Source organism: Amblyomma americanum, chromosome 3, assembly GCF_052857255.1.
Source record: "Amblyomma americanum isolate KBUSLIRL-KWMA chromosome 3, ASM5285725v1, whole genome shotgun sequence".
In the NCBI taxonomy this organism is placed as follows: Eukaryota; Metazoa; Arthropoda; class Arachnida; order Ixodida; family Ixodidae; genus Amblyomma; species Amblyomma americanum.
The window spans coordinates 37,200,736-37,489,093 of record NC_135499.1 but is presented as its reverse complement, the minus strand read 5'-3'; the positions used below and the strand labels follow the sequence as shown (position 1 = coordinate 37,489,093).

The 288,358-nt window shown below is 49.6% G+C and overlaps 1 protein-coding gene across 12 annotated transcripts; it reads left to right on the top strand.

Moving 5' to 3' along the window:
• The first annotated feature begins 103,040 nt into the window (after positions 1–103,040).
• shep (RNA binding motif single stranded interacting protein alan shepard) lies at positions 103,041–243,378 on the top strand. 12 transcript variants are annotated; one of them, XM_077657251.1, is made up of 12 exons: positions 103,041–103,377; positions 128,911–129,092; positions 165,498–165,556; positions 174,228–174,319; positions 176,190–176,347; positions 186,380–186,441; positions 200,470–200,567; positions 201,942–201,979; positions 209,164–209,434; positions 237,094–237,189; positions 241,574–241,659; positions 241,730–243,378. In XM_077657251.1, the coding sequence occupies exons 1-11, from the start codon at positions 103,288–103,290 to the stop codon at positions 241,637–241,639; spliced, it is 1,212 nt and encodes a 403-aa protein (XP_077513377.1). In that variant the 5' UTR covers positions 103,041–103,287; the 3' UTR covers positions 241,640–241,659; positions 241,730–243,378. The 12 variants fall into 12 exon arrangements, with proteins under 12 accessions (XP_077513377.1, XP_077513373.1, XP_077513375.1 ...); XM_077657247.1 differs by having other exon boundaries at positions 103,101–103,377; positions 209,140–209,434; XM_077657249.1 differs by having other exon boundaries at positions 103,153–103,377; positions 128,914–129,092; positions 209,140–209,434.
• The last annotated feature ends 44,980 nt before the right edge of the window (positions 243,379–288,358 follow it).

Sequence of the window (288,358 nt, the reverse complement as noted above, 5' to 3'; positions counted from 1 at the left end):
AATTCCATGGCCGCTTTCGTACGGAGGGTGTGTCTGTCACCGAAAACATGCCATTGTCGTTGCACCAATGGTGGAGAGCAGCAACTGAAGTGTGAAAAATGACCTTGTTGGAAGCATGTTCGTGCCGCTGCCTTTCCCACTGAAGTAAAAAGGGCGCGGATGGGGCATTTTATGCTGCACGTCTTGTAGAATATCCTGTGAGGTCCCCGTCGATGGATGACATGGGTAATCAAACCAGGATTATTGCGGTTTATAATGGATATCTGCAAGGCGGTGAATTTCATGGCCGCTTTCTTTAGGTGGGTGTGCCTGTCACCGAAAACATGCTCTTGTCGTTGCACCAATGGTGGAGTGCAGCAACTGAAGTGTGAAAAATGGCCTGGTTGGAAGCATGTTCGTGCCGCTGCCTTTCCCACTGAAGTAAAAAGGGCACGGATGGGGCCTTTTATGCTGCACGTCTTGTAGAATGTCGTCTGATGTCCCCGTCGATATGGATGACATGGGTAATCAAACCAGGATTATTGTCGTTTATAATGAAGATCTGCAAGGCGGTGAATTCCATGGCCGCTTTCTTAAGGAGGATGTGTCTGTCACCTGAAAACATGCCGTTGTCGTTGCACTAATGGTGGAGAGCAGCAACTGAATTGTGATAAAGGGCCTGGTTGGAAGCATGTTCGTGCCGCTGCCTTTCGCACTGAAGTAAAAAGGGCACGGATGGGGCCTTTTATGCTGCACGTCTTGTAGAATGTCGTCTGATGTCCCCGTCGATATGGATGACATGGGTAATCAAACCAGGATTATTGTCGTTTATAATGAAGATCTGCAAGGCGGTGAATTCCATGGCCGCTTTCTTAAGGAGGGTGTCTCTGTCACCGAAAACATGCCGTTGTCGTTGCACCAGTGGTGGAGAGCAGCAACTGAAGCGTGAAAAATGGCCTGGTTGGAAACATGTTCCTGCCGCAGCTTTTCTCACTGAAGTAAAAACGGCATGGATGAGGACTTTTATGCTGAAAGTCTTGTAGAATATCATGTGATGACTCCGCCGATGGGTGATATGGGTAATCAAAACAGGATTCTTCCCGGTTGCAATGAAGGTCTGCCAGGCGGGTAATTCCATGGCCGCTTTCTTTAGGAGGGTGTGTCTTTGTAACAGAAAACATGCCATTGTCGTTGCACCAATGGCGGAAAGCAGCAACTGCAGTGTGAAAAAATGCCCTGGTTGGTAGCATGTTCGCGCTGTTGTCGCTGCCTATCCCACTGATGTAAAAACGGTACGGATGGGGCCTTTTATGCTGCACATCTTGTAGAATGTCATGTGATTTGTCCGTGAATGGGTGATATGGGTAATCAAACAAGGATTCTTGCCGGTTGTGATGAAGGTCTCCAGGCGGTGAATTCAATGGCCGCTATCTTGACGAGGGTGCGTCTTTGTCACCGAAAACATGCCGTTGTCGTTGCACCAATGGCGGAGAGCAACTGCAGTGTGAAAAATGGCCTGGTTCGAAGCATATTCGTGCCATTGTCGCTGCCTTTCCCACTGAAGTAAAAGCGGCATGGATGAGGACTTTTATGCTGAAAGTCTTGTAGAATATCATGTGATGACTCCGCCGATGGGTGATATGGGTAATCAAAACAGGATTCTTGCCGGTTACGAGGAAGGTCTGCCAGGCGGTGAATTCCATGGCCGCTATCTTGAAGAGGGTGCGTCTTTGTCACCGAAAACATGCCGTTGTCGTTGCACCAATGGCACAGAGCAGCAACTGCAGAGTGAAAAATGCCCTGGTTGGAAGCATGTTCGTGCTGTTGTCGCTGCCTTTCCCACTGAAGTAAAAACGGTACGGATGGGGCCTTTTATGCTGAAAGTCTTGTAGAATGTCATGTGATGTCCCCGTCGAAGAATAATCTGGATAATCAAACCAGGATTCTTGCCAGTCATAATGAAGATCGATTTTCCACGCAGTGAATTCTATGGCCGCTTTCTTTAGAAGGGTGCGCCTTTGTCACCGAAAACATGACGTTGTCGTTGCACCAATGGCACAGAGCAGCAACTGCAGTGTGAAAAATGCCCTGGTTGGAAGCATGTTCGTGCTGTTGTCGCTGCCTTTCCCACTGAAGTAAAAACGGTACGGATGGGGCCTTTTATGCTGAAAGTCTTGTAGAATATCATGTGATGACTAAGTCGATGGGTGATATGGGTAATCAAAACAGGATTCTTGTCGGTTGTAATGAAGGTTTTCCAGGCGGTTAATTCCATGGCCGCTTTCTTTAGGAGGGTGTGTCTTTGTAACAGAAAACATGCCATTGTCGTTGCACCAATGGCGGAAAGCAGCAACTGCAGTGTGAAAAAATGCCCTGGTTGGTAGCATGTTCGCGCTGTTGTCGCTGCCTATCCCACTGATGTAAAAACGGTACGGATGGGGCCTTTTATGCTGCACATCTTGTACAGCTAGACATGAATGAAGCACAAGAAAACATTGACCGCCTTGAACAAGATTCCATAGTCCTCCGCTCTCGACTTGATCAAATGGAAGACCATTCTCGTCGCGATAATTTAATTTTTTTTGGAATCAGTGACGACGAATCAGAAACACCCCAGCAGTCCGAAGGAAAACTTTTAGCTCTACTTTCAGAGGAACTTGAGCTGCAGCTAACATCAGATGCGGTAGCGCGTGCTCATAGAATTGGCCGATACGATTCCAAAAAAAACAGGCCGCTTATTGTTAAATTCATAACCCACAAGACCAAAGAGCTGGTACTTTCCAAGCGGTCCGGCCTTCAGGATAGCGATTTCAGCATGAGCGAGGACTTCTGCCCAGCTACTCGACAAGCTCGAAAGAAACTTCTTGAGTTCGCGAAATCACTCAAAACTAAGTACAAGCTACGTCACAATAAATTACTTGCCAAAGACAAATGCTACTTTTATGACGCGCTTACCAACAACATACGCGAGATGCCACCCGCTAGCCGAACAGTTGATAACGAGGCCCCACCCACCATGGCAACACGTTCTGGCCGCACTTACTCGTCCAAAAGTTAGGGATGGGTGAGGGGAAGCGGATCAGTGTCGAAAGTTTCCGTGCTATACACGAACATTCGCAGCCTTTACAATAAAAAGGACTATCTTAATGCGCTAATTAACGACTCTGAAGCAGACATAATTGTCCTAACCGAAACTTGGCTTTCTGAGAAAATATCATCAAATGAACTGTTCGACTGCAATAAACACTTCGTTACTTTTCGTTATGATCGAGCTGATAGAATGGGTGGTGGAGTCCTAATTGCTATCAATGAAAGTTTTCAGTGTTTTCCTATATCTGTTGATTGTGACTTAGAAACAGTTTGGTGCTGTATAACTGTTGCTTTCAAAAAATTTGTCATTGGTGCCTGTTACCGCCCTCCCAATTGCAGCACGGCGTTTTGTGAAGGTATGCATGACTGTCTTTACCAAATCACTGTACAGTTTCCTGGTGCACCTATTTTTTTGCTTGGGGATTTTAACTTCCCAAGCATTGACTGGTCCAATCTTTGCGCTAGTCCTACTACCGCTGAAGCTTCTAACTTTGTCACTGTTTGTTCTGACTTCAGTTTATCTCAGCTTGTCAATCTACCAACACGTGTAACACCGTCGTCATCTTCTCTGATTGATCTAATACTTACATCAGCTCCTGACATCAGTTCTGCAGTGTTACACGTACCAGGATTCAGCGACCATGACATATTACACTTCTCGTTTTCAGTGCCATCTACGCCAGCAAAGCGACAAAAGAAACGTATCCGAGATTACAACAAAGCCAACTTTGACGCTATTAACATGGAGCTCTCCTCATTTCTCGATGACATTTTGCTAATCCACTCGAGGCTTTCGGTTTCCGAACTCTGGTCATCTTTCAAAAGTAAACTTCTCCATCTCAGTGACAAGTATATTCCACTAAGAACGATCCATCACTCATCCAGTGCCCCCTGGTATAACACCTATCTAAAACGCTTATCCAATAAGAAAAAAAGGCTCTTTCGCCAAGCAAAAATGAGATGTAGTCCTAACCGATGGTCAATATACAATCAGGCAGCACAAAACTACATAAACGCTCTGAAAACAGCTAAATTCAATTTCTTTAACACGACACTTCCTTCCTTAATAAGTACGAATCCGAAACAATTTTGGAACATTGTAAAGAGCTCCAACGATCGAACAATCACCCTGATTGACGAGTGTGGCAAACAGGTCCCTGAAAATTTATGCGCTGCCTTATTGAATAACACCTTCTCTCTCTCCTTCACTAGTCCCTCAGCCACTCAATGCCCGCTTTTCCCTCACGCTCATTTTTCTCCAATGGACCCCATTGTTTTTGATCCCGCCGGAATCAGAACCATCATAAGTAAACTGAAACGATCATCGTCTTGTGGTGTCGATGGAATCACATCAAAATTCCTTCAGAACACTACTGAATACTGCTCTATTTTATTAAGCTTTATTTTTACCAAATCACTTACCGAGAGCTGTCTACCCAAAGACTGGAAAACAGGGAAAGTTGTTCCTATATACAAATCTGGCCATTCACACAAACCGTCTAACTATCGCCCCATTTCCTTGACATCAATACCCTGCAAAGTACTTGAGCACATAATTTTCACCAACCTCCTCAACTTTCTCGAATCAAACCAGTTTTTTCATCCCTCCCAGCATGGATTCCGCAAATTATACTCATGCGAAACACAGTTACTTATGTTCACCAATGATCTACATTCATTTTTAGACTCGGGGTTCATTACTGATTGTGCGTTCCTAGATTTTTCGAAGGCCTTTGATAAGATTAACCATCAACTTCTTATACTAAAACTCAGTCGCCTTAACATCGATCCTGTAGTACTTAACTGGATAATCGCATTTCTTTCAAACCGCACCCAGTATGTCACAGCTAACGAGACTGACTCCCTTGAGGTACCCGTCCAATCAGGAGTGCCTCAGGGATCTGTCTTGGCTCCATTGCTTTTTCTTATTTATATTAATGACTTACCCAAGTGTGTTTCTAGCTCTATTTGTCTTTTCGCTGATGACTGTGTAATTTACCGTAAAATAGCTAATGCTTCCGACGTGACTTTACTCCAGACTGACTTAAACAATATCGCTTCTTGGTGCTCCATTTGGCAGATGAAACTGAATGCTACAAAATGCAAAACAATGCGAATTTCCCGCAGTCAATCATCCTGTCCAAGCTATTGTATTAATGATTCTCCACTCGACTCCGTTTCAACTTATAAGTACCTTGGAGTACACATTGCGAATAACCTTTCCTGGAAGTTTCATATTAACTACGTAACAGCCAAAGCCAATCGCATGCTTGGGTATTTGAAACGTAACTTTTCACTAGCGCCGTCTCCACTTAAAAAACAGCTATATACTACCTATGTACGACCCAATCTCGAGTACGCTTCATCCATATGGGACCCTGGCCATGTATCACTGAATAAAACCTTGGAGAGCGTACAAAATCGCTCTGCTCGTTTTATTCTCAATAATTACCACCGCACAGCAAGCGTCACTAACATGAAACTAAGTCTAAATTTGCCCCCTCTCACTGTCCGTCGTAACATTGCTCGTATTTGCCTCTTCCATAAAATTTATCATCATAACCATCAACTCAGGACGCACCTTATCACAGATGCTGCTCATGTTTCTGCCCGTGTAGATCACTGCTACAAAGTCGCCATACCTCGCCACAACACCACGACATATGCACATTCATTTCTACCAAAAACATCCCGTGACTGGAACCAACTACCTGCTGACCTGGTCGCTATCACTGACAACCACCGATTTCGTACTTGCCTTACTAACATATTTTGAAGCCATTTTATTTTCGTTTTAAAACTTGCACTGGCGCTTATCATGTTCTGTATGACTGTTCCTTCATTTTTTATTTATTTTTTTTATGTTGATACTGTACTCTGCTGCATTCTGTTCAACCAAACTATTGCGCATTTGTAACCTGCCCGTGTGCTTTGAATACCTGCCGTTTTTGTTCTTTTTCGTCGTTGTTGTTGTTGCCTTATTTTTTTTTTCTTTTTTTCTTTCTCTGTTCCCTTTTATTAACCAAATTGCATAGTGTTCCTTGTATTTCTGCCCCTCCCCTCTACAATGCTTCTGTAAGCCCTGAGGGTAAAATAAATAAATAAATAAATAAATAAATGTCATGTGATTTGTCCGTGAATGGGTGATATGGGTAATCAAACAAGGATTCTTGCCGGTTGTGATGAAGGTCTCCAGGCGGTGAATTCAATGGCCGCTATCTTGACGAGGGTGCGTCTTTGTCACCGAAAACATGCCGTTGTCGTTGCACCTTGGAAGGAGAGCAGCAACTGCAGTGTGAAAAAAGGCCTGGTTCGAAGCATGTTTGTGTCATTGCCGCTGCCTTACCCACTGAAGTAAAAACGGCACTGTTGGGGCCTTTTATGCTGCACATCTTGTAGAATGTCATGTGATGTCCCCGTCGATGAATGATATGGATAATCAAACCAGGATTCTTGCCAGTTATAACGAAGATCGATTTGCCAGGCAGTGAATTCCATTGCCGCTTTCTTTAGGAGGGTGTGTCTTTGTAACAGAAAACATGCCGTTGTCGTTGCACCAATGGCGGAAAGCAGCAACTGCAGTGTGAAAAATGGCCTGGTTGGTAGCATGTTCTTGCCGTTGTCGCTGCCTTTCCCACTGATGTAAAAACGGTACGGATGGGGCCTTATATGCTGCACGTCTTGTAGAATGTCATGTGATTTCTTCTTCGATGGGTGATATGGGTAATCAAACCAGGATTCTTGCCGGTTGTAATGAAGGTCTGCCAGGCGGTTAATTCCATGGCCGCTATTTTGAGGAGGGTACATCTTTGTCACCGAAAACACGCCGTTGTCGTTGCATCAATGGCGGAGAGCAGCAACTTCAGTGTGAAAAATGGCCTGGTTGGAAGCATGTTGGTGCCGTTGTCGCTGCGTTTCCCACTGAAGTAAAAACGGTATGGATGGGGCCTTTTATGCTGCACGTCTTGTAGAATGTCATCTGATTTCTCCGTCGAAGGTTATATGGGTAATCAAACCATTATTCTTGCCAGTAGTGATGAAGGTCTGCCAGTCGGTGAATTCCATGGCCGCTATCTTGAGGAGGGTGCGTCTTTGTCACCGAAAATATGCCGTTGTCGTTGCACCAATGACTGAGAGCATCAACTGCAGTGTAAAAAATGGCCTGGTTGGAAGCATGTTCGTGCCGTTGTCGCTGCGTTTCCCACTGAAGTAAAAACGGCATGGATGGGGCCTTTCATGCTGCACGTCTTGTAGAATGTCATGTGATGTCTCCGTCGATGATTGATATGGGTAATCACACCAAGATTCTTGCCGGTTACGAGGAAGGTCTGCCAGGCGGTGAATTCCATGGCCGCTATCTTGAAGAGGGTGCGTCTTTGTCACCGAAAACATGCCGTTGTCGTTGCACCTATGGAGGAGAGCAGCAACTGCAGTGTGAAAAATGACCTGGTTCGAAGCATGTTCGTGCCATTGTCGCTGCCTTTCCCACTGAAGTAAAAACGGTACGGATGGGGCCTTTTATGCTGCACGTCTTGTAGAATGTCATGTGATGTCTCCGTAGATGGATGATATGGGTAATCAAACCAGGATTCTTGCCGTTTGTAATGAAGGCCTGCCAGGCGGTGAATTCCATGGCCACTATCTTGAGGAGGGTGCGCATTTGTCACCGAAAACATGACGTTGTCGTTGAACCAATAGCAGAGAGCAGCAACTGCAGTGTGAAAAATGGCCTGGTTGGAAGCATGTTCGTGCCGTGGTCGTTGCCTTTCCCAATGAAGTAAAAACGGTACGGATGGGGCCTTTTATGCTGAAAGTCTTGTAGAATGTCATGTGATGACTCCGTCGATGGGTGGTATGGGAAATCAAAACAGGATTCTTGCGGGTTGTTATGAAGGTCTGCCAGGCGGTTAATTCCATGGCCGCTTTCTTTAGGAGGGTGTGTCTTTGTAACAGAAAACATGCTATTGTCATTGCAACAATGGCGGAAAGCAGCAACTGCGGTGTCAAAAATGCCCTGGTTGGTAGCATGTTCGCGCCGTTGTCGCTGCCTATCCCACTGATGTAAAAACGGTACGGATGGGGCCTTTTATGCTGCACGTCTTGTAGAATGTCATGTGATTTGTCCGTCAATGGGTGATATGGGTAATCAAACAAGGATTCTTGCCGGTTGTGATGAAGGTCTGCCAGGCGGTGAATTCAATGGCCGTTATCTTGACGAGGGTGCGTCTTTGTCACCGAAAACATGCCGTTGTCATTGCACCTATGAAGGAGAGCAGCAACTGCAGTGTGAAAAAAGGCCTGGTTCGAAGCATGTTTGTGTCATTGCCGCTGCCTTACCCACTGAAGTAAAAACGGCACTGTTGGGGCCTTTTATGCTGCACATCTTGTAGAATGTCATGTGATGTCCCCGTCGATGAATGATATGGATAATCAAACCAGGATTCTTGCCAGTTATAACGAAGATCGATTTGCCAGGCAGTGAATTCCATTGCCGCTTTCTTTAGGAGGGTGTGTCTTTGTAACAGAAAACATGCCGTTGTCGTTGCACCAATGGCGGAAAGCAGCAACTGCAGTGTGAAAAATGGCCTGGTTGGTAGCATGTTCTTGCCGTTGTCGCTGCCTTTCCCACTGATGTAAAAACGGTACGGATGGGGCCTTATATGCTGCACGTCTTGTAGAATGTCATGTGATTTCTTCTTCGATGGGTGATATGGGTAATCAAACCAGGATTCTTGCCGGTTGTAATGAAGGTCTGCCAGGCGGTTAATTCCATGGCCGCTATTTTGAGGAGGGTACATCTTTGTCACCGAAAACACGCCGTTGTCGTTGCATCAATGGCGGAGAGCAGCAACTTCAGTGTGAAAAATGGCCTGGTTGGAAGCATGTTGGTGCCGTTGTCGCTGCGTTTCCCACTGAAGTAAAAATGGTACGGATGGGGCCTTTTATGCTGCACGTCTTGTAGAATGTCATCTGATTTCTCCGTCGAAGGTTATATGGGTAATCAAACGAGGATTCTTGCCAGTAGTGATGAAGGTCTGCCAGGCGGTGAATTCCATGGCCGCTATCTTGAGGAGGATGCGTCTTTGTCACCGAAAATAAGCCGTTGTCGTTGCACCAATGACTGAGAGCATCAACGGAAGTGTGAAAAATGGCTTCGTTGGAAGCATGTTATGCCGTTGTCGTTGCCTTTCCCACTGAACTAAAAACACTACGGATAGGGCCTTTTATGCTGCACGTCTTGTAGAATGTCATGTGATGTCCCCGTCGATGAATGATATGGATAATCAAACCAGGATTCTTGCCAGTTATAATGAAGACCTATTTGCCAGGCAGTGAATTCCATGGCCGCTTTCTTTAGGAGTGTGTGTCTTTGTAACAAAAATCATGCAGTTGTCGTTGCACCAATGGCGGAGAGCAGAATCTGCAGAATGAAAAATGGCCTGGTTGGAAACATGTTCGTGCAGTTTTCGCTGCCTTTCCCACTAAAGTGAAAACGATACGGATGGGACCTTTTATGCTGCACGTCTTGTAGAATGTCATATGATGTCTCCGTCGATGGATGATATGGGTAATCAAACCAGGATTCTTACCGGTTGTAATGAAGGTCTGCCAGGCGATGAATTCCATGGCCACTACCTTGAGGAGGGTGCGTCTTTGTCACCGAAAACATGCCGTTGTCGTTGCACCAATGACAGAGAGCATCAACAACAGTGTGAAAAATGGCCTCGTTGGAAGCATGTTCTGCCGTTGTCGCTGCCTTTCCCACTGAAGTAAAAACGCTACGGATAGGGCCTTTTATGCTGCGCGTCTTGTAGAATGTCATGTGATGTCCCCGTCGATGAATGATATGGATAATCAAACCAGGATTCTTGCCAGTTATAATGAGGATCGATTTGCCACGCAGTGAATTCCATGGCCGCTTTCTTTAGGAGGGTGTGTCTTTGTAACAGAAAACATGCCATTGTCGTTGCACCAATGGTGGAAAGCAGCAACGGCAGTGTGAAAAATGGCCTGGTTGGTAGCATGTTCGTGCCGTTGTCGCTGCCTTTCCCACTGATGTAAAAACGGTACGGATGGGCCTTTTATGCTGCACGTCTTGTAGAATGCCATGTGATTTCTCCGTCAATGGGTGATATGGGTAATCAAACCAGGATTCTTACCGGTTGTGATGAAGGTCTGCCAGGCGGTGAATTCCGTGGCCGCTTTCATAAGGAGGGTGTGTCTTTGTCACCGAAAACATGCCGTTGTCGTTGCACCAATGGAGGAGAGCAACTGCAGTGTGAAAAATGGCCTAGTTCGAAGCATGTTCGTGCCATTGTCGCTGCCTTTCCCACTGAAGTAAAAACGGTACGGATGGGGCCTTTTATGCTGAAAGTCTTGTAGAACATCATGTGATGACTCCGTCGATGGGTGATATGGGTAATCAAAACAGGATTCTTGCCGGTTGTAATGAAGGTCTGCCAGGCGGTTAATTCCATGGCCGCTTTCTTTAGGAGGGTGTGTCTTTGTAACAGAAAACATGCCATTGTCGTTGCACCAATGGCGGAAAGCAGCAACTGCAGTGTGAAAAAATGCCCTGGTTGGTAGCATGTTCGCGCCGTTGTCGCTGCCTATCCCACTGATGTAAAAACGGCACGGATGGGGCCTTTTATGCTGCGCGTCTTGTAGAATGTCATGTGATTTGTCCGTCAATGGGTGATATGGGTAATCAAACAAGGATTCTTGCCGGTTGGGATGAAGGTCTGCCAGGCGGTGAATTGAATGGCCGCTATCTTGACGAGGCTACGTCTTTGTCACCGAAAACATGTCGTTGTCGTTGCACCTATGAAGGAGAGCAGCAACTGCAATGTGAAAAATGGCCTGGTTCGAAGCATGTTCGTGCCATTGTCGCTGCCTTTCCCTCTGAAGTAAAAACGGTACGGATGGCGCCTTTTATGCTGCACGTCTTTTAGAATGTCATGTGATGTCTCCGTGGTTTGACGATATGGGTAATCAAACCAGGATTCTTGCCGTTTGTAATGAAGGCCTGCCAGACGGTGAATTCCATGGCCGCTATCTTGAGGAGGGTGCGCCTTTGTCACCGAAAACATGACGTTGTCGTTGCACCAATGGCACAGAGCAGCAACTGCAGTGTGAGAAATGGCCTGGTTCGAAGCATGTTCGTGCCATTGTCGCTGCCTTTCCCACTGAAGTAAAAACGGTACGGATGGCGCCTTTTATGCTGCACGTCTTGTAGAATGTCATGTGGTGTCTCCGTGGATGGATGATATGGGTAATCAAACCAGGATTCTTGCCGTTTGTAATGAAGGCCTGCCAGGCGGTGAATTCCATGGCCGCTATCTTGAGGAGGGTGCGCCTTTGTCACCGAAAACATGCCGTTGTCGTTGCACCTTGGAAGGAGAGCAGCAACTGCAGTGCGAACAATGGCCTGGTTCGAAGCATGTTCGTGCCATTGCCGCTGCCTTACCCAGTGAAGTTAAAACGGCACAGGTGGGGCCTTTTATGCTCCATGTTTTGTAGAATGTCATGTGATGTCCCCGTCGAAGAATGATCTGGATAATCAAACCAGGATTCTTGCCAGTCATAATGAAGATCGATTTGCCACGCAGTGAATTCCATGACCGCTTTCTTTAGGAGGGTGTGTCTTTGTAACAGAAAACATGCCATTGTCGTTGCACCAATGGCGGAAAGCAGTAACTGCAGTGTGAAAAATGGCCTGGTTGGTAGCATGTTCGTGCCGTTGTCGCTGCCTTTCCCACTGATGCAAAAACGGTACGGATGGGCCTTTTATGCTGCACGTCTTGTAGAATGCCATGTGATTTCTCCGTCAATGGGTGATATGGGTAATCAGACCAGGATTCTTACCGGTTGTGATGAAGGTCTGCCAGGCGGTGAATTCCGTGGCCGCTTTCATAAGGAGGGTGTGTCTTTGTCACCAAAAACATGCCGTTGTCGTTGCACCAATGGCGGAGAGCAACTGCAGTGTGAAAAATGGCATTGTTGGAAGCATGTTTGTGCCGTTGTCGCTGCCTTTCCCACTGAAGTAAAAACGGTACGGATGGGGCCTTTTATGCTGCACGTCTTGTAGAATGTCATGTGATGTCTCCGTCGATGATTGATATGGGTAATCACACCAAGATTCTTGCCGGTTACGAGGAAGGTCTGCCAGGCGGTGAATTCCATGGCCGCTATCTTGAAGAGGGTGCGTCTTTGTCACCGAAAACATGCCGTTGTCGTTGCACCTAGCAACTGCAGTGGGAAAAATGGCCTAGTTCGAAGCATGTTCGCGCCATTGTCGCTGCCTTTCCCACTGAAGTAAAAACGGTACGGATGGGGCCTTTTATGCTGAAAGTCTTGTAGAACATCATGTGATGACTCCGTCGATGGGTGATATGGGTAATCAAAACAGGATTCTTGCCGGTTGTAATGAAGGTCTGCCAGGCGGTTAATTCCATGGCCGCTTTCTTTAGGAGGGTGTGTCTTTGTAACAGAAAACATGCCATTGTCGTTGCACCAATGGCGGAAAGCAGCAACTGCAGTGTGAAAAAATGCCCTGGTTGGTAGCATGTTCGCGCCGTTGTCGCTGCCTATCCCACTGATGTAAAAACGGCACGGATGGGGCCTTTTATGCTGCACGTCTTGTAGAATGTGATGTGATTTGTCCGTCAATGGGTGATATGGGTAATCAAACAAGGATTCTTGCCGGTTGGGATGAAGGTCTGCCAGGCGGTGAATTCAATGGCCGCTATCTTGACGAGGCTGCGTCTTTGTCACCGAAAACATGTCGTTGTCGTTGCACCTACGAAGGAGAGCAGCAACTGCAATGTGAAAAATGGCCTAGTTCGAAGCATGTTCGTGCCCTTGTCGCTGCCTTTCCCACTGAAGTAAAAACGTTACGGATGGCGCCTTTTATGCTGCACGTCTTGTAGAATGTCATGTGATGTCTCCGTGGTTTGATGATATGGGTAATCAAACCAGGATTCTTGCCGTTTGTAATGAAGGCCTGCCAGGCGGTGAATTCCATGGCCGCTATCTTGAGGAGGGTGCGCCTTTGTCACCGAAACCATGACGTTGTCGTTGCACCAATGGCACAGAGCAGCAACTGCAGTGTGAAAACTGGCCTGGTTGGAAGCATGTTCGTGCCGTTGTCTCTGCCTTTCCCACTGAAGAAAATCGGTACGGATGGGGCCTTTTATGCTGAAAGCCTTGTAGAATATCATGTGATGACTCCGTCGATGTGTGATATGGGTAATCAAAACAGGATTCTTGCCGGTTGTAATGAAGGTCTGCCAGGCGGTTAATTCCATGGCCGCTTTCTTTAGGAGGGTGTGTCTTTGTAACAGAAAACATGCCATTGTCGTTGCACCAATGGCGGAAAGCAGCAACTGCAGTGTGAAAAAATGCCCTGGTTGGTAGCATGTTCGCGCCGTTGTCGCTGCCTATCCCACTGATGTAAAAACGGCACGGATGGGGCCTTTTATGCTGCACGTCTTGTAGAATGTGATGTGATTTGTCCGTCAATGGGTGATATGGGTAATCAAACAAGGATTCTTGCCGGTTGGGATGAAGGTCTGCCAGGTGGTGAAATCAATGGCCGCTATCTTGACGAGGATGCGTCTTTGTCACCGAAAATATGCCGTTGTCGTTGCATCAATGGCGGAGAGCAGCAACTGCAGTGTGAAAAATGGCCTGGTTGGAAGCATGTTGGTGCCGTTGTCGCTGCGTTTCCAGTGAAATAAAAACGGTATGGATGGCGCCTTTTATGCTGCACGTCTTGTAGAATGTCATCTGATTTCTCCGTCGAAGGTTATATGGGTAATCAAACCATTATTCTTGCCAGTAGTGATGAAGGTCTGCCAGTCAGTGAATTCCATGGCCGCTATCTTGAGGAGGGTGCGTCTTTGTCACCGAAAATATGCCGTTGTCCTTGCATCAATGGCGGAGAGCAGCAACTGCAGTGTGAAAAATGGCCTGGTTGGAAGCATGTTCGTGCCGTTGTCTCTGCCTTTCCCACTGAAGTAAATCGGTACGGATGGGTCCTTTTATGCTGAAAGTCTTGTAGAATATCATGTGATGACTCCGTCGATGTGTGATATGGGTAATCAAAACAGGACGGTTGTAATGAAGGTCTGCCAGGCGGTTAATTCCATGGCCGCTTTCTTTAGGAGGGTGTGTCTTTGTAACAGAAAACATGCCATTGTCGTTGCACCAATGGCGGAAAGCAGCAACTGCAGTGTGAAAAAATGCCCTGGTTGGTAGCATGTTCGCGCCGTTGTCGCTGCCTATCCCACTGATGTAAAAACGGCACGGATGGGGCCTTTTATGCTGCACGTCTTGTAGAATGTGATGTGATTTGTCCGTCAATGGGTGATATGGGTAATCAAACAAGGATTCTTGCCGGTTGGGATGAAGGTCTGCCAGGCGGTGAAATCAATGGCCGCTATCTTGACGAGGGTGCGTCTTTGTCACCGAAAACATGCCGTTGTCGTTGCACCTATGAAGGAGAGCAGCAACTGCAGTGTGAAAAATGGCCTGGTTCGAAGCATGTTCGTGCCCTTGTCGCTGCCTTTCCCACTGAAGTAAAAACGTTACGGATGGCGCCTTTTATGCTGCACGTCTTGTAGAATGTCATGTGATGTCTCCGTGGATGGATGATATGGGTAATCAAACCAGGATTCTTGCCGTTTGTAATGAAGGCCTGCCAGACGGTGAATTCCATGGCCGCTCTCTTGAGGAGGGTGCGCCTTTGTCACCGAAAACATGACGTTGTCGTTGCACCAATGGCACAGAGCAGCAACTGCAGTGTGAGCAATGGCCTGGTTCGAAGCATGTTCGTGCCGTTGTCGCTGCCTTTCCCACTGAAGTAAAAACTGTACGGATGGGGCCTTTTATACTGAAAGTCTTGTAGAATATCATGTGATGACTCCGTCGATGGGTGATATGGGTAATCAAACAAGGATTCTTGCAGGTTGTGATGAAGGTCTGCCAGGCGGTGAATTCAATGGCCGCTATCTTGACGAGGGTGCGTCTTTGTCACCGGAAACATGCCGTTGTCGTTGCACCTACGAAGGAGAGCAGCAACTGCAGGGTGAAAAATGGCCTGGTTCGAAGCATGTTTGTGTCATTGCCGCTGCCTTACCCACTGAAGTAAAAACGGCACTGTTGGGGCCTTTTATGCTGCACATCTTGTAGAATGTCATGTGATGTCCCCGTCGATTAATGATATGGGTAATCAAACCAGGAATCTTGCTAGTTATAATGAAGATCGATTTGCCAGGCAGTGAATTACATGGCCGCTTTCTTTAGGAGGGTGTGTCTTTGTAACAGGAAACATGCCGTTCGTTGCACCAATGGCGGAGAGCAACTGCAGTGTGAAAAATGGCATTGTTGGAAACATGTTCGTGCCGTTGTCGCTGCCTTTCCCACTGAAGTAAAAACGGTACGGATGGGGCCTTTTATGCTGCACGTCTTGTAGAATGTCATGTGATGTCTCCGTCGATGATTGATATGGGTAATCACACCAAGATTCTTGCCGGTTACGAGGAAGATCTGCCAGGCGGTGAATTCCATGGCCGCTATCTTGAAGAGGGTGCGTCTTTGTCACCGAAAACATGCCGATGTCGTTGCACCTAGCAACTGCAGTGGGAAAAATGGCCTAGTTCGAAGCATGTTCGCGCCATTGTCGCTGCCTTTCCCACTGAAGTAAAAACGGTACGGATGGGGCCTTTTATGCTGAAAGTCTTGTAGAACATCATGTGATGACTCCGTCGATGGGTGATATGGGTAATCAAAACAGGATTCTTGCCGGTTGTAATGAAGGTCTGCCAGGCGGTTAATTCCATGGCCGCTTTCTTTAGGAGGGTGTGTCTTTGTAACAGAAAACATGCCATTGTCGTTGCACCAATGGCGGAAAGCAGCAACTGCAGTGTGAAAAAATGCCCTGGTTGGTAGCATGTTCACGCCGTTGTCGCTGCCTATCCCACTGATGTAAAAACGCCACGGATGGGGCCTTTTATGCTGCCCGTCTTGTAGAATGTGATGTGATTTGTCCGTCAATGGGTGATATGGGTAATCAAACAAGGATTCTTGCCGGTTGGGATGAAGGTCTGCCAGGCGGTGAATTCAATGGCCGCTATCTTGACGAGGGTGCGTCTTTGTCACCGAAAACATGCCGTTGTCGTTGCACCTATAAAGGAGAGCAGCAACTGCAATGTGAAAAATGGCCTGGTTCGAAGCATGTTCGTGCCATTGTGGCTGCCTTTCCCACTGAAGTATAAACGGTACGGATGGCGCCTTTTATACTGCACGTCTTGTAGAATGTCATGTGATGTCTCCGTGGATGGATGATATGGGTAATCAAACCAGGATTCTTGCCGTTTGTAATGAAGGCCTGCCAGATGGTGAATTCCATGGCCGCTATCTCTAGGAGGGTGCGCCTTTGTCACCGAAAACATGACGTTGTCGTTGCACCAATGGCACAGAGCAGAAACTGCAGTGTGAAAAATGGCCTGGTTCGAAGCATGTTCGTGCCGTTGTCGCTGCCTTTCCAACTGACGTAAAAACGGTACGGATGGGGCCTTTTATGCTGAAAGTCTTGTAGAATATCATGTGATGACTCCGTCGATGGGTGATATGGGTAATCAAAACAGGATTCTTGCCGGTTGTAATGAAGGTCTGCCAGGCGGTTATTTCCATGGCCGCTTTCTTTAGAAGGGTGTGTCTTTGTAACAGAAAACATGTCATTGTCGTTGCACCAATGGCGGAAAGCAGCAACTGCAGTGTGAAAAAATGCCCTGGTTGGTAGCATGTTCGCGCCGTTGTCGCTGCCTATCCCACTGATGTAAAAACGGTACGGATGGGGCCTTTATGCTGCACGTCTTGTAGAATGTCATGTGATTTGTCCGTGAATGGGTGATATGGGTAATCAAACAAGGATTCTTGCCGGTTGTGATGAAGGTCTGCCAGGCGGTGAATTCAATGGCCGCTATCTGCACGAGGGTGCGTCTTTGTCACCGGAAACATGCCGTTGTCGTTGCACCTACGAAGGAGAGCAGCAACTGCAGGGTGAAAAATGGCCTGGTTCGAAGCATGTTTGTGTCATTGCCGCTGCCTTACCCACTGAAGTGAAAACGGCACTCTTGGGGCCTTTTATGCTGCACATCTTGTAGAATGTCATGTGATGTCCCCGTCGATTAATGATATGGGTAATCAAACCAGGAATCTTGCTACTTAAAATGAAGATCGATTTGCCAGGCAGTGAATTACATGGCCGCTTTCTTTAGGAGGGTGTGTCTTTGTAACAGGAAACATGCCGTTCGTTGCACCAATGGCGGAAAGCAGCAACTGCAGTGTGAAAAATGGCCTGGATGGTAGCATGTTCGTGCCGTTGTCGCTGCCTTTCCCACTGATGCAAAAAGCGGCACGGATGGGGCCTTATATGCTGCACGACTTGTTGAATGTCATGTGATTTCTTCGTCGATGGGTGATATGGGTAATCAAACCAGGATTCTTGCCGGTTCTAATGAAGGTCTGCCAGGCGGTTATTTCCATGGCCGCTATTTTGAGGAGGGTACATCTTTGTCACCGAAAACACGCCGTTGTCGTTGCATCAATGGCGGAGAGCAGCAACTGCAGTGTGAAAAATGGCCTGGTTGGAAGCATGTTGGTGCCGTTGTCGCTGCGTTTCCCAGTGAAATAAAAACGGTATGGATGGGGCCTTTTATGCTGCACGTCTTGTAGAATGTCATCTGATTTCTCCGTCGAAGGTTATATGGGTAATCAAACCATTATTCTTGCCAGTAGTGATGAAGGTCTGCCAGTCAGTGAATTCCATGGCCGCCATCTTGAGGAGGGTGCGTCTTTGTCACCGAAAATATGCCGTTGTCGTTGCACCAATGACTGAGAGCATCAACTGCAGTGTGAAAAATGGCCTGGTTGGAAGCATGTTCGTGCCGTTGTCGCTGCGTTTCCCACTGAAGTAAAAACGGTATGGATGGGGCCTTTTATGCTGCACGTCTTGTAGAATGTCATGTGATTTCTCCGTCAAAGGTGTTATGGGTAATCAAACCAGGATTCTTGCCAGTAGTGATGAAGGTCTGCCAGGCGGTGAATTCCATGGCCGGTATATTGAGGAGGGTGCGTGTTTGTCACCGAAAACATGCCGTTGTCGTTGCACCTATGGAGGCGAGCAGCAACTGCAGTGCGAATAATGGCCTGGTTCGAAGCATGTTCGTGCCATTGCCGCAGCCTTACCCAGTGAAGTTAAAACGGCACAGGTGGGCCCTTTTATGCTCCATGTTTTGTAGAATGTCATGTGATGTCCCCGTCGATGAAGGATATGGTTAATCAAACCAGGATTCTTGCCGGTTGCGATGAAGGTCTGCCAGGCGGTGAATTCCGTGGCCGCTTTCTTAACGAGGGTGTGTCTTTGTTACCGAAAACATGCCGTTGTCGTTGTACCAATGGCGGAGAGCAACTGCAGTGTGAACAATGGCCTGGTTGGAAGCATGTTCGTGCCGTTGTCGCTGCCTTTCCCACTGAAGTAAAAACGGTACGGATGGGGCCTTTTATGCTGCACGTCTTGTAGAATGTCATGTGATGTCTCCATCGATGATTGATATCGGTATTCACACCAAGATTCTTGCCGGTTACGGGGAAGGTCTGCCAGGCGGTGAATTCCATAGCCGCTATCTTGATGAGGGTGCGTCTTTGTCACCGAAAACATGCCGTTGTCGTTGCAAATATGAAGGAGAGCAGCAACTGCAGTGTGAAAAATGGCCTGGTTTGAAGCATGTTTGTGTCATTGCCGCTGCCTTACCCACTGAAGTAAAAACGGCACTGTTGGGGCCTTTTATGCTGCAGATCTTGTAGAATGTCATGTGATGTCCCCGTCGAAGAATGATATGGATAATCAAACCAGGATTCTTGCCAGTTATAATGAAGATCGATTTGCCAGGCAGTGAATTCCATTGCCGCTTTCTTTAGGAGGGTGTGTCTTTGTAACAGAAAACATACCGTTGTCGTTGCACCAATGGCAGAAAGCAGCAGCTGCAGTGTGAAAAATGGCCTGGTTGGTAGCATGTTCGTGCCGTTGTCGCTGCCTTTCCCACTGATGTCAAAACGGTACGGATGGGGCCTTATATGCTGCACGTCTTGTAGAATGTCATGTGATTTCTTCGTCGATGGGTGATATGGGTAATCAAACCAGGATTCTTGCCGGTTGTAATGAAGGTCTGCCAGGCGGTTAATTCCATGGCCGCTATTTTGAGGAGGGTACATCTTTGTCACCGAAAACACGTCGTTGTCGTTGCACCAATGGCGGAGGGCAGCAACTGCAGTGTTAAAAATGGCCTGGTTGGAAGCATGTTCTTGCCGTTCTCGCTGCGTTTCCCACTGAAGTAAAAACGGTATGGATGGGCCCTGTTATGTTGCACGTCTTGTAGAATGTCATGTGATTTCTCCGTCAAAGGTTATATGGGTAATCAAACCAGGATTCTTGCCAGTAGTGATGAAGGTCTGCCAGGCGGTGAATTCTATGGCCGGTATCTTGAGGAGGGTGCGTCTTTGTGACCGAAAACATGAAGTTGTCGTTGCACCAATGGCAAAGAGCTGCAAAAGTAGTGTGAAAAATGTGCTGGTTGGAAGCATGTTCGTGCCGTTGCCGCTGCCTTTCCCACTGAAGTAAAAACGGTACGGATGGGGCCTTTTATGCTGCACGTCTTGTAGAATGTCATGTGCCCTCTCCGTAGATGGATGGTATGGGTAAGCAAACCAGGATTCTTGCCGGTTGTAACGAAGGTCTGCCAGGCGGTGAATTCCATGGCCGCAATCTTGAGGAGGGTGCGTCTTTGTCACCGAAAACATGACGTTGTCGTTGCACCAATGGCGGAAAGCAGCAACTGCAGTGTGAAAAATGGCCAGGTTGGTAGCATGTTCTTGCCGTTGTCGCTGCCTTTCCCACTGATTTAAAAACGGTACGGATGGGGCCTTTTTCCTGCACGTTTTGTAGAATATCATGTGATTTCTTCGGAGATGGGTGATATTAGTAATCAGACCAGGATTCTTGCCGGTTGTGATGAAGGTCTGCCTGGCGGTGATTTGTGTAGCCGCTTTCTTAAGGAGGGTGTGTCTTTGTCACCGAAAACATGCCGTTGTCGTTGCACCTATGGAGAAGAAAAGCAACTTCAGTGTGAAAAATGGCCTGGTTCGAAGCATGTTCTTGCCATTGCCGCTGCCTTACCCACTGAAGTTAAAACGGCACTGGTGGGGCCTTTTATGCTCCATGTCTTGTATAATGTCATGTGATGTCCCCGTCGATGAATGATATGGATAATCAAACCAGGATTCTTGCCAGTTATAATGAAGATCGATTTGCCAGGCAGCGAATTCCAAGCCGCTTTCTTTAGGAGGGTGTGTCTTTGTAACAAAAAACTTGCCGTTGTCGTTGCACCAATGGCGGTGAGCAGCAACTGCAGAGTGAAAAATGGCCTGGTACGAAGCATGTTCTTGCCGTTCTCGCTGCCTTTCCCACTGATTTAAAAACGGTACGGATGGGGCCTTTTTCCTGCACGTTTTGTAGAATGTCATGTGATTTCGCCGTCGATCGGTGATATGGGTAATCAAAAAAGGATTCTTGCCAGTTGTGATGAAGGTCTGCCAGGCGATGAATTCCGTGACCGCTATCTTGAGGAGGGTGCGTCTTTGTCACCGAAAACATGCCGTTGTCGTTGAACCTATGGAGGAGAGCTGCAACTGCAGTGTGAAAAATGGCCTGCTACGTAGCATGTTCGTGCCATTGTCGCTGCCTTTCCCACTGAAGTAAAAACGGTACGAATGGGACCTTTTATGCTGCACGTCTTGTATAATGTCATGTGATGTCTCCGTCGATGGATGATATGGGTAATCAAACCAGGATTCTTGCTGTTTGTAATGAAGGCCTGCCAGGCGGTGAATTCCATGGTCGCTATGTTGAGGAGGGTACATCTTTGTCACCGAAAACATGCCGTTGTCGTTTCACCAATGGCAGAGAGCAGCAACTGCAGTGTGAAAAATGGCCTGTTTGGAAGCATGTTCGTGCCGTTGTCGCTGCCTTTCCCACTGAAGTATAATCGGTACGGATGGGGCCTTTTATGCTGAAAGTCTTGTAGAATATCATGTGATGACTCCATTGACGGATGATATGGGTAATCAAGCCAGGAGTCTTGCCGGTTGTGATGAAGGTCTGCCAGGCGGTGAATTCATTGGCCGCTATCTTGACGAGGGTTCGTCTTTGTCACCTAAAACATGCCGTTGTCGTTGCACCTATGGAGGAGAGCAGAAACTGCAGTGTGAAAAATGGCCTGGTTCGAAGCATGTTTGTGTCATTGCCGCTGCCTTCCCCACTGAAGTTAAAACGGCACTGGTGGGGCCTTCTATGCCCTACGTCTTGTAGAATGCCATGTGATGTCCCCGTCGATGAATGATATGGATAATCAAACGAGGATTCTTGCCAGTTTTAATGAAGATCGTTTTGCCAGGCAGTGAATTCCATTGCCGCTTTCTTTGGGAGGGTGTGCCTTTGTGACAGAAAACACATGCCGTTGTCGTTGCACCAACGGCGGAAAGCAGCAACTGCAGTGTAAAAAATGTCGTGGTTGTTAGCATGTTCTTGCCGTGTTCGCTGCCTTTCCCACTGAAGTAAAAACGGTACGGGTGGGGCCTTTTTCCCGCACTTTTCGCAGAATGTCATGTGATGTCTCCATCGATGGATGATATGGGTAATCAAACCAGGATTCATGCCGGTTGTGATGAAGGTCTGCCAAGCGGTGAATTCCATGGCCACTATCTTGAGGAGGGTGCGTCTTTGTCACCGAAAACACGCCATTGTCCTTGCACCAATGGCGGAGGGCAGCAACTGCAGTGTGAAAAATGGCCTGGTTTGAAGCATGTTTGTGCCGTTGTCGCTGCGTTTCCCACTGAAGTACAAACGGTATGGATGGGGCCTTTTATGCAGCACGTCTTGTAGAGTGTCATGTAATTTCTCCGTCAAAGGTTATATGGGTAATCAGACCAGGATTCTTGCCAGTAGTGATGAATGTCGGCAAGGCGGTGAATTCCATGGCCGGTATCTTGAGGAGGGTGCGTCTTTGTCATCGAAAACATGCCGTTGTCGTTGCACCAATGACGGAGAGCATCAACAACAGTGTGAAAAATGGCCTCGTTGGAAGCATGTTCTGCCGTTGTCGCTGCCTTTCCCACTGAAGTAAAAACGCTACGGATAGGGCCTTTTATGCTGCGCGTCTTGTAGAATGTCATGTGATGTCTCCGTCGATTAATGATCTGGGCAATCACACCAGGATTCTTGCCGGTTACGAGGAAGGTCTGCCAGGCGGTGAATTCCATGGCCGCAATCTTGAGGAGGGTGCGCCTTTGTCACCGAAAACATGACGTTGTCGTTGCACCAATGGCGGAGAGCAGAAAAAGCAGTGTGAAAAATGTGCTGGTTGGAAGCATAATCGTGCCGTTCTCGCTTCCTTTCCCACTGAAGTAAAAACGGTACTGTTGGGGCATTTTACGCTGCACGTCTTGTAGAATGTCATGTGACCTCTCCGTAATGGATGATATGGGTAAGCAAACCAGGATTCTTGCCGGTTGTAACGAAGGTCTGCCAGGCGGTGAATTCCATGGCCGCTATCTTGAGGAGGGTGCGTCTTTGTCACCGAAAACATGCCGTTGTCGTTGCACCTATGGAGGAGAGCAGCAACTGCAGTGTGAAAAATGGCCTGGTTGGAAGCATGTTCGTGCCGTTCTCGCTTCCTTTCCCATTGAAGTAAAAACGGTACTGTTGGGGCATTTTACGCTGCATGTGTTGTAGAATGTCATGTGATGTCTCCTTCGATTATTGATATGGGTAATCACACCAAGATTCTTGCCGGTTACGAGAAAAGTCTGCCATGCGGTGAATTCCATTGCCGCTATTTTGGGGAGTGTGCGTCTTTGTCACCGAAAACATGCCGTTGTCGTTGCACCAATGGCGGAGAGCAGCAACTGCAGTGTGAAAAAGGGCCTGGATGGAAGCATGTTCGTGCCGTTGTCGCTGCCTTTCGCACTGAAGTAAAAAAGGTACGGATGGGGCCTTTTATGCTGCACGTCTTGTAGAATGTCATGTGATTTCTCCGTCGAAGGTTATATGGGTAATCAAACCAGGATTCCTAAATGTTATAATGAAGATAGATTTGCCAGGCAGTGAAATCCATGGCCGCTTTCTTTAGGAGGGTGTGTCTTTGTAACAGAAAACATGCCGTTGTCGTTGCACCAATGGCAGAAAGCAGCAACTGCAGTGTGAAAATCGGTATGGTTGGTAGCATGTTCTTGCCGTTGTCGCTGCCTTTCCCACTGATTTAAAAACGGTACGGTTGGGGCCTTTTTCCTGCACGTTTTGTAGAATGTCATGTGATTTCTCCGTCGAAGCGTGATATTGGTAATCAGACCAGGATTCTTGCCGGCTGTGATGAAGGTCTGCCTGGCGGTGAATTGAGTGGCCGCTTTCTTAAGAAGGGTGTGTCTTTGTCACCGAAAACATGCCGTTGTCGTTGCACCAATGGCGGAGAGCAGCAACTGCAGTGTGAAAAAGGGCCTGGATGGAAGCATGTTCGTGCCGTTGTCGCTGCCTTTCGCACTGAAGTTAAAACGGCACTGGTGGGGCCTTTTATGCTCCATGTCTTGTAGAATGTCATGTGATGTCCCCGTCGATGAATGATATGGAAAATCAAACCAGGATTCTTGCCAGTTATAATGAAGATCGATTTGCCAGGCAGTGAATTCCATAGCCGCTTTCTTTAGGAGGGTGTGTCTTTGTAACAGAAAACATGCCATCGTCGTTGCACCAATGGCGGAAAGCAGCAACTGCAGTGTGAAAAATGGCCTGGTTGGTAGCATGTTCGTGCCGTTGTCGCTGCCTTTCCCACTGATGTAAAAACGGTACGGATGGGACCTTTTATGCTGCACTTATTGTAGTATGTCATGTGATGTCTCCGTCTATGGATTGTCTGGGTAATCAAACCAGGATTCTTGCCGGTTGTAATGAAGGTCGGCCAGGCGGTGAATTCTATGGCTGCTATCTTGAGGAGGGTGCGTCTTTGACACCGAAAACATGCCGTTGTCTTTGCACCAATGGCGGAGAGCAGCAACAGCAGTGTGAAAAATGGCCTGGTTGGAAGCATGTTCGTGCCATTTTCGCTGCCTTTCCCACTGAAGTAAAAACGGTACGGATGGGGCCTTTTATGCTGCACGTCTTGTAGAATGTCATGTGATGTCTCCATCAATAGATGATATGAATAATCAAACCAGGATTCTTGCCGGTTGTGATGAAGGTCTGCCAGGCGGTGAATTCCTTTGCCGCTATCTTGGGAGGGGGGGGGGGGTGCGTCTTTGTCACCGAAAACATGCCGTTGTCGTTGCACCAATGGCGGAGAGCAGCAACTGCAGTGCGAACAATGGCCTGGTTCGAAGCATGTTCGTGCTGTTGTCGCTGCCTTTACCACTGAAGTAAAATCGGTACGGATGGGGCCTTTTATGCTGAAAGTCTTGTAGAATATCATGTGATGACTCCATTGACGGATGATATGGGTAATCAAACCAGGAGTCTTGCCGGTTGTGATGAAGGTCTGCCAGGCGGTGAATTCAATTGCCGCTATCTTGACGAGGGTGCGTCTTTGTCACCGAAAACATGCCGTTGTCGTTGCACCTATGGAGGAGAGCAGCACCTGCAGTGTGAAGAATGGCCTGGTTCGAAGCACGTTTGTGTCATTGCCGCTGCCTTACCCACTGATGTAAAAACGGCACTGTTGGGGCCTTTTATGCTGCGCGTCTTGTAGAATGTCATGTGATTTCTTCGTCGATGGGTGAGGTGATATGGGTAATCAAACCAGGAATCTTGCCAGTTATAATGAAGATCGATTTGTCAGGCAGTGAATTCCATGGCCGCTTTCTTTAGGAGGGTGTGTCTTTGTAACAGAATACATGCCGTTGTCATTGCACCAATGGCGGAAAGCAGCAACTGCAGTGTGAAAAATGGCCTGGTTGGTAGCATGTTCGTGCCGTTGTCGCTGCCTTTCCGACTGATGTAAAAACGGTACGGATGGGGCCTTATATGATGCACGTCTTGTAGAATGTCATGTGATTTCTTCGTCGATGGGTGATATGGGTAATCAAACCAGGATTCTTGCCGGTTGTAATGAAGGTCTGCCAGGCGGTGAATTCCGTGGCCGGTTTCTTAAGGATGGTGTGTCTTTGTCACCGAGAACATGCCGTTGTCGTTGCCCTAATGGCGGAGAGCAGCAATTGCAGTGGAAAAAATGGCCTGCTTCGAAGCATGTTCGTGCCGCTGTCGCTGCCTTTTCCACTGAAGTAAAAACGGTACGGATGGGGCCTTTTCTACTGCACGTCTTGTAGAATGTCATGTGATGTCTCCGGCGATGGATGATATGGGTAATCAAACCAGGATTCTTGCCGGTTGTTATGAAGGTCTGCCAGGCGGTGAATTCCATGGCCGCTATCTTGAGGAGGGTGCTTCTTTGTCACCGAAAACATGCCGTTGTCGTTGCACTAATAGCGAATAGCAGCAAATGCATTGTGAAAAATGGCCTGGTTGTAAGCATGTTCCTGCCGTTGTCGCTGCCTTTCCCACTGAAGTTAAAACGGCACTGTTGGGGCCTTTTATGCTGCGCGTCTTGTAGAATGTCATGTGAATTCTTCGTCGATGGGTGATATGGGTAATCAAACCAGGATTCTTGCCGGTTGTAATGAAGGTCTGCCAGGCGGTTAATGCCATGGCCGCTATTTTGGGGAGTGTGCGTCTTTGTCACCGAAAACATGCCGTTGTCGTTGCACCAATGGCGGAGAGCAGCAACTGCAGTGTGAAAAATGGCCTGGATGGAAGCATGTTCGTGCCGTTGTCGCTGCCTTTCGCACTGAAGTAAAAACGGTACGGATGGGGCCTTTTATGCTGCACGTCTTGTAGAATGTCATGTGATTTCTCCGTCGAAGGTTATATGGGTAATCAAACCAGGATTCTTAAATGTTATAATGAAGATAGATTTGCCAGGCAGTGAAATCCATGGCCGCTTTCTTTAGGAGGGTGTGTCTTTGTAACAGAAAACATGCCGTTGTCGTTGCACCAATGGCAGAAAGCAGCAACTGCAGTGTGAAAATCGGTATGGTTGGTAGCATGTTCTTGCCGTTGTCGCTGCCTTTCCCACTGATTTAAAAACGGTACGGATGGGGCCTTTTTCCGGCACGTTTTGTAGAATGTCATGTGATTTCTCCGTCGATGCGTGATATTGGTAATCAGACCAGGATTCTTGCCGGTTGTGATGAAGGTCTGCCTGGCGGTGAATTGAGTGGCCGCTTTCTTAGGAAGGGTGTGTCTTTGTCACCGAAAACATGCCATTGTCGTTGCACCTATGGAGAAGAGCAGCAACTGCAGTGTGAAAAATGGCCTGGTTCGAAGCATGTTCGTGCCATTGCCGCCTCCTTACCCACTGAAGTTAAAACGGCACTGGTGGGGCCTTTTATGCTCCATGTCTTGTAGAATGTCATGTGATGTCCCCGTCGATGAATGATATGAAAAATCAAACCAGGATTCTTGCCAGTTATAATGAAGATCGATTTGCCAGGCAGTGAATTCCATAGCCGCTTTCTTTAGGAGGGTGTGTCTTTGTAACAGAAAACATGCCATCGTCGTTGCACCAATGGCGGAAAGCAGCAACTGCAGTGTGAAAAATGGCCTTGTTGGTAGCATGTTCGTGCCGTTGTCGCTGCCTTTCCCACTGATGTAAAAACGGTACGGATGGGACCTTTGATGCTGCACTTCTTGTAGTATGTCATGTGATGTCTCCGTCTATGGATTGTCTGGGTAATCAAACCAGGATTCTTGCCGGTTGTAATGAAGGTCGGCCAGGCGGTGAATTCTATGGCTGCTATCTTGAGGAGGGTGCGTCTTTGACACCGAAAACATGCCGTTGTCTTTGCACCAATGGCGGAGAGCAGCAACAGCAGTGTGAAAAATGGCCTGGTTGGAAGCATGTTCGTGCCATTTTCGCTGCCTTTCCCACTGAAGTAAAAACAGTACGGATGGGGCCTTTTATGCTGCACGTCTTGTACAATGTCATGTGATGTCTCCATCAATAGATGATATGAATAATCAAACCAGGATTCTTGCCGGTTGTGATGAAGGTCTGCCAGGCGGTGAATTCCTTTGCCGCTATCTTGGGGGGGGGGGGGGGGGGGTGCGTCTTTGTCACCGAAAACATGCCGTTGTCGTTGCACCAATGGCGGAGAGCAGCAACTGCAGTGCGAACAATGGCCTGGTTCGAAGCATGTTCGTGCTGTTGTCGCTGCCTTTACCACTGAAGTAAAATCGGTACGGATGGGGCCTTTTATGCTGAAAGTCTTGTAGAATATCATGTGATGACTCCATTGACGGATGATATGGGTAATCAAACCAGGAGTCTTGCCGGTTGTGATGAAGGTCTGCCAGGCGGTGAATTCAATTGCCGCTATCTTGACGAGGGTGCGTCTTTGTAACCGAAAACATGCCGTTGTCGTTGCACCTATGGGGGAGAGCAGCACCTGCAGTGTGAAGAATGGCCTGGTTCGAAGCACGTTTGTGTCATTGCCGCTGCCTTACCCACTGATGTAAAAACGGCACTGTTGGGGCCTTTTATGCTGCGCGTCTTGTAGAATGTCATGTGATTTCTTCGTCGATGGGCGAGGTGATATGGGTAATCAAACCAGGAATCTTGCCAGTTATAATGAAGATCGATTTGTCAGGCAGTGAATTCCATGGCCGCTTTCTTTAGGAGGGTGTGTCTTTGTAACAGAATGCATGCCGTTGTCATTGCACCAATGGCGGAAAGCAGCAACTGCAGTGTGAAAAATGGCCTGGTTGGTAGCATGTTCGTGCCGTTGTCGCTGCCTTTCCGACTGATGTAAAAACGGTACGGATGGGGCCTTATATGATGCACGTCTTGTAGAATGTCATGTGATTTCTTCGTCGATGGGTGATATGGGTAATTAAACCAGGATTCTTGCCGGTTGTAATGAAGGTCTGCCAGGCGGTGAATTCCGTGGCCGGTTTCTTAAGGATGGTGTGTCTTTGTCACCGAGAACATGCCGTTGTCGTTACCCTAATGGCGGAGAGCAGCAATTGCAGTGGAAAAAATGGCCTGCTTCGAAGCATTTTCTGCCATTGTCGCTGCGTATACCACTGAAGTAAGAACGGTACGAATGGGGCCTTTTATGCAGCACGTCTTGTAGAATGTCATGTGATTTCTCCGTCGAAGGTTATATGGGTAATCAAACCAGGATTCTTGCCAGTAGTGACGAAGGTCTGCCAGGTGGTGAATTCCATGGCCGGTATCTTGAGGAGGGTGCGTCTTTGTCACCGAAAACATGCCGTTGTCGTTGCTCCTATGGAGGAGAGCAGCAACTGCAGTGTGAAAAATGGCCTGGTTCCAAGCAGGTTCGTGCCATTGCCGCTGCCTTTCCCACTGAAGTTAAAACGGCACTGGTGGGGCCTTTTATGCCCCACGTCTTGTAGAATGTCATGTGATGTCCCCGTCAATTATTGATATGGATAATCAAACCAGGATTCTTGCCAGTAGTGATGAAGGTCTGCCAGGCAGTGAATTTCATTGCCGCTTTCTTTAGGAGGGTGTGTCTTTGTAACAGAAAACATGCCGTTGTCGTTGCACCAATGGCGGAAAGCAGCAACTGCAGTGTGAAAAATGGCCTGGTTGGTAGCATGTTCTTGCGTTGCCGCTGTCTTTCCCACTGAAGTAAAAACGGTACGAATGGGGCCTTTTATGCTGCACGTCTTGTAGAATGTCATGTGATTTCTTCGTCGATAGGTGATATGGGTAATCAAACCAGGATTCTTGCCGCATGTAATGAAGGTCTGCCAGGCGGTTAATTCCATGGCCGCTATTTTGAGGAGGGTACATCTTTGTCACCGAAAACACGCCATTGTCGTTGCACCAATGTGCTAGAGCAGCAACTGCAGTGTGAAAATGGCCTGGTTGGAAGCATGTTCGTGCCATTGTCACTGCGTATCCCACTGAAGTAAAAACGGTACGGATGGGGCCTTTTATGCAGCACGTCTTGTAGAATGTCATGTTTTTTCTCCGTCGAACGTTATATGGGTAATCAAACCAGGATTCTTGCCAGTAGTGATGAAGGTCTGCCAGGTGGTGAATTCCATGGCCGGTATCTTGAGTAGTGTGCGTCTTTATCACCGAAAACATGCCGTGTCGTTGCATCTAGGAAGGAGAGCAGCAACTGCAGTGTGAAAAATGGCCTGGTTCGAAGCATGTTCGTGCCATTGTCACTGCGTATCCCACTGAAGTAAAAACGGTACGGATGGGGCCTTTTATGCTGCACGTCTTGTAGAATGTCATGTGATGTCTCCGTCGATGGATGATATGGGTAATCAATCCAGGATTCTTGCCGGTTGTAATGAAGGTCTGCCAAGCGGTGAATTCCATGGCCGCTAACTTGAGGACGGTGCGTCGTTGTCACCGAAAACATGCCGTTGTCGTTGCACCAATGACGGAGAGCAGCAACAGCAGTGTGAAAAATGGCCTGGTAGGAAGCATGTTCGTGCCATGGTCGCTGCCTTTCCCACTGAAGTAAAAACGGTACGGATGGGGCCTTTTACGCTGCACGTCTTGTAGAATGTCTTGTGATGTCTCCGTCGATGATTGATATGGGTAATCACACCAAGATTCTTGCAGGCTACGAGAAAACTCTGCCATGCGGTGAGTTCCATGGCCGCTATCTTGAGGGGGTGTGCGTCTTTGTCGCCGAAAACATGCCGTTGTCGTTGCACCTATGGAGGAGAGCAGCAACTGCAGTGTGAAAAATTGCCTGGTTGGAAGCATGTTCGTGCCGTTGTCGCTGCGTTTCCCACTGAAGTAAAAACGGCACTGGTGGGGCCTTTTATGCTCCACGTCTTGTAGAATATCATGTGATGTCCCCGTCGATGAATGATATGGATAATCAAACCAGGATTCTTGAAAGTTATAATGAAGATAGATTTGCCAGGCAGTGAATTCCATGGCCGCTTTCTTTAGGAGGGTGTGTCTTTGTAACAGAAAACATGCCGTTGTCCTTGCACCAATGGCGGAAAGCAGCAACTGCAGTGTGAAAATTGGTATGGTTGGTAGCATGTTCTTGCCGTTGTCGCTGCCTTACCCACTGATTTAAAAACGGTACGGATGGGGCCTTTTTCCTGCACGTTTTGTAGAATGTCATGTGATTTCTCCGTCGATGCGTGATATTGGTAATCAGACCAGGATTCTTGCCGGTTGTGATGAAGGTCTGCCTGGCGGTGAATTGAGTGGCCGCTTTCTTAAGAAGGGTGTGTCTTTGTCACCGAAAACATGCCGTTGTCGTTGCACCTATGGAGAAGAGCAGCAACTGCAGTGTGAAAAATGGCCTGGTTCGAAGCATGTTCGTGCCATTGCCACCTCCTTACCCACTGAAGTTAAAACGGCACTGGTGGGGCCTTTTATGCTCCATGTCTTGTAGAATGTCACGTGATGTCCCCGTCGATGAATGATATGAAAAATCAAACCAGGATTCTTGCCAGGTATAATGAAGATCGATTTGCCAGGCAGTCAATTCCATAGCCGCTTTCTTTAGGAGGGTGTGTCTTTGTAACAGAAAACATGCCATCGTCGTTGCACCAATGGCGGGAAGCAGCAACTGCAGTGTGAAAAATGGCCTGGTTGGTAGCATGTTCGTGCCGTTGTCGCTGCCTTTCCCACTGATGTAAAAACGGTACGGATGGGACCTTTTATGCTGCACTTCTTGTAGTATGTCATGTGATGTCTCCGTCTATGGATTGTCTGGGTAATCAAACCAGGATTCTTGCCGGTTGTAATGAAGGTCGGCCAGGCGGTGAATTCTATGGCTGCTATCTTGAGGAGGGTGCGCCTTTGTCACCGAAAACATGCCGTTGTCTTTGCACCAATGGCGGAGAGCAGCAGCAGCAGTGTGAAAAATGGCCTGGTTGGAAGCATGTTCTTGCCATTTTCGCTGCCTTTCCCACTGAAGGAAAAACGGTACGTATAGGGCCTTTTATGCTGCACGTTTTGTAGAATGTCATGTGATGTCTCCATCGATAGATGATATGATTAATCAAACCAAGATTCTTGCCGGTTGTGAGGAAGGTCTGCCAGGCGGTGAATTCCTTTGCCGCTATCTTGGGGGGGGGGGGGGTTCGTCTTTGTCACCGAAAACATGCCGTTGTCGTTGCACCAATGGCGGAGAGCAGCAACTGCAGTGTGAAAAATGGCCTGGTTGGAAGCATGTTCGTGCCGTTGTCGCTGCATTTCCCACTGAAGTAAAAACGGTACGGATGGGGCCTTTTATGCAGCACTTCTTGTAGAATGTCATGTGATGTCTCCGTCGATGATTGATATGGGTAATCACACCCAGATTCTTGCCGGTTACGAGAAAAGTCTGCCATGCGGTGAATTACATGGCCGCTATCTTGAGGAGGCTGCGTCTTTGTCACCGAAAACATGCCGTTGTCGTTGCACATATGGAGGAGAGCAGCAACTGCAGTGCGAACAATGGCCTGGTTCGAAGCATGTTCGTGCCGTTGTCGCTGCCTTTCCTACTGAAGTAAAATCGGTACGGATGGTGCCTTTTATGCTGAAAGTCTTGTAGAATATCATGTGATGACTCCATTGACGGATGATATGGGTAATCAAACCAGGAGTCTTGCCGGTTGTGATGAAGGTCTGCCAGGCGGTGAATTCAATTGCCGCTATCTTGACGAGGGTGCGTCTTTGTCACCGAAAACATGCCGTTGTCGTTGCACCTATGGAGGAGGGCAGCAACTGCAGTGTGAAAAATGGCCTGGTTCGAAGCACGTTTGTGTCATTGCCGCTGCCTTACCCACTGAAGTAAAAACGGCACTGTTGGGGCCTTTTATGCTGCGCTCCTGTAGAATGTCATGTGATTTCTTCGTCGATGGGTGATATGGGTAATCAAACCAGGAATCTTGCCAGATATAATGAAGATCGATTTGTCAGGCAGTGAATTCCATGGCCGCTTTCTTTAGGAGGGTGTGTCTTTGTAACAGAATACATGCCGTTGTCATTGCACCAATGGCGGAAAGCAGCAACTGCAGTGTGAAAAATGGCCTGGTTGGTAGCATGTTCGTGCCGTTGTCGCTGCCTTTCCGACTGATGTAAAAACGGTACGGATGGGGCCTTATATGATGCACGTCTTGTAGAATGTCTTGTGATTTCTTCGTCGATGGGTGATATGGGTAATCAAACCAGGATTCTTGCCGGTTGTAATGAAGGTCTGCCAGGCGGTTAATTCCATGGCCGCTATTTTGAGGAGGGTACATCTTTGTCACCGAAAACACGCCGTTGTCGTTGCATCTATGGCGGAGAGCAGCAACTGCAGTGTGAAAAATGGCCTGGTTGGAAGCATGTTCGTGCTGTTGTCGCTGCGTTTCCCACTAAAGTAAAAACGGTACGGATGGGGCCTTTTATGCTGCACGTCTTGTAGAATGTCATGTGATTTCTCCGTCGAAGGTTATATGGGTAATCAAACCAGGATTCTTGCCAGTAGTGATGAAGGTCTGCCAGGCGGTGAATTCCATGGCCGCTATCTTGAGGAGGGTGCGTCTTTGCACCGAAAATATGCCGTTCTCGTTGCACCAATGACTGAGAGCATCAACGGAAGTGTGAAAAATGGCCTTGTTGGAAGCATGTACTGCCGTTGTCGCTGCCTTTCCCACTGAAATAAAAACGCTACGGATAGGGCCTTTTATGCTGCGCGTCTGGTAGAATGTCATGTGATGTCTCCGTCGATGAATGATCTGGGCAATCACACCAGGATTCTTGCCGGTTACGAGGAAGGTCTGCCAGGCGGTGAATTCCATGGCCGCTATCTTGAGGAGGGTGCGTCTTTGTCACCGAAAACATGACGTTGTCGTTGCACAATGGCGGAGAGCAGCAAAAGCAGTGTGAAAATGTGCTGGTTGGAAGCATGTTCGTGCTGTTGTCGCTGCCTTTCCCTCAGAAGTAAAAACGGTACGGACGGGGCCTTTTATGCTGCACGTCTTGTAGAATGTCATGTGATGTCTCCTGCGATGGATGATATGGGTAATCAAACCAAGATTCTTGCCGGTTGTTATGAAGGTCTGCCAGGCGGTGAATTCCATGGCCGCTATCTTGAGGAGGGTGCGTCTTTGTCACCGAAAACATGCCGTTGTCGTTCCACTAATAGCGAAGAGCAGCAAATGCATTGTGAAAAATGGCCTGGTTGGAAGCATGTTCGTGCCGTTGTCGCTGCCTTTCCCACTGATGTTAAAACGGCACTGTTGGGGCCTTTTATGCTGCGCGTCTTGTAGAATGTCATGTGATTTCTTCGTCGATGGGTGATATGGGTAATCAAACCAGGATTCTTGCCGGTTGTAATGAAGGTCTGCCAGGCGGTTAATTCCATGGCCGCTATTCTGAGGAGGGTACATCTTTGTCACCGAAAACACGCCATTGTCGTTGCACCAATGGCGGAGAGCAGCAACTGCAGTGTGAAAAATGGCCTGCTTGGAAGCATTTTCTGCCATTGTCGCTGCGTATCCCACTGAGGTAAAAACGGTACGGATGAGGCCTTTTATGCAGCACGTCTTGTAGAATGTCATGTGATTTCTCCGTCGAAGGTTATATGGGTAATCGAAACAGGATTCTTGCCAGTAGTGATGAAGGTCTGCCAGGTGGTGAATTCTATGGCCGGTATCTTGAGGAGGGTGCGTCTTTGTCACCGAAAACATGCCGTTGTCCTTGCATCAATGGCGGAGAGCAGCAACGGCAGTGTGAAAAATGGTCTGGTTGGAAGCATGTTCGTGCCGTTGTCGCTGCGTTTCCCACTGAAGTTAAAACGGCACTGGTGGGGCCTTTTATGCCCCACGTCTTGTAGAATGTCATGTGATGTCCCCGTCAATTATTGATATGGATAATCAAACCAGGATTCTTGCCAGTTATAATGAAGATCGATTTGCCAGGCAGTGAATTCCATTGCCGCTTTTTTTAGGAGGGTGTCTTTGTAACAGAAAACATGCCGTTGTCGTTGCACCAATGGCAGAAAGCAGCAACTGCAGTGTGAAAAATGGCCTGGTTGGTAGCTTGTTCTTGCCGTTGCCGCTGTCTTTCCCACTGAAGTAAAAACGGTACGAATGGGGCCTTTTATGCTGCACGTCTTGTAGAATGTCATGTGATTTCTTCGTCGATGTGTGATATGGGTAATCAAACCAGGATTCTTGCCGGATGTAATGAAGGTCTGCCAGGCGGTTAATTCCATGGCCGCTACTCTGAGGAGGGTACGTCTTTGTCACCGAAAACACGCCATTGTCGTTGCACCAATGTGCTAGAGCAGCAACTGCAGTGTGAAAATGGCCTGGTTGGAAGCATGTTCGTGCCATTGTCACTGCGTATCCCACTGAAGTAAAAACGGTACGGATGGGGCCTTTTATGCAGCACGTCTTGTAGAATGTCATGTTATTTCTCCGTCGAAGGTTATATGGGTAATCAAACCAGGATTCTTGCCAGCAGTGATGAAGGTCTGCCATGCGGTGAATTCCATGGCCGCTATTTTGAGGAGGGTACATCTTTGTCACCGAAAACACGCCGTTGTCGTTGCATCTAAGGCGGAGAGCAGCAAAAGCAGTGTGAAAATGTGCTGGTTGGAAGCATGTTCGTGCCGTTGTCGCTGCCTTTCCCTCAGAAGTAAAAACGGTACGGACGGGGCCTTTTATGCTGCACGTCTTGTAGAATGTCATGTGATGTCTCCGTAGATGGATGATATAGGTAACCAAACCAGGATTCTTGCCGGTTGTAACGAATGTCTGCCAGGCGGTGAATCTATGGCCGCTATCTTGAGGAGGGTGCGTCTTTGTCACCGAAAACATGCCGTTGTCGTTTCACCAATGGCGGAGAGCAGCAACTGCAGTGTGAGAAATGGCCTGGTTCGAAGCATGTTCGTGCCATTGCCGCTGCCTTTCCCACTGAAGTTAAAACGGTACTGGTGGGGCCTTTTATGCTCCACGTCTTATAGAATGTCATGTGATGTCCCCGTCGATGAATAATATGGATAATCAAACCAGGATTATTGCCAGTTATAATGAAGATCGATTTACCAGGCAATGAATTCCATGGCCGCTTTCTTTAGGAGGGCGTGTCTTTGTAATAGAAAACATGCCGTTGTCGTTGCAACAATGGCGGAAAGCAGCGACTGCAGTGTGAAAAATGGCCTCGTTGGTAGCATGTTCTTGCCGTTGTCGCTGCCTTTCCCACTGATGTAAAAACGGTACGAATGGGGCCTTTTTCCTGCACGCCTTGTAGAATGTCATGTGATTTCTACGTCGATGGGTGATATGGGTAATCAAACCAGGATTCTTGCCGGTTGTGATGAAGGTCTGCCTAGCGGTGAATTCCGTGGCCGCTTTCTTCAGGAGGGTGTGTCTTTGTCACCGAAAACATGCCGTTGTCGTTGCCCTAATGGCGGAGAGCAGCAACTGCAGTGGAAAAAATGGCCTGCTTCGAAGCATGTTCGTGCCGCTGTCACTGCCTTTTCAACTGAAGTAAAAACGGTACGAATGGGGCCTTTTTCCTGCACGCCTTGTAGAATGTCATGTGATTTCTACGTCGATGGGTGATATGGGTAATCAAACCAGGATTCTTGCCGGTTGTTATGAAGGTCTGCCAGGCGGTGAATTCCATGGCCGCTATCTTTAGGAGGGTGCGTCTTTGTCACCGAAAACATGCCATTGTCGTTGCACCAATGGCGGAGAGCAGCAACTGCAGTGTGAAAAATGGCCTGCTTGGAAGCATTTTCTGCCATTGTCGCTGCGTATCCCACTGAGGTAAAAATGGTACGGATGAGGCTTTTTATGCAGCACGTCTTGTAGAATGTCATGTGATTTCTCCGTCGAAGGTTATATGGGTAATCAAAACAGGATTCTTGCCAGTAGTGATGAAGGTTTGCCAGGTGGTGAATTCCATGGCCGGTATCTTGAGGAGGGTGCGTCTTTGTCACCGAAAACATGCCATTGTCGTTGCATCAATGGCGGAGAGCAGCAACTGCAGTGTGAAAAATGGTCTGGTTGGAAGCATGTTCGTGCCGTTGTCGCTGCGTTTCCCACTGAAGTTAAAACGGCACTGGTGGGGCCTTTTATGCCCCACCTCTTGTAGAATGTCATGTGATGTCCCCGTCAATTAATGATATGGATAATCAAGCCAGGATTCTTGCCAGTTATAATGAAGATCGATTTGCCAGGCAGTGAAATCCATTGCCGCTTTTTTTAGGAGGGTGTGTCTTTGTAACAGAAAACATGCCGTTGTCGTTGCACCAATGGCAGAAAGCAGCAACTGCAGTGTGAAAAATGGCCTGGTTGGTAGCTTGTTCTTGCCGTTGCCGCTGTCTTTCCCACTGAAGTAAAAACGGTACGAATGGGGCCTTTTATGCTGCACGTCTTGTAGAATGTCATGTGATTTCTTCGTCGATGGGTGATATGGGTAATCAAACCAGGATTCTTGCCGGATGTAATGAAGGTCTGCCAGGCGGTTAATTCCATGGCCGCTACTCTGAGGAGGGTACATCTTTGTCACCGAAAACACGCCATTGTCGTTGCACCAATGTGCTAGAGCAGCAACTGCAGTGTGAAAATGGCCTGGTCGGAAGCATGTTCGTGCCATTGTCACTGCGTATCCCACTGAAGTAAAAACGGTACGGATGGGGCCTTTTATGCAGCACGTCTTGTAGAATGTCATGTGATGTCTCCGTCGATGAATGATCTGGGCAACCACACCAGGATTCTTGCCGGTTACGAGCAAGCTCTGCCAGGCGGTGAATTCCATGGCCGCTATCTTGAGGAGGGTGTGTCTTTGTCGCCGAAAACATGACGTTGTCGTTGCAACAATGGCGGAGAGCTGCAAAAGCAGTGTGAAAAATGTGCTGGTTGGAAGCATGTTCGTGCCGTTGTCGCTGCCTTTCCCTCTGAAGTAAAAACGGTACGGACGGGGCCTTTTATGCTGCACGTCTTGTAGAAAGTCATGTGATGTCTCCGTAGATGGATGATATAGGTAACCAAACCAGGATTCTTGCCGGTTGTAACGACAGTCTGCCAGGCGGTGAATCTATGGCCGCTATCTTCAGGAGGGTGCGTCTTTGTCACCGAAAACATGCCGTTGTCGTTGCACCAATGGCGGAGAGCAGCAACTGCAGTGTGAAAAATGGCCTCGTTGGAAGCATGTTCTGCCGTTGTCGCTGCCTTTCCCACTGAAGTAAAAACGCTATGGATAGGGCCGTTTATGCTGCGCGTCTTGTAGAATGTCATGTGATGTCTCCGTCGATGAATGATCTGGGCAACCACATCAGGATTCTTGCCGGTTACGAGGAAGGTCTGCCAGGCGGTGAATTCCATGGCCGCTATCTTGAGGAGGGTGTGTCTTTGTCGCCGAAAACATGACGTTGTCGTTGCAACAATGGCGGAGAGCTGCAAAAGCAGTGTGAAAAATGTGCTGGTTGGAAGCATGTTCGTGCCGTTGTCGCTGCCTTTCCCTCTGAAGTAAAAACTACGGACGGGGCCTTTTATGCTGCACGTCTTGTAGAATGTCATGTGATGTCTCCGTGGATGGATGATATAGGTAACCAAACCAGGATTCTTGCCGGTTGTAACGAATGTCTGCCAGGCGGTGAATCTATGGCCGCTATCTTGAGGAGGGTGCGTCTTTGTCACCGAAAACATGCCGTTGTCGTTGCACCAATGGCGGAGAGCAGCAACTGCAGTGTGAAAAATGGCCTAGTTGGAAGAATGTTCTGCCGTTGTCGCTGCCTTTCCCACTGAAGTAAAAACGCTATGGATAGGGCCTTTTATGCTGGGCGTCTTGTAGAATGTCATGTGATGTCTCCGTCGATGAATGATCTGGGCAACCACACCAGGATTCTTGCCACTTACGAGGAAGGTCTGCCAGGCGGTGAATTCCATGGCCGCTATCTTGAGGAGGGTGTGTCTTTGTCGCCGAAAACATGACGTTGTCGTTGCAACAATGGCGGAGAGCTGCAAAAGCAGTGTGAAAAATGTGCTGGTTGGAAGCATGTTCGTGCCGTTGTCGCTGCCTTTCCCTCTGAAGTAAAAACTGTACGGACGGGGCCTCTTATGCTGCACGTCTTGTAGAATGTCATGTGATGTCTCCGTAGATGGATGATATAGGTAACCAAACCAGGATTCTTACCGGTTGTAACGAATGTCGGCCAGGCGGTGAATCTATGGCCGCTATCTTGAGGAGGGTGCGTCTTTGTCACCGAAAACATGCCGTTGTCGTTTCACCAATGGAGGAGAGCAGCAACTGCAGTGTGAAAAATGGCCTGGTTCGAAGCATGTTCGTGCCATTGCCGCTGTCTTTCCCACTGAAGTTAAAACGACACTGGTGTTGCCTTTTGTGCTCCACGTCTTGTAGAATGTCACGTGATGTCCCCGTCGATAATTATATGGATAATCAAACCAGGATTCTTTCCAGTTATAATGAAGATCGATTTGCCAGGCAGTGAATTCTATGGCCGCTTTCTTTAGGAGGGTGTGTCTTTGTAACACAAAACATGCCGTTGTCGTTGCACCAATGTCGGAAAGCAGCAACTGCAGTGTGAAAAATGGCCTGGTTGGTAGCATGTTCTTGCCGTTGTCGCTGCCTTTCCCACTGATGTAAAAACCTTACGGATGGGGCCTTTTTCCTGCACGTCTTGTAGAATGTAATGTGATTTCTCCGTCGATGGGTGATATGGGTAATCAAACCAGGATTCTTGCCGGTTGTGATGAAGGTCTGCCAGGTGGTGAATTCCATGGCCGCTATCTTGAGGACGGTGCGTCTTTGTCACCGAAAACATGCCGTTGTCGTTGCACCAATAGCGAAGAGCAGCAAATGCAGTGTGAAAAATGGGCTGGTTGGGAGCATGTTCGTGCCATTGCCGCTGTCTTTCCCACTGAAGTAAAAACGTTACGGATGAGGACTTTTATGCTGCACGTCTTGTAGAATGTCATGTGATGTCTCCGTCGATGGATGATACGGGTAATCAATCCAGGATTCTTGCCGGTTGTAATGAAGGTCTGCCAGGCGGTGAATTCCATGGCCGCTATATTGAGGACGGTGCGTCTTTGTCACCGAAAACATGCCGTTGTCGTTGCACCCATAGCGAAGAGCAGCAAATGCAGTGTGAAAAATGGGCTGGTTGGAAGCATGTTCGTGCCGTTGTCGCTGCCTTTCTGACTGAAGTAAAAACGGTACGGATGGGGCCTTTTATGCTGTACGTCTTGTAGAAAATCATGTGATGTCTCCGTAGATGGATGATACGGGTAATCAAACCAGGATTCTTGCCGGTTGTAGTGAAGGTCTGCCAGGCGGTGAATTCCATGGCCGCTATCTTGAGGAGGGTGCTTCTTTGTCACCGAAATCATGCCGTTGTCGTTGCACCAATGGTGGAGAGCAGCAACTGCAGTGTGAAAAATGGCCTGGTTGGAAGCATGTTCTTGCCGTTGTCGCTGCCTTTCCCACTGAAGTAAAGACGGTAAGAATGGGGCGTTTTATGTTCACGTCTTGTAGAATGTCATGTGATGTCTCCGTCGATGAATGATCTGGGCAACCACACCAGGATTATTGCCGGTTACGAGGAAGGTCTGCCAGGCGGTGAAATCCATGGCCGCTATCTTGAGGAGGGTGCGTCTTTGTGACTGAAAACATGAAGTTGTCGTTGCACCAATGGCAAAGAGCTGCAAAAGCAGTGTGAAAAATGTGCTGGTTGGAAGCACGTTCGTGCCGTTGCCGCTGCCTTTCCTTCTGAAGTAAAAACGGTACGTACGGGGCCTTTTATGCTGCACGTCTTGTAGCATGTCATGTGATGTCTCCGTAGATGGATGATATGGGTAGCCAAACCAGGATTCCTGCCGGTTGTAACGAAGGTCTGCCAGGCGGTGAATTCCATGGCAGCTATCTTGAGGAGGGTGCGTATTGGTCACCGAAAACATGCCGTTGTCGTTGCACCTATGGAGGAGAGCAGCAACTGCAGTGTGAAAAATGGCCTGGTTCGAAGCATGTTCGTGCCATTGCCGCTGTCTTTCCCACTGAAGTTAAAACGACACTGGTGTTGCCTTTTGTGCTCCACGTCTTGTAGAATGTCACGTGATGTCCCCGTCGATAATTATATGGATAATCAAACCAGGATTCTTTCCAGTTATAATGAAGATCGATTTGCCAGGCAGTGAATTCTATGGCCGCTTTCTTTAGGAGGGTGTGTCTTTGTAACACAAAACATGCCGTTGTCGTTGCACCAATGTCGGAAAGCAGCAACTGCAGTGTGAAAAATGGCCTGGTTGGTAGCATGTTCTTGCCGTTGTCGCTGCCTTTCCCACTGATGTAAAAACCTTACAGATGGGGCCTTTTTCCTGCACGTCTTGTAGAATGTAATGTGATTTCTCCGTCGATGGGTGATATGGGTAATCAAACCAGGATTCTTGCCGGTTGTGATGAATGTCTGCCAGGCGGTGAATTCCATGGCCGCTATCTTGAGGACGGTGCGTCTTTGTCACCGAAAACATGCCGTTGTCGTTGCACCAATAGCGAAGAGCAGCAAATGCATTGTGAAAAATGGGCTGGTTGGAAGCATGTTCGTGCCATTGCCGCTGTCTTTCCCACTGAAGTAAAAACGGTACGGATGGGGTCTTTTATGCTGCACGTATTGTAGAATGTCATGTGATGTCTCCGTAGATGGATGATATGGGTAATCAAACCAGGATTCTTGCCGGTTACGAGGAAGCTCTGCCAGGCGGCGAATTCCATGGCCGCTATCTTGAGGAGGGTGTGTCTTTGTCGCCGAAAACATGACGTTGTCGTTGCAACAATGGCGGAGAGCTGCAAAAGCAGTGTGAAAAATGTGCTGGTTGGAAGCATGTTCGTGCCGTTGTCGCTGCCTTTCCCTCTGAAGTAAAAACGGTACGGACGGGGCCTTTTATGCTGCACGTCTTGTAGAAAGTCATGTGATGTCTCCGTAGATGGATGATATAGGTAACCAAACCAGGATTCTTGCCGGTTGTAACGACAGTCTGCCAGGCGGTGAATCTATGGCCGCTATCTTCAGGAGGGTGCGTCTTTGTCACCGAAAACATGCCGTTGTCGTTGCACCAATGGCGGAGAGCAGCAACTGCAGTGTGAAAAATGGCCTCGTTGGAAGCATGTTCTGCCGTTGTCGCTGCCTTTCCCACTAAAGTAAAAACGCTATGGATAGGGCCTTTTATGCTGCGCGTCTTGTAGAATGTCATGTGATGTCTCCGTAGATGAATGATCTGGGCAACCACACCAGGATTCTTGCCGGTTACGAGGAAGGTCTGCCAGGCGGTGAATTCCATGGCCGCTATCTTGAGGAGGGTGTGTCTTTGTCGCCGAAAACATGACGTTGTCGTTGCAACAATGGCGGAGAGCTGCAAAAGCAGTGTGAAAAATGTGCTGGTTGGAAGCATGTTCGTGCCGTTGTCGCTGCCTTTCCCTCTGAAGTAAAAACTGTACGGACGGGGCCTTTTATGCTGCACGTCTTGTAGAATGTCATGTGATGTCTCCGTAGATGGATGATATAGGTAACCAAACCAGGATTCTTGCCGGTTGTAACGAATGTCTGCCAGGCGGTGAATCTATGGCCGCTATCTTGAGGAGGGTGCGTCTTTGTCACCGAAAACATGCCGTTGTCGTTGCACCAATGGCGGAGAGCAGCAACTGCAGTGTGAAAAATGGCCTCGTTGGAAGAATGTTCGTGCCGTTGTCGCTGCCTTTCCCTCTGAAGTAAAAACTGTACGGACGGGGCCTTTTATGCTGCACGTCTTGTAGAATGTCATGTGATGTCTCCGTAGATGGATGATATAGGTAACGAAAACAGGATTCTTGCCGGTTGTAACGAATGTCGGCCAGGCGGTGAATCTATGGCCGCTATCTTGAGGAGGGTGCGTCTTTGTCACCGAAAACATGCCGTTGTCGTTTCACCAATGGAGGAGAGCAGCAACTGCAGTGTGAAAAATGGCCTGGTTCGAAGCATGTTCGTGCCATTGCCGCTGTCTTTCCCACTGAAGTTAAAACGGCACTGGTGGGGCCTTTTATGCTCCACGTCTTGTAGAATGTCATGTGGTGTCCGCGTCGATGAATGATATGGATAATCAAACCGGGATTCCTTCCAGTTATAATGAAGATCGATTTGCCAGGCAGTGAATTCCATGGCCGCTTTCTTTAGGAGGGTGTGTCTTTGTAACAGAAAACATGCCGTTGTCGTTGCACCAATGGCGGAAAGCAGCAACTGCAGTGTGAAAAATGGCCTGGTTGGTAGCATGTTCTTGCCGTTGTCGCTGCCTTTCCCACTGATGTAAAAACGGTACGGATGGGGCCTTTTTCCTGCACGTCTTGTAGAATGTAATGTGATTTCTCCGTCGATGGGTGATATGGGTAACCAAACCAGGATTCTTGCCGGTTGTGATGAAGGTCTGCCAGGCGGTGAATTCCATGGCCGCTATCTTGAGGACGGTGCGTCTTTGTCACCGAAAACATGCCGTTGTCGTTGCACCAATAGCGAAGAGCAGCAAATGCAGTGTGAAAAATGGGCTGGTTGGGAGCATGTTCGTGCCATTGCCGCTGTCTTTCGCACTGAAGTAAAAACGTTACGGATGAGGACTTTTATGCTGCACGTCTTGTAGAATGTCATGTGATGTCTCCGTCGATGGATGATACGGGTAATCAATCCAGGATTCTTGCCGGTTGTAATGAAGGTCTGCCAGGCGGTGAATTCCATGGCCGCTATATTGAGGACGGTGCGTCTTTGTCACCGAAAACATGCCGTTGTCGTTGCACCCATAGCGAAGAGCAGCAAATGCAGTGTGAAAAATGGGCTGGTTGGAAGCATGTTCGTGCCGTTGTCGCTGCCTTTCTGACTGAAGTAAAAACGGTACGGATGGGGCCTTTTATGCTGTACGTCTTGTAGAATATCATGTGTTGTCTCCGTAGATGGATGATATGGGTAATCAAACCAGGATTCTTGCCGGTTGTAGTGAAGGTCTGCCAGGCGGTGAATTCCATGGCCGCTATCTTGAGGAGGGTGCTTCTTTGTCACCGAAATCATGCCGTTGTCGTTGCACCAATGGTGGAGAGCAGCAACTGCAGTGTGAAAAATGGCCTGGTTGGAAGCATGTTCTTGCCGTTGTCGCTGCCTTTCCCACTGAAGTAAAGACGGTAAGAATGGGGCGTTTTATGTTCACGTCTTGTAGATTGTCATGTGATGTCTCTGTCGATGGATGATATGGTTAATCAAACCAGGATTCTTGCCGGTTTAATGAAGGTCTGCCAGGCGGTGAATTCCATGACCGCTATCTTGAGGAGGGTGCGTCTTTGTCACCGAAAATATGCCCTTGTCGTCGCACCAATGGCGGAGAGCAGCAACTGCAGTGTGAAAAATGGCCTGGTTGGAAACATGTTCGTCCCGTTTTCGCTGCCTTTCCCACTGATGTAAAAATGGTACGGATTAGGCATTTTAGGCTGCACGTCTTGTAGAATGTCATGTGATTTCTTCGTCGATGGGTGATATGGGTAATCAAACCAAGATTCTTGCCGGTTGTAATGAAGGTCTGCCAGGCGGTTAATTCCATGGCCGCTATTTTGAGGAGGGTACATCTTTGTCACCGAAAACACGCCGTTGTCCTTGCATCAATGGCGGAGAGCAGCAACTGCAGTGTGAAAAATGGTCTGGTTGGAAGCATGTTCGTGCCGTTGTCGCTGCGTTTCCCACTGAAGTAAAAATGACACGGATGGGGCCTTTTAGGCTGCACGTCTTGTAGAATGTCATCTGATTTCTTCGTCGAAGATTATATGAGTAATCAAACCAGGATTATTGCAGTAGTGATGAAGGTCTGCTAGGCGGTGAATTCCATGGCCGCTATCTTGAGGAGGGTGCGTCTTTGTCACCGAAATTATGCCTTTGTCGTTGCACCAATGACTGAGAGCATCAACGGAAGTGTGAAAAATGGCCTCGTTGGAAGCATGTTCTGCCGTTGTCGCTGCCTTTCCCAGGGAAGTAAAAACGCTACGGATAGGGCCTTTTATGCTGCGCATCTTGTAGAATGTCATGTGATGTCTCCGTCGATGAATGATCTGGGCAACCACACCAGAATTATTGCCGGTTACGAGGAAGGTCTGCCAGGCGGTGAAATCCATGGCCGCTATCTTGAGGAGGGTGCGTCTTTGTGACTGAAAACATGAAGTTGTCGTTGCACCAATAGCGAAGAGCAGCAATTGCAGTGTGAAAAATGGGCTGGCTGGAAGCATGTTCGAGCCGTTGTCGCTGCCTTTCTGACTGAAGTAAAAACGGTACGGATGGGGTCTTTTATGCTGCACGTCTTGTAGAATGTCATGTGATGTCTCCGTAGATGGATGATATGGGTAATCAAACCAGGATTCTTGCCGGTTACGAGGAAGCTCTGCCAGGCGGTGAATTCCATGGCCGCTATCTTGAGGAGGGTGTGTCTTTGTCTCCGAAAACATGACGTTGTCGTTGCAACAATGGCGGAGAGCTGCAAAAGCAGTGTGAAAAATGTGCTGGTTGGAAGCATGTTCGTGCCGTTGTTGCTGCCTTTCGCTCTGAAGTAAAAACGGTACGGACGGGGCCTTTTATGCTGCACGTCTTGTAGAAAGTCATGTGATGTCTCCGTAGATGGATGATATAGGTAACCAAACCAGGATTCTTGCCGGTTGTAACGACAGTCTGCCAGGCGGTGAATCTATGGCCGCTATCTTCAGGAGGGTGCGTCTTTGTCACCGAAAACATGCCGTTGTCGTTGCACCAATGGCGGAGAGCAGCAACTGCAGTGTGAAAAATGGCCTCGTTGGAAGCATGTTCTGCCGTTGTCGCTGCCTTTCCCACTAAAGTAAAAACGCTATGGATAGGGCCTTTTATGCTGCGCGTCTTGTAGAATGTCATGTGATGTCTCCGTCGATGAATGATCTGGGCAACCACACCAGGATTCTTGCCGGTTACGAGGAAGGTCTGCCAGGCGGTGAATTCCATGGCCGCTATCTTGAGGAGGGTGTGTCTTTGTCGCCGAAAACATGACGTTGTCGTTGCAACCATGGCGGAGAGCTGCAAAAGCAGTGTGAAAAATGTGCTGGTTGGAAGCATGTTCGTGCCGTTGTCGCTGCCTTTCCCTCTGAAGTAAAAACGGTACGGACGGGGCCTTTTATGCTGCACGTCTTGTAGAATGTCATGTGATGTCGCCGTAGATGGATGATATAGGTAACCAAACCAGGATTCTTGCCGGTTGTAACGAATGTCTGCCAGGCGGTGAATCTATGGCCGCTATCTTGAGGAGGGTGCGTCTTTGTCACCGAAAACATGCCGTTGTCGTTGCACCAATGGCGGAGAGCAGCAACTTCAGTGTGAAAAATGGCCTCGTTGGAAGAATGTTCTCCGTTGTCGCTGCCTTTCCCACTGAAGAAAAAACGCTATGGATAGGGCCTTTTATGCTGGGCGTCTTGTAGAATGTCATGTGATGTCTCCGTCGATGAATGATCTGGGCAACCACACCAGGATTCTTGCCGGTTACGAGGAAGGTCTGCCAGGCGGTGAATTCCATGGCCGCTATCTTGAGGAGGGTGTGTCTTTGTCGCCGAAAACATGACGTTGTCGTTGCAACAATGGCGGAGAGCTGCAAAAGCAGTGTGAAAAATGTGCTGGTTGGAAGCATGTTCGTGCCGTTGTCGCTGCCTTTCCCTCTGAAGTAAAAACTGTACGGACGGGGCCTTTTATGCTGCACGTCTTGTAGAATGTCATGTGATGTCTCCGTAGATGGATGATATAGGTAACCAAACCAGGATTCTTGCCGGTTGTAACGAATGTCGGCCAGGCGGTGAATCTATGGCCGCTATCTTGAGGAGGGTGCGTCTTTGTCACCGAAAACATGCCGTTGTCGTTTCACCAATGGAGGAGAGCAGCAACTGCAGTGTGAAAAATGGCCTGGTTCGAAGCATGTTCGTGCCATTGCCGCTGTCTTTCCCACTGAAGTTAAAACGGCACTGGTGGGGCCTTTTATGCTCCACGTCTTGTAGAATGTCATGTGATGTCCGCGTCGATGAATGATATGGATAATCAAACCAGGATTCCTTCCAGTTATAATGAAGATCGATTTGCCAGGCAGTGAATTCCATGGCCGCTTTCTTTAGGAGGGTGTGTCTTTGTAACAGAAAACATGCCGTTGTCGTTGCACCAATGGCGGAAAGCAGCAACTGCAGTGTGAAAAATGGCCTGGTTGGTAGCATGTTCTAGCCGTTGTCGCTGCCTTTCCCACTGATGTAAAAACGGTACGGATGGGGCCTTTTTCCTGCACGTCTTGTAGAATGTAATGTGATTTCTCCGTCGATGGGTGATATGGGTAACCAAACCAGGATTCTTGCCGGTTGTGATGAAGGTCTGCCAGGCGGTGAATTCCATGGCCGCTATCTTGAGGACGGTGCGTCTTTGTCACCGAAAACATGCCGTTGTCGTTGCACCAATAGCGAAGAGCAGCAAATGCAGTGTGAAAAATGGGCTGGTTGGGAGCATGTTCGTGCCATTGCCGCTGTATTTCCCACTGAAGTAAAAACGGTACGGATGAGGACTTTTATGCTGCACGTCTTGTAGAATGTCATGTGATGTCTCCGTCGATGGATGATATGGGTAATCAATCCAGGATTCTTGCCGGTTGTAATGAAGGTCTGCCAGGCGGTGAATTCCATGGCCGCTATATTGAGGACGGTGCGTCTTTGTCACCGAAAACATGCCGTTGTCGTTGCACCCATAGCGAAGAGCAGCAAATGCAGTGTGAAAAATGGGCTGGTTGGAAGCATGTTCGTGCCGTTGTCGCTGCCTTTCTGACTGAAGTAAAAACGGTACGGATGGGGCCTTTTATGCTGTACGTCTTGTAGAATATCATGTGATGTCTCCGTAGATGGATGATATGGGTAATCAAACCAGGATTCTTGCCGGTTGTAGTGAAGGTCTGCCAGGCGGTGAATTCCATGGCCGCTATCTTGAGGAGGGTGCTTCTTTGTCACCGAAATCATGCCGTTGTCGTTGCACCAATGGTGGAGAGCAGCAACTGCAGTGTGAAAAATGGCCTGGTTGGAAACATGTTCGTCCCGTTTTCGCTGCCTTTCCCACTGATGTAAAAATGGTACGGATTAGGCCTTTTAGGCTGCACGTCTTGTAGAATGTCATGTGATTTCTTCGTCGATGGGTGATATGGGTAATCAAACCAAGATTCTTGCCGGTTGTAATGAAGGTCTGCCAGGCGGTTAATTCCATGGCCGCTATTTTGAGGAGGGTACATCTTTGTCACCGAAAACACGCCGTTGTCCTTGCATCAATGGCGGAGAGCAGCAACTGCAGTGTGAAAAATGGTCTGGTTGGAAGCATGTTCGTGCCGTTGTCGCTGCGTTTCCCAACGAAGTAAAAATGACACGGATGGGGCCTTTTAGGCTGCACGTCTTGTAGAATGTCATCTGATTTCTTCGTCGAAGATTATATGAGTAATCAAACCAGGATTATTGCAGTAGTGATGAAGGTCTGCTAGGCGGTGAATTCCATGGCCGCTATCTTGAGGAGGGTGCGTCTTTGTCACCGAAATTATGCCTTTGTCGTTGCACCAATGACTGAGAGCATCAACGGAAGTGTGAAAAATGGCCTCGTTGGAAGCATGTTCTGCCGTTGTCGCTGCCTTTCCCACGGAAGTAAAAACGCTACGGATAGGGCCTTTTATGCTGCGCGTCTTGTAGAATGTCATGTGATGTCTCCGTCGATGAATGATCTGGGCAACCACACCAGGATTATTGCCGGTTACGAGGAAGGTCTGCCAGGCGGTGAAATCCATGGCCGCTATCTTGAGGAGGGTGCGTCTTTGTGACTGAAAACATGAAGTTGTCGTTGCACCAATGGCAAAGAGCTGCAAAAGCAGTGTGAAAAATGTGCTGGTTGGAAGCATGTTCGTGCCGTTGCCGCTGCCTTTCCTTCTGAAGTAAAAACGGTACGGACGGGGCCTTTTATGCTGCACGTCTTGTAGCATGTCATGTGAGGTCTCCGTAGATGGATGATATGGGTAGCCAAACCAGGATTCTTGCCGGTTGTAACGAAGGTCTGCCAGGCGGTGAATTCCATGGCAGCTATCTTGAGGAGGGTGCGTATTGGTCACCGAAAACATGCCGTTGTCGTTGCACCTATGGAGGAGAGCAGCAACTGCAGTGTGAAAAATGGCCTGGTTCGAAGCATGTTCGTGCCATTGCCGCTGTCTTTCCCACTGAAGTTAAAACGACACTGGTTGGGCCTTTTGTGCTCCACGTCTTGTAGAATGTCACGTGATGTCCCCGTCGATAATTATATGGATAATCAAACCAGGATTCTTTCCAGTTATAATGAAGATCGATTTGCCAGGCAGTGAATTCTATGGCCGCTTTCTTTAGGACGGTGTGTCTTTGTAACACAAAACATGCCGTTGTCGTTGCACCAATGTCGGAAAGCAGCAACTGCAGTGTGAAAAATGGCCTGGTTGGTAGCATGTTCTTGCCGTTGTCGCTGCCTTTCCCACTGATGTAAAAACCTTACGGATGGGGCCTTTTTCCTGCACGTCTTGTAGAATGTAATGTGATTTCTCCGTCGATGGGTGATATGGGTAATCAAACCAGGATTCTTGCCGGTTGTGATGAATGTCTGCCAGGCGGTGAATTCCATGGCCGCTATCTTGAGGACGGTGCGTCTTTGTCACCGAAAACATGCCGTTGTCGTTGCACCAATAGCGAAGAGCAGCAAATGCATTGTGAAAAATGGGCTGGTTGGAAGCATGTTCGTGCCATTGCCGCTGTCTTTCCCACTGAAGTAAAAACGGTACGGATGGGGCCTTTTATCCTGCACGTCTTGTAGAATGTCATGTGATGTCTCCGTCGATGGATGATATGGGTAATAAATCCAGGATTCTTGCCGGTTGTAATGAAGGTCTGCCAGGCGGTGAATTCCATGGCCGCTATTTTGAGGACGGTGCGTCTTTGTCACCGAAAACATGCCGTTGTCGTTGCACCAATAGCGAAGAGCAGCAATTGCAGTGTGAAAAATGGGCTGGCTGGAAGCATGTTCGAGCCGTTGTCGCTGCCTTTCTGACTGAAGTAAAAACGGTACGGATGGGGTATTTTATGCTGCACGTCTTGTAGAATGTCATGTGATGTCTCCGTAGATGGATGATATTGGTAATCAAACCAGGATTCTTGCCGGTTGTAGTGAAGGTCTGCCAGGCGGTGAATTCCATGGCCGCTATCTTGAGGAGGGTGCTTCTTTGTCACCGAAATCATGCCGTTGTCGTTGCACCAATGGTGGAGAGCAGCAACTGCAGTGTGAAAAATGGCCTGGTTGGAAGCATGTTCTTGCCGTTGTCGCTGCCTTTCCCACTGAAGTAAAAACGGTACGAATGGGGCGTTTTATGTTCACGTCTTGTAGATTGTCATGTGATGTCTCTGTCGATGGCTGATATGGGTAATCAAACCAGGATCTTGCCGTTTGTAAAGCAATCAAGTTCTCCGCTGTTGGATACCGACGCAGAGAGCCCCAAGCTTTATTTTGTTGTTTTTTTGCTAATGTGTAATCTTGTGTCCACCATACTTCATGTTTTTTGCGTACGAGTCCTGTTGTTTGTGGTATGGCTAGTGTAGCGGCCGATATTATGCATTTAGTAAACCTTTCGTTAATTTCGTCTATGGCGAGGTCTTCACAAAATTCTTTTTCTAGTGTAGCATTAGCTGTAAAAAGTGACCAGTCGGCGAGGTGAAGTTTCCAGCGCCGTGGTCTTGTGGGGATGACTGGAGTAGACGATGAGAAGCTGATGATGATAGGTAGGTGATCACTTCTCAGAGGGTCATTTAAAACATCCCTTTTAAAAAAGGTAAAAAGCGATGGTGAAGCGAAAGCTAAATCAAGGAAGCTCATTTTTGCCGAGCTTGGGCAACAATAAGTGGCTTTTCCTGTATTTAAAAGACATATGTTATTGGAGAGGATAAAATCTTCGATTGTTTGCCCCCAAGAGTCGCAGCGCTCGCTTCCCCAAAAAGGGGAGTGAGCGTTAAAATCCCCAACTACCAGATATGGCTCTAGAAGTTCATCTATCAATTCTTCTAGATCATGGACTGTTAATGTAAAATGTGGAGGAATGTATGCGGAACCGATTGTTAGTGTTTTATAGCTGACGATGCTGACTGCAACCGCCTCGAGTTTTGTATTGAGCTTGATATCTTGAGCAGGGACGCCGCTTTGGACGACAATTGCGCCGCCTCCCGAGAGTCGATTTGACTGCTCGCGATCGCGTCTAAAAGTTTTATGATGTTTCAGGATATGCACATGTTGTGGACCAAGATTGGTCTCTTGAAGACATAAATCTATGGATAACATTGACCCTAAAATATGTGTTAGGTCACTGTGTCTCAAAGTTCATGCCTGCCCTGTCCAGCTTTGACCTTTGTTTCCCACAAACATGTCGCGGAGCGGCGTCGACGACTTTTTCCCCCTCCCCCGCGGGGGAACAGCATTCTCACCATAGCGCTGGAGGGGTCACTCAAAACTACTCCCCCCCCTCCTAGCATTGTTGCCATACAGGTGGCAAGCGCTTGCACGTGTTGGGAACAGCAGAAGCGGATTGTATGCCCCGGCACTGTTCGCGGCTCCCAATGACTCCTCGTGGGATTAAGGCATTGTGACGAATTCCTTCGACATTCCTTCATGTGTTCTTTTTCTCTTTGGGAGCTGCATTCCTCTGTTCGTGGCTCCTGAAGAGTCTTTTTTTCCCTGTGTTGTTGTTTTTTTTCATTCTTTGCCATGCGAAGGGGGCGACGGGAACGCTGCGCGCTGGCAGTTGGTCTGGAGATTTCGGTGCGTGGGGTCGTGAGCGAGGTCAGCAAGGGAAGTGGTCGGCAAGGAGCTTAGGCGGAGATCTGACGCGTAGAGCGCGGCGACGGTGGTCCCGAAGACGCGAGGCCCAAGTTCGCCCGTATCCGCAAGCCCCCATCAGCCCCGCGACGAGCAACCGCAGCCCGACGCTCCCTGCGACTGGACCTTGCCACTCCGCAGCTAAGCCATCGTTTCTCACCACTCACTTCAACTCTTTTATCTTTGTATTTTTGCTTTCTGTGTTTCTCGTTGTAATCTTTTGTACTGTATTTCCGTCTCGTAACATTTTTGTATAGCAATCGCTCTGATGTTTCTTTCCTTGTGCTAATGGTTGTGTTAACGTGTTCAATTGGTGCTTGTGTTATTTGCGTCACGTCAGTGTACGGCGCTACCTTGTCGGGCATATTGTAATACTTGGTTGTTGTTTGCCTAATTAAATTAATTCGCTACGGAACTTGCCTACGCCTCATGTCTCCGGTCAACGACTAATCAGGCGTGGCCCCTATCGCCGGTCAGCACTCGAATCACAATCTTTCGCACGCGGGGTGGAGAAGTTTGTCGCTCCTCCCCCTCCGAACTTACGGAGAGTGCAGTGGTGGGCAGGTTGGCCCGATAAACAAAGAACCAAAGAACAGGAGGTACTGTGGAGACAACTTCAAACAAAAACTCTCCCTAATCCAGCTGTCCTAAGCCGTGTGTACCCAGATAGATTTAAGCTGTAGTGCAGCAAATGCGGCGGCAAAGCCACCGTATACCACATCTTCTGGGACTGTCCGAGAGATCCCCCACCAATATCGCTGAAGAGGCTCGCGCTCCCGGGCCCGTGGGAGACCTTGTTGCTCAGCTCCGACATGGAAACCCAAGTACAGGTGGTGACGAGAGCCGAAGAGGTGGCCACCAGTCTCCACTGACGACCACCTAACAAGATCAACAAACCTATTTATAACTCAAGCCGATAATAAACGTTTTCCAATCCAAAAAAATTCGCTACCCTTCCTTTCTGGGAGCCCCAAGTATACAAGCAGTTGTCTCCTTCGCGAACACTTTTAAAAGCGAAAGCTTCTATACTACTTTCGTCGGAGCGATTTCGCTGTCGCCTAACGTTTGACCTTGAACGTCCTTGCTATGCCGCTGCCATAGCAACGCATCATCACATGACTTCGCCGCGCCACCGAGCCGTCTTCGCCGCCGCGGAGCCGGGGCTTCACAGCCACGGAGCGGCTGCTGCCTGACCACGTGATCTAGCAGATTCTCTGGTGGATAAAAAAAAATTAGCTGCCCTTTAACTACTGCTGAATCTGGTTAGAGAGCGAAAGCTTTGTGTACCGGGCAAGTAGAAGCGGCTTGGAGTCTGTAACATTGAGTGCGTTCTGCACACAGGATAGGCGGCGCGCCCACCCTGCCACCCCGGCAGGTGGCAGATAATGGTTGATCGCGAGAGGTTGGTCACCCAGTGAACGCTGCGGCTCATTGCTGCAGTGCCGCGTGTCTGCCACAACGCTGTCAGCGCTAATGCATGCAGCTCACATCTCTCTCTCACCGCCGCCACGTACCTCAAAGCGCGATTGAGGCGTCCGCCGACCCAGGGAGCCAGTTATGAGCCCTTCCTTTCCTCATCTCTCTCTCACCGCCGCCACGTACCTCAAAGCGCGATTGAGGCGTCCGCCGACCCAGGGAGCCAGTTATGAGCGCTTCCTTTCCTCACGCTAAGGCGCTCGTGTGCTGTGCGATGTCAGTGCACGTTAAAGATCCCCAGGTGGTCGAAATTATTCCGGAGGCCTCCACTACGGCACCTCTTCTTCCTTTCTTCTTTCACTCCCCCTTTACCCTTTCCTTACGGCGCGGTTCAGGTGTCCAACGATAAATGAGACAGATACTGCGCCATTTCCTTTCCCCTAAAAAACCAATTATTATTATTATTATTATTCCTTTCCTCAAAATAAAAGGCGTCTGGAACGCTGTCAACGCCAAAGCCAATAAGCACAATGAAGTCCGCCAGCTTTCGCTTTGTACATCCTGGATTAGCTGAGCTAATCCACAAATTTTTTTTTAAGTAGGCCTTGACAAAACTGTCATCGTCTGCAAATGCGCAAACGCGGGAAACTGCGCACCAGCTATCGTGATGATCATGTCCTCAGGCTGAATGGCGCGTACCCACGGCGGCGGGGGATTGGCCAGGGTGCATTGCTGATACAAATGAACACAAGGGTAAGGAGTGGAGTAACTGCAGTTTGTGCTCGCCTTCTTTTTTGGTTTGTCTCAGCATTATCGCATGGCATTCTGCTCTCCTTGAAACGGCGACAAACTTGTTGCAAAGCCCCCAGACGGACATTTTAAAGGTGCAGCAGCATATGCGCCTCCTGAAGGGAACAACTAGCGGGCACAGGGTAAAAGTGGAAGAAGTATTCACGGCCCTTTCTCCGGAGACTATATATCGGAACACCTTGGCATAGAAGTCGGTGTGCCGCGAATGGTTGCGCGGCGGCAAATGCATAGGCAGAACACACCGGGAACGCCGGAATAATACTACCTCTGTAGTATGTTCACCCCCTATACTTGGACTCTCTGCTATCAGCGCTGGAAGGATAGTTTACTGAGCATAAAACTCCATCCTTTGCTTTACTTCTATTGCGCCCAAAGGCGTTGAGGGAACCTTCGGAGGAAGATTTCAAGACGAAGCTGGCGAGCCAGTTAAGAAATACTTCCATTTCGACAACTTCGACTGTGCAGTAGAAGTTTGGCGTCGATCATGGATAACGCGGACTTCAATGGAGGCCTGATGGATTTTCTAGCATTCGCTGAGGAGATCTATCTCGCCGTCAGTCGCGCTCTGCTAACGTTCATTACATTTCCCGCAACGGCATGTTGTTCCGAGCGTTCGTTCAGCACAATGTGGCGTATGAAGGCCATGTCTGACGACCGTCTGTCTGGACTCTGTATGCTTTCACTGCATCGTGAAAAAATTTAAAAAGACGGATCAAGAGCGTCCGCGGAGAAAGTTGTAAATCCCTTTGCTATGCGCGCGCCTATACACGTATGCTGCTTATATTTACGGATAATTAACGATTGACTAGCCGCCGCGGTGGCTGAGTGGTTATGGCGCTCGGCTGCCGGCCCGAAAAACGCGGGTTCGATCCCGGCCGCGGCGGTCGAATTTTCGATGGAGGCGAAATCCTAGAGGCCCGTGTGCTGTGCGATGTCAGTGCACGTAAAAGAACCCCTGGTGGTCGAAATTTCCGGAGCCCTTCACTATGGCGTCCCTCATAGCCTGAGTCGCTTTGGGACGTTAAACCCCCTTAAAACATAAAAAAAATTAACGATTTACTAAGAATGGGTGTGAACAAAGCATATATAAATTTTTCGCAATCTTGATTCACAACGTAATATAACTGTACATGGTTATTTGTTAGGGGGAAATACGGCTGTTTCTAAAACCTGTGCCCTCCATAAAATAAAATAAAATGTTGCCTTTAAGTAACTGAGTGTTTCCTTGGTGTGATGTATATGAGCGTTAGTAAACATTGTGAAGCTTGTAATGCTTAAGAACAGATATTTCTTCATTCTTCTACATGATGTCCCTTATTGGGCGCTGTGATTTGATTTTTTCAACCCCCCCCCGTCCGCCCACTGCAATATGCAACGGGTGCATCGACGCCCATGATCTCTAGAGTGTTTCACGCAACGGAGCGCCCTTCTCAGGTTGCAGATTACACAGACAGCATTCGCCTCGCCCTGAATGTGCACGATGAGGATACATACGCACACAAGCGGCCCGTCAGCTTTTCCCACACAAGTTTCTTCCGCACCTCTACATCTCCTCCTGACTCATCGGTTACAGAGTCCTCCGATCGGATTACTTCTGACCTAACCACGGCGGAGCTGCTGGCCTCCATTCAACACCTAAAAACTACCAGTACTCGCAGGCACGACGTCATATCTAACTCCTTATTCCATAACATGGAAGGGATGGCTTTGCAAACCCTACTTGATACTTTCAACCAAGTATCACATTCTGGCGTCATGCCAGGAGAGTGGAAGCATTCTATTGAGGTTCCAATACCCGAGTCAGGTCAGCCTCCAGTATTTCTCTGGGCCCTTTGTCCAATTTTCCTCACTGCTATCATCTGCAAGGCTTATGAAAACATTCTCGCCGCACGCTTGTCGTGGAGGCTGGAATCCCATGATTGTTACCCAGATTCCCAAATCTGTTTCCGCCCACTAATTGGAACGGAGGACGGCCTTGCTACTCTGGCTGCTGACGTGCTTGACCACTCTCCGCAGAGTCACCTTGTACGAACCGTAATCGCTACAGACATAACAAAGGCATATGACAACATCCTTCACTCTGCCATTATCGCCTTCCTTCAAACTCTTGGTCTCCCTCACCGGTTTCTCCTCTCCATTCACGCCCTTTTCACAAATCGAGCCTTCAGCGCACGTGTCCACGGAGAGCCCTTTGGTAACTTCAATTCCAATAGAGGAGAGCCCCAGGTCACAGTTCTCGCGCCCACATTACTTAATGTTGCTTTTATTCCTCTTGCTCGAGCCCTATGGACCATCCCTCCTATCCGTGTGCTTGCGTACGCCGATTATGTAACCTTGTGTTGCTGTCACACAAATGCGTCCATCCATCAGTCGGTCCTCCAGCACGCGCTGGATGTTTTGACATCTCCCCTTCCACCTCTGGGTCTAACAGTCTCCCCTACTAAATCATGTTTCATTCGCATTGGAAATAGCGCGCGCTTACGGAAAGCTCACCTTTTAAATTTTACGTTAGATAGTTATCCAATTCCTCAGGTAGAAACTTCTTCATACATCTGGAACTGGCACCCCGTAGCTGACAGCTAGCCGTAAATTGGCTCACGCTCCCCTAGGTCTGGTTCGTCGCATAGTAATGCGCTCTGGTGGCGCGCGTGCTCATACGGCCCGCCAGCTTACGCGCGCTCTGTCCTTCAGCCACGGATAATGTATCAGACGCAATTTCAACGTCTCACCCGCAGACAGTGGGACTCCCTTGAAGCTATCGATCGTGAGGCTATGCGCGCCATAACATATCTGCCGCGTTTAACACCCGTACACGTGCCACAGGAGTCCGCCTAACTTAATACACTCAGCGCACTCATCGACTGACGGGTGGCAAACAAAGTTCGCAAACAGTCCCAACAACTTCATCGTTTAAAGGCACTCCCGCCGTAGTCACACTGTCCGCTCACAGACAATCGCCCCCCTGTTTCCCCGTCGGTATCCGCCGCGTATCTGCCTGAAGGGTGCATATTGTACACCGATGCATCACGTATACCACAAAGCGGGGGGGGGGGGGGCAAGGAAGCCAAGTACTGATCCTTGAGGAACCCCAAAACCAAGTGGTACAGTAGACGAATAAGCGTCGTTAATGCTGACGAATTCAGCACGAGAAGAAGGAAATCCACGGATCCAGTTAAGAACTGCAGCGTCAATGTTCAGAAGACTTAGTTTATGTAATAGCAGTGAGTTATTAATTTTATCGAATGCTTTAGCAAAGTCAAGAAATATGCAGTCAGATGAAAAGGCGGAGTCCATATAGAAGTGCAAGTTGTGAGTGAAGGAAAGTAGTTGAATGTCACAAGAGAAAAACTTTCGGAAGCCATGCTCTGTTTGAGAGAAGAAATTGTTATCCTCCAGAAAATCAACAAGATGTGTAAATATATATGCGCCATTATTTTGCATGCTATTGATCTAAAGGTATCGGTCAATGGTTATAAATAGTGAAAGGGGGTTTGTGCACAAATAGATCAGGGGAAAGAGTAACGGCGAGCAGGACGGCGGGCAGCGCCGACGGCCAGTCCAAAAACTAAGCGATCTCGTGCAGCGCTTCGTCTTTCATCGACGCCACGTCTTCTTCGGCGCTTGGTCAGTGAACTGCCTATGCGGCATCAGGCGTGGCCGTCATGGTTCGCTACAACTGCCCCGGGAACGAAGAGGAGCCACCCTGGCGATCTACGGCGAGGACAAGAGGAGCGGGTCGTAGTAGGTCTTCAGGCGGCTGACGTGGACGGTTTCTCGGCCGCGATGGCGCAAGTCCGAAGAAGGGTTGAGCGGCTCCACGATGTAATTCACAGGCGACGTTTGCTGGACGACACGATAAGGGTCGTGGTATTAGGTACGGATTTTTGACGACAATCCTGGTTGTGTGCCTGGAACCCAGAGCCAAATTAGGGATACTATCGGAAAAACGTGTTGCCTTTTATCGTTATCGTGACGACGCTTTTGGCGGCCTTGGGATGCCGAGGTAAAAGAGCGCGCCAACTGGCGGCATTCCTCCGCATGCTTTGCGACTTCGGAGAGGGGCGTCCACTCGGAGGCGTCAGGAGTATATGGCAAGATGGTATCCATCGTGGACGACGGCTCACGCCCATACAACAGGAAGAAAGGGGTAAAACCGGTGGTTGACTGCGTGGCGGTGTTGTGTGCGTACGTCACGAAAGGAAGGACAGCATCCCAGTTGGCTTGATCCGCTGCAACGTACATCGTGAGCATGTCTCCGAGAGTACGATTGAATCACTCGGTCAGCCCGTAAGTTTGGTGATGGCAGGCAGTGGTGGTCAGATGTACGATGCGACATTCGGTAAGCAGAGCTTCAATGACGTGGGCAAGGAAGACGCGGCCTCTATCACTTAGGATCTCGCGCGGCGCGCCGTGGCGAAGAACAAAAGGATGTAGCAGGATCATCGCAGCTTCGCGGGCTGTATAGCAGCAGGAAGGGCGGCTGACTCGGCATACCGGGTGAGGTGGTCGACGCCGACGATAATCCAGCGGTTCCCAGAGACCGTACAGGGAAGCAGGCCGTAAAGATCAACGCCAACGCGATCGAACGGATGTGCCGGGCAAGGCAGTAGTTGCAATGGGCCGGTCGCACGAGAAGCGGAGGTCTTCCGCCGCTGACAGGCGATGCAAGATCGTATTTCCGAACATAGGCGTACATGCCGCGCCAATAGTAGCGCTGAGAAAGTCTTTTGAATGTTTTCAGCACACCAGTGTGCGCACACTGAGGGTTGGTGTGGTAAGAGGTGCAAATTTGAGATCGTAAATGGCGGAGAATCGCGAGAAGCCTACGCCGGCCATCAGGCATGTAGTTGCGGCGGTATAGAAGGCCGTCCCGGAGGGCAAAGTGCGGAGCATGACGCCGTAATGTTCTTGAAGGCGCAACGTTTTGTGACGAAGAAACGGCGTCTATTAGGGAAGCAAGCCACGGGTCTTTCCGCTGCTCCGCAGGCATATCAGCGATGGTAAGAGACGAAAGCCCGGGACCTGTCACCGAGGAGCAGGCAGTGTCGCTGGGAATGGGAGACCGATACAAAGCATCGGCGTCCATGTGCTTACGGCCAGAACGGTATATGACGCGGATGTCAAACTCTTGAAGGCGAAGAGCCCATCGAGCGAGGTGACCGGATGGATCTTTAATAGACGATAACCAGCAGAGCGCATGATGGTCCGTGACGACGTCAAACCGGTGACCGTACAGGTAGGGCCGGAATTTTGTTAGTGGCCATACAATAGCTAAACATTCCTTCTCCGTGACGGAATAGTTGGATTCAGGTTTGGTGAGCACGCGACTCGCATAGGCAACTACGTACTATTCAAACCCGTCTTTTCGCTGAGCCAAGACGGCTCCGAGGCCAACGCCACTCGCATCTGTATGGACCTCGGTAGGTGCTCTTGGGTCATAGTGTCGAAGTATTGGCGGGGAAGTCAAAAGATGGCGCAGGGTAGTGAACGCTTCGTCGCACTCGGCCAACCAGCCAGACATGTCATTGTTTCCGCGAAGTAGCTTCGTCAGTGGCGCAATGATCGACGCGAAATTGCGTACGAAGCACAGGAAATGTGAACGCAAACCTATGAAGCTTCGAAGTTGCTTGAGCGACATAGGCTTAGTAAATTTCGCCACAGCACGGAGCTTGGCCGGGTCAGGGAGAACGCCCTCCTTGGCGACGATGTGCCTCACGATGATCAACTTCCGAGCTGCGAAGTGGCACTCCTTGAGATTCAGCTGCAGGCCGGCGACAGTCAGGCAAGTCAAAACGTGTCGTAAGCGTGCGAGGTGCGTGGTGAAATCGCCGGAAAAGACAACAGCGTCGTCCAAGTAGCAGAGGCATATCTGCCACTTGAACTTCCGCAAGATGTTATCCATCATCCTTTCGAATGCGGCGGGCGCGTTGCACAGACCGAATGGCATCACATTGAACTCGTGGAGGCTGTCGGGTGTAACAAATGCTGTTTTTTCTCTGTCAAGTGCAGCCATCGGTACTTACCATAGTAGTCGGAACGTAGGTCAAGGGAAGAAAAGTACTCAGCGCCTTGGAGGCAATCAAGAGCGCCGTCGATGCGGGGAAGAGGGTAATTGTCCTGGTGGGTAACTTTGTTGAGGCGGCGGTAGTCGACACAAAATCGGATTTAGCCATCTTTATTCTTTACAAGTGCCACCGGCGAAGACCAAGGGCGGTGAGACGGACGGATGACACCACGATGTAGCATGTCCTCAACTTGTTCACTAATCACGGGGCGCTCTGCTACCGACACACGATATGGCCGCTGTCGAAAAGGCTGGTGAGAACCGGTCTCTATGCGACGAGCGACGGTGGAAGTCCAGCCTAGAGAAGTGTGGGCGACGTCGAAAGCGGAGCGAAACGTGTGCAGAAGGGCTGAGAGTTGCGTACGGTGGAAGAAAGAGCGCCGTCGATGTCGGCTTGGAAAGCGGAGTCGGGCAATGGATCAGGTGCCGAATCGGAATGAAGAGCGTTGATGGAGGAACGGCGGCAGGTCATCCAGGTCAGAGAGAAGGTGATCAGGTTGAATTGAACCAGGAGATTCGCCACAAAGCAGGGTAAGCGGGCAAGGAGATGGATTGTTGATTAACATCTTCGTGAGACCTCCGTGAACATCGAGAACAGCAGACGGCAGCGGCAGGTTTTGGCGGTGGACAAAGGAAGAAGACGGCGTAAATAAAACGGTGACGGCTGGCGTGGCAGGACACGAGAGGGATACAAGCGCTGGAACCTCCGGAGCGATATGGACGTCTTCAGTGATGGTGAGCTTCTGCGGACACACGAAATGGAGGTCGTCGGCCAGTTCGTCACACAATGCAGAAAATTCTACCTCAGCATGGGCGTAGTCGATCACGGCGTTGTTTTTTGACAGGATGTCCCACCCGAGAATCACGTCGTGGGAAAAAGACGGCAAGACCAAGAATTCGACACTGCACAAAATTTCAGCGATAACAACCTGCGCTGTACATGTGGCCAAAGGTGCGATCCTCTCTTCGGTTGCAGTGCGAAGAGACAAACCAGAAAATGATGTCGTCACTTTCCGTAGGCGACGGCACAGTCTTTCATCAATCACTGACACAACAGCACCCGTGTCGACAAGCGCGGACACAGACAGACCATCGACAGACACCACTAGAATGTTCGTGGGAGAACGATGAGGCCTTGAACTGTTCGAAGAGCACGCAGTTCTTGCCTCTGGAACTTAGTTTCCCTCTTCAGCGGACGTAGGGCGACGGCGCATAGGCGACAGTGAACGGCGGCGTGGGGTCGGGGATCGACGGGTCGTATACGGACACTGGTCGGTGGCGTACGCTTCCGGAGGGGGAGCTGCCTGAAGCAGCTTGGGTGAGCCGGCAGAAGGCGCAAACGCAGGAGGGGCGACCATGCAGCGACGACAAAGGCAGGCCACGTGGCCGGGGAAACCGTACGAAAAGCATATAGGACGATTGTCCGGTGTGCGCCAACGGTTGTAATGTGGCGAAGAGGGAGGATGAAGCGGGGCCGCTGGTGGGACCGGCGCCGGACGCAGGACAGGCTGACTGGGTGGAAACGCCACAGGCCGACGCCGCGCAGAAAAGGCGGCGTACGTCAAGGGCGCCGCCACAGGAGAGGAGGGGCTATAACATGCCGCGGCTTCGGCATACGACAAAGGAGGGACGGAAGGAACTTCAGGCAGGGTATGAAGAGCCTCGGCGACTTGTTCTCGGATGACGCGCTGAAGCGAAGGCACAAGAGGAGAGGCAGCGTCAGGACTCGGGTGGACGAGAGAGAGCTGACGAGCAACTTCTTCGCGAACAAACTGCTTTATCTGGGGTAACAGTGGCGACTGGTCGGATTCAGACGTCAAAGCCCCCAGAGGCTCCTGTTGAGAGATTGTAGAGCAAGTGAGAAGACGGCGCTTGCGTAGGTCGTCGTAGCTCTGGCATTGGGCAAGGACGTCGACGACGGCTGCTGGATTTTTGGCCAGAAGCATCTGAAACACGTCGTCGTCGATGCCCTTCAGTATGTGATCGATCTTGGTGAGCTCCGGCATCGAAGAATCCACATGCCTGCACAGGTCCACCTCATCCTCCATGCAGCGGGTGAAATTTTCACCAGGCAGCTCAGCCCGAGCACGTAGGCGTTGCTCGGCGCGCAACTTGCGCACCGCAGGCCGGCCGAAGACGTCGGCGAAATTCTGCTTGAAGGCGGACCACGACGTGATGTCAGCCTCGTGGTTGCGGTACCACAGATTCGCAACGTTCGTAAGATAGAAGACGACGTTGTTCAGTTTGAGGGCATCGTCCCATTTGTTATGGGTGCTTACCCGCTCGTACGAGGCTATCCAATCCTCGACGTCATGGTCCCCGGTATCCCTGAATACAGCAGGATCGCGCTGGCGCAGAGCTTCAGCGCAGACGACGGTCAGCGGCAGTGCGGCAGAAGTGGGGCTGGAATCTTTAGGCATGGTGATGACAGGAAGCATACGACTTCGGAGCTGCAGGGCGTCCGCAAATTCGCACCTCCACCAAGTGAAAGGGGGTTTGTGCCCAAATAGGTCAGGGGAAAGAGTTCACGGCAGGCGACAAAAAACGGCGAGCAGGACGGCGGGCAGCGCCGACGGCCAGTCCAAAAACCAAGGGATCTCGAGCAGCGCAGCGAAGCTTCGTCTTTCATTGGCGCCTCGTCTTCATTGGCGCCTGGTCAGTGATCTGCCTATGCGGCATCAGGCGCGGCCGTCATGGTTCGCTACAATAGATTCTGTTTATCTCCGGCTTTATGTACTGGTACGACTGCAACAGTCTTCCAGTCTTGAGTAGTACACCATGATAAGATTGTGAGAATATACATTTCATGATGATAGAACTATACTCTTTAGCATTCTGTGTAAATTTGCCATTTATACCATCAATTTCTCTAGAAGATGTTAGTTCCAATCTATAATCAGTATGATGCCTTGCAAGTACGTCTGACATGGTGGGGTCCATCGCGAAATGATCGCGCAGTTAATCGGTGACCGGGACGTTGGATAACATTGGATGAAGAAGGATGCGACTTAAGGGAAGTATCATTTAGCACAGTAGCACATAGGTGGTCGGGAGCAGGTTCGCCGGTGGGTGCAATAACGACACATTATTGGTGTGTCTATTTTTTTTTGATGTTCCAGAAGCGTTTTGGATTAGCCTTCAGAGTGTTCAGGAGGGTTTCATTAAAGAAGGTGGATTTAGTAGACTTCACTCTTCGTTAATATGCTGAAGCAGCTGTCTTGTTTGCTGTCCAATGGGCAGGTTTTAATGATTACTTAGCAGTTCGAGAAAGTCTTTTCTTTTTGTTAGAAAATCGTTTTAAATATCTGTTATACCATGTAGCGTGTCTGTAGGAGTACGCACACCGAATAGTGATAAGACGATGAATCAGTTAAGACACTTTATTTCGGTACATGCACCCGTTTGTTTCTACTGAGCACTCGGATAATCTGGTAAGAAAATATCTAAAAAAGAGCCCAGTTATGAAGGGTTGCAAAATGAGCTTTGTTATAGTCACTAATGGTCTTGGGGGGTTAATTTTTTTTTCTAAGATGTGTGCTGCATCCATACAGAAGGACGTTCGCTTGATGAATACAGCTTTATTACGAGTACTGCATCCAGGCAGCACGAAAAACAAATCCCCCCAGTACAGCCCATGAACGAGTATTTATTCGGTGGCAGCTGCACTCGAGCATGCGCAGAACCAAGGCGACCGCACTATCATATCTTTATCAAACACTGGTCAATGCACGTGTCGCATTCCAGATACCGACACAACATTCCCTCCCCTACAAGATCAAAAACAGTCGTAACCCCAACGCTCAGGAGGCCTCCTTTCCCGGCGGCTCCTTCTTAGCAGAATCGGTTCGTTATCAGATGACTCGTGGTCTGGAACGCTCGGTCCAACTCGAGTCTCCGGCTGAGCGGCAAGCTCGGAGGCGTGAGGTAGGCACACTTCCCTATTAGCGTGTGTTGTGTTGTGTTCGGTTTAATGGCACATAAGCACCTAAGGCTATCATGCTCCAGGCTCAAGGTATATGAACACTTTTCTGTAGGTGGGAGGAACATGGTTTTGTAGAGGACTTAAATTGCTATTTCGTTCTGGTAGTAATAAGAGAAAGGAGAAATTTTATAAATGGCTAAAAATAAACGCTTTCAAGAAGGTCAGATAACCTCAGTAGCCATCCTTGGCTGGGCAAGGATCCCGAGGCTCCCAACCATTCAAATAACCACCTCAGCCCTCTTCTCATGGAGTGAGAAAATGGCTGAAATGCATCATATTAGAAAGCAAAGCTGTGGATCAAAATTTAGTTTCTGAAGAACACCTGCTTCTTTTAAAAAGCTAAAAACGGAAGATATGTTAACAATGGCATTTTCGCCTAAAAGCAGCGCTGGGTGTAAAGGAATGTAATCATTATAAAACTTCGTAAAGTGCTTATTTCTTAATAAGGCAGAAACTTGGGCTAGTTCGATATTGTTTGAACTCATATTTTCTAGCGCTTAGTGAACACAAGGGACAAGAACACAAATATACAGGACGTACGCTAGTCTTCAACTGTCGTTTAATCGAAAAAACATTCAATATAAGACATCTCAATTGCTGATATTCACACACGCGCAGTAGCAACGCCACGTTTCAAGAACAATTATTTTTTTTTTGATAGATAAACAGATGGGGTGCTGACACATTTTGAACCTTCTTTATCAATGCACATAGCTTCGAAAATTTCCCGTTCCGATTGCGTTTTTAGTGTTCCTAGAATGCTTGTTTCATGCAAGATTGGTGTGCTGGGTACAGGGTCAGGGTCGCCAGGGTACCGTTCGATGAGACAGCGTTTGCAGTGCACCGCGAGATTCTCCCCCCCCCCCCCCCCCCGCCGATATAGATTCTGTTGCCAAGCGGTGCTCTCTCAGCCTTTCATTAACGCATCTTCCTGATTGCCCGATATAAGCCTTGCCACAAGTGAGCGGGATTTTATAGACAACACCCATTTTGCATGGTACGAACTTCCTTTGGTGGTTCATAGTGCACGTTGGCTTCCTTGCCTCGCTGTTTACGAGGGCACAAGCGCACTAGTTTCTTCGGGGCAGTCAAAACAAGATCAACGCCACACTTTTTCGCCACCGTTTTTAGACGGTGCGACATGTTGTGAACATACGGCATAGCCACAAGCTGAGTCCACCGCTAGCCATCGTCACGGTTATGTTGCTTCCCAGTTCTCACTTCCTTCAGCAGCTTTTCCGCAACAAATGTCAGTTTCCTCTGGAAACCCGTGTTCTCTAGGCGAAGCTTTTGCAGTCTCACACTTTCTGTGATGCAATGCTCGCACGATTTATTGAGAGCAGCGCGGAAGGTATTCATGGCAATACCCCTTTTTACAAGATTAGAGTGCGCCGATTGACAACTGAGAATTTCTTTTTTTGTTCTCGGCTGATACATCCAGCAAACACGTGCCTTTTCAAACCTAATGCATATATCAAGGAACTGCAGCCTCTCGTCGTTTGGGATTTCGGTTGTAAAGGCTAGACCCAGGCTACAGGAATTAAAAACATCAAGCACATTTGTCACCACATCGTTCGGTTTGTCAGACTGTGTTAGAGTCAATACTACAAGGTAGTCATCAACATATCTAAAAATGCGTTTATCTTTGTCAGTGTTAATCCGCGCGACATTGCCTTGGTCAATGTATGCTAAAAAGACAGAACTAAGAACAGGGGCGATGCAGGACCCGATGCAAATGCCATCCTTCTGTACATATTTTGCACCTTCATGCTTTATGACAGTCGATGACAGGTAAAATGAAACAAGGTTTAAAAATCTTTCAAATGACATGCCAGTAGAATTCTGAAATGACAGAGGGTTTCCACTTTCAATACAGTCGCGCAACGCAATCAAGATTTCCCCCTGCGGCATCGAGTAAAAAAGCTCTTTTACATCTACTGAAAAGGCAAAATTAACGTGCCTAGAATCTTCGTGGTTCTTAAGATAGTCCACTACTTCATTAGAATTACTAACCAGAAACGGGATCTCAATTTTCAAGAGACTTAATTTCTCTTGCAAGAATCCAGAAAGGACGCCTTGCATGACCCTTTCTCTGTTACAATTGTCCTCAGTGGCACATCCTCCTTATGTGTTTTCGCGGAGAAGAAAACGCTTAATCCCACTTCCTTACTGGCACCTATCTTTTTGCCTAAATTCCCACATGAAAATGATTTCCATCTCCAGCTGGATTATGGAACCTGGAAATTTTCCAGCTGGAAGTTTTTACAGCTGGAAATGTTTCCAGCTGGAAAAATTTCCAGGTTCCATAATCCAGCTGGAAATAGATTTCCAGCTGGAAATGGGTTTCCAGCTGGAAACGGAAATCGCATGCTTTCCAGTTAGAAAACGTCATTTTTAGCTTAAGGTTGGTAGTTCCAAGCCAGTTTGAAGCAATGAAGTTGGAAATGACTGGTTTTCACCAAAAGCTTTCATGCAGATAAAACGAGAGACACTGGCAGAAGGTTAGAAATATATATTGCATGATTCGTTCGGTAACTTGACCCGCTTCTGCTTGATGCACGCACTCATATTTATAGCAGCTTCACCAGCTTCCGCTTAGTGTCTTGGATTTTCTCGCTGAGTGTCCGCATGACACTCTGTTTTACGGAAGTGATGTCAACGTTCTTTTTCCTTGCCCCAGTGAGCCAGGCAACTTGAAAGTAAAAACAGCATGGTGCCACAAATAATGCAAGTGGTCAAGAATTCCATATTACTAAAGCAAGAGACTTTAAAACAAGCTTACCATATACAGCATCCACCTTCTCTGGAGTCAACTGTTTCGCTGGTTCTTCTCAGGTGAGCAGCTGGGCAGAGGTCGCCTCCTCCCCTCCCTCCTCCTCACCCTCTTCCCCCTCCTCGGCTTACGGCATTGATGTCGAAAGCCGCAGACAAAATGAGCAGCTAAGAGCACAGATCGGGCACTTGCTCACCAAAATTCAAAATTTAGAAGAAAAGCTAGCTGCTGCGACGGGTATCCCGAGTTCCGACGCCATGGAGAGTGAGCCCGAAATGTCGCCCGCGTTCGAGTCGGCAATGGCCGCTATGGAGGCGCGTCTCACCTCCCATTTCCAGAAAATGCTAGAAACGGCGATGAGCTGCATGGAGACCAAATGCTCGGCATCGGTCCCTGCAGCTATCAGCCGGTGCATGAAATCCAACACCACCTGAACGAGCCGGCGGTTCGAGGAGATCCGAGCCTTCAACAGGCACAAGAAAATTATCGGCACTCCCAGAGACGCGGATTCGGTGAACTCCAACCCCGCACCCCAACCCGGTGCTGGCTCTGGGTCGGACTCCCATCAGCCCCCATCTGACACCTTCATTGCTAATGATGGCAGGACGACCTAACAAGCGTTCCCCTCCTCCGAAAACACACAAATTGGTAACCGTAACGCAATGGAATTGTAGAGGCTTCAAGGCCCGGCAGAAACGCGCAAACCTGCGTCTCTACCTAGAAACTTTCGAGTCTTTGCCCGCCGTGGTCGCCCTCCAGGAGCCAGGAACGGCGGCCAAGTTGACTAATTACGCGACGTTCCAGCGAGACCCCTTGTCGTGTCTCCTCGTACACAAGTCGTACACCGCCTCCGAAATTGACCTTGATCTCAATATACCGTACTCATACGCCATGGTAAGGATCCTTCCCCTTCGACGGTCGGATCCTCCCCTACACGTACTTAATGTATACTGCTCCCCGAAACTGAAGCGAGTGACCTTCGCGGACCTCTTTAGCCGTGCACTTAAAGAGGCGGGTCGCGACCCCCTGCTGATTGTGGGCGACTTCAATGCCCCTAGCCAGCTATGGGGCTATCGTAAGGAGGAATTGCGCGGACGCATGCTGGCGGAGTTGGCGTCCACACTGGGGCTCACCCTCCACACTGACCCGGCATTTCCTACGCGCGCAGGCAACTCGGTGACCCGAGACACATGCCCGGACCTCACCTTCACTCGCAACATAAGACACGCTGACTGGATCAACACCGAGGAAACCCTCGGCAGCGACCACTGCATCCTCAACACCACTGTTTATACACGCCCCCTCAAGCGCCCCACCACACAAGCACACATCCCCAATTGGACCACCTTTCGCCAAAATTTCCCATCCGACGCCAACACGAACATCACAAAGCAAGGCTACACGAATTGGTCCCAGTTAGTCATATCGCACCTTCGCTCCCACGAGAAGCAGATACAGCTCACAGAGGCAGTCACGGACGTGGACAACCACCTCCTCCACCTCTGGCAAGCGCGCCGCGGCCTTACGCTCCGCTGGAAGCGCCAGAAACACAACAAGAAGCTCAAAGCGCGCATTGCGGACCTCACCCGGCAGGCAGCAGAGTACGCGGCCCAACTCGCTGACTCCAACTGGGTGGAACGCTGCAACACGGCGGCTAGGCAAATGTCGAGCCGCAACACATGGCGGCTCTTCCGAGCCCTCATCAACCCAACGCAGACCCGCACAGAAACACACAAGCAACTACACAAAGTCATGCACTCATTCCAAGGAAATACAACGCAGTTGGCACAGGCACTCCGGGATCGCTACCTGTGCACAACTCAGGACGGCCGCACATCGGCCTTTTCCTACGCAGGCAGAGAAAACTCGGAGTTGGACAAGCCTTTCCAACTTCACGATCTGCGGGCCAGTCTGGCCATGATGAAGAGGGGCACCACGCCGGGCCGGGACAAGGTTACCGTCAAACTTTTGGCGAACCTTCCTGATTCAGCGTACCAGTGCCTTCTAGAATACATTAATGCGATCTGGACGGGGGAAACCCCCTCCCCATTGACTGGAAGACAGCCCTTGTCACCTTCATCCCGAAGGCCGGGAAACAAATCGACACGGACAACCTCCGCCCCATCTCTCTCACCTCGTGTGTGGGCAAATTGATGGAGACGATGGTACGGGATCGGCTGTCCGAATACCTCGAACAACACAACACCTTCGCGGACACCATGTTTGGATTTCGCCCACACAGATCCGCACAGGATGTCCTGCTCCAACTCGACCGCGAAATCTTGAACCCCATCACATACCCCCAAAATGACAAAATTGTCCTCGCGCTCGACCTGAAAGGAGCGTTCGACAATGTAACTCAGGAGGTCATACTCACACACTTGAGTCAAACTCACTGCGGCATCAATACCTTCAATTACGTGAAGCAATTTCTCACGGACAGACTATCATACATCAAAATACAGGACCAAGAGCATGGACCTTTCCTGCTCGGCACGAGGGGGACTCCACAAGACGCGGTGCTGTCCCCTCTGCTATTCAACATAGCCATGATGCGCCTACCTGCCCTGCTGGGTGCCGTCGAAGGGGTCCAGCACGCGCTGTACGCCGACGACATCACCCTCTGGGCTACGCAAGGATGCCTAGGGGACATGAAGACCAGCCTGCAAACGGCCGCCAGCATAGTGGACCGCTATGCCAGGGACTGTGGTCTGCAATGCTCCCCGCAGAAATCGGAATTCGTGCATCTGCGCCCCTCGCGCACATGCTCGACACAAATCAATCTCTCCCTGCAAAGCGGCCCCATTAACGAATCCAAGGAAATCAGAGTCCTCGGACTCTTCATACACAACCAGCGACGTTGCGACACAACACTCGCCAAGCTCCGGCAGGTGGGGGACCAGGTGGGCCGCATGGTCTGCCGGGTTTCAAACAAGCGCGGTGGGTTACGATGCAAAGACGCCTTACGGCTGGCGAACGCATTCGTGACCTGTCGAATCTTGTATTCGACTCCCTACCTCCACCTGCGGAAACAGGAAGAGGATGCTCTCGAGGTCATCCTCCGCAAAATCATGAAACGCGCGCTGGACCTCCCGGTCTCTACCTCTACCAGCCACCTCATGGGACTGGGGATGGTGAACACTTTCAGGGAGCTTCGGGAGGCCCAGCTCACCAACCAATACACTCGTCTCACAAAGACAGAGTCAAGTCGCCGCCTTCTAGCCCGACTTCACATCCAGCACACCCAATTCACAGAGGAGAGATGCCGCCTTCCCGTACACTGGAGACTCGCCCTCCACGTGCGGCCTCTCCCCACCAACATGTCCAAAGAGGACCATAATGGCAGGCGCCAGGCGCGGGCGGAAGCCTTGGACCGCCATTTTGGGAATAAACCAGGAGTCTTCTACGTGGACGCCTCCGGCCCGGACCCCAAGGGATGGTACACGGCCGCGGTCGTCCACGAGGGCAAAACAGCAGACGCCCTTACTTTCAAGGCCCAGTCAGCAATTCACGCAGAAGAGGTCGCCATCGCCCTGGCAGCCTCCGACTCCTCCTCCAAATACATAATCACCGACTCGCGAGGGCTTGTCGAAACGTCGAGCAAGGGTGGGCTACTCCCCTGGCTTATCGCATCTATCAAAATTGTAGCCGAGACTCCGATCCTGCGCACCGATCTATTATTTGGGCTCCAGGTCACCAAGGCCTCCACGGAAACGAAGCAGCCGACGCCGCCGCCCGCGCGCTCTCTCTCCGGGCGTTTCCCTCGGGACCCAACGATGACCAGGACTCCAATTTCAATCCGGTTTACACTTTTAAGGAAATATGCGATTACTACAAATCCACCCACCAAACTCTTCCCACTCCTTGCAAAGGGCTGGGGAAGTCCAACGAGCGGGTACTCCTGCGCCTGCTCACTAACACAATGCTGTGCCCGGCAACTCTAAAGCATTTCAATCCTCAATTCGACGGGCGGTGCTCACACTGTGGGGAGGTGTCGGACACCTACCAAATGGTGTGGGCCTGCCAGCAGAACCCATCCCTACCCCCTATCCCAAACCCTACCCGAGAGGACTGGGAGGCGACCCTGTCTGGCTGCTGCAGCCTCCAGGCCCAAAGGGCCTTAACGCAGCGTGCCCGGGCTGCGGCAACCGCCAATGGGGTGCCTGACTAGGCATCCCCACCTAGTGGTTGTAAGGGCGTGACCCTTCAGGTCACGGACCCCAACACCTCTCTCTATAATTAATAAATGCTTTACCACCACCACCGCTGGCTCTTTGGTGCTGCCGACCTTCGTTGGTGCCAGCCGTCCACTCACACTCCTATTTGCAAGTGTGTTCAGCCCCCAAATGGCTTGCGCCACATCTCGCACCATAATGGTTGGTTTTTATTTTTGAAAACTTTCTGAGCCTGCTCTTTAGTAATAAATATATTGTTGCAGAGGTGGAACTACTAAGGAGAAGAGAAATGCAAGAAAGAATAGCTTTGGCAAACCACAGGTGCTCGAAGCGAGACCTCAGTTTTTAAGCAAGCATTATTTGTGCAGCATTTGAACAGTAAATCTCTCTTTTTGCGTGCAAAGGGTCTGCTAGGAAATAATAGTTCTCTTCATTCATGGTAATCATGTACTCACACGTCCGTCAGGGCACAGCGAAAATTCTGGACACCCACCATCATTGGTAGTGCTGGCAGCTGTAACATTAGAAAACATTAGTTACTAATATACAGAAAATGAGGGAAAAGTTGAATAGTTCCTAGACATGACATACACATCTAATGCTCAGTGTTGCAGTGTGCCAAATTCAGCGTTGGATGTATTTAACATACTGCATCGTAAATAGTACACGTAATATACTTACATTGCCTGTTTTCTGAAGTTTGTGCAGAGCTTTCTGTCTCCACAGGTGTGTGTGATACTCCTGCATCTGGCACATCCACATCACCACCTGCAAGCATACCAGTTCAGATGTACTGTGTGGAGACACTGCTCACAAAGATAAAAAGGCACAAACTGCTCTAATGTTTAATGAAGTATCTGTACACAAAAACTTTACTTACAATGACAGCACGCTGCGACCTAAATAAAAAGCTCGCATTCTTACAGCTCATGTCTGGCGCCATTTCATTTTCCATGCTGGGCTCAAGAATCGGCATAGGTACTGTTTCTGTAGGAGCTGCCGCAGCAGTAGCCACCATTCCTGCAAGTTTGAAGCACACAAATAGCAGCCGTAGCACTTGCTTAATTTTGCTCCATGTAACTGCAGGCTTTCAAGAAAGCAATAATACACTGGTTGTACAAATTCTAGGTTCTGCTACGGACTTACCTTGCTGTCCATCTGCTAACTTGTGTAGCGTTTGCTGGACTGGAAAAAAAGATGTTTTTTTGGATTTTTATATACATACAGATTGACACAACCCGGAGGATTGAAGGTGAATGGCTAACCTGAATCCAGCTGTGTCTCAATTTTTTTCTCCAGGAAGACTATGTGCCTGTTTAAGGAGGCAATGTGTTAAGATTGGCTTTTACATTTCGCCTTCCAAAACTTCACTTCCTTTTTAGCGTTCTTCAGGTCTGTTGACGACACTAGACTCTCATCAGAATCTGAAGTGTCCAGGTCCTCGCACCTCTTCTTGTTCTGCCAATAATGAAAGCTTTTGTATACAGACCCAAACAAGCATCGTCTCATAGCAGCTAGCTTACATGGCTCTGGTATTTTTCACTCTAGCCTGCAAGCCATCATTGTTATTACAGTAATCAAAGAGTATGCAGCAAAAACCTGGAAGTGTGGCACATCTATGGCTCTTCTTGACTTCAGATGTAGTCATGCCATTTGTAAACCACTCTCGGCACCGGAAAGCCTTACTATGAAATACTAAAAGCCTACTATAGCTATCTACCTCACATTAAAGGGGCTCTGAAACACGTTCCGACAAGCATACATAAGCTTGCTCAATCACTACATTCTCTCGTCATGAACACCTGAGCCAAATAATCACTTCTACACATGGCCCAATAGTTGGCTAATGGTTATAGTATTTAAAGCATCACCCAGCCACCATGGCCTCAACCAGTGAGCAGTGCTGCTCCGGTGAGTGTGGAAGCTCTGACCAGAGGAAAATTCCCTGCTTTTACATGACAAACTTTTACGGTTAAGCACAAATGAAAAGAGGTACGTGCACGGCACTATGTATGCATATACGGGTTAATGTGCCTACTTTTTGTACCGGCTAAAGCCAGTACAAAAAATTCAAAAACCTAGGCCATCAATTTAGAAACCATAGGAAAACAGAATAATGCTGAATTTGTCAGCATCAGCCGTTGCCTGCTGCTGCAAAATTTTACAAGATCCTCTGTGTAGCCTCACCTTTGTGCCTGATTTCGAGGCAGCAGCAGCAGCAGCAGCATTATTTTTCAGTGAATGCATTGTATATTTTTGCAGTACTGCTCTATACTGTTGCTGTTTTGTCTTCGCTTGGGTTTCTCGTTGCTTCTTTGCATCCTGCATGCAGCAAAGTGTTAACAGAGTGGTAGAGTACACAGTAAAAGTTTATGTAAGGCCAAGTGCACAAAAAGGCTGCTATTCATTGTACTAAAGCAAACGTGAGAGTTGTTATAAGAAGGAGATCACCTGTTTAGCAGTCCTCTTGACAGCAGACAACTCATCATCCTCATTTTCTATGTCTGATTTATGTATGCGAGGAACATGAACCCTTTTCTGGGCGACCTCATCGTCCATTTGTTTTCTTGATTCTGCAAGGAGTTAAAAGTGTGCAAAGAGCACGTAACAACTGCTTAAAAGCACCGAATTGCTAGAAAACATGTCACGCTCTTTTACCAATGAATTTAGCAATAAGACATGCCTAATATATAGTACACACATAATGCCCAAAATGCGCGAATACTAATTAGCCCACAGCGCATTCACATTTTAAAAGAACACGAACGAAAGGAAACTGCGGTACCCAATAAGAGGCGAGACAAGATGCGAAGGCCCTGTAATTGTACGACAATAAAATTCCGCACTGCAGGCCTGCATGCAACAGCTGTCATTGAGCTCACAGCAGCCGAAGTGCAGAGTTACAAGGCTCAAACTGCTGCAGCCTTCGGCACCACCTGGTTACAAGCGATTTCTGTATGCATGCATGCTGAAAGCTGCGGAAAAGATCCGTGCGGCACGGCTTGCTTAGTGCAAGAAAGCGTGCTTTCGCAGCGATCGCGGCAAGGGCAGACGTGCCCACAATGCATGCACACTTTACTGTTTACTTACTTGCAATTTTTATGATCTGTACAACGTACTCCCCGCTGTTTTCATTGTTCTCGGGGTCATCCCAGTAGGCATTATATGCTTTTTTGTTGTCGAAATCACCGACATGTTCCGGTGTGAAATCGATGATGGCGTCAGCTCTTATTACGTGCAGACGACTATCCGCAGTATCCTCCACAAAGCGCACCAACGCGTACATGTCGCAGATATAATTAAATCTAGCTTTACCTAAAAATCGCAAATGCCGCAAAAACGCCAAAAACGCTTGAAACAAAGAACAGCGCAAGCCTACGGCTTCCTATATATAGGTGCGTTGTGGCTGCGGGCCTGCGGCTGCCGCGGCAATTTAATCAAAATGAAAACTACAGTGGAAATTATTTTATTAATAAATTTTTAATAAAGATGCGGATAAAATTTAAAAAGAAAAACTACAAGGTGCTTGAGTTCATTAAAAAATGGTTTTCTGCGCACCTTTCATGCCATTGCGTGTGCGCATTGCAAATGGTCGCAGCAAGTACAAAACTGCTGTGCACTAGTCGGTGCGCAAATTTTCACAGATAATGGCTCCACGAAAGATGCGCAAGAATTATCTTGATCCGGACTCAAACAGCAGAGTGCCTAAAGTAACTAAATGGCGCTTGAACACAGGTGCTCCGCAAACAGTTACTGAGCATTCAAGAAAGGCTGCAGTGGCGTCGACTTCGCGGGACCTTCCGCACGACCATAGCGTGACTTCGTCGCCTGAGCGTTTGGGGATTTCAGCTACAGCGCTGTCGACCTCACAGGACCCGCTGCACGATGACGAGAGAAGCGTGCCTTCTTCATCCGAGTTTACCAGTGACGACTCGTCTAGTGATTGGAGGTCGCTTTTGCAAACCTCTGACGAGCCGTCGACTTCACAGGACCAGCTGCACAATGAACAGAGAAGTGGGCCTTCTTCGCCTGATTTCACCAGTGATGATGACTCTCTTAGTGAGTGGTGTTCGCTTTTCCAAACACCTGACGAAGCGGGCACGTCGCCGATGTTGTCTCCAACACCACAGCACCAACGAGACTCACTAAACGATCACTCAGTGCACCCGAATGTCGGGCCGAGTCAACTTTTTGATGCCGAGGAGTTGAGCGCCCCGTTCTTTGATGGTGCAACCCTCACTCGAGGTGATGCATTCATGATGTTGCTGGATGTTGCCATTAGGCATGGGCTGTCGTGGACAGCTATTGAGGCAGTCTAGAAATTGATAAACAATCTCTTGGGGAAAAAAGCATTTCCTGAAAGTAAATATCTATTCAAAATATTCTGTGGCATAGAAATGACCGACATTCTATTCCATTTTTACTGCACCTATTGCATGTCGCTGCTGGTCGAGTCAAATGGTAGTGCGGAAGAACGCAGACGGCTCCAAGTTCAGTGCACCATGTGTCAGAAATCGTATATCGGGCACGACCTCATGCGCAATGGGAGTTTTTTTGTGAGCCTGCCTCTGCAAAAGCAGCTTTCTTCTGTATTATCAAGTAAGACAACAAGCCATGCTGTCATGACCACCTTAAGGCGAGCTCCTGGTGACAGCGATAGTATGAGTGACATTACCGATGGCCATCAGTACCGCTCGGTGCGTGGCAAGGTCGGCATGAGCAAGTACGACCTAACATTGACTTTGAACTCCGACGGAAGTCCAGTGTTCAAATCATCGAAATTCAGTATCTGGCCTGTGCAAGTGACGTTGAATGAACTGCCGCCATTGCTTCGTTAGAACAATGTAATGATGCCATTAGTTTGGTATGGCAAGGAGCACCCCAACATGACGTTGCTGATGGAGTCATACGTCTCCCACTTGGAGAAGCTCAACTCCCAGGGGATCACATGGATCTATGATGGCAAGCCTGTGCACTTAAAGGTATATAACCGTAATAAACAAATATGGGCACTCCTTTTTGGAGTCCAATATGATTATTGTATTGTGGTCTCCGAAGCCTTTGTGAAGGGTGGTGCTGACACCAACAGCAGCATTGTCTGGTACTGGAGTTGGAGGAAACAGGGTTGAGGTTAAAGTCAAAGAAAAATGATGATACTGCATTTTTGCATAATATCTAAAGCATGTTTCTTTTATGGTTATTATCAGCCGAGTACCATTAGTCTAAAGACTTGCCATATGTATGTACCCCAATATTATGAAAGGTACCTTCCATAAAACGAGTTCTTGTTAACACACAAGCAGGCCTTGGTGCAATCATACTTGAGGATTAGCCACCGCGGTGGCTGAGTGGTTATGGCGCTCGGCTGCTGGCCCGAAAGACGTGGGTTCGATCCTGGCCGCGGCGGTCGAATTTCGATTTAGGCGAAATTCTAGAGGCCCGTGTGCTGTGCGATGTCAGTGCACGTTAAAGAATCCCAGGTGGTCGAAATTTCCGGAGGCCTTCACTACGGCGTCTCTCATAGCCCGAGTCACTTTGGGACGTTAAACCACCATAAACCAAACCAAACCAAACTTGAGGATTACTGTACGAGAAATGTTTCGTTAGCCTATTAAAACAATTAGGGTCTTTATTATTGCAGGTGTTCTGTATATGTTGCTGTGCTGATGCCCCAGCACGAGCAGCCATGCAGCATGTTATCCAGTTCAATGGATACTACGGCTGCAGCTGGTGCTACCACCCTGGGACCAATGTAGACGGTGAGTATTTGCAGTTTATCACTGCTATACTGGACATCTTTTCCTTGTTTTAGTAATCACCAGTGTTTTACTCTCTGCAGTTATTTATGCTTGTCTGATAGCGTGAAATGAAAAATTTAAAGGGATCAGTTTTAAGGCATCGGAGAAAGTTTCATCTGGGGAAAGTTCACAGGTTAGCGTAACTAGCGTGGGCCTTGCCTGAGTTAGTACATAGCATGCACTGCAAGGAACAAGTTTCGTTTAACATCAGTGAGCCAGAATTATAGGAATTTACAGTACCAGCATTGCTTCACTCAGCCGTTCCTTCAGCTTAGCTTTATATATATACATTTAAGGGAAGTGACAAAAAGTCTCAATTTAAGCTGGGTGCAACTAGGTACTGTGGCCATGGTCCTGTTATGTCATTAATTCTGTTTATGGTAAGCTGTTTTTGCTTGAAACAACACTATAGCAAGCACGTAGTACCTGTGAAGACAAGCTTAATACCTCAAGCAGAGCCTGAGTGGCCGTTTGCTTAGAGTCTACAAGAAAGTACGCCACAAGTCACTGACTGCATAATGGTCACCTTGTTAGGGCTCATATGTTCAATCAGCTACGCCTGAGTGGTAGTGTGTATTTGTCCACGTGAGAGAATGAACAAACTCAGTTTCGTGTCTAAAATAATATAAGCAAAAGGCAAGTGATGTTTAAGAAAGAAGGCAACAGTATTAAATTATAATGCATTGCATTGAATAAAAGTTTTTTTCAATCACATGAAACATTTTGTGGGAATTATGGAACGTAAAAGTTTGTGCGAATTATGGAACATCGAGTTTATAGTCGCAGTGCTTGCAGTCAGTAAACATAATATATATTTTTTATGTGTATGCAAGTGTGCGTTTCATGCATCTGTTGGTTATCTGTTCTACAGGTACTGTGAAGTACACATTGAACGAGCCGTTTCCGGATCGAAATGATGAAGAACGATCTCCGACATGCAGGCTGCCTGCCACCGTGAGACTATAGTCCGGGGAGTTAAGGGCCCAATGCCTCTTATAAATCTGCCTGGTTTTAGCCCCACCTGGGCATGGTGCCCTGACTACATGCATTGTGTGCTTCTGGGCGTTGCACGCCACATGACGGAGCTCTGGCTTTCCCAAACGGAAGCCGATTTTTATTGTGGCAGGCCATCTTCACTGGCACTCATTGACGGTAGGCTGTGCTCACTCAGGATGCCAAGGTGCATAAACCGCCAGCCCAGGTCACTGTCCTTAAGGAAATTTTGGAAAGCTTCGGAGTGGCAAAACTGGCTGCTATATTACAGCATCCCATGTCTAACTGATGTTTTGAACCATACCAATTTGGAGCATTGGAGTCTTCTTGTTTCTGGCGTGTACATTCTCCTCAAAGATTCTGTGTCAGATAACAGCACAATAACAGCACGAGACTGTTAACACAATTTGTTGTGGGGGTACAGTTTTTGTATGGGGATTGGAATATGACGTACAATGTGCACCAGATTTTGCACATTACGAAATCAGTTATTCTTTTTGGCCACCTCTGGGCACATTCTTGTTTTACGTTCGAAACAAACTCGGGGCGACTCCTTAAGCTGGTCACGTCAGCTAATGGAGTTGCCCTGCAGATTGTCACAAAGCTTCTTCTTCAAAGCAGCTTTTTTGCTTTAAAGGCATTGGCTAGTGATGAAGCACTGGAGATGCTCTCTGAAAAAGGAAATGAATTTAGTGCTTCCGCACTTGTACAACTGGGAAAGCCTGAGAGTCTTTAACGGCAGTTTTGTGCAGAGCATGCACTTTTGCAACGCGGCACAGCTGTTGAATATAAGAGAGTCAGAGTAAGTGGTGCCACAATTGCTTGCGAACAGTATACCAGGCATAAAAGAATTGATAATTCCGCACTGGCTTTGCAAGATGGGAGATATGTGAAAGTGCAAAGAATAATTCATTTTAAATATTCATCTGGTGAAGACAGCTTTTATGTGCTGTCACATATTTATGACACGCTATGTACAGCTCCTTGCAGCCACATCAAGGTTGCAAGGAAGCTAGGACAACAAAGGCTTGTAAAAATAAACGAAAATACATATCCTTGCATTTATTTTTTAATTGAGAACAGGGAGTACCTCTGTGATTTAGTAAATAGATTTGGTTGGTCGTGAAGTGTTTATGTAGCCAGGAGGAAGATTGCTTTTTATTGTATTTAGCTTTTTTTGCCTTTAGCTTTTTTTGCTAGTGGCAGCGCAAAGCAACATCGGCTATGAGGGACACCAAAGTAGTGGAGAACTCTGGATTAATTCCGACCACCTGGGGTTCTTTAATATATACTGACATCGCATAGCACACCCTCCTCTCGCATTTCATCTTCATCAAAACGCGGCCGTCACAGCCACGATCGAACACACGTCCTCAAGCTCAGCAGCCAAGTGCTCTAAAGGTTGCGCCACCGCGGTGGGGTCTTTTGCTACATTTGTGATGATGGTGATGATTTTTTATGGCACAAGGGCATCTATGGCCAAAGAGCACCATGACACGAGGTTTTTTTTCTTCTTTTTCTTAAGGTGGGGTCAAACACCCATTTTCCAACCATTTCACCCTAAGGGAGCTGAGCACTAGGCCAGGGGAAAGCTTGTACTCACTGTATCACCGGTGGGTACTCGACGGCACTGGAGATCAAACCCTGCACCTCCTGCATGCGAGGCGGATGCTCAAACGACTAAGCCACCGCTGCGGTAATTTGCTATATTTGTGAATGGGTCAGGGTATTGGCACACATAAATCTAGGAATGCCGAATTATGTTGTGGGAAATTTTTCAAATTAATTTACTGAAATTTGGCAGCCCCAGGATTCAAAGCGTAATCTGAGATTAACAGTGTACTAAGTAGAGGAACTCTTAAAACAAAACAAAAATTCACTATGAATTCTCAGAAAACCAGCACTCATAATCGGTTCTTCCGACTGCTTGCCAACTCCGAATAAAAATATGAATGACTTTGTTATCGGGAACTGCAGCACTTGCACAGATATATGTAAACACACACTGTGTACGGTTAGCAAATAACTTTTTATCTAGCAGTGGACAGTTCTTGATCACTTTGACTAAATGGGGTTATTTAGGCTTACTGAAAATGCAGTGCATCAGTCTTTTTACATCTCATTGCTGCCGAAATGCTGATGTAGTTGCATGCAGCCTAACTCTTAGTGTTGACTTCATAATAATAGCAGAGCACACCAACCACTGAGCCAGCACCTACCACAGTGATTTTTCATTCGAGCTGCTGAGCCCAATGTTGGAATGAATTATGACCACTACAGCTGCATTTCAGTCTAGCCCCACTCTGTTCACTACATTGTCTTTCATACCCCAGATGACACTTCAGGGCATTAAACGTCCCACATGCTCTACCATACTGAGTTTGTGCAACATTCATGCAAATATTACTTGAACCTGCTTATAGCAAAGTTAGGGGTGCACAAAAGCTTTTTTTGTAACCACCGTTTCATTTTATCAAGTGTTGTTCAGTATGAAGACGAAGTTCCTTTCCTGAATGTGTTATCGCTTTGTTACTGGCCATTTCATTATGAGTTAGCTTATCTTTCTTTCAGATAGTCCGAGAAAAGAGCTTGCCATATTAGCGAGCTAATTCAAATACCCATTGTATGAATAGCCATAGGTCAAGCTCACAAACTTTTTAATCATATCAAAGCTTGCTGTTCCGGTTCGAATGCATTTGTAGTGCTGATGTTTGCTTAACAGTTTACTTCTGTACTACGAAAGTGTTAGACATGTTCAGGACATACTGTTGTGATCGACTGCATAAAGTTTTATTTATTTTATTTATTTATTTATTTATTCAATACTGCCAGCCTCCATTTGGTGGCCAAGGCAGGAGCGGTACAAGGATACATCGTACATCGCGACAAAACAAAGCAAGTAAAAATGCGGATAAAGAAGCAAAAGCTAACACACAGGGTTTTATAGAAAGACAAAGAGCAAAGTTAAATGCACTCGGTTACCTCGGAGCCAAATGTGCATGTGTATCTTTTTATGTGTTTAAATCTGGAATTCTTTATATTGCCTTACAGTGACATTATGTATAAAAGCCTGAATAGTGGTGCTGTATCACTTATTGAGTCACAAATGCACAAATAAAGTTGTCACCTTCATATACCCATTAGGCTTGCCTCTCTAACTCACTGGAAGGAGTTGTGCAGTTCATTGAAAGATAGTTTTCTGGCTGGATTAGTGAGAATTCTATCTTTGACCAGGTACTGTACCTGTTTGGAGAAATCCCAGAATATATTAACATTCCTTGCTTCAGCTAGAAAGAGAGTTAAGCTGGGTAGGTTACTTCCTTCTTGTATCCGGAATTTGTTGTTTTCCAGCTGGAAATTGTCATTTCCAGCCAGAAACGTTTCCAACTGGAATTTGATGTTTTCCAGCTGGAAGTTTTCCAGCTAGAAGTTTTCCAGCTAGAGAAGTTTCCAGCTGGATTTTGATGATTTCCAGCTGGAAAATGGCATTTCCAGCTGGAATTTTTCCAGCTGGAAATTCTTGTTTTCCAGCTGAAAAATTCTATTTCCAGCTGGAATTTTTGCAGCTGGAACTTTTCCAGCTGGAAATTCTGGTTTTCCAGCTGGAAAATGGTATTTCCAGCTGGAGAAGTGCATTTCCAGCTGGAAATGGAAATTCCAATTTCATCTGGGTTATCCAGTCCCTTCTCCTTACATAACCTTAATGCCTGTTTTTTCGCTTTCTGGCTGCTCACCATCGGAGCTACAAAGTTCTTACTTAATGCCATTTTTACCTTTTCATTGTACACACTGTTTGACATGACCACAAATCCTCCCTCCTTATCCGCTACTAGAAGCTTCAGATTGTTAGTTCTTAGATACTGAATAGCATCTTTGATGGGTTCACTCACACTTTTCTGAGTTCCTTTTTGCCTCATAAGGCAATCGAGGCCTTCGGAAATGCACCATCCCTTGTCATCGTCCTGTGCTTTGCTGGAAATCCTTCTCACTACTGACAGTTGCTCGACAGAAGTCATCTTGGGCTAGGTTCAGAACTTGAGACCGTAGTGTAGGACCCTTTCCACTTCCTTGAGTACCGACGTAGCGAGGCACAACACTTGCCCTTGCTGGCATACCTTCTTTTGTTGGCGTCTCTTCCATTCACATAGTTGTGATACACATTTTCCCCAAAGGTACTGCGTCTTAGTAGATGCTTCACGGTTCCACAATTTGAATACATCTTCTCTTACCCCGGGGTATAAATCCTTTCTTGTCGCTTGCAATCGTAGTATACCTTGCAGGTGACGTACTTGCCTCCACAGTTCCCCTCGCATGATCTTCATAATCCTAACAGCATGACTAGTAGAAGCAGTTGCCGGGTAGAAGAAGGAAGAAACTTCCGGAAGGATAATCCGATTCTTAAGCTCGAATGAGCACATTCTTGCGCGGCACGTTGCTACGGCAATGTAGTTGGTGATCACAGCTGAAAAATTCTGAAGTAGGAGAGGATGAAAGAAAGGGCCCATTATACTAGAAATGATATTTAGTAAAGCAGAAACTTGGGCTAGTTGGATATTGTTTGAACTCATTTTCTAGCGCTTAGTGAACACAAGGGACAAGAACACAAATACACAGGACGTACGCTAGTCTTCAACTGTCGTTTAATCGAAAAAACATTCAATATAAGACATCTCAATTGCTGATATTCACACACGCGCAGTAGCAACGCCACGTTTCAAGAACAATTCTTTTTTTGATAGATAAACAGATGGGGTGCTGACACATTTTGAACCTTCTTTATCAATGCACATAGCTTCGAAAATTTCCCGTTCCGATTGCGTTTTTAGTGTTCCTAGAATGCTTGTTTCATGCAAGATTGGTGTGCAGGGTACAGGGTCAGGGTCGCCAGGGTACCGTTCGATGAGACAGCGTTTGCAGTGTTCCTGGTGCCTACAGGTCTTCCATTCACCCAGGACAGGTTTTACAAAGTGCAGCTTGTTGTAAACCTTGATGTCCCAAGAAGCCTGCCATTTTTCTCTCAATTTATTCTGGACTAACTTGATGCAGTCCTTATGCGGTATGTTTACTGGTTTTATTTTTGCGTTAAGGGCAAGTGCGGCGCTTGCATCAGCCCTCTCATTGCCGCTGATGCCCACGTGACTGGGAACCCAGCAAAACTTTATTGTATGTCCTTGTGAATCAGCTTGTATTACATTATGTATTATGTTTCCTATTAAGGGTTTAATTGCATTTCTGGGGTTTATTGCTGTAATTACGCTGAGGGAGTCACTGTAGATAACACTGTTCTGTATGTTTTTCTTCAATATTTGTTCTACAGCTAGAGCAATGACGTAGCATTCTGCTGTAAAGATTGAAGCGCACTGAGGCAGCCTGACTACTTTTTCCCATTTCCCTTGCACTATCGCGCTCCCTACATAGAGTTCTGTCTTAGATCCATCTGTGTAGAAATCTGTGCTATTCTTGTATTTTTCACTTACTCCAAGGAACTCTTGCTGAATATATTCCAGTGGGGTATGTCTTTTATGAATGTGTGTCAGTGCGAAATCGCATACACCAGGAAACAAGTACCAAGGTGGCAACCTATCGGATCTCTGGGCAACATCAGGAAGTGCATCTAGTATGTTTATTTCTTGGCATATTTCTTCAAAGCGGAGGAGCAATGGTTTTACAGCTTGAGGTTTGTTGGTGAACAGTGTTCTGGATGGGCATTTTGTAACTATGGTGTAACAAAGATTTTCGGTAGCGACTTTATTTTCAGTACGTATACACAGGTAAGCATTGTTCTCCTGTTGGTGAGGGTCGGTTCGTTTGCTTCTACGTGAAGGCTATTTATGGGTGATGTTCTGTAAGCACCAGTTGAGAGGCGCAACCCAAGGTTTTGTACTGGATCTAGCTTTTTAAGGTATGATGGCCTCGCAGACCCATACACTATGGATCGATAGTCTAACGAAGAGCGTACTAGAGAGCGATAGATGTGCGATAGGCACCTCCTATCGGATCCCCAACGCTTCCGTGAGAGTACTTTGAGTATATTCAGGGATTGGGTGGTTTTCTTTTTTAGGGTGTTTATATGTGGTAGAAAGGTTAGCTTTTTGTCTAAAGTTAAGCCTAAAAATTTGTGTTCTTGTTTTACTGGAAGTGTGGTGTCGTTCAAGTGGAGGGTGGGATCAATCTGCAGTCCTCTCTGCAGCGAGAAAAGAACCGCAACAGTTTTCTGTGGAGAAAACCTAAATCCATTTCTGTCTGCCCAAAGTGCTAATTTGTTTATTGTGAGTTGTAGTTGTCTCTCACAAGTTGCCAGGCTAGAAGATGTGCATGCAGTTTGAAGGTCATCAACGTAGACCGAGTACATAATGGACTATGGAATTATACTGGTTAAAGAATTCATTTTTACTATGAACAATGTAGTACTTAAAATGCATCCCTGAGGAACGCCGTTTTCCTGAGTAAAATTATTTGAGAGGGTTGCGCCGAGACGAACTTGGAAAGAACGGTTGGATAAAAAGTCGCTCAAATATTTCAGCATCCTCCCGCGGATACCAAGCTCTGCCAGGTCGCGAAGAATCCCGAACCTCCAGGTCATGTCGTATGCCTTCTCCATATCGAAAAAAACTGAAAGGCAGTGTTGCCTGTGTATAAAGGCCTCTCGATTGTGTTTTCCAGGCGGACTAAATGGTCGACTGTGGAACATGTTTTTTCAAAACCACATTGGTGGACATCAAGAAGCTCTCGGGATTCTAGAATAAACATTAATCTAATATTTATAACACTCTCAAAAGATTTGGCAAGACAGCTTGTAAGGGTTATAGGCCTGTAACTGTTAGGGGAGGTTGGTGGCTTTCCTGATTTTAGAATTGGAACAATAACGGGTTTTTTCCAAGCAGCTGGAATTTTTCCCTACTACCATATTTTGTTAAAAAATTTTAACAGAACTTCTACAGATTGCTCAGAGAGATGGGACAGCATTTCATAATGAATTTCGTCGGGGCCTGGTGCAGTTTGTTTACCTATAGACAGTACTCTCTGTATTTCTTGAAGTGTAATCAAATTATTGTAAGGTTCGTTTGTGCTGCCTGCCTTAGGGGGCCTTTGTTTTTCGGTTGTGTTTTTGTATTTTAAGAATGACTGTGTATAGTGGGAAGAACTAGAAACTATAAAAAAATGTTGCCCCAAAATGTCTGCTTGTTCTTTAATACTTCTCTGAATACTAGGATCCGTCAGCAGAGGAAGGTGAATGGGGAATAGCTGCCATTTACTTTTCTGATCTGCTCCCACAGTTTTTTTGATGTTACCGAGCTGTTCATTGAAGACACATAATTTTACCAAGACATTTTTTCCGCGTTCCGCCGTATATATCGGGCTTTAGCTTTTGCCTTTTTGAAAACTATTAGATTTTCGTGAGTAGGATACCTACGAAATACACCCAGGCCTTATTTTGTTGTTTTTTGGCTTCCCAACATTCTCGCGTCCACCATACCTTGTGGTTCTGGCGCACCACGCCTGTGGACAGGGGAATAGCTAGCCGTGCAGCATCGATGATACACTTTGGGAAAATTTCATTGAGTTCATCTATGCTAAGTGTTTCTGAGTAAATGTCTTCTAATGTGGCCTTTTCTCTAAACAACGCTCAATCAGCTAAATGTAGCTTCCATCGCCGTGGTTTGGTTGGGATGACTGCAGGTGAGGATGATAGGCTTATAAAAACTGGTAGGTGATCACTCCCAAACGGGTTGTCTAAAACGTCCCACTTAAAATCGCTAAAAACAGAAGGTGAACAAAAAGACAGGTCTAAACTGCTCATTTTCCCAGACGTTGGGGAACAGTATGTGGCCTTTTTCGTATTTAAAAGACATACATTATTCGTCAGGATAAAATATTCGATTATTTGACCTCTAGCGTCACAGCGTACGCTTCCCCACAGGGAGGAGTGAGCATTAAAATCCCCAAGTAACAGATATGGCTCCGGAAGTTCTCTGATCAGTTGCTGTATATCATGGAGTGTTAACGTAAAATGTGGAGGAATGTATACGGAACAGATTGTTAGTGTTTTGTAGCTTACGATACTGGCTGCAACCGCCTCAAGTTTTGTTTTGAGTTTAATTTCTTGAGCAGGGACGCCGCTTTGAACGACTATCGCGACGCCTCCCGATAGCTGATTTGCCTGCTCTCGATCGCGTCTAAAAGTTTTATAATGTTTCAGGATATGTACATGTTGTGGACCAAGATTGGTCTCCTGAAGACATAAAGCTGTGGGTAACATTGACCCTAAAATATGTGTTATGTCGCTGTAATTTCGCATAAGTTTTCTACAATTCCCAATGGATTAAAAAAGCCATGTTTATGTTTTTGAGAGGAAATGAAAGGGGATTTCCTTAGTAGTGGGCCCGTTATTAGGGGCCTGTCTTTTTTTCGTTCAAGAGAGCTGTTCCGCCGCTGCAAAGCAGGCGGAGTGGCAGTTGTATCCATCGCCTCACGAGAGGCGCTGGAGGACCGCGGGAAAGCCGCGGGTTTGTGGGTTTCAGTCCTTCCCCGGTTGGGGGAAGTCCTGCGGGATGCTGACGCATGGACCGGCGCTCCCTGCTTTGACACTGGCAGGGCAGCTTTCGCTGACCCTGCCTGGGGCGTGAATGGTCCCTGCCATTGGCTCGATGGAAGTGGCCTCGGCAGGCACCGGGGTGCTGTGTGGTGCACCGCCCCTGCGCACCACATCAGCAAAGCTGGATTTTGCTGTGAAGGAGAACTGGTTGGTAACGGCAAATCGCCTTCTTGCTTCTCTAAATGAAATGTTTTCCTTTGTTTTTATCGTGATAATCTCTTTTTCCTTCTTCCAGGACGGACAGGCCCTGGAGTATGCAGCATGTTCTCCTTCGCAGTTAGCGCCCGCGCAGGGCTGCGTCACATTCCTCAGAAACGTGATCCTTGGAAGCACATTTTGCGCACGTTTGCGGCCGCGGCAGCTCTGTGAGCCGTGGCCAAACCTTTGACAGTTGAAGCATCTTCGTGGGTTTGGAATATAGTGGCCTGACATTTACTTTTAAGTATCCTACATCGATGGTTTCTGGTAATGTACTTGTATTGAATGTTAGAACCAAGTGTTTTGTCTATTTCTTTGTTGTCTTTCCGGATTTTGATTCTGTACACATCTGTGACATTTTGGTCAGACAGGCCTTCCAGCAATTCTTTTTCGGTTAGGTGTATGAAGTCATCTTCAGAGATGACACCACGGACTGAGTTTAGGGATCGGTGCGCTATTATGGAAACTGGGATTTCTCCGATGGATGCAATGTTTGCGATTTTCGAGTTCTGGATGTTGTCAAGGAGTTCTAACAATAAGTCTCCGCTGGCCATTTTAGACACCTTGTAGCCAGGGCCCAGGGTATCTGTTAGGCATTTAGAAACAGGGAACGGAGAAATTATTCTTGCTTGTTTTTCATTACTTTCGCTGTGGATAACATAGAACTTGGTGAATGTCAATGTCGGTTTCTTTTTTGAAAAAAAGTCTGCTGCTTCGTTCCGCCCTCTCTTGAGAGAGCGATCGGGTTTTGAAAGGGGGGGGAGCCATAAAAAATGAAGTTTTTCAGTCATGGTGCCAGCCACCCACCATGGAGTCCAACAAGGGGACGGGACAGGAACTTGAACGCAAGTCCTGCCCACGCCAGCTGTACACCTCAACTATAACCAAATACGACACAACTCAGGGTAGTTGGTCACACAAGGTTAACCCTCGCCGCCAGGAAAAAATGAAAAGCCAAGAAGCGAGTAGGAGATAGGAGAGTTGTGAGAAAGAGATAGGAAAGTGAAAAACAGAGGGGAGGATAGGAAAAGGCGACTGCCAATTTCCCCCGGTCGGGTCAGGCCGGAGGTGCCGTCTAGGCGAAGCTGGGGCCAAAGTGGTGTGTTGCTTCCGCCGAGGGGCCTTAAAGGTCCAAACGCTCGGCATCGGCTCAACCACCAGGATCCCCTTTTCCCCGGACACGTTGATGCCACGCACGGCGAAGCGTGGGTGCTCGGGTCCGTGGCGATGCACTGTTCACCATCATCCCCTTGCGGGGATGTCCCTGCGGATGCTCGGGAACCCGCGGTGTCGCCACTCACCGTCGCGACGCCTGCAAGCTGCAGGCGCTCCCCTGCTGGGACTTCCCTATTAGCTTGTGTTTCGTCGTCAAGGGCGGAACGTCGCAAATGATCTGCATGCACAAAACGCACTATGTTTCCAATGGCAACCAAATAGGTAGCTGGAGACTTCACTCGCACAATTTTTCCAGGATGCCACTTCACTTGATCCCCGCGCACAGAACGCACCAGCACCCTCTCACCAGTCACAAAATATCGCGGCTGCGCTCTTCGCTTATCTGCTGAACGCTTCACCCTACCGGTTTTTTCCGTCATGGCATTTGTCAGATTTGGTCGCAGCAAGGACAATCTGGTCCGAAACTTACTTCTCAATAACAATTCAGCCGGTGTCTTGCCGGTGAATGTGTGCGGCGTTGTTCGATAACAATAGAGAAAGTTGTCTATTCTGTGCTGCAAATTTCTTGTAGTGCCCTTTTCTCTGTCCTCTAGCAACTGCTTGAAAAGTGCAGTCTTTGTAGTCTGTACAGCACGTTCCGCCGATCCGTTCGACTGCGGGTGATAGGGAGAGGTGCATGTGTGCTTTATTCCGTGCGCTTTCAAGAATGCTTCAAATTCAGCGGCCCGGAATTGCGGTCCGTTTTCAGTTACAACTTCCAACGGTACACCATGCGCCGCGAACATAGATCTATTTCAACTGTCCGAGCAGTCGTCGTCGTGCTACACACCTTTACTTCCAACCACTTGCTATACGCATCCACAGCTAAAAGGAGCATTTTTCCTTCTTTCTCGGCAAAATTAAGATGGACCCTTTCCCAGGGGTGTTCGCGGACTCTCCACGGAGCCAGAGGTACTGGCTGTGCTGAGGATTGGACACTATGACAAATGCTGCTCTTTCGCACTGTTTGCTCCAGCGCTTCATTGATACCCGGCCACCAGACCATTGACCTTGCTGCCATTTTCATTGCGATTCCAAGGTGCTGTTCATGTAGCAAATTCAATACAACGCTTTGTAAACACTTCGGAACGATTACTCTGTCTAAACAATGCATCCAGCTTCAATAGAGTTCAAAACGTCGAACCCAGAAAGGTTTCAGTTCTTCAGAAACCAATTTCGCCCATCCATGCCATATCATGTCCCAAACCATCGTTAGCAGCTTATCGCGCGTTGTTTCGAGCTCAGTATCTTTTGCTGTCAAATGAAACTCGTCAAGCGTGGAAAATTAAAATATTTCGTCAGTCTGCTCTGGCAAAGGCAGTCTAGATAAGGCATCTGTGTGGGCAATCTCCGTACCGGGCTTGTGAGCTATCTTTGCTAGAAAAGTAAACCATCGATGCAACCTAGCAGTGGCCACTGCACTACTTTTCCTTGTTGGGTCGAAGAGCACGGTTAGTGGTTGATGATCTGTGAAAACATTGAAGGTTCTACCATACAAGTAGTTGTGAAATCTTTTCACCCCAAAAACAATGCTCAAAGCTTCTTTTTCAATTTGGCCATATTTGCGCTCGGCAGGCGAGAGTGAGCGCGATGCAAATGCAATTGGTTTATCTTTCCCGTCCACGACATGCGACAACACAGCTCCAAGACCATATTCGGAGGCGTCACATGTTAGCCGTGTTTCTTTTTCTACGTCGTACAGCTCCAGAACATCTTCACTAGTTAGCATACCTTTGCAAGCCTTAAAAGAATCATCACATTGACGCGACCAGTGCCATACAGTGTCTTTGCGCAATAAGTCATGCAGTGGTTCTAGAACTGTAGCTATATCAGGCAAAAATTTTGAGTAAAAATTAATCAAGCCCAAAAAAGCCTTCAGCTGGGTCACGTTGTCTGGTTTTGGCGCATTCTTTATGGCTGCCACTTTATCTGCAGTGGGATGTAATCCATTTCTGTCAATTTCATGATAAAGGTATCTTATTCGCTGCTGAAACAAATTGCATTACTCGGTGTTTACCCTTACACTGTGTTCTTTTAGGCGTATGAGGACCTGCTCTAATCTGTCTTGGCACTGCTTTTGATCTTTGTCCGCGATGACAATGTCATCTAAGTAGCAGGCTGTGCCAGTTAGCCCGTGCAAGACTTGGTCCATAACAGCCTGAAACACGCCCGGCGCGCAGGCTACGCCGTAAGGCAAGCGTCGGAAACGGAATAGGCCAAGGTGCGTATTGACCGTGAGCAGTTCTTGCGCTCGTTCGTCTAATTCTAGTTGCAAGTATGCTCTAGACAGGTCCAAAACTGAAAAGACGGCTCCGCCTTGTAACGTTATAAAGATGTCCTCTGGCAAAGGGAGCGGGTATTGGTCAACCTCAATTGCAGGATTTACCGTGACACGGTAATCACCACATAGACGAAGCTCATCGCCAGTTTTCTTAGGAACGATCACCAGAGGAGTCGCCCAAGCACTGTGTCGCACCCGGTATATGACTCCAGCTTTTTCTAAGTTCCCCAGTTCCTGCTCGACTCTCTCGCGCAAAGCATACGGCAATGATCGCGCCTTGCAAAACACTGGCGAAGCGTTCTCTTTAACAACGCTTGCCGTAAAGCCTCTTATCGCTCCGTAGCCATGTTCGAACACTTCGCGATATTTGTCAGTCAAGGATATTTCTTTCGCCAGTGCCTTCACTTGCATCACTTCATGCCACCTGATTTTGATTTTGCCAAGCCAGTTGCGCCCGAGCAACGTAGGCAGTCTCGCGCCTTTAGTCTCTGTGACAATTACTAGGGGCAAAAGAAAACATTGATCATAGTACACCACTTCAACATCAATAATACCTTTGATATCAACAAGTTTGACATCAGCGGGTCTAAGATTGGCGTTTGGAAAATGCCTAGCGCACACTGCCTGCGACATTATGGAAACCGCCGCTCCAGTGTCCAATTCCATGGCTACGTTTTCCCCGTTTAACAACACAGTGACTACAATGGCAGGAACGCCCGTACGGTTTTCAGTGTGGCAAAGCGTGAGCAGGTCACTCACTGTCTGAAGATTCCTGTTCAAGTTGATGCACAACTCTACTTTTGCACATTTTCGCAACATGACCATTCTTTTGGCATTTATAACACACGTGGTTTAGGAACGGACAACTTACAGGTGCATGGCGCCCACCACATCGATGGCAATCTGATTTAGTCCTTTGAGTCGAAGTCATCGGTTTCGGCTTGTCGGGGGCGTGGCAGCTGCCGACACGCACTTCGGAGCCCTTTGGCGACGCCGACGACTTGCTCTGCTAGTGGACGTAGCTACCGCTCGACGAGTGCTGACAGGTAGTTTCCGAAACCATTGCCAGTGTGTACTTAGCTGCCATATTCATAGCAGTAGCGATGCTGGAGGCACGGTCCCAGGTGAGCTCGGTGTCACTCATGGCCAGCAGCCGGCAACGTATAGCCTCGGAATGAAGCCCAGCAATCAAGCGGTCACGAAGCGCTTGTTCCAAGAAGCTGCCGAAGTCGCATGAGGCTGCCGATTTCTTGAGCCGCACCACGAAGTAGTATGTTTATTTGGCCATATTATATACAATATGTCCTCGAGGTGAGGCTAAAGGAGGTAGACCAGGCCGTGACACTTTCTTGAGGCCCTTGCTTCTTTTGATTAAAGTGGTACCGTTCGCTCACCACAGAACGCGTCGGAGTGTAGTGCTTCTGCAGCACTGTGACAACGTTCTTGTACGTCGATGTGCTGGGAGTCCCAGGGAGCAGTAGACTTCGGAGCGTCACATACGCTTTTTCTCCGATGGCGTTCAGAAAACAGATGCAGTTTCTTGGCGTCGGAAACGTCGTTAGCCGTTATGTACAGCTCGAAGCGTTCGATGAAGACGTCCAAGCTTCCGCTGTCGGGATCAAACTCTGGTAGCTTGCCGCCTGTGGATGCCATCGTCAGTTCTGGTTGCATCCCATCCTCGTCACCAGTTTGTTGCATCCACACAGAAGACGTTGGCTTGATGAATACAGCTTTATTACGAGTACTGCATCCAGGCAGCACGAAAAACAAATCCCCCCAGTACAGCCCATGAACGAGTATTTATTCTGTGGCAGCTGCACTCGAACATGCGCAGAACCAAGGCAACCGCACTATCTATATCTTTATCAAACACGGTCAACTCACGTGTCGCATTCCAGATACCGACACAACAGTGTGGATGCGATAAATCGAACTTGAAATGCAAGATATCGCGATCGCTCAGGCCGGGCACGTGTGTTACTTGTGACATGGTATCTTGAGATGTTGTTAGTACAAGACGTAGACAGGCAGAGAGGCTATATACTAATGAACGTGTACCAACTAGCTCAACTTTCTGCCCTGTTGCATATACTAAAGGCCCCGCCTTCTAATTGTCTCGCCCTACGAGTGACAAATTCAGTCTTCTAAAAACACCCGTTTATTCCGGATACACAAAAGCACTTTGCAAGAACACCGTATTGTGACGACAACATTACAATTTCAATATAAACTTATTTTAAACTCTTCGAATCTAAGAAGCAATGGGACATACAAACATTCTAACAAGAATTGCTAACAATTTAAGATTTAAAGAAGGAATATGAACACTTGGTGCATCTTTCAAAAATATAAACGAAGTCACAAACAGGAGTCAAAGACCAGAAGTTGTAATGGCGAAGCGGCAACACAGGGAATTGAGGGCCGATTTTATGGGAGGAACTAATTTGAGCTCATGCACAGTGGCAGCTTGAAAAAAGCTGACGTATTTTACTATGTTGAACTTCACTGTCCTTCACATTATACAAAGGCTACCGCACAATGCATAATGTGTATCTTAGCGCATATACATCTGAATAAAGCCGTCCGCGATGTCACTCAGGCTTATTTTGTGGGCGAGCTCTTTGGCACAAGAAGTGCTATGTGATTTATCGAGCTTGTCCCATTGTTGACCTGAGATACGATTTTACGCGACGGAGGCATGAAAACGATCTCACAGATGTGCATGACGCGGACTGCTGGAATATGCTGACCCCATCGCTCAGTCCCCCCCCCCCGAAAAACTTCGGGGGAGGCTCGAACCCTCCAGCCCCCCCCCCCCCCCCCCCCCCCCGTATAGGCGCTTATGTTAAAGCTGCCGCACGCAAAGTCTACGTAGTTCAGGAAGCCATCTAGAACGACCGCACTTACTGCGAAGAATCTTTTTCGAGCGTATTTGATGAAGCCAAGGAGATGTCACAACACACTGAATGTAGACATTTCTACCCGCCTGACTGATCCCGCCAATTCCCCGCGGTAAAGTCCCGGCAGAAACGCCTGAAGAATATTTTCAAAGAAATGTCCACATGTATTTTATTGATCTCACTTTAAAAAATTGTAGCAACGGTTTGGAACCCACAGAGCATATTGCTGAAGAATTTAGCGGCAATCATTCATGATGCAGCAACCAGTGGCTTATCGTGACCGCGTGCGTGAAGCAAAAGAGCTTGTTCAAGCATTTCCTTATGATGTTGGGAGAAAGCATGTTCTAGCATCAAGGAATGCCCCTGAAAAAATGTTTAAAAGACATGCGGATATCCCCAGGAACTGCGGGAAACTCCCACGGACATTCCTCACATACCGTTTTGGCTGCACTTTCTAAATGTAATGAAGGTCCGTTGGAAGATTGGATTGGGGGGGGGGGGGGGGGGGGGGGGGGGTTGCATAGACCATACCAAAGAAATATCGGTTATATTGGTCAAATAATAACAAATTTCATTGAGGATTTTTACAGGCCCAAGAGAAAAAACTTCCACGGCCCACGTGGAAATATTCGCAAAATCTATTTTACATTTTCTACGATTGAGACGTGAAGAAGACGATAGCAGATTACTGTAGTTGCATGGCCCACTGCTGACAGTTTTAGGGGTAAAATATGCGTAGCATCACACGCTCTCGCGGTGAATATGTTGAATAACAAGCATAATATGTGAAACAAGATCAGGGTACAGAAACGCTACAATTCAGACATCAGCAGCACCAACATATTGAGCATACATCCACAGAACGAAAAATTTCCTCGAGTTTGTATACCCCGGGTGCATGTTTTTCGGCAGGGGAATATGAAATTTTACCTGACGTTCTTATCTTCTTCTACCTTTTGCGTAGGGCCCATATCCGGATTTATTCCAACTTTCGACAAAATGGCTCTCCTTGTCCCCGTGATGCTGTCTCTCATTGGCACCGCTTCTGCTAGTTCTGCCCATGTGTTGTGCCCCCCCCCCCCCCCCCCCGAGCCATCAGCCTCGCTGTGGATGTGCATATGGGTAGCCCCAGCGCTCTTTTAACGCATCTGCTCATTAAAAAATCAATCTTTTCTCTTTCCGCCGCTTTCAGATCCAGGTTCCGGCGCTGTGTATAGCTCACTCGGCTGAAGATGTGCGCCTGTGCCAGTTTAATCAAAGTTCTAACCCTCGGCCCCTGCTGGCCACCCGCCTCATTAGGCTCAGGGTCTGCCTCGCGTGATTCTCCAGCATCTCGCCGTTATGTCCATGTGACTGGAGAATCAGGCCCAAGATTCTGATTTGCTCGACTTTTGGGTACATCCGTACACGCCACTTTAATTTTGACCTCCGACGGTGCCTTGCACCTTAAGTGCTTCAGATTGCATATATAAACGATTCTGATTCTGTGCAGCGGCCGCGCTATCCCGTGACAGCCACCATTCTGCGCAGGCGGAGTATAGAAGCTGCCGAGGAAATCGCGATCGCGTTAGCTTGCGTTGTAACTGAAGCGAAATTTGCCGTCAGTGACAGCAAGACTGCAATCCAAAATTTTAGCAAGGGTTTAGCGGCCAGAATCCTGGGCCAGAGAAAGATGGATAGAAAATTAAAATAATTCGGACTCCGGCGCACGGCAGCCGTACCCGGAAACGAGGCGGCCACGAGCTGGCTCGAGATCGAGCCGCTACAGGGCCCCTCGTTGACCGAGGGATAGCGGAGAGCGCGTGCTAAAATATGGGGAGATCACGCAGCATCATAGGCTGGATCGAATTTGGTGCCCCCACCAGACACGAAATTAAACAACAGAGGCGCCTGCAAACCTATACGTATCCGCATCCGGTTATGGCGAAGCGCATGTTTCCCGAGGCCAGGAGCGATAGGTGTAATCTTTGTGGGGCGAGAGGGACCCTCGACCACATAATATGGGAGTGACCCGTACTCTCCCGGGTGGTTGGGGGGGGGGGGGGGGAGGAGATGGCGCATAATTTTTGGAGTAGAGAAACCTGGGAGACCTTGCTGCGCAGCTCGGACCCTGCTATCCATGGTAAAACAGCGCGGAAAAAACACGAGGACGGAACAAACACGACGACACGAACCCTGCGCTCCAGCTCCTGCTTGTCCAACTGGCTGAAGAGGCCGCCGGGACTCAAGGACCTCACGGCCAGCATCCAAAGCGGCACCTCCTGCCCCGCCGGCTGCGTGCCGCGGGGGGGAAAGGGGGGGGGGAGTTGCCTTCTCGGTTGGACAATAAAAATTTTCACTGTTACTACTTCTTGACTTTATATACTCCCAATTAAGACCCTCCTTTTGCAGCCACCTGGCTCCTGCACGTTAAAGAATATTATTTAATTTAATTATGAATCTGTCATAACACAAACAAGAAATGAAAATGAGCAGACCACATTGCAGATATCTTCTATCAGAAAAAAATTAGAGTGCACTCTGCTATTTTTGTCGCTAACGCATACGTATTGAGACGTGATTCATGCAATTGTCCGTATTATCATCCGAACGGGCTATCCACCGGATATCGTGTCAGGACATCTATAACAAGGACTTGTCACGGGTCACGGACATTCCTCGCAAGCACTCAAGGGTGTTAGGATATCTGGCTATGATTCGGATATCCTTGGGATCTGGTGTTGTAACTTGGGTCAAGGAAAAATTTGCCTGTGGTGTTCTAAATGGGAAGCAGTATAGAGCCAAGTCGCCACCCCTGCCAGCATCCGATGCCGTCGATCACTGCGACTCCCAGTTTTACCCAAACCTAAACAAGCTGCTCCAGATGATCTTCGTCACCCTGGCAGATATCACTGCCGAGAGCTCATTTCCAAGTCTGCGGCTATTTTAAAATTATTTACGTTCTACGATGGATGAAGACCGCCTAGTCTGCTTGGCAGTGCTTTACGTTCATTAAATATTACTGTGACAGCTTCGGATTAAGTAATTGATCGCTTCGCAAAAGAGCCATGGCGAGTAGATTTTGTACTGTGATAGATGTTTATTTCATTGCTATAAAAATTGACCAGTTCGGTATTATTTCGAATCGACGGCCACCTCAAACATGAACAAAGCAGCTTCGACCGAATGTATTCCGTATAGTATACATATGATTATCACATGCAGATCAATATGCAGGACGATTTTTTTCTTATTTGAGCGTGGCAGTGTACCTCTCCCCCAATCATTTGTCGCAATTTCGACAAATTATTGCTTAAAATCAAACGAGTGCTTAAGCAACCCCCGCCCCCCTTCCCCGAGATACAGAAGCAAAACTTAGGTTCTCCATGTGACGTTTTGCTCAATACCACAGGTGGGCAACCTCATGAGGTCGACCCCAACCACAATATGACCTCAACCTCAATTCGTCAGTTGAGGTCGGCGATGGCTCGAAATTTTGTGAGTGAGGGCACTGAGGTAAGCAAATCAGACCTCAACCTCACGCGTGAATTTGAGGTTGAGTGAGGTTGTCATTCAGTGAGGTCGAAATTTTGAGGTCGAGACTTTTTGCAGTGGCCGCGGCTTACTTGAACGAGTGCCGCTTCCGAAGCGGAGTTGGAGCGCACCACTGCAGTGTTCATGCAATGACGCTTGGTGTTTGGTTTCCCCTGTTTGCACAACCGGATGCCACAGTCCTCTCTTAGCTTTTGGTGCTGCGCCGTAATGTCCGTTCAGCCCGAGCCTACAGGAAGGCCCACCCTTCTGGTCTTCCTGGAAGGAGTGCTGCTGTCACGCACTGCACTCTCCCTTCCCTTTCTCCCGCTGGCGTAGCAGCCGTAGCTGCCTGTCGGTCGGCTCAAACTCCCAGGATCACGCGAAGCACGTAACTCGCGTTGACCCGCGGTAGCTTTCTCTGATGCCGCAAACAATTAAGTTCAATCCAACAGGCACGCTAAGTTCGTCGCAGCGCGGATGGCCCAAAGCAAGACTGCTTCTTGTTCATGCTCGTTGCCGGCGGTGGCGTCACGGCTCTTGCCTCGCAGTCGAATAAAGGGATCCTGCTGTACATTACACGCTGGCTTAACAGAAACTGGAGCAGTCGGCACAGGCGAGAAAATGTGATTCAGGCGGTTCCTAACAACGACAAATGCTAATCCGATGAAAAATGCACGAAGCCAGAAAAAATCGGTATAACATCGCCGAAGCTTTCGATTGGTGTCTTACCGGTTCGAATCTCAGACTTCTGCTCTATATTCCCGTTCCGTAATGCAAGCAGATGCAAATATAATTTCACTTTTATATCCTTCCAGATAACCTTTATTTGGTCTCCTGTTCGTTCTCGGAAATTCACATATTATGCGGAAACGCCGCAGCACTGGACGAATATACCAGCATAGCAATGTTATAGCGGTAAAATATGGAAAACTATAATGAATGCATGATGATGTGGTAGCTGATCCCTTTTTTAAATGAAGATGTGGGAATAGAACTGTTTACTTGCTGCTGAGTTGGTGTTTCAAACCTTCTAATATGACGTTTAATGGGACACACTGTTGTTAGCTTCTGTTTTTAGTTTGCGATTTTTGTCTGTAAGTTTGTAATCGTTCTCTTTTTTCTTTCTCGTATGGGATCAGTTAGGGTGACGGCCTGCCTTGCAGACGACCAGGCACTGCGCACACCGTTATATTTCCTTTCACTACTTTGCAGAGACCCATTGTTCATCTTAAACTGCTTCCCAGAATGCTCGCGCGGTGCTTGCGGGTAAAAAACTTCGAGGATGCCGGCGAACCATTGATTAGTTCATCTTTGAAGGAAAACAAGTGATTGACTCAAAGAAGCTTGTCTCAGATTGGTTTGACGATATGGTACCCAGAATTCTGTTCACGCGTATAGTATTTAGGCGTTTTTTTTGTCCTGCGAGTTTGGGGGGATGGGGGGGGGGGTTGGAAAAAGATTCGGCTGCAGCGAAATTTGAGTGCAGAGCCATGATGCTCTTGACAGAGCGGTTCAAGCTGCCCACTCTAGGCCAGTCGTTTTGGCCCGTGCGATTTCAATAGTCGGCACAGTGTTCGAAGACGTAATTTAGCCGGTTCCTGCAAAGTGCAGCGGGATCACCGAGTCATCGGAAAATTTCCAGGATTTCGAAACCATCACCATCGCCTCCTGGAGGGAAGTGGTAGAAACGGAGGTGGGTCCTGAGTCTCCTGACCTCCCAAGAGCATCAACATCATCATCCTTAATTATTAGCTGTAATTATTCCTGCTTTGCTCGTAGAATTATTGTCTTCGGCTGCTGGTAATGTAGAATATTTAATCAATATTCGAGAAGCTTTTAATTTGGTAGCGGTATATCGATTCCCCCGGGCTTTCAAAGATACACTATTATCATCGTCATCGCCATCACCTTGAGGGTCAACGGCATGTGCATTCAGCCAGAGGCCATCATCATCATCATCATCAACAGCATGTGTTGTTGCATGATCGTTGCAGTATTAGGATGGAAAGTTGGGCTAGTTGGGTTACGTACATTTTAAAGGAAAAAATACAGCGCGAACATAGACGACGGACGAAGAAGAGGTGCACAACACAAGCGCTGTCTCGCAACTAAAATTTTATTCAAGAGGAAAACACATATCTAAAGCGTCCGAAAAAACGGCAAAGTCAGCAATCACATGAGGCAATCAACACTTGGAACAAACTCAAAAAAACAGATCAGATAGCGCAGGGCGCCCTCTTTTTTTCTTCTATGACCCAAGGCAAATCAGGTGTTGCACAAGAACCGTATCTCCGCATCAAATAGTGTGATAGAGGGTTGACTGATGCACGTGTTAATCTTCTTCTTTATAAAAAACGCTTCCATGATCTCTCTAGTACGTTGGTCGCGGTGCCGGTACAGTACCTCGGTTTTCTGAAATATTGCCTTACAGTTGTCTTTATCTTCGCACTGAGCGCAATGTTTAGAAACATCTGACGATGCGTTTTCGTGCTCTTTTAGTCGGATATTTAAGCAGCGCCCGGTTTGTCCGACATACACCTTTTGGCAAGTGAAAGGAATCTGGTAGACCACCGAACGCGCACAATCCACAAATCTTGATCTGTGCCGCAACGAACACATAAAGGGGTGCATTTTTTTCTTCCATTCTTGGACATCAGTCCCAGTCATCGGACACAGGCGTTGAAGCTTTTGGGGTGCTGTACAGACCACGTCGACATTAAAACGACGAGCAACATTCCTCAGATTGTGCGCCAATCTATGCACGTAGAGAACGGCCACTGCTTTCTTTTTGGCTCCCGTTCTTTCACCTCTGTTCGTGGTTCGGAGACCTCTGAAATTGCGAATTAGTTTTTCGCATGTTCGTGATATCACAGAGAGGGGGAAACCTGCCGCGGTCAGTCGTTGTACTTGCAAGGAAACACCGTCTGCGACGGAGTGCACACAAGGTTTTTCTAGAGCAGATCTTAGGCAGGAGAGAGCTATGCCGCTTTTTACCAGTTTTGTGTGCCCTGAGCAAAAGTTCAGTATCGGCTTTTTGGAGCGCGGTTTATTAACCCAACAAGTGTGGCCCTCCTTGAACATCAGTCTTAGATCCAGGAACTGAAGTTCATCTTCTTCCGGCATTTCGAACGTGAAATTTAGACCCATTGCGTTCTCTTTAAACACTTTCAACACATCAACCGCGCGCCTAGCGTGCCCTCCCTTTTTCATTAGTATTAGAAAGTCATCTACATATCTCCAGATCTAAAAAGCAAGACCGTCAAGATTTTCCTTGATCGCTACGTCTACTTTTGCAAGAAAAATGCTACTTAGTATCGGGGCTACACGAGAACCAATACACACACCCTGTTTTTGCAAGAAAATTGTCCCGCGCCATTCCACAAAAGTTGAACACAGGTAAAAAGAAAGCAGTTCTAAAAAGGCTTCTACTGTGATACCGCTGCGACCAGTAAATGCTAATTCATCGTTCTTGAGTGTGATGCATTCCTTCACGGTGGACAAGAGCTTGCCATGAGGTAGAGAATAATACAAATCTTCAACATTAATGCTAAATCCGAAACAGGTTCCTGGGTTGCTATCTTGGAGGTACCGGACGATTGCCTGTGAGTCAGGAACAGTGTGACATTCCGTGTGTGCTACGAGGATCCACGTTCGACGGCGCGGCGTAGACGGAGACCCGTGACAGCGGCATCATCAATTACCCAGCCATGCTCTTTGAGTGACGACCAGAACAACCGGACCCGCCGCCGCCCCGGGGAAACAGGCTTTATCCTCCCCAATTTCCGGGCACATTCCAGGACAAGGGAGCTGTCAGCGGGCCAGAGCGCGCCGTACCACAGCCGACGCTATGCGCTACCGCGAAGACAACATTCTTTCCCTCCCCCCCCCCCCCCCCCCTTTGTCGTGGGCTATCGCCGGGAAGGCACCCACAGCTTCCCAGAAGGGCCGTGACGGACACCTGTCATGGCGGACAGGCAGTACTCGCCAAGAATGTGGAAAGACAGGCGCTAGTGAATTAGCTCCGAAGAGAGAGCCTGTGTATACTCTCACTTGAGAGAGAGTGGTGGCGTTTTTGTTGTTTATTTAGTTTGTATTGTTAACAGACTCTGGGTTCGAGGCTAAGCCCAACCCAAGGGGTGGTCCCCATCTCGCATGTTATTTTGGATTGGAGAATTGATGCTTTGGGCGGGCCACTGAAAATGACCGCCCTTAGTCCTTTGTTAATCAAGTGCTTAAAAGCGCATGTAAACGGATGCAGTCCAGCCCAGTCTGAGCTGGGGCTCCATGCTTAGCATGTAATGTGATGCTACTTAGGCACTAACCTGCCCGGTCGATGAGTAAACTAGTGCAAAGTTTGTTCTGTTGTAAAATTATGCTCTGCTGTCATCATCTACAAGCTCGCCTCCTGTTCATCTTCCAAGCCGAACGACACTAGAGGAAGGGTTTGTGAACCATCCTCGAAGAAACGGACGACTATTGAAATTCTACTGCATACACGCTCAGGACGACATCGTTAGCGAAGAGGGCCTTCAGCGCCGAAGCCCGACGGCGTGCAGCTTCTGCCAGCAACCGCTCGAGCCCAACTCCGGAGCCACTCCATCGCCCCCATGAAGTCGTCGGCACGTAAGCTCGGACGCCCCAGCCTCTGATGTATAACCTTAATCATGTGTAATTATTGAATATACCTGTTTGTTTAAACTGAGCCATACGGTGTCTCTTTGCCTCTCCGTCCCGTGTGGACCTGCGCATTATGGGGGTCATCACAACAGCATAGGGGTCGACTACTTCTAAGGCGTTGAGGTTCTTTTGTAGATAGCCGGATACTGCGTGTTGCCAAGTGTGGCGCTCGGACACAATTGTGCGAAAGGGAATATTCGGTTTCTGAGTTTTTACGGCAAAAAACAATTCAAGACTTAGAGCTGGAGCTTTCTTTACACTAGAAGCAAGCGAGATGAGGTTACACTCCGTTAGCAATTCGACTGCACGGTCCCTTACTCGTTCACACTATCTGGTCTGTTTTTTTGAGTTTGTTCCAAGTGTTGATTGCCTCATGTGATTGCTGACTTTGCCGTTTTTTCGGACGCTTTCATATATGTGTTTTCCTCTTGAATAAAATTTTAGTTGCGAGACAGCGCTTGTGTTGTGCACCTCTTCTTCGTCCGTCGTCTATGTTCGCGCTGTATTTTTTCCTTTAAAATGTTCGTTGCAGTATGTCACACATGAGAACTGGCGCGTTTACCTGCTGATCAATCCGAAAGTCATTAATGTGGACCGAGCTGTAGGCACTCTTTGTAATGCGTCATGCGCATGTGTAGTAATGTGGAATCCATATGGATCTTGAAATGGGGGTGGGCGGGGACCTGCTATGACTTGTGACAGTACATCATTGTCACGTGACTAGGTCTGACGTCACGTTACATCGTCGTTACGTGGCTAGGTTTGACGTCACGTTACATCGCTGTCACGTGACCTGGTATTACGTCACACTCATATGCTGCCATCACTAATACAAATTAGTCTTAGCGTTACCTAATTACATTAATAAGCATTGATTAGGCACGTTGATCAGTGTATGCTAATTAGCATTAATTAATGATGTGACTTCATCTTCGTCACGTGACTTGTCGGCTCGCAACTCGGCTCAGACACTTTTTTGCGAATATGACCTTGAAATTGAGCCATGTAATGCTTTCGCGTTGATAAAAGAAGCCGCTTATTTCTACATAGACATAAATACAACGTGCCTCTGTTGGTGTACTACAGTCGCAGCTTGTTTTCGAAGGCAGCATACAGAGGACTGAAAAGAACTTTTGCTGGGTGGCCAAATTTTCATCTACGCTGAGTGCTTTCGCTATTCTGGATAGAGCTAAAAAATCGATATATACTGATATCCGTGTCCGTAGCCGTCAAATTGGAAAGCTCATCGGCGACCAGTTTTTTCACATTTTTTGCTATTCTCAAGTCTAAGAAGAAAATCGTGAATACCCCCCTTAAGACTTCCAATTTATGCTAGATGGTGTAGAAGGTCTGTGTTTGTCAGTTGCCGGTTCGTGCGTACTTAACAAAAAGTACCCTCCGACGTACTGCTGGTAAGCGCATAAGGGACACCCCTGTCCGCAGGCCATAAACTCTCCGAGGGTTCATCCCATATTATGAGCTTCTCTTACTGCATGCGCATCAATAGTGTTTGTACACACCTTATTAAATAATTACAGATTGCTTAGTGCCGCTATTGCAATAACCAGTCATCACAATGGTACCATCATTTTGGCTTTCCTGTCTGACAGGATTCTGTGAATTGTTTTTAACTTCTTAATCGCTGTTTGTTTGTTTTGTGAGGTCGAGCAGCCGACCTTAACCTCAAAATTTGAGGTTGAGGTGAGGTTGAGCGAGGTCGCCAGAGGCCTCAGGAAAAGAGGGGTGAGGTCGTCTCAGTAGGCCTCAACTGATGAGGTTGAGTGACGTCGGCAAAATTTTTTTTTGAGGTTGAGGTGAGGTCGAGATTTTTGAGGTCAAATGTCCACCTCTGCTCAATACAATGTATCGTGCAGAGCAAGCTCCGCACTGACGCAGGGCCTGAGGAACCACGGTGGGCCGGGCCACAGCACCAGGTTCCGCTGACCACACGGCTCTGCGATTCTAACTTCCACTCCGGCCATTACGAACAACTAATTTTCCTAAAGGCTGAAATGCGCATTGTGCGTGTCGGAACCGTGCTGTTTCACATTTAGCAAACACTGAATAAAATCCACTCGGCGCATTAACGCATTAAACCCAAAAATGTTTAGTTACGTGTTCGTCAACCAAAAAGCGCGCCAGGGGCCGACGAGCTAAAAGCGAAAGCATAGAGCCACTGGAAAATTATAAAGTGACTACGAAAGCAGCGCTATCAGCGCCCCTGAACGGTTTAAAAACGGTAAGAATCCCTATGGCGAAAAGGTTGCGAGAAAATCCTTGACAATTATTGGCCACCTTAGACGGCCTAATAGTTGCGCCTTCACGCACGCCGTTGCAACTCGGTGCGCGGACAAGAGAACAGACCTGCCACGGCTATTTTACGATGTGATAATTTGGCGAATTTTGTGCCGTTGCGCCGTTGCTCAGAGCGTTCAGCAAACCTTTGCGTGGCACCCACGAGATGGAGCCACCGGTCAGTGGCTCTGGTCATGCGGCCGGCATTCCTTGAAGGGAGGGTGTGCCTGGGGGGGAGGGCGGACACGTGACGTCTGGGCGCTCGGCAGCAGCTTTTCCGCTAGCATCCCCTGGCGTTTCAGGCGGTCCTTATACCTCGCGCCGCGCCCTTATACGTTGCACCAGGGCCTAACTCTCAGCAGCAGCGGCGAGAGAGGAAGCGCTGTGTGGACGTGGTGTGTGTGCGCGCGTGCCATGGCCGGTGGATTACGGCGCTGAAGAGGAGGACCCAGTGCGCCCGCGAAGGATGCAGCCTTCGTATCAGGCCGGCAAGCAGGCGGCTGCCTACCGGGAACCCGCCGGCCGGAGGCCCGTCTACGCCGCCAACCCGCGAAAGGTGACCCGGGGTCCGGGGAGGGGCTTGGCTGTCACGGGCCCCCCTGTCAGCCAGCAATCGCTCGCGCCGCGATCGCCGCCGGGGGATCGAGCGCGCGCGCGGCCATCGGGCGCCGTGGGCCGCTCTTTTTATCGTTGGGCCCGGTGCAGTGAACTCTCGACGGATCTTCGGGCGCCGCTGCTGGTCTCATGGCTCTTTTCACCCTCCCCCCTCTCCACGGAGGAAAGATTGCGTGAGGCTTTGACACAAAGCTTTCGAGTGGCATCCGAGAATGCCCATGCCGCGGGCGGAAATTAGTCGCTATGCCGATTTTTCTGCCGGGCCTGGAGGAAACGCGTCGGCTCGAAGAGGAGGGGGAATCGGGCCGCGGCGGCGGGGGAGACCCACGGAGCGGGCAAACCCGGGCTGTTGACACGGCCGTTTCCGAGTCCGTCGGTAGGTGCGATGGCGGCCTTCCCCCCTCCTGTGACAGTCTTCCTCGTCTGACGCGAAAAGCCCCTGGGCCGCGCGACATGTGACCAACTTGTCAGCGCCGAGATCTGGCCACAGGCCTGCTGCACTGCTGTTTGCCGGCACCGGGTGGGGGGACGGGGGGGGGGGGAAGCTGAGAGGGGGAGGACTTTTTCGGCCGCTTGTCAGAGCTGTCGAAGGCCGTTCGGCCGATTACGCACTCCCGTCGCGGCCAACAGTACGCGGGCGCGATGGGCATTGCGGGTAACGAGAGAAAGAAAAACGAACCTCTCGTCAGCGCGTTGTGTGGACTCGTTGGTGCAAGCTGGCTAGTTAATGCGGCGCTTGAACCCCACAGTGCTGCGAGCCCGCGATGTGGGCACTCGCGAAGATGGTCGTCCCGCTGTGGAAGCCACGGTCTTAAACTAAAATGGTATCTCTTTGGGTGGCTTCTTTTATCTGAGCACCATTACGGACCGCGCGCATGCAGCTTTTTTTTTTTTTTTTGCGTGTGACGAACTGGCTGCGTAAGGCTTAGTGACGGTCGCGCGAAATTCTTGGTTTTCCGTCTCGAGTGCTTGCCTTGCGCAATTGCAGCGACTTTCACGCACGCATGGATCGTTTTGTCGAAACAAGTTTCACATGGTGTAGCAGCGCCTGTTGTGTTGTGGTTTCGTTGGGTGGTCGCCGCTAACTGCCGTGCGTACGCAGCGAGACTGGCGCGGTTGGCATTGCTGCCGAGGTGGTGGACTTGGCCTTAATAATTACTCGTGCACTGTAGTACCTGAGGTTATTCACCACCGAGTTCGCTTCTCGAGACATCCGAGGCCCATAGCTTGCGTAGCATCAGATCAGGCCAGTTATTGATATTAGGGATGTTTTGTGTGCAATACCGATGAAAAAAGGTGTGCTCATGTGGGTGCCGAGTATGTGCTTGTGCACTTGGGGACTGCAAAACCTTTTGCGGAGAAGCGCCGTTATTATTATTACTTCCACTGATGATGATATTGTGGCATAACCCTTTGTAGCGGGCAGTCAAACACTTCGCATAGCTGGAATATTTGAGAAAGGAAACGGAACTCTCACAAAACCGAAATTGTTTTGTAGCGCAGCCTGGTGCCAAGAAAGCTGCCGTTTTGTCGTTTGTTGCACCGTGAAACCTTTGTGAGATGACTTCACGAAATGTGCGATTGCAATGTAAATTTTTGCTTTGAATATTTTGCAGGCAATTGCAGAATACAATTTGCAGACGATTTGGGCATGAGGGGATGTGTGTTCAGTCATGCGAATTTCCTGTTCTAATTTACATTTTCAAGAACGGAAAAAACCCGACGTGGTGGCTCAGTGGTTAGGGCGCTCGGATACTGATCCGGAGTTCCCGGTTTCGAACACGACCGCGGCGCCTGCGTTTTTATGGAGGCAAAACGCCAAGGCGCCCGTGTGCTGTGCGATGCTAGTGCACGTTAAATATCCCCAGGTGGTCGAGAGCCCTCTATCTTCCTTTCTTCTTTCACTCCCTCCTTTATCCCTTCCCTTAGGACGCAGTTTGGACACCCAAGGATGTACGAGACAGATACTGCGCCATTTCCTTTCCCCCAAAGCCAGTTATTACCAATTAAGAAAGGAAAAAAAAACCAAGAAAAAGCTTCTTGACATTCCAGTGCAAAATTTCTGAAAAGTCGGGTAGCAGGTGGTGTGGCACTGTGTGAGAGCCAATGGAAGCTGAATGTTTTAACTCAATATATGGGGGTGTCAAAAGTTTAGTCTTACATAAGCAACTTATGTGCCTATTTTATTTGTTTTGGATGTGCAGTCATTCTCTGCTTATTGGCGTGATGACCATCTGTGCCACTGGATCTGTTTGACCAGCATATCCAGTTTTCATAGCAGACATGACATTTCTTTGGTCCATGTCCTTGACTGCTTCTGCAGTCCCATGTCATCACCGCTTTTCTGTTTTGTGCTTTTCCTCCAAATTTTGCCCCTGTTTTTGCCAACTGTTAAAAGCTGGCTGCAGCAAGGTTAGAGGGGAGGTCTATACTGGGCTTGATCTTTGAGGCCTTTGTAATTGACACTTGTGTCTGTGCAGGAGTAGCCTGGTTGTTGTTGGGATGTTCAGAGGTAAAACTTTGGCAGTGACATGCACATGATTGAAAGTGCAGTCAGTTGCATTGTGTGTGTTCTGTGTGCCACAGGGCACACAGTGCTGATGACAGCATTATTCTTGCCAGAATTGCTGGTGTGGAGGGTTCATGGTTCAACAGAAAGGTGGCTGTGTGGGAAGGGAAGGGAAGTTTGGTGGGCACTATTTTGCTTGCTTGGTGCGTTTTGCTTCATTATTAATGTTGGCAGAAAGTGTGTGCACCTATAAATTTTTGTAATTCCTGTACTGTAAGCATTAAATAGTGGTTTAACAGTAGTGGATTTACACAGTGTGAAAATAGATTAGGGAAAGAGAAAATCACTGAGTTGTGAAGGCATCCATGTAGCGTATTTTGATGCATTGGGATCACAAAAGCAATGTGTTGTCTCAATAGAAGAGGACTTCAGTGACTGCACGTCAGAATCAAAATCTTGCTACTCAAGATGACCACCATGCTAGAAGACACTCCCAGGCCTTTTGCCATTCTTTGGGACGAAGGAGGCAGAGCAAATGACTCTGGGGAGCATGGTGGGGATATGAGCATGGCAGGCTAGCTATTTGACCTTTGTGGTGTGTGCAACAAGACGAGAAAGACACACAACTTCGCTTTGTAGGTTGGATTGGTGGCTGCAGCTGGTGTAAGAAGACAAGGGGGATCAGGGCAAGCAGCCTTTGTCCTAGAGAACTGATGTGTTTAGGTCGTGCGAGGCATGAAGAGAACTGCTGTATTATCACGGATGCATAGCTTTAATTCACCACAATGCTTAAGCCAGCCTGCTTCAAGGGCTGGAATTAAAAAAAAATTCTTTGTGAAAGCCTTCTACAGCATTCCTAACAAAACCAGTGGCTAATCGGGCACCTTGGACCCTAAGTTTCCCACTGCGTTGAAAAAAAAAATGCATCCTTAAAATTCAGTTGTCAGGACCTTTCAAGAGTCCACAAGAGAGCAGGGTTGGTCAGGGAATAGACGCGTTTTGATGATATCCTGGCTGAGGCCCAGAAGGGAAAACGGACAGGGCGTATGATGCAGAGAGCAGGCAACCATCATGCTACACCAGCCTAGTACTGTCAGCGACGTTGTAAAACACCATGCTGGAAATATGGGTGAGTGGGTCAGAAATGGCCCATAAGAATGATGTTTCCCTACTAAAGGTAGAAAAGTGGCAGCTGGCATGAGCTGCCATAAGTGATGGAAAATTGGCTTTTTGGGGAAAGGAAAGGGCACAGTAACTGTCTCACAAAGGGAAGGGATAAAAAAAGGAGGCTTGAGAAAAGAAGGGGATAAAGAGGTGCCGTAGTGGAGGGCTCTGGAATAATTTGGACCACCTGGGGATGCACTGACATGGGACAGCACACTGACATGGCACAGCACATGGCCCTGCCTTAGTGTTAAGCACACCTGCTTATTATGGATATGGTAGCTGTATATTTTCAATTTTTTGGTCATTTTGGCAGCAATAAATGCTAAACCGTAATGCAAAGTGGGTCATGTATGTACATTAGCTTTTTAAACATGCTTCACACAAGATCGTTTGCATGTTTTGCAACACTTGTCTGCAAAGAATGGTTGCATGTTTGTAGTCCAATAGGTTATCTCCTGCATGCAGAATCAAACAAGTTATTGGCACATCTTGCTGAAGTGTCAGTCATTTGGGCTGACCCCTTTCCTTCAGATGGTTGCATGAAAATGTTGGACACTTTGTGATGTTGAAATATGTACCGATTCAGGTTCTGCTTAGCATTGTGATTTCATGACAACGTCGCCTGGGTGCACTTTTGAGAGGGCCAACAGCAGTTTGAGCAGCATTGCAGTGTTACACACTTGAGCACTGATTGGCAGGATGTTTCCTCATTCAGTGAAATGAACAATGACAGAAAGCTAGTGTGCAAAGAAGCCTGGATGGAGACAGCTGGGCACTGCAAGCACTTGATTGGATTATAGTACGTCTGGGTTGTCGGTGCTGGAAGCAGAAGTGCTGGACACATAAGCCTACTTTTGAAGAAAGGATTGGGGATGTGAATGCACCTGAAGAAATAAAAGTTACTGATGGCATGTTTTTTACGAAACAAGCAGAAATAACAAGCAAAAAGGGTAAAAAGTGCAGATGGCAGCTCTACAGCAGTGAAGGTATAATAGAAAGCAAAAACCTCTACTGTTTAAATGGACTGTGGGACATCAAGCATGAGGTTTTCATTCTGTATGCAATTGATGGGACATTGTGATACCTAAGTGCCCCAAGAATCGCTGAAATCGTAATATTTAATACTTTGATCTTCTCTAGTATTGCTAGTTTTGAGCCTATGGTGTTGTAACAGTGCGGCCATTTTCGGTAGCGGAAATGAGGCGGCATCCAGATTAGGCACTGACTTTCCGATTGGTTGGGTGTCCAGTGTGAACCCAGTTCCTTTATACTTGCGAAATCGACTCACAATATTACGTCTCTTAGTGCTATCAGCTTTTCGCATGCCACAAAAATCGAAAAGAAGCCGTGAAAGCGAACGAAACCTAATAAGAATAACACTGAGGGTTACACTTATTTCACTTCCAACTTTCGTGGAAGCGAGCACTGTTGTTCAAACCACACTAAGGCAGCAAAAAAAAAAAAAAAGCCAGTCGACCCAAAGCTTGGCTAAAAATGCGGAAAGCTGATTGATGGGAGGTGAGGTTGGGGAGAACTGATGTTGTCGTTCCAATGCTAAAGGAAACAACATTGTGGAGCTTCCTTTGTTGAGTTAGTCACCCATGTCCTGTCTACGGCGCATGCTCGGGCAGACGACCAAGTCAAAATGTGCAGCTCTGGGCTGCCCTAGCAAAGTTGCATGCGAGCTGCTGTTGCGTGTGTGCAAGGCAGGTGTCTTATCGGTAGTGCCAAATCTCAGCACCGGGTGACTGAAATGGGCGAGTGAAGCACGTTTTAGTCTGATCTTTTTATTTTGAATTTTGTAAGAATAACTTTGTTTTGCATGCTCCTGTTGAAATAATTATTTTTGCACTAGTCTCAAGAATGCACTAGGAATTCATTTTATCAGGCTAATCGACTCTGAGGAAAACGTGCAGTGTCCCTTCAAGTTAAACAAGAGTATTTCGCAGACAAGTAGAAGACTCGTGGTGCTATGGCATTCTTTTTATCTATATATTACCTTCTTTTGTACTGCAAAAGTTTTTGGTTTTGGCAAAATAAGGTGGCATTGCTGACCTGATAAATGTCACCATTATTTGCTACTAAATTCAGCAGTGGAGTGACATCGGTGATGCATTTAGTTTACTGGAGCCCTTTAGCAAGGCCTTGAGGCCAGCAGGGATTCAGAGAATTGGTCTTAGGGTCACAAGAATGCTGGAAGCTTCACAACCATGTGCGGCATGTTGAAACTTGGAGGTGGTCCATGGCTACCTGACCCAGTGTGTTGACTCAGTTATGCATACTTGTGTTGTGTGAAGAACTATGTAGCTGAAACCTAAAGGACAAAAAAAAAAGAAGCCACCATTAACCTAGCATGTGCGAAGTGTAAGCTGGCTTTGTAGGTGCCCACAAATCACACATATATTCCCACCATCCGAGGTTCCAAACAGGCAGCATCTTTGAAGGTATGTGTTAGTTATTAATGCTGAAAAAAAGAAAACAGCAATAGTAGGCACGCTACGTGCTGTTAGACACGGCTTTAAAACAATGGAAAACAGAGTAAAGGGCAACCATGAAGCTTGCAGTAAGCCTCTACACCTTGCCAGTTAACTGCAAAACCAAGGGGAACAGAATGAAGGACCTGCAGCAAGCAAAGAATATTCCCAATGCCACACAATAGCTGTCAAACCAGGGAATTGTGAGTCTATTGTTATATGTAACTTTGCCACACTTAATTTCTGAACATGTTTTTCATGCTATATTCATTTTAACCCAGTTCAGGTATGTTAAGTTGGCCTTGTACACTTTTTGCAGCAAGATGGTTTCTGTGAGCATGAACCATCTTGCTGTGTGGATCTCAACCACATGCATGACCATTTTGTGAACGTACCCTAGGGCAACACCTGCTGTTGCGAGTTGGTTTGTTTCCATGCTTGCAGGACCTAGTGCAAGAAATAACGGAACACAAGAAACTGGACGACATGAAAAAGTGCTGAACTATCAGCTTTTATTTTGAAAAGAGGTGTACCCGTATTTATGAGGTGAATGTCAGGCCACATTATCAAAGCAACGAAAAAAAGCAAAAGAACACTGCTGCAGAAAAACCTGAAGCAGCGTTTTGTTTTTCCGTCATCTTCCGTGTTCTTGTGTTCCGTTCTTTTGCGCTGGGCCCTGCAAAGCATACCCTTGGGTTTCGAGTTAAACATCTTTTCACTTACTTATATGCTTGCCATTTACACAAGAGAGGGGAAGGCCGTGCAGATTTTAAACAGTGTGCTTTGCACGTTTGTGTGAAAGTTAACGGCTGAACTGTTGACTGGAATTTTTAGCGGATTCCTTTGGATTCTTTTGGCTTTCTTTTTCACCTTTTGGACTTCTTTGCATCCATTGAAATCTTGGTTGGAATTGGTGTACATTTGCTTGCGTATGCTTTGAAGGATATATCGTACTGAATCGGCATAGAGGCCATGAGAGACACCGTAGTGAAGCACTGTGGAATCACCTGGCCTTCGTTAATGTGCAGTGAGATTGTACAGCACGTAGGCCACCTTGGCTGGTATTTGGTCCAGCATCCTCATGCTGAGAAGCTGAACACTAATTCAGAGGATTGAGTACCTGAAGGTATTTGAAAATTTGGTGTGTTGGCAAGTTTGCTAGATCAAAGAACTATTTGCTTTCTTTGTTTCCAGGTGCTGCCCTTATATAGTAGGGTGGGAGGTAAAAGAGAGTTAAAGGGACCGAACACTGATTTAAACGTGTCATGAGATTATGGCAGAAATGATAAGGCCGTGCCTCAAATTGTTTGAATTGGGCATTGCAGTGTCGAAGAAATGAGAATTTAATTTTAATTTGGCATTGGAAGTCTTATAAAATGCCATCTTGCAGTGAAAACGGCCATTATCACCATAGTCCACCACGTGACCACATCTCGGTAAAATATCGCTTATTTGTTTTAAATGCACAGTGTTTTTTTTCTTGCAGGAGTGTTCGTCTTGTTATATTGGTGCCATTCGATGAAAAGCAACACTCCCCTCGCATCGTCGACCACGTGCTTTTCGCTAGATGGCGGCACAGTGGTTTGAATTTCTTGGTTGGAGTGGCAGCCAAGGTCTATTAAAAACTTCTGTTGACGAGGCGTAAATCGCTGTGCCCAAACAGCTTTGGATGGAAATTGCAATGGACGCTACTCCATAAACTAAAAATATCTCATTACTGTCTGGCGGGTGAAATTTATGTTAGTTTTTGTTACAGCGTGCGGCAAGTTTGCAGGTTGAGCAGGATCTGTGGTAGAACACAGGCTGGTTTTGGCTGACTATTTGAAGGACTGTTCTTTGTCAGAAAGCTTATTCTAGTGCAATATTTCACTGCGCGAGAGGTGGAGGTTGTCTTTGCCAATATTATTTGGGCTGCGTGTCGAACTGTTTCTTGCGTAGAGCATGGCTTTTGGTTTTCTTTTTTGCTAAGAATTTCTAATGTGCATTTCCACAAATATCAGAGGATGTCAGTGACCTTTAAAACCTAAAATTGACTGGGAAATTGTGTACCTGGAAAAATTGGACAATTGCACGGATACCGTCCAAAACTTGGCCAAGTCATGGGGAAAAGGACGGACTGAAATTAATTCTCCTGTGAATTTTTACAGTGCTGTGAGTGCCCAGGACACACGGGCCATTTACACTGGCATGACAACTTTTTGCTTTTAACGCATATAAGGCATAGCAGCCTGTCTGTTATAGCTGCCTTTTTCTTGTCGTCCATAAGTGACCACTGTATGTACTGGTTGCCACACTCCTCAGTATGTTTGGTCTGGTGCAGGTTAATAGACGTAGCTACCTTCAAAAGCATTTTCTGTGGAATGAGCTGTAGCCAGCAGTATGCACAATTCGTGTAGTTGTTCTCATGCGAGCCACCACGTCGCCTTAGCATGAAATCACAATCGGTCTGGAAAGCTCGCTCTTGGGTCGCACCTATCTCGTAGGCCATGCAGAAACTGAAGTAAATAGAGGTTAGTTGCTTTGTGGCTCCAGCTTTGATGACGGGGTCATAAAAATCTGTTACTTCTTGTAAAAATCGCCTTGCACTTGACCCATGACACTGCTGCTATCAAAAGGGGCACCAGAGTGAGCAGAGGGTGCCTTCAGCAGAAAGGCTGGAAAAAATGGTGCTTTTCTTTAATGATAAGCCAACTAACCTTTGTCAGCTGTCGTGAGGATTCCTTGTTGAAAGCCTGAAATTATCTCTGGCAGTATGATGCATGAAGCCCCTGTAAGCGTGCAGAGTGTATCATTTGGATAATTTCCCAGAAGTATCTCAAAGTCAAGCTGTCTCTTGTGAAAGCTCGCGTAATGCCATCACATACGGCCACCGCTGTTGTGGACCATTAAAACTGCATTAAAAACCTGAGCACGGTGAGAAGGAAAACTGCTGCTTCCTTGTTGAATTATTATGGAACACGGTGCCAGTGCAAGAGACAAGGACAAACGAAGAAGTTAACACGAACGCCGGACTTAACTGAAATTTATTGCACACGCACGGGACTTTTATATACAGAGAAGCGCTGCTATCGCCACCAACCGTTCAAAGCTATCTACACACGCCGGGCCACAAATGGTGAATGCACCAAAACTAAACAAAAGCAAATCATACCAACTGTATACAGGAGCACATCGCAGACATTTTTTACCTGTTTTGTTTTTACCTGCCTAAACCAACAATCACTTTTGCCTGTAAATAATCAATTTCCTTTTTTCCGAGCGCGACAGATGAGGCACTGACACAATTCTTTCATTCAAGATACACAGGGCTTCGAAAATTTCCCGGCTTCGCTGTGTGCCGAACTTGCGCAGTACACGTGTATCCTTCGAAAACACTTTGCATGCCGGCTTGTGCAAGCAACGACGAATGTGGGCACCTATATGGCCCCCGCCACTTACCGAATCGATATTTCTGTGGTGCTCTAGCAAGCTCTTGTTGAGACAGCGCCCAGTTTGGCCGATGTAACTTTTCCCGCAGGCAAGGGGAATTCTATACACCACACCAACCTCACATTTAACAAGGGCTTTGGTGTGTTTTATTCTGCGGGCTGGCCTCTTCTTTTTGGGATTTACACGGCGGCGCATCTGCCCCAGTTCTTCCGGTGCCAAAAACACCACACGTGCTCCGGACTGTTGAAATATGTTGAAATATGACAGTATTGTTGAAATATGACTATTTGTGTGCCCGTTATGGCCAAGGATTGCGGTGTGGTAAAAGCAGTACGCAAGGGTTAAGCGAACCGTGTCCTTCTGAAAATGCTGCTTTTGAGGTGCCATTCCGCAGTCGGAGCCGTGCCTTTAGGTGTCATAGGGAACGGGTTGTTTTGTCGGAGCCTTGCCTTTAGGTGTCATAAGGGAACAGGTTGTTTTGTTAAAGGTCTCATTCGTGTTGTAGCTGAAGCTGCTGCTTTTCATTGATTTTGTGCGTCATCCTATGTTTCTCAGCAATGCACCACATCACGTTGCTCACAAGTTGGCCCTACTTGACCCACTAGCAGGAAATTCACCTTTTCTGTGTCTTAACTGTGACAAAGAGATCATCTCCGCATGCAGGAAATGTTGGGTAGCTTCTTTTTCCCCTGATGCACAGTTATGGCTGTATCAATTGTTCTTTTCATTCGTTATGTGATGCCCTTGGAATGTATGTGGGGAGGGGGGAAGAGGGCGACACTGAGTCAGGCAATTATTGCCTTTATGTCTACCTTCTAGGCTGCTGCCTGAATAAAATACATACTTTGATGCGATAAATGAAGAGTAAATTATGTGTGCAATAGGTTTCTTTTAATCATTGCAGTTTGTGGAAGCACGTTTGGCATGTAATTTCGTCTATTTTGATACTTCACCTACTCAACAATATTGAGTTGCATTCACAGCGAGTTTTTGTTGCTCTTCTTCGTTTCAAAATGAAAAATTTGATATTCACGCACATTTATTGAAAATATCAGATGCTTGGAAGATTAAGGAAAATAATAGCCACCCATAATAGTGGGAAGAGAAGCAGTGATCGCTTCATGAGCCACAGTTTGAAGCTAGACATCCATCAGGAAGAAATTGGCTCTTTCAAACAGGAAAACCAAATCTGTTTTCACTGCACCTTTTGCAGTTTTGGTAAGTAATTTTTTTGCTGTGAATAGATTGTTTGTACTGTCCGTTACCATCGGCCACTGTTTTCCCTCACCATCAGTGGTCAGGGAATTTTGTCTGAAGTAGTCAGGAAAAACATGGAAAAGGGGGCGAATTTGAACTGAGTAGCTTGTTAAACATCTTGTAATATGCAAAAATCATAAACCTATGTCCTTCTCATCATTTTAACCCAAAATACTCGTTGGATGTGATGAACTGGTAGCATTTTTTTTTGTACTTGGATTCTTCATTCTGGGTTCTTAGTCACATGCTTAAAATCACCATGAAAGGATTTTGATGGCTGTATTTTAATGCATAGTTCAGTGGAGCAAGTCAAATATTAACGGCTCTGTGTAAGGCCCAAAAATTTACAAGTAATTATTAATAATTGCATTTCTCACTTGTTTTAGAGTTGTACCACTGGAAAACCTTTCAGCAACTCTTACTCACAAGTGGATGAGTGACATCATTTGGCTTGCCCAGGATGTGGGAGTCCTGATAATTGTTGCTATTCCTAAAATGCAGTCTAGCGTTAAAGCTCTCTTTAGTACTATTTTCATGGTATTCTATTGGGATTGCAAGAATACATGTAAAGGCAGGGGGCAGATGCTTTACCTGTACTCTAGTGTAGCATTTATGGCACAAACTGAAATTTGGTGTAGGTTGGTAGGCTTCACTGTGGTTTTGTGACCTGCACATAACCACCCTATGGTTCGTTCACTATGGACTACAAATGTGGTTGACCTGTTGGTCAGGTGTGAACTGCTTCCATTGTTGCAGTCAGGTGGAGGGTTCTAAAAAGGCGCTTTTTACCAGTGTGCAACAGAAAGCCTGTCTCTCTGTATAGGAACACTGATGAAAAATTCAAGTTGGCCTGTACTCATAGATGACAGCATTCCACTTTGGCTGGCAGCAGAGGCTTTATGCGAAAGCACACATGCCCCGTGTCGCAGAATAGGCAGTGTCGGCGTCGCGAAAAAATCCTGACTTATCGAAAAGGTGGCTGTTGCAAGAGGCTCCCCTAGATGGTGCCAGCCACATCAGTGGCGCATGGAAAACCCCTTACCTTCAGGTTGTGAGTCAGACACACTACTGCTGCGTTTTACAGGCATGTTCATACAGCTTGAATATGAAGACCCAAGCATGCATACGCTTCCACTGTTAGGGGTCCGTGCACAAAGCTTCACATTAATGCACTTGAAATCCTCCAATGTAAGGCTGTTCGTTTTATTAATTTTTTTGATATTGTGCAATGGATTCACCAGCTGACCTTATGAAGAGGCATAGCATACCAACATTCCAAATCAGACGCAAGATTCAAAGACTGAAGTTGCGTTTTTTGCTAGAACATGATATAAATTTTTAATGAACCCCTCTCCTTTGCTGAAACCGCTCTATACTTGTTTGACAAGGCACAGTCATGACAACTCCTTTACAGTTTTGGAACAAACACTTAAATATTCGTTTTTTCTGTGTACAGTTGAAGAATGGAACAGATTGCCACCTCGTCTTAACAAGTTTCATCGATGCGATTTTACAGTGTGATTTTGTTATTATACTCTTGACTGTTCAGATTATGTGAAAGCACACAGGTCCTGTGTCACAGAAAAGCCAGTATCGGCGTCGTGGAAAAGCCAGTGTCGGACTTATTGAAAAGGTGACTGTTGCAAGAGGCTCCCATAGATGGGACCAGCCACATCAGCGACGCATCGGAAATTCCTTACCTTCGGGTGAATCCGTTGCACAATATTAAAAAAATAAATAAAATGAACAGCCTTACGTTGAAGGATTTCAGGTGCATGCTTGAATGTGAAGTTTTGTGCACGGTAAGGGGTTGTACCGATTTTAATTTTATTCTAATTTTGTTAATCTTGCCCCTCCTGCTGGGGCTTGTCTAAAGGCCTGCAGTATATTGTAAATAAATAAATATGCGCTTCGTTTTAGTGACCTAGTTAAAGGCAGAAAGCTGGGCTAGTTGGTGGTTGGAACGGCGAGACGTGATTACTAGCATAAAATAACATGGACCAAGAAACAATAGTGATATGACGTAGCACTAAATATCAGCCACTTTCACTATAAGGCAGGCATTAAGGTGACAGAACACATGCCAAACAGAGACAATGCTGAAAATGTATGCGCACTGGCAGCCTTTGAAAAATTCCGCTTCCACCAAAGATAAAGACAGTGACAGAGTGCTCGCACACAAATCTTTGGGACTTCGGTCAGCAGGCTTCAGGTATTTCATGCTTATTCTGGCTGCCTCTCAACATGTCTGAGGTGTTCGGTTTGCTGAAACCATATTTGGCCCTGCATTACAATTGTGACTGCATGTTGCATCCAGATCAGAAGACTGCAACCATTGGTTCAGTTTGTGGCCAGTAATATGCATTGCGCTAGATCCCTACAGAGCAGGGTTGGCATAAGCCACAGCGCTAATATCACCTGTACACAAACTACCCACTCACATAGTTTGGCAGAGTTTATTTCGGCAGATTGCAGTAATGGGTCGGGATGAGTATTTCTGTTATGGAACCTTGTTTTTGTACTAATGACTGTTTTGAATGCCAAAAAATTGCATTCGTTGTGCATTTTTAAATTTCTGAATGCTGATGTGATGGGTGCCAGTTTGGCTAGAACAAAAGCTGCTGCTTTTACTATGAGCCGCATCTCACTCCAGCTGATAATGGCCACTGGAGTTCTCATCATTGCTTACAGCATTGCTCGCTTCAGTGTAGTAACCATCTCTGGGAACATGCTTTTGTAACCTCTGCACTTTTGACTCGCATTTTTGACCGACTTGTCCCAATTCATATTGATTTCCATCGCGACTTGCATTTTTCTATTATCACTGGCGGTGTTTGTCTTGATAAGATGGCGCAGATATGTGTGGGAGGAGGAGGCCTTCAGTGCATGTGGTGGTGTCCTTTTGTTTCCACTGCTGATATGATAGCAAAGCCAAGGGTCGCGGGTTACTGCACTAATCAGAGGCTTTGGAAGAAGTGCTAAAAAAAAAGCCTTAGTACGCACTTTCACTGGCTTCCAAGAGCAGTCTTGTTACTTCCCATGCCAGTCCACTCGGCTCTCCTTCACCAAAAAACTTATAAGAGTATAGAAAGCAAGAAATTTGTGCTGGATATTTGTATTGACTTGCTTTTCGTCGTTCAGATGAAGGGTCATCTGATTAGTTAACTACATTATTGGAGTCAACATAGCCCCCCACCCCTGGAATTAATTAGATAGCCTGTGTTGGCTTCAAGAAATGGGTATCTGAATTGTAACTTGTTCTGTATATAGCCTTCCAGTACTTTTGTGTTCTTGAGGTTAATGATGCTTATAGCTAGCTACCTGCATACTAACCTTTAACTACCTGCATACTGCGGTACTAACGCACTGAAACTGAAACGAGCCGCCATCCCGTATGTATCAGGGATCAACGAGGCACTGGCGCGGATGTTCCGCAAGCACGGCGTCCATGTTGCACATGTCCCAACAAGCAAGATAAGAAATGAGCTTGTAAACGTGAAAGACCAGCTCCCTCGTGCCAATTTTCCTGGCGTGGTTTACAAGATTGCCTGCGCCGACTGTTCATCAGTTTACATAGGCGAAACGAAATCTTTCAAGAGACGCCTGAAAGAACATCAGTACGATGTACGTAAAGGAAAAGTGACAACGAATGCAATCGCGGAGCATGCGCAAGAGACTGGTCATGAAATTAACTGGGATGAAGCAGATATAGTGACAACGGAAAAGAATGTATCAGCCCGCCAAAATCTCGAGTCATTAATCATCCATACTACGCCCAACACAATAAATAAGAATGACGGCACATTGCGCCCTATCTATGCGAAATGCCTCCGAACGATAGTGACCGCTACAAAAAGCCCGGGACGTCCAGCTGGTTGCTCATTGTGAACAAGGGAGCCGTAGCGCTCCCGAAACGTCATTATTTTGTTGACCTTGATCAGTGACCAGTGAATGTCATCAAGCCACGATTCCTGACCCGACGGTATGCCGTCGAACCCTCGTCTATACCTGCATATAGTTAGTGCTGGGTAGCGTGACTTGGAAGTTGTGTAGGATTTACTAGGATTTTCTAAGACAAAAAAAAAAAAAACTTCAGTGAAGCTTATCTACAGCCCATAGAGTGAACTGATCCACAGTAGCAGCAGCAGCTGGCCTATATTTATCTCACACATGCCTAAGCTTTCGCTCACACAGACTCAAGGGAACTGTGCAGAGTTTTACCTAGCTCAGTGTTCCTTACTTTGCTTGTGGTATTGGTGGTTGCTCAGAGCCGGAAATTTTTTTTTCAAAGCATGGCCCATATTGTGGACAACCTATGTGGCTAAAGTTTATTTGTCCCAGAATACAAGTGCTGCTTGCCTATGCCGAGTTTTACCTAGCTCAGTGTTCCTTACTTTGCTTGTGGTATTGGTGGTTGCTCGGAGCCGGCAATTTTTTTTTCAAAGCATGGCCCATATTGTGGCCAACCTATGTGGCTAAAGTTTATTTGTTCAGAATACAAGTTCTGCTTGCCTTTTAAAATTAGAGCCACTAAGATTTTGTCTTGAATACTGTGCATGTGCAGTGTAATGCACCACGACCCTGAATTGGGTTTTCTGCAATTGATAGTTAATAGCAGTGCTCTTTACAAGGGGGTTACAGTTTCTGAAACTAGTGGGCTTGTAGTGTGACATTCGAGGACAGTTGGTGAGAAGTGCGGAAGGTTTGGAAGCTCCAAGTCTGCGTGATGAAGGAATCAAGGCAGCAAAAATTCTGCTAAGAAACGTCATGACGCAGTTAATGGTTTGACACCTTCCCCTCCAGTCAGGAAAAATGGCTTAAAGGAATCGATTGATCACCGACCGGTCTCAAAACAAGCATTGATGTTTTGGGAGAGCTACAGCTTCCCTTGTTCAGCTGTGAACGAAAGAGCTGTAATCCTCCCCAAATGTCTCTTCTTTTTCTTTGAGACTGGTCAGTGACCAATGAATTTTTTCTAGAAAGGGAATTGGAGTAACAAAAATTAGCATGTGGCGTATGCAGACAAAAGTGCATGAAAGTTCAAGTACAATGCTTATAAAAAGAGAGGTCACAGAAAAATGCACAGTAATTTTCTTTCTTTTTTGATCATGTGTAGTTTAGCAGTACTTCTCTAAGTTTGCAATTCTGTCATATTTGGGGCTGTTGTGCCAGCTAACAGCATTTACTTTTTGGACCACTAACTGTTTGCAAATTGAAATTGAAAATTGGTTTTTGGGGAAAGAAAATGGTACAGTATCTGTCTCACATATTGGTGGACACCTGAACTGCTGAGGGAAGGGATAAAGAAGAGACTAAGAGAGGAAAGGAAGAAAGAGGTGCCCTCACATATTGGTGGACACCTGAATGGCTAAGGGAAGGGATAAAGGAGGGACTAAGAGAGCAAAGGAAGAAAGTGGTGCTGTAGTGGAGGGCTCTGGAATAATTTAGACCACCTGGGGATCTTTAACCTGCATTTCCCCCTCCCCCCCAGCCATGGTGGGGCTGGCAGGTTTGCAAATACAAAGATAAGTTTCACTACTCTAAGCCGAGAATTGGTGATTGACTCCTTGGGCTTTCAGTTTTACAGTGTTTTGTTTTGACTAATGCACTGCGGCCATTGTGGGGAGTAGCTCAGAATGCCTTGTTCAAACTCATTGGACCCCAAAGGACTCCATTTGAAAATTTCTTGAGCTGCCTTGCCCACATTGCACTTTGACCACCAAATGGTGCTGCTGATCGATAGTCGAACAAAAACTGAGGTCTGACTGTGCATACCAGTGCTTGGCAGCTGTATGTGGTGTCAGTTAAGGGCCCGCCGGCCTCTGGGTCAGCCGCCTGCAAGGCTACTTCCAGTCGGGAAAGGCCTACAAAGAGTGCACCTGTGGCCTCTCCGCGGCATGCCAGAACCTCTTGCGCTGTGATGGACGTAACACTGAGCTCACCTCCACTGCAGCGACGGTGGAGTTCTGTTGACAGAAAAAAAAAAGAAAAATCCTAATATCTGGCCTCAAAGAAATAGGGACCCAATTTTTCAGTATACTTCCCCCAAAATCATTTGTCATTCCTAATACACTGGAATTGTAGAGGATTATTTAATAACTTGAACGATATAAAAGACATCTTAGCCACATTCTCACCCGTGGCCTTATGTATTCAAGAAACCAAATTAAGGTCCCAAAAACACAAATGTACTCAAGAAACAGTATTTTGCTGCGTGTGACCGAGTGAACGCAAGCCGGTTCTCAGGCGGCGTTGCTATCATAGTAAAAAATGACGTCCCGCTTCATGAGCTTAAAGGGACACTGAGGAGAAATTGAAGTTGGCTTGTATCGATAGAATACCAGCTCCTGATCACAAAAACGCTGCTCTTACTGAAAACAAAGCTCTTGTAAGGTAGAAAATAGCAAGAACCGAAATACAGGTATCGCCACCACAGGCCAATCTCGCAAGTACAAGTGTGGCGACGTCATAGCACAAGAGACGCCACCTTGGAGGAATTGTCCTTCCTACATGCAGCCGCGAATCTCTGAGGCTGACAAAGGAAGGTTGCGTAGTTCAATATTGAAATAAGTTTTGTTTTAAAACCAATAGTGCACCTTTAACACAAGGAAGGCAGACAGAAGACAACCTGAATGTTGGAAGCAAAGAAAACTGATGCTTGGCGGCGCCACAGGCGGCCAGGAGAGTTTCGATTTGTTATGGCGCTTTGTGTCTATGAGCTTTGCGCGGCCCGTGGTTTTGTTTCTGACGCGCCTCGATATACAAGTGCCGAACAGCAGAGGAACTCTAAGTGCCGCTTCAAGTGCTAGTTAACCATTGAAGGAGCCTATTTAGGCTGGTCAGATGATCGCCACGGTCGATGAAAAACTACGATGGCACGATGGTCGGTGATCGTACAAGGCAGTTCGCAGTATAAAGAGCACTTGTGTTTGCGCACGCTCGCCCGGCAAAACATTCCCGGCTGTGCCAGTCAACTTCAAACTACTTAACGGAAATCATTTATTAGGGACGGGAGCCAAGGTACATGGCAGTTAAGAAAAATTGCTGATGACCTAGCTCTGTGAGGCCAGGATATACGTTGCGAATGCGCGGAGATTTCTGCATCGGAAAGGTGCATTCACTAGATGCGTCTTTATTGATGAATTTACCCTGAGACGTCGTGGCCTAGTGGTAGCGTCTCCGCCTTAAACAAGAAAGGCCCTGGTTCGATTCCGAGCCTCAGCACAGGGTTTTTTTTTTATTCAGTGAGTGGGCAGGGGGGTTTCAGTGGCTCCCATAGATGCCGCCATCGAATACGTTGGTTAGCGGTTAAGCGCAGGCTTTGTTAAGGCACGTTTATGCTCCGGCGTAACGCGCACGCGCGTGCTGCACGTCGGCCAAAGCGAGATCCTCTATACTCCAACTGCGCTTGACCGCCGACGTGTTCGGCGGCTTCGGCGCACGCTGACCGCACTGGCGGGGACTTGGAGCATGTCTCTATTTCGCGCCGAGTGCGCCAGCCGCTGCCGGCCCGGCCAGACTGATTTGGCTCCGCGGCGAGGTGCGCGTTGTGACGTAATTCAATAGCTTCGGCAGTTGGGCGGAGCTCTTCTTTTCAAGCTCTCGGCTAATTTAATCCATTCACAGTACACATCTGAAGGCACATGCAAGTGGGCGAGAGAGCCCGATCCAGTGGATCCATTGGATCTAGCGGAAGCCGTTGAAGCGTTGTGCGCCGGCTTTAGTTTCAAGCCGCCAACTTTAAACGCGACCGCCCTTGAGCACCCACCTGTTTTTTGTGGCAAAAAAATAAATAACATGGCCCTTCCGCGCCGTTCAAGGAATCACAATCCATTGGCCACAAAGCCCCGGCCAGCCTCCGATAGGTGCAACGCGCCGACCGTGTCTTGGACCCTCGCCACTCCCCGAACTGGGGTTATGATATTTAGTTTTGCAACGGCTGCTCACTAAGGAAGGTTGAAATCACCCGCCGGCACCTAACCTAACCGTGCTCCCTCAAAACCATCGCACGCTCTGTGGTGCTGAAGTCGCTGAAATGCAGGCCGGAGTTTTTGCTAAAACTATGTCATCGTGTTCGGGAACGGGATCCATCGTAACGCTGGCAAGACGCCGGTGCAAACGTAAACGAAGCGACGGCAGCGACCCCCGATAGATGCATTCAACGTGCGGCGGCGGTAGCTTTCATTTCGGCAGCTGCTGGACCACACCGCTAGCCACCAGAGATCACGGAGTCTGCGTTTACGTCACGTTTCACGTAACTTTGTCCTACGACGTCATAAGAGTTCTTCGTGACGTCATAAGAGTTCTTGGGTTTGAATCGGAGCGGCGGGAGAAACTTTTTCAACTTCGAATCCAAATTTCTTTGAAATAAATGCATCTTTCGCTCCTGGACAAGCGGCAACAAAGCCATGAAATGCCGAACTATCAGATTTTGCTAACAAAAAAAATCTGATAGAGTTCTCCTCAGTGTCCCTTTAAACTAGACTAAATTTGAAGCTGTTGCAGCCGCTCTGCTCACACACAAAACGATAACACTGTGTTGTATATATCTTGACGCCCATTTCATAGTAAGAATACATGAATTAGAAGATCTTTTAGAGCAGTTACCAGAGCCGTATCTGGTAGTTGTCGATTTTAATGCACATTCCTCGTTCTGGGGGAAAGAAAAAATTGATGCCCGAGGACAGATTGTAGAGGATTTTATTCTGATCAGTAATATTTGTCTCCTGAACTCCGGTAAAGCCACTTACTGCTCTCCAGCCTCGGGGGAAAATGAGCTGTTTAGATTTGTCTTTTAGTTGGCCGTCTGTTTTTAACGATTTAAAATGGGATGCCACAGACAACCCATAAGGCAGCGATCACCTCCCCATAGTAATCAGTCTAACATCTGCACCTGAAATAATCCCGACAAAATCCCGACGCTGGAAGCTCCCTTTAGCTGACTGGAAACGTTTTAGATCAGGAGCCAGTTTAGAAAAAATAGTTTTAGAAAATATTGACATCGATTAGATAAATGAAAAGTTCACTGATTGTATCTTAGCTGCCGCACACTTGGCTGTTCCTATGTCTTCGGGAATGATACGGCAAAATCAAAAAGTTTGGTGGACACAAGATTGCAAAGATTAAAAAAGAGAACGACAGAATAGAGCTTGGCATTTTTCGCTGGTACCCCACACGAGAACCTAGTAAATTTTGAAAAGGCAAGAGCTAAAGCTCGGTACGTCCGTCATAGGGCCGAGAAAGAATCATGGCAGAGCTATGTGTCGTCCTCCATAAACAGTCAAATCACATAGAAAATAATCTGGGAACAGGCAAGAAAATTAAATGGCAGCTTCTCACCGTACACAATGCCACTTTTGACAACACCTGGTACACAAGCAAATATAAGGGATCAGGCTGATATATTGGTTAGCACTTTGCTGCAGTTTATAGCTCGTCACATTACACCCAGTCATTTCTAAAATACAAAAACATGGCCGAAAAACAGACTCCCAACAAGTGGAGGTGCTAATGAACAATACATTAATTACCCTCCAGGAAATCAAGAGTACTATCTGCCGGCAAGAAAACAGCTCCAGGACCCAGCCAAATGCACTATGAAATCCTGGCCCATCTTTCCCAGTCTGCCGTAGAGGCACTTCTAAGATTCTTTAACAAAATTTGGGTATCAGGGAAACTACCCGCAGCCTTGAAAAAAAGCTTATATTGTACCGTTTCTTAAAACCGGGAAAGAACCATCCTCCTCCAGCAGTTATAGACCCATAGCTCTTACTAGTTGCCTCGCCGAATCTTTTGATTGTGTCCTGAATATCAGATTGACTTTTGTCCTTCAATCTTGTGAACTTCTTTATCAATCAGTGTGGTTTTAAAAAGGGATGCTCCACTGCAGATCACTTAGTTTGTTTAGAAAATACTGTCAGAGATGCTTTTATACACAAACAACACTACCTTGAAGTCTTCTTTTGACTTGGAAAAGGCATATCACACAACCTGGAGGTTCGGGATTCTTGAAGACCTTGCCGAGCTTGGCATCCGCGGCAGGATGTTGAATTGCCTAAAAGACTTCTTATCCAACCGTTCATTCCATGTGGGCCTAGGCTCAACCCTCTCAAAGAATTTTATTCAGGAGAATGGAGTACCTCAAGGATGTATTTTAAGTACAACACTCTTCGTAGTGAAAAGGAATTCTATTATGAAAATAATCCCGTGGTCCATTATGTATTCAGTCTATGTTGACGATCTTCAGATAGCATGTGCATCCTCCAACATATCTACGTGCGAAAGACGAATACAGCTTACAATAAATAAACTGGCAACATGGGCAGACAAGAATGGTTTCCAGTTCTCTCCACAGAAAACAGTGGCCTTACTTTTTTCACTCAAACGAGGCTTACAGACAGATCCCACTCTACACCTAAACGAAACCCAGTTACTTTTTATGAATAAACACAAATTCCTGGGCATAACGTTCGACAAAAAACTTACTTTCCTGCCCCACATAAATGCGCTGAAAAAGAAAATATCGCTGTCTTTGAACATACTGAAAGTCCTTTCACTCAAACACTGAGGTTCTGATCGGGTATGCCTTCTGCAGATTTATCGCTCTGTAGTACATTCCATTGTAGACTATGGTTGCATAGTGTATGGTTCAGCAAGGCCATCGTACTTGAAACGACTCGACCCAGTGCACACGTTACGTTTATGTCTCAACTGGTGCTTACAGGACGTTGTCCATAAACAGTCTTTATGTTGAAACTAATGAACAATCACTCACAGACAGTACTATGCTCACGTGCTCATACATTCTTAAAATTCGTTTCCTGCCAAAACACATATGCTACCCAACAGTTACAAAGCGCCCATCTTGAACACTGTTTACCAACAAACCTCAGGCAATCAGACTACTTCTTCAATGCTTGGAGGAGAAATGCCAAAACTAGATGTAATGGACACATTGCCTAATATTGACCACAAACCTGACCTACTCCCGCCTTGGTACTGCCTGCTGTCTGTGTGTGACTTCACGTTAACACAATTTCAGAAAAAACAAACACACATGAGCATATATTACAAGAATATTTAACTCTAAACGAAAAATACGGAGAATACACTGCATTTTATTCTGATGGATCAAAATGTGCACACTACGTCGGAAGTGCTGTGGTTCAAAATAATTGGGAAAAAACAGTACGGCTGCCTGAGTGCACATCCATTTTCACGGCTGAGTGCTATGCAGTCTCTGTGGCTGTAGAGAAAATTATAAATGAGAACATTGAGAATACTGTCATTTACACTGGTTTTTAAAAAACTCACTGCACTGCACCATAGAAATGCAGTTACACAACTAATTGATGACATCCTACATAACATAACAGGGACAAGACAAAATTTTGTTGGGTGCTTAGCCACATCGGAATCACAGGCAATGAGAAGGCAGATGCATGTGCTGCAAAAGCTCGGAACAAAGAAAAAAGAAAGTGAACATTCCATACAAAGATGGCATGAAGCTGGTACAGTGTAAAATCAGATAAATGGCAGTCTTAATGGAACACTGAAAGAAATAATAAGCTACACTTAGTAACACCCACCATAGAAGAATGGAAGTCGTGCTCACACCAAGAACGTTTCATCGAAGTTATTTTATGACATCGCATTGGGCACACACACCTCACACAACTTCCTACTTACAAAAGACACAGACCTGATTGTGAGAAGCGCGGAGATGAACATACAGTTAACCACATATTAATCTCATGCAGAAGACTTGAATCACTGATGAAGAAATATTTTACATTTTACAAAGAACACATTCCTTTTCATCCATCATTGATTTTAGGGGAAGATACACGGGTTGGTACGCTAGATCTTTTTAGTTTTTTAAAGGAAGCTGGTATTCTTGAAAAACTCTAATTTTCTAACCTGGTGTTTCTCTAGATACACTGATACACCTCAGCCAATTTCTCATTCCTGAGAACAAGGATGAGGTCGTTATTAGATTGGTTGGGAGCCTCGATATTCTTGTGCAGGCAAGGATGGTTGCAGAGGTTACCAGACTTTTTTTTGAAGATTTGACTGGTGTCCATTCTTGAAATGTCACTAGATAGTAAAACCAGTGGTTTAGGTCGTATAGACCACTGATAATTTTTCACATTTGTCTAAAATTCTGCAGTAAACTTTCCTACACCCTGTGCTTGGCACATGATGGCCTCAGCTGCCTATGTGGCATTAAACCAAACCAGCTCTGTGGCACCAAGTGACAAGGACCTTTGCCATGTTCGGGAGCACATATGTGTGCAAGCACCTCTCCTCTTAATAAAAAGTGAACAAATCTGCTCTGTGTTCAAGGATGACAAGACGACCGCCTCAGTAAGACCATTTGAATCACCTCCACGCTAGACCTAGCACCAGATATTGCTTCCCTTGTCACTGTTAAGCGTTGTCAAACCTCAAGCCAGCAGTATGCTTAGAACTGAAGGCTAATTCCTGCGACTAAAAATAAATCCTCTTATTGAGCAGGCTGATTATTTTCACTGGTTGTCTTGGTTGAACATTCAGCTAGGCAAGTTGGTATAAGTTCGTATTGGAAAAGACAGCGTACAAAAGACGGAAGACGAGAAGAATGAAGCACAGGATGGGCACGACAAGAAGCACTCTTGATAAAGAAAAAATTGTGTGACTGTTTATCATTGCTAAGCACGAAATATTGTGCGAAAGCACAGTGGACACCACTGCGCACCTAAAAGCGCGATTGGATGTCCACGAACCTAGGGTGCCAGTTAAGTGCATGTTCAACTTTTTACTCGTCACTGCCAACTTACCCAACGTACGCTGGCAGCCTGTGCTCCAGTGCCGCTTTTCTGCAGCAATGTTGTCATTGCCAATGTGTATTGCTCTAGTGCTGTGTTTCTGCCACAATGTTGTCCACGCCACCGCATGCAGTGCACATCTCTCTCTCACTACCGCCACATAGCTCAGAGCATGAATATTAGTTTGATAGTAGTATTAGTTGATGAAGATGATGTGCAATGCACAGCGCGAGAGTGTGTTGCAGCTTAACACGAGATGTGATTGGCTGCTGCGATAGCATAGTGCTCCGTGCAGTGGCTAGCGAAGCTGATCTGTTCGCAGTTGCGCAGTTTCAAGGCAGCACACTGTCACTTGTAAAACTTCGGTATGTCATAGCTGAATGTACTGGTTAGCACGTTTGCGTCACTTTGTCTCAAGGGGATGAAGAAGCGCCTGTTCATAAAAGACGTGAGAATTTCAGGAAGACAAATGCAAATGTCCATACAAACAGACCTTTTGTGCCCAGCCGCTATGTCTTTCAAAAAAGCTGCGTAATAGGGTAGATGAATTTGCCTACTTTGGGGGTGTCAGTATTGAATAGAAAAGTTTGAAAATTGCAGGATTTCACCAGAAGTAAGCGTACACATTCATGGAGTACAGTTTTTGGTATTGTGAAATGAATGACTTCAGGAACAGTTTGCATGCTTGAAATTTACTTTGGTTCAAGTAGGGAGTGGCTGTGTGTTCATTCCAATTAATCAAACTCACTTAAATGAGGCAGACACACCAGAATTTTCATAGTGTATGTTTTGCTTTTGAATGATAAATTAGACATTAGTAAACTTGAATCGCTATGTGAAATTTGCCTGCAGTCAGTACCTGACCTATAATTTAATTCATTCTTCTATGCAGTTTCGGTTTCAGTTTCAGCAGTCGAAAGATGGTTGAAACATCACAAGTGAGCCCCAGATCACATGAGGCATAAAAATTGCAGTATAATGGCTCATTGCTCACGTGCTGCTGTGCCGGCCTCTGGAGCAGTTTAGTGTAAAAGTTTGAATGAATTAAAATGAGAAAGCAGCGGTTATATTGCAGTTTTAGAGCGCAGCTCTTAGGCGCCCGTTCGTGGATTGCGTGTCATAGTCTCAACTTTGTCGGCATAGTCTGCGTAACATACCACCTGTAAATTGTGGCAGGTAGTAGCAGGGCGAAACACCACCTGTTATGGCGAGAGCGGAGGAATGGACAGCCAGAAGGTGGCTACCACAGGAAGATCCCGGAAGGTGGCTAGCAGAATAACGCCACCTGCCAGTGGCGGCAGGGGCCGTGCGAAAAGTTGCGCTCAAATTTCGCATCACTATCATAATCGTCTGTCAGTTTTTTGCCTCACATAATCTCATACTCACTTGTAATGTCACAACCATCGTCTGGCAGCTGAAAACTGAAGCTGAAACTACAGAGTAAAAAAAAAATTATTACAAATTATTTATCCCATGTTTGCTAATGTTGTACGCATCATTCCAGAGGGAAACATACTGCGAAAAATTTGGTGTCTCCACTCCTTTAACTGAACATTTCCTTAAGTCAGCCGATGTTCAGGCAGTTACAGCACTTTCAGACCTGTCAGTGGTATCCTTTACCTTTATGTTATGCTGCCAGCTTGTGTTTCTCACAATTCTATTGCACTGCAGGGCGTCTTTGGCATAGACTAACAAAGGTGTCGTTGTCAACTCCATGGTAGTTGAGGTGATTTGCTACTGAATTTGTGGCACTATTTGGGGCTTCAATGCGTTTTGTGTATGAGAGCTCTTTGCACAGAAAGTTGACTCCCTCTCCTTCCTCCTCTGTGCAGCAGCAGGGGACCTTCCCGGCGCGGCTGGGCTCTCCGCCCGCGTCCAGCATCAACTCGGGTGGCTCGGCCGGGGGCAGCAGCAGCGGTGGCTCAGCAGGCGACCAGCTGAGCAAGACCAACCTCTACATCAAGGGCCTCACCCACACCACCACGGACAAGGACCTGCTCAACCTCTGCGCCCCGTATGTGCTGCTTGGTACCTTTGCATATTGAGTGAGACACAGCTGCTAGGACCAGAGAATTAGCGTGGGACGATCGAGGGAATGGACTGAGATGCTACAATAGGGCTGAAACTCTTGGGTGTCCTGGGGACATGTGGGACTTCCTGCAGACGTCCAGTGGAGTTTCAGTGCCTGTTAGGTTATATAAAATGATAGAGCGGGTTCCAACCAAGGAAGGGAAATGGAATAGTTGACGGCAGAAGCAGTGTTGTCAAAGGTTGGTCCTGGGCTGGTAATCAGGGATTACTGGAAATCACCCTTGTCCTGAAATTGGCTTCAGAACTTGCCTGCTGGTGCAGCTGGCGAGGTCTTACTTGTGCTGTGCAGCTCTATCTCGACATGTTATAAAGCTCTAAAGGGGCCTAGAATCACCCTTTGGTGCTAGCTGAACTCTTCTGTCTCCCTGACTTTTCCTCTGGTCTCGGCATAGGCAGAGGCAAGAAGGGGACAAGTGTGGCACAGTATGCGCGAGTGCGAAGCCCACAGTACTTTGATGCCTCGAATATGAATATTTGTGCTGCACTTGTCTTCTTTCAAAAGTTACCCTCTCGTTAATACTATAGAGCTCCTCTACGTTGCCAGCTATATCCTTATTAATGAGGAATCCCACACCTAGTTCTCGTCTATCCTCTAATCCGCGATAGCACAGTATGTGTCCGTCCTTTAGTGCTGTATACGCCTCACCTGTCCTCCTAACTTCGCTAAGCCCTATCACATCCCATTTAATTCCCGCTAGTTCCTCGAACAGCACTGCTAGGCTAGCCTCACTAGATAAAGTTCTAGCGTTAAACGTTGCCAGGTTCAGATTCCAATGGCGGCCTGTCCGGAGCCAGAGATCCTTAGCACCCTCCGCTGCGTCACAGGTCTGACCGCCGCTGTGGTCAGTTGCTCCGCAGCCGCTGGGGACTGAGGGCCGAGGGTTAATTGGTTTGATCATAGAAGGTTGTGGCCAGGTACTACACCAGGGTGGCCAAATCCTGCTCTTGTGAGAGAGTGCGTTGTTGGTTCTGGTCACCGAGATCAGGCCGCACCCTAGGCCTCGTTATGCAATTGTTTTGACACGCGGTTTTTTTTTTAAACCCGGTGGAGAATTGCGTGGCACCAGGATTTGAACCCCGGTCCTCCTGCACGCGAGGCGGGCGCTCTACCTCTACACCATTGCTGCCACTGCTGCCAAGAGAAAGTAAGCGTAGCAGGGGGCGGCAGAAGGTTAGGTGGGCGGATGAGATTAAGAAGTTTGCAGGCAAAGGGTGGATGCAGCTGGCAAAGGACAGGGTTAATTGGAGAGACATGGGAGAGGCCTTTGCCCTGCAGTGGGAATAGTAATGCTGATGATGGTGATGATGTCTTCTTTTTTGCCTGTGAGATCGAAACAGGCTGTGGTCTCCTGCAGGGAGAATGACAGCTTGTGGCGACTTATTGTGAATGATGCAACCGCCATGGTGGCTCAGTGGCTATGGTGCTCAGCTGCTGACCCAAAATGCGGGGGTTCGATCGCGGCCACGGCGTTCGCATTTTGATGGAGGTGAAATGTTAGACCCATGTACTGTGCAATGTTGGTGAGCAGTTAAAGAACCCCAGGTGGACGAAATTGACTAGAGCCCTCCGCTACGGCATCCCTCATAGCCTGAGTCGCTTTGGAATGCGAAACCCTATACAGTCGAACCTTGCAATAACAAAACAGCCGGGGAAGGAAAACTTTTTCGCGAAAATGGACAAATAAGCACACCCATTACATTCCAGAACCAAAATTTAATGAAAAAAGTCGCTTATTTTGCTCTGCCTCACATTGCTGTGCAGGAGCTGCACAACTCTGGCTTCGCAGCATGATAAGCTGTGCATAGCTTCGTCGTGGTCGCCGAGGAAAGCCCGGATAACATCAAAAGCGTCAAGCACATCATGCGAGCTTACTTGCCTTCCTTGTGGTTGGTTTTTGCCGTCCTCGTTGTCATTGTCCTCATTTCCTTTGCGCACACTCTCGATAATAGTGTCATCGCTGAATTCCTTGTGCACGATCAAGCAGTTATGGACAAGGGTAGGCTGAAGTAGCAATCCATGCCACGGCAAGCATCTCCAGCGCCATGAAAAGATAATTTCCGTCGGTCGCTTCATTTCGATGTTTAACAACATCCACCGGATGAGTCTTCCCCGGTACACAGACTTGACACTCTTAGTAACCCCTTGGTCAAGAGGTTGAATAATGGATGTGCAGTTCAGAGGAAAAAAAAAATCAAGCGGACGCTCGTCAGGACGTCTTCGATGTGATGGGCACTGCAGTTATCTAAAAAAAGGCAGACGGATCTGCCGTGCTTCCGCATATCTGCATCAAACGCTTCTAGCCAGTTGGAGAATATTGCACACTTCATCCAAGCTTTCTGATTAGCAGTGTACTCGACAGGAAGCCTTCGGTTACCTTCAAAGCACCATGGTGTCTTGCTCCGGCCGATCGTGAGGAGGGGACGCTTGTCGGATCCGTCCATATTTGAGCACAAAAGAATGGTCACCCGTTTTTTGCTCAGCTTGCCACCATGGCATTGTCCCTTCAGTTTGAGCGTTTTCGATGGCAACATTTCATACAAAAAGCCAGTTTCATCCGCATTGTAAATTTCGGAGGGCTCGTATTCGTCCATTATGCTTTCGTAACTTTCCTGCATCCAGGACGATGCTGCTTCAGCGTTGACACTCGCAGACTCCCCTGACAACACCTTGGCGACGATGCAGTGCTGTGCTTTAAATCGGCTTAGCCATCTGGCCCTCGCCTTAAAGTAGTAGTGCCCCAGAATGCACGCGAAGTCAATCGCCTTCTGCTGCAGAAGGCTCCTAGACAAAAGCATCTTGTTCGCTCTCTTGTCGCGGAACCACTGGAATACGGCTTTGTCAACGTCTTCGTAGACCGTTGTTGCCTCCGTGTTTTTCTGCACGCACACTTCGTTCTGATGTGCCGTCATGATGCTGTTCTTGGATTTCAGAATCTTGGAAAGTGAGCTGCACGGGATACTGAATTTCTCCGCAATGTCCAACTTCTTTCTGCCTTTTGCAGCTTCGGTGATGATTGCAGACTTTTCCTGCAGCATCAGAAACTTGCGCTTTTTAACAGGAGGCGGCATATTTCCGACAGGCCAAAAAAAAAAACACTGGACACAAGCAAGTCACGGGTGAATTCTGCGTGCATGAGGCGGACGGCGAGATAGCATGGTCGACGTGCACGAGGCATGGTAGCGAAAAGAAAAAGAAGGGTTCGCTGTTCTGCCTAGATGCTTCACCGCTTGGACAGCGGTGTTGTCACGTGAAACGTCACGTGCATGCGTAGTTGCCAGCAGATGGGCTAGCAAAAAGCCGCTTTCAGTAAACAAAAAAAAAGTCTCGTGGGTATTATTATCATTACCGAATTGACAGAAAGTAAACAGCAATGGCCGCGCCGGTGTGCTTGTTGGCAGAAATGAACGGCCCTGACTTGTCGGATGAGTGTGCTGCTGCAGTTTCGCCACTTCTCTGTTCTCATCTGGCTGATGTGCCGACAAAATGTTGAGATCACTACCTCAAACTTTTGTTAATGTGGGACTGCTTTTTAAAAACTCTTTGCTGTTGAGAGGGGGCAAATGCATTTAACTCTGTGGAAGTTTGCAGGGGGCGCCAGAATCTTTCGTTGTTGTGAGAATTTCGTTCTTGAGGGTGTTTGTTATTGAGGCGTTCAACTGTAAAGCCATAAACTGTGAATGGTGCAACACAAGCATCGACAGGTTGCGAGGAATTGAATGTCGCATGGGGAGAGCTGATACTACCTTAAGTAAACAATAAAATGTTGGGTTTAACATCCCATAGCTCCCATAGCAGTGCTCAAGGGCCAAGGATCCCAATGAGATAAACGGCCAACATGATGGCGCGCTTATGAAGCTGAGCCTGTTGCTTCAGGGTGAACTCATCATTGTTACTGCGTTTTCTGGCACGTCACTGGCTATGAATTTGGTGCAGGGCTTTGACTTCGTCTTAACTTGCCTGTAACCGGTTGGATGGGTGATACATACCTGGCAACTCTTCCGAATTTACCGTAAAAAGTACGAATTCTGACCAGTCTTGCGATTTTATGAACCTTGCATGAAATTTTACGGAAAATGTTTTATTTTCAAAAAAAAAGGTGCGGACATCTATTAACACTATTATGGTACCTTTCTCCGCCACGAGAGGGCAACACATGTTCGTGATATCATCATCAGCAGCTGCAAACGTTGTAGTGACTTCTGTCTTCTACTCGGGGGACACGAATCCATATCCAAAACTCGATACCGCCTCCGGCAGGCTAGTGGCTGTAGTCAGGCTGGTCAGGCCTCCATGCGGCCTCCGCAAACCTTTGTTCAAATGTTTGGAAGACTTGGGTGTTGGCCTCTGTTTTTGTGTGACCTGCAGCCGCATCCAACGCAGTGCGACTCTGGTGTTTTAGCAGCAGCGGTTTCGCGGTGCAATGGGGGCCTCAAAGCCGCGACAGTACTTCCAAATATTTTTGAAGTCGTACACGTCAGAATTTCCATGCTTCATGCTGTCTAAGAAATGAGAGAAGTTCGGATTTTGCACCACGTGTGCCTGTGATGTTAACATATCACATGGTGGCAAGTCTGACATCAAAGTCCACATCGCTTCGAAAAAGCACCAAGGATACGTGCGAGCCACGGACAGCCAGCCAAGCCTGAAAAGTTTTGTACGCAGTGACAGCGACCTCGGTGTGATTCGTGCAGAATGCCATTTCACGGCACTTTTAGTTGAACACAACCTCCCGCTAAGTGTCAGTGATCACGCTGGACCACTTTTTGGGAAAATGTTCCCAAAGTGCGAAGAAGCCAAACACTACGCCTGTGGACGAACGAAGACGACGGCAATTGTTCGTGAAATGGTCGCGAACGCAGAGACTCCTTTGCTGGATGCCCTAAAGAAGCAGGTATTTTCGATTGCTGTGGACGGAAGTAACAATAGGGATACGCAGCTTAACCCTATTGTTGTGACATACTTCGTTAAAGAGACCAGTAGAGTTGAAAGCCGCCTCCATTGCCTCGGGACAATCCAAGGGGAAGCGACGGGTCATAAGATTGGAAGTCTGATTCTGGGTGAAATGAAGTCCCGAAGTTTGCCTCCTGAAAACCTGTTGGCATTATCTTTGGACAATGCCCATGTCATGATTGGAAAGAAAAAGAGTGTTTCGACTGTATTGAGAGAGGCCCAACCAGCTTTGATTGGGGTTGGTTGCCCATGCCACCTCATCAACTTGGCCGCCCAAGAGGGAGCTGCATGTCTTCCTGTAAAGGTTGATGAGGCCTTGGTTGACGTTTTTTTTTCACTTAGAGAAAAGCTCAAAGCGGAAAGATCGGCTGAAAGAATTTCAAAGATTGCATGACGTCGACGCCAGAAAGATGTTGAAGCATTCGCTGACACATAGGCGGTCTTTGGGGAAGGGCTTGAAGAGTCTGCTAGACCAGTGGAAACCACTTCTTAGCGTTTTTTTTTGGATAAAACAAAAAAGAGCAACAAGCAGAGCTTGTTTTTGGAGTCGTACCAGATTCTCAAGACTTCTCTACAAATCGCCAAGAGCCCTGCACTGGTCCCAAAGGCTGCTGCACACCTTCCCAAGGCTGCTGCAGTTGTTGGAAAAAAAAGCACAGACTGCGATGGACCTTCGCTGAAAAAAAAAGGAGTTCATTCTGCACCACAAGCAAAGAAATTCTGCACCACAAGCAAAGAAACTGAAACTTCATAGCGAGGAATCTGGAGAAGCCAGCCACGTGACCTGTGAAAAGCGTGACCTGTGAAAAGCGCCTGTTTTTTTTTCTTTGTCATCGGAGCTAAGCAGGGCATGCTGTCTTTTTCTCCAAAATGTTATACCTCTTTTTGAGAAGACAAACTGCCTTCTTCACTCACACGCTCCTCAGATTCATGTGCTCAGGGGCCTCTTAAACCGCCTTCTCGAGGATTTCTTGACTCGATTTGTGCGGCCAGGTGTTCTCAAGGGATGCCATTCATTGCCTGAAGTTGCCTATGGAGTTTTAGAGAGTCAAAAAGATGATAAAGACATAGTCATTGGCATCACAACCTACTCTGTAGTTGAGACGCTGAGCTCAAATGAGAAAGAGCAGTTCTTCTCGGCTGTACGTCTCTACTTCACTGCATCATGTGATTATATTTGCCACAAGTTCACGCCGGAAGACTTCAGCCTGAAGATGGCTGAAGTTGCCCAAGTGCAGGCGCTAGAAACTGCTTCATTCAGCAGTGTACTTCATTTTATTATGGCGTTTCCTGCTATTCTGCCCGAGCAGATTTGTGAAACAAGAGAAGAAACAATTGACACACTCGAAGTGGAGTTTGTCAACTTGCAAGCTTACCAGATTCCAGCAGACATACTGAATGAGCCAAGGTGCAACATACAGTGGTCACAATTGGGAAGCGTTGGAGATGTCGACGGATCGCCCAGATTCTACAGAATTTCGATGGTTATGCTGGGCATACTCACCATTTTCCATAGTAACTCTGAATGAGAGGATATTCAGCTCTGTCAACAGAGTTTCGCTCATCTGTCACTGAGAAAACTCCTAGAAAGTCTGCTAATGGTGAAAGGACACCAGAGTGGCACCTGCTTTGAGCAAGCTTGCACAGAGAAGTTTCTGAAGCAGCAAAGTCAGCAACCGCAAAATCATTGCAAAAATAAATTGTGACCCAATAGAGTTTTCGCTCATTATTCTACAGGACACGGATTTCGCTTTTGGGTGAGTGAGCAAGCTTGTCGCTAAAAGTAAATTCTTGGAGACTAAAAAAAAAAAGTGCTCCCCACCCCCGGTCTCCAAGGTTTTACGAATTTTGAAATCTTCGGGTTGGCAGGTATGGTGATAAATCTCTCCTGTTTTTTTATGTCATTGGCCGATTAGGCAGCTTCTAGGCCGTAATGGGGAACACCAGTTTGTTGCAAAAATGGTTCACTTTGTAGAAAACTACATGGTGCCACTTAAGTTATCATTGTCTGCGTTTGCATAGGTTGAACGATGTGACATAAAGCGTAATGCCCCACAAAATGCTTACCGTCTGCACAAAGGTCTGATCACAGCAGCAGCTTAAATTTAGTGACGTTGCAGGCAGCCCCCCGCCGGGGGGCGCCTGCAGCTTGCAGGCGTCGCGACGGTGAGTGGCGACACCGCGGGTTCCCGAGCATCCGCAGGGACATCCCCGCAAGGGGATGATGGTGAACTGTGCATCACCACGGACCCGAGCACCCGTGCCTCGCCGTGCGTGGCATCGCCGTGTCCGGGGAAAAGGGGATCCTGGTGGTTGAGCCGATGCCGAGCGTTTGGACCCTTAAGGCCCCTCGGCGGAGGCAACACACCACTTTGGCCCCAGCTTCCTGTAGACGGCACCTCCGGCCTGACCCGACCGGGGGAAATCGGCAGTCGTCTTTTCCTTATCCTCCCCTCCATCTTTTACTTTCCTGTCATCTTTCTTACAACTCTCCTGTCTCCTCCTCCTTCCTCGGTTTTTTCCTTTTTCCTGGCGGCTAGGGTTAACCCTGTGTGGCGAACTATCCTGGGTTTCGTCATATTCGGTTATAGCAATGGTGTACAGCTGGCGTGGGCAGGACTTGTTTTCAAGTTCCTGTCCTGTCCCCTAGTTGGGCTCCATGGTGGGCGGCTGGCACCAAGGCCGAAGAACAAAATTTTTTATGGCTTCCTCCCTGCTTAATAATGATCGCCCTCTGAAAAGAGGACGGACCGATGTCACAACACAGTTTTTCAGCAAAAAGAAGACAACTTTTCCGAAGTACCTCATCGTCCACAGTAAAGAAACAGAAAAGCCAGCCAGACAAATATCCCCGTTCCTTGTTTCAAGAGTTCTTACAGAATCCCTGGGCCCTCAGTACAAAGTCACAAAGTTGGCTTGTGGTGACCTCCTCCTCGAACTGCTCGACATAACTCAGATTTCAAAGCTTGCAAACATTGAAACTTTTGGCGATATTCCTGTCTCTGTTACACCGCACAGATCATTGAACACAGTACGTGGTGTCATCTCAGATAATGATTTCCTGCACCTAACAGAGGAAGAGATGCTTGAAGGACTGAACCCTCAGAATGTTACCAACGTCCACAGAATTACAATCCGCAAAGACAACAAAGAGATTCCGACAAAACACCTGGTCCTGACGTTTGCCTCATGCACCCTACCCGAGTCAATCGAGGTAGGCTATGCAAAAATCTCCGTTCGCCCTTATATCCCCAACCCTAGACGCTGTTTCAAATGCCAGAAGTTCGGTCACGGCTCCCAGAGCTGCCGCGGCCGCAACACCTGTGCTAAATGTGCCTCCAATGACCACCAATCAGACGGCTGCGACGCCGCGCCACGCTGTGCAAACTGCCAAGGCGAGCACGCTGCTTACTCAAGGTCTTGTCCTGCCTGGAAAAAAGAAAAGGAAATCATTACAATAAAGACAAAAGATAACATCACTTTTAAAGAGGCAAGAAAGCGGTATGCAATGTCGCAAGGCACTTTCTCCTTAACACCCCACACAAACTTCGCCGATGTGGTGCGCGGGCGCGGCGCATCACACCGGTCTCGGGCACCTGCCCAGTTCACACCTAGTGAGGCTGAGGCAGGGCCATCCGCGCCCCTGGCAGATGCAGCGAGAGCTGCTATGCCACCCCCAACAACGGGCCGGCCGTCCTCCAAGTCGGCAGCCCGCAAGGCTTCCCCCGTTCGGGAGAAGTCTACCACCCCCCTGCCCGCGGGTTCCCCGCGGAACTCCAGCGCCTCCATGGAGGCTATGGATACAAGTCAAAGCTCGCCTCGATCGCAACGGCGACGGGGCTCTCTTGACCGGAAAAAAGAAAAAACCACGATAACAGGCCCTCAACAAGGAGGGACCTGAGGTCTCAAAACACTCCTCCTTAAAATAATCATGGCGTTCCTTATCCACTGGAACTGCCGTGGAATTTTAAATAACTACAGCGATGCAACAGATCTCCTACGCTCTATGTCTCCTGTAGCACTGTGCCTTCAGGAGACCAATTTGGGACCTTTACAAAAAAATATTTTTAAGAATTATAAAGTCTTTCGCCGTGACCGTGAGCAGGCAGATAGGCTCTCTGGAGGTGTTGCTGTCGTTGTTAAGAGCGGTGTTGCAACACGTGAAATCCAGCTGCAGACGAATTATGAAGCCATTGCAGTCACCGTCATTAGCTTTAAAACAATTACCATATGTTCAGTATACCTTCAGCCACACCTCACAGTAACACTTCATGACCTAGAATCACTTTTTAATCAGCTACCAGAGCCATATCTGGTAGTTGGGGATTTTAATGCACACTCCCCTTTCTGGGGGAGTGAACAGACAGACACTAGGGGCCGTATATTAGAATATTTTATTCTGTGCAATAATGTTTGCCTACTCAATACAGGCAAACCCACATATTGCTCTCCAGCCTCAGGAAAAATGAGTTGCATAGATTTATCTTTTAGCTCTTCTTCCGTTTTTACCGATTTTAAGTGGGATGTTCTCGATAACCCGTACGGAAGCGATCATCTTCCGGTAGTGATTAACTTTTCATCGCCACCATCAGTCATCCCTAGTAAACCACGCCGTTGGAAACTACACCTAGCCGACTGGCAACTATTTAGAGAAAAGGCTAGCCTGGAGAAATTATTTTCAAATAGTCTTAACGTTGACGAACTGAATGAAATTTTTACAAGCTGCATTATTGATGCTGCGTGCCAAGCTATTCCGCAATCGTCAGGAATAGTACGACAAAACAACAAGGTATGGTACACGCAGGAATGCCGGGAAGCAAAAAAGAAGCAAAATAAAGCTTGGGGAGTTTTTCGAAGATACCCAACTCAAGATAACCTCATCAACTTTAAAAAGACGAGAGCAAAAGCTCGGTACATCCGCCGAAATGCCGAAAGAACATCATGGAGAAGCTACGTATCATGCATAAATAGTTCAGTTACGTCCAAAAAAATGTGGGAACAAGTCCACAAGTTTAACAGAAGCTTTTCTCCTTACACAATTCCTTTCTTAACAGCTCCAGGTACACAGACAAATATAGAGGAACAGGCAAACATCTTGGGAGAACATTTCTCAAACATTTCTAGTTCTTCACACTACACAGAAACATTTTTAAAGCATAAACATGCAGTGGAGAAACATAGACTTCCAACAACGGGCTGCACAAAAGAACCGTACAATGGTTTAATAACACTCCAAGAAATAAACGAAGTTCTCTCGGCCGGAAAAAAGACAGCACCTGGCCCTGACAATATACATTACGAAATGCTAGCACATCTTTCCCAGCCATCTGTGGAGGCGCTCTTGAAGTTTTTTAACCAAGTGTGGGTGCTTGGAAGATTGCCGAAAGCCTGGAAGAAAGCAGTTATTGTACCATTCCTGAAATCTGGAAAACAACCAACATCCCCTACTAGTTACAGGCCGATAGCCCTTACCAGCTGCCTTGCCAAATCATTCGAAAGTGTGCTGAATAAAAGACTAACTTTTCTGATTGAATCTCTTGAGCTTATTGACATCCATCAGTGCGGTTTTAAGAAAGCATGCTCAACAACAGACCACTTAACTCGCCTGGAAAATACTGTCCGAGAGGCTTTTATACACTGACAGCATTGTCTTGCCGTCTTTTTTGACCTCGAGAAAGCATACGACACCACCTGGAGGTTCGGCATCCTTCGTGACTTAGCAGATCTTGGCATCCGTGGCAGGATGTTGAACTGCCTGAAGGACTTCCTTTCCGACCGCTCATTTCAAGTGCGCCTAGGATCAACCGTGTCCAGGGGCTTCGTTCAAGAGAACGGAGTTCCTCAGGGGTGTATTTTGAGCACGACATTGTTTGTTATTAAAGTAAATTCCATAGCCAAAGTAATACCGAAGGCCATTATGTATTCCGTCTATGTTGACGATCTGCAAATAGCCTGCACATCCTCAAACCTGGTAACATGTGAGAGACAAATACAGCTGACAATGGATAAACTGGTGACCTGGGCAGACGAGAACGGTTTCCGGTTTTCCACACAGAAAACCGTGGCCATTCTTTTCTCTATTAAGCGAGGCTTACAGGCTGACCCATTTATACACCTGAACAAAACACAGCTACCGGTGAAAAATGAGCACAAATTCCTAGGCGTAACCTTTGACAAAAAGCTCACTTTCCTGCCTCATATAAATGCACTGAAAAAGAAAGCCTCCCGATCCCTCAACATACTCAAAGTACTGTCACGAAAACATTGGGGTGCCGACAGGACATGCCTTCTAAAAATTTACCGCTCTGCAGTACGCTCTACCCTTGATTATGGATGTATAGTGTATGGGTCAGCGAGACCATCATACCTTAAACGACTAGATACAGTGCATAACTTGGGTTGCAGGCAGCAAGTCTTCGTGGCGACTTGCTGGTTCAGCACAGCAGTGTATAGTGTACATTGTATAGTGAGCGAATGCTCGGTACTGGCCTGCACTCAATCTAGGTTCATAATCACTATTGTTAAAGAGTTTGTTTTATATTGTGGGATTTAATTAAAAGAGCTAGAAATGAAGTGTCCCGGCCCATGAATTTCTCATAGCAGGAAATGACAGAAGGAGAGCGAGAACGAGAAAGGGCCAAGTTGGCAGGAGGTCTCGCACGTTGTCTCGCTAGTGTGACATGGGAGTGTGACCATCGGCCAACTGCCGTCTTGTGGGAGACCTGGCGTAGACGGCGACACTCAGCCAACTGTTTTAGTCGGCGCAGTGTGACATAAGAGCCAGACATCACGACTACATGGTTTTGGCAGACCGAATCGGCCGACTGTTGGCCTGGTGTGACAGGCCCTTTAGCAGACTGGAGTGTATATCGCGTGGACTGAAAAACGAGCTGCCTGAAGTTTAAGGAAAGGTTAAGGGACTGAGAGTAATACCCCTGTCATGCGGTCATCTCGTAGTCCATTGATCACTGCTACACAGGCCGTTTCAATGACCATCAAATCAGTACACCATGCGCATAACGATGGCCACGTCTGCAAAATAAGGGCGGGCCGTGTCTGCCACTTTTGCCGTACTTTCCTGTGCGCTTTCATGATGCGCTTGTGTTTTGATAGCTTACATTATGTAAGGTACTGATTAGTCTCGAATCTATTTTCGAATCTATTTGGGTCTTGCTGCTTCTGTATGCTTCTGACAATAATTGGTTATATAGAGAAGCAGGTGATGGCTTAAAAGTATGCACCACACAAGAGCACGTACTGGCACCTATCGTGGAAGTGACTGTTGCTTCATGCTTAAGTTACGCGTAAATGCAGCCTGTCACTTTAAAGATATTGATGGATGCTCTTCCCTATGTACACGTCCGCTCTGTTTTCTGCCATGGCCTATCGATCTCGAGTGGCTGTGCTATTGCGATTGCATTTGTTAGCACTGTACTCTTTCTCACGACGTTACATCGCTTGTGAGCGCTTTGTAGTATGACGTCATGGTGGTCCAAGAAGCCTCAACTTCGGAGCTACGGCACCTGTAGCCACTCCACATTGCCTGCAGCCCTGCAAGTGTTCAGCGTGCCACGCTCAGTTTTGCAAACTTTCCACAGCTTCGTATTTTTTTTGTTATTGCTTGGTAATGTTCCAGGACTCTATTCGTTATGTTTGTGCATGAGATGAAATAGACAGGATGGGACTAGACCAATCTTTCGGGGCAGTACATTAAATGTTGCGCCTAAAATGTCACCGTAAGCCACGCGAGGCGAATGATTTATCCGCCCTTTAAATGCAAACATTAAAAGGAAATAATTTGCCCTAGTCACTGGGGACCGTTTCAGCGATATGCTTTTATGGTATAATCTCCACCTCTTGCCCCCAAAAACACTTGCATCAGAGGGTTGGTTTCTGTACCTTGTTATTAGACTGATCGTATTATTTTATTCGCCAGCGACAGGGATCGGAGAGGCCTTTGCCCTGCAGTGGGCGTAGTCAGGCTGATGATGATGCTGCTGCTGCTGCTGTGACGAAAGACTACATAGCTACAAAATATGATCTGTCAACATTCCTTCAAGCGATGAGTATAGTGGTGCACGTGAAAGCAAAGCTTGATTCATTTTAGTTCAGCAAAAAATACTAAGAAAATACTAAGAAAATTGGCAATTAATTTCTCGCGAATAATTGAGCACATTTCTTTTTCCCTGCATTATTATTGGTACCTCTTCACAACCCACACCTGTGTCAAACAATCTCAAGTCTGATGCCACAACCTCGGCACATGAGAAATCTACACTTTCAGTGTAAGCAGAGGCAAATACAGTAGCCGACGGGTAATTCGGACTGCAATAATTCGGACTTCGGTGAGGCACCGCCAGTCACCCCATAGAAGCGCATACATATTCACAGCGGATATTTTGGAGTTTAAAAGTCCGAAAGTTCGATTTTTCGGACTAATTTCAGTCGCCTGCAGGCCAAAGTCAGCCATCTTATTGGCTTTTAGCTGGCGCAAAAGGCGCCATCTTGGATTGAGGTGGATTTACTCGGCAGTTGTATTGGCTTGACATACCGTATTTACTCGTGTAATCCTTGCACTTTTTTTTCCCTGAAAATCAACGCGAAGTTTGGGGGTGCGATAATTATGCGGGGAAAATTTTCAAGCAAATGTTTCGGAGTGTTAAATGCAAAGATGAATGGGTGCAAGATCAGGATTGTCAGGTCCGCAATTGTAAACATAGCGAAAACATTACTTTCAAGCGTAACTTACCTTCGTTCTGAAAGTACAGGGTGAACGTAAGCTCAAGCTGCTAAAGCACTTTATTTGCCGCGCACAACCTCCCCGTCACTACTCGCGTTGCGTACGTCCTGCAGGCAATTCTTCTCTTCATCAGAGTCCGTGTCGACACTGGAACCGATGGTTTCTTCATCTTCCGATGCTTCTTCGTCGTCCCACACCAGGTGGTCCTCGGTTGCATCCAGGGCGTTCGAAATTCCTGTTTTCTTGAAGCATCTGGCCACCATGTTTACATCAATCATCCCCCATGCCTCCGATACCCAGCTGCACAGCAGCTCCATGGACGGTCTTTTGATCTTGCCGCCCGGCGTCAGAGCATGTTCACCTTCGGCCATACATTCTGCGTACAGCCTCCGGATGTTGTCTTTAAATGGCTTGTTCAAAGATACGTCAAGAGGCTGTAGCATTGATGTGAGGCTGCCGGGTATAACAGCCAGGTCCGTGCGCAATTCCTTGAACTTCGCCCGAACCGACTCTTGAAGATGGCCCCGAAAGCTATCAAGCACGAGGAGCGATGGAAAAAGAAGCGCTCCTGGTCGCCGCCTCCACACTGTCTTCACCCAGTCCACCATAAGGTCCACGGTCATCCACCCCTTTTCTTAGACACGCACGTGTATACCAGGGGGGAGCTTTCCTTTCGGGAGGGTCTTCCGCTTGAAAATGACGTACGGTGGGAGCTTCCGCCTGTCCGCCGTCACGCCTAGCATGACCATGCACCTCTGTTTTTCGGCACCTGTAGTCCTGACGTGCACAGTCCGAGCGCCTGTCTGTTCGACTGTCCTGCTGTTGGGCATATCGAAATTCAGCGGAGTTTGGTCCGCGTTCCCTATCTGGGAGAGCGAGAAGTTTTTCTCCTGCCGGATCCTGATAACGAATTGATGGAAGTCCACTATTTTCTCTTCATAGGCTGCGGGCAGGCGCTGGCAAAGCGTCGTTCGCCTCCTGAGCGAGAGTCCATTGTGCCGCATAAATCGTGTGGCCCACCCGTTACTAGCGCGGAAGTCTTGCACCGGGATGCCCTCCTTTCTTGCGATTACGACCGCCTGGTTCCGTATCAAATCAATCACCACAGCACACCCATCCGCTCATCGAGCCTTGATATATTCCAGTAAAGAGGATTCGACGGCAGGAAATTTCCCAGTCTTCGGTCCACGGAAGGCCCAGCGCGTCTTACCAGTCGTCTTGAGTTCGTCGTGCTGCCGTCTCCAATACCGGACGCAAAACTCGTTGACGCCGAAGTGTCTGCTGGCGGCGCGGTTGCCATGTTCCAACGCATACTCAATAGCTTTTTTTAGCTTGAAAGCAGCTGTGTAGCTTGTGTAGCGTCCCATGGCGAAGCTGCACAAAGAGCACGGTGCAACACGCAAACAAGGCAAACGAGGCCTACGAGACATCGGAGAGCTGGAGACACCTTTGCAAAATGGCGTAGCGGTGGTTAGTGGATGAGCGGTAGCGGCGGTGGCAGTGGATGATAGCACAGTACCGCCGCCTAGTAGCACGCGCGCCCAACCATGGCAGTTAGTTGTGGCCGCAGTCAATAGATGGCGATCGCTACGACAAGCAGACGGCTTGCAGCAGTAATTTTGGGGTTGCGATGATTATGCGGGGAAAAAAAAAATTTTCCAATTTTCGATAGCCAATGTGGGGGGTGCGAGCATTATGCGAGTAAATATGGTACTTTTGGTACCTTATTTTTGCCAGTAGAGGTCCCTGCGATCCCTGACACTTCGAGGTAGCAGTCGGATCATAATCACCACCAACTTGCTTTTGTCACTAACATTGTCGTGAGCAGTTATCGCTTGTCTCATACGTTGAAAATTGGAAAACTGGTTGTTGGCGGAAGGAAATGGCGCATTAACCGTCCCACGCAGACACTTGACACCGCGCATTAAGGGAAGGAATAAAGGAGGGAGTGAATGAAGAGAGAGGTCTCCAGAATAATTTGGACCACCTGGGGACCTTCAATGTCCACTGACATCGCACAGCACACAGTCGCCTTTGTGTTTCGCCTCCATCGAAACGCGGCGGCCGCCGCCAGGTTCGAACCCGGGTACTCCGGATCAGTAGCTGAGCTCCCTAACCACTGAGCCATCATGACGGGTCACATACGTTCGTCGTTCGCCGCTTCATCACTTTGATTTCGCCGACAACGTTGACCGAGTGGAGCTCTGTCTTCACGAAGTTATATCCGTTTGCCGTTTTGTGATTGCGTCCGGCTGTTCCACTGCTTTGAACGAAAAGTGCCTTGCATGTGTTCGACGAGCGGTGTGGTGCACACTCGGGTTGTGGACAGCATGGCTTCGCCTGTGCCGCCGGGTTCGTAAAGAAGCATGGGAAGTATTCAGCTAAACGCCATGATCTTGCTATCTAGCGTGTTCAGTGAAAGCACAACTTTGGCGCAAATACATGCGCATATCGTCGCCAGGAAGTGAAATTTTCCGCAAGGTATTTTCACTGACTTTTTAAGCCGATTTCATCTCAATAAAGTGATTTTTTTGTAATTCATGGATTTTTCGGACTTCGATTATTCGGACCATTTTTCGGGTTTCTTCGAGTCCGAAATATTGGGCGGCGACTGTAGCTCGCATGGTAAACAAACAAGAAAGATTTCTCATTGGGGGAATGCCTGTTGGCAGAGGCGGTATACTATGATCAGCACCTCGTCTAGCAATGCTCGTCGACGCTCGTCTGCAGGAAACACTGTCGTCCTTGTGAGATATAACATCAGCCACATGTCCACTATCGTCCTTGTGAGATGTAACATCAGCTACATGTCCATTCTCATGCAGTGTGATTCCCTTGAGCATGCTTTTGCCGCAATATTAACTCTACTGGACACCCTGGAATTCAGCGAAAAGCAAGCACGTTTGCTAAGCGTCTGAGGCTTGTCCATGGCAGCTCCGCTACACGCTCGCAACAGCCATTCTATATATGCCCACACGACCACGTGGCTATGATGTGGTATCACGTGCTAGCATGTGGTCGTGCGACAACCCCCCGATCGGATGTCATTACGTGGCTTCACATCACCCCATTGGATGTTCTTTAAGGGGAGGTGAAATGGTTTTTTGAGAATTTGAGGTTCAAGAAATCGAATCTATAAAGCTTCAAGGTAAAGCTTGCGAAGTATTTTTTTTGCCAGCATTTAAAATAGTGACGTAATCACCAATTAAATCCGCAGCGATAGTCAGGCTTCTCCTCATTACATTAGAGAAGTGCGGGGAAACTCGTGATGACGTTATTGTTGCCGAAATCTCAGATGTCCGCTACCTTTGCCCACAAGCTGCAGTGAGCCTTCGAACACAGCCAAACAATGCTTCATGGCCTTCATCGTCGGCGGTGTTGGTTTAATTCCTTGAAACAACCGTTTATTAGCTGGAAACGAAGTGCCGCCCTGTGTGACGTCATCGTTGCGGCCTCTGCCCATCGCTGCGCACTGCAGAGAATCCTGAACACCAATGCGGATTTATTCTGTGATTACGTCACCATTTCAAATCCTAGCACAAAAATACTTCGCATGCGTTACCTCCCAGTTTCGCACATTCTACCCCTTTAAACTCGTCAAATTCTAAAACCTCTTCACCTGCCCTTTAAGGTCAAATGCCACCCAATGTCAAAGGTCAACTAAAGGTCAGGGGTCAAGGGTTCGACACCATAACTGTACCACATATGATCATACACGGCCCACATGGTTGGGCTGAAGGTCGTTCAAGGACATTATCCGGCCTATGCGATTACTGCTTTACCTAGCGTAGTGAAGCTTTTCGCTTTAAAATTCCACGCTATAATGTCAAATTTCTCTTCCAAGAGGTCCGTCGCCTCACTGCTCTGGAGTGAAAAGCTGAGGACACGTCTGAAATCAAATGACCAAATTTTTGAACGGGTTCTCTTAGTGGCTTGTACCCAAGGGCCTGGAACAGAGGGGCAGTTCCCCCTCCTCCTAGTCTCCAATTGCTTGCACTCAGATCAGATTTCTGACAATTGAAACACTTCAGTTCTAGGAGTCTTAATGCAAAGCACAGTGAGGCTAAGCTACTTGGCTTCTGTCTTCACGAACCGACACCAGAACGGAATTGCGAGCCATGGCTGCACGAGCCACGGCCAGGTGCTGTCTTTCTTCTTTCTTTCTTCGCCAGGTGGCGCGTGCTAGCCGGGTTCCCGGCGCCACCCAACAGAGGGCGCTACAGGGCACCCCGCCTAGACTGGAAGTCGAAACAGACGGAGGGCTGCCGATGGCCCTGGAGCGTGAAGTCAGGCGGCGGTGTGAGATTTTTCAGTGCGGTCTCCACGTAAGCTGGCTTAAGGCGGTCTAGGCTGACGGTCTCTTCACGCCCGTTCTGTTGGAGGGTGGCAGTTTTCAGGGTGCAGTGGAGAATGCGGAAAGGTCCATCATAGGCCGGTGTTAGTGGTGCTCGGACAGCGTCGCAGCGCACAAAAACGTGGGTCGAAGTGCCCAGGTCAGGGTGCACGAAAATGGTATGGTGGCAGGACGGACGTGGTGGAGTAGGCCGGAGGTCTTTAACGCAGTCCAGCAGGCGTTGAAGGAATTCCTGGGGCTGGGCTGGGAGTTGCTGTGATGAAAAGAAGTCTCCCGGAAGACGCAGAACACTACCATACACCAGCTCTGCAACTGAGCACTGTGAGTCTTCCCGGATGATGGCCCTTAGACCAAGGAGCACAAGGGGCAAGGAGTCGACCCAGGTGGCGTAACTGAGGCGGTCAGCTAGGGCAGCTTTCAATTGGCGGTGAAGGCGTTCCACCATGCCGTTGGCACACAGGTGATATGCAGTGGTACGGCAATGCCTGGTGCCAAGAATATGATTAAGGGAAGCAAACAGGGAGGACTCAAACTGGCGTCCACGGTCGGTTGTAACAGTACCAGGACAACCAAATCGAGATACCCACGCAGAAATGAAGGCGTGGGAAACAGTCTCTGCAGTGATGTCAGGAATGGGGACTGCCTCTGGCCAGCCAGTGAAGCGGCCGACCATGGTCAAGATATAACGGTAGCCTCGAGACACGGGTAGAGGGCCCATGATGTCGAGATGTACAGTACTCACGGATTGAAATAGGACATTCGGAGCGCGTGGCCGTCGCTTCATGGAGCGCCGCCTGTAGATGCTCATAGAACCAAGGTGGTGCATTGTGGTATGGCGCGAGGGGGAGAACATCTACAAAGCAGAATTGTTCCTTCCAGTAGCCAACGAGCCGGACTGTGGTCTACCATATGCCTGCGGGGCACTGCAAGGCTTGCGCTCAGAATGTCCTATTTCAATCCGTGAGTACTGTACATGGTCGAAACGACGACCAGGTGGTAGGAATGCTTGGGAAGGTGTCTTGGTATGACAATAGACCTTGGTCGTGTGGCAGGGTAGACACAGGCGCGTCCAAGTGCGCACATCAGCATTGATGCTGGGCCAAACATAGTGCTGGTTGAGAATGCGCTGAGTAGCCCTAATGTCTGGGTGGCATATGTCATGTAGAGAATGGAAGGTGGGCGACGTAGTGAAGCTGAATGAAAGGGCGGGGAAGGTCTGTTGACACATCGCACCACAAGGGCTCAGGCGAGCAGGGATGGGGCACAAGCCGCAGTCGGAGAGAACGGGGGTTCTCTCGAAAAGCGGCGAGCTCCTGGTCATTCTGCTGGACGGAAGAGAATGCGGCCCAGTCGACGGTGGGAGATGGGGTGTCTACCGCGGCTATACGAGAGAGGGCATCAGCGGCGATGTTGGTGGCACCTTTCACATGGCGGATGTCTGTAGTAAACTCCGAGATATAAGCGAGCTGACGGAGTTCGCGTGACATGTACTTCGATGAGTTGGTGCGGAACACATATGCCAGTGGCTTATGATCGGTCAGCACATGGAACTGGCATCCTTCCACAAAATGCCGAAAGTGCTGCATTGCGGAGTAGATGGCTAGGAGCTCTCGGCCGAAGACGCTGTAGCGGGTCTCAGCAGGAAGTAGCTTCCGAGAGTAAAAAGACGATGGTCTCCACTCGGAGTTAATGTACTGCTGTAAGACGGCTCCGACGGCCACGCTGGCTGGAGGCGTCCACCATCAATCTCGTAGGGGCATTGCTGCGTGGATGGACAAGAAGCACAGCGTTCGCAACTGCTTGCTTTGCGGCAGTAAAGACTGCCTGAGCTTCTGATGACCATGAAACGGCGGAGGACGGGCCAGCGGTTGACCGGAGGAGGTCGGTGAGCGGGCGAAACAGCTCTGCACAGTGCGGAATAAAGCACCTGGAAAAATTCACCAGCCCTAGGAATTGTCGTAAGTGGCACAGTGTTGTAGGCTAGGGATAATTCTCGATGGTCCGGACGTGGGACGCGAGAGGGCGGATACCCCCTGAGGATATGTGATGACCCAAAAGCTCAAGCTCAGGTGCACCAAAAACACACTTGGAGGCGTTCACAACTAGGCCATACTGCTGTAGACGCTTGAACAAAGCACGTAGGTGTTGCTCATGATCATGAGGCGTAGGGCTGGCGATGAGGACTTGATCAAGGTATGCGAATACAATCAGTCGGTAGGCCCCGCGTGATTTCGGCCACGAACTGCTGGAAGGTTTGAGCCGAATTGCATAGTCCAAAAGGCATCCGCTGTACTCAAACAAACCAAAGGGCGTCGTGATGGCGGTCTTAGGTATGTCGGCGGGTTTGATGGGAATTTGGTGATATGCCTTAACCAGGTCAACATTTCCTAAAAATGGTGCAGCCGGCGAGGCGCGATGTAAAGTCCGGGATGTGGGGCAGCGGATAGCTGTCGTGGACAGTCTTGGCATTCAATGCCTGATAGTCGCCACAGGGATGCCAGTCACCGGGATCATGCTTGGGCACTAGATGCAGCGGAGACGCCCACGCGCTGGACGACGTGCGTGTAATGCTGAGCTGCAGCAAGCATGGGGTCGAACTCACGTTTGGCGATAGCTAGACGGTCTCCAAACAAGCGGCGCTGTCGAGCAGCTGCGGGTGGACCCCGGGTGATGATGTGGTGTGTCACTGTATGTTTAGGCGCCTGAGTGAGGTTACATGGCTTGGTAAGCTCCGGGAAATCCGCCAATACTTTTTCGAACTTAGAGGAAGGTATCAGCGTGCGGATGCCCACAGGAGCAAGGTTGGACAAGACTCCCGAGATGGAAAGATGAGTCAGACCGTTGGTAAGGTGACGACGCCGCACGCTAACGTCCAAGTCTAAGTATGAGAGGAAGTCCGAGCCGATGGTCGGGCGAACCACGTCTGCAATGACGAAGACCCATTGAAAAGTGCGGCGAAGGCCGAAGTCGAGGGTGATAGATCGTAGTCCGTACGTGGGTATAATAGACAAGGCGTTGGCAGCACGGAGCGACTGCCTTGATGACTTGGAACGATCAGCCTTAGTCGATGGAACCACGCTGATTTCCGCGCCCGTGTCTATAAGGAACCGGGTGCCGGAGAACAAACAGGTGGCTCGGACGATTGGAGGGACCACACACCACTCTTAGTGATCCCGGCGGTCTTTTCCCCGGCCACGAACACGGTGGTGTACACTTCGTGGCCCGGTGTCGAAAACGTCGGTGGTACCAGCAGAGAGACGGAGGGCTGGGACTCCGAGCTTGACGTGTGCGCGAAAGAGCGCGATGGTCAAGACGAGACGGACGTGTCTCCAGAGGTCGGCTCCGGAGTGCGGCGACTGAGGCGGCAAGCTCCTCGAGACGGGCCTCAAGGCGCGAAATCGCTGGGTCTGTAGGCGGCAAAACAGCAGCGACGGAAGGGAAGGTCTCCTCATGAACGTTATCAGCGAGCTCAGCTAGGCGGTCAAGGGTGACTTCACCGGCCGCCGCAAGGTCGAGGCGGATGGGCTGGTTGGGTGCATTGCGCTCCCCGAGAAGCTGTCGCATCCGGCGCAGAAGCTGAGAAGGGTGCCGGTCGCCAAGGTCTTCCTCGGTAAGAAGCTGCTGGAGGCGGATGCGTTCCGACGGCATAAATCTCTCCAGCACCTTGGTTTTCAGGTGCTGATATGGTGTAGCACCCATGGGGGCGGAGAGAATGTCGGAGAGCTCACCGGAAACGTTAGGAGGAAGGCTCGAGGCGACATAGTAGTAGCGCGTCGTCTCCGAGCTGATGTGGGAAAGGCAAAATTGCGCCTCGATCTGGTGGAACCAAACTTGCGGGTTCTGGGGCCAGAAAGGTGGGAGGTGAACCTGCAGTGACGAGACGTCCTGCGGACGTGAGTGCTGTTCCGTGGATGCTGCTGGATCGGTCATTGCTCGTCCTAGGTCACCTGTGTAGGATTAATGCCTTAGGAGCGAAGGAACAAGACCACTGCTGCGAACTGACACCAGAACAGAACAGCGAGCCGTGGCTGTATGAGCCACGGCCAGGTGCCATCTTTACTTTCTTTGCCGGGTGGCGCGCGCTAGCCGGGTTCCCGGTGCCACCCAAGAGAGGGCACTACAGGGCCACGCACCTTTGCTTGAAGTGAGCTCATGTTGTGAGTGTGATGCAGCAGTTGGAGATCAAGCTACGAGGGACTGTTGTGTTCCCGGGTGTTCTGCCCATACTATTAAACGGCACCAGCTGTTTCGCTTTGCTCGTGACAGTGCACGCCAAAAAAAAAAATGCAATCGCAGGTCAGACGAGACAGCTGGACCAACAGTTAACTCCAAAGTATGCGAGGTAAGGCATGCGAAACGCTTGCTTTCCAGAACAATTTCTGCCGGGGACAGAGGTATAATGCACAACTTAACTTTGCATCCTCTTAATTATTGCAATTATCAGCCATAAAAGGCACCTTCTCGCATCGATTCATGGCGAACGAGAAGCTGATTAATGGCTGTCTTTGGCGAATATGCATCTGCAGCTTGAAATAAGTAATCCTGTTTGTTGGAAAAGTAATTGAAATGTAGATTATCCTGGTCAAGAGATTGCTCTGGAATATGCTACGCACATTGAAAGATTGCTATTATAAAGGAACGCAGCGCAAAAGGAACAGGACAGAAGAGAACCAACGCACATGAGCGCACCCACTGTTCAGAAGGTGCCGACTTTATTGGCAGATTAGATGCAAAAGATGGCATAGTTTAGAGTGACTAACTATGATTTACTCTTTAAACAATCTCTGGTACTACGCTGTCTTAGTAGAATACCAATTTTCCTGAAATCCATGCGGCAGCTGCAGTTTTCTCTTCGAAATGGTGCGTCGCTGCATTGCGCTCAATGCAGTCGAACAGGGGAATGGGACCCCACATGCTCACGCCAAAAGGGGTGTCTTCACCCTGAAAGTGGTGCTGGCAATCGAGGCACCCTACAACCTGCTGTGCCAGAGCGCACCCTGTTAGCCGCCCGCCGCACTTATAACTGACACGCAAGCCCCAAAAATATACTGCCTGGGGAACCGCTAACCACTGCCCCCTGTGCATTTACTGCACTGCAGCCAATCACATACTCCAACACTCCATGCAAGCACATGGACCGCCACACTTTCTCCTACTATGTACATTGGCTGGCTGCGACCTCGAGAGTGACCAAGTGAAGGTGAGGATTACTCACCCAGCCATTCATCGACCGCATCACCCTCCCACTTCACATCGCCATGCTGCAGCTATGGAGTGGCTGCCATAGCTGCCCGAGGAAGGCATTTAGTTCCCCTAGAGGAAACTAAGGAGAGCAACCTTTGGAGGTGAGGTTGCTTCATGACGAAGATCCTCCAACGAGGAAGATGCATGACCTCACTGCATCTACAACGGTCATCTCAAAGATGAAGCAACACAACTTCAAGACCATCATGCCTCCCATAGAAATGGCAGCGATGAGTCACAGTCACTGTATCTGTAATTCAAGGACAAGCCACTGACATCAAAGTGATTATCAATGGCCGTGCAGTTATTGCTTTCTTGGGCACGGGTGCAGACTGTCATCAGGGGACTGTTCGCTGCTCAGCTCAACAGACATACCACGTGACACTAGTATGGAAGGTCAGAATAGCGTAGTACAGTTTTAATATAGTATTTAGTGTTCCTTAACTGTTTATTGTCGGGTTCCATGCAAGGATCAAATCATATGGTGGAAGCACTTGCCAGGCACCGAACTTGTCCGTGCCACGTCTCCTGCATAGTTTGATGTTCCATGTCATGCTGTACTTACTGGTCCTTTGCACGTTCTTTGAATGCACCGAACGTTGTATGCTGTTAGTCATCATTCGGTGAAAACTCCCAACAGGCATGTGAATGTGAAATTTGTGTGTGCTTACTTGACAAATGCAGATTAGAGGACATAAACACGTTATTTAAGTATATTGTCGCGTAGTGGTGACTGCAATCTGGAGAGCAGAAAGATAGCAAAAATGGCGTCTAAATAAAACTCCTTATTTGGGCTGACTTGCGCCCACAATGGACTAATTCACTCAGTGGCGGCGTAGCAGCCAGTGTGCACAGCGGTCGTCGAACAGAATGGCCGCCGCTCTTGGCCGTGCTCAATTTAAATCTGATTGCAAACTTTCGAGATAAAGCGTGCAAAGTTACGACAAGATTCTGGAACAATGTAGAATCGGCTCCGCCTGGATGCGATCAATCGAGATAAATCTAGCCGCGTCTTGCATCATAAAGTGGCGTGCCGGCAGCTTTGAAGAATGAACAAACACTACAAAGATTTGCGGCAATATGGACTTAGATGGTGGAGACAGCAGTGGCAAATGAGTAGTTGGATAGTGTTGTATATGTGGTTTCGGTTCCGGTTTGGGGATCACCTGCCGCCAGAGGCACCAGTGTCGCTATGTGTATATATATGACTGTATGTGGCAATAAACCGGGATGGTTTCGGTTGCTAGCAGTTCGTGTACTTGGACGGCACCCGCCGCTACAACATTGGCGACGAGGATGGGATCATTTCGGGGGGCGTGACTTTCATCATCATCATCATTTCATCATCATCATTTATTGTCCCTTAAAGGCCCCTGTCGGGGTATTACATAAGGGGGGAGCGTATACAAGGTTGATGTGGAAAAACAAAAACAAAGGTCACAAAAATATAACAATGCAATATAGGAACATAAAGAGAAGCAAGGAACGCGAATAGTTAGAACGGTGCATGTAAAAAATGCCTTTAGGCCACAAGCACCACACACGTCGGCGAGAGGTTAGGAAAAAAAAAATGTCAACCCAGGTGATCTAACAACATCGCCTTAAACCTTGTCGCATCGTGCACATTTGTTAGTGAGTCGGGCAGAAGGTTCCATTCTTCAATTGCGGTCGGAAAGAAGGACTTGTTGAAAGCATTGCTTTCTTGCCGCTTGCCGCTTGCTTTCCGGCGCCATGAGCATTTCTGGACTCGCGCCGCCGCCCCCGTTCCTGCCTGTACCTGGTCGACCTGCTGTTGCGTGGCCGCAATGGTTCCGCATCTTCGAGAACTACCTGCTTGCTTCGGGGGCCTCTGACTGCACGCCGGATCATCGCAAAGCACTACTACTTCACAGCCTCGGCGTAGAAGGTCAGCGCATATTTTACACATTACCGCTTCCATCGTTGGACAACGTCAAGCTCGGCGAGCAAACTGCTACTGAGAAAACGTCGGAAGATAGCAAGGGCACAGGCGACACAAGGCCTGAAGTATCGTCGTACGATATCGCAGTCGCCGCTCTGCACGCTCATTTTTCGGCAACAAGCAATGTTGTTGCCGAACGGCATCGTTTCAGTAGGCGAGTTCAGCAAGCTGGTGAATCAGTGAATGAGTACATCACTGCATTGCGGGAGCTTTCTGCTACATGCTCTTTTCCTGTCGAAGAAGATTCGCTGCATGACCAGTTCGTTGCTGGTATTTCGTCTCGGAGCTTGCGCGAGCGTCTTCTGCTTGAAGGATCGTCTCTCTCGTTCGCTAGAGCAGTACTACTGGCAAGGCAGTTTGAGCAGGCGTACAATGATCTGCAAGAATTTCCTTCTGTAGATGTTGGACGCATAAATACTCGTGGAAATACGCCTATGCGTACACCAGAATCCGACGAGAGCTCGAAGCGGTCGCACAACCGCCAGTCTCATTGTTACCGCTGCGGTTCATCCCAGCACAATGCAGCATCAGTTCGCTGTCCAGCCAAAAGCAAGCGTTGTCAACATTGCGGTGTCATGGGTCACTTCCGCTCTGTTTGCCAGAAACGAGGCTCCGCTCCGGTGCGTGAGGTAGACAGCCAAGACTCTCCTAGCGAGGAAGTTTTGAGCATTCTGGCTGTGACGATGGCCGCCCGCTCCGCTGTTCATGTCACAGTTTCGATTGACCGTGCGGACATAACTTTCCTTGTAGATTCTGGGTCGTCAGTTTCCATTGTTGCACACGATCTTTTTAAGCAGTATTTTGAAGGCCAAGTACTTTTGGCCCCGACTTCGGTTACTGGACTATTCAAAATAGCCAATTCCGGTTCGTGGCTGTTTCTTCGCTGACGTTACGTACAAAGCTAGCACAACAAGCCTTCTTTTCTACGTCGTAGAACAAGGCACCTCACTCTTGGGTATCGATGCCATCAAGGCCCTCGGTCTACAGATTGATGGGTCATCTCTGCAATGCCTTGAAACGACGCTAACTTCCAATTCTCGAAGGGAACAGCGCCCTTACCCGACGAAAGCCGTGCAGGATATTAACCTCCCAAAGGAATTAGTTGGCGAGTTTGGATCTCTTTTCGATCCAGGCCTTGGCCTCGCGAAAGGTTTTGTGCATCACGTCAAAACGCGATCCACGGTGCAGCCAGTGCAATCCAAACTTCGGCGCCTTCCGCTCTCGCTACGACCATTGGTCTCGGAAGAGCTCCATCGGTTGGAAAATCTGGACGTGATAGAGAGGGTGGAGGCATCTGAATGGGTGTCACCCATTGTGGTCGTTAAGAAGAAAGAGGGAGGTATTCGCCTCTGTGTAGACCTTCGACAAGCAAACAAAGCTGTCGTAATAGACAGCTTTCCCCTTCCTTATACAGAAGAGCTATTGCATAGTTTAGTGGGGGCTACAAATTTTTCTAAGCTAGACCTCGCATCAGCTTACCGCCCAAGAAAAGTGATAAGAAAGCAGGGGCAATCGTCCTTCCAACTTGGTGATGGAAAAACGTGGAACGCTTCAAAGTTGTCAAGGATGCCACGAGCTTCTGCATCTATCTGTGGGTGGGGGGAAAGGAGTGATACAAATGACACCGCTAGGGAAAGCAGCTCACCGCCTACCTTGGAGAGACCCGTTTCAGAAGCGCCAACCGGAACTTCAGCTGTGGCTGCTGCGAAGCAGCCGCCTATGTCACCAGTGACCGGCTGTGAGCCGGAAGAGACTTCGCCTGCTGCCAGTGGTTTCTCAGAAGCATCGGGACCTCAGCGTAGGGTACAGCCATCAAGGAATAGACAACCTCCAGACCGCTATGGACACTAAGTACAGAAAGACACGTTTTGCAGTGAACATGAACCTGTCACAATCTGCACAAGTGTTGAGTTTGCTGACGTTGTTAAATATGGACATAAATGGAGTTGTATCTTGTTTTCCTCTTTTTGTTTTATATTTTTGTGTTAAGTGCATAAGACAAGCACATTGTTGTTACTGTAAATATAATTCTGTAAAAGAGCACTAACGTACTACCACTACTAAATCACTAACCCATGTAGCTGTCTTTTTTTATAAGGAAGGGAATATGTTGTATATGTGGTTTCGGTTCCGGTTTGGGGATCACCTGCCGCCAGAGGCACCAGTGTCGCTATGTGTATATATATGACTGTATGTGGCAATAAACCGGGATGGTTTTGGTTGCTAGCAGTTCGTGTACTTGGGCGGCACCCGCCGCTACAACAGATAGCATGCCAGTGTGTGAGTTAGCTTCAACGAAAGCAAGGGTCAAGTTACTTTTGGGTAGAGAAACGAGGTATACTCGAATATATCCCTCGGGTATGGAGTGCAGTATGACAGTGCTCTACTGCAAATAGCAATATAGTGATACGTGCCACAGTAGAAGTAGAAGCGCCTGCATTTGTAGAAAAAGAAGATGGTTCTCTCTCGCTCGCGCACTCGAACCACTTAGGGACTGCCGCAGTTTTACGTGTCTTCTCCGGAGGTTCTCCTTCGAATTGCTCGTAACATTTGGCGGAGGTGCTGGGTGCGCTTCCCAACCACCGCACTCCGCACAGCATCACTACGGACCTCACACCTGTCCACCAGCAACCCAACCGCCGTATCCGCGGAGAGTCGCCTGAATTTGGGCCCCTTCCCCCGTCCACCAGAACGACACAGCCTCGGCCACGTATTCCAACTGCCATGGCCACTGACACCCAGCCCCTGGTGCCGATCCTTTGCCACCCACTGCGGACACCGCCATCTTTTCACGGTGACTTGTTAGCAGGCACTGAGGATTGGCTGGAGACCTTCGAGCGGGTCGCCCGCTACAACGGCAGGAGTGACAAGCGCAAGCTCCATAATTTATATTTTGCTCTGGAAGAGTGCCCGGACTTGGTTTGAAAACCACGAGACTACCCTTTCTACCTGGGAGACGTTTTGCCGGAGTCTCTTGATACATTCCCCAACGCCGACCGACGGGAGAAGGCTGAATCTGCACTGCACTCCCGAAATGGTGCTCGAACGAAAGTGTGTGCACATACATCGAGGACATGGTCCGTCTATTCAAGCGTGCCGACCTCAACATGACGGAGGAGAGGAAGCTTCGCCATCTCATGCGAGGGGTTAAGCAGGAGCTCTTCGCAGGCCTCGTACGCAGCCCACCTTGCACTGTAGCGGAATTTCTCACTGAGGTGACCACCATGGAGACAACGCTCCAGTACAATTTGGACCTCAACAGCATTGTGCCCGAAACCTTTTCGTCGTGCCTCGGCGGCAGTGCAGACATTTTGCGCGAACTGATTCGGTCAGTTGTTCGGGAGGAACTCTAACGGTTCCGTGTGCCCCACGTTGCGCCTGCACCGCTAGCAGCACTGACTGAAGTCGTCAGGGACGAAGTGCGGCAGGTTGTGCAGGCAGCTCCTGTTCCCGAAGCGGAGCCCCAGTTCGATGCCAGACCCACATATGCATCCGTTGTACGTCGCACGGCTGGCTACGGTCCGCTACTCCGACGCCTGCCATGAGCAGCATCGGCACATGTCATGCAACCGCACCTGGCTATGGTATCACCCCGACGCCTCCCGTCAGTAGCATCGCCACATATTATGCATCTGCACCTGCTACAGCTGAGCCACATCCTCGGAAGTAGGATTTGTGGTATGCACCGGACTGTAGGCCTCTGTGCTACCACTTTGGGGAGCCCGGTTATCTCTACAAGAGCCTGTTCGTACCGCCAAGTGGGTCTTCGCGGTTTCCGTCCCGACACACCTTGTCCTCAGAACGGTGAACGACCGCATGAGATTGCGGAGCATCTCTGGGCGCGCCAGAATCGTGTTTACTCTGGAAGGCACGAGTCCCATTCGCCTTCGCTTCTCCGCTATCGTGCTTCCAGTCCCGGCCGCCAGAGTAGCTCTGCTGGCCGTCGCTTGCCCAGTCCGCGTCGGGAAAACTAACACCAGCGACCTCTGCAGGCAAGGCCGCTGACGTCGAGATGTGTCAAGATCCTGCATCGCGTAACCATCGAGCCGACGATACCTGGACAGAGAGTGGCAGCGACAGCACCCGATACGCTGCATCCGATTTGCGGGTGACAATTGATGGCACTGAGATTACCGCGCTGCTCGATACCGGTGCCGATTATTCTGTTATGAGCCGTGCCTTTGCTGGAGACCTTAAAAAGGTTCTGACACCGTGGACGGGGACCCACGTGCGCACTGCTGGTGGCCACCTAATTTCCCCTGTTGGCAAGTGCACGGCTAGAGTTATAATTCGTGGTTTCACGTACGTTGGTGAATTTGTCATGCTCTCCGAGTGCTCCAGAGACTTGATTCTGGGGATCGACTTCCTGCAGGCGAACGGCGCTGTAATTGACTTTAAGGACCTACGTGTCACGTTCTCGACCAAACAGGCCGACTCACTCCCTTTCAGCTTGTCTTCGGCCGGCGAGTGACCACTCTGTTGGATGCTATGTTGCCCTTTGACCCCTACTGCAACTCTGACCTCGACGCAGACACCTTCGTTCAGCGTGCTGAGGAAGCGCGGCAATTGGCACGCCTGCGAATTAACCGTCAATAGGAGACTGACGCTGCTAGATACAACCTCGGACGCCGCTTCATCAGTTACGCGCCTGGCAACTTGGTGTGGGTATGGACACCTGTTCGTCGCCACGGATTTTCTGAAAAGTTGCTGCGCAGATACTTCAGCCCTTACGAAGTAGTGCGCCGCATCAGTGATGTGACGTATGCACTTGCTTCTGCACAAGCTTGCTCATCGCGCCGGTCACACCGTACTAAAGTCGTGCACATTGTCCGCCGCATGAAACCTTGCCATCACAGACTACCCGACTGAAAAGTGGTTCACCGCAGCTGTGTTTTCGCGGACATTTCCCTCCTAGCCGCATCGGGGCGATGCTGCAGAAAAGGGGGCAGTGATACATGCTGCTGTAGAAGACGTAGAAGCGCCTGCATTCGTAGAAAAAGAAGATGGTTCTCTCTCGCTCGCGTGCTCGAACCACTTGGGGACCGCCACAGTTTTACTTGTCTTCTCCGGAGGTTCTCCTTCGAATTGCTCGTAACAGTATAATACAGGTGGCTATTTTACCATTAAGGCTGCGAACTGAGCGAGTTGGTATTGATTCAAACTTGAACAGCACAGTAAAACAACGGGACACAGCGAAGAATAGACACCACAAGCGCTGACTCGCAACTATATTTTTATTCACGGCAAAGGTCTCCTAAATACTAGGAACAACGAACACAAATGAGAGGGAAAAACAAAAGGAAACACAAAAGCTAATCATGCCCACAACGGTGACAATCGGCAAGAGCGCAAAGCTACACATCTTGGCCGGATAAGTACATCATCTCTTCATCATTTAGTGTAACAGAAGGGTCACTAATACAACTATCTGTTTCCAAGCGGATGTGAAAAGCCTGTCTAATATTTCACGCATTAGGCTGTCATTATGTTTACCTAAGGTGACGTTTTTAGAAAACAGAGGGGTGCATGTACCTTCTCTCCAGTGACTGGCAAGGCTACAAGATGACCCATTCATTATCTTGGGACCTCTGGTGCTCACTTAGACGAGTGTTAACACAACGTGCAGTGCAGTTTAGCCAATATGTCACCCCGCAAGTCACCATAGGAGCCCTTTTGTGCCCTATGATGTCGGTGTTGTGTACAGGGTACCGTGCACTTGCGGGGTGACTTATATTGGCCAGACTGGACGTTGTGTTAACGCTCGTCTAAGTGAGCACCAGAGGTCCCAAGATATTGAATGGGTCATCTTGTAACCTTGCCCGTCACTGGAGAGAAGGTACATGCACCCCTCTGTTTTCTAACAACGTCAACTTAGGTAAACATAATGACAGCATAACGCGTGAAATATTAGAGAGGCTTTTCACTTCCGCTTAGAAACAGATAGTTGTATAACTGATAAAAAGATGATGTACTTATCCGGCCAAGATGTGTAGCTTTGCGCTCTTGCCGATTGTCAGTGTTGTGGGCATGATGATTAGGTTTCGTTTTGTTTGCCCTCTCGTTTGTGTTTGTTGTTCCTAGCATTTAAATACCTTTGCCATGAATAAAAATGTAGTTGCGAGTCAGCGCTTGCAGTGTCTTTTCTTCGTTGTGTCCCATTGTTTTATTGCGCTGTTCAAGTATGAAGGTATTTTACCAGTTTGTGGCTCTCAGCCAGGCCAATGTATCAGATTTAGATCGGTTCTGTTGTTACCTTTGGCACGACAACTCATGGGTGATCGATCAGTTCTCACATAATCCTGTCATTAAAAAATATTAATTTTTGCCACGAAGTGCCCCTTATGTGAGCACGCTCTTCAGATTGCCACCAACCGATGTGGCGAACATTTTCTTCTGTTGTGCTATGCATATTGCGTCAAAAATATGACATCTGTGCACAAACAGAGGCTAAAAACATACTGGGTGCGCAGTATACATACACGAGGTGTGCAGCAGCAGTTCACATTATACATTAGAGAGTGGGTTAGCAGGCTAGGGATTGTATAGCAGCGTCATCTTTTGTGCAGGGCGTGAACTGGTGTGTGTAAGAGGTTTATAATGTAAGTTTGAGAAACTTTTAATCATGAAATGTTTTTCAGGTGCATTTCTTGGCAAGCTCGATTGAATGTGATACGGAAATTATAGTGAAGTTGATGCCATGGCCTCAAAAGCTGAATTTTCTCTCAATGCGGTATCCAGCTGAAACGACTGAAGAGAGAAGCTTTGGAGGCGGCACATAAAGCACTAAATCATTGAGGAAGAAGAGAAGCAGCTGATGGCGACTGCTCACCAAGCGGCAAAAGCATTAGGCATCATCTGTGCTGTCCAGTGCGAACAGAAGTCGGCTTGTCCACCAGTCAAGGGACTTGGCCGAGACACATTCAGAGAGCAGGGGTTCACACCATCTATGAGCTTTTTTAGAATTTGCTGCACAGGCCTTAAATGCATTTCATGCATGCACCTACTCTTGATGAGGATATAAACTGTGTTCTTTTTGTTTGTTTGATTGGAAATGTGTAATGTTGCCTTCAGTAATCCTTGAGATGCAAGTGGTCTTTTACGAGTTGATAACCGCCAAGCCCAGTGGTCACTGAACTTCGACCCCGGCACTGGCCAATCCCCATTGAGTTTGATGGCCATCGTACTCTGAGCCGCCTCGATTTCCACCTGCTGACGGAAAGGCTCGGATGGTGTACACATAGGTCGGCAACCGTGAAAAGGCTTGCAAGGCATTGTCTCCCTGCGACATAATAATTGTGTAACTGATCGATATCCCTCTTGCCTCTCTTTTCCTTTTACACCCTGAGTTCCCGCCCTCTGAGTTTAAGGCAGCCAAACAGAATGCCCTTCTTGTTAACCACTGACCCAAAAGACAGGTTCGATGCTGGCCACAGTGGTCACATTTCGATGGAGGTAAAATGCTAGAGGCCTGTGAACTGCGTGATGTCACTGCATGGTAAAGAACCTTAGGTGGTCAAAATTATCTGGAGCCCTCTAGATTACAGGTTCCTCGTAGCCCGAGTCGCCTTGGGATGTTAAATCCCGTAAAACCATAACCACACCTTCATGTTGACATCCCTCTCTCTGTGTCTCAGTTGGCATCGACATTGCCCACATGACAGGGCAGTGGCTGGCTGCGGCCCAAGGAAATCACATGGCAGAGCCCACCATAGGAGATTGGCAGTCATGCGTACCTTTGCATTGGGCACACCCACCTTACACACAGCTTTATTCTTGCAAAAGAAGACTAACCTACATGAGAGCTATGGGGCAAAGTGGTCACCATAAACCACATTTTTTATTTATGTAAAAAAACTCGTGAAACTAGGAAAAAATTAGCTGTGGTTTAACTACTGCTGAACCTGGTTAGAGAGAGAAATGTGTGGTGTATTGGGCAAGTAGACGCGGCTTGGCATCTGTAACATTGAGTGCATTCCGCACTCTGGATGGGTAGCGCTCCCACCCTGCCACCCTGGCAGGTGGCAGTTAATGGTTGATCGCGAGAGGTTGGTCACCTAATGAAAGCTATACGTGCACTCCTCGCCGCACTCCTCCATGGTGTCTAAGTCAAGCACGTGGCTCCGGCTTATATTCCCCCCGGGCTGACGGTCACAGTGGCAGTTTCGATTGTGCAACATCACGCGATTGTCACGTGACTATTCCGCTGCCCCCTACCGGTGAATCGAAAGGTCAAAGGTCATTATCATGTGGCGTGACACCATGGCGGTCCACAAGGTTAGGCTGACGGGCTTAGCTGTGGTACGACTTATAGCCATGCATGACCTCTTATCTCGATGAAGGTCAAATTTAGTGCCACGCGCATCGTGGTTCTACTTAGCGTAGCGTAGTGAAGTTTTCGCTTCAAAAACTTTGTATGCAGTTTTATAACAAATACTCTTTTCCACACCAGCTTGCTCCTAGAAGGTAATTCACCTCTCGAAATTTCCTGTGTTGTTAGTTTCCTAAAAGAAGCAGAGATCCTAAACAAGTTGTAATACAGTCAAACCTGGATATAACGAAATTGAAAAAAGTTTGCAATTTTTCGTTATATCCAGGTTTTCGTTACATGCAGTTTTGGGTTAAGACTGGTAAGGATCATGCCAAAACGAAATAAAAATGCGACAGATATCAATTCAAGTGAACTCGTCATTCAAAGAATTTATTTAATAGAGAAAAACTGCGTAATTTTCGCTTGCTGTTTTTGCCCGATCGAAGCCACTACTCAGCGCTCCAAGGAAACTAAGGCATCCAGGGCTGCTTCATCGTCCTGCGAGCCGACGAAATGGCGCAGAACGTCCACCGCATCCTTCAGTTCCCTCACGGTTAGCACAGCACAAAACGTATCAGGCTCTGACGAACCGTCACCTTCAAGGCTATCTTTAACGGTTTCCACAAGTGCCGCATCAGTCATCTCTTCCGTAGCCACGGCGCCGTTGTCCATGAACAAAAACTCTCACAGCTCGACACCGTCGGGCACCCCACCGTTCATGCGTAGTTCATCCCACGCTTCTGCGACCTCGGGTGGGCTTGAAGGTTCGTCTTCAGTGACTGTAGCTTGAATGGCCTTATTTACCTGAGCCTTGGCGTAGCAATTGGCGATCACTTGTGATCCGACCTCTTGCCACGACGCAGCAAGCATTTCGATTGCTTGGTAGATATCCACTTTCGTCGGCCGTTCAAGGCGGATGTCCAGGAGCATCTTTTGTATCAATCGACGGCGGTAACAGCATTTAAAGCTGTTAATAACACCTTTGTCTAAGAGTTGTACCAGAGAAGTGCAGTTAGATAGCAAATACTGCAGCTCGACGTTCGAAAGCTGTAGGCCCTTCCACATGATGCGCGGCGCAGTTGTCAAGCAGCAAACAAATGCTGCGACCTTGTCGCTTGACATCTTGGTTGAGCTCCTTCAGCCAGTCTGAAAAAATTGCCCGCGACATCGAAGCTTTTGAGTTTGCCACATATTTTACTGGCATCTGCCTTGTTCCTTGAAAACATCTGGGCAGGGCATTGCAGCCAATAACCAATGGATTCGCTTGTTGCTGCCATCAGTGTTGGCGCAAAGCAAAACCGTCACGTGGAGCTTACTTTGCTTTCCACCGCGGCAGTCTTCTCCTTTTAGTGACAACGTGCGGCTCGGTAACATTTGATAAAACAGGGCCGTCTCATCAGCATTATAAATGTCGGCAACTTCATAGCGGCTGAAAATGCCGGGAAGCTTCCCGGCCACCCACGAGGCAGCAGCATCGCTGTCTGCGGAGGCAGACTCGCCAGACACCACTTTTCCGACCACACCGTGCCGGCTTTTAAATCCTTGTAGCCAGCCGTTACTCGCTTTGGAGTCGTCGTGGCCCAGGATGCAAGCAAAATCTATGGCTTTCTGCTGCAAAATCGCGCCACTTATGGGCACGTTTCGTGCTCGTCTGTCCAAAAACCATGCAAACACGGTGTTGTCCACATCAGCATACGTCGACGTCTTCAGTTTTTTCTTCTGGGCACTTATGCCCGACTCCATCGCACTGCGGATGCTTTGTTCTGCAGCAAGAATGGTTGACAGGGAGCTGGCTGGTATATTGAAGCGGGCAGCGACATCCTTCTTTTTTTCGCCGGCGGTAACCGCATTCAAAATCGAGAGCTTATCGTCAAGCGACAAAACTTTGGCATTTCCTCACAGCGGAACTCATCGTAACAAACAGACACCGTAAACACACACCAGCACACGCACATCAACACACTGACGAAGAAGGCTTACTGTAAATGCGCCGCAACACCACAAAGAGTTTGTCATAGTAGCTGCCACCTAGTGCCAAGCTACAAAACGAAAGCTTAAAAGTTGCTACGCTTGCCACGGAGCGGCGATAGCGGCGCTCAACATCATCATCATCACCGAGGTCTGCTTGTTTGCTGCGATTCCAAGCGTTCTGCTCGCGGTCTACTTTACCTTTTAATATAAAAACTTACTTAAACAATATTCATTAATGTTGCGCACTGCTCGGTCAAATTTCGGGCAAAACATTACAAGATACAGCTCGATGATCAGCGCCGTGAATTCGTTACATCAAGGTCAACTGCCGCAACGAGCATGAAGGTCGCCTATACATGGGATTCAATGGGGGATGTGTTGGGGAATTGAAAAATTTCGTAAAATCCAGGAATTCGTTACATAGAGGTTCATTACATAGAGGTTCAACTGTACCTTAACTTTTTTTTTTTTCATATTCTCTAAGCGAACATATTAAGCCTTGAGTTTGGCACCTGATAGCCTTAGTTGTTTATGTGCCATAAAGCAAAGCACAACTCAACCCCTTAGCAGCATTGAGCCCACCAAATGATCAGCTTGCAAGGCCTTGAACATGGCCTGGCCTATCCAAATGATTTTGTGTACTGGGATTCTTTTGTACACACGTGGGCTCAGTTTGTCTTTCCTGGATCTTTTCCCATCCTTTCTGTCTCACCTCCGAAGAGGAGCGTAGTGTAGGAACTCATGCCATCTTTTCTATTTTCTCTCTTGTTGCTTGATGACACTTGTGCCTTTCCTTTCAGGTATGGGAACATCATATCAACCAAGGCAATACTGGACAAGGACACCAACAAGTGTAAAGGTGGGCACCGTTGCTGAGCAACCCTGATAGCATTTCGGACTGTGTGGTGGTGCATAGCTTGGCCAAGGGGTGGCCACCTTTCTGGGAGCTTGTCCCACTGATCTCCACTAGGTGGCTGGATGCCGCATTTCCGCTTTCTGAAGCGGGCGCTAGTGAAGTCACCCGAAATTGGATGGCGTGTTCCGGAAGCCCGATGTCTGCTGATTATCTCAATGCAAAAAAGTCACATCTTTCGCCCTTTTGCTCCCAGCGTTTTGCGCTGTTCTCGTGTAATGTCTGCGGTTATATCAAAGGAATAAGAAAGCTGAACACGAGAAATGTGAGCATTGTTTGGAGAACCCTGTATTTTCTAAGAGACCAAAGAAAACAGGCATGCAGTTCTCGCCCTGCCGTGGCGAAGGGGTATGTGCATAAAACACTAGTGCTTATCTGGTTCTTCTCATTTCAAGTGTAAGAGAGCAATAGTGATATGACGATGAGGCTAAGGTCATCTTAAAACTGAATTTTCACATAGCATAGAAAGGGCGAATGATGGCGGAAATCCTGACATTCGTTCCTCGAAGAGCCGCTCGTTATGCAGCTGCTGCAGTTTGTTTCTCGAGTTGCAGACGGCCGATGTCTCGTCTCATCCATGGCCGGTGATGTTCATAGCACAGCCACGTGTCACAGCTGCACAGCGCGAGTGAAGCTACTGACGAGAAAGGCTAACCCTTGGCGTTCTGGCTAGACAAATTTTGGATTTTTTGACTAGTTAGTGGCATGTACTGGAAAGGTTGCTTTGCCTGCATGCTTTTCAGAAGCGCATGTATTTTAGCACAATGTGGCCGATTTTTGTCTCTGAAGCACCTGGTATATCTAGCTGTGCAATGAACCACAATAAGTAAAATAGTGGTGTTTGTTTTCTTATTGCTGCTTTTTTTTTCAAAAGGCCGCTGCGGTGGCTGAGTGGTTATGGCGCTCGGCTGCCGGCCCGAAAGACGCAGGTTCGATCCCGGCCGTGGCGGTCGAATTTTGATGGAGGCGAAATTCTAGAGGCCCGTGTGCTGTGCGATGTCAGTGCACATAAAAGAACCACAGGTGGTCGAAATTTCCGGAGCCCTTCACTACGGCGTCCCCATAGCCTGAGTCGCTTTGGGATGTTAAACCCCCATAAACCATAAACCATTTTTTCAAAAGATGCCAATGCGAAAACCATTGGTTTTGGTCATTCCACTATTACACGGGGACTGTTGGTGGGATCAGAATTATTTTGGTTCATGTGCATATATCCTGTCTGTGTGTGAACCAACAAAAGCAATTTGAGTAAACTAACTTAAATTTGACTGCTGACATCAGATGTGTGCTTAGTACATTTCTGAAAAGCAAAACTTTTTTTTTCATCTGTTTTAAGAATCTTATTAGCTTAAAAAAAGACAACTAATGTTCAGTTTTTATGTGCTGTTGAAAATTTTTTCCGGAATACAGTCGAACCCTGCTACAACGAACGTCACTTAAATGAAATTTTCGCTTCAACGAAATATTTCCAATTCTCCGTCAGCTCGCCATAGGAAGTAATGGAACAAATTTTTCATAACAACGAACCATTTTTGGGGAGTGTTTCTGTTTCAGTGAAATTTTTGCTATGTGAAGCTGGGTTTAAAAATCTATCTTGCAATAAAACAAGCATATCGCCGCCCATCTGTGTACTCCTGTAGGTCCACACTGCTTTGTTTCACTAAACTTTCGCTGGAACCAATTGATCCACTCATTCAAACGCACATGAAGACCGCCATTGCTTGGTGGTGATGACAATCGGGCTGGGTGCCTTGCTACAAGGCGTAGGTGCAAGCTCCTATTTTCTTTCAAGCCAGAGCCGCTACCAATCCGTCGCCAAAGGACTTAGCAGCCTGGCAACAGCAGCAGCGCATCTACCCTAGTTTTTCACTCATGCTTACACACTGCAATCGACACGAGCATGGTGACTCTGTCTAGGAAGCGGAAGTTCTTTTCTTTCGAGGAGCTGAGTGATGAAGCAATAATTGAGGGCGTTCGCCACAGCGATGCATCATCTAATGGCAGTGACGCAGAGGATGTAGCACCACCATCTGCACTAAAAGTGATGGAAGCATTTGATCTGCTCCGCAGATTTATTGGTGCTCATGATGGCTACGTCGCGATGCAACTGCTCACCAAGTGCGAAAGTCTCGCCGCGGCACTCGTGGCAAAAAAGAAAAGAAGCAGAAGAAGCTGACCGACTTCTTTGGAAATACATGATGTTTTGGGACTACGTTGTACAGCCTGACAGTTTTTTTGGGCTGTTTTTTTGCGTGCCCCATCAGTTTTGTTGTAGCGAGGTTCAACTGTAGTGGCCTCATACCATAAGGACAAACTGAAGTTGGTCTGTACTGATAGATTATGACATTCTAATCATATAGCGAGTATTACACTGAACATGGCACCTTTGTTAGCTAGAAAATGCCCCAAATGGGGCACAGGTACCACTATCGCCGTTTTTTTTTTTTTTTTTTCAAACAAACTGCTGTGACATTAGGACAGTTTTTTCTGCCTTAGGCTACACTTGCTGCTATTCACTTTGAAATGGTGACCAAAGATTCCTTTTTACCTTGCCATCACAAGTTTGAATCGTGCAGCAGGGAGATTTTAAAATGCAATCTTTTTTTTCAGTGATGGTCGAATTTTTTACAAAACAAAAAAACTTTCTGCATGATGGTCGAATTATTTTATTGCAGATTTTGAATAAACAAACTAAGCAAAATTGTGGAAAAAAATAAAAAAAATGACTAAGGAATGTATTTTGGCACCAGCATGATTGAAGACGAGGAGGAAAAACTTCTATTAAGAAAACTATAATCTCTCTCGCCCTCTTGAGTGGAGACCTCAGGGCTCCATGTGCCGCCACAATCTTGCGTGTCCGCCAGAGCAGCTGTCACTGGTCTTGCGTGTTCGTGCCGGTCAGAGCAGTCTCAAGAAGCTCTTAGTCCAAGGCCCCGTTTGCCACTATTTTCTTGGCACGCTCGATGAGCTGACGCTGGTCGGTCGGCCCCGTGCTTGACAGGGAATCTTCCCAAGAGGAAAGGGTGAGGAAGGAGGGTTAGGGGTGGGACGCCGCCGGGTGGTGTTGTGCAGGCCCAAATGGAATGGTGCAGTGTAGGTCAATGTTCTTGGCAGCTCGGGCTTATGTCCGGGTAGAGGTTAAGGAAGAACAAGTGTTCGTGATATAGGCTAGGATACGTGTGAGTCTGAAGTTCAGCCTCAGCCTAGGTCAGAGTTCGATGGAGTGGTGGAAGTATTCTTTGTGTGCGGTAATATTCTGTGATGTGAGTGTAAGTGTGCAGGGCCACGAAGGCGACCTCAGTGTTTGCTTCCTCCTCCACTTCCGTTGGCAGGGCCCGGCAGGTTGCTGCTCAGGCGAGCGCGTGGGCGCTCTCGTTGCCGGGAAGGGATGCATGACCAGGGGTCCAAACAATGCGCACCGTGGGGAATATATCTGGATTGATTGGTGACAGTGTGCGTGCAGCCTGCAAAGATAAGGTACCCTTTGTGAAGGCGCGGCACGCAGCCTGTGATTGTGTATGTCGGTATGTCGTAGTGAGTGGCATGGTGTTCCGTCACGTGTGGCCATGTGGTATATGGAAGTGAGTGCTACTGCTATAGCGGTCTCCTCGGCCGGCGTGCTCGAGCTCATGCCTCGAACGGAACCCGCAATCTGAATTGAGCCAGTGACATTTGTAACCGCTAGTCCTGTAACGTGTGTGCCGGATGGGTATTTCACCGCATCGACATATAAGATGTTTTGGTCAGAGATGTATTGCCGCATGAGTGCCTTGACTCTGGCTGTCCTACGGCTGGCGTGGAGCTCGGGGTGCATGATTGAGAACTGCGAAGATATTCATGGGTATTTCATCATCATCATCATCATCATCATCAGCCTTACTACACCCACTGCAGGGCAAAGGCCTCTCCCATGTCTCTCCAATTAACCCTATCCTTTGCCAGCTGCATCCACCCTTTGCCTGCAAACTTCTTAATCTCATCCGCCCACCTAACCTTCTGCCGCCCCCTGCTACGCTTACTTTCTCTTGGAACCCACTCCGTTACTCTTAAGGACCAGCGGTTATCTTGCCTTCGCACTACATGCCCTGCCCAAGCCCATTTCTTTCTCTTGATTTCGACTAGGATGTCATTAACCCGTGTTTGTTCCCTCACCCACTCTGCCCGCTTCCGATCTCTTTAACGTTACACCTATCATTTTTCTTTCCATGGCTCGCTGCGTTGTCCTTAACCTAAGCTGAACTCTTTTCGTTAGCCTCCACGTTTCTGTTCCGTAGGTGAGTACCGGTAAGATTATGCTGTTGTACACTTTCCTCTTGAGGGAAATTGGTAAACTGCCACTCATGATCTGCGAGAATTTGCCATATGTGCTCCACCCCATTCTTATCCTTCTAGTTATCTCCCTCACATGGGTATTTAAGAGTATGGTAATCCTTGAAACACGGCTCTACAGGCAGTGCCTTGTTGCAGCCTGAAAGCCTAAAACGCGTGCCTGCTCTCCGTTTAAGGTGCGGAGTTGTGTTGATGCACACATGGCACCTTCGCTGCTTGTGGCTGCCCTGGGCGGTCATCGGTAATAAACTAAGAACAGTGCTAATAAAGGTAATAGTCAGCTTTTGAAAGTGCCACTGATTATGAAAGCAATCACGTGGAAAAACCGAAACCATGAATGTGCGTGCGCCACTGTGAACCATGCAAACGGTGAAGATCGAAATCAGTTCTCTTTTACTCCACAAGAAGGTAGCATAAGTAATTTTCTAACACTTAGGTCGCCAGGAGGCAGCAGCACCTCTCACTGAGCACGTGTCTTCAGTATGGTGTGAAATTTCAAACTCAAGGTCAAAATGTTCTTGTACTGCAAAAACCTTGCAGGACATTTGGAAATCTACTGCTGTTCATGATTGGCAAAAATCTCTCAAAGGGTTAACATGTAATGACGCAAGTACATGGGCAGCTCATCAACAGTGAAATGCCTCTTGGCATTGTGGCTTCAGGATGAATTGTCTCGGGACAAGAACAAGTTAACGAGAAAAAAAAAAAAAAAGATGGCGGGAGGATGACAAAACGTGCGCAGATGCATGTTTTGTCTTCCTTCCACTGTTCTGTTCTTTTGTTCTTATAGATCCTATAAGGCTCCTGTTGAGCAGAAAACGGCGTTTGTGGCAGCGGCTTGAGTGAAAACTCAGGATTGGTCGAACAGTTGGCTACGTCACTCGTGGAGTGGCATATCTGAAAATTCGTTAAAGCATTAGAAAACTGGTGATTAAAAGGCTGCAACATGACTAAAACCCCATTCGGACATCATCATCATCAGCCTGACCATGCCCACTGCAGGGCAAGGGCCTTTCCAATTAACCCTGTTCTGTGCCAGCTGTGCCCACATAACTTTCTGCCGCCCCCTGCTACGCTTGCCTTCTCTTGGAATCCACTCCATTAGCCTTAAGGACCAGCAGTTGTCTTACCTTCACATAGCATTTCCTGCCCAAGAACATTTCTTCCTCTTGATTTTGACTACGATGTCATTAACCTGCGTTTGTTCTCTTACCTACTCTGCCCGCATCCGGTTACACCTATAATTTTTCTTTCCATGGCTCGCTGCATTGTCCTTAATTTGAAGTGAACCATTTTCTGTTAGCCTCCACATAGGACATGTCAGTATATAAAGTGAATGAATTGTGCTGCAAAGGAAATTGGCATAGTTGGTCGGGAATCGAGCTTCTAACCCTTACCTTGCACCTTGTTTGAAGTGGGGCTTTATATGTATTTTGTGTGGTCTTTCACATAATGGCTGTTACTGTGAAAGAGGAAACAGTGTCCGTGTTTTTGTGGGCAAGAAGAAGCACTGACTGGACCCTTAACGCTGTCATATCGTACCCCTAAAGGTGGAGCTCAAGTTTCCCCCAAATTTTTTCGAACCATTTTTGTTTGTTGAAACCTTGTGGCAATGAGCACAAATAGGCACTCTTCCCAAGAAGACGGGTGTGCTTGCAAAAAAGGTTTGACAACAAAAATAGTGGGTGCATTTATTAGGTGAGCTTTCTGTTTACATGGCAGTTCCCTGAAAGCCTTATAATTGGGGTTCTACTCTAGGAAGCTGAGGGATCGTTGTCTTGAAATGGAGGTTTCAGGCTGCACATCTTCACTACTTTTCAGTCCTCTCACATGCGCGTTGCAGCAAGCCTTTGGCGAAGCTTTGCTTATCTTCAAGGAAAATGCACGAGCATGTCGTGAAGATTTTGAAACTCGTGTAGGCATATTTGAGTGCGACAGCACTTCTAGCCGCATTCCCTGGGTTTCAGCAGTGTGTGTCTGTGTATGTGTGTGAAACCTCTGAGTAGCAAGTGTTACTGGCTCACTCGGTTAGTCAATACCTCAGTCGCGCTGTAGGTAGGTGGTGGCCGTCCGCCTATAAATTGAGGAAGTTATGTGCCTCTTCTTTTCTCAAAAACAGGTTTTGACTTTGAAGAAAGGAAAGGTGCATAACTGGCTTCCGGTGTCAGTGGATACCTCAATAGCGCACTGATGTACATGGGGGCAGGGGGGGGTGTCCACCTGCAAAAAATCTTGTTGCTCAATATTTTGTGCTTAACAATGCCAAACCACCAGCCATTTTGTTTTCGCCAACTGGCAATGACGGCAACACGAGTTTGCATGAGGAGGTAACTACTGATGTTGACCTCAGGTATTGTAAGGGCAACCTCTGCAGTGCTGGAGGCAGTTGAGCAATTCGTGCTTTTTTTTTTTTGGTGGGGGGGGGGGGGGGGGGTTGTTTCCATTTAAAATAATTTCAAAACCCATTTCACTCAATTATTTCTCGCTGTCTCATTGACCTTGAGGCCGCCGCTGTGGCTCAGTGGTTATGGTGCTCGGCTGCTGACCTGAAAGACGCGGGTTTGATCTTGGCTGCGGTGATCGAGTTTCAATGGAGGCGAAATAGTAGAGCCCAATGTACTGTGCATTGGCAGTGCACAATAAATTTCCCCAGGTTGTCTAAATATCTGGAGCCCTTCACTACAGCGCCCCTCATAGCCTGAGTTGCTTTGGGATGTTAAACCTCCATAGAGTAAACATTGGCTTTGAATTTAGCCGCCACGGTAGCTGAGTGGTTATGGTGCTTGGCTGCTAATCCGACAGACACTGGTTTGATCCTGGCCGCAGTGGTCGCAGTTCTATGGAGGCGAAATGCTAGAGAGCCCATATTCTGTGACCAATCCGTACGGACGCTCACTGATTGGGATTGGTTGAAGCAGTGGAAGTGGATGTGCTGATTGGGCCAGCCATGAAGATAATGAGGCACAAGCTGCTGCCAAAATGCATTTGATTTGGCAGATGTCTTTTTTTCTTATGTGGTCTCTGGCTGAGCAATGAGGCTACAGCATCAGCATTCTTGAGCTATGCCAGTTCTGTGATGCGCCGTTCATGGTGCCTAGGCAACTTAGATGTGGCTGCTGCATTGCATAATACCTGCACTCGAAAGGAGCGATCGGGAACTTTCCTTTGTGCTAATGAACAAAATTATATATCTGCACACATTTTATCGGAACTATGATTTCATTTTTGGATGGGTTGGGCTTTTAGGTTTTGTAGCTAGAGCTACACTACGCTACCCAGTCGAGCATTTCGTTGTGAGCCTGGGAGGCCGATAGTGCGCATGCGTGAAACCACAGAGGAGTAGCAGGTGCGCAGAGCTTGACGTCAGAGTTCGCCGCCGCGTGAGGAGCCGCGCCGGCCCGACTACGCCCGCCGCCGCCGCGCGTGGATGCGCATGAATGCGCATGCACGGCAACTAGAGAAGGGCAGCAGGTGCGTGGCGCATGACGTCAAGAGCTCGGTTGCCACTGCGGCCACTTGTGGGGTCGTTTGGATAAACTGCGTATTTGCAGCTGTGTGTATAAAAGCTGAGGTGATACGACTTAGTGTATCACAATCGCTTCGTATGGGTGACGAAAAGGAGACTCCAGCTGGCGCTATGTGGCGGTATCGTCAGGAGAAGATCAATTCTTCGGACCCAGAAGTCGTCGCCTGGCACTTGGCCGCTCTGCAGAGAAAGAATGAACATCAGAAGTCTAAACGAGCAGCGAAGGCGCCTTAGCAAAGAGAAGAACGTCTTGCCAAGCGGAGATGCCAAAAGGCGGAGCATAACAAGTGGCACATAGCAGCTCGCATGGTTCCTTTGCAAGAAAATCAAGAGGAAGCAATGGCAACATCATCAACAACTGAAGAGGAGGATGTAAAGGCTCGTTGTTTAACTGACCACGCGATTAAGACCAGGGGAAACTGCAGCTCTCGCTACGTATATCCTAGTGTAGCTGAGCTAAGCCACTGCCAATTTTTTGAAAAAGCACTAAGCGCAACTACAACCAGATTTGGACTTCTTTTCCGATGGACAGAGGCGGCGTGATTGCACCACTACATTTTTTGTTTGTAACTGAACACCGCAGCGAGTTCTGCTATTTCAGCCAGTTTCTGCTGTTTCAGCCAGTTGGTTAATATTTTGAGATCCTTTAAAGGTGAAGTTAGGACACGGATCCTGTTCTGCACTTGTCTGATGACCTGACAATGACTCTGTGTGGGTTGTGGGACTGTGAAGTGCAAGGTGTCCCATTTGGCTTTCATGCAGGATATGGATTCGTTGACTTCGAGTCTCCGCTGGCAGCCGAGAAGGCCGTCAAGGCCCTCCAGGCACAGGGTGTCCAGGCACAAATGGCAAAGGTGAGAAACCCCCACTCAGCCCTGTATTGCCTGGCCACTGTTAATGCAGGATGCTGTGCTTTCGCCCGCACCTGTGTCGTACCGTCATGGCAATTGACACGGCAATCTGCCACGGGAGTGAGGCGAAGCACAAGTTTTAAACTTTGTTTACTTTTCTGGTTCCGGTCAGTGAGGTGCAGGCAACCAAAACAACCAGCTCAACAAGTTTGGTCTAGGGGTTTTAATTCTCATGGACAGAGTAGTTTTTTCCACCAGATTTTGCATTGTTATTTTCATTGCAGATGCTTATGGAAATACCCGTAATACAGCAGTGGTATCCCTATATGATAAAAAACAAAAACAAATTTGGCACGCTACTATATATACTGGATGAGTGAGGTATTTGAGAACACAGGCATTCCCTATCGTCATAGGCGCCAGAAGTCTTGCCATATCTATCTAGGCATGCAGCTTTTTTTATATTAACACCTTGTCATTCATACTGCACAGTTTGTTCTAAGATGGAAGCGTGCATGTTGACGCAGGAAATGAAACGCTGTGCCATGGCTGCTCACCACAGCAGCTTGGAAATTGCTACCTTTCTGAATGTAGTGAAGTCTTTCATTTATAAAGTGTGGAAAGAACTGATGTGCTCTGACTGTTTCATTATGGCGGTTAGCTTTTTGGTTTTGGTCAAAGTTTGTTTCATCTGAAAGGAAAACCATAGCATTCCGTGCTCCTCGGGCTTCTTGAGCTTGCTTAGCAAATGCTAGGATCGGAGCAGACAATTTTTCCGAGTTTTATCGGACATAAATTGTCCCCTTCTCGTGACGTAGGATTGATAGCTCAAGTGCACGTCTGCATCGAGCCTGATGGTCGACTCTGCAATTTTCAGCTCCTTTGCAGTGGCCCTCATCAACTTTCCTGGGTCCTCACTCACGGTGACTTGCAGCCATTGGAGAAAATTGCGCATTCTGGCGACATCTGACTATGCTTTTTTTGTTTTTCTACGAATGCCATATCAGCATCGGAGCATGTCAGTTCGTTCTGCACCTTATAAACGAAAGACTTTGCTATGCTCAGAAAGGTGGCAATTTTCAAACTGCTATGGTGTGCGGCCAGGGTGACAAGGACTGCATGGCGTCTCTTTTCCTGTGTCAAACTGTACACTTCCATCTTGGAACAAACTGTGCAGTATGAATGGTAAGGCATAAATATACAAAAAGGTGCGCCTAGGTAGATGTGGTGAGACTGCTTTTGTCTGTGGCGATAGGAATTGCTTGTGTTCTCAAATGCCTTGCGCTATTCAGCATTAGCTTGAGCAGAGTGCGGCAGCTCTGTTGTTGGCAGTGACCATCCTCTGGCAGGAGCAAAACGGTCACTCCCTCATGACTGCAGAGCATCTTATCCTAATTGTGCAAAACTCTGCTTAGAAACACAACTACTTCCTCATGGCCACTTTGTGGAGGTTAACAGTTTGGCGCTGCCGGGCAACTTTCGCTTTGCTACTTTTGATCAGCGCAGTGCAGTTTGCCCGAATGCTGCTAGTGGGCTGACAGTCTGCTAGCCTTTGAATTTTGACCCAGTAAGGGTGCCAGGTTTTGATATGCAGGCTCTGTGGAAAGCTTCACAACCGGCATAATCGAGGAGCTCTGCATGTTACACTGTAGGCTGTTCCATGTTTTTCAGAAGGAGCAGTGTGCTAGGTTTGTGACAGAAAACGTCATTGAGGCTGTCACTGCTACATTGCTTGTGTACGTGCTTTGGAAACCCAGTTTCCATCAGTGGTGACTGGCACCGTTTGAAAGCGGGTGTCCTGTAGTGTTGTGGCTGATGTTCTCTCCCCCCTCCTGCCTCACTTTTCTTGTCATGTCCCGTGGTGTGAAAGCAGCAGCAAGAACAGGACCCAACCAACCTGTACATGGCCAACCTGCCGCTCTACATGGTGGAGCAGGACTTGGAGCAACTGCTGCAGGCGCACGGCTCTGTCATCTCCACTCGCATCCTCAGGGACAACAGCGCCCAGTCGCGGGGCGTTGGATTTGCCAGGTAAGCTTTCTGCTGGCATTAACCCCGTGAAATGCGGCTGCTCTGTGTTTCGCTGGAAGCCCACTGTGTGGCAGTGACACGGTGGATTCATGATGCACAAAACAGTTGCAGTAGACTGTGGAGTAGGGATGCAAAGCTATAGGTAAACTATCGGTAGTATTACCAATAATACTGTCGATACTAAATCGATAGTATTACTACTGATACTAAAATGATAATCGATCGTATTACTATCAATAATGCAATGACCGGACTCGCTGTTCACACGGTGCAAGAATGGTGAGTCCTGTTGTACCGTGTTTACACGCTGCAAATTGACCCCCCCCTCCCCACATCACATTTCTGGAAAAACAAACAAACTAGGAGGTCGTTCACGCATGGCCTTTAATAATAGAACGCGATAGCACTATCCTGCGGCCTGCGCATATCGCCAGCCGCTATTGACTGCCACACACGGGAGCGCTCGTGGGCACATTCCAAAATTAAAATGTATTAGTCACTGGACTACTCGTCCACACTTGCGCCATCGTCCTCACTAGCGCTGCCGTCGTGATCGCTGCTAGGGTCCTACAGCTCGTCTTTCCAACATCGTCGTGCAGCGAAATCCCGCACTTCGCAAACAGCCACATCACATCGCGTGGAAAAGCTGAAAATTTTGCCTCGCTGCAGCTGCCACACCTGTATCACCCGTTGCGAACGTCGAACTTGCGGCCCAGCACGCAGTTTGTTTCTTCGACGTAAAGAATGACAGCCATCTTGAATGTAGCCGTGAACGAGCGCCGGTCGCTTACCGGACCCGGAGCACAAATGATGAAGCACCACATTAAAAACTTGTGAAATGCGGCCACCAGTAGTCAAATGCGTCAGAGCGAAAGAGAAACTACGTGTGAGCCGCATCGGCTCTTCCGTCGGCTACCGACACTCCCCGGTGCCGCTGCGGTTTCAAGTGGGGGTGCCGCTGCGATTGGAAGAGTGGCCCTTCCATCAACTATCAACGCTTCCTTGAGCGCTGAGTGCGCGGTTGAAAGTAAACAAATAAAAAACTTGGACAACGCCTATTAAGAGTAGAACGCAAATGTCAATGGGGGGGAACTTATCATAATGCTCTCCTGCGGCCCAAGAGCGAGACTAGAGTGCATCCTAGCCGATGTCAGGCTTCTTGCAATGACGTGCCGCTCACTGGTGCACCGGGCGACAGCGGATCGTTGCATGCCGCTTGCTCGGTGTCGCTACGCCTAATGCCTAACGTGCTTCGCAAAGAAGCCTCGGAAAAAGCGCCCTGAAACTAGCCGCCGGTTATCGTATAACGTTTAACATTTTCCCCTGTTTCCGTTGACACGATTGCTTCACACTGAAATGAACATTGTAGAACTCATTTCCATTATGCCTTTGTTGGCGAAGCAAGTGAAAAGCCGAAAACTGCCGTGCACCAACGACTGCGATTCGCAAGCATGGAGTCCGAGCCGTCGGCAAAACCATCGCAGGCAGTCGTGCGCCGCATCGCATGTGTATGCGCACATGACTGCACATTAATTCAGATTCTCCAGGGAATGTCAGCTGCACTATTGAAAGGTCAAACTGTCTTCTGCAGCTTTTTTTGGAGAAACCAAACAAGATACAGGCGCGTGTAAACGTGGGGGAAAAAAAATCTGCTGCTTACTCAGAATAATTTCGCTGAAGTGGAACCTCGCCCTGAAAATTGTTCGTTGGGGGGGGAAAATACTTGCATTGCCTTGTATGGTATGCTGAAGGCGCAATACTTTGTTGTGGCGGAAATTTTGCTGTCGCAGCGTTCGTTGTGGTGGGGTTTGACTGTACTATTAATATTTTTCTATTGATAGTTCGATATTGAATCAACTACAGTAGCCGACAGGCAATTCGGACTCCAGTAATTCAGACTTGTAGGTTATTTCGGACCTCAATGAGGCACCGTCACTCACCCCATAGAAGCGCATACATATTCGTGACGGATATTTCGGACTTCAAAAGTCCTAAAGTTCAATTTTGCAGGCTAATTTCAGTCGCTTGCAGGCCAAAACCTGCCATTTTATCGGCTTTTCGCTGGCGCGAAAGGCGCCATCTTGGATTGAGGTGGATTTACTCTGCAGTTGGATTGGCTTGACATACTTTCTGTACCTCATTTTTGCCAGTAGAGGTGCCTGCGATCTTTGAGACTTCGATGTGGCAGTCGGACTGTCATCGCCATCAACTTGCTTTTGTCGCCAACGTTGTCGTGGGCAGTTATTGCTTGTCTCATACGTAGAAAATGGAAAATTGTGCTTTTTGGGAAAAGGAAATGGCGCAGTATCTGTCTCACATCTCGGCGGACACCTAAACCGCATTTTAAGAGGAGGGATAAAGGAGGGACTGAGAGAAGAAAGGAAGAGGTGCCGTAGTGGAGGGCTCCAGAATAATTTTCACCCTTAGCGTTTCGCCTCCATCGAAATGCAGCCGCCGCGGTCGGGTTTGAAGCCGGGTACTCTGAATCAGTAGCCACGCCCTAACCACTGAGCCACCGCGGCGTGTCTCATACATTCGCCATTCACTGTTTCGTCACTTGGGTTAATCCGACCATGTCGACCGAGTGGCACTCAGTCTTCACGAACAACGTGGAAATTCGGGCTTGTTGGTTCATATTTCGTGGCAATAGCGCAAACAGGACAAGGGACCAAGACGAGTAGACACACAGCGCTGACTTCCAACCAGCGCTGTGTGTGTTTACTCGTCTTGGTCCCTTGTCCTGTTTGCGCTATTGCCACGAAGTCTTCATGAAGTTACATCCATTTGCCGTTTTGTGATTGCATCCGGCGGTTCCACCGCTTTGGATGAAAAGTTCCTTGTCTTTGCGTGTGTTTGACGAGCGGTGTGGTGCACATTCGGGTTGTGGACAACATGGTGCTGCTGGGTCCGTCAATGAAGCGTGGGAAGTACTCAACTAAACGCCGTGACCTTGCTGTCTAGCGTATACAGTGAAAGTACAACTTTGGTGCAAATAGAGGCGCAAATCGTTGTTGGCAAGAGAAATTTGCCACAAGGTAAAATCAGTGGCATTTTTAAGCCGATTTCATCTCAATAAAGTGTTTTTTTTTTGTACTGCGCGGATTTTTCAGAGTTCGATTATTCGGACCGTTCGATTATTCAGACCATTTTTCGGGTCCCTTCGAGTCCGAAAAATCGGTCGGCGACTGTACCTATGGACCTCCTGCACCCCGCGACGTCACGAAGATGCAGTGACGCTGATGTCAGCAGCGACTTTCGCATGGTAGGCAAAACAGCTACCGCCAGCCGGTGCCTACCGCAGCTGCTGCAGCTACCGGCGGCTGCATCATGCCTGCGCACTGCAGAAGCAGCATGTATTGATCAGCTGCGTCACTGTTCGATCCACGTAGTAGCATAAAAGGAAATTTAAATTAGCCCTGATAGGCTTCTCGCGATAAATACCGCATTAGTAAACTGGCTAACGGGGAATGGGCCGCGGTACTTAAGCGCGAAGTCGGGGAGTCGATCGGCACTGCCACTCAATGTACTTAATAGCATGTAATTTACTGCGTTCATTCACCTGAATATCAGCATAGTACGCTTATAACTGCGCAAGGAAAAAAAAGCACGTATGTAGCTGCGCACGTATTTATGACCTTGAGCCGGTGTGCACGGGGCCCCCGCCGGCAGGTTCACTCGCCCCCAAGGAACGCGTTCGTTTGTTAATAGCACAGCATGTTTTAATGGCACGTTTTATGGCATTTGATATTTACTTGAAAGTGTTTCTTAATATGACAGATGTAATTATTTCATTCGAGTAAAAAGAAGTCTGGTAAGTTCATGCGCGGTCACGTTGGCGTGCTTAGAATAGCGTACTTTAACTGTGCTAAAAGCCATATGCTTTTTCATTGCATCATGCATGCGTCATGTTTCGTGATGCAGTCCATGACCGCGAAGGTTGTTTGGAAAGAAGCAGCCGCAGGCGTGCTACTAACAGCCGTGTCGAGATTGAGAGGGGGCGCGTCAATGAAAAGTGTTTTCGTTATTTATGCACGCGATATGAAACTAAATTTGGTGCAAATATGAAATTGGTACCCTAGTTTCTGTAATGCCTTTTATTTTTAGCTATACCTGGTGCAGTTCTTGGGTAATTATAATTAACACCCTCGTCAAGTCACCTCAAGGTCTTAAATAATTGAGTAGAAAGTGCGCAAATTTTTTATGCCAGCATGTTCACAAAGCCCTGTTCTGCATATGACGCTATTAATTCTTTTTTTAGATGGTCATGTACTTATGCATGCATAGTTACGTGAAAACGTTTCTTACAAAAATAACAAACATAATACTGCTCGTGTAGGAAAAAAAATCGAGAGATAAATTACACTCATCGTCTCAGGATTCGTCTGCGACAAATAGAATCATTCTATTTTCATGCGTTACGATATTACGAAGGTGTGAGTGATGGCAATCGCAGAAAATGTTAAAGGTCAGAAAACGAACCTTAACGTTTACTTCCTCGTTTTTGGCCTCTTCGCTTGCGCTTTGGTCAAAGAAATGCGGCCCTGAACTCAAAGAAAGCCTCAAAAAAATTGCCTCACAATTTTCGACGACCGCGCATTTCGAAAGCATACTTTATAAATTTATACTGAATATTAAGCTATAATTTTTCGTGATGAAACGAAACACCCCAGGGCTAAGAAAGAAAATATTTCCTGAAATCAAAAATTTTCACCAAATCGACCAGTTTAACAATGGGAGAAGTCCGGCCTGGCTGGTGCGTGATCCTGCGGATAAAAACACCGCTTAAGCGGGACAGCTAGAGGAGAATAAGGACACGACGCTGTCCCCACTTTTCGCACAGCACGACACCTACGTATGTCAGCAGACGGTGAGTGCACGTCTGCTCCGCCGAAAGAACGCCAGCACTTCCCCTCACTACTGTCCGAAGTAATATTATTCTGGCTAGAGCAGAGTGTCAAAAACTTCCTATTTTATTCAATATGCCTAGCTTAGAAATAAACGCCAGAAACGCTTTGTTTCCTACTAACCATATATACAATACAAAGTGGCGAACTATTTCTCTGAATACGCCGCACGTGGCCAACGCGAGCTGGTGTACTTCAAGAAATTACTAAGCTGTAAACATCAACCATTGCTGTGATTCGCAGAAACTGAAAACGCGCCTACAAGCCTTGAAAACCCGCGCTCAACGCCTCTCCGCAACGACACTCCCTGGCCTTTTGCCTACCACGAGCCCGCTAGCGACTGCAGCGCCACCTCGTTTGTTTACAAACATGCAGGAGGTCTATAGTATTGAGTACTATCAGTAGTTTTGCACCACTACTGTGGAGACATATCATAGAGCAAAAGCAAAGACATACAGAAATGCACTCTCCATAATAAGTTTCATTTAAGTGATGCATGACTCTTACGTGGCATTGCAGTGCTTCTCATTGACTTGCCAGACTTCATGAGGTTCAGAGAGTGTTGAGAACAATGGAGCAGGCCTAATTGTGAAAAAAGGGGGGAAAAAAAAGGACTCCTTGCTTTTTGCTGCATTTGCTGGCAGTCGTCATTTTGGTCTGCCTCCGAGGAGGGTCACTTCATTCAAATGCGGCATGTGACCCCAGCATTACTGCGACCGCTTTTCCTGGGTTGAATGCTGTATAAAGGTAGAAAGTTGCTTGACATCGCTTGTTTCGAGGGCACCCGAGTGGCAGGAAAAGGCAACAAGTAAAATGAGAAATGCAGGAGCGAAGTGTTGGCAATGGAAGCACATTGTTGGGGCGGCCCCTAGTGGTGTGACTTCGAAGAGGGGAAAGCGTGAGGACTAGTCATTTGTAGTGCTTGCACCAAGCCAATGCGAAATTCACTGCGATATCTCCCACAGCCTAGGGCCAATGTGGCTGACGCATTCAGTTCAAAAAGGTCAACTTTAGAACTCCGGTCCACCTGGAAAGCTGCTCTCGAACATGACTAGCCAAGCCAAGCTACTGTGGCCATTTTAGACGGCCAGCTTGAACATTAGCATGTAGGGACACACTCTGAACATATTGCTGTAATGTGTTCTGTGTGTCTCCTTACATTTCAATGTTCAAGCAGGCCCCCACAAATGGAATCGCACCAACTAGCTCAGAAGAAAGGTAATCTGTTGTGGCCAACCTGATTATTAATGTGATAGCATATGGGTTGTGGTCTTGCAAAAACCACCGGGTTTCTCCGTAACGAAAATTCTATGCTTGGTCGAGAGGCTTGTGACGTGATCAGCACCACTAATTTGAAAATCTGAGGACTGAAATGAGAGTACCTTCCATTGGATTACCGTATGGCAGTACACAACCAGACTCACTCTTCCGCCTTAGTCAGCCCACTAATTAATCCACATTACTCCTCCCCAATAATCCCTGCTAATGCACCTTAATTCATTTTCAGGGGTTTGCGAACTCCTGAATGCTATATGGCATTTTCTTCTTTAAATGGATACTGAATAAAAATCTGGAAATGCTGAGAAAGCACTGGATTTTCAATTACAGTTAAACCTCGATATAACGAAGTCGTAAAAATCGGCACTTTACTTCGTTATAATGAATTTTCGTTGCATCGAAATATCGTACCTAGCATGCGGAAACATTACCAAATCACTTGCCAGTTGTAAGCACTCATCCTTTATTTTCTCTGAAAGTAATCAGTGACTTTCTTTTGCGTCTGCTTTGCAATCAGAGATGGCCTCACACTGCGTTCATAGGCCCACAAGGATTGCATTGCATCTTGCTGCCCAATCGAACTCGCGTGGCGCCGCAGAACATCAATTGCGTCAAGCACTTCGCGGCTGCTCGGGGCATCGTCGTCTTCAGCATCGATATCGCTGCCTGGGTCCTCCTGCATGCTTCCTAGCACATCCTGCACGATGGAGTCGTCGGTAACTTCCTCGGTGGCAACGACGCAAGAGTCTGCGTAGAGGAAGTCTTCCAGAGCGACACCGTCAGGAACGGCCCCGTCACTCTCCAGGCACCTCCATGCTTCTTCAAGGCCGGCATGATCGCCTTCCTCGCCATCGAACGGAGCCCTTTCATTAGCCTCCGTGCTGTTATTGTCTTCGGAGGCACTCGCTGCTGCTGCCACGCCGTTCTCAAACCCGGTTTTCCGGAAGCAGTTCTTGATAATTTCCTTTGATGTCGCCTTCCACGATGCGGAAAACATCTCTAAGGCTTGAAAAATATCCACCTTAGTGGGGCGTTTTAAGCGGAGATTGAGCAGCAGCTTGTCGATCAACCGGCGACGATACGCACACTTCACGCTGTTGATGACTCCTTGGTCGAGCGGCTGAAGCAGCGACGTGCAGTTCGGTGGAAAAAACCGTAGCTCGACATTGGTAAGCTCTAAGTCGTCGACGTGATGGGTGGAACAATTGTCCACTAAGAGGCACACGCTGCGGCCGCCATTCTTCATATCCTTGTCGAACGCCCGGAGCCAGTCACGGAAGATGTCGCGGGACATCCACGCTTTCGTGTTAGAAGTGTACTCCACTTCCAGCTTCCGAGCGTTTCTGAAGCACTGCGGCTTCTTGCTCTTGCCAATCACAAGCGGCACTCTCTTATCACTGCCATCCATGTTGGCGCACAGCAGAGCAGTTATGCGCAGCTTACTCTGTTTGCCACCATGGCAGCGATCACCTTTCAGTGCTAGCGTCCGATTCGGTAGCATCTGATAAAAAAATCCAGTTTCGTCCGCGTTGTAAACGTCCGATGGCTGGTATCGCGTCAGTATTGCTGGCATTTCCTTCTCCAGCCAACTAGCGGCTTCAGGCGCGTCAGCCGACGTTGACTCCCCGCACAGCAGCCGTCCGACGATCCCGTACCGGGCCTTAAAACGGTGGAGCCAACCACTGCTTGCCTTGAATGAATCCTTCTCGAGCAGGCAACCGAAATCCTTTGCTTTTTGCTGCAAAATTGCGCCACTTACCGGCACATTCTGCGCTCTGGCGTCCATGAACCAGGCGAACACAGCCTTATCTACGTCTTGATACGTAGCAGGCTTCAATCGCTTACGTTGGGCGCTCGTTCCACACTTCACTGAGCTGAGGATAGACTCCTTGGCTTTCAAAATTGTTGAAAGCGTACTCATGGATATGCTGAATCGAGCCGCTACGTCCTTCTTCTTTTCGCCTTTCGAAACTGCGTCCAGAATCGCCTCTTTTTGCTCAAGCGAAATGGCTTTCCGCTTGCCACTCATGGCGGCGACGCAACGCGGGCATACACGAGGGCAACCAAAGCAACGCCTGCGATGTATCCAGCATGTGTGTTAGCAGCGAGTGAACAACGCGACAACGCGGACAAAGGAGTACGGCGGCGGCCGCGCAAGTGCGCAAGCAATCACATGGGTTGGCAGATCCAATGAGAGACGGGCGTGTAAGCTGACGCATGCACAGCAAAGAAGCCTGGGAGGAGTGGGGGGGGGGGGGGGGGGGGGGGGGGAGGAGGAGGAGGAGGAGTGCGCCGTCGCCGGCGACCGAGCAACAAAAAAAAATAAAGACTGGCCCGGACGGGGGGAAGAGAGGAGAGGGTTGCTCTCTCTCTCTCCCGCTTGCTGGGAGCGAATTCCACGCGCCCCATGAGGCCCATCCGCGTGGGTTACCCAAGTCACTCACGCTAGCACCGCTTTCCCCGGGGCCGTCATCGTCACGGCGACATTTTCCTTCCGGGTAAATTTTTTTAGGATACGCGACTTCGTTGTAATGAAATTGCAGCAATATTACTTCGTTATGTCGAGGCAAAATATACATGGTTTCCAATGGGGAATAAGTTGAATATGCCTTGTAACTTCGTTATATTGAGGATTTCGTTATATTGAAGTTCGTTATATCGAGGTTTAACTGTATTCAAGTATACAGTCATCATTCCAGTTATTTTTGAGCGGATGGCTGTATTTTGGATGTTTTGTGAGCAGCCGCCGAGCTGCACTCAGCGCGAGCCTGCCTTCGAGCTGGCGGGCATGACATCACGCCTACCCTCGGCAGCGCCGTAGGCAAACCGGCATGGTAGCAGGCAATTCAGGAATCCCATCCCTTTGGCGGGCATGAGATGGTGCTACCGGTACCGTCTCTGCGAAATGCTGCTTGTTTCGTTCGCTATTGCTTCAGACGATTAATTCTGATCGAATCAGGCAGGCAGTCACCTAAGGTATACAACCACGCGATGCAGGCAGAGAATCTTGAAGCACAGATGCGAGGAAGCCGTACGAAATTAACTGTACAATGAAACAGAAGCGCTCCAAACGTGTGGTCCGTGCTGGCAAGCTTGCGCCAGGTAAGGCTGACATCACATTCAGCATTGTGAGAGCTTTCACAGGTGCGGTGCTTTGAGAAATATTCATTAAAATAACTAGTTTTCGCTCATTTTTGTTTCAATTTTGGTCACTCTGTCTCACAGCTATAATTTGGGCCAGAAACCTCCATAGCAGATTTTTTGTTCACTATCCGTTCACAAGGCCCCATGTTTTTTTTCCTTGTGCAGTAATAAAATGCAAAATGTTCCTTAATATTTATTTTTGTTGTTGAAAAGGGAAATGCTGTTGAAATTAAATCAAAGGGCATGTGCTTGTATTCGCTTTTCGTTCATTGAGGAAAATTCTAAGGACGATTGCAGTACTCCCCAATGCAAAATTTGAGTGCAGCTCTGTCTGCATCAGCGGCGCAAATGGCAGGGTCCTCTTGAAAGCACTGTCTAGCCTCTACTTCGGTACCACGAACTCCTAGGGCTGACGCGGATTATCACATGCAGCACATTCCACAGCACCACCTGCCAATGGAGCAAAGCGTGGTGCCACTGCAAGGAGGCAGTGCGTAGGTGCGTGCTGCTGGAGAAAAACCTCCTCTCCCCTAGCCACCCTACCTCCGCTCATGTAGAGGTAATGAATGACGGCAGGCACAGGGCGCTACAGCGCGCTCTACTCTGGTGCCATATTTGAGCAAGTGGCAGTACTTTTGTTCGCTCTGCGTGGCTGGTCTGGAGAGGAGCGTGCTCCTCTCACACTACTTTTTTTCTTTTGTTGCAGGATGGAATCCAAGGAAAAATGCGAACAAATTATTGCCACCTTCAATGGGAAAGTGCTTGCCGGTGAGTGGCTTTCAATTTTTATTAATATTTTTTGCCTGTTGTTATAGCAATTGAAGACCGTGCTTTGCTGGTGCACTGCTGCTGTCTGTTGGTGTACGAATGGTAATGCCAGTTTGCCTCCAGGGGAAGGGTCAAGGTTGAATGACATAGCGCAGTACCTGCTTTCTCACTTAGAATGGCAGGAGCTCTATTCAGGTGAAGTGAAGGCATACTTTTCCAAACTGGTCTGCAGCATTTGTCCATATAGATTGGAAAGTGATGCCGATCAACTGTAGAAGATGGGGTTGTGGCTCTATGGGTATTGTTGTGGCGGTCGAGATAGCTCGAACCTGGGCCCCATTTGGTAGCTTGTCTGACTCTTCAGGTTGAGTAAAGACTGAAGATTTGAAGTTGGGAAAACAAAAACGATAGTGCTTAATGGCAGTTTTACGGAAACTTATTTACATACTGAAAGGTTTTTAAGAGCAAAAACCTCAAAAACGTACCAAAATTGCCGATTTTTTTAAGTGACCATAATTTTCTCCGTAATTCTGTTTCTGAAAATGTATTACTTCGATGGTTTCTGGTTAAAATTAACACAAAAACCTTAAGAAGAAAAACTTTGCTAGGGTGGCTTTCTCACAGTGCATGCCATAGTGATGGGTAGAACGCACTGAAATACAGCGTATTTATTTCATATTATACACTGACACACAAGAAAGCGCATAGACATTGCTTCGTCCTAAAAGGGTACAAAATTTCTTCCTTAGTATTCATACTTCGTGTGGCAAATCTCGAAACACAGTGTTGCTCAAAGCGTGACTTTGCAATCCGCGCACCGTGTTCTCGTTTTTGTGCGTGGCTTCTTAGCTTCATCCTTTGCGTACAGCACATCTCCATCCTGTGTCTACCGCACATCTCCGCATTGGCTCTTGCTTTTTTGGTGTTGGTGGGATTTTTCGGGGAAAGTGACGGCCTTCGAGCCTTGTCAGAGTACTGTCGGATCTCCGACCTACTCCTGTTTTGGCCAAAGAGTGAAGGTACTTGTCAAGTAATAACTCCACAAGACGGACTCTGAAATCCAGGTGGCTCAGTCTTCCTCCAGACTTCTTCTAGAGGCAAAATGCATTGAAGATGGGTATGTCAAGAAAATGACGAAGCAATTTCTTATAGTAAATCTTCTGACCTTTGCGCAACAATGGATAGTACGACAGGTTTTTGGTCTGATCGGTCGACCCTGCCCATTGTGTTGTTGTATTTGAGAGCAATTGCAGGCTTCGAAACTTCTTGATTCTTGGGATTGACAACATCTTTAGGAATGTCACAAGTTTCTTGTCTCGCCATTGGAGGGCAAGCCATTTCCCACGTTGAAAGGCAACAATATAACCTCTTTTTTGCAGCTTGATGTTTTTGAACAGAGGCATGTCCTTTCTTCCAGGATGAGCTGTTCCATAGATATCGGTTTTCCGCTTGATAAGAATATTAATGAGTTCCGGGGAATTATAGTAGCTATCAACTGTCAAGCTGTATCCCTTGTCAAGAAATGGCTCCATAAGCTCCAGCACTACCTTGGTACCTATCGCTTCCTTGCTGTCCATATCTACCGTCCCCTTCCCAGTGTACACTATCAAATTACAGATGTAGACTCTAAAGGAATCGCACAGTAAAAACATTTTAAAGGCAAACCTTGTGCGCTTTAGCGGAAGATATTGTTTCCATTCTAACCTTCCCCTGTACAGCAAGAGGCTCTCATCATTGGACACGTCCTGTTCTGGCACGTAGGATACAAGGAAGGCCTCGTTCAGCCTTGAGGTCACGGGCCACAGCTTCCAAAGCCTGGGGTGCGGGTGGGTCACTTCATCCATGGTTGTCATGTCGGTGAAATGGCGGCAGCGCATCAGCGCGTTCCTGAACACTGATGTCTCCAAAACTTCTTTTGTAGACCAGTGCATCTCCACTTGAGGCTTACCAACAATGCCCTGCAATATTATCAGTGCAAGGAAGACCATGATCTTATCGCGGTCTGCTTGTTTCCATGCAGAACGCCGAGCAGCAAAGTACTCTACCGCGTAGTGGTTAGTCTTTGTGATGATTACGTCAATGATGTCCCAGTCGAAAAATGCCTGAAACCAGCCGAGAACGTCGTGCTCGTCAGTGGACTGCCACAAGATTCCAGGCACTGAAGAAAAATGGAACCGTGGAGGCGCGAGCGGCGGGTTTTTCGTGCTCGCACGCTGCCACACATGTGCACTAGTCAGCGACTCACCCTCGTTGTCGTCGCCATTTTCGTCGTTATCTGAAGCCGACTCCAGCACGTACACAAAGTCAGTCACTTTCAGAAACAAATTTTATATTGTCAGAAGTGCAGCTGTCGCAACTACTTGAAAAAGCAGCTCTTTTTCTCTGGACACTGCCACCAGCGGCATTCCTCATAGATGACTCCATTGTGAAATGACTCTTCTGGGCCTTCAGTTACGTGCCAAAGGCGCAAAATGCTTTTTTTATGGTCGACTACCGCCCTCTAGTGTTCAACATCGCAACCAATGTAACTGACGACCGTAACTCGTCTTTCGTCGTGGCAGCACCGCAATATCGGGCCGGACGAGTATGACTCATCATTGGCGATTTTGGTACGATCTCCCATTACAAGTACAGCTCAGGGCTGGTGGTTAAAGGGTTAAGATAATAGGAACAAGCGACTCGATGAGTTTTTTCGCCAGGGCCCAGAGCTTTCCAACTCAGCACTGTCCTTAAAACCCCCCTAAGGTTCAACCCCTTCCTCAGGCAGCGGCCAATTTAACAAGAGGCACATTTCTCCAAGATGGAACCGATTGAAATAGCACAGCAGTGCAGCAGGTGGAGTCGCTCGTTGTCCGAGTCAGATCGTGGGAACGTGTGAGGAGGTAGCAATTCCGCTGCTAACTTCTGCTGGGCAGCAGTGGAGGTGCAGGCGGCTTTTTCTCCTCAAGCACACGTAGCTCGTGCAATGCCGCGGGCCTCTACTGAAACCAGTGGTCAGCTCTCCATGGTGGGGCCGGCTCCTGGTGGAAATGGGTAATTGCTTGATGTCTCCCCCTTTGTTCCTCTGAACGGGTGCCCTTGGTTCCGTCTGACGTCCGTTGCTGTCCCCAGGCGTCCTCCGGGAAGGTCATCCAGTGAAGTGCGAGAAAATCCCGCCGGCTCCTTCTCAGCGCGGCACCGTTCTTTGGGACCGTTGGCTGGCTAGACAGCGTGTCGCAAGCTGTAGTCATAACAGTATACAGTAGAACCAGATTATGCGTTCCTTGTTCATGCGACGACCCACATTTTACGACGAATTGGCGTGGGCCAGCCGGGTCTACTTCGTATGATGGCCGGCGGTAACCGTCCGGAATGAGAGGGATGTTTGCGGAGCACTTTATTAGCAGACGTGACGTCAGCCAAGCTTGTTCCAAATTGGAATCAAGACAGAGAAGTGCTCGCAATGTTGCGATCGAGCGCGTGGCAGCCTGTAACGATGGTTCTGCCGACAGCTCGGACTCTTAACTCCGCGCATGCAACCCACGACCGTTGGTGCAAGGCAGCTTGCCTTACCCATTTGCCTGCACACTTCGCTCAGAGGCGTTAGGGAAATTAACTGTATGTTCATACCAGCATGAAGTTATTGTGGGGGCAGTAGTGAGATTAGTCATTTCTATGATGATCAGCGGCTAGTTGAAAGCGCTTCCCGCTGTGGCTTCAGTGCGGAGTAGGCCTAGTGACACTGAGCCAGGAGCGAGCGGCGTGCTGTCGCCCTGTGAGCCGTACATTGCTGCAGAAAGCACTGCGGCAGTGCATTCATATCGCAGGCAAACCTAATGTTTTATTTTTTCTTTTAGACGTGAATTTCTCGTACAGATACTTGTGCCGTGGAGTGATAGTGGTTCTAGAGGAAGTCTGAACAGAAAGACATGTTGCTGGCATGATCATACTGTGCGCCGCAAAACGTCTTCGAAGAGTCGTAGCAGCCCTATGTCTCGTGCGTCAGCCAAATCATCGTTTTCGAGGCGCTTGGGACGTCTACTTAGCGCGCAAGGACATGGGAGTGCATGCGCGCCTCGTTTAAGGAGCCTTCAATGCTGAAAAGCCTGCCTATGCATGGTCTGAGAACTAATCCTCGCAGAATGAAAACGGGCGCTTTTATAATGCGGGTGGAAAAGAACTTCAATTAATTTTTGAAGTGTGCGGTGAGGGGCTAGTTGGTACGACATTATGGGAACAGTGAATAACTGCGCAAAAAGGATGGGACAAGAGAGAAGAATCACACGAGACAAGGGCAGTGTAGAAGAAATGAAATCTAGAAGAGTGCGGTGAGGGGCTAGTTGGTACGACATTATGGGAACAGTGAATAACTGCGCAAAAAGGATGGGACAAGAGAGAAGAATCACACGAGACAAGGGCAGTGTAGAAGAAATGAAATCTAGAAGAGTGCGGTGAGGGGCTAGTTGGTACGACATTATGGAAACAGTGAATAACAGCACAAAAATGATGGGACAAAAGAGAAGAATCACACGACGAGACAAGCGCAGTGTAGAAGAAATGAAATCTAGAAGAGTCCGGTGAGGGGCTAGTTGGTACGACATTATGGAAACAATGAATAACTGCGAAAAAGGACGGGACAAGAGAGAAGAATCACACGAGACAAGCGCAGTGTAGGAGAAATGAAATCTAGAAGAGTGCGGTGAGGAGCTAGTTGGTACGACATTATGGAAACAGTGAATAACAGCGCAAAAAGGATGGGACAAGAGAAAAGAATCACACGAGACAAGCGCAATGTAGAAGAAATGAAATCTAAAAGAGTGCGGTGAGGGGCTAGTTGTTACGACATTATGGAAACGATGAGTAACTGCGCAAAAAGGATGGGACAAGAGAGAAGAATCACACGAGACAAGCGCAGTGTAGAAGAAATGAAATCTAGAAGAGTGCGGTGAGGGGCTAGTTGGTACGACATTATGGAAACAATGAATAACAGTGCAAAAAGGACGGGACAAGAGAGAAGAATCATACGAGACAAGAGCAGTGTAGAAGAAATGAAATCTAGAAGAGTGTGGTGAGGGGCTGGTTGGTACAACATTATGGAAACAATGAATAACTGCGCAAAAAGGATGGGACAAGAGAGAAGAACGACACGAGACAAGCGCAGTGTAGAAATGCTAGAAGAGTGCGGTGAGGGGCTAGTTGGTACGACATTATGGAAACTGTGAATAACTGTGCAAAAAGGACGGGACAAGAGAGAAGAATCACTTGAGACAAGCGCAGTGACGAAGAAATGAAATCTAGAAAAGTGCGGTGAGGGGCTAGTTGGTACGACATTATGGAAACGGTGAATAACAGCGCAAAAAGGATGGGACAAGAGAGAAGAATCATACGAGACAAGCGCAGTGTAGAAGAAATGAAATCTAGAAGAGTGCGGTGAGGGGCTAGTTGGTGCGACATTATGGAAACAGTGAATAACAGCGAAAAAGGACGGGACAAGAGAGAAGAATCACACGAGACCAGCGCAGCGTAGAAGAAATGTAATCAAGAAGAGTGCGGTGAGGGGCTAGTTGGTACGACATTATGGAAACAATGAATAACTGCGCAAAAAGGACGGGACAAGATAGAAGAATCACACAAGACAAGCGCAGTGTAGAAGAAATGAAATCTAGAAGAGTGCGGTGAGGGGCTAGTTGGTACAAAATTATGGAAACAGTGAATAACTGTGCAAAAAGGACTGGAGAAGAGAGAAGAATCACACGAGACAAGCGCAGTGTAGAATTTTTGAAAGCCAGCTTAGCGGATACGTTTATTGTGTAAATGTATCACTTGTGCGAGATTTTTGATTATAAGACGCCCAGATTATACGACGGTTTCGCAAGGTCCCCTGAAAGTCGTATAGTCAAGGTTTTTCTGTACATCTAAAGGTTCGCATAACGGCACTTCAGGGGAGATGCGAGTCTTTAAATAATTAAAATAATTCAAAAATGTCGATCTTTTAAAAACGGCATATTCGGGTTCAATACACTGTAAAGTGTCTGCTTGCAAAGCTTTGGGGTCTAACACGACTTCCATCTACTAAAAAGTTTATATATCTGACGCCTCTGAAGTGGTGATTTCGGATTGAAATGCGGCAGGACTTTGTGGCTGTCGCTCCCCACCACCGTGTCCCCGATGGCCGCCATCTCGGTCTTGTTCGAAAGCTGACGCTCATCACTACATCCTGGTATATTACGTTCGCTTTCCACTGTTTTCTGAGGCCTCTACGACAGCCTGCAAATGGCTGGCGCATGTGCTTCTTCAAATGCAGTTTTTCTCCGCTTCTTGTGTTTTACCAACATGACTAGCCTTATGGATGTTTTCATTTTGTATTTATGGTGCAATTGAAATTAATGTTATACCGTTGAATTCAGAAAACTAAACTATGGAGCTGTGGTGTTTTTTTATGGCTGAGTCGAACATGTGAAATTTTGTGAACAATAATAATGCCAGCTAATTATATTTTAGAATTATTTTGCTTTGACATAATTGAACATTTTTATAATATAATGTACCTCACTAACAATATAAATAGCATATCTCTTCATGTCAGGTGCCTCAGTGGCAGTGGCTCAGTGGTCATGGCGCTCGGCTACTGACCCGGAAGACACGGGTTCGATCCCGACTGCGGCGGTTGAATTTTGATGGAGGCGAAATTCTAGAGGCTCGTGTACCGTGCGATGTCAGTGCATGTTAAAACAAGAACCCAAGGTGGTCGAAATTTCCGGAGCCCTTCACTACGGTGTCCCTCATAGCCTCAGTCGCTTTGGGACGTTAAACCCCCGTAAACCAAACCAAACCATCATGTCAGGACTTTGGCTACAGATCTATTTCAATGAGAACCAAAAATATTTAGTAAGTGTCTTGTTAAAGTGCCTTATTAACCTGTAAGAAATTACCTAGTTAGCTTCAGTTATTTTCTCGTAAGATGTAAACTGATCGAGATATACTGAAACTGATTGTATTTATTATTATTAGCCGCCGCGGTGGCTCAGTGCTTATGGCGCTCTGCTGGTGTCCCGAAGGACACGGGAATTTCGACAGAGGCGAAATTCTTGAGGCCCGTGTACCGTGCGATGTCAGTGCACGTGAAAGAACCCCAGGTGATCGAAATTTCCGGAGCTCTTCAGTACGGCGTCCCTCATAGCCTGAGTCGCTTTGGGACGTTAAACTCCCGTAAACCTAAACCTAATTGTCTTTATTAAAACAGTAGGAAGAAATGCATATTAAACATAATTGCATCACGGTATCTGTGGTAATAAAAATTTTCATTTAGGCCCTTCTGTACTTAATGCTCCAAATGAAAATATGCATGCAAAAAATTAAGTGTTCATTCTTCTCATTATTAATGATTTTATTAATATTACTCACTGAGCGGAGTGCTGTTGCTTAGTGGTTCCGTAGCTGCTGGAAGTCAGTTTTCTGCGGAAGTACCGTCACCTGCCAAGTTTGGATGCGATCTGTTACAGGTGCTCATTGATGGTAATGCTTTGGCTGGTTGGTGACTGTTCATTCTCAATGTAAGGCGGCGAAAAGACTCTACACCTAGCAGTTGAAAGAATCTCTCAACACTTATTTCTTGCTCTGTAAGTTCAAGCCTGTGTCCAAGGGGGTAATCCGCAGTGACAGGGCTGTGATGGCTCCCTTTAGTGTTTGGCTTTGCCTGTGAAGTACAGTAGAATATCGATGACATGATTCTATTTGACACAAATTTCGGGATGATATGAATCCGTAAAATGCTATGGTCAGACTGCACTGAGTGTAATGGGTGAAAAATTCAGATGTTATGAACAACTCCCCGCCCCACTGCGGGTGATATGAACACGCGGGCCGCAACAGCACCCTCGAGCATCAAATACTTGCTGCCTGTACATCGTCGACATCGTGGTCACCAATCGCGCTTTGTGCACCGCGAGCAGTGCGCAGCGGCACGCGGCCCGCACATCGCCGATGGCGCGATCGCCAGTCTCGCGGTGCGCCCCGCGAGCAGTGCGTGGCGGTGCGCGGCCCGTACATCATCGACGCCGCGACAGCCATTCGCGCACCACGAGTAGTGAATTGCGGCGCACCGCCCAGCATCACCATTTAGTGAACTGGAATTGATTATGCGACGGGTAAATTTGGAAACAAATGAGGGCTGAAACACTTATTACACATGCTGGTGCAGAAGTATCGTTGACAGTGTCTTACAGCTAAACCTCTAAACCTCGGTTCATGAAGAACAGATGGATAGAATGTCGTTATTGAGACTAGTTTTTCTCTTTAAAGGGGCTGGGACATCAAATTTTGATGCTATAGTAAGCTTGTTATGGGCTTCCTCTGTATGTAATGTCAGCCACGGCGAAGTATTGGACGCAACAAACGCTTAAAATATATTTTAATGGAACTCAAAAGAGTACCTAGTTGGTCTTTCTCACGATCGAGGCCCATCGCTAGTGCTATACGTGGTGACGTAGAGCCCTGGGAACGATATCAGTGAATAGCAGTGACATCACAACACAGTAACGTGACGTACTATGAACGGCGACGCGCGACATACGGCGAGGCGCTGCTTCGCCGACTCGGTGGTCGGTGTGCAGATCGGCATATATGCCGCCGCTGACGCACCAGCCGGTGCCTCATATCGGCGGCCGGGCGAAACCTTGACTTGTTTGCACCTTCTCCGTAATACGAATAAGTGAAACTAGCGACTACTTTTCATATGTTCACCCTTTGGCTCACCTTCAATACGAATAGGCCTAGTGAGTCCGCCGGGTTCGTATGTGCAATGTCGGCGATCGTGGAGAACGAGTTCACAAGTTAGCGAATACAAATGGTCATCGAGCGTAGTTTTGATGACAGTGACCTGGAATCGAGGATTGTTTACGTCTTAGGACGCAAATACATCAAGCGGGAAGTGCCACTGCTAGGCGGTGTGACCCAGTCTGTCTGTCAATGATGCAGGTGCCCGCGGCGGCAGCTACAGTCGTCGGCGTCGCTTGAGGGCAACAAATTAAGCCATTTTGTTTATCTAAAATGGATGCAGAACATACGTCTAGATAAACCAGTTTAAATTCAAGTACTGGACACATCGGAAAAAGCAAAAAAGCAGTTACAATGAGTCAGAAATGCCGGTCCTACGCGTTGTCAGCAACCCGACTATGAAGCATTCCCGAGGCTGGTGCTTGCATTCTTCGGCGATTCTTGCAAAGTTATCGCACTGCGCAAACAAGGAAATCCGCAACCGGTGCAAAAGAGATGAGCTTGCTTAACCTAAGTGGAATGCAGCTTGCAATTCATGCCGAATTAACACGCAATCGCTGCCTGTATGCAGTTGCATATACGTCAACAAAAGTAGCGCCAAGATGCAGTCGTTGTCATGGGCGCACTCATGGAGGAGTTACGTACCCATACGGTAAATGCTGAGTCCTGTACAATTGTCTGAAAGCATTCATTTAGCGAATACGTGGACTGTTTGCTAAACTAGCAGCAGATATCGTAATCATCAGGGACCCTGAGCAGTCTCACAGTGCGACTGCGCGGGCGGCGCGAAGGGAAGACAGAGACGAGTATTGGTCGGTAGGAAATGTGAAGCATCGTGTCGCTGTAATGTGACCAGGGTCAGCTATGGGCCACCGACACAGACGTCCGCCGAGCATCGGCGTCGGCGTGGCAAAGCAAAATATAACGAAGAAACCACGTTGGCATACGGGGTATGACGATTGAGATAGGCCGAAGCGAGCCGCTTGGTTTCAGGACTCAATTGGCTTTTCTCAGCATATCGCAGTATACCGACCAAGTCTGTCGGCACATGATTTCGAAAGGCGCTGCTATGCACAGCATGTGTACGAGAGCAGACGACGCAGCAATACGTGCGTCACAACTTTTGGGGCCCATGTGACCAGGGTTGCTGCTCTTCCCTGATCGTGACGTCGCAGCAGACCCCGGCGCAAACAAACCGAAACCGAAATCGCTCAGTATAAATAATGCAGTAAAAATTATTTACCGCACATATATGAATTGCGCAGCGTGTATCACGTGTCCTGGGGCAATACGCAACGTTTCAAACAAAGAACACGCCAACCAAAAATTTGGTGTCTCCACCCCTTTAATGTCAGCAGAAGCAAACGCTAAAAATAAGAGTGGCAGACTGAATCACAGCAAGAACAAAGATCATTTTGCCATAATAAACAGCTCTGCTGAGTGTGGCACCACAAAGAAGTAGTTGTTAACATCTCTTAAGCAGGTAAAATATACCCTGGCAGTTAATCTACAACAGTAGAATGGAGGAATGCTCCATTCTGGCTGCAGTTCTGCTGCATTCGTATATTACAGTAAAAACTCGTTAATTCGATCCCTCTTAGTTAAGAAAACTGGATAATTCAAGCTGCTGGCTCAATCCTGGTGGACGCCCATGCTAGTGTATGCGCCTGCTAATTTGGATGCTATGGGTCTCGCACCAGACAATTGGAACGGCCTCCCTCCGGGAGGCCGTGTCTAGGTCTGACTGAAGCGGCAAGAGATCATCAAAATAGCCCCACTGAAAAGCTGAATTCCATGCTGCACAGTTGCTCACGGACCTCTGACATGTTCGCAATGGCAGGTGTGCTAACGAACAGGCACCCCCATATCTGAGAGCACTCAGACCACTTAGTTTCGGTTTTTCTTTTCTCAGCTTCGTTCCAACCCGTAGCTATGGTTGCTTGACCAGCCAGCATCAGCCATCCAGCCTAACCCAGCTGAACACAGTTTCGTACGCTGATTAACTGTACACTGGTGTTTTCTTTCACCCAATTTTTTTTCCTCCCTGGCTTTTCAGCACCATTTCCTTTGCTTGGGTCCTTGTGGTTCTGTTCTTCCACTCATGCGCCAAAACTGTGCACTCGTCACATGGCGTTTGCTGTTTGTGTGGTGAAGTGCCCTCACATGCCGCTTGTGATGGGTGTGACGCGGTAGCAGTGTAGTTCCACTGCGTTGCACTGTGAAGGATGCAGGAGGCCCTTACATTTCTGAAGTAATTCTGCTTCAACGCTCCTAACAATATACACGCAATAAAGCATCAGTGGAAATGTGAACAACTGTCACTGCTCCGCTGTACTCATCTCAAAATCGGATACACATTGCTCAGTCTTTCAACAAATAAATTTTCTGCGATGCAAGCAGTTCTTGACAGTGTCATTCGGGTCATTCAATAATGCGAACTTTCATATAATTCGAACATTTTCCCCAGTCCCTTGAAGTCTGAGTTTGCTTTTACTGTGATGTATACCGTATTTACTCGATTCTAAGCACCCCCTTTTTTTCACGATCGCGATGCCCAAAGTGAGAGGGGGTGCTTAGATTCGAAAAATCTAGACCCCCCCCCCCCCTGGGCCCCTCTTTTCGCGGCGAAATCTCGATGAAACGGGAGCGAGAAAAAACATTTTATTTAGGAAACATTCAAAAGAAAAATAGCTGCAGACAGTGAACGCACCGCTATCTGCTACTCGTCACTCTCACTGCCACTCGAGTCCGTCGCACCGCTCGAGCAGCCGCTCTCAGCATCCCAGAGCAGGTCGTCTTCTGTTCCGTCGAAGTTATTTGTAATGGAACACCTCTTAAATGATTTCACCACAACATCAACTTGCACCCGCTTCCACGCCTCCGAAATCCACCTTGCGATGGTTGACGGGGGTGCTTTCTGCAGCTTTCCCGTCGGCGTTTTCTTCCGGTCGGGGTTCCGCACCCATTCTTCATACTCCTGCCGAAGATTAGCTTCAAAGGGCTTGTTTACCGATACGTCGAGAGGTTGCAGCACTGGCGTCATGCCGCCTGGAATAACAACCAGGTCGCAATTGCTGTTTTGGAGCTTTGTTTTTACCTGGGGGGTGAGATGACCACGAAACGCGTCCAACAGAAGCATTGACCGTGTGCCTGCAGATGCGCCGAGCAATGCTCCCGGGCGCTGCTGCCACACGACTCGAATCCAGTCGGACATCAGTTCTGCTGTCATCCACCCTTTCTCTTGGGTTCGTACGATGACATCTTTAGGAAAAAGCTCATTCTTCGGCAGGCTTTTTCTTTTCAAGATGATATACGGCGGCAGTTTGTGGCCGTCGGCTGTTACGCATAGCATCACAGTGACACGTTGCTTCAAGTAACCTGTCGTCTTCACTTTTACTTCTCGGGCTCCTACTTCATTAACTGTGCACGCCCTCGGCATGTCAAAGTACACCGGCGTCTCGTCAGCGTTGCCGATCTGGCCGAGCTCGTAGCTGTGTTGCCTGCGGAGATTAATCACATACCGCTGAAAGGCAATAAGTTTTTCTTCGAAATCGGACGGCAGCTTCTGGCATATTGTTGTCCGACGCCTCAACGAAAATCCATTTCTTTTCATCATGCGCTCCACCCAGCCCCGGCTTGCACGAAACACCGTGCGGGGAATCTTCATTCGTGTTGCTATTTCCATCGCTCTGAGCTGAATTGCATCAGCAGTGACAGCGAAGCCTCTGCATCGCTCGCTGCGAACAAACTCGCAGACTTCTTCAACTTCTTGCGTGTCGCGGCGCCTTTGAAAATCTGGTCCCGCTGTTTTCTCCACCTGATGACGCACGCCCGGTCCACGCCGAATTCCGCAGCGGCACTGTGGTTGCCATTATCTTCGGCAAACTCGATCACAGTTCGCTTGAACTTCAAGCTGTAGGCAGCCCTCTTTGCACTCATATCGACTTGCGTTAGGCACGAGCGCCGCTGATACCAGGCCCATGTGACAACAGGCTGACAGACCCGACACTACTCAAAAATAAATAAATAAATAAATAAATAAATAAATAAATAAATAAATAAATAAATAAATACTACGACTGACAGAATTATCGCGGTTGCTTTCGGCTGGTTTTTGGTTATTTTTTGCGTTCTGTGCCGCCTCTGTCCTCGCTTCGGCGAGCGCGGCCGCCTCGCCCGCTTATCTGTTTTTTCAGCAGCGTCGGCTCCGGCGGACCCATGACGCGGCGGACCCATGACGCGCGTCTTATCTTTTCTCTTTATCTTTCCTCTGATCTTTTAACTCTCCTCTATCTGCACGTGGCCGCGGTGGTGGCTTGGCTCGAGCCAGTAGGCAGGCCCCTGCAATTTCCTTTTCATCCTTCTCTCAGTCACAACAACAACAACGCGCAGGCCGCGCCTCCTCGGGACTGCACAGGCTCGACGAAAGAAAGAAGTGCACTTGGCGGCCTCGGCAATGCTCTCTTCCGCGCAAAAAGGGGGGTGCTTAGATTCGCATGCAAAGTTTTTCAGAAATTTTTTTCCGAAAATAGGGGGGGTGCTTAGATTCGGGGGGTGCTTAGAATCGCGAAAATACGGTATGTTTGTGTTGTATCCCTTGGTATCGAAAGGTGGGGTTATGGTGTGCTTGATGATATTGGATAGGTTGCATCCACTGGCCTAGGAACTGCACAGCTTAATTGAATTGCATGAATTTAATGGAAGTTTAATCTTGGCACCGACACAGGTGGAGAGGGGGAAATTCCCCTATCCACATTTAGGGGACAGGAGAAATGCACAACCGGAAGGTGGCTGCCGCAAGAACAACCTGGAGGCTTGCTTATGCCGTGAATGTCATTCGGCGTTCGCTGAGCCGGTATGCAAAGCTGTTCTAAATTTTTTACATGCCTGAGTGAAAAAAAGAGAATTTTTTAGTAAGGTTCCGGCAGGCTTCAGTTCGGTGCAGGCCAAGCACTGAACTGCCATGTTTAATCCCATTTTACGGTGGTTTCTGTTGTAAGAGCAGAAACATCCTTCAGTAGAGTGGAGAGCTGGGCGAGTCGGTACATGGTTGTAGAAAGAAAACCAGCACAAAGGACGGAGAGACAGAACAGGAACACAGGACGACACTGGACGCAGGACAGCGTTGTCCTGTGTTCCTGTTCTGTGCCTCAGTCCTTTGCGCTGGTTTCCTTTCTACAAACATCCTTCACTCTCATGCCTGTTATGTGGCCAGCATTTACTTGTTTAAATTTGCATGTGTGATAAGGTGCACTGTATACACTGTTCCCACAGGGTCCAAGGAACCATTGCTGGTGAAGTTTGCAGATGGTGGCAACAAAAAGCGCACCTTGTACAAGAACCACGAGCATCGCATGTGGCGTGATGGCGAGGTGAGTGCTTGCTCAGAGGTTCATGGGGGTTCAGGACAAAGGTATTGTTAGGGCACGATATAATGTAAACGTGACCAGAATGCTGCAGAGTACGCAAAAATTGTACTATATACTCCATGTTGCAAGTCGTTTGCAGCACTGTGAAGGCTGTGGTGATCTCAGCCAGTCTGAACGGTGTGCGCTGCAAAATGCGTCTCTCCATGCCCCTCACCCTGCCACTGGTGGCTCCATCATTGGGAAGGAAAGAGCACCAGTGTCCAGCTGCTGCCCACATGAGACTCAGCGGATGCCATGTTTATGATTGGCAGTGCACCATTTCATAGCAGGTCCTTTGCGGTGCCGTGTTTCTGCGGGCTTTTTCTGCTAATTTAACCTGTGACTGAAATGCACACTCTGCTTTCAAAACACAATCCTGAACTACCATTTCAATTACTGCAATAATTGTTACTGCAAAAATGAGTCTCAGCACTGCTGAAATGGTTGAGGGACTATTTGTTGCCTACCTTTGCCCTGATTGTACGATAGAGTTCTCCCTTTCCCAGCACTGCAAACGACTTGTGAGTTGAAGTATGGTTTTTTTTGTTTGTTTGTTCGCATGTCCTTTTTCGGAATGACAGAGTGAGTGTGGGACATAGTTTTGTTTGCTTCTGAAGCGGTGGGCAGGCAGTGAAGGAGCAAGTGGCAGCGTTTTCGAGATGACACACAACGATCAGGGGTATTCGAGTAACAGTGCAGCTCAGTTGCGTATAGAGGACTTTAAAATGGTGCCAGTTATGTGCTAGAAATGACTGCGGCAGTCTGTACCCATCTAAAATGAGTCTATAAAGTGCATGGTATTCCGCTCTTACTTATTAAAAGGGAATACCAACGGGACAAGCTGCGATCCTTGTTTGATTGATGTGTCTTCGGCAATGCACTACCACGTTTAGCAGCAAAGAGTGCAGCCTGTGTCTCTGGGTGTTGTCGACTGTGCAGGTACGCACAAGTACCATCACGGGTCGTCAGGCTAGCAAATACTAGGGCTAATCTGTAAGCTGGAACAAAGTGGGGCATTGTCAACTGGTGCACCATTGACGTTGGCCGCTTGGGCATTCTCTACACTGTGCCAATTCTCAGCAGTGCAGTCAAGTTTCACTGGTTTCCATGAGCCTTACCAACAGCAGTTCTTACTCGGCCTAGTTTATGTAAATAAGTGTGCCGCTTCATTGCTATGCAAACAAATTGCGGAGACTGCATGTAGCCTCACAAAGGGGACCACAGTAGGAGAGTTATTGGGGTGCACTGCATTTATGTAGTTCTGAAGTTCTGAACAGAAACTGGGAGCATTAAACAATTTTTTGTGTGCATGCTGTGACCGTTCACCTCTCTGTGCAGCCCCTGACGTATGAGCAAGGTGCCCTCTCACAGAACGGGTAAGTACCCGTGCTGGGGTTCCCTTGACTGCTCCGTTCACTTTCCTCAGGGCTGCTCTGTCATGCTAGTGTTAGACTGCTTCAAAATCTTCTCAGCCTCTCTAGTCGTTTCACAGGGGCACTGTTCTGAAACTCTTACATTGAGCTCTCGGCGTGCCCTATCACGTGTATACAGTAGAACCTTGTTAAGTGCACTTGCTTAAGCAGTAGTTGTGCTTGCAACGCATTCTCACGAAACCCCAACTCAGCTTCCATTTAGCCTCACGCATTTGGTGCCTGCATTTGGTGCCTGCTTACAACATAGTGGCTTACACTACAATCTCGATGATACGATCCTGGTTGACACGAATTTCGATATGATACAAATTTGCAAAATGCCCTGACAAGAGTGCATTGTGTGCAGTGGGCAGAAATTTAGATGTTACAAACAAACCCTCACCCCACTGCGGATGATACAAACGTGTGAGCCTCGACCACACCCTTGAGCACCAAGTACCGTATTTACACGATTGTAAGTCGACCTATTTTTTAAAATTTGAAAATCCGAAGTGGGGGCGGGTCGACTTATAATCGAAACGAAAACGTCGCACTGTAGGTAAACGCGAGACAAACGAGATATCAGGCATGCTACAGCGTGGTTGCATTTTTGCTGCGTGGCTCCATCGCATCGCTCTTGGTGCTGGCCTTGAGCAGCGGCTCTGTCAACGTGCAGAACTGCCATACCCTCCCCGCGCGCGTTGGCGGCGGCCGATGGCAGCTATCGATAAACAGCAAACTGGCACCCCACACTCCCTACACGTGGCTGCTGACTGCGGTTGCTGATAAGCGGCGGCGGCCCGATAACGCAATCGCGTTCTAAGGGAATCTCAAGCGTCTAACAAGTTTTCTTTTTTACTTTCAAATGCGCGCTCGGCGATCAAGGGAGTGTTGCATGCGAAAGGCTTTTCGCACGTCTTGCAGCAAGAAGCTGCTATGGAAACTGTCACCTTTTGCGTGTTTATAGAGGCAGACAGTGCAGTTGAGACTTCTCTAGCGTAGTCGAGTAGTGACATTGTTGCCTTTGTCACTGGTGAAACACCCAATGCAAGCAACGCCAATGAGAAAGCCAAGCACAGCTCGGGCCCTACCATTCGAGAAGCTGTATGCGCTCTAGATGTTCTCTGCCTCTTTGCCAAAATATAATAATAATAATAATAATAATTTTTATTTGCTCTTTCCAGTACAAATGCGGGCCTGCCAAAGCCTCAAGAAGGCTTGAGTGGCAGTGCCCGGCAGCAGACAGCATATAAATCATGCGCCGAGCAGACAAGTTGCCAAACAAAAAAAAAAAAGGACGAGAGAAGTAAAATAGATTCGAAAAGGGCAGATGCAAAATACACACAAATGGAGAGAAAACAAAGAACATGTAAAAACATAGCATCAAAACAGAATACTGGAACTAGCAACATTATTTAACAAGACAAGCTTTCACTACCTTTTTGGAATTAGCAGAGAATATTTCTTTGGGTAACCAGTTAAGAACAGAAGGAACATAACGGGTTTGCACTCTAGTAGGCACGAGAAAATGATCACGAGTTCGCAGATCTTTAACAGGAACATATGGTGTACAAAAATCGCTTGTCCAGATGTGCTTAAAGACTACTGTTTCAGAAAAAAGACGAGAAAAGTCAGGCATATGTAAAAGTTCAAAAACGCTATGATCATTTCGTGCCCTACCATATAATACTGATTTAAAGGTAGATTTCAGTATGCTGTTACTTTCTTTCGCCAAAAGGCAGAGCAGAAATAAAAGCAGCAAATACCATAGCGTAACACACTGTAGGCTAAGGCGTATACTATTTTCTTGCATACATACATGGGGCAAAGGGTCTTAACAGAGTGCAGCAAACATGCAACTTTCTGAAGCTGAGTAGACAAATGACAAATGGGTATTCCAAGACATGTCGGAATCGAAGAACACACCTAAGTATTTGACCGCTGACACAGGCATGATTGATGGGCATTTGCAAAGAGCACAATTTGGTCTGTTCAAGTGAATTGACACATCGTTAGGAATTCCCTTTAAATAATTGTGAAAAAAATACTAATTGTGTTTTTTTATTGTTAACATTAATTGAGTTATTGCTGAACCATTCCATAACTAACTCGCTGTCGTGTTGGATAAGAGATAATGCTGTCCTATAGTCCTTATGTCTAGCAACTAAGAGCGTATCATCGGCGCATTGAAAAACACGGCACAGTTTACAGACAGCGCTCAAGTCATTGACGTATAAATTAAACAAAATAGGTACAAGTATAGATCCTTGAGCTAGACCGGATTTAATCTGCAGCAGGCCACTTCTATATTTACCTAATACAGCGAGCTGTGAATGATTGATATATAGTTAACAAGAAGATACAGAAAAGGACCCCTAAACCCATAATAGGTGCCTAATAGAGCACCTGGAACTCATTTTAATTCTCTCAGGTGCCAATATTATTTCGATTCAAAACAAATATTTTTGCCACTAAACAGCTTACCCAGGCCTCAGAAAAAGCCATTTCGATAGCTTTCAAATGGAAAACACAATTGGTTAAGTTTTCTGTAGCCAGGCATGTGATATGTTGTAAACTGTCAAGTCTTCAAAACAATTATAAAAACACTGGGATTTATGAAAATGACACCCAAGAGATAATAAAATAATTTTGAGTTATGAAGATACAAATTGCTCAAGTTGAGAAAAAAAGATTGACATCAGGACTGGCGGCAAAATCTGCTCAAAAAATGGCAGAGGATGTGGTACCAAGTTCACCGTTTTGTGAAGTTTTAGCTGCATTCGATTCAGTGCTGGTTCACGGCACCTATCCTGAAAGAGTGCCGCTGGTGCCAGCGCGGTGCAGCACCAGTTCTGCAGTGCAGGTGCAGCGCGTCAGCACTGCCACACCTCATAGATGCGACAATTTTCAATCGAGCACGTGCAGGCAGATGTTGTCGTCTGCTCGCCGTAGAGGTGTTGAGTTCTCGCGTGTATTTTTTTGTGTGTAGTCGCTTTCGTGCCTAACTCGAGTTGGCCATGGTCGACGACGACGACATCGCATATTTCCTTGCTATGGAGTAATTCTACCCTTCCCATAGTGAATACGAGGAAACCGACTCTGTGCTGTCTTTTGCCGCAACTCACTTGCTTGGACCGATGGCGGTCGAATTCTGAAGTGCTATAAAAGCGTGGTTGCAAGCTATTTCAATTCACGAGGCTCTTCAGGCACTCAGACGTTCGAAGTACTTTCGGCGCGCTTCAAGGCCCCTGCATATTTTCCAACGCCTAGGGGAGGGCACCCGGAAATCACAGCCGAGAACCCGCCTCGCTCATTTATAAGCAGTAAAAAAAAAAAAAAGCAGTCCCTCGGTAGCACCAGAGCTTCCTTGCTGCTTCGCGCTAGCCCCGGCGTCCCCGTAGCCGCAATAGAATGGCCAGGTAGTGGAAAATTAGCACCTGCAGCCTGCATATGCTTAGCGCAGCAAGCACCGGCGCCGGTTGTAGCAAAACACGCTTGGATTTGCCCTGCCCGCAGTTTGCCAACAGCCCACACACCGTTGTTGCGCCATGAATTTCGCGTGAACTCGCACACACACGGACGGCCTGTCACCATTAACATGGCAGCTACAGCACAAAACACAGAAAGTTGCCTGCTGTCGCGTAGGTTTCAGCTCGATGTCATTTTCTTGCATAAAAATGACATCGAGCCCGTCGATGACAGCAAAAGCGTCCCTCAGTTCACGTTTAGTATTTATGACCTAGCATGCGTTGTGTGCTCGTCGTCTGCTGAAAGCCGTCTGCACGTGCACAACATTTTTGCACCTCGTTGGCAGCTGGTGCCGTGGTTTCCTGCACTAAAGCGGCACTATGGCTGCACCCAAATCAATCGCGGATGGCGGTGCAGAGAGTGCTGTGAATAGAAGGCTTTGGTGCATTTTATCATTAACCGGTGCAAGCGGTGCAGTGAACCACAGCTGAATCGAATGCAGCTATTATTTGCTGCGTTTGCCAGTTAAGTTAAAGCAGCCTATTTGCAAAATGAAGGTTACTGATCTCACCTGAAACAAAGAAATCGGTTCTAGGCAAGCACACTCTTAAGAAAAAGCTACGATTTTTCAATCTACACGCTCTTGTACAAAGCACTCTAAACTGTTAAGCGCCTTTGAGGCTGCACTAGGAGCTACGAGGCCACCTCATTGGCAGACAAAGTGGATTTGTTTGGTCCTACGTGAAAAAAAAGCTTCAGTGTGTGGCTTCCTTCAGATGGAATACCTCGTATATTAGTATCCTTTACCAGTTCAGTGGATATATTAATACGATAGCATTTTGGGTTGTCATTTTGCAAAAAATTTGCAGCATCTCTGTCATCAAATTCTTTGATTGGTTGAGAGAGTCATGATGTCATCAACATCACATGACCATCAGTGGACCAATCTTAGGGCACTGCCAGGTTTGAAAAATCTGAAGGCCCCCAATATAAAATTCTGGAGAACCCCCAGAATCTTGAAAGTAGGCCCACCCCATAAAATGGATTAATGTGGATTAGTGGGGACTAGTGGGTGGATTAATTGGTCGGATTAGTATGATCCCATATGACAATTGAATGGAAGGTATTAGAAGGTCTTGCAAGGTTATGACTCATGCATGCCGTATAAGGGTAATAGACTGTGTCCAACTGGAGCTTTGGCGGGAAAATCGCAAGAATATAATACCCCTGTCACACGGCAAGTTTCAATGGCCATCAAGTCGAGGGTCTTCGAAATTTTCAGTCGCCATCGAACTCGAAGGAGTTGTGTCGCTGCTACACGGCAAATCTCAACGGCCATTGAAATGGTTCTCGTGTCTTACGCCAAGCTTGTGTGGAGCCACAATCGCTACTTCGGATTTTGCAAAATAACAAAAATATTTGATAAATGTATACTAAATGCTGAAGCACACGCATTCGCGCATGTCGTTTAAAACCCTTTAATTGCACATACGCGACGGACAGATGCAGAACACTGCTGTAGCCACTTTAATGCAAGATCAGCCAAAACCAAGCCAGTCCAACTGTGTCGGAGCGCTGCCTCGTCAGGCTTAAGACCTGGGAAATAGCCTTGGTATCTGAAAAACGAGCTATTTGCCTCTTGAAACTTGATGAGAGGGTAACAATACGCAAATCGAAGACGAATACAACAGCTTTGAACACGATATTGCTTTGAGGGATTAGCGACGAAGCTGTTATCGCTGTGAAGTGGGTGGGCAGGGCGCCGCCATGTTGTCAACGCTAAACTAAGTACACCAGCAACGCAAAGACCGCAATGCAACATTAATGCGCTTAAAATTAGTCTGATACAATTTTAAAATTATTGTACAGACTGCTTTCATTAAAGTCTAGGCGAATAATGTTTGTTGATGCTTTTGTACCGTGAACGTGTCGTGTACGAAAGTGCGCCTGGTGCCACTCGAAGCAACGCTAGCAACCTTGGGCAGCGCTCGAAAGCCCTCGAAATTTGATAGAGTTCCGCACTGCTCCGTTGAGTTGATAGGCTATTGACTCGATGGCCATTGAAACTGCCCGTGTAGCAGCGTCCGATCGCCTTTGAGTCGATAGGCCATCGGTTCGAGGGCCTTTGAAATTCCCGTGTGACAGGGGTATTAGACACCATAGCAAGCAACCGCATTTTCTTTAAGAATATGGTTAAGAAAGCCTCCAAGTTTTTTAAGCTATTTTTGTTTAGGCTCTCTGCCACTTTATGTGTAATTTTTCTGCAGTCCCATGAGATTCGCCGTAACAGTGTTTCACCGTAGTTGTGTTCACATGTGTAGCCCTATTGTTTGCATTTATGGGACTCCCATCTACAAGAGCATTATATTTATCGAGCGGAGTGTCGTGTCCCTGCAGCTGGTGCTTCCGTGGACAGTGCTCCCGTGACCACTTCTTGCGCTGTGAGGTCCTTTTGGAAATGTAAAATGCAGCCAAAATAAGGTTATCGTTTTCATCCGAGTCCAAATTGCCCGCGATTCCAACACACACTTGTTTTACGTGACCAAAAAATGAAAACTGTAAACCAGTTTGTACCTGAATCTAATGATTTGAAGACCTGTTTTTCCACGAAAAAAGAAATTGGGTAAATAAGGTATTTGTAGCCTAGAAACAAGGATATGGTGCACCCACTCTAGCCATGTGTTGCCTGCTGGCAGTGCACTGCTTGCCAAGTGTTGCTGAGCCTAGCCTGCTTCACATTGAGGCCTGAGCGGACAGTGCTTTGCATTTAGCCCCTGCCTATCTTATTGCAGCGTTACGTGTTGGGCAAGTTGGATGATCAGTCAGACATAACATATACAACAACTGATATGCCACATGTGTTGGAAACCAAACTTGACCCTGTCAAAGATCATTTCCCTGTCCAAGAACTTCAATGCTTTATCCAGTGCTCCATCAGTAGCTGTACTGGATGAAGAACTGAAGTTCACCAGTACACGTTCACATCTGCTGATTTCACCAGTGAATGGAACAATCACGGTACTTTTAAAACATATCTTGAACTACCTTTTCAGGAACTGCAGTAATTAATTGCTTGAAAATAGTCACAACACTACTCAAATATTAGAGGGATTATTTATTGTCTTCCTTGGCCCTGATTGGACGAGAGAGCTCTGGCTTGTGAGACAAAGTATAGAGGAGATTTAGTTGTCACATGGTTTTACAGGGTCTAAACAAAGCTAGCACTGCCAGCAGGCTTCCAAGTCAGCGCAGCCTACCGAGCTGCATGCATGAAAAGTGGATGCGGGTGTCCCAGTAGGAGAACCACCACTTGCAGGAACCTGGCACGCCGTTCACTATATCGAATGTTTCACTGAAACAGAGTTCGAATGACACAAACCGTAGTGCCATGCTTTTACGTGGCATTTCAAGTGCTGGTCTCGACTGTATTATAGGAAGAATAGTTTGGTGTATTGGGGATTGGTTGTATACACTGTTCTAACTGCATGTTTTTTTCATAGTCGTCAAAGGTCCCCAAGGCTTAGTGCAATAACGTCAGTGCAAGCTAGGTTGACATGAATGAACGCAAAGTAAAGGGATCATAGTAGTGCGTTTCTTGTCACTGTAAGGCAGAACAGCAGCCCAACGCCATTAAGTTCCAGTTAATCGATGACTAGATGGATCGCAACCGCTCTTGCCAGGGTGGGCCAGCCGTTGGTGCCGGCGGCTGCGGCAGCTGCGCTGGGCGGCTACCAGCCGCAGCAGCGGGGCTACTCGGCCGCCACCCCCGCCACCTACACACTGCACGGGGGAGCCTGGATGCAGCCCGCCCAGTACATCATGCAGGCACCACACCTGGCCACCACCCCACAGATGCTTCAGTCCTCCCTGGAGCCCTTGGCGCACGCCTATAGCCCTATGCTTCCCCAGCTGACGGCCCAGATGAACCAGCTCTCCATCCCGGGAGCATCGGTGGGTGCCATTGCAGTTTTAAAGCTTTTGGGCGAAAAGCTACACTCTAAACACAAATATGCCCATGTAGGAGTCAAAAAGGTAGTCCGTACTCCCTTTTGTAAAAGGGAGAGAGGACAGCTTAATCTCTTTTACTCCATTCTGTTTAGAGTGTACAGGTTCAATCCGGTCGTGAACCAACTCGTTACTATACTCTATTTCAGTTCCTTACAGCACTACCAAGGCTGCGATGAGTGCAGAGGTGACGTCCGAACGCTGCGGAATGTAGTGCCAGTATAAAATCGTCCTCTGGGCATGTGGGATAGCAGGCTTCAAAGTGGACACAAGCCAAACGCTAATTTAAATCGGGTGTACACTTGATTGCATTATGTACTCTGTTTGGAGAGTTTAGCATGCGTGACTTGCGTAGACTGCAACAGCTTTTCGAACATGGTGGTGCGCATCAAAGCAGGACCCCTCGCTGTGGAGTGAATTTCTAATTGTTAGGTTTCTCAATACGTTCCCGGTCACTGGGGTTCAGTTCTCCTTTAATTTAAGTTGGGACTTGCACATATATGAAATACATTAAAGTCTGCGCAAGATCATTCGCCTGCTTAATAAAATTAGGTTCACAATACCTGGAACAGTAAAACTCCTGATTTATGGATCATTAATTTTGTGCAAGTTAAATTATGAACAGCTGGTGTGAGGGACAACAAAAATGGATATTAGAAAGTGTGCCTTTTGACTTTCCCTCTGCCGAGTTTTTAACTGTTTTAAGATAGTTAGAATGGATAATTTGTATAAATATTGCTTAGTTGACTCGAATCGCATGGTAGTAAAAAGAATAATTCCTTCTTTGCTGATCTATCTAGACTTATGCCAAACCAGTTTAATACCCGCCATCCTGAGTACTGGCACGTTCTTACACCCCAAAACAACTACTCATTGCAGTCGTTAACACATACCCTTCCATCAATGTTAAGTCATTTTGAGCATACGAAAATTGATATTACCGGTATGTCAAAGAAAGTCCTTCAGAATACTTTTACCTCCAGTGAGAATCCTGCCCCTCCTAGGCTTAAAGAGGAGTGTCGGTTTGTTGACAAAAATCGTTGTCAGTTCTAAAAACCAGATGATGCCATTAGGCTGAAGTAATCACTGCGTCTCCGCTTGCATATGTGGCGAACAGCATAGCATCCTGCATAATTCTCTCGTTTCACGTAGTAAGCATACAAAATTCTAAAACTGCCTAATATTCCTTCAGTGTTCAGTATGTAGGCAGCATCTGTTTGTACTCTTTCGCAACCATATCTGCATATGCCACGAGCAGACAGCGAGGTGGGGAGGAACATGTTTAATGCGCTCTCCTCATTGGCTGAGGAGGTCTTTAGCTGCTGCAGTGCTAATGAGATGGGAGTGTATGTGGGTGTGGTACAGTGGTTCAAAGGGGAGTCTGACAAGTTTACGCACCTTTTCCTTTTGGTGATCAGAACTGCAGTCTGTAGGTCAGAAGCAAATCAGTTTCTGGATTGACATGGGAGTTGTTTATTTGGAATGTGGTGGACGTGATGCCTCTTTCAACGTTCAACCCATAATGCTGACATTCAACCGTTCCGAGTTGTTGTTTACTGCAGTTCTTTGTTTATGCAAGCACTGTCTTTTAATGAAAACCAGCTTGTTCACTTATCACTAGGGCTGTCCATATATTGATATTTTCTATTGTGAATCAAATATGAATAGGAAAGAAAAAATGGCTTCAAATGTCAAATAACCTTTCAAAACTGCAAAAAAAAAAATTTAAGAGAGTAGTTTTTGGAACCAAATTTAAACAAAGGTAGACATGACTCAGTGCCATTTTTAAAAAAAAAATGCGTGCACAGAAATGCATGCTACTTGGCTGCCCAGCATAACAGTACACAACCTGTAATGTGGTCATTCAAAATGAATGGCAGAATGAAATCAGTGAGCACGTGAATACATGCAAGCTAAAAAAAATATGATGGAAAGCCAAACTGCAGAGTACAACCTTGCAAATAACGATCCAAAGGCCGAGTTATCAAAATGTCATGAAATCTGTCTCGAAGGAACCTACATAACATATGTTAGTGCATGAGGAATTGTTTTACATGAAATATATGTGACATGTTTAAAATCTGCACGCTAAACTGCATGTTCCCTGACTACTTCTTAGTTGTGACTTCATTAATAAAAATTTAAGACCATTTAGGGGCACTGAGGACATTGAAGTTGGCTTGTGTCAATCATTTATTGCATTCTAATGACAAAGTCACTACTTTCATTGGATACAGAGCTTTCATAAGCTAGAAAGGACTTTTTTGCAGAAAGTCAACATCGCTTCACTGAGTTTGACAGAGCTTCAATGCACTGTTTTTTTTTAATGGCCTTGTCGGTTAGAAAAATACATGATTTTGAAAATGCTTATTGTGCCGTTCAACCTTTTTTGTCTGCTGGAAGTATTAGAAATAAATCCTTCAAGATTATTTTCAGAAAAATACTTTTTACTTTCAAACCAAAAAACCACCATTTGTGCATTCAAAAAGGATATTGGATTAAAGGAAATTGGATGGAATTGGCCTCATTGTTCTTTTAAGTAATACTGTATATTGCCACGCTTAAGTGCGCCTTTTTTCTTTTAGTAAAATGATTGTCCGGAATGTGGGGGGTGCCAACCTCTACCTAGAGCTGACCTATTTGTGGGGTGCAAAGTGATTTCGGACAGGCGGTGGACAATACGCGCCTCATGCAAGTGCCTGTTCCTGGCAGGGCACAATGAAACTCGTCTCAAAAAGAAAAAATTTAATTTGTTTGCAAATCTGTTAGGTGCAGAAAATTCGAAGTGTGCGCTGTTTGCCTGGTTTGATCACGCTGGCGATAGCCTTCTCAGGCAAGCTAGGAGTAGGAGTGTAAGAGTACCGTATAAGCGGCATGTAAGGGCCGCACCCATGTGTGGGCTGCACCATTTTCTCAAAGGAAATATTAAAAAAGATAATATCCGTTTAAGGGCCACACTCAAACTTTCCACCACCCATGTGGTAATAGCCTTCGAAATACACACGCCGTGGCCTTCACGATCAGCTCCAGCTGCGAGCAACGGCGCACATGATCGCGAAGGCGAGGCATGCGCACAGAAGCTTCTAGGTTCCGCCCACAGATGGCGCCCGAATCCGTGGCTGATCATCATCATCGTCAACTTTCTCCTCTGCCGTGAGCGAGCTCCCGCTATCCATATTGGCATCAGTACTACAAGCTCCGCATGTTATAAAAGGATAAGCCCCAAATCCAATCCAATCCTTTCGTGCATCTTTTGTGGCTGTCAAGGGCACGGGAGTTGTAATAGCGTCAGTAGCGTGTTAGTTCACCGTAGTTGTGGCTTTCGTGTGCTGCCGCCGAGCATTGCATTTTTATCACGGTGGCCAAGAAATTCGACGTGGCCGAGAAGTGTGTCCAACGATGATGCACCCAAAAGGATGCATTGAGGAACACAAACTGGAAAAAGTGCGCTTTCTGAGTCAAGCCATGCAAGTTTCCCGAACTGGAAGAACAGCTGCTTTGCTGAGTGATGGAAGCGCGGAACAACGGCTACGGGTTGACAACGGACATGCTACGCTCCAGCTTTGACTCTGAATACTCCGCGAGTAATGATTGAATGTAGAATGAATGTCGCTCATTTCCTGATTGGCGTGCTTCTACTCCAAAAAAAAAAAAAAATTTCCGCACATCGCGTGTATGGGCCGCACCCTGAAAATCGGCCCTCAAATCTAGAGAAAAAAAAGTGTGGCCCTTCCACACGTTTATATGGTAAACTTCTGATTAGCGAGCCTATGTAGTTGTGCTGCTGGCTGGTTGAAGCACAATATGTAGGCTTCCTGTTTCCAGTAATATCCAGGGCATGCATCACGCCGGAATTCGAAACATTCGGTTTGTTGCTAGTAATCAGGCCGCATGTTACTGTGAAGAACTAGAGCTCATAGATCGCACCAGATGGGAAACTCAGCTTTAAAATGTGACGACAGTCGAGCCCACATATAACGGCCCCACTTAAGACTTTCTCTTATAACGAACGAGACCTGCGCGACCGTCAAAATATACATTGCTTAAATGGCACAAAATCACACGTATAATGAACGTCATTAAGCCCTGTTGATCGGTTAGAGCGAACGGACGGCGTAAACGAGGTGCGAGGTAAGCTGCCTCGGACCCATTTGTGTGTCCTGCGCGCGTTTTCCCGAGCATCATTGCAGGCGAACTGCCCGCCCCGTTTCGTGCCGCTCTAAAGCGAGCTACCCTTTCCCCGCTGACGCGGCTTCCAAGATCGCCCTCCCGCCCCTCCTTGCAACTCCTCTCCCCTCTCTCTTGCAAATCCGTGCGTGGCCTCCGCGATCAACAACTCCGGGTGAGCTGATCTCTGAGGCCACGCTCCGTGAAGCCGGCCTTCCATGGGAGCCCAGAGGTGGCTTCACTGACGTTCACGGACGCCCCTCATTGGTCTCTCCGCTGGCGCTATGCGTTTGTATCTGTTCGCTTGATGCCTGTGCATGTTGCATGTCTACCTCATCGCGCGCTTTTGTCACTGTTGTTGCGATGCGGACATTTTGTTGGCTTTGTTCAAATCTCGGGCCCTGGTTGCAATTCGGGATGGCGGACGGGAACACCGCGCCCATTTCCATTGTATTCAGCGGTAGAGATGGTGAAAGCGGCCTGGACGGAGGTGATGGCCATTGGCGAGCGGAAATGCTTCCTCAAGGCCGGCTTCATCGACACAGTGTCTGATGCCGAGCCTGATGCTTCGGAAGATGACCAGCTCGGCGGCGATTTGTGGCAGCGCGTCGTCGACCCTGACATGGGGGTGTCATAACAATGGTTGGAATGATTTTATTTCTGTCGATGACGACACCGACACCGCGGAACCATGCACGAACGAGGGCATCGTTTCTGAAGTGCGGGACGAGAGTGACGCGGAGGAGTCAGATGAGGATGAAACTTCGGAGCCAGCACCCATAAGCACACCTGTAGCAATGGACTACATAGAGAGCCTCAGATAACTTGTTATGCTAAGGGCCTCGGCGAAGATCATGCTTCTGCTTTAAACAAACTGGAAACCACCCTCATCGTATCTGCGCTGCAAATACAGACATCCATTACGGACTTTTTCGCAAAGAAAAAATTTTGTCTTGACAAGCAACTGTGGTCCACTTGCTACGAACTTCGGGATATAACGAACGGACGCCGCATGGCGCTCATGTTCGTTATAAGCGGGCTCGACTGTACCATGTAAACACATGTAAGGGCCGGACCCTGTTTTCCCAAAGGAAATATTTTTTAAAAATCCGTGTAAGGGCCGCACTCAAATTTTCCACGACCCACGCTGGAATAGCCTTCGAAACGCACGTGCCGTGGCCTCCGCGATCAACTCCAGTTGCGAGCAACGGTGCGCTTAATTGCGGAGGTGATGCATGCACACAGGAGCTTCCATCTGCCACCCACGGATGGTGCCTGAGGCTGTGACTCATTAGTGTTCCTGTATATGCTCCCGCAGGGGGCAGAGTTACGCGAAGGTCCGCCATTTTGTTCCAAGCTCTGCGGGAAAGCTGCTTCTTGTGAGGCAGGAGCCTCACGTGAAGGCTGTTTAGAGGTTTAAAGGCACCCCTCCTCGTCCCTGTGGAAGCTTCACAATACCTGCTCAGTCGGATAACAAAGCAGACAGCACTCAAGATGGGGAGCCCCTGGCCTTATCCTCATCCAGGTGGGGCCTTTACAATACCCTCCCGTCAGATAACAAAGCAGACTGTGCTCAAGATAGGAGGGGCTGTCCCCCTGTGTATTGTTCCTGTGGGAGCATATACAGCAGCACTATATATGCTCCCACAGGCATATATAGTGCTCAGAATGGCGTTCAGAGCGGCTCGGAATGGCGTTCCGAGCGGCAAGGAAAAACAGACGCGCAACTCTGCTCCCTGCGGGAGCATATACGGGAACACTGACTCATAATCGTCGTCAACTTTTTCCTTCGCCACGAGCTCCCACAATCTATATCGGCAGCAGTATCACCAGCTGCAGCTTTTTGTGGCTGTCAAAAGCAAGACCTACTGAACTAGAGACCTGCACAGATGGCACTGCTCCAGCGCGGATGTTCTAGTTCATGCCTTTTGCCGCTAGGGAAGGGCAGCTACAAGCTATGTGGTGCTACAATATACCTGTTGAGCAAGATGGCGTTTGCAATTATTTTGCTTCAAGGATGTAACAGTTTTGTCATTTGTCTATGTTTTGGCTATTCATCATTCATCTATCGCCTAGCAAAGCTGCCAGCAAGTCCTACGCAGGGTCATCATCAGCCTGACTACGCCCACTGCAGGGCAAAAGGCCTCTCCCATGTCTCTCCAGTTAACCCTGCACATAATATTCACCGCTAGGATTTAAAGTAATGTCATATTTGAATGGTTCATTTCTAGATTTCAAAATAATAAGACAGGACAAATGCACCGGGAAGCAGTGAGAGGAGAGAAATTATAGCTGGCAACAGATACGAACATTTTATTTCACCATTTTTTCCCCCTTTTTTTATTTCACCATGGTAATACGTTGACCAATTGCCTTTGTTTTATTAAGCCTTGCTGTAAAGCCGCTGCCAAGTGAAAGGGGGCTGCTGCCTTGTCAAGCTGTATGTTACAGCTTTTTCTGCGCCTCCTCTGTCTTTACCTTTTCAAGGCAGAAATAAATTTAATTTGATTTGATTCATGACTGCTTTCGAGCTAATTACTGTCAGACGAGATCAGCTCATCGGCACTTTCACCGCTCTCGGGCGAGCTTGCCTCATTGGCTTGCTCCCAAAGCTGGCCGTCCTCTGTGCCATCTATGGCGTTTGACAGCCCCATGACTCTTTGAGATGGTGTCCGCTGACAATGAACACCACGCGTACGGAATCCAAGCGCACATTTGCTGGAGGGACGCTCGCTTCAGCCGCCCTGTCAGAGTTGTTCCGTGGTTGCCCGCGGCCATGCACTCGGTGTAGTGCCGCTGAAATTCTATCATGAATGGCTGGCTAACGCAAATGTCGAGCAGCTGCAGCACGCTTGTCAGGTCATCAGGACTTACGGCAAAGTTCTTTCGGCAGTCTGCCAGCCCAGTCTTCACTCGGTCTGTCAGGTACCTTCTAAAACTGTCGAGCACAAGAAGGGCTTTGCAGCGTAGCAGGCCTCCTGGTCGGTTCTGCCACACTGTTTTCAGCCAATCTATGACTAATTCTTCGGACATCCAACCTTCTTCTTGCACCCGTACTACGATACCCTGGGGGAACTTCTCTCTTGGCAGAGTCTTTCTCTTAAAGACAGCGTAGGGTGGAAGCTTCCTTCCATCAGTGGTGATCACTATGCACCTTTGCCGTGCGGTGCCAATAGTGCGCATGGAGACACTTTTCTGCCCCTTTGGCTTCCACCGTGCAATTTTCAGGCACATCAAACCAGATCAGCCTTGCCTATTTATGAGAGGGTCGTACTCAAGCTCTCTCCGAAGTGCGTTGACAAAGTGATGAAACTTCATTATTTGTTCCTCGTATTCGGCTGGCAGCTTCTGGCACAACGTCATTCAACGGCGGATGTAGAGTTGGTGCCGTTTCATAAAACGTTGAAGCCATCTTCGACTGGCTTTGTAGTCTGCAGATCGAATGTTCATGTGTTGAGTGATAGCGATTGCTTTCACACAGATAATTTCAGCAGACAGCATGAAGCCGTTGCTCCTAGTTGTGCGAATGTACTCGACAAGGTCCTTTTCAAGCTTTGGGAACTTTCACTGTTTCCCATGGGAAAGGCTTCCACGTACGGGTAGTCTCGGCGAGGTCTTGCATTTGCATACACCAGCAGCGAACACACTTTTTGACGATGTCAAACTTGTGCCCAGCCTCTTGTTTACAGTTGTGACGTTCCTTGTGTGTGCTACGAGGGTCCGTGTTCGACAGCGCGGCCTAGACGGAGCCCCCAGTGGCGGCAAAAGCACTCAAGGGAAAGCAATTCAGCTGGAAGAGAGGAGATCGGCGACAGCCGGTCTCGTTTTGGAAGCAGCCAGCACACGTTTCTACTGTATATGGCTGCAAGCAACTTGAGTGGGATTGCTTTCGGGCCTGCCGCCATGGACCGCACGGAGAAGACCCAGGTGACAGCTGCGTCCAATTACCGAGCCATACTCGTTGAGAGTGAACGACCAAAACGAAGGGGTTTAAGCACAACCGGACCCCCTTTCCATAGTGTCGGCACGTGTCGAACGCCGCCGCCGCGGGGAGGCGGGCGTTATCTTCCCCAATTGCCGTGACCGTGCCGGGGACAAAGGGCCTCGTTTCGGCGGGCCTGGCCCCGTGACAAGACGGCGGGCATCATCACCAACACTCCCGAGCACATCCTAGGACAAGGGACCACTTTCCCGGCCTTTTAGTGACCTCGCGTTCCGGCCTTGAGTGGCGAGTGTCATTTGATGGAGAACGGAGGTCGGTGACCCGCGGGAACCGTCAGCGGGCCAGAGACCGTCTACCACAGCCGACGCTACCTCGACGACAACCTTCTTTCCCTCGGACTCAACACGTGACGGGGGCGAGGCCATAAGTGTGGTGGTGTGTTTGTGCGCCCTAGTGAAAGCCCTAGGCCCCTCCCACTCCGGCGTGGGCGTCCTCAACCTAGGGAATGTGGGGAATAAGAAGGATATAAAAATCGACAAGGAGTACGGAAAAGAGGACGCTCAGGACGACATCGTTCACCAAGGGGGCCTTCAGCGCCGAAGCCCGACGGCGTGCAGCTTCTGCCAGCAACCGTTCGAGCTCAACTCCGGAGCCCCTCCATCGTCCCCATGAAGTTGTCGGCATGTAAGCTCGGACACCCCAGCCTCTGATGTATAATCATAATCATGTATAATTATTGAATATATCTGTTTGTTTAAACTGAGCCATACAGTGTCTCTTTGCCTCTCCGTTCCGTGTGGACCTGCGCATTATGGGGGGTCGTCACACTGGTGTCAGAAGTCGGGTCTCAAAAGCAAATGTCCTCTGAAATCTGCGACATTCATGACTTCAAAATTGTAATCAAAAGGGAATCATGGGACTGATTGTGGGACTTTTACCCCCATGTGAGAGGCTTGAGGCACCGGAGGGCTTGAGGGGAAAAAAAAAAAAATGTCTGTATCTGAGGGAGCTCCCACTCCACAGCCGTCGCTCGGAGCAAGCATGCTGGCATTAGGAAGCGTCATTCCGACGTTTACGGGAGATAAGACAGGGGTTCCAATCTGCGATTTCTTTTCCATGCTAGAAGAGATTGGGAAAATGGGGGGATGGTTCGATGCTCAAATGCTGGGAATGGCGAGGTGTAAGATGGCAGGAGCTGCTCATGATTTTGCATGGCGAGACGAAAAAGTAAAATCCACAAAATCATTTGCGGAATTTAAGGAGCTCGCGTTTGAGCATTTCGACACTGAACCACGTCACGTGCGGGTACAGAGGTTCCGTGATGCCGGATAGATGGTAGGGGAGGACGTGCGAACGTTTGCGTCGCGGCTTCAGCGCCTAGCACGCGATACGTTCAGCATGGAGGAGGAAGGAGACCAGCTAAAGAAGAAATACGCGGAGGATCTACTTAAAGAGGAAATGACCGCTTTGTTCGTGGCTGGTCTGCAAGACCCCGTGCGCGTTCGTGCTCTCGCGCAAGCCGAGCAATTTCGACCAAGCCGTGGCGGCCGCATTGGATGAGGAACGAAATGAGGCGTTAACGACAGCCGCAGCGAGAGTACGCGTCATAGAGAGAGCGGTGCTCAACCCTGAGGTTGCTCTCTTGACAGAGCGGTTAGATCGCTTAGAACAGCTGCTATCTCAGCAGGTGGAACGCCAGGTTGAAGCGCGCGCTCAACAGCGCCCATTCGCTGGAAACCGGAGACCGCCACAAAGCTACAGGCGCGATATGCGAGATATTGAAGAAATCGTATGCTTCGCTTGCCAGGGTCGCGGACACATCGCCAGGTTCTGCCAAAACGTGCGCCGTGGGGAGCCACAAAGAGAAGCAGGCGAGACACGCCCTAAGCAAGCCTACAGCGGGGCTCCAGATACCGAGACAAAAAACTAGATAGTCCTCCCCATCCTGAGGAGCATGGGGAGGGAGCAGTGGATGATGAGGTGGTGGTGGTTTGTGTGGCCGACAAGGCATGCCCTGTTGTGCGTTGCAAGTTAAGTGGTTGTTGCATGGAATTGTTGATAGATACGGGGTCAAAGGTGACATTGCTTAAGGAGAGCAGTTTTAACACGCTTTGAAGGAAGGGGGACCGCGAGGTGTTGGAAGCGTCTGATGGTATGGCAACCAAATTTGTAGGCATAACGGGGGATCCTCTTGGCATAAGTGGACTCTACCGGTTACACTTCTCTCTACGTATGCCCGGACACGGTGTCTCTGCCAAACGGAGTGTCAGGTATATTATGGCAGGATCTTTATAGAAAAGGGATCTTCTGAAACCCGCCATGGTGGCTAGGTGGTTAGAGCGCTCGGCTACTGATCCGGAGTACCCGAGTTCGAATCCGACCGCTACGGCCACGTTTCGATGGAGGCGAAACGCGAAGCCGATGTCAGTGCACATTAAAGGTCCCCAAGTGGTCGAAATTGTTCCAGAGCCCTCCACTGCGGCACCATTTTCTTCCTATCTTCTCTCGCTCCCTTCTTTATTCCTTTCCTTACGGAGCGGTTCAGGTGTCCACCGATATGTGAGGCAGATTCATTTCCCCCAAAACCAATTTTCAACCTCTTCTTCCTTTCGTCTTTCACTCCCTCCTTTATCCCTTCCCTTACGGCGCTGTCAGGTATCCAACGATATATGAGACAGATACTGCGCCATTTCCTTTCCCCCAAAACCAACTATTATTATTATTATTATTCATCTTCTGAACAAAATTATCACACCCTATAGGCTGAGAAAGAACAAATGGCGACAAAATATACACTCCAGGTCTCAGGACGTTGTTGCACAATCATCAACAGAGCAATGTAGGAAAATAGTCTCATTCTCTGAGGGAGAGGTTAATGCGGGCGGCTCAAAAGTTCCGTTTTTGAACAGGAGAGGGGCTGAGATTCGCATTACCGATATTGACACCCGTCAAACAGTGGGATCATTGGAGAAGGTATATTCGCGGGTTGCCGTCAGGCTGGTCGATGAGGCGGTCGTCCTTCCTTGGTCGGAGCACATTTTGTACGCGTGTGTGCCTTCAGATGTAGAGAGCGGCGCCGTGGGAGTGCTTGAGCCGGTCGACTCTCTCAGCAATGGCCTGAAGGCAGCCGCATGCCTCGTGACAGTTAATGATGCCCACAGAGTGCCCCTACGTGTGGTTAACTGTAGCCAGCAGCCACTGAGCCTTCCCAAGAACAAAACATTGGCTTTCTTCACCTCTGCGATAGAGAAACGTGAGCCCACCGATACGGTACTCGCAACTGTAGAGCATGCTAGTCCTTCGGCTGCTCCAAAGGCGTCGTTCGATCTTTCTCACGTAAAATCCAGGGAGAGGGAGGCTCTGGCTGGTTTGCTGAACGACTACTCGGAGGTATTCGCCGCGTCCAACCTGGATTTGGGCTGCTGTGGCGTTATAAAGCACAGGATAGAAACTGGCACTTCATCGCCCGTTTACCAGCGTGCGTACAGGATTCCTTACTCCCAACGTGAGGAGATGGAGCGGCAGGTGCAGGACCTGATTGATCGCGGCATTGTCGAACACTCAAAGTCACCCTGGGGAGCACCAGCACTATTGGTGGAAAAGCCAGATGGCTCGTATCGATTGGTAGTGGACTACCGCAAACTAAATGCCGTAACTCGCATCGATCCATACCCCATCCCCAATATACAGGAGACGCTTTCTCAGCTGGGCTCTGCCAGGTACTTCACGGTAGTGGACATGGCGGCGGGATTCTGGCAGATAGCAATGGATCCGGCAGATGCCGAGAAAACGGCATTCAACACGCCCTCAGGGCACTATGAATGGAAAAGAATGCCGATGGGTCTGGCCAACAGCCCTGCTGTCTGGCAGAGAACCGCTGATGTTATCCTGGCAGGTCTTCTGGGGAGGCTGTGCTTCGTGTATATGGATGACATAATCATATACAGTGACAGTTTTGAGAACCATTTGCGCGATATTGAGCATGTTTTGGTGCGACTAAGAGGAGCGGGTCTCAAGCTGAAGCCCTCTAAGTGCCAATTCCTCAAAAACGAGGTGAAATACCTTGGGCACGTTGTTTCAGCTGACGGCGTGTGACCGGACCCTGAGAAACTAAGGTGTGTCTCGGATTTTCCATCCCCGACTAGCGTCCGCCAGGTCCGGCAGTTTCTCGGCCTGATCGGTTACTACCGAAGGCACATAGAGGAGTTCGCCAAGCTCGCTAAGCCGCTCACCGCCTTAACAGCCAAAAATGTCGCCTTTCGCTGGGACGAAAACGTGGAGGATGCTTTTGGGGCCCTGAAAAGGAAGCTAATGAGTGCACCGCTGTTGCGCCACCCGGATTTTAATTTGCCCTTCGTTATGGCCACAGATGCGTCAAAGTTCGCAGTTGGTGCCGTGCTATCTCAGGTTATCGAGGGCAAAGAACATCCCGTTGCTTTTGCTAGCCGACAGCTGAGCCCCACAGAGCAAAAGTACGGAGCTACGGAAAGGGAGTGCCTCGCCGTTGTCTGGGCAGTAAAGCACTTCAGATGCTACCTTTACGGCCGCAAATTCAAGCTAGTCACAGACTGCCATCCTCTGAAATGGGTGATGAGTGTCAGGGACCCTAGCTCGCGACTCGCTAGATGGAATCTACACCTGCAGGAATACTGCTTTGAAGTGGAGCACAAGTCAGGAAAGACACATCTGAATGCTGATGCACTCAGCTGCACAGCTGCCGTGGCAGCTATAGATGAGTTTGTCCCCGTAGTCGACCCCGCCGAATTACGCACAGAGCAGTGCAAAGATCCTGACCTGAAGCGAATAATCGAAAGCTTAGAGGGCGCACCGTCTCACCCCGAACAGCTAGGTTATTTCATTGGCAAAGACGGCACCCTGTGTCGGCGCACGAGGCCAACCACGAAAGGGAGACCAGAGAAAACCGCTTGGGAGAGATTCGTCATACCTCGGTCGTGGACAGAAAGGGTTCTTCGCGCGTTTCACGATGCGCCATGCGCCGGTCATTTTGGCGTAGCGAAGACACGCAGGCGTGTGGAGCGTTTGTACTTTTGGAGTGGCATGCGACAGGATGTTAGAGACTACTGTGCGAAGTGTCATTCCTGTCTCGAAAGAAAAACACCCAAGGGACGAAGACCAGCTCCAATTCAGCCGTTCCCTGAGGTTTCGGCTCCCTGCGAGCGGACAGGTATGGACATAATGGGCCCATTGCCCACGACCACTTCCGGAAACAGGTGCATTTTAGTATTTGTCGATCACTTTTCAAAATACGCGGAAGCGGTAGCACTCCCAGATCAGAAGGCAGACACGGTTGCAAGAGCATTTGTCGAACAGATCGTGCTCCGACATGGACCCCCCGAGGCAACTCTTGACAGATCGGGGAACGAACTTCGTGTCGCAGCTAATGAGGAGAGTTTGCGAGCTGCTTAAGATCGCTAAGAAGCAGACAACACCGTACCATCCGGCTTGCAACGGCGCGGTGGAGCGACTGAACCAAACCGTGGCCGGGTTCCTGTCGCATTTTGTTTCGCGCGACCAGCGGGACTGGGACTTGTGGCTCCCGTATGCAATGTTTGCCTACAATTCCGCAGCACACGAGAGCACGGGCGAATTACCATTCTTTCTTCTCTACGGCCGAGACCCGGACCAGCCTAGTGAAGTGCCAGAGGGTCCCCGTCGTGTCCCATATGCTTCACTGGACGACTATAAGGTTGAGCTAGAATCGCGCTTGCAAGTGGCGAGGGACATCGCAAAGGAGGCCTTAAAGAAAGCGGCGAAGCGCAGGAAGGAGGTGCACGATCGCAGTGCTAGAGACGCGCCGTTTGATGTGGGGGACAGCGTGTACATTGAAAACTGCCAAAGGCAGATTGGGCTAGCTCGTAAGTTCCAGACGAAGTGGAGAGGACCGTGCGAGGTTGTCGAGAAGCTTTCTCCGGTAAACTTCAGAGTCCGAGACGTGAACCGGCGTTTGATAAGGATACACGCAAATCGCCTCAAGTCGGCACCGGTTCAGTATTCACGAAATGAGGAAAGGGAAAGCGCGGATTTTGATGGGGACAGAAGTGAAGCGGAGCGCGCAGATAGTTCGCAAGAAACGCCCTCTCCTGCATTTGTTAGGCAGGCGCCAGAGGTGACGGCCGGAATGCCACCAGATTTACTTCATGCATTGCTGGAAGAAGAAGAAGCGCGCGAGGTTGCCGCGCAGATAACCCCAGGAGAGGCTCCTGCCACGAGCCCTCGCGAGTCTCAAAGCAGACAAAGGGTCACAGACTTACTTGGTATGACCCATGAAGGCCGATATCCGCTGCGAAATCGGAAAGCTAAGTCGGACTAATGGCGTAAACAGAGCGGAGTTGTGAACTGGTTAGAATTGTGTAATGCCGCAGCTCATAACATTGCTATGTGCTTATGTGTTAAGATATCGGAGTTGGTAGTTAAACCTTTCTGTCATTAAGTAACACCTTCACAGGAGAGCATGCGGAGCGCATGCAGAACCTGCCCTACTTCCTTTCGTTATCTATATTTTTGTCTGTGCCGTGATCGTGCTAGAAGTGGGAGCTCCTTTGTAACTGTGGTAAATTTATTTCGTCCAGTTTGGACTAGAAAGGAGAGGCTTGGGTGCTGAGTTTCATGTTTATCTGTAAAAGAAGATCAGTGCTGCCCCTGGAGACGCTAGTTATGACAGCTGAGGCATATGGTGTTGTGCAGTGGTGTTGAGTGCAGCGAAAAGTGTTTTGTCGGACGCACTGTGCGAGGTGATGCAGAAAGAGAAGGGGAGCTGCATGGACTCAAATGTTCGGAGAACATTCTTGTGGAGGGTGAGCGAGTGTGACGTTCCTTGTGTGTGCTACGAGGGTCCGCGTTCGACGGCGCGGCGTAGACGGAGCCCCCAGTGGCGGCAAAAGCACTCAAGGGAAAGCAATTCAGCTGGAAGAGAGATCGGCGACAGCCGGTCTCGTTTTGGAATCAGCCAGCACACGTTTCTACTGTATATGGCTGCAAGCAACTTGAGTGGGATTGCTTTCGGGCCTGCCGCCATGGACCGCACGGAGAAGACCCAGGTGACAGCTGCGTCCAATTACCGAGCCATACTCGTTGAGAGTGAACGACCAAAACGAAGGGGTTTAAGCACAACCGGACCCCCTCTCCATAGTGTCCGCACGTGTCGAACGCCGCCGCCGCGGGGAGACGGGCGTTACCTTCCCCAATTGCCGTGACCGTGCCGGGGACAAAGGGCCTCGTTTCGGCGGGCCTGGCCCCGTGACAAGACGGCGGGCATCATCACCAACACTCCCGAGCACATCCTAGGACAAGGGACCACTTTCCCGTCATTTTAGTGACCTCGCGTTCCGGCCTTGAGTGGCGAGTGTCATTTGATGGAGAACGGAGGTCGGTGACCCGCGGGAACCGTCAGCGGGCCAGAGACCTTGTACCACAGTCGACGCTACCTCGACGACAACCTTCTTTCCCTCGGAATCAACACGTGACGGGGGCGAGACCATAAGTGCAGTGGTGTGTTTGTGCGCCCAAGTGAAAGCCCTAGGCCCCTCCCACTCCGGCGTGGGTGTCCTCAACCTAGGGAATGTGGGGAATAAGAAGGATATAAAAATCGACAAGGAGTACGGAAAAGAGGACGCTCAGGACGACATCGTTCGCCAAGGGGGCCTTCAGCGCCGAAGCCCGACAGCGTGCAGCTTCTGCCAGCAGCCGTTCGAGCTCAACTCCGGAGCCCCTCCATCGTCGTCCCCATGAAGTCGTTGGCACGTAAGCTCGGACACCTCAGCCTCTGATGTATAATCAAATCATGTATAATTATTGAATATATCTGTTTGTTTAAACTGAGCCATACGGTGTCTCTTTGCCTCTCCGTCCCGTGTGGACCTGCGCATTATGGGGGGTCGTCACACAGTGTTCCTCAGCGTATTTTGCCACCTGAAGTTTGAAGCCTGCAGCGTTGACCATCTGCGCTTACCCATTGCTTTTTGTTCACGTTCAAAAGCATGCAGCCTGCCACACGATGGTGTACACAACACAACAGATTCCACAAGCAGTCCACACTTCCAAACAAAGCACCAGGTAAGAAAGACCAAATGGCGCTGGGCAAGGCACCGTGAAAGCCAGAAAAAGAAAGCAGCGGAAACGTCGTGTTGTGCAACAATGATGATAATGGATTCAGTGTGGGAGAAGCTAACTGGCGCCATGTTGTAGCACTTTGTGGGACTAGGTGCATTCTAGATTTTTTATTTTTGCGGCCGAAAATCGGGGTGCGGGCTATACGAGGGCGGCTTATGCACAAGTATATAGCACATTTATTGGACTTAAAAGAAAGCTATCACATGTCCAGCTGCTGGCTCACATCTCTGCCCCAATGTGCACGCAAAGGCTCATCGGGAAGAGCACTTAAGCAAAAACAAGATTTTGTTCTCTAAGACACGTCTTGGGATGTTAAAAAAGGGGTGCCATTGTCACCTGGAAGCTTTTTTTATAGTGCAAGTTATGGTTTAAGGCCGGTAAAAAAACCTTACCTAAACAGTACCTTGGTGCAAGCGTTTCAGTCGGCTGTTTTTCAAAGTGATCTGAAACTTTCCTGTTGACACTTCGTTCCTTAAGTCGATGATTAAAAAGTTACCTGATGAGGCTTAACTAACTAATTCACTCTGAATAGAGGAAAAGTACTACAGACTAGGTCACACGGCTAGGACATTCCATGTTTTCTAAAAGCGTGGTTACATTTAGCTGGGACACGTGGTGGATATATAGGACATTCCGTGTTTTTTGAAAGCGTGGTATATGTTTAGCTGCGCCATATATATACGGCAAGTGTCCCAGCTAAATGTAACCACGCTTTTAAAAAATGCGGAATGTCCTAGCCGCGTGAATATATATATATATATATATATATATATATATATATATATATATATATATATATATATATATATATATATATATATATACTGTATTTACTCGCGTAATCCTCCACTTTTTTTCCCTGAAAATCAACGCAAAGTTTGGGGGTGCGATAATTATGCAGGGAAAATTTTCAAGCAAATGTTTCGGAGTGTTAAATGCAAAGATGAATGGCTGCAAGATCAGGATTGTCAGGTCCGCAATTGTAAATATAACGAAAACATTACTTTCAAGCGTAACTTACCTTCATTATGAAAGTACAGGGTGAACGTAAGCTCAAGCTGCTAAAGCACTTTATTTGCCGCGCGCAACCTCCCCGTCACTACTCGCGTTGCGTTTGTCCTGCAGGCAATTCTACTCTTCATCAAAGTCTGTGTCAACACTGGAATCGATGGTTTCTTCATCTTCCGATGCTTCTTCGTCGTCCCACACCAGGTGGTCCTCGGTTGCATCCAGGGCGTTCGAAATTCCTGTTCTCTTGAAGCTTCTGGCCACCATGTTTACATCAATCATCCCCCATGCCTCTGATACCCAGCTGCACAGCAGCTCCACGGACTGTCTGATCTTGCCGCCCGGCGTCAGAGCATGTTCACCTTCGGCCATCCATTCTGCGTACAGCCTCCGGACGTTATCTTTAAATGGCTTGTTCAAAGATACGTCAAGAGGCTGTAGCATTGATGTGAGGCCGCCGGGTATAACAGCCAGGTCCGTGCGCAGTTCCTTGAACTTCGCCCGAACCGACTCTTGAAGATGGCCCCGAAAGCTATCAAGCACTAGGAGCGACGGAAAAAGAAGCGCTCCCGGTCGCCGCCCCCACACAGTCTTCACCCAGTCTACCATAAGGTCCGCGGTCATCCACCCCTTTTCTTGGACGCGCACGTGTATACCAGGAGGGAGCTTTTTGGGAGGGTCTTTCGCTTGAAAATGACGTACGGTGGGAGCTTCTGCCCGTCCGCCGTCACGCCTAGCATGACCGTGCACCTCTGTTTTTCGGCACCTGTAGTCCTGACGTGCACAGTCCGAGCGCCTGTCTGTTCGACTGTCCTGCTGCTGGGCATAACGAAATTCAGCGGAGTTTGGTCCGTGTTCCCTATCTGGGAGAGCAAGAAGTTTTTCTCCTGCCGGATCCTGATAACGAATCGATGGAAGTCCACTATTTTCTCTTCATAGGCTGCGGGCAGGCGCTGGCAAAGCGTCGTTCGCCTCCTGAACGAGATTCCATTGCGCCGCATAAATCGTGTGGCCCACCCATTACTAGCGCGGAAGTCTTGCACCGGGATGCCCTCCTTTCTTGCGATTACGACCGCCTGGTTCCGTATCAAATCAATCGACACAGCACACCCATCCGCTCGTCGAACCTTGATATATTCCAGTAAAGAGGATTCGACGGCAGGAAATTTCCCAGTCTTCGGTGCACGGAAGGCCTGGCGCGTCTTACCAGTCGTCTTGAGTTCGTCGTGCTGCCGTCTCCAATACCGGACGCAGAACTCGACGCCGAAGTGTCTGCTGGCGGCGCGGTTGCCATGTTCCAACGCATACTCAATAGCTTTTAGCTTAAAAGCAGCTGTGTAGCTTGCGTAGCGTCCCATGGCGAAGCGGCACAAAGAGCACGGTGCAACACGCAAATAAGGCAAACGAGGCCTACGAGACACAGGAGAGCTGGAGACACCTTCGCAAAATGGCGTAGCGGTGGTGAGTGGATGAGCGGTAGCGGCGGTGGCAGCGGATGATAGCACAGTACCGCCGCCTAGTAGCATGCGCGCCCAACCATGGCAGTTAGTTGTGGCCGCAGTCAATAGATGGCGATCGCTACGACAAGCAGACGGCTCGCGGCAGTAATTTTGGGGGTGTGATGATTATGCAGGGAAGAAAATTTTTCATATTTTTGATAGCCAATGTGGGGGGTGCGAGCATTACGCGAGTGCGAGCATTATGCCAGTAAATACGGTATATTCACACACACACACACCAGGTGTCCTGGCTAATTGTAACCCCGCTTTTAAAAAACAATGTCCTAGCCGCGTCAAAGCAACTGAGGGTTGTTTAGATCCATGGTATGTGAGTGTAGCGCGAAATGGGACTAAGGACCCGTGTCCTTTTAGCGCCTGTGAAGTGTGCGTCTTTCTTTGTCCTTAGTCCCATTTTGCGCTACCCTCACATACCATGGATCAACGTTACCGACTCGCCCAAGTTTCTACTCTTGTGGGTTGTTTAGTGTCGTGTGACCTAGCCTGCAATATATATATACGCATATAATACACACACCAAGCAACCTGCCCACCGTGTCATGCGGTACATCTATGAATCGTGTCGCGAATTGGCAGCGCCTCCCCGACTTTCCGAAGGGGAACACTGTCGCGTGCAGGTTCTAACTAGAGATGAGAACAAAGAGATCATACAAAACAAAATGGAGCCGTATTTATAATTTGAAGGAAAAGAGCCAATAAGAAAGGACAACACCAAGAAACACACGCATACAGCACTATAGAAGAAAGGAAAGTGTTTACCTGGTACTGGGCGTCCCAGGTGAAGCGGGGTTGTCTTGCAGACAGGGCGGACGCGGGTGGATGTAATGCGAGGATGCGTCGCTGGTCTTGTGTCGACGAAGGGAACCAGGTGGTAGTAGGAGCAGAGCGTAACACAGGTAGACGCCGGTGGTCTCCTGTCAACAGCCCGAAGAACTTGGCAGCAGCAGCAAAATCATAGCCAGATCGCATCGACGGTGTCACGAAACGCCGGAGGCTTAAAGCAGGCTATCCAAGAGTGCCTTTCGGCAGCGAGGACCCTCAGTTCATCGGCTGCCGCCTCCACACTTGCAAGGAACGCAGGAGGCTTGCTTCGGTGATCCAAGGGAGGTCACGACAGCGCGGGTCCGACGGCTGCCACCTCCACGCTTCAATGACCCGATCTCTGCTCCATTGTTTTCCTTTACACCTCAGTTTTCTGACATGTCAGCTCTCCGCTTCTCGTGCTCGCCATGCTCTTTGTCGCTGTCGCCTCACACACACCCTTCGCACTGTTGCGAGGTACGGGCTGCGGACTCTGTAAAGGTTAGGAATTGGGTCTTTATTTAGAGATTTGGCCCAAAGAACAAAAGAGGGCCCCAGGCCCTTGGAAGGTACAGACTGGCTCCCCGAGCAGCTGCTCTCTTCCGCTGCCGGAGGACGACTCCCTTTGTCCGTTGACGGTCGTGTTTTCGCACGGCGTGGTCACGTGAGCAAGCTGCGGATTCCAGGAAGGAAGCATCCTTGGTGGCTGAATCCAGACCAACCCGAGTTCCGACGCGAGAGGAGTGGGGAACAGCCATGCTTCGCGACCCTCATAAACATGTCAAGTCCGAGAGGGGTGCGCCTTTGGCTGAACATGAGCCCTGCATCCGTGACGAGGCCGGCACCCTGCGGCGCCGAGGGTAGGCCGGGGCGTTCGCGGCACAAACAGTTTCCGGAGCTCACGGGCCCACAGGCCAGCAGTGCCTTGCAACGCAACAGACTCCTCCCCCCGGTGAAGTTCTTCGCCGAGGCTGAGTCCCTAGATGCAGGGTCGAAAGAAGGCGCTCCAGACGGCCACTGGGCAAGTGCTCACTTTGCACACACAACCATACACACACACATTCGTGGAAACCCCTGGCCGGCGGTGCCCAAGCGATGAATGACTGCCAGACGCCTTTTCCCAGAAAACCTCTCCTTATCTGTTTTCGCTGAACAATTATCCAGCTCTCGTCAACACGGCAAAAGACACAACAACAATGCGACGCAGAGAGCTAAGGCAGTGCTTTAACGCCGTCTCATATTCTCGTAGCTTAGAACCCTCTACTCTTACCATCAGCGTTTTTGGTTTTTGGTTTTTTGTACTTCACGTCGAAGTTGTACTCCTGCAATATGAGGCTCCATCTCAGGAGTCTGTCATTCTTGCCTGACGTTTGCTTCAGCCATGACAAATGGCAATAGTCGGTCTCAACCGTGAATTTTGTACCTTGGATGTAGAAAGACAGCCTTTGAATGGCCCACACTAGGAACAGACACTCTTTTCCAGAAGTGCTGTATGATACCTCTCATGGCGTCATTTTCCGACTGAGGAACAGCACGGGATGTTCTTCTTTCTTTTCGTTTATCTGAAAAAGCACGACACCTAGGCCACGCTTACTAGCATCGCACTGAAGAATGAACTCTTCGAGAAAAATCTGGTGAAACCAGCACTGGTTACGATGACAGAGCTTCCTTCAAATTTTGGAAGGCTTCCAGTTTGGCGCGTGTCCAGTTAATCGCATCAGCCTCGTGCTTTCGTAGGCTATCTGCGAACGGACCTGCCACCTTCTGTGCTCTCTCCAGGTTTGACCTGACAGTTTCCTTCGTCTTCCTTAACCCCTGCAGTAGTTTGCGCACATACTCGACCACACTTCTGTCCACACGTTCGTCCTCTCAGAGCTCACGAACTAGTCTTACTGGACTGCGAAGATTTCTATACAGTTGAATCCCGGAACAACGAATGCCACTTCAACGAAATTTTCGCCACAACGAAGTATTTTTAATTCCCCGCGGAATCCCCATAGGAGTTAATGTATTAAAATTCTCTCGCAAATGAATTACTTTGTGAGCATGCATTTGCTTCTACGAATTTTTCGCGAGCCTTCACCGGTCAGTGGCCCGCCTTTCTTCAAAAGTTGGGTGCTGTACGAGATTATTCCCTGCTAAAGCAGTGGCTTGGAGCAGCGAAATAATGCACGGAATGTATGTTTATTACATTTTCATGTATTCTTCATTAAAAGATTTGGTTGGTAGTCGTTTATTCGTCATAGGAAAGCAGCGAGGGGACTTGTTAGCACCGTGCAAAGGCAGCCGGCCGTATGAGGGCCAAAGACTAATCCAAATCCAGTCGCCAGCTTCCCCTCCCCGCCTTCTCTGCAGCCCTTGCCGCCATTTTCTAGTGTGTTGGTGTGTGTTGATCGTCGATCTCGCGCTGCAGTCTGTGATCTCGTCGATCGCCTCTGCTATATCGCCGCGAATGAAGAAGCGAAAGTTTATTTTGCTAGAAGAAAAGGATAGAATTATCGCCGAAGCGGGAAGATGAAGCCAATTATTGCCGCAGATTTTGGCATCGCGCCGAGTTCGCATCTACGATTTTGAAGAATAAGGACAGCATTAGGAAGGCACTTTCATCGGGTACTTTAGCGCAATACCAGAAAGTGACACAACCAACGTATGAAGAGCTCGACAAGGCTGTCTTTGCTTGGTTTGTTGATACGCGAGCAACAAACATGCCCCTGAGCTGTAAAATTGTAGAGCAGAAGGCCCTAAATTATGCTTGTTTGCTAGGGCTGAACGACTTTAAGTAAGCATAGGATGGCTGAATCGCTTTAAAGAAAGGCATAACATCGTCGGCAAGGTTTTGTGCGGTGAATCGGCATCTGCGGACGTTGACGGTGCATCAGCATGGGCGGCGGACAATATGACTGACATAATGAGCAGTTACGCTCTGTCTGATATTTATAACGCGGACGAGACGGACCTCTTCTATAATATGCTGCCAGCGAACATGCTTGATTTTAAAGGGCAGCGTTGTCACGGAGGCAAACATAGCAAGAAACGAGTGGCTGTGCTGCTGTGCACAAATGTGGATGGGTCTGACAAATGCCCCTGTTAGTTATTGGCAAAAGTGCAAAACCGCACTGCTTCAAGGGGAACAGGAACCTACCTGTCAAGTACGTGGCAAACTGCCGGTCGTGGATGACCCGTGCCATTTTTGCTGACTGGGTGGTGGTACTTGACCGCAACATGAGCAGGAAAAATCGAAAGGTTTGTTTGCTCTTGGACTATTGTTCAGCGCACCGCATTGACGACTTCAAGCTGTCAAGAGTGGAGCTGAAGTTCTTCCCGCTGAACTGTACCTCAGTCATTCAACCCCTGGACCAAGGCATCATCCGGAGCATGAAGTCTTCCTACCGGGAGAGGTTGATTCAGCGGCTTCTCCTGAACACCAACACTGGTAGGGAGACGAAAGTCTATCTTTTCATGGCTTTAGAAATGTTGGCTGCGGCATGGAGAGCAACACGGTGCAGCGTGATCCGCAACTGCTTCAAGCCCGCCGGGTTTGTCGACAGCAAGGCGACCAGTATGATTGCAGCCGCGGAAAGTATACCATCGTCATCGACTCCGGTGATTGACGTTGCTTGGAAATCACCCCAGGAAGCTGGAAACGTTCCTGCTGACATAGCGCTGGACGATTTCCTTGACGCTGACGCGGACTTGATTGTCGACGAGGAACGAAGCGATGAAGACATCATCAAAAGTGTTAACGAGCCGGAAGAGCCGTCCGATCATGAAGATGACTCCGCTCAAGATTTACCTGCCCCGGCAGCCTCATCGCAGGTACTGGATGCATTCGATGTTATTAGAAAATTCCTTGGCACACACGATGACGACGTTGCGATGCCGCTCTTAACAGAGTGCGAGAGTCGCGTGATGCTGCTGCTAGCAGTGAAACGCAAGCAGGCTAAGCTCAGCGCACTAGTGAAAGTCGTTCCCTGGTCAGTTCGTATTTCCGCAGGGAATCCGACGCGTGAAACTACAGCTAACAGACCATCCACCACCTGTAGCAGAAGTTGCTTCCTTTAGTGTTATGACCTCAGGGAATTTAGTTGCGGGTCACAACGTCAACAGGTACTTGTGCCCCGATTTTATTTTGCGTGACGGCCCCACAATGTCAACAACAACTCAGTGGATTTGCCGACTTTCTGGAAAATCTCGCATGTTCGGACAAAATCCTGAACATCCCTTGAAACATCCTGGCCAGGAAAGTTCCTGAAGCAACCTTGCTTTCGTTTTGTTTTCGCCCAGGTGTCCAGCCCATGAATTGTCGTGACAGAGCTGTAGCAATTCCCTGCGGTATCGAGCAAGCACTAATAGCTGATCAAATTTCCTTCCTCGTTTATCCTCGTAGTGACGGCACAAAATATCGTTTTTCTCCCTGAAGTAAATGTTCCCTGATGACAAGCCTTCTGTCATGTTATTTCTAAATACCTTAAGAGTCGGGTCACTTTTCTGTTCAGAACTCAGCTTCTCTTTGTTCACCTCAAGCAGCTGATCAAGGCTGGGCGCAGTAGGAGTGAGAAACGAAATCTTAAGCTCACTTTCCATTTCTCTCTAGCGCCGACTGCTCTGCGCCTTGTGTGCTACGGCAGCCTCATCTTCCCTATGTACAGCCATTTCAACAGGGCACTTTTCCTCCTCCTCCCCGACTACCCTGACATCAATTAGTTCACTGGCATCAGTTGCTGCTGTCTCCTGATCTTGGTAGATAAGCTTCTGCGAAAGTTGCCGCACTTTAGCCCGAGTTAGAGCCATTACTTGGGCTTCGGCGTCATCGAAAGCGCAACCCCTTTTGTTCAGCAGTTGTTCCGAACTGTTCGAAAAGAGATAAGGGTAGCCTTCGGGAAGACCCTTTGATACAGCAGCTACTGTGTTTAGGGTGCCAAATGGCCCCTCAATTTCGACTTTAGCAATCGGCAAACACACCGAGTCTTCACTGACTGCCTGACGAATCCATGCGCACTCTGATACATAGCCTTCTTTGGTGACATATTTCAGATGGACTACATCCATGGTGGCTGCCGAATCCCGGAGTACCCTGCATTTGTGTCCATTTATGATGAAATCTGTAGGGTACGGCTTCAGAAGGTCATGGTTTTTTGGGTGATCACTTAACGAGGCCAACACTGACCTTTTTTTCGTGCAGTTCCGGGCAAAATGGCCTAGCTCTTTACAACTATAGCACTCTAAGAGCCTTCTTTTTTCCATCTCTGAACAGCGAGCACCACTTTCTTTACTCCCAGACTCCTGAGCCTTATGTGAGGTATCAGGGCGCAGCGAACCACGTTCTTTGTCCGTTTCTCCACGAGCCCTCTGCTGCTCTCTGGAATACGAATTCTGCCCCTGGTACCCATTCCTGAAGTCTTGACCCGCCTTAGGCTGCCTAAAGCTGCGGCTTGCCACGTACTCGTCCGCAAGCTGCGCCGCTTTTTCCACGGACAGTCTGTCTTGCTGGTCCCTGACCCACAAGCGGAGGTTTTCCGGCAAGGTCTCATAGAACTGCTCCAGACAAACTAAACCTTTAGTTTTTTTAAATCATCCCCCGCCTTTCAGCCTTTGCCTGCACTTTAATTTGCAACCTGATGCAGTGGGCAAAATTCCAAAAAACTTTCATTCGGTTTCTTCCTTGACATCCGAAATCTCCTCCTGAACTCTTCGGTGGTAATCCTGTACTTTGCGAGCAGGCTTCATCTCATTAGATCATAGTTACCCACTTCACTAGAACTCAAGCGAGCCACAACCTGTGAAGGTTCTCCTGGGAGCAACGCCAGCAACTTTTCTGGCCATATGTCGCAGTTCATTGACTGTCTCTCGCACATCCTCTCGAAATTGACGAGGTACAGAGAGATGTCACCGCCTTCTTTCAACGGCTGAAGCAAGTTCGTCATCTTAACATTACCTCCCTGAGGTGAAACGGCACTTTCACCCCGTTCTGACCTAGCTTGCTCGAGCCTTGCCTTCTCGATTTCTAACTGAATCTTTTTGTTCTCTCTCTCAGCTTCCAACTGAGCATCTCTTTTTTCCTTTTCTTTCTGCTTTTCTCGCTCATCCGCCTTCGCTTTCTCCACTCGGAGTATCTTTTTCCCAAGCGTCCGTTATCTCGTCATCTTCAAACTTCACATCTTCAATTTCGTGGCGAATTTCTGGTTTCCTCATACTTTGGTTTACCTCTAAGCCAAGTTCAGCTGCCAACAGCAGCAGTTGGTCTTTACTTAATTTCTTTATATCCATGGTTGGCGAGAGCCGACTACAAAGTCTGCAAACTAATCGCACACCCAGTTGCGATTAAATGAAGTCTGCTCCTCAGCTAGACCCCAGTCCTAGATCATCTGGCAATATGTAGTTGCTTCAGCGCTCACCCAAACCAGGAGCTCGCGATGGCTACCGCTGCTTCCGAAGTCACGAACTGCCAAGTGCGGCGATCCCAGATCGTCGAGGTTGCCTTTGAGCGGTTGTCTTCACGCCTGGCCTTCACGCTGCGCTGCGACGAAGGTGACTCCCTGAGTCACGTAGCGGAGCACCGTTGATCCCGGATCCTCGAAGGTGCTCCCTCGTCAGCAGTTGTCCACCAGCCTTGTCCTTATCCCGCCGCTGTCAACCAGTTTGTGGTGAGGTACGAGCTGCGGACTCTGTAAAGGTTAGGAATTGGGTCTTTATTTAGAGATTTTGACCCAAAGAACAAAAGAGGGCCCCAGGCCCTTGGAAGGTATAGACTGGCTCCCCGAGCAGCTGCTCTCTTCCGCTGCCGGAGGAAGACTCCCTTTGTCTGTTGACGGTCGTGTTTTCGCACGGCGTCATCACGTGACCAAGCTGCGGATTCCAGGAAGGAAGCATCCTTGGTGGCCGAATCTAGACCAACTTGAGCTCTGACGCGAGAGGAGTGGGGAACAGCCGCGCTTCGCAACCCTCATAAACATGTCAAGTCCAAGAGGGGTGCGTCTTTGGCTGAACATAAGCCCTGCATCCGTGACGAGGCCGGCACCCTGCGGCGGCGAGGGTTGGCCGGAGCGTTCGCGGCACAAACAGTTTCCGGAGCTCGCGGGCCCACAGGCCAGCAATGTCTTGCAACGCAACAGCACGCGCACACGTGCAACGCTTGGCTGGCACATGAAGCGCTCCGCTGTCCGACACACGACTGTCGACGCATCGCGTTCACAAATCCTCCGAGGATTTTTTGTGCACCTCACAAATCGTTGAGAGGCTGCTCGGGAAGAGCAACATGGGCCGTAATTCAATCCAAGCAAGCCAAGTCCCACCGATGGCAGCACCTGCCGCAGAAAGGCAGTGGCGCATCGCTTGACCGCTGCACCAGGAGGGGTATGAAACCTCCCAGGGATCTGTGAATGGAGAGAATGACCAGTTCCGTGTATATGGACATTAACCCATTATTGCTCTCCAAACAACTGCCATGCATGAACACTGGATCTGAGCAATGGAACAGAAAGGAAAACCCAACTGCTAGTGCACCTAATACACATTTGGCCTGACTACGCAAATCGACTTATCTTTTCTATTTTCATTTTCTTTTACTTCCTGATTTACGTCTGACTCTTATGCCTGTTGATTTTGTTAAAGCATCTTTTTCACTGATTTTGTTGCCAAAAGGTTGTGTGTTTATCAGCAATCTAGAAGTACGTTATTGACCTCGAGCAGCGCTACATTTCATAATGCCCGAATTTTGGCCGCCTCATACCGCCGTTTTTTGATACATAATCCTGTTGGGAAGTTTCACAGCTGGTTTTATCAAAGAGCTCTGTAGAGAACAGGATGGAGCGCCATTTTTTTTCTTTTGATTTCCACTTGCTTCTAACTGCTGGCCTTGTGATCGCATTTCTTGTGCACTGCATGGTGCTCTGCTTTTTGGGGCTTTATCTCAAAGAGCGATGAACTTCATGGCGACATTCTTAATCGTTCTGTCAGTGCTGATGTTGCGTGTAGTGCACATGGTTTTTGTTTGGAGGCGGCAGGGATGGTCAAAGGCGTTGTTCAATTCTGTGTTGCAGTACATGGCAGCAGCGGGGGCACACCCTTACGGCAGCCCAGCACCCACCCTGTACCAGCAGGCCCCTCAACTGGTGCAGCAGATCCCCCTCTCCGAGGTGGGTCACAGCTGCTTCTTGGCATGGGACTAGTTATCATGGCGGCCAACAAAGGGCTGGAAGTGAAATGGAAGACAGCAAAGCAAGCCATGGAAGGAAACTGACAGGGATAACATTAAGTAACATAAAAAGAGCGCAGCAGTAGTTAGCGAACAAGGAAACGGCATCAGTATTACCTCTTTCGGAACAATTTTTTTACCCCCTATATAGTATCTAAGGCTAAATAGTGAACATTCGAGTTTTGCCAACGCAAAAGACCAGTAGGCAAGTTTTTACATGTGCAGTCGATCCCGGATATTTTGAATTATTGCCTATATCGATCATTTGTAAAATACTCTTGGGAATTCTATGCTGAAGTATTGCAAATTTGTTTGCGTTTATCAAACTTGAGTGCACCCCATATTTGATATATCGAACTCAGTGCCACGTCGTGCCCCTGCAAGTGCGCTTCTCCCAATACGACCCACCCTGGAAGTGGGCTTCTCCCATCACTACGCACCCCTGAAAGTTCTCGTAATGGAGTGCATGATTTTCCTGAGATCTCATCTCGTGCGTGGCACTGGCCTTGGACATCTCTGTGTGGAGCTGCACAAGTAAGAGACACGTGATGAGAACTTTGGGAGGTGTGAACGGCAATGGGAATGACCGTAGGGACATTTAAGGGGCTGGGAAAAGGGAAACCTTGCTGGACGCAGGCCCGCAGGCACTGGATTTCTGCATGCTGGTTGGCTGACTACGCTGGCATAGCCGAAACAAGTGACATCAGCTACCTGTCACCAACAATTTGGCCATTTTGCCTGTCACTGCTCTCGGTGCTGCTTTGGCATGTGACTGGTGTGGTACGGTGCAGTGGGCGTTCTTTTCGCTTTGTTCGCAAGGCCAATGTGAGTTCGCTTGTGACTTGTGCGGTGCCATGTGTTTTCTTCTTGCTTTGGTCACGTGTTTGGGAGCCATGAATGCCTTGAAAAAATGCAAGAATTTGGACTTGGCAACAAAGGCGGACATTGTTCGACGGGTGGAGGCTGGTGAGAAAAAGTCGTTGGTCGCCATTGCGTTCGGAGTTCCTTGCAGCACGCTGGGTACAATCCTGAAGAACAAAGCTGACATGAAGCTGAAGGCAGCGCAATCTAATTGCCCTGGAGTGTGTCGTATGCAGTCTCCGACCTACAACGAAGTCGAGAAAGCTTTGTGTGCCTGGTTTTCAGAAACACGTGCCAGAAACGTCCCTGTTGACAGTCCGATGCTAATGGAGAATGTGAAATGGTTTGCTGTAACCTTCGGAGAAGAGAGCTTCACTGGTGGGTGGCACTGGTTGGCAGCAGCATTTTAAAGAGTCGCTACAACATTGCCTGAAAGACCCTCTCTTGTGAAAGCGAGGTTGAAAGCGAGACAGCTGTCTAGACACAGAAGACGACGGTGCTGAATGCCTGGACAGCGACATTCGTGAGCTCTTGGTGTTCGCAGGTGCTGTCCAAGACGGCGTAATTGCACGAGATTTTGTCGTTCCTGGCGACGACTTGCAAGCCGTTGCAGATTGTGCTGATGCTGAGGTTGTGGCTGACATCATAGATACTCAGGAAGCGGACCCGAGCAGTGGTGAAGGTTCGGGCGAAAAGACCCAGCCGCCATGCACTGCGGCTGAACTTGCATCCGCATTCAGCATCATTCGTCGCTCTTGTGGCACAATGGAAAGAATTGGAGTTCTCATTTGGATATCATTAAGAAGCTTGAGGACAGCTTAGTGAACTTTATGGTGCAGAAGAAGAGGCAAGCTGAGCTCACTGACTTTTTCCTTGCAAAATAAAGTATGATGGTCATGGAGCTGTGCTTTAGTTTTTTTGTGGACTTTCGAAGAGCAAATTGGTAAGTTCCCACTTGTCACGATCCCGGGGAAATTGTTCAAGATGTGCGCAGTTTTGAAATAAGCATCTAATAGGCGTATATTATATTTCGAAATATCGGTTATCGTAGTTTTCCGCGATCCCCTTCGAGTTCAATATATCCGGGATTAACTGTAGTTGTCTTTCCAGTACTCTCCTATAGTGCAGAAACTTGGAAAGGCTGTAAATTAAGTTGAGGAAAGTGCAGCGAGCTGTGGAAAGCAATACGAACAAGGGGGCTGGGGTAACATTAGGAGAGGAGGAGACAGCAGTGTGAACACAAGTGAATGATATCCTAACTGAAAAATTACCAGGGGCACTTAGGGAACTTATGTGAAAGCATTGCATTTTATTCCAACTCTATTTCAGTTCTATCCTATTCCAATTGCAAATTGTTCCAAATCTATTCCACTCCTTTGGAGCCGGGCAGTACTTGCATAGTAGAACCACGATTGCAAGATTTTCAGGGGACCGCTTGAAACTGTCCTGTAATCTGTACATTGTGAAATCGAAAATCTCGCACAAAGTGATGGAAGCACATAATAAAAGCGGCCATTTTCGTTTTGTGAGAATTGGTTTTGAGATCGTGCATAGCCAGGGTTTTCGACGTCAAAGTAGACGTCACACGCGCCTCTGGCTAACATTTCATATTGTCCCGCCTTTGGCGACTTCAAAATTCGCAAGTTTCGTAAGGCCGCCACTTTTTAGATGATGCTCGATTTTCCCGGCGATGAGCCGTCTGTTGCTTTTGCATTAAAGGGGTTGCGAAACACTGCTTGAACGGATGCCGGCTACACTTCAGATGGACTATTTAGGTCACACAGGTGCTGACTAAACGAAGAATTAGAGGAATCGATACATAGGAACGGGAGTTATTTAATGAAGACATTTCAGAATACAAGGAAATAAAATGCTGCCTTCAACTCGATTTTCGCGGGGCTTCCCATTCCCATTTCACTCTTCCAATGACGACACCGTGTGGGACCAATCAAAGCAGCCTATCTGAGCATGTCGCGGAAGTTTGCACACCATGGTTGCCTAATCGCCGTAACTCGTTCTTGCCAAGGCTGGTAGCGTCGTTTACTTGGTTACAACAACCACTTGAACGCCCAGATGACCCAGCGATGCTTCATTGTCATGTCGACGGCACAAAAGGGAACACTGATCAGTGATGTTCCCTGACTTATGGATCCGAACTCAAGCGCGATATACTGCGACTGAGTGACGGCCTGCGCAAGATACTAGATACATTTAGGACAGCGCATACCGCTACTGCTTACTGCGTACCATGGCTACTGCTTACTGCTACTGCTTACTGCGTACCATGGCCCGCCACTAGGAACACGCCGATTGGTCACTGTAAGTAAGGCGCACGCTCTGTTGATGAGAACATGGCGCCAGATGGCGCCACCCCCTGGTTATCCTCTGCAAGCTGATGATGTGCACTCAAAGTGTAAACAGATGGCTTTCTTTCTTTGTATCCTTCCTCGGGACCGAAACGTACGCTTGTAGAGTGCAATGTCTCAGTCGGATCGATTCCACAGACCCGTTCTCAGATACATAGAGAGTAGCCATATGTGTTGTTTGCTAGGTCGTAGAATGTGTATAGAGAGGTGCAAAGTTCTTTGATGCAAAAAAAAAAATAGCCAGAGCCTCTGGTGGCGCATTTTTGTTTTACTTGCTTCACAGCGCTTGACTAAGGCAAACAAGTTGGTTTTGTTGATGAAATATAAAACGCAAAAACTTGACAAAACATATCTCCATTTATTAATGTAATATGCAGTATATATACTGTTTGCCCAATCTTCAAGCTCCCACCCAATGATGTCATATCCACCGCTAAAAACCGCCACTTTATGGTGACATCGTCAGCACCATAAATTTTTTGCGAGCTAATTAAAGTATTAAAAACCGGAGTATGCATGGTACGACCGATGATAATAGCATTGCTGTTACTCATTCTATGCAACCAACAGGCAAAACAGCACACTGATTATGTGTTTCAGGGTGCCTTTTGAAAGAGGAAGCAATGGACATATGCACAGCATGTAATGCCAGGGGAAGATATCCTATTGTCCCTTCGAGTAATAGAGCGGATCTCAAGGGAAGGCAAGCATAGTAGAGTCAGGTGGTGGATGATGTTGGGAAATTTAAGCTGGAATCAGTACCTGCACAGTGCTGTTCACTTTGGGTGAGTATGTGCAGGTTTACGTTATGACCATTGGAAGAGGCGGTGTGGAGTAAGTACCAGCAGCAACACTGTTCAGTTTGCAGTGCAGATCATTGGTGCTGAATTGCTTTTTCAGTGGCTTAGCATGTCGGGGTGTGACTGTGCCAGTGACTGTGACAGGTAAGACGGGCACGGCACTTGTTGCCTGAAATGCAGTCAAGAAGCAAAAAAAAGAAGGAATAATAAAAAGAAAGCCCGTATGAACACCATTCAGCACCGTAATGAGGAAAATTCATGAGCTTGACTTTTTGCTGGTGCCCTGTTGCTATTGCAGGACCCGTCGAACGGAGGCCTGGGCAATGGGGAGGAAGCAGCCTCTTACCAGGGCTACCCTAAGTGAAGACAACGTGTGACAGGCAGGTAAGCAGTCCACTCCCATGCATTGCTAGCGGGAACAGTGCAGTGATCCCTTCTCTTTCTACCCATGCAGAGATCTGACAGAAGCGAGCGGTGTGTCCCAGCCATCAGAGGGGGGAAGGGAGTGCGCTGTGTGGCCAGGCACCTGTGGCAGGCGTCTCGGGGGAGGAGAACACCGTTTCTGTCAGCGGCCAATCAAAACGCGGGAGTCGCACCCTTTTCCTCCTTCTGTTTTGTTTTTATCCTCTTCTTTTTTCTTTTGTCAACAGCAGACCCCCTTCCCCACTTCCTTTAGTGGTGTGTTGACATGGTGGCGAGATAGGGGCCCCCAATGTGATGGCGATGTGTAGTGCGCTCGATAGCTTTTTTTTCCTCTGCCTGGCTGCTGTACGTAGTGCAGCAGCTGTGGGGCTGTACATAGCATGCGCACGCGAGAGGCTCCCCCCACCACCCCCCTATGTGTATTGATACACACATGCGCGCACGCGCGCACACACACACACACACACACACACACACAAACGCGCCCAATGTGCAGCAGCAGTGAGGGAAGCGGGGTGGCTGCCACCACGAACGCCCCGCCGGTGCTCTTACTCTCCCGTGGCGGCGTTTCTTTGCTCTCATTCCACTTTTGGTCCTCGCGAAGGTGCAAACCAAAGAGGGCGTATTTTTCTAAGGTTTTTCTACGAGGCACCCTTTCCTGCGAAAGCCCCCTTCCCCCGTGGCGACACAGGATGAGTATTAACCACTATACGATGCTGTGCCAAAAGCAGGTGGAAACACACACACGTACACTAGAAAAGCAGTAGCAGCAGCAGCGCACACACAACGAAGTGCCTGCGCCGATGGGTGCTGGGCGCGGAGGAGACTACAAGGCGCTTCTGTTCTCAGGGTAGGCTTTTTCCCCTTCGGGAAGGGCCCCCTCCCCAAAGCCCCCGCCGAGGGGAACGCGGCCGCGCTGTTTCTTCTCCTCGCTGCTGTCTTCGCAGTGTGGCGCACCTGGAGCGGACACACCGTTGTCGCAGTGCCTTCCACACACGTTAGTTGCACAACTACTTAGGAGGACACCGTCAGGGCCGGACCCCTGGGCGGAGCCCGTTTTCGTTTTTTTTTTCCCTTAATTTTACATGATGAACGGGCTGCAGTACTAGTAGTTTTCGAGAGAGGAAAAAAAATGAAATTGTGACGCTTTTTCGAGCAATTTTTGGAGCCTGTTTTCACGGAGGCGGAAACCCCCTCGTCACACATTCCGCTGACCCTCTTTCGCCACCTTCCCACCAACCCTACCCCCGTCCTTTTGTTCCCACCCCTTTTTTTCACGTGCTCTCATGGCCTCAAGTGTTGGCAGCAGCAGTGGAACGAGTGGCCCCCTATGCAACAACAACGCGGTCGTTGACATTCCACGGGGACCCTTTTTCGCGGCCGTCTTCCTCTGAAGGGACTACTGGCATCTCTGCGGCCCATCGCCTGAAGCGCCATTGTCCCGTGCGTGCTTGTGTGTGTGTGTGTGTGTGCATGAGTGAGAGACAGACTCGCTGAACTGCTCCTCTTCCTCGTGACGGACAGCTTGACGACGCGTCCGGTGGCGTCGCCAGCCGCTCACCTGGCCCCCGAGCGGCCGTCTTTTGCAAGCCCCGGCTGGGCGCGTCCCCTTTTTTTATGATGCTTGCTTTCCCCATTTTTTTTCTCTCTCTGAGCGAAATAAAACAGTTTTTTTTTCCACGCCTGCTGTTCATTTGTCCTTCTCTTTTGTTCTCTTGCAGAAAGTTGAGCCAATTTGTAGCAGCGGGATGGGTTTGTATAGCTGTGTAATGCAGCTGTCTGTTTTTGACCGTAGCTGTTTCTATACATAGTACAAGCAAGAACAAGGTAACATCTAAATGCATGTTGGATCTAAACCTATACTGCAGTTGTCCCTGCAGTATGTTGTAAAGTTTAGTCCATGGCTGAATCTTCAGTTTTATTCCTTGAATCACCCATTTTTCATACTGAATACTGGTTTGTTTAATTTGCAAGTCTTGCTGTACCCACGCCAGCGAGGAAGACAACTTGCCGCCATTTGCTTTAGCCGTCCCCAAGTGTCCCTAAGGCGCAGGCCAGTGGTGTGCATACATTTAGCCACTAAAGCAGGGCCTGTTGTCCATGCGCAGCTGGAGCTTATGGGAATGACTTTCCGTCCAAAGAGCATATGTCTACTGTTCAGCTAGAAGAAAGCATGCATAAAACACTTCTTTTCGTGCTTGTATGTAGGACAAATTTTTAGATGCTATATAAATCTGTTTTTTTTGGACCTCTTGAAAACCTCGGGACTTGTTGATAATCTATATTATCCCACATGTCCACTGAAAAGACTTTTCGAAGGTGTGTGTTAAGTGGGCTATAGTTGTCTGTTGCCAGTACCCTGGCCTAAGGGGGGTGTAATCAATGGTTTAATGCGAAGCCTCGATTTTTTTAATAATGGTCAATGCTGCACTCTGGAAACTGATAGTGGCAATGTTAACAGACTAAGAGGGCAGAGTTGGTTTTTAAATGAACAATACCTGAAATCGTGAAAGCATGCATGGGAAGGGCAAATAATGTGGAGAACACAATCCTTTGGGTTAGTGGAGTGGATTCCAAGGGAAGGGAAATGTAGCAGGGACAGCAGAGCGGCAAGGGATTTAGGAGTGAACACAGATGATTGTGGCTTCTTGGTACTTAATCTTGTCCACTGCATGAACTTTAACTTAAACAGGAATAAACTTAGTGCTGAGTATGTGTTCTTTGTTTACTTGCCTACTTGATTTCAGATACCAGAATTCTTGGAAAGTGTAGTAGATGGGTGCCCACGTATTCATCTTTCCTTGTCATCCTAGAGAAGGCTATTATTTTTGTGTCATTGCAGTGTTTTCATTCCACAATTATACTTTTTTTCAAATTTCAAGGTGGAGGGATTATTTGTATTTTTCTACGGGGACTTTGCATGGGTTGCCGGGATGCATTATTGCAGTGTTTTATATGTATTCCTTCTGGCACAAAGACCATGGTGTGTGTGTGTGTGCAAAGCCTAAGAGCGCCTCGATGCCTTTGCGTCCGCTTGTAATGTGGAGGCTGTCTTTTTTACATTGTGGCACCATGTTGTTTCGACCATCACCGGTCACATCTTATGCGCTGTGTGCACGGTAATGCGGCTGCTGAAGTAACGTGAGGCAGTACATAGCTCGTGGCAGTAGCATGTTTTGTGTGATGCAGTGGTGTGACTGCTTGTGGTATGCCCTAGCACACTGGTTACACTGAAAAGGGAGAGTGGCGATTTCATTTTTCTTCATAACTGGGTCTTGGAATTGCATAGGTCTAGGTTAAATCCTTGTTCAAAGGTAACGACTGTTCACAATACAGAAGGTTTACTGCCAAATAACTTTTTGTGCATTTAACGTCCGGTTTTTCAACATTTTCTGGAACACATCTGTCTTGTTACAGCACTACCCAGTAAATTTTTTCAGCGTGCTTTGTGAGTTGCTGAAATATTGCATGTTATTCTGCAGTTTTGAAAAGGCTTTTTGGGTGTTATAAGAGCGCTCTGCTCGACAATAGCACTCTCAGCAATGGTGTGTATCAGAATACAGCTAAGGCATTAAGTATCATCAGCCTGACTATACCCTCTGTAGGGCAAAGGCCACTCCCATATCTCTTCATTTAACCGTGTCCTGTGCCAGCTGCAGCCATCCTATGCCTGCAAACATTAATCTCGCCCGCCCACCTCACTTTCTACCGCTCCTTGCAATGCTTGCCTTGTCTTGGAATCCATTCCGTTACGCTTCAGGACCATTGGTTACCTTTCCTTTGCATTACATGCCCTGCACCACCCATTTCTTCCTCTTGATTTCAAATAGGATGTCATTAATCAACGTTTGTTCCCTGACCCACTCTGCCCTCTTCCTGTGGCTTAATGTTACACATATAATTTTTTTTCCATAGCTCGCTGCGTGGTCCCCAATTTAAGTTGAACCCTTATCGTTATCCTCCACGTCTCTGCCCATAGGTGAGCACCGGTAAGATGCAGCTGTTAACTACTTTTCTCTTAGGGATACTGGTAAACTGCCATCCATAATCCTTGAGAACCTGCCAAATGCGCTGCACCCGATTCTTATTCTTCTGGTTATTTCAGTCGCGATCCGGATCTGCGGTCATTACCTGCTCTAAGTAGGCGTATTCACTTACCACTTCCAGCATGTCACTACCAAATTTAAACTGCTGTTCCCTTCTGAGGCAGTTGAACATTACTTTGGATCCTGCATATTAATTTTTAGACCCACTGCTCTGCATGTCTAACTCTTTGATCATGCTTAGCAGTTCATCTCCTGAATTACTGAGCAATGCAATGTCATCAGTGCATCGCAGATTACTAAGGTGCTCTCCATTAACTTTATCCCCAACTGTTCCCAATCCAGGCCTCTGAATACCTCGTGTAAACAGGCAATGACTAACATTGGCGAGATCGTGTCTTTCTGCCTGACGCCCTCCCTTACTGGCATTTTATTGATGATTTTATGAAGGAGTATGGTATCTATGCAGTCGTTATAGATATCTTCCAGTATTTTTACATAAGGCTCTTCTACACTGATTCCTCAATGCCTGCATGACTTCTGAGGTTTCCACTGAGTCAAATGCTCGCTCGTAATCTAAGAAGAATATATATAGGGGTTGGTCATATTGTGTACATTCCTATATCATCCAATTGATGGTGCGAAATGGTCTACTGTTTAGTAGCTTTCGCAAAAGGCTACCTAATCATTTGGTTTATTGAAGTATAAGGTTATCCTGATTCTGTTGAGGATTAATTTGTAAATATCTTTATAGGCAATGCACAGTAAACTGATTGTCTAATTTCTCATGTCTCAATGCTTATGGATTCAGATGATGTTAGCGTCCTTCGAATCTTCCGGTATGCTTGAAGTCTTAGGGCATTGCGTATACAGGGGGGTGGCTAGTTTTTCTAGCACGATCTCCCCTCAGTCTTTCAACAGATAGGCTGTTACCTAATCCTCACCAGCTGCTTTCCCCCTTTTCATTGCTGCTAAAGCTTTCTTTACGTCCTTTTTCATTACTGGCCGGATATCCCATTGTCGTGTGATATTGCCTATCTCATTTACATCTTGATTACAGTGTCGTCACATGGTCTACTTTATGCATTTGTGTAGAACTCTTTGGTCACTTTATCTTATCCATGTTGCTGTCATTGCCCTCTTTGTCTCAAAGCATGCATCTGATTTTTGCCTATGCCTCATTTTCTATTCACTACTCTAGGCTACCTCTGTTCTTTAGAACATGCTAGATTCTGTCCGTATTAAACTTGCTTACGTCAGTTACCTTGCACTTATTAACTCTGATAGCTGTGCCAGTTCTGTTTTTTTTCTGTGGGTTTTGATGCTTTCTTGCTATAGTGTTTCTTAATCTCTTTCGTCTCCTGAAAGAGCTTGCCGGTATCCGGTCTAACCATCCTACCGCCTACCTCTGCTGCGCACTCTGCAATCATAGCGGTGAGATTATCGTTCATAGCTTGAACATTGAGGCCATTGTCCTCGGTTAAAGCTGAATATCTGTTCTGAAGCAATATTCTGAATTTCGCTACTTTTCATCTTGCCGCTAACTTGGTAATATGGTTCATAATCTGGCACAACTTCAGTCTGTAGTGAAGCTGTGCCCACATTCAGCTAGGACCACTGCACAAAATTCCTCCACGACAAAAATGGTGTGGTGTTAAAACTTGTTACCTAAATGTGAAGCTAATTGTAAGAAAAAAAATGAGATCCACAATTTAATGCCTGGCTTGTTTAAACAAACATTCAAAATCTGATTTCTCTTACTGTTGTGATTCAGGAGCCGGGTAATACACTGTGTGATGCGCGCTCGTAGGAGTGGATATCGCTTGTACTGGCCGCTCAGTTTCGCCCGTATGTGGCCCTGAAATTCTTTGCGCTACAGCGACGATGAGAATGGAAGTTTCGAAACCCTAAAAACTGATATGAGTGCTGCATACGGCGGGCTACTAGCCGCTCAAGAAATTAAACTGTAGTAGGTAACACATCTTAGCTGTATCCTGATGCGCACCACCGCTGACAATGCTTTGCCAAAGGAAGCGCTCTTCTACCTAAAAAAAAAACCTTGGAAGATTACTGCAAGTCTTCGATGAAACACTGTATATGTTGCATCGTAATTAATGTCCAAGCTAAACATTAGTACTGTGTTGTAAACGTTACACAATGGAGGGGTGTAGCATATATCCTACTCAGTCTTTCCTGCACCTGCTCGGAAGCAGTCACTTAAAAAATTTTCAGTCTGCAACTGCTCGGAAGCAGTTGCTGGAAAAATTTTCAAACTTGATCCTTTCCTCGGTACCGGACTCTGAAGGTTCATGGCTGTCCCTGCCTGACGTTCCAGCATTCTATCGCTTCCGTGGCCCGTGTGTACGCCTTCGCAACATTGTTGTTATAAGTGCTAGTGAAATTCTGGCAGCCAACTTTGGCCATATTATGAGCCTACGCTCGGAAAAAGCGGGAAACAAAAATTTGCATTACTTGTTCAAGCAGCACCTCGGTGCATGCAGGCGGGTCCTGGAGTAAATTGCAATAAGCACGGTGGGAGAATAGTTTACTCTTCCACCATGGCCCCGAGGCTTTGTATGCCTGCTCATAGATTACTTTGTCTTTTAAGGAAATGAAATGACGCAAGTAATTGTATCGCATCTCACAGAGAACGTAATTTCCGTGAAAAGTGGCCGCCGTAAATGCGTCGCTCTCCATCCGGGAGCGGATGGATGGATAAGGCTGAACCCTTTAAATTGGTCGGCGGTTCAAGCCACTTAGCCATGGCATGAAATATTACTCTTGCCTTGATTTTAGCCACCAATCAGATAACCTTCGCTTGGTTACTTCTGCCCGTTTAAAATCTTTTCTTTCACTGTCCTTAAACCCCAATGCTTTGGATAAATCATCCTCTCTGTTTTCCACTGTAGGGTGAAACCCTTTACAGGAAAGTATCAAGTGTTCAGCCGTTTCCTCCTCTCCGCACGCAACGCGCACTATCTCGTACCCCACTCTATGTCAGTCCGTAAAACTCCCGGGAGTCCTGGCCTCAAACAACAAACTTCCCTGAAAAGATGGAGGTGTTGGTCGTGAGGAATTGATTTTCTACAAGAAATATATCGAGAAAATAAAGTCGAAAAAACATGGGAAGGAATTTGGAGTACGACAACTGTCGAGGTACACAAAGGATTAAGGCAAGGTTGCCCCTATCACCGCTGCTGTTCATGCTTTATATGATAAGTATGTAAAGAAGGCTACAAAGAAGCAATCTAGGTTATAATCTGTCGTATAGACTAAGCGGAAAGGTTGTTGAGCAACGACTACCGGGTTTAATGTATGCGGACGATATTGTGCTGTTTGCAGATAGCCAGGAAGATTCGCAAACTGGTTAATTGTGCAGACGAAGGAGACAGTCTAGATTTCAGTTTTAGCTCAGCTAAGTCCGGTGTGATGATTTTCAACGGTACAACTGTTCAGGAGCTTTCAATACAAGGCCATGCAATACCCCGTGGGGCCGAATACAAATATCTCGGTATATAGGTAAACGAAGGGCAGATGTACATGGAAAAGCACGAGCAGTCTCAGCAAAAGGGTGGTAAGATGCCGGAATAATGAAACGGCATTGGGGGGGCGGGGGTACAACAGGTATGAAGTACTGAGAGGTATTTGGAAAGGAATAATGTTGCCGGGGCTTACTTTCGGGAATGCGGTTGTATGCTTAAGGGTAGAAGTTCAGTCGTGATTAGAAGTAAATCAGCTGTTTGAAGATTAGCACTATAGCTGCCCATGGGAAAGCCACAAACGAGGCAGTACAGGGGGATATGGGCTGGGCATCGTTCGAAGCACGGGAAGCTCACAGTAAAATACCATATGAAGAACGCCTGAGGAATTTGGACGACAACAGGTGGGCAGCTAAGGTATTTAATTACCTATACAGTAAGAGCTTTGACTCACAGTGGCAGAAAAGAACTAGGAAGCCAACCAGTACGTATGCCAGGCACGAGGACGGAGAAAGACTATCGCGGATCTCCCCGGAGAACACTCGGACCGAAAGAATGGACTATGCGACAGGTGTACCCGCAGAGACGCACATTTAATACACCCTACGTGACACACACTAGAGCACAAAACTAACAAAAATACACATCCCGGGAACACTGCTACCAGCGTCTACTATATTAGCGTTCTACTGTTTGTGGTCGGCGTTCGTGCTCATGGTTGGTTCGGTGTGGCTGCGGCGTTGTAAGGATCCAGTAGCCGGCGTCGAGGCGGCGTTCGACGTGCTTGGGCTGGCGTCGCTGGCTGCGTCGTATAAGCTCCCGGTCCAAGCGTTCGTGGAGGTGATGCCGGTGTTGTAGGCGTTGGGGGCACCACCCGGATGGGTGGCAACAGCGCTGGAGACACCCCTGGCCGTAGCATGTGGTAGCGTCCTCCGTAGATTCTCCGGAACAGGGTCGGAGATCGCTGCGAACAGCCGAGGCGAGCGGATGCGTGTCACATGCGCTCCGCAGTTCTTGGGCTTCCTGACCCATCGAACCCTACTGGACCACCAAAATTTTGGCTGGGATCGACGCCGGAACGGAAGAGGACCACGAGGATCCCAAATTCAAGCCGGTGGTTCCAATATTTTGGATTTTATCGGACTTTGAATTTCCCACGTGGTCGGCCATACGGTAGGCCTAACAAGGCCTAGCACGAGGGCGGGGCTCCCCGGCCTCGGCCCGAGGTAGAGACGACCCGGAGCGATGTCCCGATCGACTAACGTTAACCTCGAGCAATCATCGATGAGAGGACCGACTGATTTTACGGCAGAAACCCAAGAAACCATGGAGGAGGATTTTCACGATGCCACCAAGCCCGACTTCGTGCAAGACCGAAGCGAGCACGCGGCAGGCACCCAAGACCCGAGAGGCAGCACCCCAGTGGAAAGAAGACCACAGGCAGAGAATAGCAACGACCAGGATTGGGAAGTCGCCATGTCCAAGAGACAGAGGAGACGCCAGCGACACGGCAACGGACCGAGCGGCCAAGATTGGCGGGAACGGCGCTAGGGAACGGAAATTCCCTAGGCGACGTAAAGGTCACAGATGGCGCGCCAGCTGCGCCGAAAAGAGGAGGACAGGGAGTGCCGCGGAGGAGACTGCCTCCGCTCCCCAAGGACGATTTAAAGATAGTGCTCAGACCGAGGGGACTTGTAGTCAAGACCCTGCAAACTCACCATGTAGCGCGAGCGGTGGTAGCGGCCGCCGGGCCCGGATGCAAGACGGTAGATTTGATCGTTCGGCTGCGCAACGGCTGCAACATCATAATAGTAAGCACCGACAACGAAGAAGCGGCCCAACGTATACGGCGCATCACGCAGCTAACGTTTGGGAACAACAGCTACGCCATCAACGCATACGTTGCGATGCCGGAGGGCACGCTGCGGGGGGTCATCCACGCGGTGGACCCGATGACCTCGCCGGAAGAACTCAAAGCGAACCTTAGTGTCCGAACACAAGGAGTCAAGACCTTGGCAGCCAGGATGTTGGGAAGATCAAGCACGGCGGTCACCTTTGACGGCCCCATAATTCCGAAAAAGTACTCTACTACGGTGGGGCTATAAAAAGGAAGATAAGAAGGGTAGGGGCATCTGCACGGCGGCAGAGAATACCGGGTGTGAGCTACTAACCGACCAGACAGGGGAACAGCGTCAGTCCAGACACGTGTCTCAACCTAACCTTTATCAGGGGCGCCAAACAGGCAGAGTGGGAAAACCTGCCCGTGAACCTAGGCAGCGACCACCACATTATAAGAGTCAGCACGGTGGCAGACAACGTCAAGAGGAAGATTGGCACAGCTCGGCTAACGGATTGGGACGCCTTTAGAGCGCACTGCCGGCAAATGCAGGGCGACATCACTTCGATAGAAGAGTGGAGCCAACAACTCAGACAGATCCAGGAAATGTACACGCAAGAAGTGGACAGAACCGAACAAACACCGGAGGTGAACAAGCGACTCAAGCTATAGGAGGCTAGACGCGGGCTCACCAAAAGATGGAAGAGACAAAAGCTAAACAAGAAACTCCAAAAGAAATAGCGGACATCACTAAACAAACGGAGGAATACGTGACGCAGCTGGCCAGGCAAGGGTGGCAACAGTTTAGCAACTCGCTAAACGGTACCCTCAGCACGGCCAAAACGTGGCGTATCCTCAAGGCCCTAATGGACCCCAGCAAGAACAAATCGGAGAGCGGCAAATCGATCCAAAGACTGGTCCACCAGTACGAGGCCTCTGACGAGCAGCTCCTGAAAGAAGTCCGAGAAAAGTGCTATGGGAAAGATCAAATCGAAGGCTACGAAGGGGAATACCTCGGCGAAGAATATCCGAACATGGACAAACCCATCACGAGAGAGGAAGTTACCGAGGCCGTGAGAGCGGCCACGAAGAACACGGCGGCGGGAGCGGACAAGATTCAAAACTCTCTCATAAGAAATTTGAGCGGCGAGGCAATCGATAAGCTGACATCGTACCTCAACATGCTTTGGCAAGAGGGGAAGGTCCCGGCAGAATGGAAACACGCTGTTGTGGTCATGATACCCAAGCCGGGCAAGAAACTACAAATCGAGAACCTCAGGCCAATTTCGCTCACGTCGTGCCTGGGAAAACTGTACGAGAGTAGTCGCCAAACGAATCCAGCAACACCTGGAGAACGGAAAATGGTACCCCAACAGCATGTACGACTTCAGGGCGAACCTCTCGACGCAGGACGTCCTCCTACAATTAAAAGAAGAGGTACTCGACACAATGCCTAAGGCGGGCGAAAACGTGATGGCGCTCGACATCAAGGTGCTTTCGACAACGCCAGCCACGCGGCCATAATGGAAGGCCTCAACAACACCAACTGTGGAAGGAAAGTACACGACTATGTCAAGGACTTCCTAACCAATAGAACGGCTACGGTAGGGCTGGGGGAGCTGAGAAACGACACCTTCACCACCCCGTGCAAAGGCACACCCCAAGGCTCCGTAATATCCCCCGTGCTGTTTAACGTGGCGATGATCGGCCTGGCAAAAAGTCTCGGTGAGATCCAGGGCATCCAACACGCGATGTACGCGGACGACGTCACGGTATGGGTCACCAGAGGATCGCTAGGAGAAAAGCAAGAGAGGCTCCAAGAGGCGGCGAGCTGCATCGAAAAATACACCAGAGAAAGGGGACTAATTTGTTCTACGGAGAAATCCGAACTCCTGAGAGTCGGAAGACACCTCACCCAAGCAACACTGGAAGTTAAACTCGAAGGTCAAAACATTCCCGAAAAGAACATGATCAGAATCCTGGGCATGTGGCTACAAGTCAGCAGGAAGTGCAGCCACACCATCAGCCTGCTGAGCAAAGCGACGGAGCAAGTAGGCCGGATGATCAACAGGGTTTCCCAAAAAAAGATATGGCATCAAAGGAGATATACTCAAACTCGTCGGCAGCCTGGTCGTCAGCCGAGTCATCTACTCACTACCATACCACCCGATGACCAAGGGAGAGAGGGAACAGGCGGATACGATACTCAGGAAAGCCTACAAGACGGCCCTTCACCTGCCAAAAAACACGTCGAACGAGAGGTTGCTCCAACTGGGCATCAGCAACACCTTCAGCGAACTGGCGGAAGCCTTGCTTGAAACGCAAATCAGACTCAAGCTATGCTGCAGGGAGAGCGCTCCTGACTAGGTTGGGAAGGGATACGAGCGGATACTCAGACAGATACGCGGACGTACCCGACAACCTAAGAAAAACAATAAACGTTAGGCCGCTACCCAAGAACATGGACCCTAACCTCCACGAGCGCAGGAGGCAGGCGTGGGCTGAACATGTGGAAAACACTAGCGCGACTGAGCAATACGGTATACACGAATGCCGCCAGATACCCGCGAGGAGTGGACCGCGCGGCCACAGCGGTGGTAGTAGATTGCACAGGAAACCCAATCAAATGCGCGACGGCGGAAATCGCCAGTACCGCAGAGGCCGAGGAAATCGCTGTGGCGCTGGCAGCAGCAGGTTACAGAACAGGCAAGCCTCTAAACATCGAACAGATTCAAAGGAGGAGTGCAGGAATTACACGAGGGGCAGGATAAGCACAACCGCCCTAAAAATCCTCGGCGGGGTCAAGCTCGCCAGGAGAGACATTACACACAAGTTTATCTGGATTCCGGTCCATGCAGGCATAGAGGGCAGCGAAAGGGCAGACAGCCTAGCTCGAGAAACTACGTTCCGAGCCGGGCAGTCGCATTCCACGGAGCATCGCCCACACGCGTGTGAGAGAGGATATACAGACACCCTAAACCTACACAGGGGGACGAGAGCTAAATACCCCCCACCGCATAAAGTCCTGACGAAAGAGGAAGCAACGTTTTGGCGCAGACTGCAAACTCCTTCCCAAATTTATACATCCTAAACAAAATGTACCCGACGCAGTACAGAGATATCTGCCCCTGGTGCGGGGTCACACCCACACTCTACCACATCACATGGGAATGTAAACGTAACCAAACATTCCACCAACACAATAACCCGAGTGCGGAGCAATGGGAGAGTCGGCTCACCATCTGCGAGCTCACGGTCCAAAGGGCTTTAGTGCAGCATGCAAGTGAGGTAGCTAGGCTCAGTGGAGCCCTGGAATAGGGGCCCAACCTTACTTAAGAAAAGGCCTCAAGTCGCCAGCGCAGTGAAGACGACGGAGGCCTCGAGACGCCAAGCCCTTGAAAGCACCCAAATAAAGTTTTTTATGTCTCTCTCTCCGGAACGGGCTCAGGCACGGCATGAAGTCCACGATACGAAGCCGTAGAACGCGAGCTCACCGGAGCAGTAGCCGGCGTCGCTCTATTTATTTATTTATTTATTTCTGATACCCTCATGGCGCACAGGGCATTATTGAGGGGTGTGGTACATAGATATAAAATGAAACTCTTACAAAAAGGGGGTTAACGCATACATAGGCATGCCTACAAAAAAGAAGCTAGCTGCAAGAAAATACATGATTCAAAAAATTCCACTCTTCCAGCCAAAGCGTTCCTGACCCGCCGGAGCCTCCGTTTCTCTTTTCTTTCCGCCCATGCCTCGCTCTCCCTCGCCCTTTTATAGCCTTGGCTTTAGTCCACGTAAGCCTTGTCGTCTTCTCCTCTTCACCAATCATCTCTCCACCTCACCGAATGCTTCTTTATCCTCTTTAGTCTTCGATTAATCCACGTCGTCTTCACACCTCTTTCCTTCATAATTTTATTTTTAGATTCCCTATTATATGTGACAAGGGCCCCCTCTCTCAAGAGTATTCCATGAAAAACTGCACACGTCATCCTCATCTTCATGTCATCCAGCCAACCGACTATCTTCTGTGGCGATTCCGGACCCAGCACCCAACACACCGCAGATGTCCAGCACACACCAAGAGCACACCACTAACTTAGCACACCAAACTGCGTTTTCAGAACATTAACACAGCACTGCCGTTTACAGTGCGGTGTCCTTAATACACGTGGTAATATCCACAACACACTCCGTTGTATAATCACATAACATCATCAACAACAACACGATACATCCCAGAGATCCCTGCGCAGCAACAAGATACATCCCAGAAATACTTAGAGCTGTTTAGTTGGCTTTATTTGTATAAAGGTCTAATTTGTAACCTATGACCGTTTTGCCTGGCCTATCCGAAAACATCTCCCCTTGATTTGGAGTAGAGCTGTGATCGTATGTCTTCATTCACATTGGGCTTCATTAGTACCTCATCCCCTCCTGCATTTTTCTCCCCACTGCACGTGGGCACCTCGGCAACATGATCTGTCTTCTCGGCCACTACCGAGCATGCTACCTTGGGGGCGTACCGTGCGGCACCCCTTTCTTCGTACTTCTACATATTTACATGGAAAACCTTCTTAGTGTCATCTATCAGTAATTAATAATCCGTCCTTTTTCTTCCGCGTCACATGGTACGGACCCTTCCATTGCATCATTAACTTATGATTCGTGGGTAGCAGGACGTGAACCCTGTCACCCGGATTCAGATTCCCGTGAATGGCTTTCTTTTCATAATATGACTTATGGCGTTCACGCGCCTTTTCCAGGCCTTGATGTGCAAGCCTGCATGTTTCCTTCAACCTGTCCCGCAACTCCAGAACGTACGTGTATGTTGTCTTGAGATCCGATGCAATCTGTTTATTAGCCCACAGCTCCTTGAGTATTGCAAGTGGACTTCTAACGGTTCTCCCATACAACAGCTCGAAGGGCGAGAAACCAAGACTGGTTTGCGGTAGTTCGCGGTGAGCGAACAAAAGAGCTGAGAGATATCTGTCCCAATCAGTAGGTCTCTCCTGGCACATTTTCTTGATTATATTTTTGAGGGTGTCGTTGAACCACTCTACAGGGCCATTGCACATGGGATGGTAAGGCGTCGTCAGTAACTGCCTTACTGACAAAAGGGGGTTAACCTCCTTCATTAGTTTCGATTTGAAGTTCGAGCCCCGGTCACTCAAAACTTCCCTCGGGAACCCATAAAGCGAAAACATTTCCACAAGACCCTCCGCCACTTGAATACTGTCAATAGTTCTCCGTGGAATAGCGTCACGATAACGAGTGGCCATGTCAACCAGAGTAAGCACATATCTATTGCCTTTGGCGGACACTGGAGAGATTGGCCCCACAATGTCAACAGCCACTCGCTGAAACGGTAGGTCGATGGCTGGCATCTTGCCCAGAGGTACGGGACCAACTCTTCCCTTCGGAACTGTGCGCTGGCACACGTCACATGAGCGAACAAAGCGCTTAACGTTACTCTGAACACCCGGCCAAAAGAACTCGGTGATCCTAGACACCGTTTTTTGAACACCCTGGTGTCCGGCCATAATGGCGTCATGTCATAAGCGTAGCATGGTCTCTCGCATATCTCTCGGCAACACCAGCTGTTGGGCCCGTCTTCCTGAACTAAATATGCATTCCCTGTGCAGAAGACCATTTCCCAATTGATATTCGAATGACGTACGACTCTTCCTTTTCACTTTCCACGACTCTTTCGAAGCAGGCCTTCAAGCTTGGGTCTTCTTTTTGCCTAATTGCAATTTCGCCCGGTGTTACGCTCAGACACATTGTAACAGGAGTAGGGAGCGGACGCTGCGTTGCTCGGGCTGTCGCTTGAGCTCTTGTCTCCACTGCCGACGAGAAACTGATTACACCCGTCTGAGCTGTCGTGGGCCTTTCCTCCTTTGGATGTTCTTCAACGTCGAGCATCCTCCACTCGGGATCGGGGTCTTCGACACTTCTTGCACCCGTAATGTTTCCGAAAATGAGATCATAGATGGGTTGGTCTACGCATTTCGCCACTGCCTGCCCAGTATAATATGGCGTGGACACTAGAATCCTGGCTTCAGGAAGGTACCTTACTGTGCTGTCTACAAGAGTGACAACCGGCTCTTCCTCTGTAAGATCCTCGTCCTTCACCAGGCTTCTTCGAACCAAAACTATGTTGACTCCGCTGTCTCTAAGCGCCAATATAGGACGGTCCCCTATTTGCCCAACCACCACCGGCATTGCTACTTTCGATTTGGGTGTTCCACTCACCGCCTCATTTTCCAACGACGTTTGCTCTCCTTTCAGCTGTGAAACTTCAGGTGGCGTGACAAGTTCTACCCTAGAGTCGACAACGCATGCAGCTCGGTCCTGCGTTCTGTATCGGCACTCATCCAGAGTATGACTCCCTCTCTTACAACCTTGACACACAACCTGTGTTTTTTGGGCAGCGCTACTAGTCCGACAGTCAACTGCACGGTGCCTCACCTTGCCGCAGAGAAAACACATTACTGGCGCCTTAGATGCACAGCCATATGCTCTTGGTTTTGCCGCATCTGTCTCTAGGATCTTTTGGGTTTCCTCCTTTGCCTTACTCAAATTTCCTTGCCCTTGAGCCTCAAGGAATTGGTATGCAGTGTCGGCGAACTCTTCCAATGAGCACAACTTTCAGGAATAGCGCTAGCTTTGAGCTGCAACACGCTAAAAATTTCTCTGTGACCAGCTTGTCACGCACTTGAAAACTCTTCTTTGTTTGACATATCAAGCCACCTATCAAAATAGTTGGTCAACCTGCAGGAAAACTACTTAGCAGTTTCTGAATCCTCAGGTTTCGCGGTGCGAAATCTCTCACGAAAACCCTCTGCCGTAAGCCTGAATCTTTGGAGGAGCGCCCTTTTGACTTTCTCGTAGTCCATGGAATCAGCAGCAGGCATCCTTCCAAACAGATCCAGCGCCTCTCCGACCAAACACATGCTCAATGCCGTAGCCAATTCACTGCACTCCCCGCCTTGCCCAAAAGCTATCTGCCCGAATCGTTGCAGATATGCGTCCAGATCATCTCTTGTCATCGAAAGGAGCCATCAGCTTCCTTGGACAAATTCTGGCCGGTCTAGGAGATTATCTACCCGCTAAGGAACGCTGATCACTGTCCGTGATCTCCTAATATCCTCCCGCGACATGCGCCTGTTTCCACAAAAGAAACTCCTTCTCCCGTTCTATCCTTCTTTTCCCCTGTTCTTCTGCCTCGCGAGCTCTCCTAGCTTCTCGCTCTTCTGCCTCGCGAGCTCTTTTATCTGCTTCGCGAGCGTCTGCGCGTGCTTGCGCCCTTTTCCACTCTCTGCCTATCTGCCTCCTCTTTCTGCCTCTTTCCCTCCCCCTCATAGAGGCGCATCGCCTATTCCTTGCTTAACCCTAGCTTGAGTGGCAGTTCTGACGTCCTTGTCAAACCCATACTGTTGCCGTCGAGAGATCGGAAAAATCCCAGACAAAGCAAAAAAGTAACAAGGAAATGAATCCTGGCGCAGGCTCGCCCATTATATTTGTCACGGATCTCCCCGGAGAACACTCGGAACGAAAGAATGGACTAGGCGACAGGTGTGCCCACTCAGACGCACATTTAATACACCCTACGTGACACTCACTAGAACACAAAACTAACACAAAACACAGAATAAAAATACACACGACCCGGGAACACTGCTACCAGCGTCTACTATTAGCGTTCTACTGTTAGTGGTCGGCGTTCGTGCTCACGGTTGGTTCGGTGCGGCTGCGGCGTTGTATGGATCCAGTAGCCGGCGTCGAGGCGGCGTTCGACGTGCTTGGGCTGGCGTCGCTGGCTGCGTCGTATAAGCTACCGGTTCAAACGTCCGTGGAGGTGATGCCGGTGTTGTTGGCGTTGGGGGCACCACGCGGATGGGTGGCAACAGCGCTGGAGACACCCCTGGCCGTAGCAGGTGGTAGCGTCCTCCGTTGATTCCCCGGAACGGGCTAGGCACGGCAGGAAGTCCACGATACGAAGCCGTAGAACGCGAGCTCACCGGAGCAGTAGCCGGCGTCTCTCTCGCAGCCAAAGCGTCCCTGACCCGCCGGAGCCTCCGCTTCTCTGTTCTCCCCCCCCCCTCCCCCCGTGCCTCGCTCTTCCTCGCCCTTTTATAGCCTTGGCGTTAGTCCACGTAAGCCTTGTCGTCTTCTCTTCTCCACCAATCATCTCTCTCCACCTCACCGAAGGCTTCTCCACCAATCATCTCTCTCCACCTCACAGAATGCTTCTTCATCTTCTTTAGTCTTCGGTTAATCCACGTCGTCCACTTCACACGTCTTTACTTCATTTTATTTTAGATTCCCTATTATATGTGGCAAAGACAGAGCATTAAACGACAGGTTAAAAACGCGGAAGGAAAAAATTGGATACATTCAATGGAAAAGAAGGATAGTTTAGAACTGTATCGATACTGGAAACAGCATATCAGGAAGGAAGCGTTGTATGATAATTCAAGAGGAAGTGCCCTACTCTTTTTGTACCTAGGTCAGGATGTCTTAAAACGCACAGCTATAAAAAGAAATTTAACGAAGAAGATGACACATGTGCTGTGTGTGGTAAATCTGTAGAAACTATAGAACACCTTATTCTAAAATGGGATGGCATCCATCCAGATGTTGATGCAGGCACAGTAACTCTTCCTGTTGCTCTAGTGTTTAGAGATAACAATAATCATGTAAATAAATCCGCGGTGGAAGTTAGCAGCTTCTTTTACTAATGATTATGTTACCGCAATTCCTCATTAATCACCCCACGACTTCTTGACTATGAACCCCATTATAATGGATTCTGTTGGAATAGAAAAATAATTCATCTGCTGAAGACGTCATCATCATGCGGAGTAGATAGCATAAACTCGAAAATTTTGAAAAATACCGAAGTGTATAGTGCTGTTATTCTTGCTGAACTTTTTCAACGATTTCTTGTGTTTGGCTGTGTTCCTAGCGACTGGAAGGTGTGCAAGGCGGTTCCTCTGCACAAGGCTGGTGTCAAACATTCTCCTAATAATTATGGGCCCATTTCACTTCTTAGCATCCCTTGTAAAATCATGGAACATGCCGTCTGCTCTTACCTTGCCAATTTTCTTGAGTCAAATTTTTTTTTCAATAATTGCCTACCCTGGTTTCGTAAATTATTCACATGCGAGACGCAACTTCTATGCTTTATACAGGATCTTCATTTCATCCTTGATCGGGGTTTCATAGCTGACTGTATATTCCTCGATTTCTCCAAAGCCTTTGACAAAGTTTCTGATCAATTACTACTTTTCAAATTAAATAATCTCAATCTCGACCCTAACATCATCTCGTGGCTTCAGTCTTTCCTCACTAATCGTTCTCAATACGTGACTGCTAATAAATCCAACTCTCGTTCCTCTCCATCGGTCTCAGGCGTTCCCCAGGGTTCTGCCCCAGGGCCCCTACTTTTTTCATTTATATTAATGACTTGCGTGACAACACTGCTTCTTCTGTATGTATTTTTGCTGACGATTGCGTTATTTACAGTGAAATTAACAGTGACTCTGACACTTCTGTCCTTCGATCTGATATTAACCAAGTTTCAGAATGCTGTAAATTATGGCACATTGAACTTAACATTAATAAGTGTAAACATTTGCGTGTTTCTCGACGTAACACTGGAATAGCCACTTACGACCTTAATAATATTCCTCTCGAAACTGCGTCTTCGTATAAGTACCTTGGTGTGCACATAACTTCTAATCTTTCTTGGAGTCTGCACGTGGAATTTATTACTAACAATGCTAACCGCATGTTGGGGTACCTGCGTAGAAACTTCTCCCTTTCTTCTACTTCAATAAAATTGCTCCTTTATAAAACACTTGTTCGGCCTAAATTGGAATATGCAGCATCTGTATGGGACCCTGACCTGTCATCATTAGCTACTGAAATCGAATCTGTTCAAAACCGTGCGTCACGTTTTATACTTTCCAATTATCACCGTATCTCCAGTGTTACTGCTATGAAAACTACCTTATCATTGCCACCTCTTTCACTCCGCAGAAAAATTTCGCGCTTATGCCTATTTCATAAGATATATTACTACAATCCTGTCCTTAAGAGCCGGCTACTAACTACATACTATATGTTTCAGGCCGCATTGATTATCTTCGCAAAGCAGGTGTTCCGTCATGCCATATTAAACACACTTTTTTTTATCTTGTCCCCGACCCTTCTTGCAGTTGGAACTACCTTCCGGGCACATTGTCGATATTTCTAACCCAAGTTCTTTTAAGACTGCCCTATGTAATATTTATTTGTAGATTTTAGTCAGTTTTATTTTGCGTTCGATTTCGTTGTCTTATTGCTGCCTGCCGGAAAAGTTCTCTCTTTTTTTTGGGGGGGGGGATTGTTGTTTTTCCCCTGTCTTCTCTCCCATTATTTTGTGTTATGTTGTGTTCATTTTTCGACGCGTTTTCATTTCTTCTATTTTGTTTTTGTGCTGCACTGTATTCGACCCAATGTATGTCCTTCCCACTCCCCTCTTTAATGCCTTCGGGCCCCGAGAGTTTTTGAATAAATAAAAGTGATTGGAAGATTGGTGGCTCAAAAGCAGAGAGGTGACATAAGGTTAAAAGTGCATGAAGACGTACTTAAACAAAGGGTCGAATTTTAATAACTTACAACACAGTTAAACAAAAATGGAGAAAAAAGCTGAGCATGGTGGCAACTGCCATCACCCCGTTTCAAAGGGGACGCTCCTACCACCCATTCAGCCATCCATCCATCCATACATCCATCCATACCCTCTCACCCACCACCCATCCATCAATCAACCCACCCACCCGCCCCCTTAATTCATGGCGCAAGTAGCTGGCTCTGGGGCAGTCGCTCACTCCTCCTCCCGCCTAAAAAGTTTCAGTCATGGCGAGACACCTTAATCAAAGGCGTTCCGCCATCTCAAATAATTCGACACAATAGAACTGCAGAGGCTTTAAGGACCGCACTAAGCGGGCCAATTTCCGCCTCTAGCTTGAAACATTCGAGTCCCTACCAGCCGTGGTTGCCCTTCAGGAGCCAGGCCTGGGCGCCACACTTTCAAATTACACGATGTTCCAATAACATCCCACGTCTTGTCATCTCGTTCACAAAGCCTACACAGCCAACTTAGTGGATCTCGACCTCCAGCTCGAGTATTCCTATGTAATGGTGACTATCCTACCACTCCAGCGCAGGGACCCACCGTTGCATATACTCAACCTGTACTGCTCTCCCAAACTAGAGCGAGTGAATTTTGCGGACCTCTTTAGCCGCGCGATGAGAGAAGCGGGTCGCGATCCCTTGCTGATTGTGGGCGACTTTAACTCTCCCGGTCAGCTGAGGGGGCATCGCAAGGAGGAGTCGCGCGGACGTAAGCTGGCAGAGCTTGCGTCCACGTTGGGTCTCACCCTCCACACGAACCCGTCCACCAAACCCGGCTAGGAAACTCCGTGACACGGGATACGTGTCCGGACTTAACCTTCACTCGCTAGATATGACACGCAGACTGGCTCAACACCGAGGAGACCCTCAGTAGCGACCACTGCATTCTTAACACTACACTATGCACCGCTCCCTCAAGCGTCCCAGAACACAAGCCCGTATCCCAGATTGGACGAAATTCAGGCAAAATTTTCACTCACTTTATAATAAACCAATTTCCGAGCGAGGCTACCCAGCGTGATCCTAAAAGATGCTGACACACCTTTGCTCGCATGAAACTCAGATCTAGCTCCTGGAGGCGGTCACGGACGTGGATAACCACCTTCTTCACTTTTGAGAAACCCGTCGCAGCCTCGTCCGCCGTTGGCGACGCCAGAAACACATAGAAAGCTTAAAGCTCGAACTGCGGAGCTTACCCAGAAAGCGGCAGAGTACGCGGCCCAACTCGCCGACTCCAACTAGGTGTATAGACGCAACATGGCCGCGCGACAAACGTCCAGGCGCGACACATGGCGCCTTTTTAGAGCCCTAATCTAAAAGAACGTCTTCTTGGGCGAGTTGGTCACAATTCATCTTTGGTACTAGGCGCGAACACACACAGAACACAAGGAAGGGAACGGGACAAAGCGCCCAAACACGAATCGAAACACAAAAAACATTTGCGGCGAGCCATGCACGCTTTCCCTGGCAACACATCTCAACTGGCACAGAAATTTCGGGACCAGTTTCTGTATACAGCCAAAGACCCCCGTGGATCTGCGTACTCGTTCGTATGCAGGCTGAGATAACACGGAGCTGGATCAACCTTTCCAGCTCCATGATCTGTGGGCAGCTCTCGCCAAAATTGAACGGGGCACTGCACCAGGAAGGGATAAGGTCACCGTTAAGCTTTTGACGAACCTCTCCGACTTGGCTTACCAGTCCCTCCCGCGTGCTTCCGTTTGCTAGCAGCTGCCCAATGTTGCCCACGCCCATTAAACATATGTATATACAGATGGATGGATGGAGGATGGATATATGTCTATATATTTAACGGGTGTGGACAACATTGGGCTTGTCTGCAGCGGCCAGCAAACGGAAACACGCCTCCGGCCCTCACCACGGGTGAAGGTACACGGTCGCGGTAGCAGCAACAGAGTTAACAGCAACACAGTTAACGGTCTCACCTTCACAGCCTGCAGTGCAGCACAAGCAGAAGAGGTCGCGATTGCCCTCGCGGCCTCACATTCCGATTCAAAATACATAATCACCGACTCGCGAGGGTCCTGTCGGAACGCCGAACAACGCTGCACTCCCTTCCTAGCCTACCGAATCTACCAAAATGGCATACAGGATACGGACCCCGCACACCGTTACCTTATATGGGCTCCTGCTCTCAGGGGTTGGCAGGTAACGAGGCAGCAGACGAAGCCACCAGTGCGCTCTCTCAGGGCTGTTTTCTCCTGCCCACCCGACCAGGAACCTGATTTTAATCCGGTCTTTACCTTCAAAGAAGTTACAACCTACTATCAAGACAGTCATCGCCTTTACCCTCGCCCACGTAAAGGCCTCAAGAAGGCGGATGAGCGGCTCCTTCTCCGCCTTCTCACCAATAGATTGCTGTGCCCCGCAGCACTAAAACATTTGACACCTCCTCTAACGGCAGCTGCCCGCACTGTGGAGTGGTGTCTTCTGGCACCTATCACATGGCGTAGGCCGGCCCCTCCAACCCGGCTATTCCCCCTATCCCCAACCCAACCAGGGAGAACTTGGAAGTGACCCTGCTCGGCTGCCACGACTTACAGGCCCAACAAGCCTTAGTCGGGCGCGCCCGGGCAGCGGCCGTCGCCTCTGGGGCCCCAAACTAGGGACCACCTAGTGCTTGTAAGGATCGGTCCCTTACGGGCTGATCCAAAATACCTCTTTCTTCCTAATAAATGTTTTCACCACCACCACCGCCAGCGAAACCGAGTGGGGGAGGAGAAGCGAGGGGGGAGAGTGAATCCACATCCAGGGATGACGATGAAGAATCAACGTCCAGTGAAATGGAGTGGCGAAAGGCTGATTTTGATATTCGACAGTTCCACTCGGCCAGCTGTAGCTATCGCGTCACTCCAGGTTTAACCAGAGCTAAACCACAGCCATTTTTTCTGCTGTCATGGACCACCCTGCCCTTTTGATGGCTGCCCTCGCTGAAAGACCCTTCCGGGCGTCTTGGCCGCTGGGCGCTACGCCTTCAGGAGTATTCGTACAATGTCGTGTACAAGTGTGGACGTCTTCATCAAGACGCTGATTGCCTGTCTCAGTACCCTGTCGAGCCACCTGATCTCAGTGACACTGACGATATTCCCTGTTTGGCATTTCTGACCCACACAACATCGCCGAGGAGCAGCGCAAGGACCCATATTTGCAAACCATCATTGAGGCTATGCAGAACGTTCAGATCGGCGAGTTGGTACATATGCATCAGTAGTTGAGTTAAGTTGAGGTGTTGAATGCTACAGGTGGGGTTAGCCTTGCTTTATCTGCCGGAAATAGCTCCACCGCAGCGTCCCTTCCATATTAACAATGTCGCATCTACCCCGCTAAGCGCACAGTCTCTTATAATAGCACACATTCTCTCCCGCAATCACCATGCTCACAATCAATCCACACAGTTCACATCACAGTCCACTCCAGAAGTCACCATCTATGCACATATTCAGTCACAGTAGAACATACGCCATTGTAGTGCCACACTCCATACACACATTCACTCACAGTATAAAGTAGTCCACTCCGGAAGACACCATCTACGCACACATTCAATCACAGTAGGCCATAGTCCGTTCCTGCTGTCACCATTTAAAAACAAGATCCGTGTTCTGCAGAAATGTTAAAAGAAGGCGTGCAGCCTCCCTTCTGCATGTCTGGTTTCCACATGCATCTGTAAAACAACGCGAACGCCGGACATGTGATTAGCGTAACATGTGATGTACTCTGCGTATGTTTCTCCCTTTATAAGCACCAGGTCCTGCTAATAAAACCTCAGGTCAGAGTCAGCGCTCGTCCCGTGTCCTTCTTGTTCTTGTCCGACGGTGTTCGCGCTGTTTTACAAGAGATGCTTCATTTACGGCCTCAGCTCTGGAAGCTCGAAACGCTCCCTGCAGCTCTTCGATACCAAAAATGGCATCCCGGGCTCTATCGCCGCAACTTCCGTCCTGACGGGCCCTCCTTCCTTCTAGTCATTCCCCAGCTGCCCTCTTCTATAATCGCAGAACTTCATGAGCTGCCTGCAGCAGGACACCTTGGTGTGCCAAGAACTTAGGACCGGATACGGCGCCGTTTCTTTTGGCCTGGATTATACCGTACATTCCGGCGTTACGTCACCACTTGCGACCTCTGTCAGCGCAGGAAGAAGCCTTCGGCACCACCTTCTGGTATTCTGCACCACATGTAGACGTGCCAGTGGAGCCGTTCCACCGTGTAGGGCTTGACCTCCTCGGACAATTCCTGACCTCGGAATCCGGAAATAGGTGTGTCGCAGTAGCCACCGACTATGCCACTCGGTGCGCGATGACCCGTGCATTGCCTGCGAGCTGAGCGACCGGTTTCGCTGACTTCTTTGTTCACAATCTTATTCTACAACATGGTGCCCCTCGTCAATTACTCTTGGACCGCGGACGCTATTTCATGTCCCGAGTTGTTGACGACATCCTGCGTTCATGTTCTACCAAGCATAAGATTGCCACAGCATACCACCCGCAGACGAACGTTTGAACCTGACATTAACAGACATGCTGTCTATGTACGTCTCCCCCGACCACAAAGACTAGGATCTCACCTTGCCCTATGTGACGTTCGCTTACAACACCTCCCGGCATGACACAACTGGTTACTCTCCGTTCTATCTTTTATATGGGGGACACACCGTCCTGCCTTTGGACACACACGTCCCATACGCTGACCATCCCGTCACCGTCTACTCCTGTGACGTCATTGCTCAAGCTGCAGACGCTCGCCAAATCGCCCGTAGTCGGCTCCAAGCGTCCGAGGAGGTACAGAAGTATATGTACGACAATCGCAATCGTCACGTAACCTACGAACCGGGGTCGCTCGTTCTTCGGTGGTACCCCGTCGGTCTCTGAGAAACTTTTGTCCCCCTACCATGGCCCTTATCGTGTGGCCTCTCGCGTGAAAGGACGAACGAAGAAGAGGTTAATGTGGCTCCCTGTTCGCATTGATGCCCCCTGCTAGGAACACTTCATTCTAAACCCGTAACACTTGTAAATAAATGTAACTAGTATTTCCCCGTAACGATATAAAGACGACGGTCACCATTGACGCGGGCCGAACTGGGAGCAAGCGCGGCTCGGCTCGCGTCCTATACGCCCTTCCACTAATCAAGCTTCGCCCTAGACTCTGGAGCCACATTGACATTGATCATCGTCAGGCAATCAGACGATTTGCGGGCCTTCCCAGTGACTCTCAAGTGGGCCCTACTTATGCTGAACTTTGAGCATGGCCAGTGTCTCTTCGGGCGGAACGCACAACACTCCAACATATAGAGCGTCTACATAGGGCCCCAGACGTGCTCGCGCTACTTGATCGACTATACGAGCCTCAACCCAATCTCGCATGGGAGAAGCAGCGCGCCATTTTGATGAGCTAACGACCTCAACTCACACCCCCGCGCCACCACTGCCGCCTTCACATCGCAACCCACCGCTTTGTACCATCACGAGTTTATCCGGAGTACTATCAAAGTGAGATATCCCCCATTGCGCCATTCTTCAGGAGGCCGCACAACGCGTTGACGCAGACTTTGCTGATCGCACACGCTGACGGCTAGCTCCGTGGCGCAAGACGAGGCATCTGCTACCACTGCCTCCGTTGTCCCCGCCCTTGGCTTGCGGCGACAGGGTAGGCTAAGCCACTTCTCCTCCACCACCGCTGAGTTAGCAGGGCTTCATCTGGCTGCTGACATTCTTCGTGAACAGCCATATCTATCGCGAGTGGCTGTTCCCCACGATTCATGCTCAGCCAAGACTCAACTCTGCTTCCCCGAACGCGTTTCTGTGTGTGCCCAAGTCCTTCATGCGAAGTTCTGTGCAGTGCGCGACCTAGGATGCGATATTGTTCTGTACGTCGCGTCACACATCAGCCTTCCTGGAAATGAAGCTGCTGATCGACTAGCTAAGGAGGCTCATCGCAACAGTACCGTGCCCTTCTGTGACTCATTGTCCAGTTATGACGTAGCTCGACACATTATTCGGTGCAAACTTACTGAGCATCACCCAGACCCTCGTGTGGCGGCGGGCTGTAGCTTCCCCGAACACAACAGCTGGCAACTCCAGAAGTGCACTTCGCTCTCTTGTTCGCTCCATACATGAAGCGGGCTTCTACAACCAATTATAACGATAACCGCGCGCGCCGCATTCTTGGGGCAAAACCATCCCCGAGCATTTGCTGGCTAAGGTGCCGAGAGCGCGCGTTTGCTGCGCTCAGTTCGCTGCCTGGAACCAGAAGTTCAGCGGCATGGCACGACGGATCTCCGTGCGTCTGCCGCGGAAGGTGGCGAGATCGTGCGGCTGCAGCTGCTCGTGACGCTGGCCGGATCGCGAAGAGACCCTCAACTGCTCCGCGGAGTCCCGCTTAGCCTGGTGGTTGGAAGTATGGGTTATTCTGGGGGGGGGGATACTGGTTCCGATGCATGTTGGCCATTCTGTGGCATGACTCTTAGGGACCAGGGGTGCGGGAAGCGGATGTGGGAGACAGCCTTCGAGGTGGCACTCCCGTCGCTGTTTTCACATCCCTATGTGGGAGGCTTCTCTCCTCGCCCCGCCGGTGCTGTCCTGACGCCCGACGATGAAGATGGGCCGCGTTGAAATGGAGGGGGGAAGCAGGTTCTCCACATCCCTCCCTCTTTAAATGTTGGCGCATGGCTGAACTCATCCATGGATGCCATCGACGAGACGAAGTGTCCAGTGCTTGCACACACTCCCAGTGCACCGAGGCTCCCCTCCCCCGAATGGTGTTTGCAAAGAATCCCAGTGCACCGAGGCTCCCCTCCCCCCGCACGGTGCTTGCACACACTCCCAGTGCACTATGGCTCCCCTCCCCCCGCTGGTGCTTGCACACACTCCCAGTGCACCGAGGCTCCCTTCCCTCGCCCGGTGTTCGCACTCGCTCCCAGTGCACCGTGGCTCCCCTCCCCCCGCACGGTGCTTGCACACACTCCCAGTGCACCGACGCTCCCCTCCCCCCGCCCTTTGCTTGCACACACTCCCAGAGCACTGTGGCTCCCCACCCTCCCGCCCGGTGCTTGCACACGCTCCCAGTGCACCTAGGCTCCCCTCCCCCCTCCCGGTGCTTGCACACACTCCCAGTGCACCGAAGCTCCCCTCCCCCCGCCCGGTGCTTGCACACACTCCCAGTGCACTGTGGCTCCCCTCCCTCCCTCCCTCCCAGTACTTACAAACACTCCCTGTGCACCGAGGCTCCCCTCCCCCCGCCCGGTGCTTGCACACTCTCCCAGTGCACTGTGGCTCCCCTCCCCCGCCCGGTGCTTGCACACACTCCCAGTGCATCGAGGCTCCCCTCCCCTCGCCCGGTGCATGCACACACTCCCAGTGCACTGTGGCTCCCCTCCCCCCGCCCGGTGCTTGCACACACTCCCAGTGCACCGAGGCTCCCCCTCCCTCGCTCGGTGCTTGCACACGCTCCCAGTGCACCGAGGCTCCCCTCCCCCCGCCCTGTGCTTGCACACACTCCCAGTGCACTGTGGATCCCCTCCCCTCTCCTGGTGCTTGCACACACTCCCAGTGCACTGTGGCTCCCCTCCCCCGCCCGGTGCTTGCACACACTCCCAGTGCACCGAGGCTCCCCCTCCCTCGCTCAGTGCTTGCACACGCTCCCAGTGCACTGAGGCTAACCTCCCCTCGCCCGGTGCTTGCACACACTCCCAGTGCACCGAGGCTCCCCTCCCCCCGAACGGTGCTTGCACACACTCCCAGTGCACCAATTCTCCCCTCCCCCCGCCCGGTGCTTGCACACACTCCCATTGCACCGAGACTCCCCTCCCCCTGCCCGGTGCTTGCACACACTCCCAGTGCACCGCGGCTCCCCTCCCTTCGTCCGGTGCTTGCACGCGCTCCAAGTGCACTGAGGCTCCCCTCCTCCCGCCCGGTGCTTGCACACACTCCCAGTGCACAATTGCTCGCCTCTCCCCGACCGGTGCTTCCCCACACTCCCAGTGCACAGTGGCTACCCTCCCCCCCGCCCGGTGCTTGCACACACTCCCAGTGCCTCGAGGCTCTCCTCCCCCGCCCGGTGCTTGTACACACTCCCTGTTCACCGAGGCTCCCCTCCCCCCGCGCAGTGCTTGCACACACTCCCAGTGCACAAGGCTCCCCTCCCCTGCCCGGTGCTTGCACACACTCTCAGTGCACACAGGCTCCCCTGCCCTCGCCCGGTGTTCGCGCTTGCTCCCGGTTCACCATGGCTCCCCTCCCCCGCCCGGAGCTTGCACACACTCCCAGTGCATCGAGGTTACCCTCCCCCAGCCCAGTGCTTGCACACACTCCCAGTGCAGCGAGGCTGCCCCCCTCGCCCGGTGCTTGCACACGCTCCCAGTGCACTGAGGCTAACCTCCCCTCCCCCGGTGCTTGCACACACTCCCAGTGAACCGAGGCTCCCCTCCCCCCGAATGGTGCTTGCACACACTCCCAGTGCACCGAATCCCCCCGCGCGGTGCGTGCAAAGACTCCCAGTGCACAAGGTTCCCCTCCCCCCCGCCCGGTGCTTGCACACTTTCCCAGTGCACCGAGGCTCCTCTCCTCCCGCCCGGTGCTTGCACACACTCCCTGTGCACCGAGGCTTCCCTTCCCCCGCCCGGTGCTTGCACACACTCCCTGTGCACTGTGGCTCCCCCTCCCCCGCCCGGTGCGGGCACACACTCCCAGTGCACTGTGGCTCCCCTCCCCCCGCCGGTGCTTGCACACGCTCCCAGTGCACTGTGGCTACCCTCCCTCACTCCTGGTGCTTACACGCACTCCCTGTGCACCGAGGCTCCCCTCCCCCGCCCGGTGCTTGCACACACTCCTAGTGCACCGAGGCTCCACTCCCCTCGCCCGGTGTTCGCACTCGCTCCCAGTGCACCGTGGCTCCCCTCCCCCCGCCCGGTGCTGCGCACACTCCCAATGCACCGAAGCTCATGTCCCCCCGCCCGGTGCTTGCACACACTCCGAGTGCACCGAGGCTCACCTCCCCCCGAGCGGTGCTTGGTCACGCTGCCTGTGCACCGAGGCTCCCCTCCCCCGCCCTGTGCTTGCACACACTCCCAGTGCACTGTGGCTCCCCTCCCCCCTCGCGGTGCTTGCACACACTCTCAGTACACCGAGGCTCCCCTCCCCCCGCCTGGTGCTTGCCAACACTCCCAGTGCACTGTGGCTCCCCTCCCTCCCGCCCGGTGCTTACACACACACCCTGTGCACCGAGGCCCCCTCCCCCCTCCCGGTGCTTGCACACACTCCCAGTGAACCGAGGCTCCCCTCCCCCCGACCGGTGCTTGCACACACTCCCAGTGCACTGTGGCTAACCTCCCTCCTGCCCGGTGCTTACACACACTCCCTGTGCACCGAGGCTCCCCTCCCCCCGCCCGGTGCTTGCACACACTCCCAGTGCACCGAGGCTCCCCTCCCCTCGCCCGGTGCATGCACACACTCCCAGTGCACTGTGGCTCCCCTCCCCCCGCCCGGTGCTTGCACACACTCCCAGTGCACCGAGGCTCCCCCTCCCTCGCCCGATGCTTGCACACGCTCCCAGTACACTGAGGCTAACCTCCCCTCGCCCGGTGCTTGCACACACTCCCAGTGCACTGTGGCTCCCCTCCCCCCACTCTGTCATTGCACACACTCCCAGTGCACCGAGGCTCCCCTCCCCTCGCCCAGTGCTTGTACACACTCCCAGTGATCTGTGACTCCCCTCCTCCCACGCGGTGCTTGCACACACAGTGCACTGTGGCTCCCCTCCCCCGCCCGTTACTTGCACACACTCCCAGTGCACCGAGGCTCCCCTCCCTCCGCCCGGTGGTTGCACAATCTCCCAGTGCACCGTGGCTCCCCTTCCCCCGCCCGGTGCTTGCACACACTCCCAGTGCACCGAGGCTCCCCCTCCCTCGCCCGATGCTTGCACACGCTCCCAGTGCACTGAGGCTAACCTCCCCTCGCCCGGTGCTTGCCCACACTTCCATTGCACTGTGGCTCCCCTCCCCCCGCTCTTTCATTGCACACACTCCCAGTGCACCGAGGCTCCCCCTCCCTCGCCCGATGCTTGCACACGCTCCCAGTGCACTGAGGCTAACCTCCCCTCGCCCGGTGCTTGCACACACTTCCAGTGCACTGTGGCTCCCCTCCCCCCGCTCTGTCATTGCACACACTCCCAGTGCACCGAGGCTCCCCTCCCCCCTCCCGGTGCTTGCACACACTCCCAGTGCACCGAAGCTCCCCTCCCCCCCACCCGGTGCTTGCACACACTCCCAGTGCACTGTGGCTCCCCTCCCTCCCAGTGCTTACACACACTCCCTGTGCACCGAGGCTCCCCTCCCCCCGCCCGGTGCTTGCACACTCTCCCAGTGCACTGTGGCTCCCCTCCCCCGCCCGGTGCTTGCACACACTCCCAGTGCACCGAGGCTCCCCTCCCCTCGCCCGGTGCATGCACACACTCCCAGTGCACTGAGGCTAACCTCCCCTCGCCCGGTGCTTGCACACACTCCCAGTGCACCGAGGCTCCCTTCCCACGCCCGGTGCTTGCACACACTCAAAGTGCACCGAGGCTCCCCTCCTCCAGAACGGTGCTTGCACACAGTCCCAGTGCACCGATTCTCCCCTCCCCCCGCCCGGTGCTTGCACACACTCCCATTGCACCGAGACTCCCCTCCCCCTGTCCGGTGCTTGCACACACTCCCAGTGCACCGCATCTCCCCTCCCTTCGCCCGGTGCTTGCACGCGCTCCAAGTGCACTGAGGCTCCCCTCCCCCCGCCCCGCCCGGTGCTTGCACACACTCCCAGTGCACAATTGCTCGCCTCTCCCCGCCCGGTGCTTCCTCACACTCCCAGTGCACAGTGGCTACCCTCCCCCCGCCCGGTGCTTGCACACACTCCCAGTGCCTCGAGGCTCTCCTCCCCCGCCCGGTGCTTGCACACGCTCCCAGTTCACCGAGGCTCCCCTCCCACCGCCCGGTGCGAGCACACACTCAGTGCACCGAGGCTCCCCTCCCCCCGCCCGGTGCTTGCACACAATCCCAGTGCACTATGGCTCCCTTCCCCTCCCCCGGTGCTTGCACACACTCCCAGTGAACCGATGCTCCCCTCCCCCCGAATGGTGCTTGCACACACTCCCAGTGCACCGAATCCCCCCCACGCGGTGTTTGCACACACTCCCAGTGCACAAGGTTCCCCTCCCCCCGCCCGGTGCTTGCACACACTCCCAGTGCACCGAGGCTCCTCTCCTCCCGCCCGGTGCTTGCACACACTCCCTGTTCACCGAGGCTCCCCTTCCCCCGCCCGGTGCTTGCACACACTCCCTGTGCACTGTGGCTCCCCTCCCCCGCCCGGTGCGGGCACACAGTCCCAGTGCACTGTGGCTGCCCTCCCCCCGCCGGTGCTTGCACACGCTCCCAGTGCACTGTGGCTCCCCTCCCTCCCTCCTGGTGCTTACACGCACTCCCTGTGCACCGAGGCTCCCCTCCCCCCGCCCGGTGCTTGCACACACTCCCAGTACACTGAGGCTCCACTCCCCTCGCCCGGTGTTCGCACTCGCTCCCAGTGCACCGTGGCTCCCCTCCCCCCGCCCTGTGCTGCGCACACTCCCAATGCACCGAAGCTCATGTCCCCCCGCCCGGTACTTGCACACACTCCGAGTGCACCGAGGCTCCCCTCCCCTCGAACGGTGCTTGGTCACGCTGCCAGTGCACCGAGGCTCCCCTCCCCCACCCTCTGCTTGCACACACTCCCAGTGCACTGTGGCTCCCCTCCCCCTTCGCGGTGCTTGCACACACTCCCAGTACACCGAGGCTCCCCTCCCCCCGCCCGGTGCTTGCCAACACTCCCAGTGCACTGTGGCTCCCCTCCCTCCCGCCCGGTGCTTACACACACACCCTGTGAACCGAGGCCCCCCTCCCCCTTCCGGTGCTTGCGCACACTCCCAGTGAACCGAGGCTCCCCTCCCCCCGCCCGGTGCTTGCACACACTCCCAGTGCACTGTGGCTAACCTCCCTCCTGCCCGGTGCTTACACACACTCCCTGTGCACCGAGGCTCCCCTCCCCCCGCCCGGTGCTTGCACACACTCCCAGTGCACCGAGGCTCCCCTCCCCTCACCCGGTGCATGCACACACTCCCAGTGCACTGTGGCTCCCCTCCCCCCACCCGGTGCTTGCACACACTCCCAGTGCACCGAGGCTCCCCTCCCCTCGTCCGGTGCTTGCACACACTCCCAGTGCACTGCAGCTCCCCTCCCCCACGCCCGTGTTCTTGCACTCTCCCAGTGCACTGTGGATCCCCTACCCCCGCCGGGTGCTTGCACACACTTCCAGTGCACCGAGGCTCCGCCCCTCGCCCGGTGCTTGCACACGCTCCCAGTGCACTGAGGCTCCCCTCCCTTCGCTCGGTGCTTGCAGACACTCCCAGTGCACCATGGCTACCCACCCCCGCCCGGTGCTTGCACACACTCCCAGTGCACCGAGGCTCCCCTCCCCTCGCCCGGTGCTTGCACACACTCCCAGTGCACTGTGGCTCCCCCCGCACAGTGCTTGCACACACTCTGCACGGAGGCTCCCCCCTCGCCCGGTGCTTGCACGCGCTCCCAGTGCACTGAGGCTCCCCTCCCCTCGGCCGGTGCTTGCACACACTCCCAGTGCACCGAGGCTCGCCTCCCGCCGAACGGTGCTTGCACACACTCCCAGTGCAATGAGGCTCCCCTCCCCCAGCCCGGTGCTTGCACAAAATCCCAGTGCACTATGGCTCCCCTCTTCCGCCCGGGGCGTGCACACACTCCCAGCGCACCGAGGCTCCCCCCTCGCCCGGTGCTTGCACACGCTCTCAGTGCACTGAGGCTCCCCTCCCCTCGCCCAGTGCTTGCACACATTCCCAGTGCACCGACGCTCCCCTCCCGCCGCCCGGTGCTTGTACACACTCCCTGTTCACCGAGGCTCCCCTCCCCCCGCGGAGTGCTTGCACACACTCCCAGTGCACAAGGCTCCCCTCCCTTGCCGGTGCTTGCACGCACTCTCAGTGCACACAGGCTCCCCTGCCCTCGCCCGGTGTTCGCGCTTGACCCCGGTTCACCATGGCTGCCCTCCCCCGCCCGGTGCTTGCACACACTCCCAGTGCACCGAGGCTCCCCTCCCCCCGCCCGGAGTTTGCACACACTCCCAGTGCATCGAGGTTACCCTCCCCCAGCCCAGTGCTTGCACACACTCCCAGTGCAGCGAGGCTGCCCCCCTCGCCCGGTGCTTGCACACGCTCCCAGTGAACCGAGGCTCCCCTCCCCCCGAATGGTGCTTGCACACACTCCCAGTGCACCGAATCCCCCCCGCGCGGTGCTTGCACAGACTCCCAGTGCACAAGGTTCCCCTCCCCCCGCCCGGTGCTTGCACACACTCCCAGTGCACCGAGGCTCCTCTCCTCCCGCCCGGTGCTTGCAAACACTCCCAGTGCACCGAGGCTCCCTCTCCCTCGCCCGATGCTTGCACACGCTCCCATTGCACTGAGGCTAACATCCCCTCGCCTGGTGCTTGCACACACTCCCAGTGCACTGTGGCTCCCCTCCCCCCGCTCTGTCATTGGACACACTCCCAGTGCACCGAGGCTCCCCTCCCCTCGCCCAGTGCTTGCACACCATCCCAGTGCACCGAGGCTCCCCCTCCCTCGCCCGACGCTTGCACACGCTCCCAGTGCACTGAGGCTAACCTCCCCTCGCCCGGTGCTTGCACACACTTCCAGTGCACTGTGGCTCCCCTCCCCCCGCTCTGTCATTGCACACACTCCTAGTGCACAGAGGCTCCCCTCCCCCCTCCCGGTGCTTGCGCACACTCCCAGTGCACCGAAGCTCCCCTCCCCCGCCCGGTGCTTGCACACACTCCCAGTGCACTGTGGCTCCCCTCCCTCCCTCCCTCCCAGTGCTTACACACACTCCCTGTGCACCGAGGCTCCCCTCCCCCCGCCCGGTGCTTGCACACTCTCCCAGTGCACTGTGGCTCCCCTCCCCCGCCCGGTGTGGGCACACACTCCCAGTGCACTGTGGCTCCCCTCCCCCCGCCGTGCTTGCACACGCTCCCAGTGCACTGTGGCTCCCCTCCCTCCCTCCTGGTGCTTACACGCACTCCCTGTGCACCGAGGCTCCCCTCCCCTCGCCCGGTGCTTGCACACACTCCCAGTGCACCGCGGCTCCCCTCCCTTCGCCCGGTGCTTGCACGCGCTCCAAGTGCACTGAGGCTCCCCTCCCCCCGCCCGGTGCTTGCACACACTCCCAGTGCACAATTGCTCGCCTCTCCCCGCCCGGTGCTGCGCACACTCACAGTGCACTGTGGCTCCCCTCCCCCCTCGCGGTGCTTGCACACACTCCCAGTGCACCGAGGCTCCCCTCCCCCCGCCCGGTGCTTGCCAACACTCCCAGTGCACTGTGGCTCCCCTCCCTCCCGCCCGGTGCTTACACACACACCCTGTGCACCGAGGCCCCCCTCCCCCCTCCCGGTGCTTACACACACTCCCTTTGCACCGAGGCTCCCCTCCCCCCGTCCGGTGCTTGCACACACTCCCAGTGTTCCGAGGCTCCCCTCCCCTCACCCGGTGCATGCACACACTCCCAGTGCACTGTGGCTCCCCTCCCCCCGCCCGGTGCTTGCACACACTCCCTGTGCACCGAGGCCCCCCTCCCCCCTCCCGGTGCTTACACACACTCACTGTGCACCGAGGCTCCCCTCCCCCCGTCCGGTGCTTGCGCACACTCCCAGTGTTCCGAGGCTCCCCTCCCCTCACCCGATGCTTGCACACGCTCCCAGCGCACTGAGGCTAACCTCCCCTCGCCCTGTGCTTGCACACACTCCCTGTGCACCGAGGCCCCCCTCCCCCCTCCCGGTGCTTACACACACTCACTGTGCACCGAGGCTCCCCTCCCCCCGTTCGTTACTTGCACACACTCCCAGTGCACCGAGGCTCCCCTCCCTCCGCCCGGTGGTTGCACAATCTCCCAGTGCACCGTGGCTCCCCTTCCCCCGCCCGGTGCTTGCACACACTCCCAGTGCACCGAGGCTCCCCTCCCCTCGCCCGGTGCATGCACACCCTCCCAGTGCACTGTGGCTCCCCTCCCCCCGCCCGGTGCTTGCACACACTCCCAGTGCACCGAGGCTCCCCCTCCCTCGCCGGATGCTTGCACACGCTCCCAGTGCACTGAGGCTAACCTCCCCTCGCCCGATGCTTGCACACACTTCCAGTGCACTGTGGCTCCCCTCCCCCCGCTCTGTCATTGCACACACTCCCAGTGCACCGAGGCTCCCCCTCCCTCGCCGGATGCTTGCACACGCTCCCAGTGCACTGAGGCTAACCTCCCCTCGCCCGATGCTTGCACACACTTCCAGTGCACTGTGGCTCCCCTCCCCCCGCTCTGTCATTGCACACACTCCCAGTGCACCGAGGCTCCCCCTCCCTCGCCCGATGCTTGCACACGCTCCCAGAGCACTGAGGCTAACCTCCCCTCGCCCGGTGCTTGCACACACTCCCAGTCCACTGTGGCTCCCCTCCCCCCGCCCGCTACTTGCACACACTCCCAGTGCACCGAAGCTCCCCACCCTCCGCCCGGTGGTTGCACAATCTCCCAGTGCACCGTGGCTCCCCTCCCTCCACCCGGTGCTTGCACACACTCCCATTGCACCGAGGCTCCCCTCCCCTCGCCCAATGCTTGCACACTTTCCCAGTGCACCGAGGCTCCCTTCCCTCCCGCCTTGTGCTTGCACACACTCCATGTGCACCGAGGCTCTCCTCCCCCCGCCCGGTGTTTGCACACACTCCCAGTGCACCGAGGCGCCCCTCCCAACGCCCGGTGCTTGCACACACTCCCAGTGCACCTAGGGTCCCCTATCCCGCACGGTGCTTGCACACGCTCCCAGTGCACCGAGGCTCCCCTCCCCCCGCCCGGTGCTTGCACACACTCCCAGTGCACTGTGGCTCCCCTCCCCCGCCCGGTGCTTGCACACTTTCCCAGCGCACCGAGGCTCCCTTCCCTCCCGCCTGGTGCTTGCACACACTCCCAGTGCACCGAGGCTCTTCTCCCCCCGCCCGGTGCTTGCACACACTCCCAGTGCACTGTGGCTCAACTCCCTCCCGCCCGGTGCTTACACATACTCCCTCTGCACCGAGGCTCCCCTCCCCCGGCCCGGTGCTTGCACACACTCCCAGTGCACCGTGGCTCCCCTCCCCTCGCCCAATGCTTGCACGCTTTCCCAGCGCACCGAGGCTCTCTTCCCTCCCGCCTGGTGCTTGCACACACTCCCAGTGCACCGAGGCTGCCGTCCCCCCGCCCGGTGCTTGCACACTCTCCCAGTGCACTGTGGCTCCCCTCCCCTCGCCCGGTGCGTGCACACACTCCCAGTGCACTGTGGCTCCCCTCCCCCCGCCCGGCGCTTGCACACACTCCCAGTGCACTGTGGCTCCCCACCCCCGCCCGGTGCTTGCACACACTCCCAGTGCACTGTGGCTCCCCTCCCACCGCCTTGTGCTTGCACACATTCCCAGTGCACTGTGGCTCCCCTCCCTCTTCCCGGTGCTTGCACACACTTCCAGTGCACTGTGGCTCCCTCCCCCTGCCTGGTGCTTGCGCACACCCCCTGTGCACTGAGGCTCCCCTCCCTCGCCCGGTGCTTGCACATGCTCCCAGTGCACTGAGGCTGCCCTGCCCTACCCGGTGCTTGCACACACTCCCAGTGCACCGAGGCTCTCCTACCCTCTCCCGGTGCTTACACACACTCCCTCTGCACCGAGGCTCCCGTCCCCCCCCCCTGGTGCTTGCACACGCTCCCAGTGCACTGAGGCTCCCTTGCCCTACCCGGTGCTTGCACACACTCCCAGTGCACCGAGGCTCTTCTCCCCCCTCCCTGTGCTTACACACACTCCCTGTGCACCGAGGCTCCCGTCCCCCCGCCTGGTGCTTGCACACACTCCCAATGCACTGTGGCTCCCCTCCCTCCCGCCCGGGGCTTGCACACACTTCCAGTGCACTATGGCTCCCCACACCCGCCCGGTGCTTCCCCACACTCGCAGTGCACCGAGTCTCCCCTCCCCCCGCCCGGTGCCTGCACACACTCCCAGTGCACTGTGGCTCTCCTCCCTCCCGTCCGGTGCTTACACACACCCCCTGCACCGAGGCTCCCCTCCCCCGGCTCGGTGCTTGCACAAACTCCCAGTGCACCGTGGCTCCCCTCTCCTCGACCAATGCTTGCAAAAGTTTCCAGTGCACCGAGGCTCCCTTCCCTCCTGCCTGGTGCTTGCAAACACTCCCAGTGCACTGTGGCTCCCCTCCCCCTGCCAGGTGCTTGCACACACTCCCAGTGCACTGTGGCTCCCCACCCCCTCCCGGTGCTTGCACACACTCCCAGTGCACTGTGGCTCCCCTCCCCCCGCCCGGAGCTTGCACACACTCCCAGTGCACTATGGCTCCCCCCTCCGCCCGGTGCTTGCACACACTACCAGTGCACTGTGGCTCCCTCCCCCTGCCTGGTGCTTGCACACACCCCCAGTGCACCGAGGCTCCCCTGCCTCGCCTGGTGCTTGCACACGCTCCCAGAGCACTGAGGCTCCCCTGCCCCCGCCCGGTGCTTGCACACACTCCCAGTGCACTGTGGCTCCCCTACCCCGCCCGGTGCTTGCACACACTCCCAGTGCACTGTGGCTCCCCTCCCCCCGCCCGGTGCTTGCACACACTCCCACTGCACCGAGGCTCCTCTCCCCTCGCCCAGTGCTTGCACACTCTCCCAATGCACTGTAGCTCCCCTCCCCCGTCCGGTGCTTGCACACAATCCCTGTGCATTGTGGCTCCCCTCCCTTCCGCCTGGTGCTTACACACACTCCCTGTGCACCGAGGCTCCGCTCCGCCCGTCCGGTGCTTGCACACACTCCCAGTGCACTGTGGCTCCCCTCCCTCCCGCCCGGTGCTTACACACACACCCTGTGCACCGAGGCCCCCCTCACCCCTCCCGGTGCTTACACACACTCCCTGTGCACTGAGGCTCGCCTCCCCCCGTCCGGTGCTTGCACACACTCCCGGTGTTCCGAGGCTCCCCTCTCCTCACCCGGTGCATGCACACACTCCCAGTGCACTGTGGCTCCCCTCCCCCCGCCCGGTGCTTGCACACACTCCCAGTGCACCGAGGCACCCCCTCCCTCGCCCGATGCTTGCACACGCTCCCAGCGCACTGAGGCTAACCTCCCCTCGCCCTGTGCTTGCACACACTCCCAGTGCACTGTGGCTCCCCTCCCTCCGCTCTGTCATTGCACACACTCCCAGTGCACCGATGCTCCCCTACCCTCGCCCAGTGCTTGTACACACTCCCAGTGATCTGTGGCTCCCCTCCTCCCACCCGGTGCTTGCACATACTCCCAGTGCACTGTGGCTCCCCACCCCCGCCCGTTACTTGCACACACTCCCAGTGCACCGAGGCTCCCCTCCCTCCGCCCGGTGGTTGCACAATCTCCCAGTGCACCGTGGCTCCCCTTCCCCCGCCCGGTGCTTGCACACACTCCCAGTGCACCGAGGCTCCCCTCCCCTCGCCCGGTGCATGCACACACTCCCAGTGCACTGTGGCTCCCCTCCCCCCGCCCGGTGCTTGCACACACTCCCAGTGCACCGAGGCTCCCCCTCTCTCGCCGGATGCTTGCACACGCTCCCAGTGCACTGAGGCTAACCTCCCCTCGCCCGGTGCTTGCACACACTTCCAGTGCACTGTGGCTCCCCTCCCCCCGCTCTGTCATTGCACACACTCCCAGTGCACCGAGGCTCCCCCTCCCTCGCCCGATGCTTTCACACGCTCCCAGAGCACTGAGGCTAACCTCCCCTCGCCCGGTGCTTGCACACACTCCCAGTGCACTGTGGCTCCCCTCTCCCCGCTCTGTCATTGCACACACTCCCAGTGCACCGAGGCTCCCCTCCCCTCGCCCAGTGCTTGTACACACTCCCAGTGATCTGTGGCTCCCCTCCTCCCACCCGGTGCTTGCACACACTCCCAGTGCACTGTGGCTCCCCTCCCCCCGCCCGCTACTTGCACACACTCCCAGTGCACCGAAGCTCCCCACCCTCCGCCCGGTGGTTGCACAATCTCCCAGTGCACCGTGGCTCCCCTCCCTCCACCCGGTGCTTGCACAAACTCCCACTGCACCGAGGCTCCCCTCCCCTCGCCCAATGCTTGCACACTTTCCCAGTGCACCGAGGCTCCCTTCCCTCCCGCCTTGTGCTTGCACACACTCCCTGTGCACCGAGGCTCTCCTCCCCCCGCCCGGTGTTTGCACACACTCCCAGTGCACCGAGGCGCCCCTCCCACCGCCCGGTGCTTGCACACACTCCCAGTGCACCTAGGGTCCCCTATCCCGCACGGTGCTTGCATACGCTCCCAGTGCACCGAGGCTCCCCTCCCCCCGCCCGGTGCTTGCACACACTCCCAGTGCACTGTGGCTCCCCTCCCCCGCCCGGTGCTTGCACACTTTCCCAGCGCACCGAGACTCCCTTCCCTCCCGCCTGGTGCTTGCACACACTCCCAGTGCACCGAGGCTCTTCTCCCCCCGCCCGGTGCTTGCACACACTCCCAGTGCACTGTGGCTCAACTCCCTCCCTCCCGGTGCTTACACATACTCCCTCTGCACCGAGGCTCCCTTTCCCGGCCCGGTGCTTGCACACACTCCCAGTGCACCGTGGCTCCCCTCCCCTCGCCCAATGCTTGCACGCTTTCCCAGCGCACCGAGGCTCTCTTCCCTCCCGCCTGGTGCTTGCACACACTCCCAGTGCACCGAGGCTGCCGTCCCCCCGCCCGGTGCTTGCACACTCTCCCAGTGCACTGTGGCTCCCCTCCCCTCGCCCGGTGCGTGCACACACTCCCAGTGCACTGTGGCTCCCCTCCCCCCGCCCGGTGCTTGCACACACTCCCAGGGCACTGTGGCTCCCCACCCCCGCCCGGTGCTTGCACACACTCCCAGTGCACTGTGGCTCCCCTCCCACCGCCTTGTGCTTGCACACATTCCCAGTGCACTGTGGCTCCCCTCCCTCTTCCCGGTGCTTGCACACACTTCCAGTGCACTGTGGCTCCCTCCCCCTGCCTGGTGCTTGCGCACACCCCCTGTGCACTGAGGCTCCCCTCCCTCGCCCGGTGCTTGCACATGCTCCCAGTGCACTGAGGCTGCCCTGCCCTACCCGGTGCTTGCACACACTCCCAGTGCACCGAGGCTCTCCTCCCCTCTCCCGATGCTTACACACACTCCCTCTGCACCGAGGCTCCCCCCCCCTGGTGCTTGCACATGCTCCCAGTGCACTGAGGCTCCCTTGCCCTACCCGGTGCTTGCACACACTCCCAGTGCACCGAGGCTCTCCTCCCCCCTCCCTGTGCTTACACACACTCCCTGTGCACCGAGGCTCCCGTCCCCCCGCCTGGTGCTTGCACACACTCCCAATGCACTGTGGCTCCCCTCCCTCCCGCCCGGGGCTTGCACACACTTCCAGTGCACCATGGCTCCCCACACCCGCCCGGTGCTTCCCCACACTCGCAGTGCACCGAGTCTCCACTCCCCCCGCCCGGTGCCTGCACACACTCCCAGTGCACTGTGGCTCTCCTCCCTCCCGCCCGGTGCTTACACACACCCCCTGCACCGAGGCTCCCCTCCCCCGGCTCGGTGCTTGCACAAACTCCCAGTGCACCGTGGCCCCCCTCTCCTCGACCAATGCTTGCAAAAGTTTCCAGTGCACCGAGGCTCCCTTCCCTCCTGCCTGGTGCTTGCAAACACTCCCAGTGCACTGTGGCTCCCCTCCCCCTGCCAGGTGCTTGCACACACTCCCAGTGCACTGTGGCTCCCCACCCCCTCCCGGTGCTTGCACACACTCCCAGTGCACTGTGGCTCCCCTCCCCCCGCCCGGAGCTTGCACACACTCCCAGTGCACTATGGCTCCCCCCCCTCCGCCCGGTTCTTGCACACACTACCAGTGCACTGTGGCTCCCTCCCCCTGCCTGGTGCTTGCACACACCCCCAGTGCACCGAGGCTCCCCTGCCTCGCCTGGTGCTTGCACACGCTCCCAGTGCACTGTGGCTCCCCTGCCCCCGCCCGGTGCTTGCACACACTCCCAGTGCACTGTGGCTCCCCTACCCCGCCCGGTGCTTGCACACACTCCCAGTGCACTGTGGCTCCCCTCCCCCCGCCCGGTGCTTGCACACACTCCCAGTGCACCGAGGCTCCTCTCCCCTCGCCCAGTGCGTGCACACTCTCCCAATGCACTGTAGCTCCCCTCTCCCGTCCGGTGCTTGCACACACTCCCAGTGCACCGAGGCTCCCCTCCCCTCGCCCGGTGCATGCACACACTCCCAGTGCACTGTGGCTCCCCTCCCCCCGCCCGGTGCTTGCACACACTCCCAGTGCACCGAGGCTCCCCCTCCCTCGCCGGATGCTTGCACACGCTCCCAGTGCACTGAGGCTAACCTCCCCTCGCCCGATGCTTGCACACACTTCCAGTGCACTGTGGCTCCCCTCCCCCCGCTCTGTCATTGCACACACTCCCAGTGCACCGAGGCTCCCCCTCCCTCGCCCGATGCTTGCACACGCTCCCAGAGCACTGAGGCTAACCTCCCCTCGCCCGGTGCTTGCACACACTCCCAGTGCACTGTGGCTCCCCTCCCCCCGCTCTGTCATTGCACACACTCCCAGTGCACCGAGGCTCCCCTCCCCTCGCCCAGTGCTTGTACACACTCCCAGTGATCTGTGGCTCCCCTCCTCCCACCCGGTGCTTGCACACACTCCCAGTCCACTGTGGCTCCCCTCCCCCCGCCCGTTACTTGCACACACTCCCAGTGCACCGAAGCTCCCCACCCTCCGCCCGGTGGTTGCACAATCTCCCAGTGCACCGTGGCTCCCCTCCCTCCACCCGGTGCTTGCACACACTCCCATTGCACCGAGGCTCCCCTCCCCTCGCCCAATGCTTGCACACTTTCCCAGTGCACCGAGGCTCCCTTCCCTCCCGCCTTGTGCTTGCACACACTCCATGTGCACCGAGGCTCTCCTCCCCCCGCCCGGTGTTTGCACACACTCCCAGTGCACCGAGGCGCCCCTCCCAACGCCCGGTGCTTGCACACACTCCCAGTGCACCTAGGGTCCCCTATCCCGCACGGTGCTTGCACACGCTCCCAGTGCACCGAGGCTCCCCTCCCCCCGCCCGGTGCTTGCACACACTCCCAGTGCACTGTGGCTCCCCTCCCCCGCCCGGTGCTTGCACACTTTCCCAGCGCACCGAGGCTCCCTTCCCTCCCGCCTGGTGCTTGCACACACTCCCAGTGCACCGAGGCTCTTCTCCCCCCGCCCGGTGCTTGCACACACTCCCAGTGCACTGTGGCTCAACTCCCTCCCGCCCGGTGCTTACACATACTCCCTCTGCACCGAGGCTCCCCTCCCCCGGCCCGGTGCTTGCACACACTCCCAGTGCACCGTGGCTCCCCTCCCCTCGCCCAATGCTTGCACGCTTTCCCAGCGCACCGAGGCTCTCTTCCCTCCCGCCTGGTGCTTGCACACACTCCCAGTGCACCGAGGCTGCCGTCCCCCCGCCCGGTGCTTGCACACTCTCCCGGTGCACCGAGGCTCTCCTACCCTCTCCCGGTGCTTACACACACTCCCTCTGCACCGAGGCTCCCGTCCCCCCCCCCCTGGTGCTTGCACACGCTCCCAGTGCACTGAGGCTCCCTTGCCCTACCCGGTGCTTGCACACACTCCCAGTGCACCGAGGCTCTTCTCCCCCTCCCTGTGCTTACACACACTCCCTGTGCACCGAGGCTCCCGTCCCCCCGCCTGGTGCTTGCACACACTCCCAATGCACTGTGGCTCCCCTCCCTCCCGCCCGGGGCTTGCACACACTTCCAGTGCACCATGGCTCCCCACACCCGCCCGGTGCTTCCCCACACTCGCAGTGCACCGAGTCTCCCCTCCCCCCGCCCGGTGCCTGCACACACTCCCAGTGCACTGTGGCTCTCCTCCCTCCCGCCCGGTGCTTACACACACCCCCTGCACCGAGGCTCCCCTCCCCCGGCTCGGTGCTTGCACAAACTCCCAGTGCACCGTGGCTCCCCTCTCCTCGACCAATGCTTGCAAAAGTTTCCAGTGCACCGAGGCTCCCTTCCCTCCTGCCTGGTGCTTGCAAACACTCCCAGTGCACTGTGGCTCCCCTCCCCCTGCCAGGTGCTTGCACACACTCCCAGTGCACTGTGACTCCCCACCCCCTCCCGGTGCTTGCACACACTCCCAGTGCACTGTGGCTCCCCTCCCCCCGCCCGGAGCTTGCACACACTCCCAGTGCACTATGGCTCCCCCCATCGCCCGGTGCTTGCACACACTACCAGTGCACTGTGGCTCCCTCCCCCTGCCTGGTGCTTGCACACACCCCCAGTGCACCGAGGCTCCCCTGCCTCGCCTGGTGCTTGCACACGCTCCCAGAGCACTGAGGCTCCCCTGCCCCCGCCCGGTGCTTGCACACACTCCCAGTGCACTGTGGCTCCCCTACCCCGCCCGGTGCTTGCACACACTCCCAGTGCACTGTGGCTCCCCTCCCCCCGCCCGGTGCTTGCACACACTCTCACTGCACCGAGGCTCCTCTCCCCTCGCCCAGTGCTTGCACACTCTCCCAATGCACTGTAGCTCCCCTCCCCCGTCCGGTGCTTGCACACAATCCCTGTGCATTGTGGCTCCCCTCCCTCCCGCCTGGTGCTTACACACACTCCCTGTGCACCGAGGCTCCCCTCCGCCCGTCCGGTGCTTGCACACACTCCCAGTGCACTGTGGCTCCCCTCCCTCCCGCCCGGTGCTTACACACACACCCTGTGCACCGAGGCCCCCCTCACCCCTCCCGGTGCTTACACACACTCCCTGTGCACCGAGGCTCGCCTCCCCCCGTCCGGTGCTTGCACACACTCCCAGTGTTCCGAGGCTCCCCTCTCCTCACCCGGTGCATGCACACACTCCCAGTGCACTGTGGCTCCCCTCCCCCCGCCCGGTGCTTGCACACACTCCCAGTGCACCGAGGCACCCCCTCCCTCGCCCGATGCTTGCACACGCTCCCAGCGCACTGAGGCTAACCTCCCCTCGCCCTGTGCTTGCACACACTCCCAGTGCACTGTGGCTCCCCTCCCTCCGCTCTGTCATTGCACACACTCCCAGTGCACCGATGCTCCCCTACCCTCGCCCAGTGCTTGTACACACTCCCAGTGATCTGTGGCTCCCCTCCTCCCACCCGGTGCTTGCACATACTCCCAGTGCACTGTGGCTCCCCACCCCCGCCCGTTACTTGCACACACTCCCAGTGCACCGAGGCTCCCCTCCCTCCGCCCGGTGGTTGCACAATCTCCCAGTGCACCGTGGCTCCCCTTCCCCCGCCCGGTGCTTGCACACACTCCCAGTGCACCGAGGCTCCCCTCCCCTCGCCCGGTGCATGCACACACTCCCAGTGCACTGTGGCTCCCCTCCCCCCGCCCGGTGCTTGCACACACTCCCAGTGCACCGAGGCTCCCCCTCCCTCGCCGGATGCTTGCACACGCTCCCAGTGCACTGAGGCTAACCTCCCCTCGCCCGGTGCTTGCACACACTTCCAGTGCACTGTGGCTCCCCTCCCCCCGCTCTGTCATTGCACACACTCCCAGTGCACCGAGGCTCCCCCTCCCTCGCCCGATGCTTGCACACGCTCCCAGAGCACTGAGGCTAACCTCCCCTCGCCCGGTGCTTGCACACACTCCCAGTGCACTGTGGCTCCCCTCCCCCCGCTCTGTCATTGCACACACTCCCAGTGCACCGAGGCTCCCCTCCGCTCGCCCAGTGCTTGTACACACTCCCAGTGATCTGTGGCTCCCCTCCTCCCACCCGGTGCTTGCACACACTCCCAGTGCACTGTGGCTCCCCTCCCCCCGCCCGCTACTTGCACACACTCCCAGTGCACCGAAGCTCCCCACCCACCGCCCGGTGGTTGCACAATCTCCCAGTGCACCGTGGCTCCCCTCCCTCCACCCGGTGCTTGCACAAACTCCCAGTGCACCGAGGCTCCCCTCCCCTCGCCCAATGCTTGCACACTTTCCCAGTGCACCGAGGCTCCCTTCCCTCCCGCCTTGTGCTTGCACACACTCCCTGTGCACCGAGGCTCTCCTCCCCCCGCCCGGTGTTTGCACACACTCCCAGTGCACCGAGGCGCCCCTCCCACCGCCCGGTGCTTGCACACACTCCCAGTGCACCTAGGGTCCCCTATCCCGCACGGTGCTTGCATACGCTCCCAGTGCACCGAGGCTCCCCTCCCCCCGCCCGGTGCTTGCACACACTCCCAGTGCACTGTGGCTCCCCTCCCCCGCCCGGTGCTTGCACACTTTCCCAGCGCACCGAGACTCCCTTCCCTCCCGCCTGGTGCTTACACATACTCCCTCTGCACCGAGGCTCCCTTCCCCGGCCCGGTGCTTGCACACACTCCCAGTGCACCGTGGCTCCCCTCCCCTCGCCCAATGCTTGCACGCTTTCCCAGCGCACCGAGGCTCTCTTCCCTCCCGCCTGGTGCTTGCACACACTCCCAGTGCACCGAGGCTGCCGTCCCCCCGCCCGGTGCTTGCACACTCTCCCAGTGCACTGTGGCTCCCCTCCCCTCGCCCGGTGCGTGCACACACTCCCAGTGCACTGTGGCTCCCCTCCCCCCGCCCGGTGCTTGCACACACTCCCAGGGCACTGTGGCTCCCCACCCCCGCCCGGTGCTTGCACACACTCCCAGTGCACTGTGGCTCCCCTCCCACCGCCTTGTGCTTGCACACATTCCCAGTGCACTGTGGCTCCCCTCCCTCTTCCCGGTGCTTGCACACACTTCCAGTGCACTGTGGCTCCCTCCCCCTGCCTGGTGCTTGCGCACACCCCCTGTGCACTGAGGCTCCCCTCCCTCGCCCGGTGCTTGCACATGCTCCCAGTGCACTGAGGCTGCCCTGCCCTACCCGGTGCTTGCAAACACTCCCAGTGCACCGAGGCTCTCCTCCCCTCTCCCGGTGCTTACACACACTCCCTCTGCACCGAGGCTCCCCCCCCCTGGTGCTTGCACACGCTCCCAGTGCACTGAGGCTCCCTTGCCCTACCCGGTGCTTGCACACACTCCCAGTGCACCGAGGCTCTCCTCCCCCCTCCCTGTGCTTACACACACTCCCTGTGCACCGAGGCTCCCGTCCCCCCGCCTGGTGCTTGCACACACTCCCAATGCACTGTGGCTCCCCTCCCTCCCGCCCGGGGCTTGCACACACTTCCAGTGCACCATGGCTCCCCACACCCGCCCGGTGCTTCCCCACACTCGCAGTGCACCGAGTCTCCACTCCCCCCGCCCGGTGCCTGCACACACTCCCAGTGCACTGTGGCTCTCCTCCCTCCCGCCCGGTGCTTACACACACCCCCTGCACCGAGGCTCCCCTCCCCCGGCTCGGTGCTTGCACAAACTCCCAGTGCACCGTGGCTCCCCTCTCCTCGACCAATGCTTGCAAAAGTTTCCAGTGCACCGAGGCTCCCTTCCCTCCTGCCTGGTGCTTGCAAACACTGCCAGTGCACTGTGGCTCCCCTCCCCCTGCCAGGTGCTTGCACACACTCCCAG

What these genes read in the sequence shown, in the direction of transcription:
- shep (XM_077657245.1), top strand. Translation starts at nt 103,288, where the DNA reads ATGCAGCCTTCGTATCAGGCCGGCAAGCAGGCGGCTGCCTACCGGGAA. An exon ending in CGGGGCGTTGGATTTGCCAG is followed by an intron (nt 176,348 to 186,379) that starts GTAAGCTTTCTG and finishes CTTTTGTTGCAG; the next exon opens with GATGGAATCCAAGGAAAAAT. An exon ending in CAATGGGAAAGTGCTTGCCG is followed by an intron (nt 186,442 to 200,469) that starts GTGAGTGGCTTT and finishes CTGTTCCCACAG; the next exon opens with GGTCCAAGGAACCATTGCTG.